The sequence below is a fragment of the Jaculus jaculus genome, chromosome 14, assembly GCF_020740685.1.
Source record: "Jaculus jaculus isolate mJacJac1 chromosome 14, mJacJac1.mat.Y.cur, whole genome shotgun sequence".
Lineage (NCBI taxonomy): Eukaryota > Metazoa > Chordata > Mammalia > Rodentia > Dipodidae > Jaculus > Jaculus jaculus.
The window spans coordinates 7,076,002-7,360,830 of record NC_059115.1 but is presented as its reverse complement, the minus strand read 5'-3'; the positions used below and the strand labels follow the sequence as shown (position 1 = coordinate 7,360,830).

Here is a 284,829-nt window from a genome sequence, read left to right as displayed (position 1 = left end):
TAGGTTTTGTAGGCAGGCACCTTAACTGCAAGCCATCTCTCCAGCCCATCAATGCCTTTTAAAAAAATATTTTATTCTTATTTATTTATTTGACAGAGAAAGAGGGAGAGAGAGAGACAGAGAGAATGGGCATGACATGGCCTTCAGCCACTGCAAATGAACTCCAGATGCATGCTCCCCCTCGTACATCTGGCTAACAAGGGTCCTGGGGAATCAAACCTAGGTTGGCTTTGCAGGCAAATGCCTTAATTGCTAAGCAATCTCTCCAGGCCTGAATGCCTTTTTTTAATTTTAAGAAATTACTTATTTGAGAGCCAGGGTTGGTGGCACACGCCTTTAATCCCACACTCAGGAGGCAGAGGTACAAGGATCGCCATGAGTTCAAGGCCACCCTGAGACTGCATAATGAATTCCAGGTCAGCCTAAGCTAGAGTGAGACCCTACCTCGAAAAACAAAAGAAAGCAAACAACCCCCCCCCCACAAAAAACCATAAAAAATATTAATTTGAGAGGGGGAGGGACAATGGGCACTCCAAGGCCTCCTGCCACTGCAAACAAACTACAGACAAATGAGTTAGTTTGTGCATCTGGCTTTACATGGGTACTGGGGAATTGAACCTGAGCAAGTGTTGTAAATGCTGATCCATCCCTCCAGCCCCACCTTTTAATTAATTAATTAATTTATTTATTTATTTATTTTTGAAGCAAGGTTTCACTGTAACTCAGGCTGACCTGGAAGTCACTCTGTAGCCCAGGCTGAGCTCAAATTCCTGGTGAATCTCTTACTTCTATCACTGCATTTTATTTTTTATTTTATTAAAAAATATTTTATTACTTGTTTATTTGAGAGATGGACAAAGAAGAAGAAAGACTGGCAGATAGAGAATGGGCATGCCAGGGCCTCCAGCTGCGGCAAACAATCTCCAGACTCATGGGCCACTACGTATCTGGCTTACCTGGGTCCTGGGGAACTGAACCTAGGTCCTTTCGGCTTTGCAGAAGAGTACATTAACTGTGAAGCCATCTCTCCAGCCATTATATTTTATTTATTTAAGAAAGATGCAGATAAGGCGGGTGTAGTGACATTAGAGCTGGGTATGGTGGTGCAGGCCTTTAATCCCAGCACTAGGGAGGCAGAGGTAAGATGATCGCTGTGAGTTCAAGGCTAGCATGAATTCCAGGTCAGCCTAGGCTAGAGTGAAAAACAGAAGATAACTACAGAAATAAGTAAGATTAAACAAATCGACTAGGTAGATATCTCCCTGGGGTCAAAAACCTCGCCAGTTCTTTTTTTTAAAGGTACTTATTTATTTGAGACAGAGGAAGACAGGGAGAATGCAAGGCCCAGGGCCATGAGCTCCACATGCATGCGCCACCTTGAGCTTGGGCTTCTGTAGGTCCTGGGGAATTGAACCTCGGTCTTCTAGCTTTGCGGGTAAGCGTCTTAACCTCTAAGCTATCCCTTTTTTTTCTTTTATTGCAAGGACGGATTGCAACGCCCCTACCGGGATGGGAGGCCCGCTTGCACCCTCCCCTAAGCGCGCCATCGGCTGGCGTCCAGGCTGCGCGCGCCAGCGTCCCTGCGCAGGCACCGCCCTCCCGCGCGTGCGCAGACACCGCCCCTCCCCGCGCGTGCGCAGAGGCGGCCGGCCCGCGGCGGGGTGGACTTGGCGGTTTGCGCGGGCGCGTGGGAGCGCGTCGGAGCGGCTCTGCGGCTCGCCCGGCGCCACGGTGGAGAAGGAGGAGGCCGGCGGCGGCATCAGCGAGGAGGAGGCGGCGCAGTATGACCGGCAGATCCGCCTGTGGGGCCTGGAGGCTCAGAAGCGGTGAGCGGCGGGGGGCCCGGGGCCGCCTGGCGGGCGCGGCGCGGCTGGGGGCTGAGGGGGTCCAGGGCGGGCGGAGCGGACGGATTCGGGGGCCTGGGTCTCGTAGCGCTCGGCAGACGGCCGGGGGTGTGGGTCTTAAGGACGTCGGTGGAGCTGGGGACCTCCGGAGCTCGTGGCGCGCCGGCCTCCGAGGGGGGCGTGGGCGAGTCCCGAGCGGGCAGGTGGATTCGAACTCGCATGGCGCGCCAGGAAGGGGCGGCGGGAGGCCGTCCTGGCGAGTGACGGCTTTAGGTCATCGAGGGGGCCCGGAGATGCCCTGCGCACGGTGACCGGGCCACCTAGTTCATTCATTCCGAGGTCCCGAGCGACTTGGCTAACACTACGGGCGGGAGCGTGCAGTCGTGGGCGGCCCGAAGGGAACTGGGCCTCGGTGGGGGCGGTGAGAAGCAAAGCCCCCTCCCCACGTCAAGGGACGTCTGCCGAGGCTCGGCCGGGGGAGACAAGAGGTTCCTGGGGTCCAGGTGCGAGGGTGGCCAGAGCGGGACCGGTGGAGGAGAGATGAAGAGTCAGTCACTGAGCTCTTGCCACAGGTGATCCTTGAGCATTTATTAAGAGAATATTTTGTTGCACTCGGGAGGCAGAGGTAAGAGGATCGCCGGGAGTTCGAGGGCACCCTGAAACTACACAGTGAATTCCAGGTCAGCTTGAGGTAGAGAGAAACCCTACCTCTGGGGGTGTGGGGGGGGAGAGTATACACACACACACACACACACACACACACACACATATAATTCTTCATATATATGAGATGGCTTAGTGGTTCAGGTGCTTGCCTGCAGTCTAAGGACCCAGGTTCGATTTCCCCAGTACCGACATAAGCCAGATGCACAAGGTGGACAATGCATCTGCAGTTCATTTATAGCAGCTAGAGGCCCCGGTGTGCCTGTTTCCTCCCTCTCATCTCTGTTTCTTTCTCAAGTAGGTAAATTAAACGTAAAAATAAAGGGCTGCTGAGAGATGGTCAAGGTTAAGGTGCTTTCCTGAAAAGCCAAAGGACCCAGGTTCAATTCTCCAGGATCCATGTAAGCCAGATGCACAAGGTGGCACAGGGAGTTAGCTTCTTTCTCTCTCTCAAAAATAACTAAAGGGCTAGAGGGATGGTTTAGTGGTTAAGGCGTTTGCCTGCAAAGTCAAAGGATCCAGGTTCGATTCCCCAGGACCCATGTTAACCAGATGCACAAGGGGGCACACCCACCTGGAGTTATTTGCAGTGGTGCATCTATTCTTTCTCTTGCTTCCTTCCTCCCTCTTTCTCTGTCAAATAAAAAATATTTTAAAAAAGAAAAAAAAACAAGAAAAGGGTTAAAAAATAAATAAATAAAAATAAAAAACTAAAATAAAATAAAGCCGGTCTTGGTAGCACATGGCCTTTAGTCCTAACACTTGAGAGGCAAAGGTAGGAGGATTGCCTTGAGTTCAAGGCCACCCTGAGATTACTTAGTGAATTCCTGGGAAGAATATTTCTATTTTCTTTTCAAAAAAATTTTTTATTAAGCTCCATGACTGTAAACAATATCCCATGGTAATGCCCTCCCTATCCCCACTTTCCCCTTTTAAAATCTGTTCTCCATCATATTCCCTCCCCCTCTCAATTAGTCTCTGTTTTATCTTGATGTCATGATCTTTTCCTCCTATTATGAAGGTCTTGTGTAGGTAGTGTCGGGCATGGATATCCAGGCCATTTTATATGTGGAGGGAGTACATTGTAAGGAGTCCTACCCTTCCTTTGGCTCTTACATTCTTTCCGCCACCTCTGGAAGAATATTTCTAGCATAGAGAATGTTAAATTCCAAAACCACCTTGCCCCATTGTGCCTAGCAAGTTAAAGAAAAAAGATGGCAGCCAGGCGTGGTGGCACACGCCTTTAATCCCAGCATTCCAGAGGCAGAGGTAGGAGGATTGCTGTGAGTTAGAGGCCACCCTGAGACTACATAGTGAATTCCAGGTCAGCCTGGGCTAGAGTGAAACATTACCTCGAAAAACCAAAAGAAAAGAAAGAAGGTGGGTAGATGGGCTAGGGAGATGGCTTAACAGTTAAGGTGCTTGCCTGAAAGCCAAAGGACCCAGGTTCAATTCCCCGGTACTCACATAAGCCAGATGCACAAGGTGTCACATGCGTCTGGAGTTGGTTTGCTGTGGCTGGAGGCCCTGGCGTGTCTGTTCCTAATTTCTTTTTGTCTCAAATAAATAGAAAAAAATAAAAAAGAAAGGAGGTGGCTGGAGCCAAATGAGTTGAGAGCTATGATTGCAAGTGTGCTGAGTTTTTATTTTGTTTGTTTTTCAAGGTAGGGTCTCCCTGTAGCCCAGGCTGGCCTGGAATCCACTGTGTAGTCTCAGGGTGGCCTCGAGCTCAGTGAACTCACCTTGATCCTCCTACCTCAGCCTCCCAAGTGTTTGGATCAAAGGTGTGTGCTACCACAGCTGGCCAAAACCGTATCTTCTGAGCAACAGGGGAAATCTGAATACTCATCCCTAGCCCATTTTATTGATGGGAACAAACTCTGCCAAAGTCATGCACCAAGTAAGTTGAAGAAACCACGTGTGACACTAAGTGAACAGCTTCAGGCTCACTGCTATTTCTGTAACAGACACTTCCACAACAGGGAGAAGCAGTAAGTTGGCAGCTACGTATGCTTTTTTTTCCTTTTTCTTTTTTGATTTAGGGTCTCTCTCCAACCCAGGCTGACCTGGAATTTGTTATGTAGTCTCAGGCTGGCCTTGAACTCACGGTGGTCCTCCTACCTCTGCCTCCCGAGGCTGGGATTCAAGGCGTGCACCACCACGCCCGGCTCTTCCTCATTTTTATTCAGTCCATGACCCTACCCCATTTGTCATACTGTCCACCAAGGTGAATTTTCCCTCTTCAGTTAAATCTTTCTGTAAACATCCTCATAGAGACCCCCAGTGGTGTGGTTCCCTGGTGATTGTAAATAATCAAGTTGCAGTGAATATTACCCATCACTGACGGCTTGCAGAAAAGTATTCCGGTTGGGTTTTGGAGCCTGGTAATGCTCGACTAGGCTAGGGAGGAAGAGGAGGTGCAGGCCAGGGGCGTACTGCTGTGACTTTCACATCTGGAGGCGGGAAAGTGAAGGCAAGCTTGGCAGTGACTAGTCTTGTAACAGCAAGAAGTAAAGGTGGTAAACTGGAATAAAGGGCTGCAGAGATGGCTCAGCAGTTACAGGGCTTGCCTGCAAAGCCTATCTGCTTTTCTTTTTTAATTTTATTTTTATTATTTCAGAGAGAGAGGGTGGGAGGGAGAGAATGGGCATGCCAAGGCCTCCAGCCACTGCACATGAACTCTAGATGCATGCACCACCTTGGGCATCTGGCTTATGTGGGTCCTGGGGAATCGAGCCTCAAACCAGAGTCCTTTGTCTTCACAAGCAAGCGCTTAACCACTAAGCCATCTCTCCAGCCCCGCATCTGCTTTTTTTATCTCTCAAATAAGTAAAGTAGTATAGAATCAGTTCTGAGTGACTTTTTATTTATTTGAGAGTGAGAGAGCAGAGAACATGCTAGGGCCTCTAGGCTTACCTGGGTACTGGGGAATTGAACCTGGGTCCTTAGGCTTCACAGGCAAGAGCTTTAACCACTAAGCCCTCTTTCTAGCCCTTAAATGTCAGCTTTAGGGCTGGAGAGATGGCTTAGCGGTTAAGCGCTTGCCTGTGAAGCCTAAGGACCCCGGTTCGAGGCTCAATTCCCCAGGACCCACGTTAGCCAGATGCACAAGGGGGCACATGCGTCTGGAGTTCGTTCGCAGTGGCTGGAGGCCCTGGCGTGCCCATTCTCTCTGTCTCTCTCTGTCTCTGTCTGCCTCTTTGTCTGTCACTTTCAAATAAATAAATAAACATCAAAAAATTAAAAAAAAATGTCAGCTTTACACTTGCTGAACTGGGGCGGTCGCTCAGTTGGTAGAGCGCCTGTCTAGAATGTCCAGTGCCCTAGGTTTGAGCCCCAGCACCTCATAAACCAGGAGTGCTGGTTCACGCTTGTAATCCCAGCACTTCAGAGGTACAGGCAGGAGGATCAGAACTTCACATCATGCTCCACTACAGAGCAGCTCCAGGCCAGTCTGCGCTACGTGAAACCCTGCCTGAAAATAAGACTCTTAGTCTTAATTGCATCTAAGTGCTCATAACTATTAGAGCCATATTTGGAAGAGTTCCTTACATTCTCCCAAATACTGGTACTTAGATGGAATTGACTTGTTACATAAATCAGGAGCAAATATACTGACTAGCAGAACTTGAATTTATATGAGATTGTTTTTTATTTTTTTGGTTTTTTGAGGTAAGGTTTCACTCTAGCTCATACTGACCTGGAATTTACTATGTAATCTCAGGGTGGCCTCGAACTCATGACGATCTTCCTACCTCTGCCTCCTTAGTGCTGGATTAAAGGCATGCGCCACCACGCCCAGCTCTTATTTTATATTTATTATTAATTTTTTGTTTGTTTTTTAAGAAAAAGAAAAGAAAGGAAAGAGGGCTGGGATGATGGCTTAGCAGTTAAAGGGATTTTTTTGCAAAGCCTGCTGGCCCAGGTTCAGTTCCCCAGCATCCACATAGAGCCAGATGCAGAAAGTAATGCATGCACCTGGAGTTTGTTCACAGTGGCAGGAAGCCCTGGTGCACTCATACTTACTCTCAAATAAATGGATAAAGTATTTTTTAAGCCGGGTGTGGTGGTACACTCCTTTAATTCTGGCACTTGGGAGGCAGAGGTGGGAGGATCCCCATGAGTTTGAGGCCACCCTGAGACTACATAGTGAATTCCAGGTTAGCCTGGGCTAGTGTGAGACACTATCTCAAAAAAAAAAAAAAAAAAGCCACAACAAAACAAAACCATGCACACACACACATTTATTTTTACAGAGCTTGGTGTGGTGGTGCATCACCATGAGTTCAATGTCACCTTGAGACTACATAGTGAATTCTAGTACAGCCTGGGCTAGAGCGATACCGTACCTTGATTTAAAAAAAAAAAAAAAAAAAAAAGCTCAAAAGTGGGCTGTAGGCATGGCTCAGTGGTTAAGGTGCTTGCCTACAAAGCCTAACGACCTTGGTTTGTTAAGTTGCCTGCCTACAAACCTAATCATCTGTGTTTAATTCCCTAGTACCCATATAAAGCCAGATGCACAAAATGGCACATGCATCTGGAGTTTGTTTGCAATGGCTAGAGGCCCTGGCATATCCATTCTGTCTCTCTCTTGCTCTGTCTCCCCTTGCAAATAAGTACATTAAAAAAAAAAAAAAGCTAAAAGAGCCTGGCATGGTGGTACACTCAGGAGGTAGAGGTAGGAGGATTGCCATGAGTTCAGGGCCACTTTTAGACTATCTCCAAAGAGAAGAGAAGAGAAGAGAAGAGGAGAGGAGGGGAGGGGAGGGGAGGGAAGGGGAGGGAGAGGAGAGGAAAGAATCTAAAAATATTTTCTACTGCAATACAAAGAGAACCACAAGTTGGCAGACTTAATGTTATAGCCATCTTTTTTTTTGGTGAGGGGTTTCAAGGTAGGGTCTCCCTCTAGTTCAGGCTGACCTTGAATTCACTATGTAGTCTCAGGGTGGCCTTAAACTCATGGTGATCCTCCTACCTCTGCTTCCTAAATGTTGGGATTAAAGGCATGTGCCTGGCAACAATTTTTTATTTCTATGTGTGAGTGCACGAGAATCAAAATTTGGAGAATTAGGCATACCAGGGCCTCTTACCCCTGCCAGTGAACTCTAGACACATGTCTGGCTTAATGTGGGTACTTTGACTGTTGAGCCGTCTCTCCCCAGCCCCCACAGAAGCATTTTAAAAAGGAAAATAAAACCTAGGGGGAAAAACCCTGTATTTGCTGAGTATACTGCCCTCTAGAGGCAGGAGCAGGTCATCTGCAGGAAGGCTAGTATAAGAACACTGGTCTGGGACACTTCCTAACTTTAGTGGCCCTTGGTGTGGACAAATGAACCGCCCCTCTCCTGCCCTCCAGCCATCACCTCTGGTTCTGAGAATCCGAGAATAGGGGCCTCACACATACTGCGAGGTAGGTGATCTGATGCCGCATCAGAAGAGGGCTGAGGCCAAGTGTGATGGTACACACCTTTAATCCCAGCACCCGGGTGCTGAGCTGAGGTAGGAGGATTGCCATTCGTTTGAAGCCAGCCTGGGCTAAAGAGTGAGCTCCAGGATCCGCCTGGACTGTCTTGCTTTGCTGGGCCGGGGCCGGTGGGGGGAGTAAATAAAAAGAAGGCGGCTAGCTGGGCTTGGGTCTGGCCACCATCTCTGTTTACAGAAAAGCAATTTGAAGGAAAGAAAGTGACATCACTGGCCTTGTACTTAGTTGGGAGGATGTAGAGTCTTCAGAGCCCATGCCCTCAGCCAGCTCACTGCAGGGCTTCGCTCGGAATAAATACAGGGATGGGAAGAGCAGGTTTCTGGCTTGGCTAACTAGGTGGCTGGTGGGTGGCTTATAAACCGATGGCAAATACGGGAGCTATCCATCACAACAGGCTGATGACATATCCCAGGGGATGTGGTGAATTGAATAGATGACTAGAATAAGACCCTACCTTGTGAAAGCAAAGAAAGAAACTAGACTGACGACGAGAGCACTGGAGTCTCTAGCTGCTGCAAATGACTCCAGATGCACGCGCCACTGTGCATTTGGCTTTACGTGGGTACTGGGGAACCGAACCTGGGACTTCAGGCTTTGCAGGCAAGTGCTTTAAGTGCTGAGCCATCTGTCCAGCCCTGGACCCCCTCTACTTCCAGGCTAGCCTCGAACTTGGGAACCCTACCTCTGCCTTCCTAGTACTGGGATTAAAGGCGTGCACACCACATGCCGTTCTTTATGGCGTTTTCATGCATGTCTATAATGTATTATCGTATTCACCCCTCCCACTGTCCCTCTTCCCACTCCTTGTGTGTGGTGCTTGCACTGGATATGCCCACACAGCACCCACGTGCCCAGGCGGCAGCTGGAGCTGAGCACCAGGGGTCTCGCTCTGTTGTTGGTCTGGCCTTTTTTTTTTTTTTTGGTTTTTCCAGGAAGGGTCTCCCTCTAGCCCAGGCTGATCAGGAATTCACTATGTAGTCTCAGGGTGGCCTCGAACTCACCGCGATCTGCCTATCTCTGCCTCCAGAGTGCTGGGATTAAAAGTGTGCACCACCACCCCTGTCAGCTCAGCCCATTTTAGTTTGAGCTTGAGTGGAATTTTTTTTTTTTTTACTGACTTTAGAGCTTGCTATTGCTTTTTCATGAGCTCTGGTGCTTCTTAGATCTTTGCTCCCCTGTGGGATTGGGGTTACGGGTAAACATGGAAGACCTTACGCCTAGTAAGGCCCTTATGCTTGCACAGGAAGTGCTCTGAGCCTCTCAGCCATCTCTCCAGCCAGAACTGCATTTTTTTTTTTTTTTTTTTTGAGGTAGGGTCTCACTAGAGCGCAGGCTGACCTGAAATTCAGTATGTAGACTTAGGGTGGCCTGGAACTCATGGTGATTCTCCTACCTCTGCCTCCCAAGTGCTGGGAGTGCGTGCCGCCGCGCCCGGCTGTAGTACTGCATCTTTTAGGCTACTCCTGATTTGCCCTGAATGTTTATGGCTTGACACATTGTGTATATTTAGTCAGTTCTTTGTTTTTTAATAACTAAGCAAATTGGTCTGGAGAGATGGGTTTAGTAGTTACGGAGCTTGCTTGGGAAGATTAAGGATCCAGGTTTGATTCCCTAGTACCCACGTAAGCCAGAGGCACAAGGTGGTGCATGTGTCTGGACTTTGTCTGCAGTGGCTAGATGCCCTGTTGTGCTTCCTCAAATATTTTTTAAAAATCTAAGCAAATTAAACAGGAAAAAGAAAGCATGGACTTCTGTGTTTGGAGTAATTCCCCCTGGAAAACACAAGGGGGCGCTCCCTAACCATCAGTGGCCAGTTCAGAAGCATTAAAAATCCTGTGTTAAAGCCTCAGAATGGAGCCCTGCGTGCACGCCTTCAATCCCAGCACTGGGAAGCGGAGGATCCCAGTGAGTTCGAGGACACCTGAGACTACATAGTGAATTCCAGGTTAGCTGGGGCTAGAGTGAGACCCTACCCTGAAAAAACAAACAAACTAAAAGTGTATGTGTCTATATATATAATGTAAATTAATAGCTTCAGTGGGAATGAGGCAGGGAGTCTGCTGTAGGCCAGTTGCATGGGAACAGTAATACAATTTGATATCTGTTTTAGCATCTTTTCAAATAAGTTGTCTTTGAGATGCACTTTCTAGAAAACCTCAAAATTTATTTGAAAACTTCTTCCTAGGTATCTCCAGAAGGTGCTGGAGCTCAGTTCCTGATTCGTACTGGGTCTGTTGGCCGAAATAGAGCTGAAGCCTCCTTGGAGCGAGCGCAGAATCTCAACCCCATGGTGGATGTGAAGGTGGACACTGGGGACATAGAGAAGAAGCCCGAGTCATTCTTCACTCAGTTTGACGCAGTGAGTGTCCGCAGACTGCTGATCCTGCTGGGGTGATTCACGAAAGTCAGGCGCTGATGAAAGTCAGAATGGGAGCTGATGCCTGTAATCCCAGACCTTGGGAGGCAGAGGATTGTTGCATGTTTGAGCTAGCCTGTTCTACATAGTTGTAGCGTTCTAAAGCACTCAAATTAGAAATTCTGAGCTTTTCCCACGTGCTTTGAAAATACTTACTTGAGGGAGAAGGAGGGAGGATGGCACGCTGGGGCCTCTGGCTACTGCAGCGAGTTCCAGACACGTTTACAGCTCTGTGCATCTGACTTACGTGGTATTGGGGAACCGGACCTAGGCTGTTAGGCTTTGCAAGCAAGTGCCTTTAACCACTGAGCCATTGCTCAGCCCTCACGTGCTTTTATGAGCTGCTCTGCCCAGGTTGGTAGGTGGGTCCAGCGTGTTGGCCCCTTGTGGCTGTTGTGCTATGCTGTGTGCAAACTCCTCCTGTGAGTGGCACATGTTCCCCTGACTAGGTGTGTGCCACCTGTTGTGTTTTCTTTCCAGAATCTGCAGAGCTTGGATACATGCTCTACTGCAAGTGTTTTCCCCTGAAATCGCTATTGGCTGATTAATTTTGGTGCCAGAGGCACTTTTTGTTGTTGTTAGAAATAGCAGGCTACAGGGTTTTTTTTTTTGTTTTGTTTTGTTTTTGTTTTTTTTTGGTTTGTTTTGTTTTTTTTCGAGGTAGGGTCTCACTCTAGCTCAGACTGACCTGAAATTCACTATGCAGTCTCAGGAAGCCCTCAGACTCATGGCGATCCTCCTACCTCTGCCTTCCATGTGCTGGGATTAAGGGTGTGCACCACCATGCCTGGCCTACAGTGTGTGTTCTATCTTAAGGAAAAGCATGCCCAGAGACTAGGATAATAGCTTAGCAGTTAAAGGCACTTGCTTGCAAAGCCTGCCAGCCAGGGTCAGAGTCCCCAGTACCCGAGTAAAATCAAATGCAGTAAGTGGCCCGTGCATGTGGAGTTTGTTTGCTGCAGCAAGGTGACCTTGTGTGCCCACACACTCTCTCTTTCCTCGCAAATAAATGAATGCATAAATATTCAAGAGAGAGCACACCTATCTGGGTGTAGTGGGACACACCTGTAATCCCCATTTTGTAGGTAGAGTCAAGAGGATCAGGTGTTTAAGGTCAGTCATGTTTGCCTACATATCAAGTTCTGAGCCATCCTGGGCTACATGAGATCCTTTCTAAAGAGAAAAAACGGGCTGGAGGTATGGCTTAGTGGTTAGAGCATTTGCCTGCTGAGCCAAAGGACCTTGGTTCGATTCCCCAGGACCCATGTGAGCCAGATGCACAAGGGGGTGCATGTGTCTGGAATTCGTTTGCAGTGGCTGGAGGCCCTGGCACGCCCATTCTCTCTATCTTTGTCAAAGTAAATACAAATAAAATATTTAAAAAAATTAAAAAAGAAAAAAGAACACACCTGATTGTTTTCTGCTCCACACAGGCACATTGAAATGAATTCCAGATGCATGTGCCCCATTGTGCATCTGGCTTATGTGGGTCTTGGAGAATTGAATCGCGATCCTTTGGCTTTGAAGGCAAATGCCTTAACTGCTATCTCTCCAGCCCCACTAGACCTGAATGTATTTTATTTTATTTATTTATTGTTTGCTTGTTTCTGTTTTTGTTTTTTTGAGGTAGCCCAGGCTGATCTGGAACTCACTATGTAGTTTCACGATGGCCTTGAACTTACAGTGATCCTTCCAAGTGCTGGAATTAAAGACATCCACCACCACACCTGGCTTTTCTGAAAATTTTATTTCAGGTAGGGTGTATAGACCAGGCTGGCTATAAACTCAGGCCATATTCTTACCTCACCCTCCCAAGTGCTTGGAATAAAGGTGTGAGGCACACTCCATGTTGGATTTTAATAGATTTAATTAATTTAGGAATAATAGTCTAGCTGGGCATAGTAGTGCATCCCTTTAATCTTTGCACTGGGAAGTCTGAGGTAGGAGGAACTTCTATGAGCTTGAGGCCAGCCTGGAGCTACAGAGTGAATTCCAGGTCAGCCTAGACTAGAGTAAGACCCTACTTCAACAAACCAAACCAGAACAACCAAAATGAAAGAATTTGCTAGGTTTTTTTTTATTTTTTATTTTTTTATTTTTTATTTGTTTGAGAGAGAGAGAGAGAGAGATACAGAAATAGGCAGGTAGAGGGAGAGAGAATAGGTACGCCAGGGCCTCCAGCCACTGTGAACGAACTCCAGCTCCAGATGCGTGTGCCCCTTTGTGCATCTGGCTTATGTGGGTCCTGGGGAATTGAACCCAGAATCCTTTGGCTTTGCAGGGAAGCGCCTTAACCTCTAAGTCATTTCTCCAGCCCCAATTTGCTAGGTTATTACTTTTTCATTAAAGCACTCAAATGTGGTTTACATATATTCATAGCTTAGGGGAAGCAAATTCACTTTTTGGTTTTATTTTCTAGCTGAGCCCCTTTCTTTGGTCGTGCAAAGCGGCTACGTCATCATTTTACATTTTACACACTGAGACCTGCAGCTCTTCTTTTGTCTTCTAACCACAGCACTCAGAGAACCTGTCATACCAGTTTAAACCGGCTCCAGAGAGTCTGTTTAGATTTGTCTGACACCAGGGTTAGCAGCACTCCACACCAGTCACTCTGTCTTTCCACAGGTGTGCCTGACTTCCTGCTCCAGGGATGTTATAGTGAAAGTCGACCAGATCTGTCACAAAAACAGCATCAAGTTTTTCACCGGCGATGTCTTTGGATACCATGGGTACACCTTTGCCAATCTTGGAGAGCATGAGTTTGTAGAGTAAGTGCCGGAAGAAGAGCAAAGTGAGAAAATGCTCCTAGAATTTATTCTTATTTCCTGGTAGGCAACAAATCACCTAAGACCTGTTACTAACCATTTGCTGAGTGTGATGGATTGTGGGCTCACAGTTAGAAGAGATACGGCCCCTGACCTTGAAGGATGGTCTAATCCAATGCCTAAAGCAAGTACTTGTGCAGCCTGCACACCACACGGCTGTTGGTCTGCCTGGCCGTCTGCTTTTGAAGCCTCCTCTTTTTCCCAGGGAAGGCTTGCATGTCTTGTTGACCCTTGTTCCCTAGCTTGTGCTACGTTTCCGTGTTGAGTGGCAGCAAAGCCAGTGCCCATTCATTAAATGGGCAACGCGGGAGGCACATTGAGCCAGTCTACCAGGGAAAGGTGCCAAGGTCCCTAGCTTCCTCTGATGGAACAGACACACTTGATCCTTCACTTAGCGCGTTGAGTCTGTAGACCCGGCTGGTTCTGGCGTGACAGGACCTGCAGGGCTCCTTACTCGTAGCTCTAGATGACAGATGGCCGGGGATACAGTGTCGTTAAAGCGCACGAGCTGTTTGACTACAGGGTGCGTGTGCTCTGGTTTGCTCAGCTTCTCAATCAAGTCACTGTGCTGCTCTGGTCTGCGATTGCCTGCCGGTAAAGTCAAGAAGATAAACACGTTCGCACCATCTCCTAACTCTAGGCGTCATTTGGCTTCAGGAATGTCTAGTTGCTGAGTCCTATTACATAACTAGATAAAATCATAGTGATGAAAAGGAGCCTCAGTTATTTTAACACGAACTTCTTAAAGCAGAGGGGAGGAAGGAAGGTTGTCTTGTTCGATCATGATTCCAGGAGAATGCGTGCAGGTCAGCCTGGGCTAGAGCAAAACGCTACATTGAGAAAACAAAAGGCCATTGCCATACCCACATGTTGCTATTCGCTGTTCTGGATTTGTGTGTTTGTTTTTTAATATTTATTTATTTATTTGACAGAGAAAGAGGGAGGGAGGGAGGGAGAGAGAGAATGGGCGCAACAGGGCCTCTAGCTACTGCAAATGAACTCTGGATGTGTGCACCCCCTTGTGCAGCTGGCTAATATGGGTCCTGGGGGATTGAACTGGGTCCTTTGGATTTGCAGGCAAACGCCTTAACTGCGAAGCCATCCCTCCAGCCCAGTTATGTTTTTTTGTTTGTTTGTTTTTTGTTTTGAGGTAGGGTCTCACTGTAGCCCAGGCTGAAGTGGGTTTCACTCTGTTGTGCCCAAGCTGGTCTTGAACAAGCATAGGTCCTCCTACTCCTCCTCCTGGCCTGGCCTCCCTCCCCCCACACCAGATAGGATTTCTCTCTAGTCCAGGCTGATCTTGAATTCACTGTGTAGTGTCCAGGCTGTTCTCGAACTCATGCTGATCCTCCTACCTCTGCCTCCGAAGTGCTGGGATTAAAGGTATGCGCCTCACCTGGCTTTTTTTTTAATTGACAACTTCCATAATTGTAAACAATATCCTATGGTAATTCCCTCCCTCCACCCACTGTCGCCTTGGAAACTCCACTCTCCATCATATCCCCTCCCCTTCTCAATCAGTCTCTTTCATTTTGATGTCATGATCTTTTCCTCCTCTTACGATGGTCTTGTGTAGGTAATGTCAGACACTGTGAGGTCGTGGAGATCCAGGCCATTTTCTGTCTGGAGGAGCACGTTGTAAGGAGCCCTACCCTTCCTTTGGCTCTTACATTCTTTCCACTACCTCTTCCACATTAGACCCTGAGCCTTGGAAGGTGCAATAGAGGTGTTTCCGTGCTGAGCACTCCTCTGTCACTTCTTAGCACTGTGGTGTCTTCTTAGTCATCCCAAGGTCACAGCCCTCTGAAAAGAGAAGCTTCTCTAACAAAAAGTGAGAATAGCATTAATACATGAGTGTGAACTTTAAGAGAAGTGCTTACTGGGCAGTTTAATGAGCATGGTATATACATTTAGCCAGACAGCAGCAGACATTACAGCCCTAGGGCTCATGACTACCCCTGTTGTATGTTTTCGGTATCAGGGATGTATTCCTTCCCATGGAGCGGGCCTCCAGTCCAATTAGAGGGCAGTTGGTTTCCCCCGTAACACGCATGTCACTATTGCACCTGTTAGCTCATTTGACCTGGCTGGCAAAATATAAGGCTTGTAGTGTCCACTGTTGAGTGTCTTCACTGGTGATTTCTCTCTCTCCTATTGAACTGTATACAGAATGGCTTCTTCCAGCTTTCTGTCAGCTGGTCTACATGGAGGAGGTTTTCAGCTCAGTTCCAGCAGGATTTCTCAGTGGCCTTGCAGCCCAAGTATGTGAAGTCTTCAGCGATACCAGCCTTGTTTCTTATTTGTACAACTCAGTGGCATTTGTACCTATATTTTTTCTTTTTTTTTTCCTTCGAGGTAGGATCTCCCTTTAGCCCAGCCTGATGTAGAATTTACTATATCTCAGACTGTTCTTGGACTCAAGAGCTGTCCTCCTACCTCTCCCTCCCAAGTGCTGGAATTAAAGGCATGCACCACCATGCTATGTTCAGGGTTTTTTTAATTTTTTTATTTTTTTCAAGGTAGGGTCTCACTCTAGCTGAGGCTTAGCTGGAATTAACCATGTAGTCTCAGGATGACTCGAACTCATGGCGCTCCTCCTACCTCTGTCCACCAGGTGCTAGGGTTAAAGGCATGCACCACAATGACCGGCCCCAGCTTTTTTTTTTTTTTTTTTTAATTTCTAATTTATTTGCAGTAGGAGAAGAGAATGAACTGGTGCACCAGAGCCACTGCAAACCAATTCCAGATGTATGTACCCCTTTGTGCCTCTGGCTTTATATGGGTACTTGGTAATCACCTGTGCCATCCTAGGCCAGCAGGCTCTGTGAGCAAGCACCTTTAACTGCTCAGGCATCTGCCTAGACCCAAGGAAGGTTTTGTTCACTGATTTATTAGTAGTCCAATGCTTAGCACACTCAGACTTGGAATATTTACTTTTTTCTTTTTTTAGTTTTTTGAGGTAGGGTCTCACTCTGGTCCAGGCGGACCTGGAATTCACTGTGTAGTCTCAGGGTGGCCTTGAACTCACAGCGATCCTTCTGCCTCCCGAGTGCTGGGATTAAAGTTGTGTGCTACCACGCCCCCAGCTAGGGTATATTTAAATATACATATTTATGTTTTTTTGTTTTGTTGGTATTTTTTGTTTTGTTTTTTGAGGTAGGGTCTCGTTTTGGTCCAGGCTGACCTGGAATTCACTCTGTCATCTCAGGGTGGCCTTGAACTCATGGCAATCCTCCTACCTCTGCCTCCCGAGTATATTTATGTAATTTTTTATGGTCTGGGTGTCATTTTATTGACAGCAGTTTTCACGTTTTCTTCCCACGAATGCTTCCTTGGAGCACCGGCACACAGGCCCGAGGAAGGGCAGTCTCTGGAGAGGGAGCGAGAAAGGCAGAATGCACACGTCTTTGGCAGGTGTTTGGCCCCAGCAGGATACAATCCTTCAAGTTGGAGTCCCATTGGGTATTTGAGAGGACCAAGGGCGGGTAGACAGGAAGTCTTCTGTAGGACTCACATCTCATTCCAGGCCCCCTATACTGTCCAAGTCCATAATTAATTTCAAGGTAGGTTCTCTAACCCAGGCATTGACCTGAAGTTCATGTCATCGAGTCGTCAGAACTGCAAGCTCCAGACCGTGAGGTTCATGGCTGTAACTGCCTGTCAGCCCTGGTGGAGGGGAGGGCGTGTGCAGATGCCCGTGCAGAGCGTGGGGATTGCTCCTAGCAGGTCTTTAGGTAGGATGGTTAGCCAGGTGGAGAATGCTGTCCTGTCTCCTGAGGATGTTTCTGAGCTCCAATAAAGGGAGGGCGGAGAGGCTGTCTCTGTGTCTGTCTCTTCCCTTGTCGTTTCCCTCCCTCCTCCTCTTTGCTTTTTTCCAGGGTTGGGAAAGTATCAGCCTGCCTGGGCCACAGTGAGACCCTGCCAGTCCTCTGCGATTATTAGCATGTGTCAGTGATCTTTGTGTGAGTGTGGTGGCAGGTCTCACTGTAGCCCAGACTGGCCTTGAACTCAGGCGATCTTCCTCCCTCAGCCTCCCAAGTCTTGGAATTACAGGTGGATACCACTATGCGCAGCTAATTGTGATGGTTGACATGCAAAAGACACATCCATACAGCTGTGGTTCATACCAAACAAACTGCCCATCTTAGAAACTAAAATATTCTCAGTATTGTCATGATAATCTTATCATCTGTGTTCTTTCTGTCCCCCCCCCCCCAGTAGATAACCACAAAGCTACTAGTATGTCCGTAAGGATTAAAAAGCCCCCAAGTGGGCATAGAGGTGCACGCCTTCAATCCCAGCGCTCTGGAGGCCAAGGTAGAAGGATCACGATGAGTTTGAGTCTCCTAGGACTGCAGAGCGAGTTCTGTGTGAGCCTGGGCTGGAGTGAGACCCGACCTTACAGTGAACAAACAGAACCCAGTGTAGTTCTGGGTTAGCCGCCAGTCTGTGAGCAGTTGTCAGACTCAGCTGCCTGTTACGATAGCTTGGAGCCACATACGCCTATTCAAATGAGTTAACGTTAAATAGTTTTACTATTACTATTATTATTATAAACCTGATTTCCTCTTCCCCACTCGCCACAGTTTGGGTGCTTGGTAAGCACATGTGGCTCTCGGCATAAGATGCACACACGGTTTGTACCGTTGCCGCAAGTCCTGGGCTTCACCCTGGGCCTTTCTGTGGCTCTGAAGTATGAGCGTGTGCTACATTTCTGTTCATGTAGCTTTGTGGAGGTGGGCATTCAGGTATTTAAGTTTTTCCTGTTAGCAATTGTGCTTCCATGAACGATTTATTTGTGAGTGTAATCTCCTTGGGCAGTTGTGTTGATGCCTCTGTTTTGTTGGGATAAAATTAGGGTAAGGGCATCTGCAACTTCCCAAAACTTGATGAATGACTCCCCAATAGTTTTACCAGTTTACACTCATCAGCAGTATGTAACAGTAACATTTGATAACTTGAGAGGGTTTTCTTGTTTTCTCTCCCAAGGTAGTGTCTTACTCTAGTCCAAGCTGACCTCAAACTCACAGCAATCCTCCCTCTGCCTCCTGAGTGCTGGGATTAAAGGTGTGCACAGCCACCCCTGGCAACTTTAGAGGTTCTCTTTGTACGGTTGCTGAATGCAGATTGTCTTACTATGTAGCTCTGGTTGGCTTCGAGCATGCTGCAGTCTTTCTGCCTCTGCTGGGATCATAGGCATATATCACCGTGCTCAGTGTTGGTTTTTTTATTTATTTATTTTTCCAGGTAGGGTCTCACTCTAGTCCAGGATGACCTGGAACTCATCCTTTTAGGGTGGTCTCGAACTCACTGTGATCCTCCTACCTCTGCCTCCCGAGTGCTGGGATTCCACCTCCACATACTGTGAATTCTTCCTTTTCTTTTTCCTTTTTGGTTTTGTGAGGTATGGTCTTAATCTTGCCTATGCTGATCTGAGAATCATTCTAATCTGAGGCTGGATGTGCTCACCTCTAAATCTATTCTAGTCCATCTGGCTTACTGCAAGCATCAATACAGAAGTGTGGCTGTGGCCAAGATGGCGACCGCCTAGCTGCGCTGCAAATCCCGGGGAAAGAAAGAAAGATGCAGATCCTAAGGAGAGAGCCACCCCATCATACCTCAAAAGGGCCACGGCTGAAATAAGGAAAATTGGCGAAACAAGCAAGGGTGCTGTTTTCCTGATGAACCAGATACCAGCACAAGAAGGAAGGAGACCAACAACTCCTCCTAAATCAGAGACAGCCTCAGAGGTCCCCAACACCTCATCACTGAAGCAGACCAAAAATGAACCCAACATGGCTCAGGGAAATTTTGCGGAAGAGGGGGCGGAAAGAATGTCAGAGCCACATGTTGGGTCATGATATGCAGAGACATTTATTGCACCAATAACTGTGGGCGAACTCCACAATGCACGACCCATATACTTCAACAAGGAGGGGACAATGGGGAGGAGGTAAGTTACGGATGAGCCTAATAATGCTACCAAATTGCCTATATTTGCTGAATACAAAACTAATAACGAAGAAGAAGAAGTGTGGCTGCTCCGAGGTGGTGGTGACCTCCAGTGCCCAGGAGAGCACGGCTCCACCCTGCCCTGGCTGCCTTCCTGGCACCCAGAACCATGACTCAGTGGGTGGACCATAGTTCATGGACATAAGGCTCCCCTGATGTCTTGCAGCCCAGAACCAGAAAGGAGGGATACTTGACCCGCAGCCTGAGAGTCCTGGTCCCCCCCCCCCTTTTTTTTTCTGTTTTTGTTTTTTTTCGAGGTAGGTCTTGCTCTAGCTCAGAATGCCCTTTGTAGTCTCAGGGTGGCCTTGAACTCATGTCTCAATTCCTACCTGCTCAGCCTCCCGAGTATTGGGATTAAATATATGTGCCACCACACCTGGCAATCCACCTAGCTTTTTTATTTTTATTTTTTTAATTATTTGGGGGAGAGAGGAAGAGGCACATAGAAAGAATGGGCGCTCCAGGGCTTTTACCCATTGCAAACAAACTCCAGATGTATGCGCCACCTTGTACTGGGGAATCAAACCTGGGTCCTTTGGCTTTGCAGGCAAGTGCCTTAACCACTAAGCTATCTTTCCAGCCCCATCTAGGTTTTTAATTTTTTTTTTTTTTTTTTGGTCTCTTTTAAAATTGTTTACTCACAAAGAAAGAGAAAGAATGGGCAAAGCAGGGCCCTCTTGCCACTGCAGACAACCTTTAGATGCATGCACCGACCACTCTGTGCATCTGGCTTTATGTGAAAATTGGGAAATTGAACTGGGGCCATGGCTGTGCAGGCAAGTGTCCTTAACCTCTGAGCCACCTCTTCCGATCCCCCTTTTAAATTTTGTATTACTTTGCAAAGCCTGTGGGGTTTGTCTTATTGTTACGAGCAGCAGTAATCGGCTGTGGGGAGTTCAGTGCAAAGTGGCATTTATCAGAGGCAGGGAGAACGAAGCATCAGTGCCAGAGGTGTGAGATAAGTGCAGGGAACCCAAAGACCAGCTCACGACCAGCGCACAGAGAGCTCAGCTGCCTGGGAGCGCTGGCGGCCGCGGAAGCTGCGGCCGTCTCTGCCCTGCCCTGGACCGGGATGAGCCTGTGCGGTCACATGGCAGTTTCCAACACAGAGCCTCACTGGCCTCATAGGGACCTCCTCTCCAGGTAGCAGGGAACATCCTGCAAAGTGGCCTGCCACAGACAGGCCCAAGAGAAGTCCGTTCATTTGCCTAAGGTTGCAAGTGAGAGGGAGAGCTTGGGTCCGAGCCGGAAGGAGTGTATCCTCCTTTCTTCCCTGATCTTCCTCCTGCTGGTACCTTCTGCAAAGGCAAGGAAATGTGCCTGCCAGAGCTCATCCCTTCCTCTCCAGTTCTACACCACACAGGATGCCTGGAACCCCTGACTGCACTTCCCGCACGGCTCTGAACTTTCCCATGTTTCGTTGAGGGTTTCTTCCCTGAGCTGCGTCCAGAGGGGCAACTCAGCTCTGCACCGGCAGCCCAGTGCCTGGGTCTGAGGAGCTGCGGCTGTACTTACGTGCAGAGCCTTTCCCACCACGGGAGCCCGGGGGAGCGGTGTGCGGGTTTCCAGTTTGATCGTAGCCTCTTATCTTAGCAAGATATTTTTGTTAGGGCAGGAGGATTTAATACACTTCCTTTTTAATAGAACAATTGCTCTATTCTGGAGCAGGAAGAAGTAGTGGGAATTGAACTAAAGCTTGCAGCATGCTAGGTAAGAACTCCACCAGAGAATGACACCTGTGACACATATCTATCTCTCTCTCTCTCCCTCTCTCTCCCCCCCTCCCTCCCTCCCTCCCCCCCCTCTCTTTTTAACTTAGCCCCAGCTGACATTGAAATAAAAATTAGCCAAGGATGACCTTGAATTCCAGATGCCCTTGCCTCTGAGTACTGGAATTGAAGGCGTGTCTCCATATTTGGTTTTATGAAGTAATGAGGATCACGCTAGGGCTTCACGCATGGTAAACTAGTACTCTTCCCACTGTGCTGTATCCCCAGTGCCCTGTTTTTGTTTTTGGAGAAAGGTCTAATGTAGCCCGGATTGGCATTGAACTGTGTGTATTGAGGCTGACCTTGAACGCCAGTGACTCCACTTTGGAGTGCTAGGATTGTCTGTCTGTGCCCCTGTGAGAGGGAAGGAATGGGCATGCCAGGACCTCCAGCCACTGCACGTGAATTCCAGACGTGTGCACCACCTTGTGTATCTGGCTTATGTTGGTCCTGGGGAATCACACCTGTCTTTGGCTTTGCAGGTAAGCGCCTTATCTACTAAGCCATTTCTCCAGCCCAAATTTTTGCATTCTTTTTTTATTTTATGTATTTAACCGCTAAGCCATCTTTGTAGCCCCCACTTTTTTTCATTCTTAAATATGAGTTCATGACATGAAGCTACACACATTTATTTTAGCTTAGTATGTTTTTGTGCTTAAAAAATAATAAAAGTGCCGGGTGTGGGGGTGCACGCCTTTAATCCCAGCACTTGTGAGGCAGAGGTAGGAGGATCACTGAGTTCAAGGTCACCTTGAGACTACATAGTGTATTTCAGGTCAGTCTGGGCTAGAGTGAGACCCTTCCTCAAAAAACCAAAGTGGGGGGAAGCAACAGTAAAAAGCTTGTGCAGGGCTGGAGAGAGGGCTTAGCAGTTAAGGCACTTGCCTTCAAAGCCAAAGGACCCAGGTTTGATTCTCCAGGACTCACATAAGCCAGATGCACAAGGTGGTGCATGTGACTGGAGTTCATTTGCAGTGGCTTTAGGCCCTGACACACTCATTCTCTCTGTCTGACACCCCTCAAATAAGTAAGTTTAAAAAATAAATAATAAAAAAAGCTCATAGGATGGGGAGGTAATATGATGGAGAATGGAAGTTCAAAGGGGAAAGCGGGGGGAGGGAGGGAATTACCATGGGATATTTTTTTATAATCATGGAAAAATGCTAGTAAAAATTTAAAAATATAAAAAAAACAGCTCATAGGTTGGGCGGGATGGCACACGCCTTTAATCCCAACACTGTGGAGGCGGAGGTTAGAGGATTACTATGAGTTGATTCCACTCTGACATGACATAGTGAAATTCTGGGTCACCCTGGACTGGAGTAAAACCCTAACTCATACATCTATCTCATATATCTACATGGTTTTTAGGAACTTCTCTTTGTTTTGTCTTGTTTTTTGAGGTTAGGCCTTACTATAGTCCAGCCAAACCTGGAATTTTCTGTGTAACCTCAGGCAGGCTTCTAAATACTGTGATCCTCCTTGGCCTCCTAAGTGCTAGGATTAAAGGTATGTGCCACCACACCCTGCTCTAACAGTTTCATGGTGTGCCCCCCCTCTTTTAAATCTTTTATTTTTATTTATTTACAAGACAGAGAATAGGTGCGCCAGGGCCTCTAGCAAATACTCCAGACACAAGCTCCATCTTGTGCAACTGACCTACGTGGATCCTTGGGAATTGAGCCAGGGTCCTTTGGCTTTGCAGGCAGGTACCTTCATTGTGAAGCCATCCCTCCAGCCCTCACGGTGTGCTTTTATAACTGCATGTGTAGGCATGAGGTGTGTGTCTTCATCTACCTCCTTGCCCCCGGTCTGGAGTGTGGGCTCAAGGCTGTAAGCGCACTCCCCTTTTCCCACCCACTCCCCTTTTCCCACCGCTCACAGCCGACTGACATCAGAATGCGCTTAGCGTTGCCATTGCCAGGCATACAAGGAAGGTTTGAGGTTTTTGTGCTTTTTTCCATTTATTTATTTGAGAGAGAGAATGGGCACAGCCACTGCAAATGAACTCCAGACATGTGCACCCCCTTGGGCATCTGGCTTACTTGGGTCCTGGGGAATTGAATCCTTTGGCTCTGCAGGCAACTGCCTTAACCACTAAGCCATCTCTCCAGCCCTCTTAGTAGTTTTTGAACCTGGCATAACTTAGTTTCCTCCTTCTGATAGCATTCCCAAATGGTACTGCTGATGGCTGGATCTGTTTTAAGATTTGTAAGAAGGGTCTGGAATTTTGTAATAGGCATTAAATGTCACTAGGCTGAGTATATGACTTGCTGTTTTGTTAGTTTTTGTTTTTCTAGGTAGGGTCTCACTCTAGCACTGGCTGACTTAGAATTTGCTATGTAGTCTCAGGTTTGCCTCAAACTCATGGCAATCCTCCTACCTCAGCCTCCTGAGTGCTGGGATTAAAAGTGTGCGCCACCATGCCCAGCTCAGGTGGGCCTGTGGCTCGCTTCTGCATGCCAGGTTAGCTGGCTTGTGAGCGTCCATGCAATTATGTCTCTGCCTCCCTTTTTGCTACAAATGCCATGGGATTGCAGGCATTTACATTCACATAATAGGGCCTCTCACTGAACCTGAAACTCACAAGAAGCCCCGGGTATTCTCCTGTCCCTGCCTCCCCCTGCCCACACCAGGGTTGCTCATGATTACAGATGCTTGCTGCTGTGCCCAGTGTTTACCTACATGCTTGCCTGGCAAACACTTTACCACTGAGCTGTTGCCCCAGCCTCTGATTCTACTTAGAATGTGTCATATCTATTACTGCTATTTGTTCTTGTCCTCAGGTTGTCCCATGTTTGGCCTGTGGTGGCCCCTTTAAGCTAGGCTTGAAGAGGACTTTTTCTTGACTTGTCCCCTTCCTCCTTCAAGCCCCTCTTTCTGGTACACTGAGGTGTTCAGGCTTCTCTTGCCCGCGCTTTGTGGCGTGCGTGTGCGTGTGCGTGTGCGGGGAGGCCGGAGCAGAGCGGCGGGTTTTCGAGTTCTTCCACGTGTATTGAGTGTGTGGCTGTTGCCAGCCTCTGCGGTGCCGGAGGTCTTACTCGGGCTCCTATGCCCACACCCTGAGCCCTCTCCCCAGGCTTTTGGGCTGTTCTCATACTCGACCTGCCCCGCTTTGAAATAAGCCATGGCAAAGGAGAACTGTTGTCCTGATTAGAAACCAGATCCTGACTTTCATGTACCTACTGCTACCAACGGTCATCTCCTTGACACTGTTCTTTAAAGTGTTTAGTTTATTTTCAAGCAGAGAGAAGGGTGGAAAGAGGAGAGAATGAGAATTTGAGGAGATAGGTATGCTAGGACATCGTGTCACTGCAAAAGAACTCCAGAAGCGTGTGCCACTTTGTGCCTCTGGCTTCTTATGGATTATTGGGGAATTGAACTTTATAAGCAAGTACCTTTAAGTACCAAGCCATCTCTCCAGCCCTTCTTTGAGACTTTTTTTCCCTCAATTTTTATTAACTTTTTTTTTTTTTTTTTTTTTTTTGAGGTAGGGTCTTACTTTAGTCCAGGCTGACCTGGAATTCACTATGTATTCTCAGGGTGGCCTTGAACTCATGGCGATCCACCTACCTCTGCCTCCCAAGTGCTGGGATTAAAGGCGTGCGCCACCACGCCTGGCTTTTTATTAACATTTTCCATGATTATAAAAAATATCCCATGGTAATACCCTTCCTTCCCCCCTCCCCCACTTTTCCCTATGAAACTCCATTCTCCATCAGATCCCCTCCCCATCTCAATCAGTCTTTTATTTTGATGTCATGATCTTTTCCTCTTATGATGGTCTTGTGTAGGTAGTGTCAGGCACTGTGAGGTCTTGGATATCCAGGCCATTTTGTGTGTGGAGGAGCATGTTGTAAGGAGTCCTACCCTTCCTTTGGCTCTTACATTCTTTCCACACCTCTTCTACATTAGACCTTGAGCCATGGAAGGTGTGATCGAGATGTTACTCAGTACTCCAGTCACTTTCCAGCACTATGATACCTTCTGAGTCATCCCAAGGTCACTGCCATCTGAAAAGAGAAGATTCTTTACCCAAAGTGAGAGTAGCGTTAATATAAGGGTATGAATATTAAGAGAAGTGCTTACTAGGCAGTTTGATAAGCATAGTATATACATTTTTCCAGACATCAGCAGATGTTACACCCCTAGGGCTTATGACTACCCCTGTTTTAAGTTTTCAGTATCAGGGATGTATTCCTCCCCCTCCCCCAATGGAGTGGGCCTCCAGTCCAATTGGTGGGCAGTTGGTTTCCACCATGACAGATATGCCACCATTGCATTCATTGGCTCATTTGGCCTGACTGGCCAAATACAAGGCTTGCAGTGTCCACTGTTGAGTATCTTCACTGGTGTTATCTCTTTCTCCCATTGAGCTACATGTAGAATGGCTTCTTCCAGCTTTATGTCAGCTGTTTTTGTTTTTCAAGGTAGGGTCTCACTCTAGCCCAGGCTGACCTGCAGTTTACTCTGTAGTCTCAGGGTGGTCTCGAACTCATGGTGATCTGCGTACCTCTGCCTCCCAAGTGCTGGGATTAAAGGCGTGTGCTGCCACGCCTGGCTTGTAGTGTGTCTTTTGATATGCCATTAGATTGGCAAGCAGTCCCAGAGCTGTGCCAAGCCAGGGTACTGAAGGTGTAAGAAGGACAATGAGACAGGAGTTCAGTTCTGTTTATTTACAGTGTTGGGGATTGACCCTGGGCCTTGTGCATGCTGGATAAGTACTCTACCTCTAGCCACGCGCCCAGCCCCTCACTGTGGGTTCCAGACAAGTGCTCTACCTCTGAGCCACGCGCCCAGCCCCTCACTGTGGACTCTAGACAAGTGCTCTACCTCTGAGCCACGCGCCCAGCCCCTCACTGTGGACCCTAGACAAGTGCTCTACCTCTGAGCCACGCCCCCAGCCCCTCATTCTAGACAAGCTCTATGTCTGAGCCACATTCCTATCCCCTCACTGGTGGGTTTTAGGCAAGGCTAGACCACAGAACTCCTTCCCCAGCCCTCTTTATTTTGAGTCAGGATCCCAAGCTGGTCTTGAACTTGCGTCTTCCTGCTTCAGCCGCCTCAGGGCTGGGATTATAGGCCTTCCCCACCAGGCCCTGCTTTTGCTGTTCTTTCCTAATAGGAAAAGGCTCAGAGAAGACAAGCTCCTCACCCAGTCATACTGGGGTGAGAGGGGGGACCTGTGATCTGAATCCAGCATCCCCAGCCTGTTCCACAGGCCACGCTTAGGGCGTGAGCCTCATTAGTGCCTAGAGGGAGGGAGCGGGGAGCTGTGGGAGGATGGTCAGGGAAAGCAGGTGGGTGGTGAGTAGGGGATGACCAGTGTTCCTAGCAGGGGGCGCTCAGTTTCATCTGTAAAATGGGGAGGAGATGGTTTTATTACCACTAGGCAGAGCTGTTGAGTAGGTAAGTGTGCTTGTCCTTGTCCCAAGCAAAGAATTTGAGGGACATGATGGGCCTGGAGATGCTGAGGAGTGTTGGGGCACTTTGGGGTGTCCTATACTTGATCGTAGCCAGAAGCCGAGAAGCCTGGTGGGCTGTCTTAAAGGGCTTCTGTTTCTGTGTATTCCAGGGGACTATGGACTATGGCATGTCCTGGGAGAGTGCAGGCGGAGGGAGGTGCAAGCTCACATTCACCCAGGGCTGGGGAGGCCAGCTCAGTGGGGCTGCAGCCCCGGCTGCGGGTGTCGCTGTGTGGGGTGGAGGCTTAGTGTGCTGGGCTAGGTCACGGCTAGCTGGCGATGTGATACGTGGGTGCTGCCTGCCAAGCCTGGGTGGGCAAACAAACCTCGGTGGGTGTGGGTGTGGGTGTGGGTGGGCGGTCTGCCCACGAGGCTGATGAGAGATGGTGGTGTGCATGAAGCAGGGGAAGTCGGTGTGTAGATTTCTTTCTGCTGAGGGGTGTGAAATCGGGGAGCTCAGTTTGGGAGGAGGAGCCAGGGGTAGTGATATAATTCCAGAAAGGAGAAGGGGATCCTTAGTGGAAGATGTCAGGGGGAGAGCTAGATTCTGAGTGCGAGCGGAGCCTTGATGTCTTGAAGCCGGACACTGGGTCACAGTGGGTCACTGGGATGCCCCCACTCCGGCTGGGCTGGTGGGGGCGGAGCCTCGACCCCTCGCCCTCCCCCTCCTCCGGGGCACTGTGTGGAAGAGGAGCCCGGAGGGGCTTGGCTTGGCAATGGAATCGGTGACAGGAGGGCCGCGGGTCCCAGGACAGACACACAGCATGCAGGTAGAGGAACGGGGCGGGGTCGGGGGATGCAGAGCCCAGGGCTCCCCAGAAATGGGCGTGGTGATGTTTTGTGAGGCTCTCCTTGGGAAGGAGGGGTTTACATACAATTTGGGCAGTTGCAGGTGAAATGTGCGGTAGATGGAATGCTGGCTGAAGGAGGATGCATGTCTGTTAGACCCTCGAAGAAATACGTGGGCAGAGTAAAGGGGCGTGATAGAGTTCAGGCAGGAAACGTGGGGAGCCCTAGGAGAGCATGGGGGCTGGCGTAGGGAGAAGCAGTGGGTGGCCCCCCATTACTCAGTGGAGAGCAGGATGGAGGCAGGAGACTGTGGGGAGATGGTGTGGCTTCTGGGGAACACAGCACTAGGGGCAGGGACGTGGAGGGGGTCCTGAGAGGGAGGGAGGGAGGAGGTACCCCAAAGGAGAGGGAGCTGGAGTCCCGTGGCCGTGTGGGGCGTGTGGTGGCAGCCGGGTCAGGGAGGGACTGCAGTGTGCGTTGGTTGTGTGGGAAGTTGGGGCGCAGGAGCGTGCTGTCCAGCTGATGCGTGGGCCCCCGTGGCGGGTGCAGTGAGGAGTGCTGGGAAGCGCGGCAGGGCCCCTGGCGGGAGAGAGCGGCTCTGCTGCGGGGAGCGGGGTGCGCAGGACCGGCCCGGAGGTGGGGCAGAGGGAGGCGGGCTCCTGTCCTGGGTCCTAGGACCCCTTCTCCAGCCCTAGTCACCCCCAGTGCCTTGGTAACGGGGACGGCACGGCTTCTGATTGGTGCTTGGAGAGTGAGGGTAGGTCTGTGGGCAAGGCCCAGAACCCCCAGCGGGGCAGGGCGGGCATTGCCAGGCTCTGCACTTGGTGCCAATGAAGGAAGCTTAGGTTCTGAGCTCTCAGAAAGTGAAAGCACAACTGTTAGGGTACCCCAGATTTAGTAAAGCCCTCCAAAATGCACCAGACACCCCTCTCCCGGATAAGAGGTCGGTTCTAAGGCTGCAGAGTGAGTCTAAGGTCAGCCTGGGTTAGAATGAGAACCTACCTTGAAAAAACAAAACAAAAATATGAAAAAGGGAGCCGAGCATGGAGGCACACGCCTTTAATCCTAGCACTCGGGAGGCAGAGGTAGGAGGATCGCCTTGATTCCGAAACCACCCTGAGACTACAGAGTGAATTTCAGGTAAGTGTGAGCTAGAGTGAGACCCTAGTTTGAAAAGCCATAAAAAAGAGGGGAGGGGGGCTGGAGAGATGGCTTAGTGATATAAGGCGCTTGCCTGGGAAACCTAAGAACCGAGGTTCAATTCCCCAGTACCTAGGAAGCTAGATACACATGGTGGCACATGTGTCTGGAGTTTGTTTGCAGTGGCTGGAGACCCTGGTGTGCTCACTCTCTCTTTCAAATAAAAAAGAAAAATTAAAAGTAATGAAAAAAACAACAAAACCTGTACTACTGAGGCAAACCCCTAGCCCTTTCTGTTGGATTTTAGGCAAGTGAACCACACCCCCAGCCTCTCACTGGTGGATTCTAGACAAGTATTCTATTGCTGAGCCACTCCCCAGCCCCTCACTCATGGATTCTAGGTGTATAGTCTATTGCTGAGCTACATCCCAGCCCGTTTTTTTTAAAAAAAATTATTTATTAGAAAAAGATAGAGAAAGAGGCAGATAAAGAATGGGCACACCAGGGCCTCCAGTCACTGCAAATGAATTCCAGACACATCACCTTGTGCACCTGTCTTATGTGGGACCTGGGGAATTGAAACTGGGTCATTAGGCTTCGCAGGCAAGAGCCTTAACCCCTAAGCCATCTCTCCAGCCTTTTTTTTTATATTTTATTTTTTGGTTTCTCGAGGTAAGGTCTCACTCTAGCCCAGGCTGACCTGGGAATTCACTATGGAGTCTCAGGGTGGCCTTGAACTTATGGCGATCCTCCTACCTCTGCCTCCTGAGTGCTGGGATTAAAGGCGTGCGCCACCACGCCTGGTTTCCAGCCTCACTTTTTTTTTTTTTAAATCCAAACATATATTTATTTATTTGCTAGCAGAGAGATAGAGACGGAGAGGAACTATAGAGGCTCCAGGACCGCTTGTCACTATGGAGAACTCCAGACGTATGCATTGCGTCATTGTGTGCATCTGGCTTTATGTGGGTCCTGGGGAATTAAACTGGGCCTGCAGGCTTTGTAAGCAAGGGCCTTTAACTAGTGAGCCATATCCCCAGTCCCTATAATAACTTTAAATTCACACCAAAACCCACACTATAATCACATTGTGTACATGTATCAAATTATCAAGCAAATATGTGTAATTGTTACATGCCAATAAGAAAAAAGTACCTAATATCAATTAAATTGAAATGGAAAGCACATTTATAGGCCATTAGTAAAAGCCTCGCTGTAATAGAAACTCCACTGGGCGGAGTCTTATTGAGCGTTAAATATGCAAAGCACTTTGTACACACTCTTACAAGGGAGTGACTCTTGGCTCCACTTTTAAAATAAAGACATAGAGACACTGAGTGCTTAAGAAGTAACATATGGGGCTGGAGAGATGGCTTAGCGGTTAAGCACTTGCCTGTGAAGCCTAAGGACCCCGGTTTGAGGCTCAGTTCCCCAGGTCCCACGTTAGCCAGATGCACAAGGGGGCGCACGCGTCTGGAGTTCGTTTGCAGAGGCTGGAAGCCCTGGCGCGCCCATTCTCTCTCTCTCTCTCCCTCTGTCTTTCTCTCTATGTCTGTCGCTTTCTAATAAATAAATAAATAATTTTAAAAAATTAATAAAAAAAAGTAACATGTAGGCTGGAGAGATGGCTTAGCTGTTAAGGCACTTCTTGCCTGCCAAGCCAAAGGATGCAGGTTCAATTCCCCAAGTCCCACATAAAGCCAAATGCACAAGGTCAGTCTCACTTTTAAAAGTATGTTTTATCTACCTGAGAGAGAGAGAGAGTATGGGCGCACCAGGGCCTCCAGCCACTGCAAATAAACTCCAGGTGCATGCGCCCCCTTGTGCATCTGGCTTATGTGGGTCCTGAAGAGTCGAACCTGGATCCTTCCAAGGCAAGAGGACTTCTGCAAGTTTGAGGACAGCCTGGGGTTCATAATCAGACCCTGTCTGAGGGTTGGCTTACTGGTTAAGGTGCTTGCTTGAAAAGCCTGAGAGCCCAGGTTCAATTCCTCAGTACTGAAATAAGCCAGATGCACAACGTAGCACATGCATCTGGAGTTTGACTGCAGTGGCTGGAGGCCCTGGTGCGCCCATTCTCTCTCTCAAATAAATAAATAAATATTTTAAAAAAACCCACAAACTCTGTCTCAGGCAGGCATGGTGGCGCATGCCTTTAATCCCAACACTCAGGAGGCAGAAGTAGGAGGATCACTGTGAGTTCGAGGCCACCCTGAGACTACACAGTGAATTCCAGGTCAGCCTGGGCCAGAGAGTGAGACTCTACCTGGAAAAAAACAAAACAAAACAAAAAGCCATATCTCACACAAAACCAAACTCATCTGTCTGTTTTGTCCCTTTCTTTAGGGTCCCTGGCCATGGACAGCCCACTGGCTTGCAGGTGGACTACGTCTTCCGGGGTGTGGAGCACGTGGTGCGGGTGGTGGTTTCCGGGCAGGCCCTGGAGTTGGAAGTGGAGGACCGGATGACGGCCGACCAGTGGCGGGGTGAATTCGATGCCAGCTGTGAGTGTTCCTACTGGAGTGGGCTCACCTGCCCTCCCTGGGTTCAGCTTCCCTCAGCAACCAAGGCCAACCTTGATCATGGATCCCCTGCCTCTTCTGTCTGACCACAAGCTCTCCAGGGAGAAGGGGTGTGGGGCACCGCTGCTCATGCCAGAGGCACCGGGAGGAGGCAGAACTGGAGAGCTTGAGTGCCTTGCTTTGGGGTTGGACGAGTGGTCAGACCTCAGGAGGAACTTTTCTTCCCACCAGTCATCGAAGACCTGACTCACAAGACGGGGAACTTCAAGCAGTTCAACATCTTCTGTAACATGTTGGAGTCAGCCCTCACCCAGGTAGGGCCCAGGCTGTAGGGTCGGGTGAGGTGTGGAAACCCCCTGATGGATGCAGGACCCCGGGCTTTCTCTTGCTTTTGTCTTTTCTTCCCTCCCCTCTCCCCCAGTAGTGTGACACTCTAGCCCAGGCTGACCTTGAGCTCGCAGGGAGCCTCCTGATGCTGGGATTAAAGGTGTGCGCCTCCATGTCCAGTTGGGCTTTCGTTCACTGACGGGACAGGGCTTCCTCGTTCTCAACTGTCAGTGGAAAATTCAGATCACAGAGAAATGTAGAGAAGAAAGTAGAACTCCACTGCTCATGTTCTTGTTAAGATGTTCCTCTCTGTCTGCAGATCTATAATTACACATATAGTCGATATATTTTCCAAGGTGTTCTGCAATCTGCTTTTTAAAAATATTTATTTATTTGAGAGAAAGGGGGGAGAGAGAGAGGAAGAGAGAGAATGGGCATGCCAGGGTGTATAGCCGGTGCAAATGAACTCCAGATGCATGTGATACCTTGTGCTTATGTGGGTACTGGGGAATCGAACCTGGGGCTTCAGGCTTTGCAGGCAAGCACCTTAATCGCTAAGCCATGTCTCCAGCCCTTGCAATCTGCTTTTTTACAACTGAGAACTTTGGGGTTTTTTTGTTTTTGTTTTTATTTTATTTTTATTAACATTTTCCGTGATTATAAAATATATCCCATGGTAATTCCCTCCCTCCCCACCCCCATACTTTCCCATTTGAAATTCCATTCTCTGTCATATTACCTCCCCATTACAATCATTGTAATTACATATATACAATATCAACCTATTAAGTATCCTCCTCCCTTCCTTTCTCTACCGTTTATGTCTCCTTTTTAACTTACTGGCCTCTGCTAGCACGTATTTTCCTTCTCACGCAGAAGCCCAATCATCTGTAGCTAGGATCCACATATGAGAGAGAACATGTGGTGTTTGGCTTTCTGGGCCTGGGTTACCTCACTTAGTATAATTCTTTCCAGGTCCATCCATTTTTCTGCAAATTTCATAACTTCATTTTTCTTTACCGCTGAGTAGAACTCCATTGTATAAATATGCTACATCTTCATTATCCACTCAACAGTTGAGGGGCATCTAGGCTGGTTCCATTTCCCAGCTATTATAAATTGAGCAGCAATAAACATGGTTGAGCATGTACTTCTAAGGAAATGAGATGAGTCCTTTGGATATATGCCTAGGAGTGCTATAGCTGGGGCATATGGTAGATCAATCTTTACCTGTTTTAGGAACCTCCACACTGTTTTCCACAATGGCTGGACCAGATTGCATTCCCACCAGCAGTGTAGAAGGGTTCCTCTTTTTCCACATCCCCGCCAACATTTATGATCATTTGTTTTCATGATGGTAGCCAATCTGACAGGAGTAAGATGGAATCTCAATGTAGTTTTAATCTGCATTTCTCTGATGACTAGTGACATAGAACATTTTTTAGATGCTTATATGCCATTCGTATTTCTTCCTTTGAGAATGCTCTATTAGCTCCATAGCCCATTTTTTGATTGGCTCGTTTGATTCCTTATCACTTAACTTTTTGAGTTCTTTGTATATCCTAGATATTAATCCTCTATGTTTTTTCAAAGTAGGGTCTTGCTGTAGCGCAGGCTGACCTGCAGTTCATTCTGTAGTCTCAGGGTGGCCTCGAACTCACGGCAATCCTCCTACCTCTGCCTCCCGAGTGCTGGGATTAAAGGCATGCACCACCACGCCCGGCAGGTTATATATACTGTTATGTTTCCTCTCCCCTGTTCCCATTCCCCTGAGGGTTCCTCAGTGGGGTTATGGGTAATCTCTGGAGGGGGGAGCATGAATGTGCCACTTAGTCTCTGTGAGGGGGCAATGCCTCATAGTGCACCTTCCCACCCTACAGCTTTCACAGTCTGCACACGCTTCCGCCACGTTCCCTGAGCCTCAGAGGACGTGTTAGAAGTCTCCCTCAATGTAAAAGAGGTAGCCATGTGCTGCAGTCAGGTTCTCATTGCTGGCAGAAATCACCCAAGAGCAGCTTTTGGGAAAAAAGGGTTTATTTTGGTTTACGTACTCGAGGGGAAGCTCCATGATGGCAGGGGAAAACAGTGGCATCACCCCCTGACCAACATAAGGTGGACAATAACAACAGGAGAGTGCGCCAAACACTGGTGAAGGGAAACTCTTTATAACACCCATAAGCCTTCCCCCAATAATACACTGCCTCCAGGAGACTTTAATTTCCAACTGCCATCAGTTGGGGAGACTGGCATTCAGAATACCTAGATTGAGCCAGGCGTGGTAGTGCATGCCTTTAATCCCAGCACTGGGAGTCAGAGGTAGGAGGATTGCATGAGTTCAAGGCCACCCTGACACTACACAGTGAATTCCAGGTCAGTCTGGCCTAGAGTGAGACCCTGCCTCGACGAACAACAACAAAAAGAATACCTAAGTCATGGGGGACACCTGAATGAAACTACCACATTCGGCCCCGGGCCCATGAACTGATATCCATCCACACATGTTATGAAAAACACTGCATTCAGTACAACTTTGAGTCCCTATCGTTTTTAGTAATCCTAACGATGTTCAAACATAGCCATAATCCAAAGTCTTAACTGAGCCATAATACCAAAAAACCTCCAAAACCCCATAATGGCACAGAAAAAACATTCACACTACAAAAGATGGCATTGGGCATAGAAAAGATGTATTCAACCAATACAAGATTTAAAATAACCAGGGTAAACACCAAACTCTGTAGCTTCAAGTCCAACAACTCTAGGCAGTGACAAATTTCCAAGTCTGGTAATTCTAACCAGCAACAAGTCTCTGGAGTTCCAATTCCGCTCCTCCAGCTAGGCTACTCACAGTCCTGGAAAACTTCATCCAAGGCCGGCAGCTTTCTTAGGCAGCTATCTCATGGTCCCGGCATCTCTCCTGCAAGCCACGGCTCACCCTCATGGCTCCATTGGGTCTCCATGCAGGCATCCAGCAAACCTTCTTCACACTGCCCATTGCCATTTCCAAAACACAAGCCTGTTGCAAATGCAATGACCCTCTCTTTCCTCTTTCCTGCATTTCTTATACTCCACAATACCAGGTAGGGTGCCAGTTTCTTAATCCATGGGGGAATAAAGCAGACTTTGAAGAACAGGACACTCCTTCAGCGTTCAGGCTCTTTCAAAAGACTGCATTTTTTTCTGTTGTCCCGATGCATGTCAGCTGGCCCAAGTCAATGGTTGTAACCTTTCATACAACTGAAGATGAACAGGCAGAAAGTTTGGCCCAGAGATTTCATTTGTGCCATGTCCCTCTGCTCACATGAGTCCATTTCTGTGCATCCGTGCACAAGTTCTCAGGACAGGGCCATAGCAGCAAGCTTGTCCCACAAACTGCTTCTAGCCCAGTCCAAGCAAAGCTCTTTCTCACCCTCCTGAACCAAACCTCGTAGTTCATAGTTCTTTCTGCATTCAGGTCTTTCAACTCTGACCAGAATAGTCCATCAAGCTGTACTTACAGCACTGCAAGAGTCTCTTAGGCCAAGGTTTCGACTTCTTCCACATTCCTTTTGAAAATCAGTTCCAAAAGACCAGAATCACACGATCAGGTGTCTAGCAGCAGCCCCACTCCTCAGTACCACTTTACTGTTGCAGTCAGATTCTCATTGCTGGCAGAAATCACCCGACCAAGAGCAGATTTGGGGGAAAAAGGGGGTTGGTTTGGCTTACAGACTTGAGGGGAAGCTCCATGAGCAGAAGGTGGACCTCACTCCCTGGCCAATGTCAGGTGGACCATAGCAACAGGAGAGTGTGCCAAACACTGGCAAGGGGAAACTGGCTATCATAAGCCCACCCCCAACAATACACTGCTTCCAGGAGAGGTGGTTTTTTGTTTTTTTGTTTTTTTTTTTTTTTTGGCTTTTTCAAGGTAGGTCTCACTCTACCTCAGGCTGACCTGGAATTCACTATGTAGTCTCAGGATGGCCTCAAACCCATGACAATCCTCCTACTTCTGCCTCCCGAGTGCTGGGATTAAAGGTGGTATGTGCCATCACGCCTGGCTCTGCTTCCAGGAGGCTTTAATTTCCAAATCTCCATCAGCTGGGGTGACTAGCATTCAGAACACGTAAGTTTACGGGGAAACCTGAGTCAACCCCCCACACGTGTGAGGGTAGCCATCCTTCCTTCCGTTTGCTGAGCATCTGCCTTATGCAGGCCCTGGCCCAGGCGCTCGAGGTACAGCAGTGACCAGAGGCCAGAGGCCCTGGGGCACCTATCTCCCTTTTTCTCTCTAATAAGTAGATAAATAAAAATAAAGTATGGAAAATTAAAGAGGAAAAGCCGGTTAGCGCTTAGAGGGACAGAGCACTGTGTGCAGAGTAGGCCGTGTTCTGGCGCTGCGCTGCGCTGCGTCTCTGAAGGTCGATCTGACCTCATGTCTCTGACAGTGCCGGTGTGTGACTTGAAGCACCAGAGCACCTCGTGATCCCCCTTAAACATGTGTTTGCTTATTTACCAGCAGAGGGACAGAGAGAACGGAGACAGAGAGAATGGCCATGCCAGGGCCTCTAGTCACGAAAAATGAACTCCAGACGCATGTGCCACTTTGTGCATCTGGCTTATGGGGGTACTGGAGAATAAATCCCAGGCCATTAGTCTTTGCAGGCAAGTGCCTTAACTGTGGGTCATCTCTCCAGCCCTTTTAAAATAATTATTTATTTACTAAGACACAGAGAGAGAGAGGGAGAGAGAGAGAGGGAGAGCAAGCACAGGTTCTCCAGCCACTGCCAACAAACTCCAGACGCATGCGCCCCCTTGTTCATCTGGCTTACGTGGGTCCTGGGGAATCAAACCTGGGTCCTTTGGCTTTGCAGAAAGTGTTTTAACTGTTAAGCCATGTCTTTAGCCCTCATAATCCTCCTCTTAGTCTTTATCAAGGTTGTAACATTTTCATACTTGTAGGCATGGTAGCCAAGAACTCAAACTCCAAATTCGAACATACTCCTGCTACTTTTACTTATTTGTTTTTCCTTTTAAAAATATTACTTACTGGGGCTGGAGAGATGGCTTAGCGATTAAGGCACTTGCCTGCAGTGCCAAAGGACCCAGATTCTACTCCCCAGAACCCTCGTAAGCCAGATGCACAAGGGGTGCATGCATGTGGAGTTCGTTGGCAGTGGCTGGAGGCCCTGACATGCCCATTCTCTTACTCTCTCTCTATCTGCCTATTTCTGTATTTCTCTCTCTCTCTCCCAAATAAATAAATAAAAATAAAATATTTAAAAAATATTATTTATCTATTTGCAAGCAGTGTGAGAGAGAGAGAGAGAATGGGCATGCCAGGGCCACTGGTTCCTGCAAACAAACTCCAGATGCATGTGCCACTTTTGTGCATCTGGCCTTATGTGGGTACTGGGGAATTGAACCTGAGTCATTAGGCTTTATAGGCAAGTGCCTTAACCACTGGGCCATCTCTCTAGGCCTTCTTTTTTTGAGGTAGGGTCTCACTGTAGCCCAGGCTGACCTGGAACTCACTCTGAAGCCCCAGGCTGTCCTTGAACTGACAGTAATCTTCCTACCTCTGCCTCACAAGTGCTGGGATTAAAGGTGTGAGCTATCATGGCCAGCCTCCCCCCACCCTTTTTTGAGGTAGGTTTTTGCTCTAGCGTAGGCTGACCTGGAATTCACTATGTAATCAGGGTGACCTCGAACTCAAAGCGACCCTCCTACCTCTGTCTCCTGAGTGCTGGGACTAAAGGTGTGTGCCACCATGCTTGGCTTCCTGCCACTTTTTCACGAGGACTCCTAAGCTAGTTACTTACCCTCACTGCCTTAGTTTCTCTAGCTACGTAGAGCCAGCAATAGTTGATCCTCTGTCATTGTATTGTGGAGAGTAAATGTTGGTCTTCTGTAAAAGCTTGGCATCAGTGCTGGCTAACATAATTGCTGTGTAGATAACATGTTTTTTGTTTGTAGATGTTTTTATTGCCAGCTTTTGTATTAATGATTCTTTTCCTAAAATTGTTTTTGTTTTTGTTTTTGTTTTTGTTTTTGTTTTTCGAGGTAGGGTCTCACTTTAGCTCAGGCTGACCTGGTATTCTCTATGTAGTCTCAGGATGGCCTCGAACTCACGGCGATCCTCCTACCTCTGCCTCCCGAGTGCTGGGATTAAAGGCGTGTGCCACCACGCCCGGCTTTTTCTAAAATATTTTATTTGTTGTTTATTTGATTGAGAGAGGGTGAAAGAAGGAGAGAGAATGGGCGCGCCAGGGCCTCCAGCCGCTGCAAACCAGCCCCAGACACATGTGTCACCTTGTGCATCTGGCTTATGTGGGTCCTGGGGAATTGAACCTGAGTCTTTGGACTTTGCAGGCAAACACCTTAACTGCTAACCTGTATCTCCAGCCCTATATTTATGATTATTTTATTTATTTGCAAACAGAGGGAAACAGAGAGGAGAGAGAAAGAACAAGAGAGAGAGAGAGAGAGAGAGAATGGTCATATCAGGGCCTCTAGCCAGTGCAAGCAGACTCCAGATACATGGGCTACTTTTATCCAACTTTAGGTGGATCCTGGGAAATTGAATCCCGGTCATTAGGCTTTGCAGGCAAGCATCTCAACTGCTAAGCCATCTCTCCAGCCTGTATTTATGATTCTTGTTAGTTGTTGCTTAGTATTTCACTGTATTGGCACCTGACTAGTGGTTCCCAAGCTGTTCGGTCTCTTGACCCCTTTAGGCTCTAAAGTTTACTGAGGAAACTGAAGAGCTTTTGTTGATGCAGATTCTTTTTTTTTTTTCTTCCTTCAACACTGGGATTGAACCCAGGACTTTGCATATGCTAGGTAAGTGCCTTATCACTAAACTATCAGACTTATTATTTTTAAGTGGAGATGGAGTTCTGCTAAGTTTCCCAGGCTGGCCTTGAACTTTGCCATTCTCCTGCCTCAGCCTGCCAAGTAGTAACCCCAGAACTCTGGAGACAGGGACAGAAGAATCCCTGGGGATCACTGGGTTGACAGCCTGGCTTAATTGGTGAGCTCTAGTTCAGCCAGAGACCCTGTTTCAAAGAATAAGGCCGAGGGCTGGAGAGATGGCTTAGTGGTTAAGGTGCTTGCCTGTGAAGCCTAAGTGCCCATGGTCAACTCTCCAGATCCCATGTAAGCCAGATGCACAAGGTGACGCAAGCGCGCAAAGTTGCACATGCGCACAAGGTGGTGCAGGCGTCTAGAGTTCGAATACAGTGGCTGGAGGCCCTGGCACACCAGTTCTCCCTCAGTCTCTTGCTCTCGTTCTTTCTCATAAAAAGAAATACAAAGAACAGAATAAGGATGACCCTGATGTCAACCTCTGGTCTCCACATCCAGGTGCAGTCTCACACACATGCATATGCATGTGCATACATGCATACACACACAAAAATAAAATGATGTAGCTGGGCATGGTGGTGCGCACCTTTAATCCCTACACTTGGGGGAGAGAGGTAGGAGGATCGCCGTGAGTTCAAGGCCACCCAGAGACTACAGAGTGAATTCCAGGCCAGCCTGAGCTAGAGGGAGACCCTATCTCATAAAGAAAAAAACAAACAAAAAAAAGGTGTAGAGAACCCCTGCCTCACACAGGTGAGCAGTGGGAAGAGGAGGGCCGTATACTGCTTTCGCATCACTGAGGCTCCTTTGCTAACACTGTCCCGTGGTGGACAAACGTAGCCCTGGAAGCTGGTTGTCACCTGGAATCTGCAGTGAACTGTTGCTGCTGCATTAGAAGCCATTGAGGTAGCCAGCTGTGGTGGGGGCGGCAGGCCCATCAGAGGTTGACAGCCATCCTCAGCTGCGCAGGGAGTGCCGGGCCAGTCTGGGCCACATGAGACCTTGTCTCAAAAAAAAGCCAAACCAAGGCTGGGCGTGGTGGCGCACACCTTTAATCCCAGCACTCAGGAGGCAGAGGTAGGAGTATTGCTGAGTTCAAGGCCACCCAGGACTACAGAGTGAATTCCAGGTCAGTCTGGGTTAGAGTGAGATCCTACCTCAGAAAACAAAACAACGTGCACACGTGTGCGCACACACACATACACACACCCCAACATCAACCACACAAACCAGAACAAACTCTGCATGGATCTGTTACTTTGCAATTTTAAAAAATATTTATTTATTTTATTTATTTGACAGAAAGTGGCGGGGGGGGTGGGGAGAGAGACAGAGAGAGAATGGGTGCACCAGGGCCTCCAGCTGCTGCAAACAAACTCCAGATGCATGTGCCTCCTTGTGCATCTGGCTTATGTGGGTCCTGGAGACTGGAACCTGGGTCCTTTGTCTTTACAGGCAAATGCCTTAATGGCTAAGCCATCCCTCTAGCCCTACTTTTTTTTTTTATTTTTTATTTTTTTTATTTTTTAACTTATTTGAGAGCGACAGACACAGAGAGACAGATAGAGGGAGAGAGAGAGAATGGGCGCGCCAGGGCTTCCAGCCTCTGCAAACGAGCTCCAGACGCGTGCGCCCCCTTGTGCATCTGGCTTACGTGGGACCTGGGGAACCGAGCCTCGAACCGGGGTCCTTAGGCTTCACAGGCAAGCGCTTAACCGCTAAGCCATCTCTCCAGCCCTAGCCCTACTTTTTGATTTTTGAGTATGTTTTGAAAAATACTGGCTTACTGAGTTTTTTTTATTTATTTATTTATTTGAGAGTGACAGACACAGAGAGAAAGACAGATAGAGGGAGAGAGAGAGAATGGGCGCGCAGGGCTTCCAGCCTCTGCAAATGAACTCCAGACGCGTGCGCCCCCTTGTGCATCTGGCTAACATGGGACCTGGGGAACCGAGCCTCGAACCGGGGTCCTTAGGCTTCACAGGCGAGCGCTTAACCGCTAAGCCATCTCTCCAGCCCTTATTGAGTTTTTTTAAAAATTTTTTTGAGGTGAGGTCTTACTCTAGTCCACGCTAACCTGTATAACCTATGTTATACATATGTATGTGTGTGTATATATATGCATGTATGTATGACCTATGTAGCCTCAGGTTGGCCTCGAACTCACAGTGATCCTCCTACCTCTGCCTTCCCAGAGCTGGGATTAAACACCTGCACCACCATGCTGGCCTGGTAAATTCTTCAGTTGCTGCTGTTGTCTTGGTTTTGTCATCTTTTCTCTTTTTCTCTTTTTTTTTGGGGGGGGGCGGAGTCTCATGAAGCCCACAGGAGAATAACCTTGACCTCCCGCTCCTCCTGCCTCCACACTGCTGGGCGTGCTGGGGTGACTGTGTGCGCCACTGGCCAGATCCCTGCGGGGGCGGGGCGGTCGCTTCACCCACCAGTACTTGGGCCTCCCAGTGGGAAGGGCGCATGTGTTGTTAACGAAGGTCGTCTTGACTGCATGGCTGCTGCCTGACGCGCTCCTAGGCTTTTAGGGGTCTGTGGCCAGTACTAGGCGAGCTCTGGGGGTGTAAGGCATCTCCCATGGCGACCACTTAGCTTCTCTCCAGTGTATTCTTCCAATCTCACTGGGTCCTGATCCCGGACAGGGTCTCTGTGACTGCAGCCTCCCGGGAGGGAAGCCCAGGGGTCCACTGACCCTGCAGAGTGGGGCCAGGAGGGGGGTACTGTGGGTGAGGCTGGCTGTGTCCTCCAGAGCGCCTGCCTTTCCCTCCAACAGAGCAGCGAGTCCGTCACCCTCGACCTGTTGACCTACACAGACCTGGAGTCCCTGCGGAGCCGCAAGTTGGGGGGCCGTCCGGGTGCCTTGGCCCCCAGGTCCGCCCAGCTCAACTCCAAGCGCTACCTGATCCTCATCTACTCAGTGGAGTTTGACAGGTGTGCTCCCGCCCAGGGGTGGGAGGAGCCGTGGTCTCTGGTGGGGGGGGGGGTTGTGCTAACTGTGAAGTCCTTGGGGTCTATATCATTTCCTATCGTGATTGGCTGCACAGAGCAGAGCAGCCGTGATCTGTACTAGTCTGTTTATATATTTATTTAATTTTGGGGTTTTTGAGGTAGGGTCTCATTGTATCCCAGGCTGACCTGCAATTCACTGGGTAACATTCTCAGGCTGGTCTCAAACTCTGCCTCTCAAGTGCTGAGCTTAAAGGCATGTATCGCCATGCCCAGCTGGGTTTATTTATTTATTTATTAAATATTTTTATTTTATTTATCTTTTTATTTTTATTTTGCTTTTTGAGGTAGGGTCTCACTGAAGCTCAGGCTAACCTGGAATTCACTGTTTGGTCTCAGGGTGGCCTCGAACTCATGGCGATCCTCCTACCTCTGCCTCCCGAGTGCTGGCTCTTGAATGATCTCGTTAGTTTTTAGTTTTGTTTTTTTTTTTTCAAGGTTGGGTCTCACTCTAGCGCAAGCTGATCTGGAATTCGCTATGTTGTCTCAGGCTGGCCTTGAACCCACGTTGATCTTCCTACATCTGCCTCCTGAGTGCTAGGATTAAAGGCGTAAGCCACCACACTCGGCCTATTTTTTAATTTAAATTTTTCTTTTATTTATTAGAGAGAGAAAGAAAGAGGGAAAGAAGCAGATAGAGAATGGGTGGGCCAGGACCTCCAGCTGCTGCAAATGAACTCCCAATGCCTGTGCCACCGTGTGCATCTGGCTTATGTGGGTCTTGGGGAACCAAACCTGGGTCCTTTGGCTTCTCAGACAATTGCCCTAACCACTAACCCATCCCTCCAGCCGTAAATGTTTATATTAACTAATTAATTTATTCACAAGCAGGGGGGAGGGAGGGAAAATGGACACACCAGGGCCTCCAGCTGTTGCAAACAAACTCCAGATGCATGCACCACTGTGCATCTGGCTTGACGTGGGTCCTGGGAATCAAACCTGGGTCATTTGGTTTTGTAGACAAGTGCCTTAAGTGCTGACCCATCTCTCCAGCCCCTTATTTATTTATCTGTTTGCGGTAGTGAACATTGAACTCCGGGCCTCTTGCGTGCTAGACAAGTCCTCTGTCACTGAGCTCCATCCCAGCCCCAGGAGTGGCTCTTGGGTAGCTGGATGACAGTGTCTGCCCTGCCTCCTGGATCCTGCAGTGGGAAGTTATCACACCTGGGGTGGGGTGGGGTGGGGTGGGGGCCAGTTCACAAAGCTTCCCTCAGCCCAGGTGTCACTCAGGCCCAGCCAACCAGAATCAACTGGTGTGGAGTCAGGGTTCGCATGAGCAGCGTGTGACAAGACACTTAGCCGAGATTGCCCCAGGACAGTCGGTCCCTGTGACCTCATAATCCCAGAACCAGAGGCTCCTGGACCTGAATGACTGGCACAGCGGGCGTGTGGAGCTCGCGTGGCCTGCAGTCGCGGGTAGAATGTGAGCTTTGCGTGGAGTAGTGACGCGCGCCTGTAGTCCCAGCTCTCAGGAGGCCGAGGCAGGATGATGGGGAGCTCAGAGTCACCTGTGCTATGGAGTGAGTTGTTTGCTCAAAACACACTGGGGCTGGAGAGATAGCTTGGTGGTTAAGGCACTTGCCTGCAGAGCCTAAGGATCCAGGTTCAAATCTCCAGAACCCACGTAAGCCAGATGTACATGGTGGCACATGCATGTAGAGTTGGTTTGCTGTGGCATGCACATTCTCCCTCTCTTTCTAATACATAAATCAAGATAAAATATTAAGTCAGGTGTGGTGGTGCACCATTCACCCCAGCACTTGGGAGGTAGAGGTAGGAGGATCGTTGTGAGTTCAAGGCCAGCCTGAGACTACATAGTGAATTCCGGGTCTGCGTAGTAGTTAAGGCACTTGCCTAAAAAGCCAAATACCCAGGTTTGATTCCCCAGTACCCACATAAAGCCAGATGCACAAGGTGGAGCATGTGTCTGGAGTTCATTTGCAATGGATGGAGGCCCTCATGCACCCATTCTCTCTCTTCCTCTCTCTTTCTCCCTCTTTCTCTAATAAATTAAAAAAGAAAGAAAGCATGCCTTTAGTTCCAGCATTTGGGAGGTGCAGGTAGGAGGATCGACATGAGTTCAGGGCCACCCTGGGACTGCATGCTGAATCCCAAGTCAGACTGGGCTACAGTGAAACCCTACCTCGAAAACCAAAACTAAAGAAGGAAGGAAGGAAGGAGGGAGGGAGGGAGGGAGGGAGGAAGGAAGGAAGGAAGGGGGGAAGGAGGGAAGGAAGGAGGGAAGGAAGGAGAGACTTGTAAAACAAGAACATGTGCATTGGGGAATATGTTTTTTGGTTGTCTTTTGGCTCTGAGAGCCGGTTCTGCTCCCCCTCCTCAGGATTCACTACCCGCTGCCCCTCCCGTACCAGGGCAAACCAGACCCCGTGGTCCTGCAGGGCATCATCCGCACACTGAAGGAGGAGCTGGGCCGCCTGCGGGGGCTGGACCGTGGCCAGAACCCCCGAGACACGAGGGAGACAGAGATTTGGCACCTGCGGGAGCAGTGAGTCTGGGTGGGGAGGTGGGTGTGCTCCCACTACCCTGGGTCTGTGTCCTGGTCTTGGGGATGCCGCCCTCCCTCACTGGCCCTCTTCCTTCTGAGCCCCCCCCCCCCTTTTGTCAGCAGTGCTGGCCGCACCTGCTCTGGCATAGCAGTGAGTGACAGTCTGGCTGTGCCCTCTGGGACTCCCAGGCCAGCGCAGGCGACGGACTGCCTGCGTGCTTGCATGCTGGGACAGTGAGGGCCCAGAGTGGGTGGGGCTGGGGGTCCCAGCAGGGTTACCAGCTCAGCCTGGTAGGCAGGGGTGCTGCCTCCAGAGATCACCGTGTTACCTGGAAAGACGGGCTGTACTGCTTTTTGCCAACACCGCTTTGCACTGACCCGTCCCCTGCCCCGTGTGTGCCCAGCCCAGCGTGGGTGGACGCTAGTCAGTAACCATGTGGGGGTATCAGCAGAAAGAGCTGGGGTGAGGGCGAGGCAGGAAGGAGAGCTGTAGCCGGGACCTGATAGGTCTTGAGAGGTGGTCAGGTGAAGAACTTGGGGATCAGTGTTCTAGGCAGAGGGAACAGCATGTGGGAAGACCTGGAGAGAGTGTGTGGTCAGAACAAGGGGACTGGGCCTGGGAGAACGTGAGGGCTTCTTACGTGTGTATGGACACCTCTGTGCTCAGCAAGCTGTGAGCAAGATGAATCCGCACCTGACTGCACTTGGAGGGGCCAGGTCTTTGGGGAGGACTAGTTTGAAATATATATAGGTTTTTTTAGGGTAGTGTCTCACTCTAGCCCAGGCTGACCTGGAATTCACTAAGTAGTCTCAGGGTGGCTTCAAACTCACAGCGATCCTCCTACCTCTGCCTCCCGAGTGCTGGGATTAAAGGTGCGTGCTACCACACCCAGCTATTACTTTTCTCTGTTTTTGAGCTAAGGTCTTGCTGTAGCCCAGGCTGACCTGGAATTCAGTATGTAGTCTCAGAGTCTCAGGGTGGCCTTGAACTTATGGCAGTCCTCCTAACCGTGCCTCTGAGTGCTGGGATTAAAGGTGTGCACAACTATTCCAGACTATTATATATTTTATTGTTTTTATTTATTTATTTATTTTTGTAGCAAGATGAATGGACTGGCTTTTTTTGTAGAGAGAGAGAGAGTAGGGGAGGAGGGGGAGAGGGAGAGACGCCAGGCCTCCAGCCACCGTAATCAGACTCCAGATGCGTGTGCGCACGTGCCGCCTGTCACACTCGTGTGACCTTGTGTGTGTGGCTTACGTGGGACCTGGAGCATGGCATGAGTGCTTAGGCGTGGCAGGCAGGTGCCTAACAGCTGAGCCACCTCTCCAGCCCTGCTGTGAATTTAATCATTAAGATCTTATGTACTCTAGGATGGGCCTTAAACTGGCTATGTAGCTGAGGCTGACCTTGAACTTACGTCCTGCAGCCCACACCTCGTGCAGGAGTACCGGTGTGTAGCCTCGTGAGTGGTCTACGTGGCACTGAGGGCCAAGTGCGGGGCTTTGTGCGTGCACTCTGCCAAGTTACATCCCAGTCTCAGCAGTTAACAAAAAACAATTTTGCCAATAATTGATGTTTATTGAGCAGTTAACTGCATGACCGGGACCTTGCTGAATATTCCATAGGTGACTTCATTTTATCCCCCTCACAGCTGTCCCAAGGGGCAAACTGCTGTCATTCCCATGTTCCAGAAGCCTAGAGAAGCTCAGGGCCTTTCCCCAGGGCACACCTGGAATCGGGCCAGTCTAGACTTTGGATCAGGGAGCGCTTCTGCTCTGTTGGCTAAGGCAGACTGAGTGCCAGGTACAGTCGGGGAGGACTGCGCCCCCCCCCCAGGGAGGGGCGCTTACCGATGCGGGACCCATGGCCATGCTCTGCCGGGCCCAGGTGGAGGATGGCCAGGGCCGGAGCACGAAAAGCTTAATTTGCTGTGAGGTCTCCAGGATCTACCCTGAGGCAGGCTGGTAGGAGGTGTGTGCACTTCCCTGATGGGCCACAAGGTGGCACCTTCTACCTTTAGGACGGGACCACGGACTACAGAGCTGGCTTGAGCTCCCTCAGTGACGAGATCCTACAGCTCAGCTCAGCTGGCCTTGAGCTATTAGACTTCCGGCCTCTGGGTGTAAGCACCACCATGACCACCTCCAGCCGGCCTCCATACAGAGAGCCCACAGGAGAAAAACTGTCCCCGAGGTGGCAATCCAGTCAGCCCCTCGCCCTGGAGCGGGTCCAGCCCGGTGAGTGTCTCCCACGCCTGGAGGAGCCACGGCCAGCTGGGCGGCGATTCTGTCCGGGGGGCAGGTTCGAGTCTGCAGTGACTCCGGGAGGGAGGCGGGCGTCCCAGGCCACAGGTCTGTGCCCAGGCAGGAACGCGGGCGGGGGGGGGGGGGGGGCAGTTTGCGGTTGAAGGCTGACCCCTCGAATTACCAGCTCTTCAGAACCGGCCCCCGCCCCGCCCGTCCTACCGCAGGGGCGAGCAGCCCATTCACTCTGACCTGCCAGGACTCTTCACTCCAGCACCCCTCTTTTAACCCCCCAGAAATCCACTCCCCAGGAACGCCCCAGTCATCAGAGGCGCCTGGCCAGTTCTGGAGGCTGGGTCCCTATGAAAGGTGAGTTTGGGGTCCTCCCCGGTTGATAGCGAATTGGCTGGGGGCTCCTCCTGCTTCTGCCTCCTCACCGCCCCCCCTCGCCTCCCCCTGGCTCCCAGAGTGCAGCTCCGACTACCGGGGCGCCGACATGGCCGACATAGACGCCCGCCTGAAGGCCTTGCAGGAGTACATGAACCGGCTGGACACGCAGTCGTGACCTCGGAGAGGTGGCACCTCCACTTGTGGGTGTGGTGGGGGCAGGTCCCCACCCATGCCCAGCTCCTCGGGCTCCTGAGGTCCCTCAGGTGTATGCATTTTGTAAATAAACATGTTTATTCTTGGGACCCTCAGCTTATGACTGAAGAGTGGGGGTGAAGGGGAGAAACGAGATGGGACATAATTAGGACCGGTGGCATTTCTGGCTGAGGTGGTCCTGGGAAAACTCCCACATGCCAGTGGAAGGGGGAGGGGCACTGAGGGAGCTGTGGGGTAGGAATGCATGTCTCGCAGCATGGCCCATTGCCCGGGAGGACCCCTGAGCTACTGTGGGTGACATCCGGCCAGCGTGGTGCTGATTCCCGGGCTCTGACCTGAGACCTCTGGGTTCTGAGCTGTGATGTTGCCCCTGAGCTGGGACCTCTGGGGTCTTGGTTCAGGGTCAGGGCCTCTGGGTTATTCCCAGCAGCAAGGATGGAGGCCAGGAGGAGTGGGCGCTGGGGTCCTGTGGGGGAGGGGAGCTAAGGGTGGGCAGTAGTTAGGGCTGCACCTTTATTGGAGGACCGGGTAGCAGGAGGGAGGACGGTTGGGGCGGAGGCGGAGGCGGGAACCATTTCTGGAGCCATATCGCGGCGTTGCCGAGCCTCACTCGCGGTAGTGCGGCCAACTCTGAATGGCTTCGTAGAGCTGGTCTCCTGGGGAGAGCGTCTGCTGCACGTCGCGGTGTCCCTTCACCTCATACTTGGGTCTCAGGAACCCCCGAGCCACGCCACAGTCCAGCAGGTTCAAGGCAGCCTGGAGGGCGCGTTTCGGAGGCACCCTCTCTGTGGGAGGGGGCACACGCAGAAGTTAGACTGGGGCCTCCCCAGAGGGCACAGCTAGTGAGGTAGGGTGGCGGGTAAACAGCTTCTAGCAGGTCTTAACCATCCTGTGTCCCAGTTCCCTGGACATTTGTGGTGAGAAAGTCAGGGTTCCTGATTCCGTAGGCCGTGTGGGAGGTGAAGCTAGAGGGGCGCCCGGCACGGGGAAGCCTTCAGCCAGAGCTGGTTGTCTGAATTGCCTGGCCCTGGCCCTGGCCCTCCTACCTCCATTAATGAGGTGACATCTAGATGGCGCCTCCTGTGTGTCAAAGAGCACTTTTTGAGACAGGTGCTCACTATGGAGCTGAAGTTGGCCTTGAACTCACTATGTGGTCCAGCCTGGGTTTGAACTCAGGGTTCTCTTGCCTCCACCTGGTGAGTGCTGAGATTACAGCTGGCACCAGGCACCATCCTGCCTTTCTTTTGTTTGTTATTTTGGTTTTCTTTTTTCAAGGTAGAGTTTCAATCTAGCCCAGGCTGATGTGCAATTCACTATGTAGTTCAGGCCAGCCTCAAATTCACAGCAATCCTCCAACCTCTGCCTCCAAAGTGCAGGAATTAAAGGTGTGTGTCACCATGCTGGGCTTTTTTTTTTTTTTTTTTTTTTTTTTGTGGTAGGGTCTCACTCCAGCGTAGGCTGACCTGGAATTCACTATGTAGTCTCATGGTGGTCTCAAACTCACGGCAATCCACCTACCTTTGCCTCTGGAGTGCTGGAATTACACCATACCTGACTTTTAAAACAGATTTTTTGTTATTTTAGAGTGCGTGAGAGATGGGGGGGGGGAGTGGCCTGCCAGGGCCTCAGCCACTACAGTTGAACTCCAGATGCTCCTAGTGGGCATGTGGGCATGTAAGACCATGCGTTTGGCTTATGTGGGGTCAAACATGGGTCCTTAGGCTTCTCAGGCAAGTGCCTTAAACACAAAGACCCTGGCTTGCTTTTTTTTTTTTTTTTTTTTTCTATTTTGAGGTGGGGTCTTGCTCTAGCTGACCTGGAATTCACTATGTAATCTCAGGGTGGCCTTGAACTCATGGTGATCCTCCTACCTCTGCCTCCCCAGTGCTGGGATTAAAGGCGTGTGTCACCGTGCCCGGGTTTTTTGTTTGTTTTGTTTTCGAGTTGGGCTCTTACTCTAGCACAGGCTGCTGTGGGATTTACTCTGTAGTTCCAAGCTGGCCTTGAACTCAGGACGATCCTCCTGCCTGTGCCTCCCACGTCTTTTTTTTATTTTTTTTTTCCTTTTAAGCAGGGTCTCAACTCTAGCTCAGGCCGTCCTCACTTTGTAGCCCAACCTGGCCTCGAACTCTTGGTGATCGTCCTGTTTTAGCCTTCCAAGAGTACTGGGATTAAAGGCATGCGCCACCACACCCAGCAGATATACTATAGATCAACTGGAGATCGAACACTGCTTCCCTCCCATCAGCTCCTGGACATTCAGCACTCACCCATGTAGTTGCCCATGAAGGTGATGCCAATAGATATGGGGTTCCAGGTGGGACCTGTGTGGGCACCCTTGATGTTCCAGCCACGACCTTCATACACATTCCCATCCTCTCCAATCAGGAAGCTGTTTGGAGAGGGCAGGGTTTGATGAGAACAGGTGGTCTTCCCAGTGAGGACCCCTTCCCCCAAAACTCACCAGTGCTCCTTTCCTGCCATTGCAGGTGGAGTTTCCCCCACATCTCTTCTTCCTTCATTCCCCACAATTCATAACTTGATGGTGGCCATTTACTGTCCCTGGCATGTTCCTAGCACACCTCTGTGCCTACCTTTTTCTCCTTTTTCTGGCAGCAGGAGAGCCACTGCCACCCCTGTCTTACACAAAATCAGAGGGGGTGGAGTCAGTCCCCAAGGTTGCACAGCAGTCCCACCCCTGGTTCCCTTCTGTCTCCCTCCCTCCCTTCCTCTCTCCCTCTCTCTCATGTGCTCCCACAAACAGTCGTCCTCCCCAGTGCTGAGATGCAGACAGTCCAGTCCCCAGAGCCCCCTCCCTGGCCCTCAGAAGTCCACCCTTGCTCCTCTGCCTCTGGCCCATGGAGGCCTCTCAGGATCCAGGACTCGAGGATGTGAGTGAGTTCCTTCCATCCACTTCACTCCAACACGTTTTTGACTGAATGCATCTCCCTGGGCACCTTGGAGTTACACTGGGGTTGGGTGGGGTGGGGTGGGGATCTCACCCCCTGCCCCCCCCCATGACACACAGAATCCTGGAACTTCTTTTTTTGTTGTTGTTGTTGTTCATTATTTATTTATTTATTTGAGAGCGACAGACATAGAAAGACAGAGGGAGAGGGAGAGAGAATGGGCGCGCCAGGGCTTCCAGCCACTGCAAACGAACTCCAGACGCGTGCGCCCCCTTGTGCATCTGGCTAACGTGGGACCTGGGGAACTGAGCCTCGAACCGGGGTCCTTAGGCTTCACAGGCAAGCACTTAACTGCTAAGCCATCTCTCCAGCCCAAGAATTCTGGAACTTCTTAAGCCAGCTCACTGGCCGCCTTGAGGCCTGGCAGTTGTTTGGGGAAGAAGCATCAAGCAGGTGATTTTCCTGCCACATTCCTGGCAGCTGGCCCAGGGCAGGGGGGGAGGGGCTTCCTGTGTTTTTCACCTTGCAGGCATCTAAACCTTGGCCACCCTGGGCAGGTGGGGACAGTCAACAGCTCAAAGGACAGGCAAGGAAACTGAGGCTTGGAGCAAAAATAAGAAGGGCACACCCAGAATATTTGACCTTGAACCCCACAGTATGAGAGCAAACAGGTCTGCTACTTCCTAAGGCCATTTAGAGCAGACGCTGTGGGCCTGGGCTCTGGTAGTACTGCTTAGGACTGGAGCTCCTGACCCCTTGCATCTGACCTTGAAGTTGGAGCCTTTGAGTAATAAGATCTTGAGCAGGAAGGGCCAGGGACATCCTTGAGGTTTCTGTCAGTGGGGATTGACAGTACAGACTGGCGAGGCCTAGGGCCTCCATTTCCAGTAAATTGTGCAGGTTGCTTACCTTGGCCCGGAGAACACACAGAGCTCCTATGTCCCCACTGTCTTTGAACAGAGGCCCGTGTGAGGGACTCTGTGACTCTGAACGAGGGACCTGTCCTGCCCTCATTCCCTGTGGTTAGTTCACTGCAGCCAGAGGGTGAGTCTCCAAGAACCCGAGCCAGCCTGTGCCCTCACAGCCTAGAACCTTCTGTGGGTCCCATCTTACCACGAGGTACTTCCGGCTGGCCCTGCGGTCATTCACACTGCTGCCCCAGTTCTGTCCAGCGGCCTCCACCTGTCAGACTTGCTCCTAGATTCGTCCTGTGGGGTCTCCTACTGCAGTTCCCCCCCCCCCAGAGTCACCTCAAAGTCACAGCCTCTGGGAGGCCTTCCCTCACCTTAAGGGCCTGACTTCTGAGGGTTACCCTCAATCACCTGCAACCCCACCCCCAACCCCGCTCCTGTTAAGACAGGTTTTTTTTGGTTTTGGTTTTTTTGGTTTTGGGGTTTTTTGTTGTTGTTGTTGTTGTTGTTGTTTTTGTTTTTGTTTTTCCAGGTAGGGTCTTACTCCAGCCCAGGCTGACCTGGAATTCACTATGGAGTCTCAGGGTGGCCTCGAACTCACGGCAATCCTCCTACCTCTGCTTCCCAAGTGCTGGAATTAAAGGCGTGCACCACAACGCCTGGCAAGACGTTTTTTGTTTTGTTTTGTTTTTTAAAGATTTTGATTTTTAAAGATTTACTTACTAGGAAGAGGAGGGGGGAAAGGAGAGGATGGGTATGCCAGGGTCTCCAGCCACTGCAAGCGAACTCCAGACGCATGTGCCACTATGTGCATCTGGTTTATGTGGGACATGGAGAATTGAACCTGGCTCCTTAGGCTTTGCAGGCCTTAACCACTAAGCCATCTCTCCAGCCATTTAAGACAGGGTTTTGCTCTAAGCTCAGCCTGGCCTCAGCCTGTAACCTCTGTTGGGGTTACACAGGTGAGCCAGTATGCATGACTCCATCCTGCCTCCGTCATCCATCTAAACTCCCCTCCAAATCTGCCTCTGCCGCTGCTTGCTGCTGGTCTTTGAGCACATAGGGCTGGAGTGGCAGTTTCCAGCAGTGTCCCCAGTCCTGGCACCTAGTAGGTGCCTGGTGGCAATGGCAATGACCCATGCATTTTTTGGGGGGGGGGCTCCTATGCCATGCTAGGCAGTATCATAGATCTGAACGGTGTGGGGGGGGGGGGTTATAATCCCATCGCCCTGTGCCGAGGAGGGGTGGACAGGACCCGTCCATGCTGTCTCGGGCAGCAGTGCACCCGTTGCTCAAGATGGTGACATGGGGACCTGGAGGTGGGCTCAGTCAAGTCTGGCTCCATCCTCCTGACAAGGCAACCCCCTAAAGCCTGTTACCCTAAGAAAAGACCCAATCTAAGGAGGTGGAGGATGTTCCCCACCCCACCAGGAGAGTTAGGACGAGCCGCAGGGGACTGGAGGGATGGCTTAGCAGTTAAGGCGTTTGTCTGCAAGGGCAAAGGACCTAGGTTCGATTCCCACGTAAGCCAGATGCACAAGGGGGCGCATGCATTCGTTTGCAGTGGCTGGAGCCCTGGCACGCCCATTCTCTTTTTCCCTCTTTCTCTCTGTCAAATAAATAATAATAAAAGAATACCTTCATTCTCCCCCCCCAAGAAAACGAGCCGCCCCCCGCCCTCCCCCACTCACTTGTAGCCCACGTCGCACCAGCCCAGCGTCTGCTGGTGGTAGTGCTGCACGATGCGGGCCTGCTGCTGGCAGGAGGCCGGGCTGTGGCAGGGGCTGCCCGCCGTGTGCGAGACCACCACGTAGCGGAGCGGGTGCTGGAGGCGCTGCGAGCACCCGGGCGCCCGCGCCTGCCACGCGCTGCGGGCCACGACGGGGCTGCAGCACGCGCCCAGCCCGAGCAGGGCCAGAAGCGCGCCGGCCGCCACGGCCAAGGAGGTGGACATGCCGGGTGGGGGTGCGCCGCGCCCCACCCCGGGCCTGCGGACTTTTCTCTGCGGGGACCGGAGGGACGGAGGGGCCCTCGGGTTTGCTTCAGCCCCGGGCCCGGCTTCCTGCTGCCTCCTCTGCAGGGCAAAGGCGGGAACAGGGCGTGGTGCGGGTTGTGGTTGGAGCTTGGGTTAGGCGGGGAGCCGAGGTCAGGAAAGAGGCACGCCCGATTCTTGCCAACCTTTCTCTCCTCTCAGTGGGACACGGTGTCATCTTCCAGGAAGTTGCACAGGAGGGAGAGGCCCCGGTCTTAGCACATATCCTCCTTCCCTTAGTCTCAGGAAGAGTCCTTTATGGGGGAATATATGTACATACACACACACACACACGCGCGCGCACGCACGTGTAAGTTTTGAAGCAGAGAGAGAATGGGCGTGCCAAGACCTCCAGCCACAGCAAACGAACTCCAGATGCATGCGCCCCCTTGTACATCTGGCTAACGTGGGTCCTGGAACATCGAACCTTGATCCCTTGGTTTTGCAGGCAAACATCTTAACTTCTAAGCCATCTCTCCAGCCCGTGTTTACAAACCTTTTTTTTTTTTTTTTTTTTTTTTTTTTGAGGTAGGGTCTTACTTTAGCCCGGGTTCACCTGGAATTCACTCTGTAATCTCAGGCTGGCCTCAAACTCACAGCGATCCTCCTAGCTCTGCCTCCCAAGCCCTGAGATTAAAGGCGTGTGCCACCACGCCCACCTACAAAACTTTTAACAGGACAGTCTTGATAGTTTTTTTGTACCTGCAAATGAACATTTGTGAGTTCAACAACCGTTTCATTGTATGTTTACCCATTAATCTTACGGGCAGATTTAACTAATTTACTGATAGCTAAGGATGTCTCTTACCATTTCAAAACACCAGTATTTCAGCTTGCTTGTGGAAGCACGGTTACCTCCATGTTCACTTTCTTGAATGCTAGTGATGATGCGTGTCTAGGTGACTGCAGCTGACACACTCGGGAAGGAAGTCTTGGCATTGCTGTAGCATTTAATTCAGATGTAAAATTGTAATGTATCCCCTCAGAACATACTGCGGACTTATTTGGTACTAATTCACTGTAGGTAGGCACCTCATATAAGATAAATAAAAACAGACAAAGTCACTGCCTTTGAAAAAGAAAAAGACACTGGGCATGGTGGCACACATCTGTAATCCCAGCACTTGAGAGACAGAGGTAGGAGAATTGCTGTGAGTTCAAGGCCACCCTGAGAATACATAGTGAATTCCAGGTCAGCCTGGTCTAGAGTGAGACCCTACCTTGAAAAGGAAAAAAAAAAAAAAAAAAGACAGGAAAGGGCACTTTGTCAGCAAGGAAGGCAGAATATATTGCACAGCTGCAAAGATGTCGCAGCCTAATTCTTAAAACGCAGCCAGACAGCGTGATGTAGGCCTGTAAACCTGCCACTTAGGAGGTGGAGGCGGGAGAAGCAAGGAGCTCAAGGGCCATCCTGGGATACATAATGAGTTCTAGGAAGGTGGAGGAGGGTTTGGGGGTGTAGCTTACACTTTGATTAATTACTCCTTCAAAACTGAGTCAGGTTCTGGGTGTGGTGGCTCAGCCGGGCACCCTGGGGGACAGCCTGAGGCTGGAGGTCTGTCTGTGCTGGGCTGGAGTGAGGGCTGAGCGCTGCGCACACAGGCTCCTGCGCTGCCTGGGACTCCTGAGTGGGCCACTGACCTGCCCAGTGGTTGCCGCAGCTGTCACCACAGCGTGCAAGAGAGCTGGGCTTCCGCTCCTCCCTCCGTGGGACCGTTTGGTGCCCACTGACCGTATACACCAGAGGCGCCGTTGCTGGGGGTACCACCCTCGTGTCCTTGCCTCTGGCTGTGGGAATTGTCTCAACCTGGATGTTCAACCACTTGAATGAGGAAAAGTTCTGACACTTTAGCAGGTTTATTATTATTAATTTTTATTTATTATGTATATTTATTATTTTATATGTTATATATTATTTATATATAAATAATAATGTTTATTATTATTACTTGCAAAGAAAGAATGACTGAAGATGGATGGGCATGCCAGGGCCTCCACCTGCTACAAAGGAACTCCAGATATTTGTGCCACCCTGTGCATCTGGCTTTATGCTGGTACTGGAATCGAACCTGAGTTGTTAGGCTCTGCAGGCAAGCACCTTACTTTGAGCCATCTCTCCAGCCCAGGTATTGACATAATTGTTATTCTTTCTCTCTCAGCTGCAAGTCCCTGCCACTGGCTGTCGGGTTCTCAGGGCCACCAGAAGCCAGAACTCCACGGGTGTCCTCTGCTTGCTGAGACCAGGGCCACCCCACCGCCCAGTGTGTGTCCTCTGGAAACCTGATGTCACATGACCTGTGCACAGGAGAGCGTGGCAAGCTCAGAGCTCTGAAGACCCAGGGCAGCGGGGACAGGAGGAAGGGGGTCACTGCTGAGGCCTGCGCACCCCTGAGAGCGGATCAAGTTTGAACTCCTCCCCTCATGTCAGACTCCTGGCGGCCCTCAGCCCGGAGGTGCAGCGAGCTGAGCCCCTCGGCATCGGGACCACTGACCAGCCAGAGCAGCTGGTCTCGGGCAGCAGCAGGCAGCGGCCCAGGAGCTGGGGCCACTGGGCAGGTCAATGGCCACTCAGGAGGCCTGGGCAGTCCGGGAGTCAAGGAGCCAGCCGGGCCCATGTTCAGTGCCTTGCTCAGCCCACACCGGCTGGGTTGCGCCTGGAGCCCTAAGTCCACCAGGCTCCCTGGAGTCACAGTGGGGATAAAGGGACTCCCCAAGAGAGCTTTCCCCTCCCAAGAATGTGCTTAGAAGAGAACATTGTTTTCTTACTCTTCCTTAGTAAATAGTCTGTCACTTAAATGCTCAGTGAACAGGGCCATTCTTCAGTGTAGTCAAGCATTTAGAGACAAATAGCTTCTAAAACTTTAAACGTGAGAAAAATACATACTTTGACAATTATATTCTTAGGGAAAGAGTATACTGTACACACATTCATAATCTATTAAGTGTAATCATGAGCTGATTTAAAGTAAGCACACTTGTGGGAGCTGTAGAGAAGGCTTAGTGGTTAAGGCACTTGCTGGCAGAGCCAGAGGACCGAGGTTCGATCCCCCAGTACCTGGGTAAGCCAGCTACACTAGCCGTCCATTGGCTAGAGGCCCTGGCATGCCCGTTTTCTCTCTGTCTACCTGCCTGTTTCTCTAATAAATAAACCAGACAATAAGCACACTAGTCTAGTAGCAGCTGGCCGATGTCACAATGTGCATTGTGAGGTCCCTGAAAGCTCTATGACATATCTGAGATATCTGCTCCCCTCAGTGCTGTTTGGGCCAGTGGGAGACTTGGTGATTCACCAGACGCTCACACGTAGCAGTCAGTGCTAGTTTTCGCGAATACTTGACTATGGGAAATTTTTTCAGTTTTGGAGGTGAGTTCACACTGTCTTTGGGTGCTTTCCCTTTAAGTAGACTGGACTGTGTCTTTCAAATACTTTGTTTAAACATTTCTTCTGGCTCACATGGTGATAGTTCCATTTTATACTGTGATTTATTCCTTTATCGTTGTACTTTTATTCACTAAATTACGTGTACATTATTTCTAATACTGTGAAAGGGCTTAAGTGTGTGTATTTTGTGTTAATGAACTAAAAACACTCAGTTGATGAACAAGAATGTAAAGATTCGCTCTTGATTTATACTGATGTGTGATACGTACATAGTTTCAATGACCAATGAGATTGGTTTTCAGATAATTGTGAATATCTGCATGTCTGTACTTGAAGCTTTAATAAAAGAGTTGTTAGTGTTAATCCTGTTGTCACAGGCTCTGTGGCTTGGTTCTCCTGACCAGTCTGAGCTGTCAGAAACTTGAACCCTGCCTGGCCTTTCCTGTCGTTTGACAATGAGCTAAATGTAGAGGCCCTTATATTTGTGAGTAATTAATACACGGAATATAGTGGGTCGTCACAGGTACCAGAACTTTTCTTTTCTTTTTTTTCTTTTTTTTTTTGGTTTTCTGAGGTAGGGTCTCACTGTATCTGCTTCACGTCGAAGGGGAACGGTGCCCAGAGGAGCAGTTTCAGCGTCCTGGCTGACCGCGCCCCAGGAGGCCGTTCGCCTCTGCTGCCAGTTTAGGCGGCGTGTGCGGCGTGCTGGGGGAACCGCTGGGCCTCCGCGCAGACCTGCGTGAGACTGCAGTTTATACCATGCGGGAAAATAAGACAGGACTTACTACTAGGAACTACAGAAACCAGTCATTGATGCTTTAAAATATATTCTATTCATTTATTTGTAAGGGGGAGAGAGAGAGAGAATGAATGAGCAAACCAGGACCTCTTGACACTGCAAATTCTAGATACATGCGCACTACGGGTACTGGGTATTGAACCCAGGCCATCAGGCTTTGCAAGCAAGAGCCTTTAATCCCTGAGCCATCCCTTCAGCCCCCAATCTTTTTTTTTTTTTTTGGTTTTTCGAGTGGACTTGTAGAAAACTGCAGTGATGCTGGTGGACACAGACTCAGGAGCTTTGATGGCCTTTTTATAACTTAAAAATATGTGTTCTCTGCTATCAGAAGCTGGAGCAGATTTGCATTTGGTGTTTCTGAGCCGAGCAGACCTGAGAATTTCTTGCTTACTCTGCTTGCGGGGGGGGGGGGGGGGGGGGGGGGGGGGGGGGGAACACTGCCGAAGTGCTGGCGAAGGTGGCCGGGCCCAGGTCGCCCAGTCCCGCGGCCCAGGCAGCCCCCTGCGGCCCTTCTTCCCCGTGGAGGGCGACGTGGTCCCGCACACGCAGGTGGGCTTCAGGCCCGGGCGCAGTGGCGCGGGAAGGGCGGGGCCACGGGTCCCAGCGGGGCGGGAAGGGCGGGGCCGCGGGTCCCAGCGGGGCGGGAAGGGCGGGGCCACGGGTCCCAGCGGGTGGGAAGGGCGGGGCCGCGGGTCCCAGCGGGGCGGGAAGGGCGGGGCCGCGGGTCCCAGCGGGGCGGGAAGGGCGGGGCCGCGGGTCCCAGCGGGGCGGGAAGGGCGGGGCCGAGCCGCCTGCAGCGCCCCCCGCCAGGAGCGGCCCTGTGCTCGGACTGGGGGCGGGGCGGAGCTGCAATTAGTTCTACTTTTACTTTTTAAATTGATTTTATATAAATTCCAATTCTTTGTCGCTACATGGGTTTTGAGAGGTTACCTACAATGTTTTAGAATTGTTTACAGTATGCTGATGTATATTAAGTTCTGACACATTAAATCACCACCTCCTCTAATGGTCTCTCTTGTCTCTTCCTCACTCTCTCCCTCTCTCAAATAAATAAACTAAAATAAAATAAAAGATTAAAATTAATTAACACGGGATTTTTTTTTTTTTTTTTTTTTTTTTTTTTGGTTTTCCGAGGTAGGGTCTCATTGTATCCCAGGCTGACTTGGAATTCACTCTGTAGTCTCAGGGTGGCCTCGAACTCACAGCAATCCTGCAATCCTCCTACCTCTGCCTCCCGAGTGCTGGGATTAAAGGCGTGCGCCACCACGCCCGGCCTTGGGATTTTTTTTATAATCATGGAAAATGCTAATAAAAATTTTAAAAAGTTTTAAAAAAAAACAAAAAAGATTAAAATAGTTACAAATAAAGGGGGACTGGGGAAATGGCTTAGCATTTAAGGTGTTTGCCTGAGAAGCCTAAGGATCCAGGTTAGATTCCTCACTACCCAAGTAAGCCAGATGTACAAGGGGCACATGCATCTATGCATCTGGAATTTGTTTGCAGTGGTTTGTAGGCCCTGGCATGCTCATTCTCTCTTTCTCTGTCTCTTTCTCTTTTTGAAAAAAATTTTATTTATTTATTTATTTGACACAGAGAGAAAGATGCAGATAGAGGGAGAGAGAATGGGCACATCACGGCCTCCAGCCACTGCAAACAAACTCCAGATGTATGTGCCCCCTTGTGCCCCTGGCTTACGTGGGTCCTGGGGAATGGAGCCTCAAACCAAGGTCCTTAGGCTTCACAGGCAAGCGCTTAACCGCTAAGCCATCTCTCTAGCCCCTCTTCCTCTTTCTCAAATAAATAAATTAAATTAAATTAAAAAGATTAAAATAGTTTGAAATTCCAGCAAACTGCATGTTTTTTGTTGTTGTTGTTGTTTTTTGTTTTTCGAGGTAGGATCTCACTCTGGTCCAGGCTGACCTGGAATTCACTCACAGAGATCCTCCTACCTCTGTCTCCCGAGTGCTGAGATTATAGGCGTGTGCTACCATGCCCGGCTTATTTTTTCTTTTGTATCTAATACCACTTGTAGTGTCAGTGAAAACACTTTGCAAATGCTTTAACAGCTGGATTGTACCTGCCTTGACCATGATTGGGGTTTAATGCCACTGTTGGTTCATCCATCCTCTTTATTTTATTTATTGATTTATTTGTTGGTTGGTTTGTTTTTCAAGGTAGGGTCTCACTCTAGGGTCTCATTCTAGGCTGACCTGGAATTCACTATGTAGTCTCAGGGTGGCCTCAAACTCTCAGCGATCCTCCTACCTCTGCCTCCTGAGTGCTGGGATTAAAGGCGTGCTCCCCCATTCCTGGCCTATCCTCTTTGAACAATCTTGTTGGACATCTGAGCAGAGATAATCAAATAACTTTTCATACCACAGCAACCATGAACATTTACCTAGTTGGTGACTACTGAGGAAATCAGCAGCTTTCCCTTTTAAACCATGGTAAAATGTTTACAATGTTGCCCTTCACTGAGCTCTAGTTCTGTAGAGCTGTGCACTCCTCATGGTGAACACCATTGTTGTAACTGGTTATAAATCTTTTGAATAGCCGGGCGTGGTGGCGCACGCCTTTAATCTCAGCACTTGGGAGGCAGAGATAGGAGGATTGCAGTGAGTTCGAGGCCACCCAGAGACTACACAGTGAATTCCAGGTCAGCCTGGGCTAGAGTGAGACCCTACCTCGAAAAACCAAAAAATTAAAATTAAAATTAAAAAATCTGTAGAATAATTCCAGATCGCTACACTTTTGTGATTTGAGAAGTGAATTCTTTAGGAAGTCACCAGGGGGCTGGAGGGATGCCTTAGCAGTTAAGGCATTTGCCTGCAAGCCCAAACCACCCAGGTTGAATTCCCCAGGACCCATGTTAGCCAGATGCACAAGGTGGCACATTCATGTGGAGTTTGTTTGCAGTGGCTGAAGGCCCTGACATACCCATTCTCTCTCTTTCTCTCTTTCTTTCTGTCAAATAAATATTTTTTTTAAAAAAAAAAAGGATCTTAAAAACTAAAAAAAAAAAAAAACTCCACACTTCTGTGAGAACTAAAGACCTGGGTAGATAGGGCTGAAAAGATGGCTTATCAGTTAAAGTGTTTGCCTGAAAAAAAAAAAAAAAAAAAAGGGCTGAAGAGATGGCTTAGTGGTGAAGTGCTTGCCTAAGGACCTCAATTTAAGGCTTGGTTCCCCAAGACCCATGTTAGCCAGATGCACAAGGGGGCGCACAAGTCTGGAGTTTGTTTGCAGTGGCTGGAGGCCCTGGGGCCCCCATTCTCTCTATATATGCCTTTTTCTCTCTCTGTCTCTCTCAAACAAATAAATTAATTAATTAAAAAAAATCATCAGGATGTGATGATTTGAATTCTAAACTTGTGACATATCTGTGAAACCTTTAGGTAATAAAATACAACCGTTTTATCTTCCTTTAAAAAAAAAAAAAAACAGCACTGTTCTGCCTTTCCCCTGGTAGTGGACACTGGATGTTCATGTGCCAACACTAATGCCATCTCTGAGGTGTTCATCTGATCCTGACCACGTGGAGTCTGGTACAACTTAAGTTGCTCCTTTCAGCTCAAGCAGGCCCATGCCATAAAAGAAAAATGGCTCAGCAATTTCAAACCTAGGCCTTTAAGGATTTCACTGAGTCATGCTAAGCTGTGGGGAATATAGTGGGAAATTTTGCCAATAACTAACTTGCCTAGCCCTTTATGCCACCTACCTTACCCTCATTAAGTCACTTCAGAGCACCTCAGACGTAGGATGTGCTTTAGCATGGCTTTAATCCCAGCACTGTGGAGGCAGACGTAGGAAGGAGTTCAAGGCCACCCTGAGCGAGTACATAGTGACTTCCAGGTCAGCCTGGGCTACAGTGAGACTCTACCTCAAGAAACCAGAAAAACCACCACCCCAGAAAGCACCACAGACCCGAGCTCTTCCTTACTGACTACACATTGCCCAGTTGGAATGAAAGAGACTTGGAGAGGGATTGCCAAGGCTTCATATAGTCCCCAATGTAGAGTAAAATTGGAACCCAGGCATGTGGGCCCTTTGACCTGCGCTCTGACTCAGCTATGGGATCATCAGAAGTTCCAATCTCTGTGTCAATGTCTCGAGTTCTGGAAGCTCACACACAGCCTACACGTTGTCCACTTTACAAGGCAGAGGCCGTGGTCTCAGGCCAGGGCCGGGATTGCTGGACGCTCTATAGTCTTCGTGGGGAAAGCGCAGAGAACGCCCCGGCGATTTCACGTAGTTCATAGATGCCGAGGTTTGAGGCGCACCCGCTCTTTGAGTGCTCAGTCACCCTCCCACCTTCCTAAGGCCTGCGAACAATGCAGAGACCATATGGCCGTATTTGATGGCAGTGCTGACAGTGGAGAAAGTGACATATAGGGACTCAAAGTGGCCTTCCTTTGTTAGCACAGTGTACGATGGTTGTGACAACTCTCATGTACAGTTAGTTGGGTTAAGCCTCAGTGGTCAACACCCGTATGAGCGTGGAGGGCGGGTCCCAACTGAGATAGCCACTTCCCAATGATGGTTTCTTGTGCTCTTCTAGGAGGCGGTAAGGAGGTAGAGGACACCAGCTCCTCAGAAATTGTGGAGGAAAATATAGCAGTAAAGAAGGTAATGTAGCCTCTACTTTTTCTTTCTTTTTAAAAAAAAATATTTTATTTTATTTATTTGACAGAGAAAGAGGGAGAGAAAAAGAGAGAATGGGTGTGCTAGGGCCTCCAGCCACTGCAAATGAATTCTAGATGCATGCAACCCCTTGTGCATTTGGCTAACGTGGGTCCTGGGGAATCAAACCTGGATCCTTTGCCTTTGCAAGGAAATGCCTTAACCGCTAAGCCATCCCTCCAGCCCAGCCTTTACTTTTTCTAAGATAGGAAGATAGTGTTTGTGACTCCTTCAATTTTTTGTGGAGGTCACATATGAACAATAAATTGATTATGTAAGGCCAGGCATGGTGGCACATGCCTTTAATCCCAGCGCTGCAGAGGCAGTGGTAGTAGAACGACTGTGAGTTCAAGACCAACCTGAACTAAAGAGTGACGCCATCCTGAGAGTATATAGTGAACTCCAGATCAGCCTGGGCTAGAGTGAAACCCAGCCTGGAAAAATAAACAAAAAAGTGGACAATTCTATCATCTCTTAATTTTTATGTATTTTATATTTATTTATTTATTTATTGGACAGAGAAAGAGGGAGAGGGAGAGAAAATGGGAGTGCCATGGCCTCCAGCCACTGCAAACGAACTCCAGACACATGTGTCCCCTTGTGCATCTGGCTAACATGGGTCTTTTGGCTTTGCAGATAAATGCCCTAATGGCTAAGCCATCTCCCCAGCCCTCTACCATCTTTTTAAAGGATGTTTGTTATCTCTAAGTGACCTTTCCCACTTCTTCTAGGGGATGCCATGGTTTGGATAGAATTTAAGGGTGTCACCCCAAGGCTCTTGGAGTGGATGCTTCATATGTCCAGTATTGTGGCATTGAGGTGGTGACACATTAAGTCACAGGCACAGTGTATTTAATTGGGACAACCTAAGCACTTTAGAGTGGAGTAATGAGCTCTCACAAGAGCAGGTTGTTACCAAGTTTCTCTGCCATGTTGCTATGTATCTTTGGAACTCTAATGCAACCCCAGGAAACAGAGATGTGATCTGGGCTTTGAATCAGCAAATGTCCAATAAATACTGCTGAAAGTGCCCAGCTTCACATGACTGCCACCTATGACAGACTGACTTGTGACTTGACCACTCACTCCCATTACTCCACACTTCTGCGAGAACTAAAGACCTGGGTAGATAGGGCTGAAAAGATGGCTTCTCAGTTAAAGTGTTTGCCTGCAAAGCCACAGGATCCTGGTTCGATTCCCCAGGACCCACATCAGCCAGATGCACAAGATGGTGCATGTGTCTGGAGTTTGTTTTCAGTGGCTGGAGGCTGTGGCTAGCCCATTCTCTCTCTCTCTCTCTCTCTCAAATAAATAAATAAAAATAAAAAAATATATATTTTTACAAGACCTGGGTGAAGAGAAGAACTCAGCATGATGTGGCCTCAAAATGTTTCTTCTCCTTTACATTACAGGTGGCATTTCCGAAAAGGAACTTAGGTATGTGTTCTGGAATCACTCAATGAAGACACATTTTAGATAAGCTTTGTAGAAAAACTGGCTTTTTGATGTGGTACTGTGATCTGAGTCAAGTGCTGGGAATTGGGAGTCCAGTCTGTAAATTCAGCTCTGTTTTTTTTTTTTTTTTTAACTTAGTTTGGAAGTTTGGACATCACTGTCTATCTACATGTGTGTGTTTATCTTAGAAAGATATTCCCCTATATACAATCCAATTTTCTCAACTGAAAAAAAAATCACAGTGTATCCTGTACCTGCATTAACTAGTTCGACCCCACTATTGACACGTTTGGTGGATTTATTTCACTGGACACCACCCCACTGATGAACTCAGCAATGGCACAGAGGAAAGTAACCAAGCTCTCTAGCCAGGGGCTGCAACAACCACAGTGTGTACCCACGCGTGTGCTGGGCTAAACGCAATGCTCCTGTGTTACAAACACTGCTTGTCACCCGGGATGGGATGACAGTCCCTGTGTGAGAGCTCCAGCCCCACAGAGCTGGGGAAACATTTACGTTGGTAGAGTGCCAGCCTTGTGTGCGGGAGGCTCTTAGTTCAATCCCCAGGTCTGGAAAATAAGGTCTAGCTCTCCCCCTGCATACCTGCAACCCTCCAGCTCACAGAGGCGCTAAACACTATCAAGATTGTCTCAGTGATCCAGACACTGCGATAGCATCTGCGCATAGGGCCACGTACATTCACTTGTTCGGATGGTAGAAAAAGCCTGTCCGGTCCCGCTCAGTTCACGGGTTCTGAACATCGGAGCCACTCCACAGGAAAACGTGTGTTTGCATGTCACAGTCAGGTTCCTGCCAAGCAGGCCCATTCCTGCAGGAAGCGGTGACGCGCTTTAGCGCATTAGAGAGTCTATTATCACGACTGCGAAGAGCAGCACGATTTAGGGATGGCTCCACCAAGGTCTGCAATCCCCACGCGCCCCTTACCCAGCTCGGCCATCCTTTTGCGAGGACGTTGTGAAGTGGAGGTGGGCAGACTGCTCATTGTCTCTCATTGATAGACAGACAGGGTCTATGTGCACTGAGAAGGGCAAGCCCAGGAGGTGATCTGCCCTGTGAATGGACATCATGATTTATAAACACGTGTGCATGAGGATGCGCCTGATGCAGCCCTTGGCTATGAGGGCCTTTGTTAAGAGGAGCTGGGCTAGGCTATGGATGGAGCTTGCCAGTATGCACAATTCAGTGTGTTCAATCCCTGGTACTTCATGAAATCAGGTATGGTGGGGCACGGCAGTAATCCCCACCCTTTGGGAGGAAGAAGCAATAGGATCAGAAATTCAAGGTCATCATCAGCTACATTAGTTTAAGCCCAGCTAGTCCGCTGGACAACATTCAAAAGAATGGATTGTAGCCGGGTGTGGTGATGCACACCTTTAATCCCAGCACTCGGGAGGCAGAGGTAGGGGGATCACTGTGAGTTCAAGGCCAGCCTGAGACTGCATAGTGAATTCCAGGTCAGCCTGGGCTAGAGTGAGACCCTGCCTCAAAAAAAAAAAAACAAAAAAAAAACCAAAACCATCGGGTGATGCCCTTTTATTGCCAATGCTTGGGCCGTAGATAGGAGGCTGTAGACGCGGAAGCCAACTTTGCCGGGAGGGGAGCAGGGAGGGTCCCCTGGGTGCTAGTGCGGCCACAGCCCTTCTCGGCCAGACCTAGCCCAGGCTGCACACAGTTGTGAGAACAAATGGCCGCCGAGAAAGTGGTGGTCACGGACACAGTTCATTCAGTCTCCTCCGTACTTCCCCTTTCGTTCACCTCGAAGCCCTTACCCAGTGCTGGACATTGGAGGGGAAATGTCTTTGTTGAACAACCATCATGTTACAGTCCGTTTCCAGCTGTTAATTCTGAGTCCCGGGAGGAGGCCCCAGCTCTGTTCTCACGTCTGCGTGGTTAGCTGGTCGTCAGAAGCCCTCGCTGAGAGGCAGATGACAGTGGGAAGGTAGTGGAGAGGGATGGCCACGCAGCAATGCCAACCAAGTTCCTCTGATGACTTCTGTTGAAGGAAATCTGTCCTGTTTGGATCAGGATTGCAGATGTTTTGTTTCTGTCAGGTAGTCTGGTCACAGTGACATGATGGTACTTAATCCAGTATCCTCGGGTGAAAAGTAGGAGCGACAGGATGGCCCCTTACCTGACTCCTTCCCAGAAGTGGGCGCAGCGTGCCGCCCTGAGCTGTTAACCATCCTGGTGAGATAAGGCACGGAAGTAAACATCTGCTCTCCATCGAGACACCAACGCGTGCCCTGTGGACACAATCCTTCCTGTGTCATGCCTCAGTATCTCCAATAGCCAATTATTTGTTGTTCTACAATTAAGGAAGAATAGACAAATACTAAGATTTGTGCCTGGTATTAAACCTGTTTTCCTAATACAAAGTCATGTTACCAAGGAGAAAAAGCAACTACATACTGATGGGTGAAGGCACAATTTCCATGTTTGGACATGTGGAGGTTGACTTACGATTGGCAGATGTAAAACAACCTGTTTCTGTCTTCTCTTTGGCTGTCTCGTGGACTTTATTTTCCTGTCAATGAGCCAAGCTCGGTTGTTCAACTTCTGCCCTCATGTCTTTGAGCCCTAGGGAACTAATAATCATGCTATTAGTGGACAGTTTCTTGTGTCCTTCTAGGACATCGGGAGGAGGAAGATTTATCCACATCCTCTGAGGATGACGTGGAGCCAACTCCCATGAAGGTAAGGTAGCATCTCCTTTTCCTAAGACTTAACGGCTGCTTTCAAGCCAGGCGCGGGGGTGCATGTCTTTATTCTCAGCACTTGGGATGCAGCAGTAAGAGGATCGCTGTGAGTCTGAGGCCACCCTGAGATGACACAGTGAATTCCAGATCGTCCTGGGCTTGAGCAAGGTCCTACTTCGAAAAACAAACAAACCAAGTTGATTTCATGATTTCTTGAGATTTTGTAGACATAACATACAATAAAATTGATTATGTACACTAGGTTTTAGAGTGTCTGCCAAGGAAGAGGAGGAAATGGAATTTAACCAAACCATCCCTGATTTCAAATGGGTATAAAAAAAAAAATGCCAGTGTAGGTTGCAAACTGCATGCTTTGGTATCTGTTGGTTGAAGCAAGTGGTTCTGTTTAGATTCAGAGTGTTTGCCAGACGTGGTGGCGCACGCCTTTAATCCCAGCACTTGCGAGGCAGAGGTAGGAGGGTCGCCATGAGTTGGAGGCCACCCTGAGACTACACAGTGAATTCCCAGTCAGCCTGAGCTACAGTGAGACTCTACCTCAGGGTGGAGGGGGGAGAAGATTAAGATTGTTTGATATTTCAACCAAAAGTGGACAATTAATTTTTTGAGGTAGGGTCTCACTCTGGTCCAGGCTGACTTGGAAATAACTATGTAGCCTCAGGGTGGACTCGAATTCATGGCGATCCTCCTACCTCTGCCTCCTGAGTGCTGGGATTAAAGGTATGTGTCACCACGCCTGGCTCAAAGGTGGACAATTTTTATCATCTATGAAAAGGATGTGTTTTCTCTAAGTGACCTCTCCCATTTCTTCTGGGGGATGTTTGGCTTGGATAGAATTTAAGGGTGTCACCCAAAGGATCTTGTGGTGATGCTTTATGTGTCCAGTGTTGTGGCACTGAGGTGGTGGTGGCGCATTTCAGTTACAAGGCACAGTGTGGATAATGAGGACATCGTAACCATTAGAACAGAGTAATGAGCTCTCATGAGAGCAGGTGGTTACCAAGTTTCCCTGCCATGTTGCTATGTGCCTTATGAATTCTAAACGCAGCCCCCCGAAGGCTGAGAAGCATGATCTGGGCTTTGAATCCGCAAACGAACAATAAACACTGCTTAAAGCGCCCAGCCTCGTGTGACAGCCACACATAATAGACCAACACAGCCTTTGACTTGACCACTCACTCCCGTTACTCCAAACCTCTGGGAGAACTAAAGACCTGAGTAAAGAGAACTCAGGATGATGTGGCCTCAAAATGTTTCTCCTCTTTACATTACAGGTGAAGCGTAAGAAGAGAAGATTTTGTATGTATCTGGAATCACTTACTAAAGACCCACTTTAGATAAGCATTGTAGAAATTCTGGCTTTTCTGCTGTAGTGCTGTGATCTGATTCCTGTGCTGGGAATTAGGAGTCCAGGCCCTAAATTCTGCTCTGTTTCTTATTTAGTTCAGCGTTTGGGGCATCAGCATGTATCTATATGTGTGTATTTATCTGAGGGAGGTATTTCCTGGTGTACAATCCAATTTTCTCAATTGAGAAACATCACAGTATATCCTGTATCTGGATTAATTAGTTCCAATCCCAAGACAGACACACTGGGTAGATGTAATTTCTTGGACACCACCTCACAGATGAACTCAGCAATGGCACAGAGGAAAGTAACCAAGCTCTCTAGCCATGGGCTGCAACAACCACAGTGTGTACCCATGCGTATGCAGGCTAAACGCAACACTCCTGTGTTACAAGTGCTGCTTGTCACCCAGGATGGGATGACAGTCCCTGTGTGAGAGCTCCAGCCCCACAGAGTTGGGGAAACATTTACATTGCTAGAGTGCCAGCCTTGTGTGCGGGAGGCTCTTAGTTCAATCCCCAGGACTGGAAAATAAGGTCTAGCTCTCCCCCTGCATACCTGCAACCCTCCAGCTCACAGAGGCGCTAAACACTATCAAGATTGTCTCAGTGATCCAGACACTGCGATAGCATCTGCGCATCTGTCTGCAGACTTTCACATGCTGTATGATGCAAAGAGCCTGGCTGTGTGAGATGACTATGTTGAAAGTTTGTAATGAGATCACATGCTTAAGCTCAGAATAATTACTCACTTCCCTCTGTTTTCTTGCCGTTAAGCTAACCTGTATTATTGATGCATTTCCAGTGTCTTCTCATGACAAAACATTCCAGGATCAACAAATCAAACTTTTTTTTGAAAATACAAAAGTTCAACCAAAAACGTGCTGTGTAGAACCTGTAACAGGTAACGTCATAGGCTGACTGTGCAGTTTTAATAATTTGGTTAAGTTGTGGACAGTGACTGTATGTATAGCATATCCCATAGGTAAAATGATGAAGAGGTGTAGTCATACTTTTTGGGGGATGGGGGCTCATGTTATGGTAGCACTCTAGTCCAGGGTGACCTGAAATTCATTCTGTAATCTCACGGTGGCCTCAAAATCATGGTGATCCTCTACCTCTGCTTCTCAAGTATTGGGATTAGAGGCATGCGCCACCACGCCTGCCTTTAGTCATACTTTTTAAGATGTGAAATGTTAATTTGTTACGTCAGAAAGTGCCAACGACAAAATTGAAAAATGCACTTAAACTCAGATTTTCTTTAGCCCCATCACTTTGGAAGCTGGGGTCAGAGCACGCCTGTGACTTCAAGGCAAGGCTGGGCTACAGACACAATTCCAGGCCATCCCTAGTCAGAGTGAGACTGCTCAAGAAAAATAGTAATCTTGGGATTTCGTTCAATGTGAGGCTAATAATTTTCTACAATATAGACCCATCTAATATCTATTCAACATATTTCTACATATTTCCACAATTGTTGAACATATCAGACCACCCTATAGAAGGTCTTCTTGTAGCTCAATCTGACGTGGAACTCACTGTATTCTGAGGTTGGCCTTGAACTTTTGGAGATCTCTTCAGCTTTCCTAGTGCTGGTATTTAAAGGTCTGCACCACAATATGTGGCATGAATATGTTTTTTAAATATTATTATTTATTTTCAAGCAGGGAGAGACAGAGATGAGAGAGAGAGAGCATTCCAGGGCTACAAGCTATTGAAAAATATCCCCACTCCAGAAGCATGTGCCAATTCATCTTACTTTTTGTAGGAACAAGGGAATTGAAAAAGTGTGCTGGCTTTGGAGCCAAGTGCCTTAACCACTAACCCATCTCTGAAGCCGACATATTTTTATTTTATTTTATTTTATATTTTATTGTATTTTATTTTATTTTTTATTTTATTTTATTTTATTATTGGTTTTTTGGTTTTTCATGGTAGGGTCTTACTCTAGCCCAGGCTGACCTGGAATTCACTATGGAATTTCAGGGTGGCCTTGACCTCATGGCAATCCTCCTACCTCTACCTCCTGAGTGCTGGGATTAAAGACGTGCACCACCACGCCCGGCTGGTATATATTTTTAATTTGTGATAATGGAAATCCTGAAACATTATTAACAGAGAACTTTAAATTTTTAAAAATCAAATTTATGTATCTTATGGATGCAAGGGAATGAGAAATGAAAAATCATGCATTTCCTGCAATCTACTACACTATAACATCAGAAACGGCTCTGCACCAATTACATTTCCTGCAAAATGACTTCATGTACTAAAAGCAGGATATTCAAATGATCTTGAAAAAGTAAAAAAGGTCATTAGCCATATTGATGACTTACTTAGCATGAAGGTAGAATAGGAAAAAGCCTCCATTAAAAAACTGTGCATTCTATGCCATTTCACATCCCTTTGTGTGTGTTAAGGACAGGGCCTCCTGTAGCTCAGGCAGGCCTTAAATCCAGTGTGCCTAAAAATGGTTTTAAACCCTATTCACCCTTCCTCATGAGGTGACATGACAGGTAGGGACTGCCACATTCAGCTCAGTAGGACTGATTTGTACCATTCACAGTGCCCAGAGCTTTACGGCCCGGGCTTCAATGTGTCAGTCATTCCGGCTTCTTCCTCTCCTTCCCCCGGTAGAAGGGATCATTAGCATCTCAGTACCATGTGCTCACCATGCACCTCAATGACTGTTTAGGTCCACATAGAGAAAATTCCACCGGCCAGATGAAGTCACAAGTTGCCAATATAATAACATTGCTTCTGCTTCCTTCTAGATCTCGAGGACGAGGAAGACTGGGCCACTCCTAATACTCTTGTAAGACTACAGTTCTGTGTCTTTATAGAAATGTAGTTCTTTGTTCAGTGCATGTGCACTGTGTTTGGACAGATTAAGGTAATGAGCTGGTAAGAATTCAGTGGGAACCTCTGAGCTGCCTAATGCGGGTTCCCCATGATGACTAATGTTGCCAAATTCAATATCATTGATACATGGAAGGTTTTTCCTCTTCATTGAATTTCCATCTCATAATACCAGTGGGATACATGAAAGTCCAAGTGGATTTGATAACTGTAGTCTGCCTTAAAGACTATTCCTTGTCGTCTGAGGTCCATTGTGATATCATTGTTGATCTATGCAAAGTGTGCCACTGCATGATTTCTTTTTTTTTTTAATTAATTAATTTATTTATTTGAGAGCGACAGACACAGAGAAAAAGACAGATAGAGGGAGAGAGAGAGAATGGGCGCACCAGGGCTTCCAGCCTCTGCAAATGAACTCCAGACGCGTGCGCCCCCTTGTGCATCTGGCTAACGTGGGACCTGGGGAACCGAGCCTCGAACCTGGGTCCTTAGGCTTCACAGGCAAGGGCTTAACTGCTAAGCCATCTCTCCAGCCCGACTGCGTGATTTCTTAATGCATCCCAGGGAAGCCAAAAACGATGTGGAGTGTACTGAGGGATGACCATTCACGGTGTTGCTTTTTCTCTAGGTGCGGAGGCTTGAGGTGGAGGAGTATCCTGGTACGTACTGGGAAATCCCACATGTACTGAGGAAGCCTGCTCCTCTTTCAGTGCAGTGATCTCTGAGTTGGGAGTTCCTGGCAGGAAAGAGGAGGGGGAAGGTGGTCATGACATGACCTGATTCTGCTGTGTGGACTCATGTGGAGTGCTGAAGTTCTGTGCACCGATTATCTTTCCTCTTCCAAGGGGACAGATGAAATGACAAGGCTCTGTCAGTTACTGGCATCAATCAGCTAGCTCCTGTACACATTGTGACATTAGAAGAAGGACTCTGGGTGGGAATAGAGGGACTGAGTTTCTCCTTTACGGCTTCATGCTGTACCTGTCATTCCACCTACAAGATGGTAGGGAGAGTATCCAAGTAGACAACTATCATGATATTCATGTGGCCAAAAGTCAGTGTGGGTTTGGTACCATGGAGATAATTGTGAATCAGGAGAAAGGCAAGGCTGGCGTGAGTGGGTGTTTTTCGTGTGTGGTGCAGAATGGACTGGGTGACCCACTCTCTCTATTGGCTTTATTCCAGAGACCCCTCCTTCCTCGTGCATCCCTGTGGGTGGCACAAATAACAGCATTGATCTGCACTCCGGTAATCCCTCCTATTTACCTGACCCATCATCTGCCCTATCTTGGTTATCTGCTCTGTGTGTCTTTTGCAAAAACCATGCATGTGCTCTGTACGGTCATACTCTGATAGCTGAGGAGTCAGGGAGCATTAACACACCCAGACAGAGAGAACCTGTGAAAGCAGCAATTGTTTCCTGTCACTGCCTGACACTAAGTGAGACACCTCCATTGATGTGATGTACATTGGTGTCATATTTTCATGACAATCATTCCTCTTCCTGTGTCCTCTTTGAAAGGTTCTTCCTGTCTGAGACCATGTGAATACACACTGCAGTTTTTATTGCCTAGTGTGACAGTGGTGAATTTGATCTCTTAACCTCATGTAGCTTGATTTTGGTCACACTGTAGTGTAAACGTGATTTCAATGATTCTTGGCATGCCACAAGGATGCCCCCTTCACTGAGAGTGACACAAACCCCCCCCCTGACTGTCCTGATGACAGGGAATCACAAGCGTGTCTCCATTAGTATGCAGGAATGACAAAAGTGACATTAGAGCTGGGTGTGGTGCTGCAGGCCAATAATTCAAACACTTGGGGTGCAGAGGTAGGAGGATCTGCACGAGTTCCAGGCCACCCTGAGACAACATAGTGAAATCCAGGTCAGCCTGGCCTAAAGTGACACAATACCTATTAAAAAAAAAAAAAAAGAAGAAGAAGAAGAAAAAAAGATATATTTGAAATCTGAACTAGTATTAAATTATTGTACTTTAATCTTTACAAATCCTGTTTGTGTACACTATGGGTTTGAACCTGTGGTGAGTACACAAAGCTGCATTTCCTAGCTTATGGTCTTTCACCCTCAGGATGGATTTCTATCCAATTTCACATCCTGTTCAAGGGACTTCTTGTTGCAGCAGTATGAAATATTCAAATAGGCTTGAAAATGTTAAGAATGTCAATGGCCATTTTGATAACTTTCCCAAGCTCTGCAAAGAGTGGGAAAAGGCTTCCATTAGAAAACAGTTTCATTCTATACCATTTCACTTTGCTCCTTTGCATGTTTGTGGGACAGGGCCTTAAATCCAGTGTGCCTAAAAGTGGTCTCAAACCCTCTTCACCCTTCCTTCCTAGAGCTGACATGACAGGTAGGGGCTGCCACATTCAGCTCAGTAGGACTGTTTTGTACCATTCACAGTGCCCAGAGCTTTACGGCCCGGGCTTCGATGTGTCGTCTGTCTTCTTTCTCTCCTTGCCCCGGTAGAAGGGATCATGAGCAGCTGAGTACCACGTGCTCACCATGCACCTCAATGACTGTTTAGGACCCCACAGAGAAATTTCCACCAGTGAAACATAATAAAAAGTTGCCAACATAGTGACATTGCTTCTGCTTCCTTCTAGATCTCGAGCACGAGGAAGTCCAGGACAGTCCATTAATTCCTGTAAGACCACAATTCTGTGTCTGTATAGAATACAATTCTATGTCCAGTACATGTGCATGTCTTTGGACAGATTAAGATCATGGAGCTGGTTAGAAATCAGTGGGAACCTTGACCAGCCTGTTGCAGATTCCCCAAGAAAATTCATGTGGCCAAATTCAATATCATTCATATGTGCAACATTTTTCTTGTCAATGAATGTCCATCTCATATTAACAGCAGGATACTTGAAAGTGCAAGTGGATTTTGTAACTGTGGTCTGCCTTAAAGACTATACTTTGTCACTTGTGGTCAATTGTAACATCATTGTTGACCTATGCAAAGTGTGCCACTCTGTGATTTCCTAATGCATCTGAGTTAAGCCAAAAATGATGTGGAATGTACTGAGGGATGACCTTCCACAATGTTTCTCTTTATCTAGGAGCAGAAGCTCAAGGAGGAGGAGGAATCTGGTACGTACTGGGAAATCCCACATGGACTGAGGAAGTACATTCCTCTTTCAGTGCTGAGATCTCTGAGTTGGGAGATCCTGGTAGAAAAGAGGAGGGTGAAGGTGGTAATGAGATGACCTGATTGTGTCATGAAGGCTGTGTGGAATCATATCGAATGCTGAAGTTTTCGTATGCACCGATTATCTTTCCTCTTCCAAGTGGACAGAGGAAATGACAAGGCTCTGTCAGTTACTGCATATTTAGTTAGCTCCCTGTACACATCGACCATCGTGATGTCAAAGAAGGACTCTGGGTGGGAATAGAGGGACTGAGTTTCTCCTTTATGACTTCCTGCTGTACCTGTCATTCCACCTATAAGATGATAGGGAGAGTATCCAAGTGGAAAGCTGTCATGATATTCATGTGGCCAAAAGTCAGTGTCAGTTTGATACCATGGAGGTGTTTGTGAAACAGAGGAAGTCAAGGCTGGTGTGGTGTGAAGGGTGTGTTTTTGTGCTGCACATTGGATTGGGTGAGCCACTCTCTCCATTGGCTTTATTCCAGAGTCCCCTCCTTCCGGGTACGTCGCGGTGCGTACTGCCCGAAACAGCATCGATCTCCACTCTGGTAAGCCCTGCTATTTACCTGATCTACCATCTGCCATACTTTTGGTTATCTGGTCTGTGCACCGTTTGGAAAAACCATGCATGTGTTCTGGAGAGTCATACTTTGATAGCTAGTAAGTGAGGGAGCATTAACCTATCCCAGACAGAGAGAAATCTGTGAAAGCAGCAAGTTTGGCCTGTCACTGCCTACATAACAAATGAGACACCTCCAATGATTTCATGTACATTGTTCTCATAGTTTCACGAGCAGTCATTCCTCTACCTCTATCCTCTTTGAAAGTTTCTGCCCTCCTGAGAACATATGAATACATAGAACAGGTTTTAAAAAAATATTTAATCAATTTATTTATTTGAGAGAGAGCAAAAGAGGGAGTGAGAGAGAAATGGAGAGAGAGAAAGAGAGGGGGGTGGTAATGGGCATGCCAAAGCCTCCAGCCACTGCAAACGAACTCCAAATGCATGTGCCCCTTGTGCATTTGGATAACATGGGTCCTTTGGTTTTGCGGCTGCTAAACCCCTTAGCGACTAAGAAACCTCTCTAGCTCCATAGAGCAGTGTTTATTGCCTATTGTTACCTTTGTGAATTGTGTCTCTAAGCTTAATGTAGCTTGCCTTTTGTCACACTTTAAACATGACTTCAATGATTCTCAGCATGCCACAAGGATACCACCTTCACTGAGAGAGACACAAACCTCCTGACTGTCCTGATGACAGGGACTCACAAATGTGTCTCCAGTAGTATACAGGAATGACAAAAGGGACATTAGAGCTGGGTGTGGTGCTGCAGGCCAATAATTCAAACATTTGGGTTACAGAGGTAGGAGGATCCCAATGTGTTCCAGGCCACCCTGAGAAAACAGTGAAATCCAGGACAGACTGGCCTAGAGGAACACCATACCTCTAAAACTAAAAAATAAAAAGAGTGAGAGAGGATGGAGAGAGAGAGAGAAAAATGAAAGAAGGATGAAGATATTTGATATCTGAAGTAGTATTAAACTATTGTACTTTCCTGTTTGCAATTCTTTTTTTTTAAAATTATTTATTTATTTTTTTATTTATTTGAGAGTGACAGAGAGAGAGAGAGAAAGAGACAGACAGAGAGAGAGAGATTGAGAACGGGTGCGCCAGGGCTTCCAGCCACTGCAAACGAACTCCAGACACGTGCGCCCCCTTGTGCATCTGGCTAAAGTGGGTCCTGGGGAACCGAGCCTCGAACCAGGGTCCTTAGGCTTCATAGGCAAGCGCCTAACCACTAAAGCCATCTCTCCAGCCCCTGTTTGCAATTCTTGTTCGCATACACTATGGGTGTGAACCTGTGCAGAGTAAACAACGTTGCATTTCCCAGCTATGGTTTCATCCTCAGATGGATTTCTACCAAATTTCAGATCCTGCAAAAGGAATTTTATCTAATAACATTATAAGTTCAAATAGGCTTGACAATATCGAGTATGGTCCTTGGCCATTGTGATAACTTTCTCAAGCTCTGCAAAGAATGGGAAAAGGCTTCTATTAGAAAACAGTGTGCCATGGGATATATTTTATAATCATGGAAAATGTTAATAAAAATTTTTAATTAAAAAAAAAGAAAACAGTGTGCATGCTGGGTCATTTCACTTCCTTATATGTGTGCGTTCAGGACAGGGCCTGCTGGAGCTCAGACACCCCTTAAATAGGCTGTGCCTGAAAATGGTCTCAAACCCTATTCACCCTTCCTCCTGAACTGGCATGACAGGTAGTGTCTGCCACACTCAGCTCAGTAGGACTGATTTGTACCATTCACAGTGCCCAGAGCTATACGGCCCAGGCTTTGATTTGTCAGTCATTCCTGCTGCTTTCTCTGTTTCCCGTGTAGAAGGGATCATTAGCAGCTCAGTACCACGTGCTCACCATACACCTCCATGACTTTTAGGTCCACATAGAGAAATTTCCACTGGTGAGACATAGTTCCAAGTTGCTAACATAATGTCATTGCTTCTTCTTCCTTCTAGAACTCGAGCATGAGGAAGACGAAGTCTGCACATTAACAGTCGTAAGACCACATTGTGTTTCTGTATAGAAATGTAGTTCTAGCTGGGTGTGGTGGCGCTCGCCTTTAATATCAGCACTTAGGAGGCAGAGGTAGTTGCATTGCCATGAGTTCGAGGCCACCCTTAGGTGACATAGTGAATTCCATGTTAGCCTGAGCTAGAATGGCATCCTGGAAAAACCGGGAAAAAATTGTAGTGTAGTTCTTTGTTCAGTACATGTGCACTGTCTTTCGGCAGATTTATAATGTGAGCTGGTGAGAATTCAGTGGGAACCTTTGACCAGCCTATCGTGTGTCCCACATGACAATTCATGATGCCAAATTCAATATCATGAATATAAGGAAGGATTTTTCTCATCAGTGAACTTCCATCTCACATTTGCAGCAGGATACCAGAAAGTCCAAGCAGATTTCATAACTGCAGTCAGCCTTATAGACTATACCTTCTCATCTGCGGTCCGTTGTGACAGCATCGTTGACCTACGCAACTGCCACCGCCTGGTGTCCTAATGTCACCTAGTTAAGCCAAACACGATGTGGAGAGTACTGAGGATGACCATCCACAATGTTTCTTTTTCTCTAGGTGCAGAAGTTCAAGGAGGAGGAGGAGGACGATGAGGAGGAGGAGGAATCTGGTACGTACTGGGAAATCCCACATGTATTCCGAAGCACGTTCCTCTTTCAGGGCAGATATTTGTTAGTTGGGAGTCCCTGGTAGGAAAGAGGAGGGTGAAGGTGGTAATGAGATGAACTGATTCTGCCATGAAGGTTGTGTGGAATCATGTGAAATGCTGATTTCTCCTATGCACCGATTATCATTCCTCTTCCAAGCAGACAGACTAAATGACAAGGCTCTGTCAGTTACTGGCAGTATTTAGTTAGCTCCATGTCCACATCGACCATAAGTGATGTCAAAGAAGTACTCTGGGTGGGAATTGAGGGACTGAATTTCTCCTTTATGACTTCCTGCTGTACCTGTCATTCCACCTACAAGATGGTAGGGAGAGTATCCAAGTGGAAAGTTGTGATGATATTCATGTGGCCAAAAAACAGTGTCAGTTTGGTATCTTGGAGGTGAATGTGAATCAGGGGAGGTCAAGGCTGGTGTGGTGTGATGAGTGTGTTTTGTGGTGCACATTGTTTTGGGTGAGCCACTCTCTCCATTGGCTTTATTGCAGCGTCCCCTCCTTCCGGGTACGTCGCAGTGCGTACTGCACGAAAAAGCATAGATCTTCATTCAGGTAATCCCTGGTACTTACCTGATCTACCATCTACCATATTTTTGGTTATCTGGTCTGTGTATGTTTTGCAAAAACCATGAATGTGTTCTGGAGAGTCATACTTTGATTGCTGATAAATCAGGGAGCATTAACATATCCCAGAGGGAGAGATCTGTGAAAACAGCAAGTTTTAGCTGTCACTGGCTAGACACCAAGTGAGACACCTCCAATGAGTTGATGTACATTGTTCCCATAGTTTCATGAGCAGTCATTCCTCTACCTCTATCCACTTTGAAAGTTTCTTCTCTCCTGAGATAATGTGAATACACATAGCAGTTTTGTAAAAAATATTTAATTAATTTATTTATTACATGAGAGAGAGAAAGAGAGTGAGAGAAAGGGAGAGAGAAAGAAAGAGAGGGGGTTTGGTAATGGGCATGCCAAAGCCTCCAGCCACTGCAAATGAACTCCGAATGCATGTGCCCCTTGTGCATTTGGGTAACTTGGGTCCTGGAGAGTCAAAACAGGATCCTTTGGCTTTGCAGGCAAACACCTTAACCACTAAGAAATCTCTCTAGCCGCATAGAGCAGTTTTTATTACCCATTGTTACCTTTGTGAATTGTGTCTCTTCTCTTAATGTAGCTTGCTTTTGGTCACACTTTAAACCTGAATTCAATGATTCTCAGCATGCCACAAGGACACCAACTTCACTGAAAGAGACACAAACCCCCTGACCATCCTGATGTCAGGGACTCACAAATGTGTCTCCAGTAGTATGCAGGAATGACAAAAGTGACATCAGAGCTGGGTGTGGTGCTGCAGGCCAATAATTCAAACACTTGGGTTACAGAGGTAGGAGGATCCCAATGAGTTCCAGAGAACCCTGAGACTACATAGTGAATTCCAGGTCAGCCTGGCATAGAGGGACAACATACTTGTAAAGGCAAAAAATAATGAAGGAGAAGAGGAGGGAGAGAGAGAGAGAGAAAATGAAAGAAGGATGAAGATATTTGATATCTGAACTAGTATTAAATAATTGTACTTTCCTGTTTTCAAACCTGTTCGCGTGCACTATGGGTGTGAACCTTTGCAGAGTAAACAACCTTGCATTTCCTAGCTTATGGTTTGACCCTCACATGGATTTCTACTAAATTTCAGAGCCTTCAAAATGAACTTCGTGTTATAACAGCATGATATGTTCAAATATGCTTGAAAATGTCGAGATGGTCCTTGGCCGTTGTGATAACTTTCTCAAGCTCTGCAAAGAATGGGAAAAGGCTTCTATTAGAAAACAGTGTGCATGCTGGGCAATTTCACTTTCTTATATGTGTGTGTACAGGACAGGGCCTCCTGTAGCTCAGACACTCCTAAAATCCAGTGTGCCTAAAAATGCTCACAAATACTATTCAACCTTCCTCCTGAGCGGGCATGACAGGTGGGCGCTGCCACACTCAGCTCAGTAGAACTGTTTTGTACCATTCGCAGTGCCCAGAGCTTTACGGCATGGGCTTTGATGTGTCAGTCACTCCGCCTTCCTTACCTCCTTCCCCCCGCCACCCCCCTCTCCCGTAGACATAGTCACAAGTTGCTAACATAATGTCATGGCTTCTTCTTCCTTCTAGAACTCGAGCACGAGGAAGATCGGGTCTGCCCATTAACAGTGGTAAGACCACATTCTGTTTCTGTCTAGAAATGTAGTTCTAGCTGGGTGTGGTGGTGCTCACCTTTAATATCAGCACTTAGGAGGCAGAGGTAGTTGGATTGCCATGAGTTCGAGGCCACACTGAGGCGACATACTGAATTCCAGGTCAGCCTGAGCTAGACTGACATCCTGAAAAAAGTGGAAAAAAGAAATGTAGTGTAGTTCTTTGTTCAGTACAGGTGCACTGTCTTTTACAGATTTATAACGTGAGCTGGTAGAATTCTGTGGGAACATCTGAACTGACTATCGTGTGTCCCACATGACAATTCATGTTGCCAAATTCAATATCATGAATATGAGGAAGGTTTTTCTCTTCAGTGTACTTCCATCTCACATTCCCAGCAGGATACCAGAAAGGCCAAGCAGATTCCATACCTGCAGTCCACCTTATAGTCTATATCTTCCCATCTGCGGTCCGTTGTGACAGCATCGTTGACCTACGCAACTGCCACCGCCTGGTTTCCTAATGTCTCCTATTTAAGCCAAACACGATGTGGAGAGTACTGAGGATGACCATCCACAATGTTTCTTTTTCTCTAGGTGCAGAAGTTCAAGGAGGAGGAGGATGACGAGGAGGAGGAGGAGGAATCTGGTACGTACTGGAATTCCCACATGTACTGAGGGAGTACGTTCCTCTTTCAGTGCAGAGATCTCTGAGCTGGTAGCTCCTGGTAGGAAAGAGAAGGGTGACGGTGGTAATGTGAAGACCTGATTCCGCTATGAAGGCTGTGCGGACTCGAGGAATGCAGGAGTTCTCTTATGCACCGATTATCTTTCCTCTTCCAAGTGGACAGAGGAAATGACAAGGCTCTGTCAGTTACTGGCAGTATTTAGTTAGCTCCATGTCCACATCAACCATTGTGATGTCAAAGAAGGACTCTGGGTGGGAATAGAGGGACTGAGTTTCTCCTTTATGTCTTCCTGCTATACCTTCATTCCACCTATATGATGGTAGGGAGAGTATCCAATTGGAAAGCTGTCATGATATTCATGTGGCCAAAAGTCAGTGTTGGTTTGGTACCATGGAGGTATTTGTGAACCAGGGGAAGTCAAGGCTGCTGTGGTGTGATGGGTGTGTTTTTGTGGTGCAGTTTGGATTGGGTGAGACACACTCTCCTTTGGCTTTATTGCAGCGTCCCCTCCTTCCGGGTACGTTGCAGTGCGTACTGCACGAAAAAGCATTGATCTTCATTCAGGTAATCCCTGGTACTTACCTGATCTACCATCTACCATCTTTTTTGTTATCTGGTCTGTGTATGTTTTGCAAAAACCATGAATGTGTTCTGGAGAGTCCTACTTTGATTGCTGATAAATAAGGGAGCATTAACATATCGCAGAGGGAGAGATCTGTGAAAACAGCAAGTTTTAGCTGTCACTGGCTAGACACCAAATGAGACACTTCCAAAGAATGGATGCACATTGTTCCCATAGTTTCATGAGCAGTCATTCCTCTACCTCTTTCCACGTTGAAATTTTCTTCTCTCCTGAGATCATGTGAATACATATAGCAGTTTTGTAAAAAATATTTAATTAATTTATTTATTACATGAGAGAGAGAAAAAGAGAGAGTGAGAGAAAGTGAGAGAGAGAGAGAAAGAGAGGGGGTTTGGTAATGGGCATGCCAAAGCCTCCAGCCACTGCAAATGAACTCCGAATGCATGTGCCCCTTGTGCATTTGGGTAACTTGGGTCGTGGAGAGTCAAAACAGCATCCTAGGGCTTTGCAGGCAAACACCTTAACCACTAAGAAATCTCTCTAGCCGCATAGAGCAGTTTTTATTACCCATTGTTACCTTTGTGAATTGTGTCTCTTCTCTTAATGTAGCTTGCTTTTGGTCACACTTTAAACCTGAATTCAATGATTCTCAGCATGCCACAAGGACACCAACTTTACTGAAAGAGACACAAACCCTCTGACCATCCTGATGTCAGGGACTCACAAATGTGTCTCCAGTAGTTTCCAGGAATGACAAAAGTGACATCAGAGCTGGGTGTGGTGCTGCAGGCCAATAATTCAAACACTTGGGTTACAGAGGTAGGAGGATCCCAATGAGTTCCAGAGAACCCTGAGACTACATAGTGAATTCCAGGTCAGCCTGGCATAGAGGGACAACATACTTGATAAACTAAAAAATAATAAAGGAGGTGAGGAGGGAGAGAGAGAGGGAGAAAATGAAAGAAGGATGAAGATATTTGATATCTGAACTAGTATTAAATAATTGTACTTTACTGTTTTCAAATCCTGTTCACGTACACTATGGGTGTGAACCTGTGCGTAGTAAACCTTGCATTTCCTAGCTTATGGTTTCACCCTCACATGGATTTCTACTAAATTTCAGAGCCTTCAAAAGGAACTTCATGTTATAACAGCATGATATGTTCAAATATGCTTGTAAATGTCGAGACGGTCCTTGGCCGTTGTGATAACTTTCTCAAGCTCTGCAAAGAATGGGAAAAGGCTTCTATTAGAAAACAGTGTGCATGCTAGGCTATTTCACTTTCTTATTTGTGTGTGTACAGGACAGGGCCTCCTGTAGCTCAGACACTCCTTAAATCCAGTGGGCCTAAAAATGCTCACAAACACTATTCACCTTCCTCCTGAGCGGGCATGACAGGTGGGGGCTGCCACACTCAGCTCAGTAGAACTGTTTTGTACCATTCGCAGTGCCCAGAGCTTTACGGCATGGGCTTTGATGTGTCAGTCATTCCGCCTTCCTTATCTCCTTCCCCCTGCCACCTCCCCTCCCGTAGACATAGTCACAAGTTGCTAACATAATGTCATGGCTTCTTCTTCCTTCTAGAACTCGAGCACGAGGAAGATCAGGTCTGCCCATTAACAGTGGTAAGACCACATTCTGTTTCTGTCTAGAAATGTAGTTCTAGCTGGGTGTGGTGGTGCTCACCCTTAATATCAGCACTTAGGAGGCAGAGGTAGTTGCATTGCCATGAGTTCGAGGCCACACTGAGGCGACATACTGAATTCCAGGTCAGCCTGAGCTAGACTGACATCCTGAAAAAAGTGGAAAAAAGAAATGTAGTGTAGTTCTTTGTTCAGTACAGGTGCACTGTCTTTTACAGATTTATAAAGTGAGCTGGTAGAATTCTGTGGGAACATCTGAACAGCCTATCGTGTGTCCCACATGACAATTCATGTTGCCAAATTCAATATCATGAATATGAGGAAGGATTTTCTCATCATTGAACTTCCATCTCACATTCCCAGCAGGATACCAGAAAGGCCAAGCAGATTCCATACCTGCAGTCCACCTTATAGTCTATATCTTCCCACCTGCGGTCCGTTGTGTCAGCATCGTTGACCTACGCAACTGCCACCGCCTGGTTTCCTAATGTCTCCTAGTTAAGCCAAACACGATGTGGAGAGTACTGAGGATGACCATCCACAATGTTTCTTTTTCTCTAGGTGCAGAAGTTCAAGGAGGAGGAGGATGACGAGGAGGAGGAGGAATCTGGTACGTACTGGAATTCCCACATGTACTGAGGGAGTACGTTCCTCTTTCAGTGCAGAGATCTCTGAGTTGGTGGCTCCTGGTAGGAAAGAGAAGGGTGACGGTGGTAATGAGATGACCTGATTCTGCCATGAAGGCTGTGCATACTCGTGGAATGCAGAAGTTCTCTTATACACGATTATCTTTCCTCTTCCAAGTGGACAGAGGAAATGACAAGGCTCTGTCAGTTACTGGCAGTATTTAGTTAGCTCCATGTACACATCGACCATCGTGATGTCAAAGAAGGACTCTGGGAGGGAATAGAGGGACGGAGTTTCTCCTTTATGATTTCATGCTGTGCCTGTCATTCCACCTACAAGATGGTAGGGAGAGCATCCAAGTGGAAAGCTGTCATGATATTTATGTGGCCAAAAGTCAGTGTTGGTTGGTACCATGGAGGTATTTGTGAACCAGGGGAAGTCAAGGCTGCTGTGGTGTGATGGGTGTGTTTTTGTGGTGCAGATTGGATTGGGTGAGACACACTCTCTTTTGGCTTTATTGCAGCGTCCCATCCTTCTGGGTACGTCGCAGTGCGTACTGCACGAAAAAGCATAGACCTTCATTCAGGTAATCCCTGGTACTTACCTGATCTACCATCTACCATGTTTTTGGTTATCTGGTCTGTGTATGTTTTGCAAAAACATGAATGTGTTCTGGAGAGTCATACTTTGATAGCTGATAAATCAGGGAGAATTAACATATCGCAGAGGCAAAGATCTGTGAAAACAGCAAGTTTTAGCTGTCACTGGCTAGACACCAAATGAGACACCTCCAAAGATTTGATATACATTGTTCCCATAGTTTCATGAGCAGTCATTCCTCTACCTCTATCCACTTTGAAAGTTTCTTCTCTCCTGAGATCATGTGAATACATATAGCAGTTTTGTAAAAAATATTTAATTAATTTATTTATTACATGAGAGAGAGAAAAAGGGAGAGTGAGAGAAAGGGAGAGAGAGAGAAAGAGAGGGGGTTTGGTAATGGGCATGCCAAAGCCTCCAGCCACTGCAAATGAACTCCGAATGCATGTGCCCCTTGTGCATTTGGGTAACTTGGGTCCTGGAGAGTCAAAACAGGATCCTTTGGCTTTGCAGGCAAACACCTTAACCACTAAGAAATCTCTCTAGCCGCATAGAGCAGTTTTTATTACCCATTGTTACCTTTGTGAATTGTGTCTCTTCTCTTAATGTAGCTTGCTTTTGGTCACACTTTAAACCTGAATTCAATGATTCTCAGCATGCCACAAGGACACCAACTTCAGTGAAAGAGACACAAAGCCCCTGACCATCCTGATGTCAGGGACTCACAAATGTGTCTCCAGTAGTATGCAGGAATGACAAAAGTGACATCAGAGCTGGGTGTGGTGCTGCAGGCCAATAATTCAAACACTTGGGTTACAGAGGTAGGAGGATCCCAATGAGTTCCAGAGAACCCTGAGACTACATAGTGAATTCCAGGTCAGCCTGGCATAGAGGGACAACATACTTGTAAAGGCAAAAAATAATAAAGGAGGAGAGGAGGGAGAGAGAGAGAGAGAAAGTGAAAGAAGGATGAAGATATTTGATATCTGAACTAGTATTAAATAATTGTACTTTCCTGTTTTCAAATCCTGTTCGCGTACACTATGGTGTGAACCTGTGCAGAGTAAACAACCTTGCATTTCCTAGCTTATGGTTTCACCCTCACATGGATTTCTACTAAATTTCAGAGCCTTCAAAAGGAACTTCATGTTATAACAGCATGATATGTTCAAATATGCTTGTAAATGTCGAGACGGTCCTTGGCCGTTGTGATAACTTTCTCAAGCTCTGCAAAGAATGGGAAAAGGCTTCTATTAGAAAACAGTGTGCATGCTAGGCTATTTCACTTTCTTATATGTGTGTGTACAGGACAGGGCCTCCTGTAGCTCAGACACTCCTTAAATCCAGTGGGCCTAAAAATGCTCACAAACACTATTCAACCTTCCTCCTGAGCGGGCATGACAGGTGGGGGCTGCCACACTCAGCTCAGTAGAAATGTTTTGTACCATTCGCAGTGCCCAGAGCTTTATGGCATGGGCTTTGATGTGTCAGTCACTCCGCCTTCCTTATCTCCTCCCTCCCCCCCCGCCATCCCCCTATCCCGTAGACATTGTCACAAGTTGCTAACATAATGTCATGGCTTCTTCTTCCTTCTAGAACTCGAGCACGAGGAAGATCGGGTCTGCCCATTAACAGTGGTAAGACCACATTCTGTTTCTGTCTAGAAATGTAGTTCTAGCTGGGTGTGGTGGTACTCACCTTTAATATCAGCACTTAGGAGGCAGAGGTAGTTGCATTGCCATGAGTTCGAGGCCACACTGAGGCGACATACTGAATTCCAGGTCAGCCTGAGCTAGACTGACATCCTGAAAAAAGTGGAAAAAAGAAATGTAGTGTAGTTCTTTGTTCAGTACAGGTGCACTGTCTTTTACAGGTTTGTAACGTGAGCTGGTAGAATTCTGTGGGAACATCTGGACAGCCTATCGTGTGTCCCACATGACAATTCATGTTGCTAAATTCAATATCATGAATATGAGGAAGGATTTTCTCTTCAGCGTACTTCCATATCACATTCCCAGCAGGATACCAGAAAGGCCAAGCAGATTCCATACCTGCAGTCCACCTTATAGTCTATATCTTCACACCTGCGGTCCGTTGTGACAGCATCGTTGACCTACGCAACTGCCACCGCCTGGTGTCCTAATGTCACCTAGTTAAGCCAAACACGATGTGGAGAGTACTGAGGATGACCATCCACAATGTTTCTTTTTCTCTAGGTGCAGAAGTTCAAGGAGGAGGAGGATGACGAGGAGGAGGAGGAGGAATCTGGTACGTACTGGAATTCCCACATGTACTGAGGGAGTACGTTCCTCTTTCAGTGCAGAGATCTCTGAGCTGGTAGCTCCTGGTAGGAAAGAGAAGGGTGACGGTGATAATGTGAAGACCTGATTCCGCTATGAAGGCTGTGCGGACTCGAGGAATGCAGGAGTTCTCTTATGCACCGATTATCTTTCCTCTTCCAAGTGGACAGAGGAAATGACAAGGCTCTGTCAGTTACTGGCAGTATTTAGTTAGCTCCATGTCCACATCAACCATTGTGATGTCAAAGAAGGACTCTGGGTGGGAATACAGGGACTGAGTTTCTCCTTTATGACTTCCTGCTATACCTGTCATTCCACCTATAAGATGGTAGGGAGAGTATCCAATTGGAAAGCTGTCATGATATTCATGTGGCCAAAAGTCAGTGTTGGTTTGGTACCATGGAGGTATTTGTGAACCAGGGGAAGTCAAGGCTGCTGTGGTGTGATGGATGTTTTTATGGTGCAGTTTGGATTGGGTGAGACACACTCTCTTTTGGCTTTATTGCAGCGTCCCCTCCTTCCGGGTACGTCGCAGTGCGTACTGCACGAAAAAGCATTGATCTTCATTCAGGTAATCCCTGGTACTTACCTGATCTACCATCTACCATATTTTTTGTTATCTGGTCTGTGTATGTTTTGCAAAAACCATGAATGTGTTCTGGAGAGTCCTACTTTGATTGCTGATAAATAAGGGAGCATTAACATATCAGAGGGAGAGATCTGTGAAAACAGCAAGTTTTAGTTGTCACTGGCTAGACACCAAATGAGACACTTCCAAAGAATGGATGCACATTGTTCCCATAGTTTCATGAGCAGTCATTCCTCTACCTCTTTCCACGTTGAAATTTTCTTCTCTCCTGAGATCATGTGAATACATATAGCAGTTTTGTAAAAAATATTTAATTAATTTATTTATTACATGAGAGAGAGAAAAAGAGAGAGTGAGAGAAAGGGAGAGAGAGAGAGAGAGAAAGAGAGGGGGTTGGTAATGGGCATGCCAAAGCCTCCAGCCACTGCAAATGAACTCCGAATGCATGTGCCCCTTGTGCATTTGGGTAACTTGGGTCGTGGAGAGTCAAAACAGGATCCTTTGGCTTTGCAGGCAAACACCTTAACCACTAAGAAATCTCTCTAGCCGTATAGAGCAGTTTTTATTACCCATTGTTACCTTTGTGAATTGTGTCTCTTCTCTTAATGTAGCTTGCTTTTCGTCACACTTTAAACCTGAATTCAATGATTCTCAGCATGCCACAAGGACACCAACTTCACTGAAAGAGACACAAATGCCCTGACCGTCCTGATGTCAGGGACTCACAAATGTGTCTCCAGTAGTATGCAGGAATGACAAAAGTGACATTAGAGCTGGGTGTGGTGCTGGAGGCCAATAATTCAAACACTTGGGTTACAGAGGTAGGAGGATCCCAATGAGTTCCAGAGAACCCTGAGACTACATAGTGAATTCCAGGTCAGCCTGGCATAGAGGGACAACATACTTGTAAAACTAAAAAATAATAAAGGAGGAGAGGAGGGAGAGAGAGAGAAAATGAAAGAAGGATGAAGATATTTGATATCTGAACTAGTATTAAATAATTGTACTTTCCTGTTTTCAAACCTGTTCGCGTACACTATGGGTGTGTACCTGTGCAGAGTAAACAACCTTGCATTTCCAAGCTTATGGTTTCACCCTCACATGGGTTTCTACTAAATTTCAGATCCTTCAAAAGGAACTTCGTGTTATAACAGCATGATATGTTCAAATAGGCTTGAAAATGTCGAGACGGTCCTTGGCCGTTGTGATAACTTTCTCAAGCTCTGCAAAGAATGGGAAACGGCTTCTATTAGAAAACAGTGTGCATGCTGGGCTATTTCACTTTCTTATTTGTGTGTGTACAGGACAGGGCCTCCTGTAGCTCAGACACTCCTTAAATCCAGTGGGCCTAAAAATGCTCACAAATACTATTCAACCTTCCTCCTGAGCGGGCATGACAGGTGGGGGCTGCCACACTCAGCTCAGTAGAACTGTTTTGTACCATTCGCAGTGCCCAGAGCTTTATGGCATGGGCTTTGATGTGTCAGTCATTCCGCCTTCCTTACCTCCTTCCCCCTGCCACCTCCCCTCCCATAGACATAGTCACAAGTTGCTAACATAATGTCATTGCTTCTTCTTCCTTCTAGAACTAGAGCACGAGGAAGATCAGGTCTGCCCATTAACAGTGGTAAGACCACATTCTGTTTCTGTATAGAAATGTAGTTCTAGCTGGGTGTGGTGGTGCTCACCTTTAATATCAGCAGTTAGGAGGCAGAGGTAGTTGGATTGCCATGAGTTCGAGGCCACACTGAGGTGACATACTGAATTCCAGGTCAGCCTGAGCTAGACTGACATCCTGAAAAAAGTGGAAAAAAGAAATGTAATGTAGTTCTTTGTTCAGTACAGGTGCACTGTCTCTTACAGATTTGTAACGTGAGCTGGTAGAATTCTGTGGGAACAGCTGAACAGCCTATCGTGTGTCCCACATGACAATTCATGTTGCCAAATTCAATATCATGAATATGAGGAAGGATTTTCTCATCAGTGAACTTCCATCTCACATTCCCAGCAGGATACCAGAAAGGCTAAGCAGATTCCATACCTGCAGTCCACCTTATAGTCTATATCTTCCCATCTGCGGTCCGTTGTGACAGCATCGTTGACCTACGCAACTGCCACCACCTGGTGTCCTAATGTCACCTAGTTAAGCCAAACACGATGTGGAGAGTACTGAGGATGACCATCCACAATGTTTCTTTTTCTCTAGGTGCAAAAGTTCAAGGAGGAGGAGGACGAGGAGGAGGAGGAATCTGGTACGTACTGGAATTCCCACATGTACTGAGGGAGTACATTCCTCTTTCAGTGCAGAGATCTCTGAGTTGGTAACTCCTGGTAGGAAAGAGAACGGTGACGGTGGTAATGAGATGACCTGATTCCGCCACGAAGGCTGTGCAGACTCGTGGAATGCAGAAGTTCTCTTATGCACTGATTATCTTTCCTCTTCCAAGTGGACAGAGGAAATGACAAGGCTCTGTCAGTTACTGGCAGTATTTAGTTAGCTCCATGTCCACATCAACCATCGTGATGTCAAAGAAGGACTCTGGGAGGGAATAGAGGGACTGAGTTTCTCCTTTATGACTTCCTGCTGTACCTGTCATTCCACCTACAAGATGGTAGGGAGAGTATCCAAGTGGAAAGCTGTCATGATATTCATGTGGCCAAAAGTCAGTGTTGGTTGGTACCATGGAGGTATTTGTGAACCAAGGGAAGTCAAGGCTGCTGTGGTGTGATGGGTGTGTTTTTGTGGTGCAGATTGGATTGGGTGAGACACACTCTCTTTTGGCTTTATTGCAGCGTCCCCTCCTTCCGGGTACGTCGCGGTGCGTAGTGCACGAAAAAGCTTTGATCTTTATTCAGGTAATCCCTGGTACTTACCTGATCTACCATCTGCCATAGTTTGGGTTATCTGGTCTGTGTACCTTTTGCAACAACCATGCATGTGTTCTGGAGAGTCATACTTTGATAGCTGATAAATCAGGGAGCATTAACATATCCCAGACAGTGAGAAATCTGTGAAAGCTGCAAGTTTTAGCTGTCACTGCCTAGACACCAAATGAGACACCTCCAATGATTTGATGTACATTGTTCCCATAGTTTCACGAGCAGTCATTCCTCTACCTCTATCCTCTTTGAAAGTTTCTTCCCGCCTGAGACCATGTGAACACATATAGCAGATTGCTCTCAGTTCTTTAAAAATAGTTTATTTACTCATTTTTTGAGAGAAAAAGAGAGAGACAAAGAGAGGGGTGGCGGGTAATGGGAATGCCAAAGCCTCCAGGCACTGCAAATGAACTTCAAATGGCTGTGCCCCTTGTGCATTTGGAAAACTTGGGTCCTGGAGAGTCAAACCAGGATCCTTTGGCTTTGCAGGTAAATGCCTTAACCACTAAGAAATCTCTCTTGCCACATAGAGCAGTGTTTATTGCCTATTGTAAAATTGTGTCTCTTAGCTTAACGTAGCTTGCCTTTGGTCACACTTTAAAACTGACTTCAATGATTCTCAGTGTGCTGCAAGGATACCACCTTCACTGAGAGAGACAAAAAAAACCCTGATTGTCATGATGACAGGGACTCACAAATGTACCTCCAGTAGTATGCAGGAATGACAAAAGTGACATTAGAACTGGGTGTGGTGCTGCAGACCAATAAATCAAACACTTGTGATACAGAGGTAGGAAGATCACCATGAGATCCAGGACACCCTGAGAAAAACATAGTTAATTCCAGGTCAGCCTGGCCCAGAGTAATTCCATACATGCAAAACTAAGCAATACAAAGAGAGAGAGAGAGAGAAAATGAAAGAAGGATGAAGGTATTTGACATCTTTACTAATATTAAATTATTGTACTTTCTGTTTGCAAATCCTGTTCGCATACATTTTGGGTATGAACCTGTGGGGAGTAAACAATGTGGCATTTCCTAGCTTATGGTCTCACCCTCAGATGGATTTCTAACCAAATTTCAGATCCTGCAAATGGGACTTCATGTTATAACAGCATGATAGGTTCAAATAGGCATGAAAATGTCGAGACGGTCCTTGGCTGATGTGATAACTTTCTCAAGCTGTGCAAAGAATGGGAAAAGGCTTCTATTAGAAAACAGTGTGCATGCTGGGCCATTTCACTCCCCTTATTTGTGTGTTAAGAACAGGGCCTCCTGTAGCTCAGACACCCCTTAAATCCAGTGTGCTTACAAATGGTCTCAAACCCTATTCACCCTTCCTCCTGAGCTGGCATGACAGGTGGGGGCTGCCACACTCAGCTTGGTGGGACTGTTTTGTACCATTCACTGTGCCCAGAGCTATACACCCAGTCTATGTTTTGTCAGTCATTCCTGCTGCTTTCTCTGTTTCCCGTGTAGAAGGGATCATTAGCAGCTCAGTACCACGTGCTCACCATACACCTCCATGACTTTTAGTTCCACATAGAGAAATTTCCACTGGTGAGACATAGTCACAAGTTGCTAACATAATGTCATGGCTTCTTCTTCCTTCTAGATCTCGAGCACGAGGAAGATCGGGTCTGCCCATTAACAGTGGTAAGACCACATTCTGTTTCTGTATAGAAATGTAGTTCTAGCTGAGTGTGGTGACGCTCGCCTTTAATATCAGCACTTAGAATGCAGAAGTAGTTGGATTGCCGTGAGTTCGAGGCCTCACTGAGATGACATAGTGAATTCCAGGTCAGCCTGAGCTAGAGTGAGATGCTCAAAAAAACGAAAAAAAAAAAAATTAGTGTAGTTCTTTGTTCCGTACATGTGCACTGTCTTGGGCAGATTGATAACGTGAGCTGGTGAGAATTCTGTGGGGACCTCTGACCAGCCTATCGTGTGTGCCACATGATAATTCATGTTGCCAACTTCAATATCATGAATATAAGGAAGGATTTTCTCATCAGTAAACTTCCATCTCACATTCCCAGCAGGATATCAGAAAGTCCAAGCAGATTCCATAACTGCAGTCAGCCTTATAGACTATACCTTCTCGTCTGTGGTCCGTTGTGACAGCATTGTTGACCTATGCAAACTGCCACCATCTAGTTTCCTCATGTATCCTAGTTAAGCCGAACACGATGAGGTGAGTACTGAGGGATGACCATTCACAATGTTTTTCTAGGTGCAGAAGTTCAAAGAGGAGGAAGAGGATGAGGAGCAGAAGGAGGAATCTGGTACGTACTGGGAAATCCCACATGTACTGAGGAAGCACATTCCTCTTTTAGGGCAGAGATCTCTGAGTTGGGAGTCCCTGGTAGGAAAGAGAAGGGTGAAGGTGGTAATGAGATGACCTGATTCTGCCATGAAGGTTGTGTGGAATCATGTGGAATGCTGAGGTTTTGGTATGCACTGATTATCTTACCACTTCTAAGTGGACAGATGAAAATACAAGGGTCTGTCAATTACTGGCAGTATTTAGTTAGCTCCATATCCACATCAACCATCATGATGTCAAAGAAGGACTCTGGGTGGGAATAGAGGGACTGAGTTTTCCCTTTATGACTTCCTGCTGTACCTGTCATTCCACCTACAAGATGGTAGGGAGAGTATCCAGGTGGAAAGCTTTCATGATATTCATGTGGCCAAAAGACAGTGTCGCTTTGGTACCATGGAGGTGATTGTAAACCAGGGGAGGTCAAGACTGCTGTGGTGTGATGGGTGTGTTTTTGTGGTGCAGATTGGATTGGGTGAGCCACTCTCTCTATTGGCTTTATTCCAGAGTCCCCTCCTTCCGGGTACGTCGCGGTGCGTACTGCACGAGAAAGCATAAATAAAAAAGCATAGATCACAGTGCCCAGAGCTTTACAGCCCAGGCTTTGATTTGTCAGTCATTCCTGTTTCTTTCTCTATTTCCCATGGACAAGGGATCATTAGAAGCTCAGTACCACGTGCTCACCATACACTTCCATGACTTTTAGGTCCACATAGAGAAATATCCTCTGGTGAGACATAGTCACAAGTTGCACATAATGTCATGGCTTCTTCTTCCTTCTAGATCTTGAGCACGAGGAAGATCGGGTCTGCCCATTAACAGTGGTAAGTCCACATTCTGTTTCTGTGTACAAATGTAGTTCTAGCTGGGTGTGGTGGCGCTCACCTTTAGTATCAGCGTTTAGGAGGCAGAGGTAGTTGGATTGCCATGAGTTTGAGGCCACCCAGAGCCGACATAGTGAATTCAGGTCAGCCTGAGCTAGAATGACATCTTGGAAAAACTGGAAAAAAAAAAAAGTAGTGTAGTTCTTTGTTCCGCACATGTGCACTGTCTTTCAGCAGATTTATAACGTGAGCTGGTGAGAATTCTGTGGAAACATCAGACCAGCCTACTGTGTGTCCCACATGACAATTCATGTTGCCAAATTCAATATCATGAATATAAGGAAGGATTTTCTCATCAGTAAACTTCCATCTCACATTCACAGCAGGATACCAGAAAGTCCAAGCAGTTTCCATAACTGCAGTCAGCCTTATAGACTATACCTCCTCGTTTGCGGTCCGTTGTGATAGCATTGTTGACCTATGCAAACTGCTACCGCCTGGTTTCCTAATGTATCCTAGTTAAGCTAAACACGATGTGGAGAGCACTGAGGGATGACCATTCACAATGTTTCGTTTTCTCTAGGTGCAGAAGTTCAAGGAGGAGGAGAAGGACAATGAGGAGAAGGAGGAATCTGGTACGTACTGGGAAATCCCACATGTACTGAGGAAGCACATTCCTCTTTTAGGGCAGAGATCTCTGAGTTGGGAGTCCCTGGTAGGAAAGAGAAGGGTGAAGGTGATAATGAGATGACCTGATTGTGCCATGAAGGTTGTGTGGAATCATGTGGAATGCTGAGGTTCTCTTATGCACCGATTATCTTACCACTTCCAAGTGGACAGAGGAAATGACAAGGGTCTGTCAATTACTGGCAGTATTTAGTTAGCTCCATATCCACATCAACCATCATGATGTCAAAGAAGGACTCTGGGTGGGAATAGAGGGACTGAGTTTCCCCTTTATGACTTCCTGCTGTACCTGTCATTCCACCTACAAGATAGTAGGGAGAGTATCCAAGTGGAAAGCTTTCATGATATTCATGTGGCCAAAAGTCAGTGTTGCTTTGGTACCATGGAGCTGATAGTGAACCAGGGGAGGTCAAGACTGCTGTGGTGTGATGGGTGTGTTTTTGTGGTGCAGATTGGATAGGGTGAGCCACTTTCTCTATTGGCTTTATTCCAGAGTCCCCTCTTTCCGGGTACGTCGCGGTGCGTACTGCACGAGAAAGCATAAATAAAAAAGCATAAAAAAGCATAGATCACAGTGCCCAGAGCTTTACAGCCCAGGCTTTGATTAGTCAGTCATTCCTGTTTCTTTCTCTGTTTCCCGTGTAGAAGGGATCATTAGCAGCTCAGTACCACGTTCTCACCATACACCTCCATGAATTTTATGTCCACATAGAGAAATTTCCACTGGTGAGACATAGTCACAAGTTGCTAACATAATGTCATGGCTTCTTCTTCCTTCTAGATCTCGAGCACGAGGAAGATCGGGTCTGCCCATTAACAGTGGTAAGACCACATTCTGTTTGTTATAGAAATGTAGTTCTAGCTGTTTGGTGGCGCTTGCCTTTAATATCAGCACTTAGGAGGCCTAGGTAGTTGGGTTGCCATGAGTTTGAGGCCACCGTGAGGCGACATAGTGAATTCCAGATCAGCCTGAGCTAGAGTGAGGTCCTCAAAAAACTGAAAAAGAAATGTAGTGCAGTTCTTTGTTCCGTACATGTGCACTGTCTTTCGACAGATTGATAACGTGAGCTGGTGAGAATTCTGTGGGGACCTCTGACCAGCCTATCGTGTGTCCCACATGACAATTCATGACGCCAAATTCAGTATCATGAATGTAAGGAAGGATTTTCTCATCAATGAACTTCCATCTCACATTCTCAGCCGAATACCAGAAAGTCTAAGCAGATTCCATAACCGCAGTCAGCCTTATAGACTATACAGTCTCATCTGCGGTCCGTTGTGACAGCATTCTTGACCTATACAAACTGCCACCGCCTGGTTTCCTAGTGTATACTAGTTTAGCCAATCACGAGGTGGTGTGTGCTGAGGGATGACCATTCACAATGTTTCTTTTTCTATAGGTGCAGAAGTTTAAGGAGGAGGAGGAGGACGATGAGGAGGAGGAGGAAACTGGTATGTACTGGGAAATCCCATATGTACTGAGGAAGCACGTTCCTCTTTCATTGCAGAGATCTCTGAGTGGGAGTCCCTGGTAGGAAAGAGGATGGTGATGGCGGGAATGAGATGACCTGATTCTGCCATGAATGCCATGTGGAGTGATGTGGAATACTGAAGTTGTCGTATGCACCAGTTATCTTTCCTCTTCCAAGTGGACAGAGGAAATGACAAGGCTCTGTCAGTTACTGGTAGTATTTAGTTAGCCCCACGTCCACATCAACCATTGTGATGTCAAACAAGGACTCTGGGTGGGAATAGAAGGACTGACTTTCTCCTTTATGACTTCCTGCTGTATCTGTGATTCCACCCACAAGATGCTAGGGAGAGTATCCAACTGGAAAGCTGTCATATTCATGTGGCCAAAAGTCAGTGTCGGTTTGGTACCATGGAGGTGATTGTGAACCAGGGGAGGTCAAGGCTGGTGTTCTGTGAAGGGTTCGTTTTTGTGGTGCAGATTGGATTGTGTGAGCCACTCTCTCTATTGGCTTTATTCCAGAGTCCCCTCCTTCCGGGTACATTGCGGTGCGTACTGCACGAAACAGCATCGATCTCTATTCAGGTAATCCCTGCTATTTACCTGATCTACCACCTGCCATAATTTTGGTTATCTGGTCTGTGTACCTTTTGCAAAAACCATGCATGTATTCTGGAGAGTCATACTTTGGTAGCTGATAATTCAGGAAGCAATAACATATTCCACAGAGAGAAATGTATGAAAGCAGCAAGTTTTAGCTGTCACTGCCTACACACCAAATGAGATACCTCCAATGATTTGATGTACTTTGTTCTCATAGTTTCACGAGCAGTCATTCCTCTACCTCTATCCTCCTTGAAAGTTTCTTCCCTCCTGAAACCATAGGAATCCACATAGCAGTTTTTTTCAGTTTTTTAAGCATATTTAATTTATTTATTTATTTGAGAGAGAGAAAAAGAGGGAGTGAGAGAGACAGGGAGAGAAATGAGGGGGGTGGTAATGGGCATGCCAAAGCCTCCAGCCACTGCAAATGAACTTCAAATGCATGTGCCCCTTGTGCATTTGGGGAACTTGGGTCCTGGAGAGTGAAACCGGGATTTTTTAGCTTTGCAGGCAAACGCCTTAACCACTAAGAAATCTCTCAAGACCCATAGAGCCGTTTTTATTGCCTATTGTTACCATTGTGAATTGTGTCTCTTAACTTAATGTAGCTTGCCTTTGGTCACACTTTAAACCTGACTTCAATGATTCTCAGTGTGCCACAAGGATACCACCTTCGCTGAGAAAGACACCATTCCCCTGACTGTCCTGATGACAGGGACTCAAATGTGTCTCCAGTAGTATGCAGGAATGACAGAAGTGACATTAGATCTGGGTGTGGTGCTGCAGGCCAATAATTCAAACATTAGGATACAGAGGTAGGAGGATCTCCATGAGTTCCAGGCCACCCTGAGACTACATAGTGAATTCCAGGTCAGCCTGGCCTAGAGTAACACCATACGTGCAAAACTAAACAATAAAAATAGAGAGGGAGAGAGAAAATGAAAGAAGGATGAAGGTATTTGATATCTGAACTAGTATTAAATTATTGTACTTCCTGTTTGCAAATCCTTTTCGCGTATACTATGGGTGTGAACCTGTGCGGAGTAAACAATGTTTCATTTTCTAGATTATGGTTTTTCCCTCAGATGGATTTCTACCAAATTTCAGATCCTGCAAAAGGGACTTCATGTTATAACAGCATGATGTGTTCAAATAGGCATGAAAATGGCAACAAGGTCCTTGGCTGATGTGATAACTTTATCAAGCTGTGCAAAGAATGGGAAAAGGTTTCTATTAGAAAACAGTGTGCATGCTGGGCAATTTCACTTCCCTTATTTGTGTGTGTTAAGCACAGGGCCTCCTGTAGCTCAGACACCCCTTAAATCCAGTGTGCCTACAAATGGTCTCAAACCCTACTCACCCTTCCTCCTGAGCTGGCATGACAGGTGGGGGCTGCCACACTCAGGTCAGTAGGACTGATTTGTACCATTCACAGTGCCCAGAGCTTTATGGCCCAGGTTTTGATTTGTCAGTCATTCCTGCTTCTTTCTCTGTTTTCCGAGTAGAAGGGATCATTATCAGCTCAGTACCACGTGCTCACCATACACCTCCATGACTTTTAGGTCCACAGAGAGAAATTTCCACTGGTGAGACATAGTCACAAGTTGCTAACATAATGTCATGGCTTCTTCTTCCTTCTAGAACTTGAGCATGAGGAAGATCGGGTCTGCCCATTAACAGTGGTAAGACCCCATTCTGTTTCTGTATAGAAATGTAGTTCTAGCTGGGTGTGGTGGCGCTCACCTTTAATATCAGCAGTTAGGAGGCAGAGGTAGTTGGATTGCCATGAGTTCAAGGCCACCCTGAGGCGACATAGTAAATGCCTGGTCAGCCTGAGCTAGAGTGACATCCTCGAAAAACTGGAAAAAAAAAATGTAGTGTAGTTCTTTGTTCAGTACATGTGCACTGTCTTGGGCAGATTGATAACGTGAGCTGGTGAACATCTGTGGGAACCTCTGACCAGCCTATCGTGTGTCCCACATGACAATTCATGTTGCCAAATTCAATATCATGAATATGAGGAAGGATTTTCTCATCAGTGAATTTCCATCTCACATTCCCAGCAGGATACCAGAAAGTCCAAGCAGATTCCATAACTGTAGTCTGCCTCATAGACTATACTTTCTTGTTAGCAGTCCATTGTGACAGCATTGTTGTTTTATGCAAACTGCCACCACCTGGTTTCCTAATGTCACCTAGTTAAGCCAAACACGATGTGGAGAGTACTGAGGGATGACCATTCACAATGTTTCTTTTTTTCTAGGTGCAGAAGTTCAAGGAGGAGGAGGAGGAGAAGGAGGAGGAGGAGGAATCTGGTATGTACTGGGAAATCACACATGTACTGAGGGAGCACGTTCTTCTTTCAGTGCAGAGATCTCTGAGTTGGGAGTCCCTGGTAGGAAAGAGGCGGGTGAAAGTAGTAATGAGATGACCTGTTTGTGCCATGAAGGCTGTGTGGACTCATGTGGAATGCTGAAATTCTCCTATGCACCGATTATCTTTCCTGTTCCAAGTGGACTTAGGAAATGACAAGACTCTGTCAGTTACTGGCAGTATTTAGTTAGCTCCATGTCCATCTCAGCCATCGTGATGTCAAACAAGGACTCTGGGTGGGAATAGAGGCTGCATGCTGTACCTGTTATTCCACCTACAAGATGGTAGGGAGCATATCCAAGTGGAAAGCTGTCATGATATTCATGTGGCCAAAAGTCAGTGTCGGTTTGGTACCATGGAGCTGATTGTGAACCATTTGAAAGACGAGGCTGGCGTGGTGTGAGTGCATATGCTTTCCTCTGTTTCAGCTTGGATTGGATGAGCCACTCTCTCTACTGCCTTTATTCCAGGCTCCCCTCCTCCCTCGTCGGTCGTTGTGTGTGGCATCTGAAACTCTACCAATTTGCACTCCAGTAATCCCTCCTATTTACCTGATCCATCATCTGCCCTATTGTTGGTTTTCTGCTCTGTGCTATCTTTGGCAAAAACCATGTGTGGGTTCTGGAGAGTCATATTTTGATAGCTTATGAGTCAGGGAGTTTTAACATATCCAGACAGGAGAAATCTGTGAAAGCAGCATTGTTAATTTTCACTGCCTAGACACCAAATGAGACACCTCCATTGACATGATGTACATATAGTCTTATAGTTTTATGACAATCATTCCTCTACCTGTATCCTCTTAGAAAGGTTCTTCCCATCAGAGACCATGTGAACACACACAGCAGTTTGATTGCCTATTTTGACGGTTGTGAATTGGGTCCCTTAGCCTAATGTAGGCTGACTTTGGTCTCTCTTTTAACCTGACTTCAATTATTGATGTCATGTTGCAAAGAAACCTCCTTTACTGTGAGTGCCACAAACCCTCCTGGCTGTCCTGATGACAGGGAACAACACACGTTTCCCCAGTAGTATGCAGGAATGACAAAAGTGACATTATAGCTGATCATGGTGGTGCAAGTCCTTAATTCAAGCATTTGATTTGCTGAGACAGGAGGATGATCATGAGTTTAAGGCTAGCCTGAGACTACACAGTGAATTCAAGGTCAGCCTTGGCTAGAGTGACACCATACCTAGATAAATCATATATATATATGAACCTGCATAAAATTATTGTACTTTAATGTTTATAAATCCTGTTTGTGTAAATTATGGATGTGAAACTCTTGTGAATGCACAACATTCCATTTCCTAGGTTCTGGTCTTTCATCCTTAGAAATGCATTTCTATCAAATTTCACATCCTTCAAAATGGACTTCTTGTTATAGCAGCATGATATATTCAAATAGGCTTGAAAATGTCAAGAAGGTCCTTGGCCATTGTGATAACTTTCCCAATCTCTGTGAAGAATAGGAAGAGGCCTCCATTTGAAAACAGTGTGTATTCCAAGCCATTTCACTTTGCTCACTTGGATGTGTTAAGGACATTGCCTCCTGTAGCCCAGACAGGCCTTAAATCCAGTGTCCCTAAAAATGGCCTCAAACCCTCTTCACCCTTCCTTCCTAGAGCTGGTATGACAGGTAGGGGCTGCCACATTCAGCTAAGTAGGACTGATTTGTACCATTCAGAGTACCCAGAGCTTTACGGCCTGGGCTTCGAGGTGTCAGTCATTCTGGCTTCTTTCTCTCCTTCCCTGGTAGAAGAGATCATTAGCAGCTCAGTACCACGTGCTCACCATACACCCGAATGAGAGTTTTAGGTCCACAGAGAGAAATTTCCACCAGTGAAATGTAATCTCAAGTTGCCAATATAATGACATTGCTTCTGCTTCCTTCTAGATTTCGAGGAAGAGGATCAGCAGGGCCGACCAGTAACTAATGTAAGACCACATTCTGTGTCTTTCTAGAAATGTAGTTCTATGTCCAGTACATGTGTACTGTGTTTGGACAGAGTAAGATCCTGAGCTGGTTAGAATTCTGTGAGAAATTCTGGCCAGACTATTATGGGTTCCACATGATGATTAATGTTGCCAAATTTAATATAATTCATTTCTGGAAGAATTTTCCTCAGCAATGAATTTCCATGTCATATTAACAGCAGGATACTGAAAGTCCAATAGGACTTGATAAAGGCAGACTGCCTTAAAGACTATATACCTTGTCCTTTGCAGTCCATTGTGACAACATTGTTGATCTATGCAAAGTGTGCCACTGCGTGATTTCCTAATGCATCCTAGTAAAGCCAAAAATGAGGGGAGTGTACTGAGGGATGAGCATTCACGGTGTTTCTTTTTCTCTAGGTGCAGAACTTCGAGGAGGAGGAGGAGGAGGAGTGTCCTGGTACGTACTGGGAAATCGCACATGTACTGAGGAAGCCCGTTCCCCTTGCAGTGCGGAGATCTCTGAGTTGGGAGTCCCTGGTAGGAAAGGGAAGGGTGACGGTGGTCATGAGAAGACCTGATTCTGCCACGAAGGCCGTGTGGACTCATGTGGAGGGCTGAAGTTCTCCTATTCCTCGATTATCTTTCCTCTGGTGTTGGCCCGAAGGGGGAACCACACTTTGGGGACTTCCTTCCAGTCATTAGCAATGTAGTGCCGGGAGATCTCTTCGGGGTCCCTAGTCTGGAGCGTGGCGATGGCTGCGGGAGGCAGGAAGCGGGCTTGGGTCCCAGGCGGCCTGAGTCCCGCGGCAGAGGAGGCTGAGGGAGGCCGATGGCGGCTGAGGACGGCGAGGACGCGCGGGTCGCCGCCCTTCGCTCGCCCGGCCGCTGGGACCCTTCGCTGGCTGTGCTGCATCGGGACCGCTGCGTTCCAGGCCGCTGGCTGGGGCGGCTCCGGTCAAGGGTCGCGCTCATCGATGCCGCCGCCCCCGCCAGTTCTCTCGCTCTCCTTGTCGTTCGTAGCTCTTCTGTGGAATATTCCCAAGAGGATGTCTTCATCTGCCAGTGTGGAGGGGGCCGCCTCTCGCAGGGCGCTGGCATGACCCTGTGGCTAACCCCATGGGGAGGGTGGCCCAAGGAGAACCACATCCTCCGCCTCTTCCTTCAGGGCCTGTTCCTTGCCCATTGAATGCACCGAAATATCTCAGATAATGTTGTTGGGGGCAGTAGTTTTGACAGGGTGCACACTCATGGTCCATCAGGTCTCTATCTCAAGAACGTCTTTTTTGGATCCTCTTGGGTCTTATTCTAGGACACTATGAGGATGTCTCCTTCGGTGTTTGCATTAGATGACCTGACCGTGCATGGCCATTCAGACCAATTCATTATTTTAGCATCACATCGATGGAGACTTGAAGCGATTCTGTGAGGGATTGGAGGCTCAAACTATTTGACGACTGTCCCCTGATGTCTTCCCTTGCCATTAATGGAGTGAAAAGGGCTCATTTTCTCATTTTCACATGCAAGCAATCATTCTCATACCTCTGAGTAACCTCCTTGAAAGTTTCTTCCTGTCTGAGACCAAGTAAATACATACTGTGATTTCTTTAAAAATATTTTATTTTAGCCAGGTGTGGTGGCGCACGCCTTTAATTCCAGAACTCAGGAGGCAGAGGTAGGAGGATCACCATGAGTTTGAGGCCACTCTGAGACTCCATAGAGAATTCCAGGTCAGCCTGGGCTAGAGTGAGACCCTACCTCGAAAAATATATATATTTTATTTTACTTTATTTGTATATCAAAGAGAGGGGGGGGAGATAAAGAGAATGTGTGCTCCAGTGCTCCAGCCCCTGCAAAGGATCTCCAGATGCACGTGTCACCTTGTGCATCTCTATGTTACTTGTGTACTGGGAAAGGACTTGTAGCTCTGCAGCCTTTCCAGTAACCACATTACCTGCTGAGCTGTCCCTCCAGACTGCTGCAACTTGATTCCATCTCCCGACTCTTGTGCAATGGGTCTTTGTCTTCATATAGATCAATTTTGATGACTGTTTGAACTTGATCTCAGTGATTCAAGAAATTTCTCAATGGGGGCTGGAGAGATGGCTTAGCGGTTAAGTTCTTGCCTGTGAAGCCTAAGGACCCCAGTTTGAGGCTCCATTCCCCAGGACCCACGTTAGCCAGATGCACAAGGGGGCGCATGCATCTGGAATTTGTCTACAGGGGCTGGAAGCCCTGGTGCACCCATTCTCTCTCTCTGTCTCTCTCTCCCTCTTTCTTGGTCGCTCTCAAATAAATAAATAAAAATAAACCAAAAAAAATTTTTTTTTAATTTCTCAGTGGTACCACCTTCACTAAGTGTGACACAAAAGCTCCTGACTGTCCTGATCACAGGGAAACAAATGCATGTATACCACATAATATGCAAGAATGACAAAAGTGACAATGGAAATCCTGAACTATTATTAACTTATTGTATTTAGCCAGATGTTGTGGCGCACATTTTTAATCCCAGCACTTGGGAGGCTGAGGTAGGAGGATCACCATGAGTTCAAGGCCTGCCTGAGACTACATAGTGAATTCCAGGTCAGCCTCGGCTAGAGTAAAACCTTACCTCAAGGGCTGGAGAGATGGTTTAGCAGTTAAGCGTTTGCCTGTGAAGCCTAAGGACCCCGGTTCGAGGCTCGGTTCCCCAGGTCCCACGTTAGCCAGATGCACAAGGGGGCGCACGCGTCTGGAGTTCGTTTGCACAGGCTGGAAGCCCTGGCGTGCCCATTCTCTCTGTCTCCCTCTATCTGTCTTTCTCTCTATGTCTGTCGCTCTCAAATAAATAAATAAAAAATGAACCAAAAAAAAATTAAAAAAAAAACTTACCTCAAAAAAAAGTTATTAATCTTTAATATTTGCAAATAATAATCACTTCTCCTATGGATGCAAACTAACTATAAGTGAATGAGAGTGCATTTCCTAGAGTCTAGTGTATTTCATCATTGGAATTTGCTTTGTATAAAAATCCATATCCTGCAAAATGACTTCATGTAGCAGCAGCATGATGTATTCCAATGGCTTTGAAACAGTCAAGATGCTCCTGAGCCAATCTGATGACTTCCCAGACATGGGGGAAGGGTGGTTAAAGACTTCTGTCCAACAGTATTGTGCATTCATGGCTTTCAGTTTTCCTTCTTTGTGTGTTTTGACACAGGGCCTCCTGTAGCCCAGGTAGGCCTTACATTCAGTGTGCCTAAGCACGTTCTCAAGCCCTCTGCACCCCACATCCCTAGTGCTGGCGCTCAGCTCAGCAGGATCGTTTTGTATGTGCCCAGTGCCCCGAGCTTCAGGGCCAGGGCTTCTCTGTGCCAGTCATTCCCGCTTCTTTCCGCCCTTCCCCCGGTAGGAGGGTCCTTATCTCAGTCCCGCTTGCTCACCATCCGCTCCACTCGCTGCGCACGCAGAGACATTTCCAGCAGCAAGAGGCAATCCCAAGTTATCAAGGCAATGATATTTGTTCTGCTTCCTTTCAGCTTGGAAGAAAGGCAGAAAAAGAAGAAATAAGAAAATTCCGGTATGTCTACAGTTCTGTATCTTTTATAGAAATGAAGTTCTATGTTAAGTCCCTGTGCTCTATGTTCAGACTGAATAAGTTCCTGAGGGTATTAGAACTCCATGGGAATCTCCTACCAACCTATTCCTGATTCCCCATGACAATTAGTGCTGCCAAATCTAGGATATTGAAGTGGTAGAGCGTTTTCCTCATAACTGAATTTCCATCTCATAATATCAGCGTCCAAGTGGATTTGATTACTTCATCCTGTATTAAAATACTGTCCCTTTTTATGTGACTTGCCCCATTTCTTTTGGGGTATGTTATGGTTTGGGTAGAATTTTAGGGTGTCATCCAAAGGCCCTTGTGCTTTGTGCTTCATATGTCCAGTACTGTGGCATTGGGATGATGACACATTTGTCATGAGACTGCTCAAGATAATTGGGACATGGAAATATCCCAACCACTTTAGAATGAAATAATGAGCTCTCACAAGAGCAGATTGTTACAAAGTTTCTCTGTCATGCTGTTTTATATCTTTGGAACTCTAAATGTAGCCTCAGCAAATAGAGTAGCATGATCAGAGCTCTGAATTAGCAAAAGCATAAAAAATACCTCTCTTCCCAAAGTGCCCAGCCTCACATGACAGCCACACATCAAAGACTAACAGCGTCTTTGACTTGAGAACGAGGAACCAGAGACCTGGGTCAAGAGTACTCAGCGTGGGGGAGGGAGGGTATTACCATGGGATATTTTTTATAATCATGGAAAATGTTTAATAAAATTGAGAAAAAAAAGTACTCAGCATGACGTGAGGCTCAAAATGTTTCTCCCTCTCTACTTTACAGACCATGACAAGGAAGGCACGAATATGTACGTATTCTGGAGTCACTGGTGAAGACACGTTTTAGATAAGAATTGTAGGGATGCTGGTTTCTCCAGTGCACTACTGTGATCTGAGCCCTTTGCTCGGGATAGGGCATACAGCCTCTGAATGCAGCTCTGCTCCTTACCTAGTGTGGGATTTGGGGCGTCAGTGTCTAACTACATGTATGTTTATCATAGAAAAAATATTCCTCTCAACCCAATCCAACCCAATTTTTTTCAATTGAAAAATATCACGGCACCTATTGTACCTTCATTGACTAGTTCCAACGTCATGGCTGACATGTATGCTAGATTTATTGCCCTACACACCAATCCACAGATGAATAAACAGAGGTACCTACTTCAGTGAGCAAGCTTTCTAGCTGTGACGTGCCAAAGCCACAATGTGTACTGACATGTGGCCCAAAGAAGTTAACAGTTACCAACTCGACTTGTCATCCCATCAGGGATTCCCAGTCACTGGGTAAGTGCTCCTGCCTCTCCACGGTGCATGTTATAAGTTAGTTGGTGGAGTGCTATGTCAGCGTGCTGGAGCCTCTTAGTTCAATCCCAGCACTGAGAGAAACAGCTCCAGCTTCCCTGTGTGTATCTGAGATGCTCACGTATACAGAGATTCCAAACACTAAAACACTATCCTGACTGCCTCAGTGGCCAATCATTAAAGATAGCATCGACACATCTTCCTAAAGACCTTCACCAGCGTAAGTGATGTAAAAACCCATATGCTCCTTCTTAAGAAATCATGGGTTCTGAAAAAGGGGCACACTCTACAGGAAGTTATGGGTGTGTATCATAATTAGGTTGTGCCTAGGCACGTCTCATTCCTGTGAGGACTGGTGAGCTGCTCCAGGATACAGGCAACACCATCTTGTTATGGTTGTTTTACCCTGACTGGGATTCTGAGTCATGGCGGGAGACACGGGCCATGTTCTCACCTATCATAATCAAGATCCCATGGGTGACTTTGGAACAAAATCTGTCCTGTTTTGCATCAGGGTTGGAAATGTAGAGAATCCCTTCCTTGTTTCTGTCAGCTAGTTTGGTCACAGACATATGCCGTTACCTAATACAGTATCCTCAGCTCAAAAGTGGAAGGTATGGGGCTGCAGAGATGGCTTAGCTGGTAAGGCACGTGTCTGCAAAGCCAAAGGGCCTCGGTTTTGTTCCCCAGGACCCACGTAAGCCAGATGCACAAGGCGGCACATGCGTCTGGAGTTCATTTGCAGTGGCTGGAGGCCCTGGCATACCCATTCTCTGCCCACCCCCACGCTCAAAAAAAAAAAAAAAAAAAAAAAAAGGAGGAGGTATGGTCAGCCCCCTACCTGCCTCCCTTACTGGAGAGGATACTGTTTGATGCTCCTGAACTGGGAAGGGTTATGATTAGGTAAAGAACATTGGTTCTTCCCTTTCCTGGAACCATCCAAACGTGTTCTCTTAACTCAACCACCCCTGTCTCAGTGCTCTGGCATTTAACGAACATCTCAGAGCAGTTCCAAAGTATCAGCCTTTTCATTAAAAGCCCTTACATTATTTAGACTCAAACATTCACAGAGGGAGCCCTTGTGATGATTATAGTGTCAGTGTGCAAAGAACGGGGAACAGAAATCACAGGAATTTCACTGTGTTCATTACATGTGAGCTTTAAAAGGAGTTTGTATGCTGACCACCAGGTCTGCATGCTGCTCTTTTCCCTACATGATCTCATGAATTTAGGTAGGCCTCACCTACACTCTGTTAAGGGTGCACTGAACATTATCATCTTCCTGCGGCCCCATTCTGTATGAGATGACTATATGGAAAGTGTGAAATGAGATAACGTGTTTAATCTCGGGATAATTACTCATTTCCCTCTGATTTGCTGCCACTAAGCTGACCTGACTGTGTTGTGAATGCATTCTCAGTGTCGTCCATCATGAACATATTTCAACGAAATAGGACAAACCGTCAGGAGAACCATCCCAGTGACGAGCGTGAGGAAGAAGGGCCGCGCCGACAGCAGCGAGCAGGTAGGGGAGAAATTCAGTAACTGGGTTGAAGTAGGAGCAGCAAATTGTACGTGACATTAGTTCCTATCCCAGAGTAGATGTATGAAGTGTTTTGACAGGGTTTTTGTTTCTTCCTGAGACACTGTGGACCAGGGAGGCAGATCAGACCCTCCCCTCTACTTTCGAAGGTTTGGGGGGAGAAAGGGGGCCTCATCCACAGGGACCGAAAGTCAACCCCAACAGTGGGAATTTGGGTGGCCCAAGGGAGATGGCAACCCTGGGAGATCTTCAGCCACTCTTCAAAGATCTCTGGGCTAAGCAGGGCATGGTGGCGCATGCCCTCAATCCCAGCACTCACAAGGCAGAGGTAGGAGGTTCGCGGAGAGTTTGAGGTCACCATGACACTACACAGTGAATTCCAGGTCAGCCTGGGCTACAGTGAGATCCTACCTCGGAAAATCAAAACCAAACAACAAAAAGATCTCTGGGCTGGGAACACTTCCTGAGGGGGCGGGGCCGAGGGAGTGGAAATGGGGCAAGGCCAGCGGGGGGTTGGGGTGCAGGGGTCAGCTCCCCCTTCTGCTCGCTGCTCCCTACCTCTCCCCATCTTCCGCCTCCTTTGCCCCAGCACCTTTTCAAGGGGAACATCAAGGGACAGGAGGGGGGAGGGAACCTCATCTCCCCCTCTTTGATCTTCAGTGCATTTCATCCCAGAGGAGGGATGAATCTCTGCCCAGAAGCGGGGAGCAAGGCCGAGTAGAACTTGTCCTTGACCTGGTCTGGGGAATGAGGGCTTTACTCCCTTAATCCAGGTGACACAGGACTTTGGCAGGGCGGGAAGCTGAATTCTGGGCTTCAGACCCCCAACCTGTGTGGATGCTGGGAGTCGCGAAGGCTGCCTGGTGGAAGATGCGCCAAAGGAGCAGAGATGGGGACCCTGTCTGGGTAGTGGAGGTCCAGGGATCTCCACCAGGGCTGTGCTACACCCTTTTCTCTATGTGTGAACTTCCCTCATAGGAATAGGTAAAGACAGAAGAAGAAGGAAAAAAAAAAAAAAAACACCTCTAAATGACACCTCCTTATTCTCATTCCTTGGAGGAGGCTGAGGTAGGAGCATCACTGTGAGTTCATGGCCACCCGCAGCCTGAGCTCCAGTCAGACTTTGCCTCAAAAAGTAGTCAACTGTGGTTTTCCTTGACGGGCAGAAACTATCCTCATCTGTGAGGTGGATCCTGCTACTGTCTGTCATTACACATGCGCACATCGTCTGTGTGAATTATGGTTGAAATGTCCATATGATCATGTTTTTGCCCTCACAGTATCAAGCAGAAACTTTCTTTTTTATTTTATTTTTATTAGTTTATTTGAGAGAGAGGGAGATACATACAGAAATAGGCAGGCAGAGAGAGATACAGAAATAGGAAGGCAGAGAGAGAGAGAATGGGCATGCCAGAACCTCCAGTCACTGTAAAGGAATTCCAGATGCATGCGCCCCCTTGTGCATCTGGCTTATGTGGATCCTGTGGAGTTAAACCTGGGTCTTTTGTCTTTGTAGGCAAGTGCCTTAACAGCTAAGCCATCCCTCCAGCCCACAACTTTCTTTTGTTTTCATTTTGTTTTTCGACATAGCGTCTCACTGTAGCCCAGGCTGACCTGGAATTCACTGTTGTCTCAGGGTGGCCTCAAACTCACAGCGATCCTCCTACCTCTGCCTCCAGAGTGCTAGGATTAAAGGCATGTGCCACTACACCCAGCTTTGGAAACTTTCTTTTTTAACACAGAAATTGTCTGTCCTTCAGTATCTAATGCTTCCCCCTTTGCTCAGAACCCTGGTGACATTTTGTATATTATGTTTACACTTTTGTGCTTTTCATAAGGTCATTGAGTGGGAATCAAAATACAGCTTGCCTATGTAATCCTGTTTTGCTAATCAACATACCCTGCATGTTCTGTGTTTTCCTCATTGAAAACATAATTTAAATACAGAACACAGTCTTCTATATGGATGAAGTTAAAACTAATCCAATTACCACTGCAAAGATATGATGTTTTATTCCAGTTTATGTGACTGTAGACACAGGCGATGTGCATGTTCCTGGGAGAGTTTGTGCGGATGCAGCTTTTCATGTCAACTGGATAAATATGGAATACCACAGAGGCTGCATTCCGTGGTGAAAAAGTTTGGATTCATAACAATTTGTTGGGTTCCTTTAAAGACATCGTCTGTGTTTGCTGCTTTCTGGCCCTCTGGTGTCATTTCTAGTAGTCAGGTTTATTTTCTAAGTAGACAGAACTCTGAAACCTTTCATCATCTGGAAGGTTTGCATTGCTCCACATTTGATCATTCCCTAGTTGAAACATTTTCATTACAATACTATATGCCTTCCATTCAGTTCTGTTTCCTTTTCATAGTTTGCTTATTTACTTGTTTATGAGAGAGACAGAGAGAGAGAAAATGAAAATGAAAATGAAAATGGGGACGCTAGGGCCTCTAGCCACTGCGAACAAACTCCAGATGCATGTGTCCCTGTGTGCATCTGACTTTCTGTGGGTACTGGGGTTTCAAACCTATGCTGGAAGGTTTGGAAGCAAGCTATCTCTGCTCCTCAATTCTAAACATTTCAGCATAAGATTGGCATTTGTCATATTGCACAGTGAATGAATTTGTTTCCTTGATTTCCAGGTCATCACACACACAGGATGAGAAGTCTGTGTTGCAATTTATTTTCCTGCTTCAAATGTAAGTGTTTTGTAGGCTTGAGAAATTCTATTGTTGATTTATAATTCAGTTGCACAGTGATTGTAAGTTGGTCCTTAAACACCATGTGGTGGAACTGTGCTTGCCTGCTTGTGAATATCGTTTTTGAAAGACTTTGCTCTGAGGTCCATTGGAAACCTTTCACATTTATGTAAGTGTGGCTGCAGGGCAGACTGTCCCAGTCACGGTCCTTCTGCTGGGAAGAGCTCGTGCCGCGCTCCTGACTTGAAGGTGTCATTTTCTCCATGATGTGACTACTGCTGTTTAGTCCAAACCCTGAAGTGGACAGTGAAGGATGGAGTCAGGACACATAAAAATGCCATCAAATGTATTGTTTGTGAATGACGCTTCCTGCTTTACTATAAGCATGGGTTCATTTCCAGTACCCTGAAGGGTCTAAGATGTTTTGTGGAAGGGACATTTTGGGACAGTCCTTATATTGCCACCCCATCTGCCATACACTCATGGATCACAGTCTATGCAAAAATATCCCCGCAGGTTTGCATTACACGTCATTAGGTGGCATTGTAACTCAGTCTGTTTCGTGGCGTTAGGAGATTATCCATGACGGCTTCAGAGTGATCCCTACGAGTTCCAGGACACGAGGACCACCTGAAGACCCTTCCCTGTTGTCCTCCATTGCCTTTATCAGGAGGACAAGGGTCGGTTCTCGTTTCCCTGCGGCTGCTCCTTTAGTCTCTGCTTCTCTGAGCTCGCTGCTCCAGCCCCCTCAAGGTTCATTGCACAGCCACACACACCCACCTGTGCGGGCATCTCTTGTCCTCTTAATTCTGACCATTGGGACCCAACCCGGGCAACTTCCCTTGGTGAGCTCTGGTGTTGATGGACTACTGTGGTCAGTGCAGCCACTGGCTCAGAAGATGTGCAAACTGGAGGGTGGGAGGATGATTATGATTTTCACTGGAAATCTTTTCAAGTGCTTAATAAATTATATTTTTGACACTAGATCGCCAAGTAACATAATAAAGGTTCTTTTTTCTAGAATCATTCCCATGGCCCCTACAAAAGTTGCTTTATACACCTTGAAAACTATGGGGAATGGCTGGAAGAAGTCAGATGGGATGGATCTGATGGTCTTGTTCCATGTTAAGACGACAGTGACACTTGTCGTTGACATCTAAATGGGCAGAAGAAATGACCAGATGCCGCCACTGAATCACATGACTTAGGGCCATGTACAGATTCACCATCACATGTCACATACTGTGGACTCTAGGCATAAATATAGGGGCTCAGTTTCTCCTTTATGGCTTGATATTGATCCTCTCTCCATCCTTCCTCCCTAGAGGAAGATAGTACATTTCATGTAGAAAGAAATGAGTGTATTTGTCTGGCAAAGACTAAAATGTAGTTTGTTACCACATAGGCAATATTTAGCTGGGCGTGATGGCACATGCCTTTAATCTTAGCACTCAAGAGGCAGAGGTAGGAGGACTGCCAGGAGTTCGATGCCACCCTGAAATGACATAGTGAATTTCAGGTCAGCTTGGACCAGTGTGAGACCCTACCTCAAAAAACAAAACAAAAAATAATAATAAAATAAGACAAAACAGACAATCTGTGAAGCATGGGAAGCCGAGGCTGGTCTGTGTGAGCATATCTTTAGCTGGTGTCGATGGGAATGGCTGAGCCACTCTATCCTCTTTCTTCCAGGCCAATCAACGGTTGAAGTGGCAGAGAGGTGCCCCTCGGCCAAACATCCTGAGGGGGAAGGTAACTGACCCTCTTTACCTGCATCCTCCTCTGCCCTGTGTCTCCATTAGTGAACATTTTGCTTCTCCGCTCCATGCTGCCTGTTGTGGGAACCCTGTACACCCAGATAAAGCCCCCTGGGTGTCTGAGCTCTTTTCCTCGGGGAACTGAGGTGAGGAGCTGCTGTCGGCCAACGGCGACAAGCAGTAGAGCTGCCCAGAGAGGGAAGAGCTTGTCTCCAGATTCCACCAGAAGCCTCATCCCTAAGATGAGCCAAGGCAGAAAAAGAACACAAATGAAGCAGAATGTTGTTCCCGACCTTGGGGACAGCAGAGGAGGAGGGGAAGGAGTCACCCACCTAGGGTGGTCAACTAAGTCCTTCCGCAGAGCTCTGCCCAAAAACTTACCCTATCTGGATAAATGTGGAATACCACAGATGCTGCATTCTGTCTTTAAAAAGTTTGGAATCATAAGAATTTGTTGGGTTCCTTTAAAGACATTGTCTGTGTTTGCTGCTTTCCAGGCCTCTGGTGTCATTTCTAGTAGTCAGGTTTATTTTCTAAGTAGACTGAACTCTGAAACGTTTCATCATCTGCAATGTTTGTATTGCTCCACATTTTATCATTCCCTGATTGAACCATTTTCATTACAATACTGTATATGCCTTCCATTCAATTCTGTGTCTTTTTCATAGTTTGAGGGAATAAAGAGAGAATATGAAAATGTGAATGCTAGGGCCTCTGGCCACTGCAAAAGCCCTGCAGATGCACGTGTCCCCGTGTGCATCTGACTTTCTGTGGGTACTGGGGTTTCGAACCTAGGCTGACACACGTTGGAAGCAAGCTATGTCTGTGCTCCTCAATTCTGTGCAGCCACTGGCTCAGAAGACGTGAAAACTGGAGGATGGGAGGAGTTATGATCGTCACTGGAAATCTTTTAAAATGCTTAAACTATTTTTTTATTTTTGACACTGATTACCAAGTAGTATAATAAGGCTTTTTCCTAGAATCATTCGCATGGCCCCTACAAAAGTTGCTTTATATGCCTTGAAAACTGTGGGGAATGGCTGAAAGAAGTCAGAACATGATGGATCTGATGGGCTTGTTCCATGTTAAGATGACAGTGACACTTGTCATTGATGTCCAAACAGGCAGAAGAAATGACCAGATGCTGTCACTGAATCACATGGTATACTTAGGGCCATATACAGATTTGCCATCACTTGTCATATAGAGTGGACTATACGCATAAGTAATGGGGCTCAGTTAATCCTTTATAACTTGATCCTCTCTGCATCCTTCCTCCCCAGAGGAAGATAGTACATTTCATGTAGAAAAAAATGAGGATATTTGTCTGACAAAGATTCAAATATAGTTTGTTACCACATAGGCAAGCTGTCGCCAGACGTGGTGGCACATGCCTTTAATCCCTGCACTCAGGAGGCACAGGTAGGAGGATTGCCAGCAGTTTGAGGCCACCCTGAGACTATATAGTGAATTCCAGGTCAGACTGGACCAGTGTGAGATCCTCCCTCAAAACACAAAACAAAAAATAATAAAATAAGATAAAACAGGTAATCTGTGAAGCAGGGGAAGCCGAGGCTGGTCTGTGTGAGCATATCTTTAGCTGGTGTCGATGGGAATGGCTGAGCCACTCTATCCTCTTTCTTCCAGGCCAGTCAACGGTTGAAGTGGCAGAGAGGCGCCCCTCGGCCAAACATCTTGAGGGGGAAGGTAACTGACCCTCTTTACCTGCATCCTCTCTGCCCTGTGTCTCCATTAGTGAACATTTTGCTTCTCCGCTCCGTGCTGCTTGTTGTGGGAACCCTGTACACCCAGATAAAGCCCCCTGGGTGACTGAGCTCTTTTCCTCGGGGAACTGAGGTGAGGAGCTGCTGTCGGCCAACGGCGACAAGCAGTAGAGCTGCCCAGAGAGGAAAGAGCTTGTCTCCAGATTCCACCAGAAGCCTCATCCCTAGGATGAGCCAAGGCAGAAAAAGAACACAAATGATGCAGAACATTGTTCCTGACCTTGGGGACACAGGAGAGGAGGGGAAGGAGTCACCCACCTAGGATGGTCAACTAAGTCCTTCCAGGGAGCTCTGCACAGAAACTCACCCTATCTGGATAAATATGGAATACCACAGATGCTGCATTCTGTGGTTAAATAGTTTGGAATGATAAGAATTTGTTGGGTTCCTTTAAAGACATTGTCTGTGTTTGCTGCTTTCCAGCCCTCTGGTGTCATTTCTAGTAGTCAGGTTTATTCTCTAAGTAGACAGAAATCTGAAAGTTTCACCATGTGCAATGTTTGCAGTGCTCCACATTTTATCATTCCCTAATGAAAACATTTTCATTACAATACTCTATATGCCTTCCATTCAGTTCTGTAACTTTCTCACAATTTGCTTATTTACTTGTTTATGTGTGTGAGAGAGAGAAGGAAAGAAAGAATATGAAAATGAAAATGGGGATGCTAGGGCCTCTAGCCACTGCGAACAAACTCCAGATGCATGTGTCCCTGTGTGCATCTGACTTTCTGTGGGTACTGGGGTTTCAAACCTATGCTGGCAGGCTTTGGAAGCAAGCTATCTCTGCTCCTCAATTCTAAACATTTCAGCATAAGATTGGCATTTGTCATATTGCACAGTGAATGAATTTGTTTCCTTGATTTCCAGGTCATCACACACACAGGATGAGAAGTCTGTGTTGCAATTTATTTTCCTGCTTCAAATGTAAGTGTTTTGTAGGCTTGAGAAATTCTATTGTTGATTTATAATTCAGTTGCACAGTGATTGTAAGTTGGTCCTTAAACACCATGTGGTGGAACTGTGCTTGCCTGCTTGTGAATATCGTTTCTGAAAGACTTTGCTCTGAGGTCCATTGGAAACCTTTCAGATTTATGTAAGTGTGGCTGCAGGGCCGACTGACCCAGTCACGGTCCTTCTGCTGGGAAGAGCTCGTGCCGCGCTCCTGACTTGAAGGTGTCATTTTCTCCATGATATGACTGCTGCTGTTTAGTCCAAACCCTGAAGTGGACAGTGAAGGATGGAGTCAGGACACATAAAAATGCCATCAAATGTATTGTTTGGGAATGACGCTTCCTGCTTTACTATAAGCATGGGTTCATTTCCAGTACCCTGAAGTGTCTAAGATGTTTTGTGGAAGGGACATTTTGGGACAGTCCTTATATTGCCACCCCATCTGCCATACACTCATGGATCACAGTCTATGCAAAAATATCCCCGCAGGTTTGCATTACACGTCATTAGGTGGCATTGTAACTCAGTCTGTTTCGTGGCGTTAGGATATCATCCATGACGGCTTCAGAGTGATCCCTACGAGTTCCAGGACACGAGGACCACTTGAAGACCCTTCCCTGTTGTCCTCCATTGCCTTTATCAGGAGGACAAGGCTCGGTTCTCATTTCCCTGCGGCTGCTCCTTTAGTCTCTGCTTCTCTGAGCTCGCTGCTCCAGCCCCCTCAAGGTTCATTGCACAGCCACACACACCCACCTGTGCGGGCATCTCTTGTCCTCATAATTCTGACCATTGGGATCCAACCCGGGCAACTTCCTGTGGTGCCCTCTGGCATTGGTGATGGGCTAGTGTGACCAGTGCAGCCACTGGCTCAGAAGATGTGCAAACTGGAGGGTGGTAGGACAGTTATGATTGTCATGGAAATCTTTTGAAATGCTTAAGAAATTATTTTTATAATTTTGACACTGGGATCACCAAGTAGCATAATAAGGCTTTTTTCCTAGTATCATTCCCCTGGCCTCTACAAAAGCTGCTTTATATGCCTTGAAAACTGTGGGGAATGGCTGAAAGAAATAAGAACAGGATGGATCTCATGGTCTTGTTCCATGTTATGATGACAGTGACATTTGTTGACGTCGAAATGGGCAGAATAAATGACCAGATGCCATCACTGGGATACTTTGTGACGCATGATGGCGAAACTGTACACGTACATCTGTACATGGCCCTTAGTGTGGTCTCTAGGCATAAATACAGGGGCTCAGTTTCTCCTTTATGGCTTGATCCTCTCTCCATCCTTCCTCCCCAGAGGAAGATAGTACACTTCATGTAGAAAGAAATGAGAGTATTTGTCTGGCAAAGACTCAAATGTAGTTTGTTACCACATAGGCAAGCTGTAGCCAGGCGTGGTGGCACATGCCTTTAATCCCTGCACTCAGGAGGCACAGGTAGGAGGACTGCCAGGAGTTTGAGGCCACCCTGAGACTGTGTAGTGAATTTCAGGTCAGCCTGTACCAGTTTGAGACCCTATCTTGAAAAACAAAAACAACAACAACAACAACAACAATAATAATAATAATAAAGAAAATAGGTAATCTGTGAAGCAGGGGAAGCCGAGGCTGGGTTGTGTGAGCATATCTTTAGCTGGTGCAGATGGGAATGGCTGAGCCACTCTATCCTCTTTCTTCCAGGCAAATCAAAGGTTGAAGCGGCAGAGAGGCACCCCTCGGCCAAACATCCTGAGGGGGAAGGTAACTGACCCTCTTTACCTGCATCCTCTCTGCCCTGTGTCTCCATTAGTGAACATTTTGCTTCTCCGCTCCATGCTGCCTGTTGTGGGAACCCTGTACACCCAGATAAAGCCCCCCGGGTGACTGAGCTCTTTTCCTCGGGGAACTGAGGTGAGGAGCTGCTGTCGGCCAACGGCGACAAGCAGTAGAGCTGCCCAGAGAGGAAAGAGCTGGTCTCCAGATTCCACCAGAAGCCTCATCCCTAGGATGAGCCAAGGCAGAAAAAGAACACAAATGAAGCAGAATGTTGTTCCTGACCTTGGGGACAGCAGAGGAGGAGGGGAAGGAGTCACCCACCTAGGATGGTCAACTAAGTCCTTCTGCAGAGCTCTGCACAGAAACTCCACCTAACCTGACCCTTTTCCCACTCTGTCCCCAGCAGAACCACCGCATGAAGATGACCCATGTACATCAAAGAAACATTAAGTTTTGTAAATTTAAATATTGTCCACAATTTTAAGGGATAACATCAAAGATATTTTTAACAAGGTTTATGACAACTGACCTGTGTAACATCATATGAAATAAAATACATCAACACCACCGAGGTATTCCGCATCATGTCTTCATAGGAATCATAGTCCATTGCCATCGAGTTCCACAATAGGCATGAGCGCGTCACGTGGGAGGAGTTTAATCAGCTTGGGTTGGACCAAAATCACTTGAGAGGCTGGAAAGATGGCTTGGCAGTTAAACCATTCGCCAGGTTCAATTAATTCCCCAGTATCCACTTAAGCCGGTGGCACATGCATCTGGAGTTTTTCTGCACTGGCTAGAGGCCCTGAAGTACCCATGCTCCCTCTCTCTCTCCCTCTTTCTCTGTCAGATAAACAAATAAATAAAGTAAAAATCACTTGATTTAATCCCAGCACTCATGGGGCAGAGGTAGGAGGATCACTATGAGTCTGAGGCCACCCTAAGACTACACAGTGAATTCCAGGTCAGCCTGAACTAAAGTGAAACCCTACCTCGAAAACCAAACAATAAAAAATGGAATAAAAGCCGGGCATGGTGGTGCATGCCTTTAATCCCAGCACTCAGGAGGCAGAGGTAGGAGGATTGCCGTGAGTTCAAGGCCACCTGAGACTACAGAGTGAATTCCAGGTCAGCCTGGGCTACAGTGAGACCCTACCTCAAAAACAAAACAAAACAAAACAAAAAAAAAATCACATGAGAATGCACTCTGGCAACTTTGGGACCATGAAGTATCTTATCCCTTGGACTCATGACAATAACTTCCTTCAGTGCAGGGAATGTCCCTATCTTAGCGAACATGCATGGGAACATCTGAGAAATGCATAAAGAGGTTCCACTTTCCAAACTGTCCCTGATGGTGTCAAACTAGATATTTCAAAGCTGGGCATGGTGGCGCACGCCTTTAAGCCCAGCACTTGGGAGGCAGAGGTAGGAGGATCTCCATGAGTTCGAGGCCACCATGAGACTACATAGTGAGTTCCAGGTCAACCTGAGCTATAGAGTAAGACTCTACCTCAGGGAGGGGGGCACTAGATATTTCACCTGGTAAGTGCTCCCCCTCGTAGGACCTCACATGGAACTGGAAACTCAGCTCTGTTCCCTCAAAGACCATGGATTTCTCTTCCTACTCCCATGTTCTGCCCCAGCATGAATCTGCACCTCAGTGACTTTCCCTTCTCTATTCTGCCACCATGGGCAATCACCAGTCCTTAATCCCCCACTGGTATTAAAAACCATGGACAGGACAGTCACAGTGGTGCATGCCTCTAATACCAGCACTTGGGAAACAGAGGTAGGAGGATGGCCATGAGTTCAAGGCCACCCTGAGAGTACAGAGTGAACTCCAGGTCAGCCTGGGCTAGAGAGAGAGAGAACCTAAAGAAAGAAAAAGAAAAGGGCCGTGTGTGGTGGCCCACGCCTTTAATCCCAGCACTCGAGCACTCGGGAGGCACAGGCAGGAGGATCACCATGAGTTTGAAGCCATCCCGAGACTACCTTGTGAATTCCAGGTCAGCCTGGCAAAGAGCAAGACCCTACCTTGAAAAATAAAGTAAATAAATAAACAGGAACCATGTGCAGGGCTGGAGAGATTGCTCAGTGGTTAAGGTACTTGCCTGCAAAGCCAAAGTACCCAGGTTCAATTCCCCAGCCCCACATAATCCAGACGCCCAGGGTGGCACATGTGTCTGGAGATCATTTACAGTGGCTGAAGGCCCTGGAGTGTCCATTTTCTCCCTCTCTCTTCCTCTTTCTCTCTCTCTCACTTAAATAAAAATAAATTTTTTAAAAAGAGAACCATAGCTGGGTGTGGTGATGCACGTCTTTAATCCCAGCACTTGGGAGGCAGAGGTAGGATCGGTATGAGTTCGAGGCCACCCTGAGACTACATAGTGAATTCCAAGTCAGCCTGGGCTAGAGTGAGGATCAGGAATGTCCAGAGGGCTTTCGAGGGACCCGCTGCCTTCTGGGATGAGAATGGAACCAGCACAGGCAGCTGTGTGGATCCAGATGTTTTACAGTGAGGCAGCCACTCAAACAGGTAAAGAACTGTCACTCTTCCCAGCAGATGTTTTGTTGTTGAACGTACAGTGGCCTTTGCTATGTAGTCAAGTATGACCTTGAACTTCTGACCCTCCCGCCACCACGTCCCAAGTGCCGGTTACAGTTGTGCATCACGCCAATGGGTAAATAATTCAAAAACATGTTGAATATTCTTTAAGATGAGAGAATCAGGTACACTGGCACGTGTCTGTCATCCCAGCACTCGGCCAATTGAGGCAGGAGGAGTGTTGAGTCTTTGAGAGCAGCTTGGGCTACATGGAAAAATCCTCACAGCAGCTAAGCCATCCTCTTTCCCCAGGGTCTGGGAAGGGTCTTCAAACTTCAGGACCAAAATGGGGGGGGGAGGGGAGAAGGTGTTCTTATGTTCTAACCAAAGAGCACAGGCGACCTGCTGTGGCCAGAAAAGGTATTGCTCCACAGCACCCAATGTCTGAGTAGATTCACAACTCACTGAAATTCTTCAATCCATGAACTTTATTGTTTTTCACTTTTTGTTTTGTATTGCTCAGTGCTGAGAACCAAACTACAGGCTTTGTGCATGCTTAGAAAATATTCAGCCACTAAGTTACATCCCTAAGCTCCTAATTTTTTTGTTGTTGTTTTTTGTTTGTGTGTTTGTGTTTTGGTTTTTCGAGGTAGGGTCTCACTGCAGCCCAGGCTGACCTGGAATTCACTGTGGAGTCTCAGGCAGGCCTTGAACTCATCGCGATCCTCCTACCTCAGCCACCTGAGTGCCAGATTAAAGGCAAGTGCCACGACGCCTGGCACATTATACTTTTTAATTTTTTTATTAACATCTTCCATGATTACAAACAATATCCCATGGTGATGCCCTTCCTCTCCCACTTTCCCTTTTGAAACTCCACTCTCCGTCATATCCCCTCCTCCTCTCAATCAGTCTCTTGTATTTTGATGTCATGATCATTTCCTCTTATGATGGTCTTGTGTAGGTAGTGTCATACACGGTGAGGTCATGGATATCCGGGCCATTTTGTGTGTGGGGGGAGCATGTTGTAAGAAGTCCTACCCTTCCTTTGGCTCTTACATTCTTTCCGCCACCTCTTCTGCAATGGACCCTGAGCCTTGGAAGATATGATAGAGATATTACAGTGCTGAGCACTCCTGTCACTTCTTTCCAGCACCATGACGCCTTCTGAGTCATCACAAGGACACTGCCAACTGAAAAGAGAAGATTCTGTACCAAAAGTGAGAGTAGTATTAACATATGGGTATGAATGTTAAGAGAAGTGCTTACTGGGCAGTTTGATAAGCATAATATACACATTTAGCCAGACAGCAGCAGACGTTACACCCTTAGCGTTCATGACTACAAATTTTAGGTTTTCAGTATCAGGGATGTATCCCCTCCATGGAGCAGGACTCCAGTCCAATTAGAGGGCAGTTGGTTTCCACCATGACAGACGTGCCACTATTGCACCCCTTGGCTCATTTGGCCTGGCTGGCCAAATATAAGGCTTGCAGTGTCCACTGTTGAGTCTCTTCACTGGTGATTTCTCTCTCCCCCATTGAACCGCATGCAGAATGGCTTCTTCCAGCTTTCTGTCAGCTGGTCTACATGGAGGAGGCTATCAACTCAGTTCCAGCAGGATTTCTTAGTGGCCTTGCAGCCCAAGTATGTGGAGTCTTCAGCAATAGGGTCTTACCATCTATTCCTGGTGGGAAACCAAGGGCCTCGGCAGTGGCCTATAATGTTTTGGGGGCATCAGTGACCTCCCTGAAAGCCCATCATATTTTTGAGACATAGCTTCATTATTTAGACCAGGCTAGCCTCCAGCTTGGGCTCCACCTGCATCAGTCCCCCTAGGGCTGGGGTCACAAGTGTGGGCCATTACTCCTGACCAGCATGTAAGATTTAAGCTCTGAACCATTTATGCTCTTACAGTTATTCATACATATGCTTACACAGACAGTCTCTCTCTCACACACACACACACACAGTCACCTGGGCACAACTAGAGTGCTTATAAACAGCAAACGAACTCCAGACATATATGCCACCTTGTGCACCTGGCTTACATGGGTCCTGGAGAATCAAATGTGGGTCTTTTGGCTTTGCAGGCAAGCACCTTAACTGCTAAGCCATCTCTCCAGCCCACAAACACACGTTCATAGACACACACTCACACATGGAAACAATACCAAACACAAATACACACTCCCATGACAGACATACCCATCAGAGACTTAAACATAGTTTACGGTTAACCAATGGAACCTAGTGAATGCCACCCGCTGTATTTTGTAAACTGTAGAGTGCCAGGAATGTACCTCAGTTGGAAGAGTGTTTGCCTAGCATGCGCCGAGCACTGAGCGTCCACCCCCAGCACTGCATAAACACAGCATGGTGGCGCAAGCCTATAATCCCAGCACTTGGGAGGCAAAAGGATCACAAATTCAAGGTCACTGTTGGCTACATAGTGAAATCAAGACCAGCCTGGGCTACATGGGACCCTGTCTCAAAAAACTTGGGCATCTGGGGAGATAGCTCAGCGGTTAAAGGTATTTGCCTGCAAAGCCTAATGACCTATGTTCTATTCCCCAGTACCCACATAAAGCCAAATGTACAAAGTGGCACATGCATTTGAAGTTCGTTTGCAGCGGCTGGAGACCCTGATGTGCCAGTTCTGTCTGTGTCCTATCTCTACTTTAAAATATCCCCTTTTATTCTTTCTCCCCAACATTTTCTTCCTGAACTGTCTTCCTGCATTCCATCAATGCACTTTCAGGATCCTTTAGAATGGCTCCCCTCTCTGAAAGTGACTCTCTTAACTGCCGTATTTCTACACCCCTGTTCAGTGAGAAGCAGTTAAAGACTGACCAGTCACCACCCTCTTTCATCTAACAGCAGTTAGTGTCTTCTTGAGAGAGAGGGAAGTCAGGTGGGCATGGTAACACACGCCTTTAATCCCAGCACTCAGGAGGCAGAGGTAGGAGGAGCGCTGAAAGTTTGAGGCCAGCGAGACTACACAGTGAATTCCAGGTCAGTCTGGGCTAGAGAGAGACCCTACCTCAAAACAAAAAAAAGGTGGGGGAGGCTAGAGGGATAGTTTGGAGGTTAAGCCAAAGGACCCAGGTTTGGTTCCCCAGTACCCATGTAAAGCCAGATGCATCTGGAGTATATGTGCAGATACCAGAGACTCTGGTGTGCCCTTTCTCCCTATTAAATTAATAAAAATATTTTTAGCTAGGCATGGTGCACACGCCTTTAATACCAGGACTCAGGAGGCAGAGATAGGAGAATTGCTATGAGTTTAAGGCCAGCCTGAGACTACATAGTGAATTTCCAAGCCTGAGCTAAAGTGAGATGGCCCTATCTCAAAAACCAAAACTACACACACACACACACACACACACACACACACACACACACATATATATATTTATTTATTTATAATTTTTTTAATTGTGATGGAGGGCAGGAGAAATGGCTCTACAGTTAAGGCACTTACCTGCAAAGCCTAACAACCTGGATTGGACTCCCCAGTACCCATGTAAAGCCAGATGCACAAAGTGGTCCATGCATCTGGAATTCCTTTGTAGTGGCCGGAGGCCCTGGCATGTCCATTCTTCTTCTCTCGCTTGCTCTCCGCTTGCAAATAAGTAATAAATTTGTTTAAATGTGATGGAAAGTTAATTTCTTCTCAAAGTCATTAAATAAGTGCTGAATCAGCAATTAGGATGAACCTAGGCTTGGTAGCACGTGTAACCAAAGGTCCACAGTCCCTTGGCTAAAGTCTTTGCCCTAGGTTTGGAGGAAGCGCTTTTTTTAACGTTTACGTATTTGCACTTGTCGGGGGTGGGGGCAAGCCAGGTCCTCTCGCCCCTGCAAACCCTAGACGTTTGTGCTGCTTTCTTGGGTGGCTTGGGAAGTGAATGCAGGCCAGCAGGTTTTATAAGGGAACACCTTTAACCACTGAGGCACCTCCCCGAGCCCTGGATGTAATTCTGACCCCAAATCGCAAACAATGCAACCCCCACTAGGGGTCTGAAGCAAGCTAACCCTCCCCAAGCCCCAGACAGACGTGTTAATAGTTTTGCAGCAAAATCTGCGAATATTCACACTAAGCGGGATAAACAAAGGATATAAATAGCTCAGTAATTCATTCATTACCATGATACTGGGACAAAATTATCCCCACCCCACCCCACCCCCACAGTCCCATGTGTTTCAGAATTCAGAACTTCAAACCAGGCGTGGTGGGGCACGCCTTTAATCCCGGCACTCCGGAGGCAGAGGCAAGAGGATCTGGAGTTCAAGTCCAGCCTAAAGTATGAGACCCTACCTCAAAAAAAGAAGAGGCAAAAGAAAGAAAAAAAGAACAATAGCCAGGTGTGGTAGCATATGCCTTTAATCCCAGCCCTTGGGAGGCAGAGGTAGAAGTACTGCTGTGAGCTCAAGGCCACCCTGAGACTACATGGTGAAATTCAGGTCGGCCTGAGCCACAGTGAGACTCTACCTCGAGATCCTCTCCTGTGAAGCCTAAGGACCCAGGTTCCACTCCCCAGTACCCAGATGCACAAAGTGGCACATGCTTCCGGAGTTTATTTGCAGTGGCTAGAGGCCTGGTATGCCCATTATCTCTGTCTATTCTCTCTGCTTGTAAATAAACATTACAAAAAACTGTTGTAAAAAGTTTTTTAAGAGGGCTGGAGAGATGGTTTAGCAGTAACTGCAAAGCCTAAGGATGCATGCTTGACTCTCCAGGTCCTTCATAAGCCAGACACACAAGAAGATGCGAGGCCGCACATGTGCACTAGGTGAGCACGTATCTACAGTGGCTGGAGGCCCTAGCATGCCAATTCTCTCTCTCCTGCGTTAAAAAAAAAAAAAAAAAAAAGGCTGGAAAGATAGTACAGCGGTTCAAGACACATACTTGCAAGATTGACAGCCTGGACTTGAATCTTCAGTACCCAGGGAAAGGCAGCTGCACAAAGTGGGGCATGTGGCTGGAGCTCAGGGGCAGTGGCAGGAGGCCTGGCAGGCCCATTCATTCTCATTCTCTCTCTGCCTGCCTCTAGAAGGCTCCCCCACCCCCAGCTATATATAGATATATATTAAGAAGGAAGAAGGGAAGGAAAGGAGGAAGACGGGGAGGGAAGGGAAGGGAAGGGAGGGAAAAGAAAAATGGGGCTAGTGAGATGGCTCAATGGGTAAAGGGCTTGCTGCACAGCAGAAAGGCTGCCAACTCAGGAGGATCACCCACCAGCATCTTCCCAGCGCTCCTCTTGTCCTCCCGGCTCTCTCCCCCAGCAAATCTCTATCTAACCCAGTGGCCCAGGCCAAGTCTGACCGCAGAACCGTATGCCCAGCCCCGCGGTTTTGCTCCCACCCCGCTTGCTGGGCGACATGGTACTCCCTGCTCCCCACTGTGGGCTTCCCTTTCCAAGGGTGGTAGATGGGAGATAGAAGAGCAGAGTATGTCAAAAGCTTGCCATGTTTGAGGCCGCATCCATCAACAGCCTATCTTCTGGTGGCTGGGGAGAGGGCTCAGCAGTTAAAAGGAGCTTGCTGACAAGGCCTGACAGTCCAGGTTCAATACCCCAGCATCCACGTGGAGATGAAAACTGGGATCTCAACACTCCTATGACAACGGGAGGCCGAGCCAGGAGAACGTGAAGTTTGGGGGCCAACTAGTCAGACACAGTGCATATTCACAGAAGTACTTGTTACATGAAAGAGTAAGGTATGGACTAAGAGCTGGGCTTCGCTTGGCAGGCAGAGGCAGGAGGATTGTTGTGAGTTCAAGGCCAACCTGAGTATCCAGGTCAGCCTGGGATAGTGTGAAACTCTACCTTGGGGGGGGGGGGACTGAAACAGGAAAGGAAGAGAAGGAAAGAAAAAGCGCTGGTGGTGCACACCTGTAATTTAGCACCTGAGGAGGCTGGAACAGGGACTGCTGAGAGTTCAGACCCAGCCTCGATACATAGCCAAATCCTGTCTCCAAGTGTGAGTGGCCTTTGAATACAAGGTGGGAACCCACCTTGGTGAAAGCCTTTGAGGAGGAAAAGGGTGGGGACAGGGGTATGCAACACTGTTCTAACTCTATCATCAACCTCATCTTAGAGAACCAGAGAGGTGAAGTAAGTTGCCCAGAGGCCCACAGGGTAATAGAGGAGGACCAAAAGGCGGTGCTCACAGCCACAGCCTGATGATGCTACTGGCTTCGGGATTCCAGGGATGGCTAGCTCACTCCGAGACACTGGAACTCACATTGCTGGAAAGGTCCCCAGGTCAAGAGGGAAGCCGCACAGGCAAACTACTTCCTGCAGGTGGGCTCCCAGGTCTGCACAGTGGCAGGCCTCAATGGTCCAGAAGGGGGAAAGGGTTCAAACACTTTGACTTCCTCGGAAGCTACCTGTTTCTCAGTCTCCCTACAAGGCAGCATAGTGCAGCAATGTGCTGCGCGCTCCCCAGAGTATCAGAGAACCTCCCCAGCATACCCTACCCCGACCCCGCTTCATCTCTGACCCCAGGAGGAAGACAAAGGCATCCTTCCCAGCAGCTGTGGGGGCTGAAGCGGTTTGCCCGACCGCCTTAACTCATCCCCAGGCCAGCTTGCCTGCAGCTATCACAGGGTTGGTTCGTGTGTGTCCTCGAACCCAGATAGACACTGTCTGACCTTCAATGGCCACAGAAACGGCAAGTCTCTTCTCACCACCCCAACCCAAAACATCCCATGACAGCAATGGGGAAGGACCAGGGCCGCCAGGGAAGGCCGAGCAGCCACGGGGACGAGGGAGAAGACGATGGACAGACCCCAGAAGGCCTTCTCTTCCCGGGGCGGGGCGCCTCTGCACACAACACGACACACACGCGCCATGGCTGAGCTGGGTTTATTGCGGGTGGGCGCGCGGTGGCAGGGTGGCTGGGACGCCGCGCTCCGGATCCTCCGGGGCGGCCCAGAGGCCGCGGTCAGGCCAGCGCGCGCCGAGGGGCGAGACCATGCGCGTCCCGCGTCTCCATCCTGCGGTGCCCGAGCTCCGGAGGGCCAAATTCCTCGTCGAGGTCGTTGGGGAGGAAGGGACGGTCACCCGGGTCCGCGCCCCGCGGCGGCCGGCGGCTGGGTTCGCTGCGGCGGCTCCGCGGCACGGAGAGCTGGGGTCGCGGCCCGCCGGGGGCTCCCGGCACGCAAGAGACGGAGGCGGGGGGTGCAGGGGCGGGCGGCGCGCCCGGGAGGGCGGCGCACGGGGCGGGCGGCACGCTGGGCTGGAGACCGGCGCTGCCCGCAGGGGGCCTCGTGGGGACCCAGATGAGACCGTAGTACACGGCGAGCAGCACGGCGGCCAGCGACACGCAGAGGAAGTAGGCGCACACCGGGGCCAAGCGCAGCCAGCGGCCCCGCGGGCCCTCGCTCAGCCCCGCACCGCCGGGGCTCTCGCCGCCACCGCCCACGCAGCTCGTGCCCCGCATCGCCTCTGCCCACTTGCCCGCACAGGCCCCGCCCCTCCCGGGAGCGCCTCGCGCAGGCCCCGCCCCAGCTGAGCCTCCCGCCCTCTCCGGCCAATCAGGACCCAGCTAGAGCCCCCGCCTCCGCTCCGCTCCGCTGCCTCCTGCGGGACCGGTGCCCTCGTGCCTGGCGGCCCTCCAATGCTGAGGCCGCGCTCGGCCCGCGCCTCGGTCCAGGAGTCCTGCCCCGCCCCAGCCAGCCTTCCCCCGCAGCCCCCTCTCCCTCACCCTGGAGCCGCGGGCGCGAGAGCGGCGCTGGGAGGCGAGGACCCGGCGGCGGGGTGGGGGGAGCCGGATGAACCAGCTCTCCTTCCTCAGGAATTCGGGGAGGCCTGCGGGGTGGGGGGAGAAGTCAGCGAGGCGCCGAGGGAGACCCCTCCTCCCGCCAAGCGCGGCCTGGGAGCGGGACTGGACTCGAAGGGCCGCTCGCGGAAGCTCTGCGTTAATAACCAAGTCCCGCCTCGGGGAGACAGGAGGCTCGGCGAGGGACCGGCTCGGAGGGGCTCGGCCGCCGGGGGTCTACCGGCCTGGCCCAGTCCTCTCCTCCCCGACGCGGAGCCCGGCTCCGCCCCTCACGTTTAACCCTCTCCTGGCCGCAGCGTGGCAGAAGCGGAAGAGCGAGGCATCGGGAGGTTAGAGCGAGGCCCGGATCCTGCGGTCAGCGGGCGGGCGCGGTCAGCGGGCAGCCCCCGGCGGCGGAGCGGCCGCCACCACCTTGCAGAAACGCACCCTCTGGAAGTCGGTGATCTCGGCGGTCTCCGGGCCCTCAGGGTCCGCCTCTGAGGAGAGAAGGAGGTCAGAAGAGCAGGCCGCCGGCCACCCGCCCACGGTCTCCCGTGGCCCTCTGCACCCACGCTGCAGCACCCCGACAAAGCGACAGTGGAGCAAACGCCGGAATAGCAACGTCACAGCCCCCCTCATAACGTGGCCACGACCCCAGACTCGCTACTCTGACCCCAGTCCTAGGGAAGCTCCATGCAGCAAGCCCTGCACACCCGCCCTCCGCTTCCACCCCAGCGACGCCCGGGATGGAAGGGGCAGTGGCAGCAGGAAACCCGGCCACGAGATCGGCCTCGAGCTCCCATTCTTCAGTGGGGGCCACAACTCCCCTAGGGTCTGCCCAACTCTAATCCCACCAATCAGCCCTGTCCCATCGCACTGTTCTCGAGGTAGGGTCTCTCTCTAAGCGGTCGGGGAAGTCACTCTAGCCCGAGCGGGAATGGAACCGGCTGTGAGCCTACCAGCCTCCCCGGGCTAGGTGCTCAACAGCACACCGAGCAGGTGGCTACCCACCCCGCCCCTAGCGTCCCACAGAGCCTCACCCCGCCTCTTATCTTCACACAATTCCTACTTGGAAGCCCCGAGGCCACTCCCTTTGCACAGCCCCACAGGCAGATCCCAGTGTTCCCACCTCACACCAGCCCCAATCCCAGGAAGACAGGCAGACCACTCCCCCCCTCCACCTGCCCCATGCACCCCACCTGGAGATGCCTCAGACCCCTCCTCTTCAGCCTTTGGGGCTCTTGGGAGGCTGGGCTCTCTCTCCAGAGAGTCGAAGGCTGGCTGGTCATCTCCTGGAGAAGGGGAGGCCCAGTCAAGCCCCCTCTCCCAATAGCTCCCTAGCTGAGAAGCCCAAGCACAGTGAGGGGCCTCAAGACACACTGAGGGGGTGTCATTTGAGATGTAATCTCTTTATTGGGAGGGAGGCCAGGTCGGGAAGTAGAGTGGCTGAAGGCATAAGGAGGCCCTGAGCCGGCACCAGCAGGGCTGTGTGGGGTGGGGGATCCCACGGTGAAGCCATACCCTGTATGCCCCCCACACACTCGCACGCACGCAGCCAGCTTCATGCATTCCCTACAGGCCAGGCCTCACCCACAGAGAGGGCTCCAGGTGAGCAGGCTGTGCCTGGGAAATTCAGCTCCATCTCCTCACCCCAGTCGGACACCGGCTGGTGGTCCTCAGCAGGCGAGAAGGGGCTGGGTGGCTCCAAAGGCTCCGCAGGGGCCTGGGACAGTGGCTCCTCCGGCCTGGAAGGCATAGGATCTACCTCCTCCAGGGTAGGCTTCACCGGGGCCTGCTGGGGTTGGTGGTCATGGGCTGGTTCTTCCTCTTGCTCACTGCCACCCTCTTCCTCCTCGACTTCATCGTTGTCGGTGACCTCCTCGCTAACATCCTCCCATTCTTCATCTTCCTCCTCCTCCTCTTCCTCCTCCCCCTCGTCCTCGGGGGGCCGGTGGACAGGGGCTAGGGTGTCAGCAGGCTGCTGGGGATAGAGGCAGTCAGTGACAGTCTGTGGCCCTGAGCCCACCACACCTTGCCATACACCCTGCCCGGCCTTGCCTTCGTGAGCAAGCTCTCCTCCTCTGGGGATGTGGGCCGAGGAACCTCAGGGACTGGGGACACAGCCTCCTCTTTTGTCTCCCAGCGGTCATCATGGTCACTGGAAAGGACAGCACAAGGGTGAGTTGTCCGAACAGGGCCTCCCACTCCTCCCCAGGGTGGAGCCCGCTTGCTGCACAGGAGGTGGGAGGGGAGAAGGGACAGGGGAGGGTGACACCGGGTGTGTGAGAGAGGACCAAACAGTGACATGGCCAAGCACTCTGAAGTCTGAGAGGAGGTCCCAGGACCCACAAACAAGCCCTGCTGGGGAAGAAGGGTGCAGAGGGAAGGGGCACCCCACCTATAGGCACGGGGAGCAGCCTTGCCCTGGGGTCTACTGCTCTTCCTCCTCCTGCGGCTGCTGACCTCTGCTTTGTGCTGGGAAAGGAACTCCCCAAAAGTGGGGGGCTTCGGGGGCCGAGCCCAGGCTTGATCATCTGTGACAGAAGGGAGGGGTTAGAGCCGGAAGACACATCACCTGCCACCTTCCTGCCCTACTCCCAGCCCATCCAAGGACATCACTTACCATAGCGGTGAGAAGGTTCAGGGGCGGGGGCGGGGCCATCCCTGAACCTGGGGAAAAACAGTGAGGTGAGCCACAGCTGGGAAATGAAGGGACGATGGAAAGACAGGAGAGAAGACATGGCTGCTAAGGTCAGCACTCAGATCCAGTACAACCAAAGGGGTCAAGGTTACAAGGGGATCACCCACCACCATGTGACAAGTGAGAAGCAACTCTGACGTCCTAGTGACAACTTCACAAAGAAAAAGATACAGAAAGCTGAACATGGTAGTACACACGCCTCTAATCCCAACACTCAGAAGGCAGAGGTAGGAAGGTTGTTGTGAGTTTGAGGCCACCCTGAGATTACACAGTGAATTCCAGGTCAACCTAGTCTAAAACGAGACCCTGTGTCAAAAACCAATAAAAAATCTGGAATATGACATCATATTTAAAAAAAAAGAGGGTTAAGGAGATGGCTCAGTCAGTAAACTGCTTGTTCCGCAAGCATAAGGACCTGACTCTGATACTCAGAATCCTCATAAGATGCTGGTGTGGTAGCACACATTGGAAAACTAACACTAGGAAGCCACAGACAGGACCACTGGCTAGCAGGTCTAGCCTAACTGGTGAGCTCCAGCCAATGAGAGCCTATCTCAAGAGAGATTATCCTCTGACTTCCACACGCACTCACACAAACATGCATACATACACACATTAAAAAGTAAGCATTGGCTGGGTGTGGTGATGCACGCCTTTAGTCCTGGCACTCGGGAGGCAGAGGTAGGAGGATCGTCGTGAGTTCAAGGCCACCCTGAGACTACATAGTGAATTCCAGGTCAGCCTCAACTAGAGTGAGACTCTACCTCGAAAAACCAAAAAAAAAAAAAAAAAAAAGTAAGAGTTGGGTGCCCACTTTGGCAGCACATATACTAAAACCGGAACGATACAGAGATTAGCACAGCCCCTGCACAAGGATGACAAGCAAATTTGTGAAGGGTCCAATATTTTTATGTCAGCACAGTCCCCAGCTGGTGGGCTCCTAATAAAAGCTTTTCCAGTAGGGGGAAAAAAAAAAGAATTGGGCCTGGGCTAGAGTAAGACCCTGCCTTGAAAAAAAAAAAAAAAAGAATTGGGGCTAGAGATATGGCTTAGTGGCTAATGCCCTTGCCTGCGAAGCCTAAGGACCCATGTTCGACTCTTCAAATCCCATGTAAGCCAGATGCACAAAGGTGAGGTAAGTGCAAGGTCACACATGCCCGCTAGGTGGCACAAATGTCTGACGTTCAGCTGCATTGGCTGAGGCCCTGGCGCACCAATTCTCCCAATTCCTCTCTCTCTCTCTCTAAAATAATTTAAAAAAAAATTTTAAACCTAAAAAAAAAGGAAGAATTGTCAGGAGTGGTGGCACATGCCTTTAATCCCAGCACTTGGGAGACAGAGGTAAGATTGCTGTGAGTTCAAGTCCAGCCTGGAGTTACAGAGTGAGTTTCAGGTCAGCCTGGACTAGAGTAAGACCCTATCTTGAAAAAAAAAAAAAAAATAGTAAGAATTAGTAGCACTAGGAAAGCCGAGGTACAAGAATCTTTGTGAGGAAGCCAGGCATGGTAGGGCACACCTTTAATTCCAGCACTTAGGAGGCAGAGATAGGAGGATCACCATAAGTTCAAGGCTACCTTGAGACTACATAGTGAATTCCAGGTCAGCCTGAGCTACCTAGAGTGAGGTGAGACCCTACCTTGGGGGGCGAGGGGAGAATCTTTGTTGTGAGGGCTGGAGAGATGGCTTAGCAATTAAGGTGCTTGTCTGCAAAGTCATAGGACTCAGGTTCAATTCCCCAGTACCCATGTAAAGCCAGATGCACAAGATGGCACATGTATCTGGAGTTCATATGCAAGGGCTAGAAGCCCCACAGCACCCATTCTCTCCTACCTCCCCGCCTCATCTCTCTCAAATAAATAAAAATATATTTTTTAAAAGAATAAACAGGGCTGGAGAGATGGCTTAGCGGTTAAGCACTTGCCTGTGAAGCCTAAGGACCCCAGTTCGAGGCTCAATTTCCCAGGACCCACGTTAGCCAGATGCACAAGGGGTTGCAAGCATCTGGATTTCATTTGCAATGGCTGGAAACCCTGGCGCACCCATTCTCTCTCTCTTTCTCCTTGCCTCTTTCTCTCTCAAATAAATAAATAAGAATAAACAAAAAAGAATAAACAGCTGGGTGTGGTGGCACATGCCTTTAATCCCAGCACATGGGAGGCAGAAGTAGAATCACCATGAGTTCAAGGCCACCCTGACAGGACATAGTGAATTCCAGGTCAACCTGAGCTAGAGTGAATGAGACCCTCAATAAATAAATAAATAAATAAATAAATAAAAAAGAATAAACAAAACCAGGTTTGGTGGTACATGTCTTTAATCCCAGCACTCAGGAGGCAGAGGTAGGAGGATCTCTGAGAGCTCAAGGCAACCCTGAGACTACATAGTAAATTTCAGGCCAGCCTGGGCTAGAAAGCAAGACCTTACCTCGAAAAACCAAAAATAATAAACATTATTAAAAAAAAACTGCAGAGCTGTGTGTGGTGGCACACATCTCTAATCCCAGTGTTTGGGAGGCTGATGTAGGAGGATCAAGAGGCAACAGGGAGACCTTGTCTCAAAAAACATGTCAGGACCCAGAGAACAAACTAAGAACAAGAGTGTCCACTGGACCTCTTTGTTTTTCTTCCTCATGTGGTCACACTGAATAAAGCTTTTTCTATTTTTTCACTATTAAAAAAACGGGGGGGGGGGCAGGAGAGATGGTTTAGCAGTTAAACGCTTGCCTGTGAAGCCTAAGGACCCTGGTTCAAGGCTCAATTCCCCAGGACTCATGTTAGCCAGATGCACAAGGGGTCACATGTGTCTGGAGTTCGTTTGCAGTGGCTGGAGGCCCTGATGAGCCCATTCTCTCTCCCTCTCTCTCTTTTTCTCCCTCTGTCACTCTCAAATAAATAACTAAATAAACACATTAAAAAAAAAAAAAGCCAGACGTGGTGGCACACGCCTTTACTCGCAGCACTCAGAATGCAGAGGTAGGAGGATCACCATGAGTTCTAGGCCACCCTGAGACTACACAGTGAATTCCAGGTCAGCCTGAACTACAGTGAAACCCTACTAGGGAAAAAAAAAAAAAAAAAGACTGGGGCTGGGGAGATGGCTTAGCAGTTAAGATGCTTGTCTGCAAAGCCAAAGGATGAAGGTTTGACTCCCCAGGACCCATGTAAGCCAGATGCACAAGGGGGCACACACACCTGGAGTTCATTTGCAGTGGCTGGAGGCCCTGGTGCACCCATTCTCCCTCTCCCTCTCCCTCTCTCTCTGTTTCTCTACCTGCCTATTTCTGTATCTCTCTCTCATAAATAAACAAACAAATGACTGGAGTGATGGTTTAGTGGTTAAGGCACTTGACTGCAAAGCCTAAGGACCCAGGTTTGATTCCCCAAAATCCACATAATCCAAAAGCACATGGTTGTGCATGTGTCTGTTCGTTTGCAGTGGCTGGAGGCCTGGTATGCCCACTCTCATTTTTTATTTTTTGTTTTGATTTTTCAAGGTAGAGTCTCACTCTGGAATTCACTATGTAGTCTCAGGGTGGCCTTGAACTCATATCAATCTTCCTACCTCTCTAGTCTCTTTTTGTCTCTCTTCTATCTCTGCTTGCAAATAATTTTAGCGATTTTTGGTTCAAATTTCTTATTTATTTATTTAAGAGAGAGAGAGAGAGAAAAGCAGATAGGGAATAGACACACCAGGGCCACTGCAAACAAACTCCAGACACATGTGCCACCTTGTGCAACTGGCTTACATGGGTCCTGGGGAATCTAACCTGGGTCCTTAGGCTTCACAGGCAAATGCCTTAACCACTAAGCCATCTCTCCAGCCCAGAAATTTTTTAAAATAGTTTTAATTATTTATTTTAGATAGAGAGAGAAAATGGGTGCACCAGGGCCTCCAGCTACTGCAAATGAACTCCAGACACATGCGCCACTTTGTGTATCTGGTTTACGTGGTTCCTGGGGAATTGAACCTGGGTCCTTTGGCTTTGCAGGCAAGCGCCTTAACTGCTAAGCCATCTCTCCAGCCCCAGTAATTAAAAAAAAAAAAAAAAAATCAGCCTGGGATAGAGGGAGACCCTACCTCAAAAAAACAAAAAATAGGGCTGGAGAGATGGCTTAGTGGTTAAATGCTTGCCCATGAAGCCTAAGGACCCCGGTTCGAGGCTCGGTTCCCCAGGTCCCACATTAGCCAGATGCACAAGGGGGCGCATGCGTCTGGAGTTCGTTTGCAGAGGCTGGAAGCCCTGGCGCGCCCATTCTCTCTCTCTCTCTCTCTCCCTCTACCTGTCTTTCTCTCTGTGTCTGTCACTCTCAAATAAATAAATAATTTAAAAATAAATAAATAAAAATAAAAATAGAAAAAAATTTTAAAACAAGGCCAGGTTTGGTGGTGGTACACCTATAATCCCAGCATCAGGAATGATGTGAGTTCAAGACCACCCTGGGCTACAAATGAGTTCCAGGTCAGCCTGTGCTGAGTGAGACCGTACCTCAGGAAAAAATAAATAAATAAATAAGAAGAAGAAGAGAAAACAACCAAAGTTTTTACCCCAGAACTCATGTGAAACCAGACAGTAATCCATTGTCTATAATCCCTGAACACCTGAGGGCAAGATAGAGGCAAAGCCAGGACAGTCCTCGAAGTTTATAGGCCAGACAGCCTGGCATACACAGTGACAAGATCCTGTCTCAAACAAGACAAAGGCGAGGATAGGCACCCCAAGGTGTCCTCTGACCTCCATATGCTCACTGACTCTCTCTCTCTCACACACACACACACACACACACTCTCTCTCTCTCTCTCTCTCTCTCTCTCTCTCTCTCTCTCTCTCTCTCTCAGCAAAGGACAAGGAATGGAATGAAACACGGAGTTGACAATCCTTAACAACTGTTCTTCCAGAAACTTCTGCCTGGCTATGGAAGGAGGCTCTCACAATGACACAGTAATCCCCTTGCTTTAAGTCTGGGTGTTTCCTAGAACCCAAAGAGGACAGACTCAGGCTAGAGGCCACAAAGGCAGGAGCTTGGGTGGGAGGGTCACACGTGACGGCCAGAGGCGCAAGTCTCACAATGTTGGTGGTTCTTCACAACCTCTTGCCTGGGATTCACACCACACAACCACTGTGCAGCATCCACACAGCCCCAAGACCATAGGCCGCTGGTGCACGGACTGGAGAGTGTCTGAGTCTGCCCAGGACAGGACAGGCAGGCACGTGCCTGGCCCGCTGCCCTCAACCTGCACCTTCTGAACAAGCACACACGGCGCACACTGATACTCATAAAGAAGTTCCAGCCAGCCTTGTACAACGTAAGATCCTGTCTCAAAAAAAAAAAAAAAAAAGCCCGGGCGTGGTGGCGCACGCCTTTAATCCCAGCACTCAGGAGGCAGAGGTAGAAGGATCACCATGAGTTCCAGGCCACCCTGAGAATACATAGTGGATTCCAGGCCAGCCTGAGCTAGAATGAGACCCTGCCTTGGAAAAAAAGAGAGAGAGAGAGGAGAAGGAAAAGCATCAGTGTGCACTGTGAACAGCTTCTGTACTTGAGCCAGTGCTGCACAGACAAGGAAGAGAGCCCACTAGGTCTGCCTCCTCCCCTGCCCTCTGCAAGGCTGCAAGCGCTCAATCCCCTGTGACCTTTAAGCCTGGCTCTGGCTAACATAAGAGGATTTGGTTTCAGCACCGAGAAGCTCCACCTGCAAGGAGATGATGGGTCGGGAACCTGGAGCTTGGTGGCCAGCCTGACCAAGCAGGCCTGGGGGGCGCAGGACCAAGAGCAGCTCCACCCACGAGAGAGCATGGGGCGCCTGTGGCCCTGGCGCTCCGGGAAGCTCAGGCAGGAGGATTTTAAGGTCCAAGACTATTAAGACAAATAATGCTTTAAAAGAATAAAAACAAGCCAAGTGAGGGCTGGAGAGATGGCTCAGCCATTAAAGGTACTTGTTTGCAAAGCTCAGGTTAAATTCCCCAGGACCCGCATAAAGTCAGGTATACACAAAGGGGCACATGTACCTGCAGTTTGTTTGCAGTAGCAGGAGGCACTGGTGCACCCATACTCTCTCTCTCTCACACACACACACTCCCTCTCTCTCTCTCTCTCTCCCTCCCTCTGTCTCTAATAAATAAAATTGTACATATAATATGGCCAGGTAAGGTGGCTCACACCTTTAATCACATTATGCACTCAAGACCAGCCTAGGCTACAGTGAGATTCTACCTCCAAAACAACAAATGGGCTGGAGAGATGGCTTAGCAGTGAAGGTGCTTCCCTGCAACGCCTAACATGAATTTGATTCCCCAGTACCCATGTAAAGCCAGACTGCACAAAGTGTAATGGCTGGAGACCCTGGAATACCCACTCTCTCTCTTGTATCTATCTCTGCTTGTAAATAAATAAATAAATATATTTTTTTAAAAAAGGGGGAAACTGGAAAGATGGTTTAGTGGTTAAGTGCTCACCTATAAAGTCTAAGGATTCAGGTTCAATTCCCTAGTACCCACATAAAGCCAGATACACAAGGTGGCACATGAGTCTGGAATTCATTTGCAATGGCTGGAGGCCCTGGCACACCCATTTTCTTTCCCCCCACCCCCTCCTTCTTCTTCTCTCTCTTCTTCTTCTCCCTCTCAAATAAATAAAAAATTTTAAAACAAATAGAGCTGGAGAGATTGCTTAGCCATTAAGATACTTCCCTGCAAAGTCTAAAGACCCAGGTTCAATTCCCCAGTACTCACATAAATCAAATGCACAAGGTGGCCCATACATCTGGAGTTTGCAGTGGCTGGAGGTTCTGGGACACTCTTCTATCTGCCGCCCCCCATAAAATCTTTTTTTTAACTATACAGATATCAAAAGAAAAAAAAGCCAGGAATGGTGGTGCATGACTTTAATCCCAGCACTCAGAAGGCCAAGGTAGGAAGGTTGTGGTGAGTCTGAGGCCACCCTGAGACTAGCCTGAACTAGAGCAAGACCCTACCTCAAAAAATCAACAACAACAAAAAAAAAGACAACACTCCCTACTCAAGCTGGAGTACCCAGGTTCAATTCCCAGATCCCACATAAAAAGTCAGAAGCTGACCAGGCATGGTGGTGCATGCCTTTAATCCCAACACTAAGCCGGCAAAGGTAAAAGAACTGCTGAGTCAGTTTGAGGCCACCCTGAGACTACATAGTGAATTCCAGATCAGCCTGGGCTAGAGTGAGACCCTGCCTCAAAAAAAGTGGGGGAGGGTGCTAGAGAGATGGCTGAGCAGTTAAGGCACTTGCCTGAGAAGCCTAAAGACCCATGTTCAACTCCCCTGGTCCCACATAAGCCAGACTCACAAGGTGATGCAAGCACAAGGTTGCACAAGTGCACAAGGTGGCGCAAGTGTCTGGAGCTTCACTGCTGCAGTGGCTGGGGGCCCCAGCACGCCAATTCTCTCTCCCCCACCCCATCCAATAAAAAAAAAAGGGGGATTGGAGAGATGGCTTGGCAGTTAAGCCAAACAACCCAGGTGCAGTTCCCCTGTAGCCACGTAAAGTCAGATGCACAAGGTGGTGCACGCATCTGGAGTTCTTCTGTAGTGTCTAGAGGCCCTGGTGCTTCTATTCTCCCTCCCCCTCTGTGTCTGCCTCTTTCTCTCTCTCTCTCTCTCAAATAAACAAAAAATTTTTTAAGTCAGAACCTGGCAGAAGATAGTGGCACACACCTGCCTTTAATCCCAGCATGAAAGAGGCTAGGGTAGGAGGATAGCCAAGAATTTGAGGCCAGTCTGGGCTACAGAGTGAGTTCCAGGTCATCCTGGGCTGAAGTGAGATCCTGCTTCAAAGTAAAACAAAACACGGCTGGAGAGATGGCTTGCTGATTAAGGCACTTGCATGTAAAGCCAAAAGACATGAGTTCAATTCCCCAGGACCTACATAAGCCAGATGCAGAGGGTGACACATGCATCTGAAGTTCATTTGCAATGGCTGGAAGCCTTGGAGTGCCCATTCTCTACCTCTCTCTTTATGTCTCAGATAGCTTAAAAAAAATTTTTTTTAAACATAAAAAAATAATAATAAAAGCTTGCTTGAAAATCCTGACAACCCAGGCTAAATTCCCCAGTACCAGGCTGGAAAGATGGATTATACTAAGTGAGGTAACCCAGGCCCAGAAAGCCAAGCACCACATGTTCTCCCTCATATGTGGATCCTAGCTACAGATGACTGGGTTTCTGCGTGAGAAGGAAAAACCTCAGTAGCAGAGGCCAGCAAGTTAAAAAGGAGATATAAAGGGAAGAGAAAGGAAGGGAGGAGGGTACTTAATAGGTTGGTATTGTATATATGTAAGTAGAATGATTGAGATGGGGAGGGGATATGATGGAGAAGGAATTTCAAAGGGGAAAGCGGGGGTGGGAGGGTATTGCCATGGGATTTCTTTTTTTAATTTTTCTTTTATTTACTTATTTGAGAGCGACAGACACAGAGAGAAAGACAGATAGAGGGAGAGAGAGAGAGAATGGGCGCGCCAGGGCTTCCAGCCTCTGCAAACGAACTCCAGACGCGTGTGCCCCCTTGTGCATCTGGCTAACGTGGGACCTGGGGAACCGAGCCTCGAACTGGGGTCCTTAGGCTTCACAGGCAAGCGCTTAACCGCTAAGCCATCTCTCCAGCCCTTTTTTTTTTTTAAGGATATTTTTTATAATCATGGAAATTGTTAATAAAAATTGAGAAAAAAAATTTTTAAATTTTGAATTCAGAAGCTGGGGCTGGAGAGATGGCTCAACAGTTAAGGTGCTTGCCTGCAAAGCCTAACAGCCCAGGTTCAATTCCTCAGTACCCACATAAAGCCAGATGCACAAAGTGGAGCACACATCTAGAGTTCAACTGTAGTAGCTAGCCTCAAACTCCTGATCCTCCTGCCAAAGCCTCTTTAGCAATTTCCTACTGGCATGCACCACCACAACCAGCCCAACTGCAGTAGCTGAAGGCCCTGGAGTGCCCATACTCTCTCTCTCCTCTTTCTCTCTCTCTGCTTGCAAATATTAATAATAATAAAACTATTTAAACAAACAAAAAAAAAAGCCTTCCATTTAAAAACAACACATATCAGAAACCATGGAGGGGTCAGTAATCCCAACATTCTAACAGTGAGATGAGGGGTAGAAATGAGAATCCCAGGAAGCTCATGGGGAACATAGCAAAGAATAGAGCTCAGCCAGAAGCCACATCCAGAGATCCCGCCCCAAATAAGAGGACAGAATTAAAAGCTGTCCTCTGACTTCAACAAGCATGCTGTGACACACGCACACTCACCAATATGCACACATATCAACACACACAATACACAGTGAATTCCAGGTCAGCATGAGATAGAGTAAGACTCTACCTCAAAAAAAAAAAAAAATGTGTCTATATATAATTTTAAAAAAGAATAGCCAGATGTAGTGGCACACACCTTTAATTCTAGCACTTGGGAAGGAGTCAGAGGTAGGAGGATCACTGTGAGTTCTAGGCCAGCCTGGGAATACAGAGTAAAATCCAGGTCAGCCTACAGTGAGACCCTACCTTCAAATAAACAAACAAGAATAAAAACAAGTCAGGCATGGTAGTGCACACCTGTAATCCCAGCACTTTGGGAAGTTAAGGCAAAATGATCACTGTGAGTTTGAAGCCAGCCTGGATTATACAGTCAGAGCCAGGCCTCACTGAACTACACAGTGATCCCAAAACAACCAACCAACCAACCAACCAAGAATGCAGGGCCTGATGGCACAAACCTGAAACCCCAGCACATACATCTGGAGCTCATCCGCAGTAGATAGAAGTCCTGGCACATCCATTCTCGCACCCCCCACACACACACACACACACTCACACTCAAATAAACAATATAAAAAATAAAAAGGTAAAAAATAACAAGCTGGGCATGGTGGTGCACACCTTTAATCCCAGCACTCAGGAGGCAAAGCAAAGAGGATCACTGTATTTCAAGGCCAGCATGAGACTACATAGTGAATTCCAGATCAGCCTGGGCTAGACTCTACCTTGAAAATAAATAAATAAATAAATAAATATTAAAAAAACAACTCAGTAGCAGAGGCCAGTAAGAAAGAAGATATAAAGGGAACAGAAATAGAGGGAGGAGGGCACTTAATAGGATGGTATTGGGCTGGAGAGATGGCTTAGCGGTTAAGTGCTTGCCTGTGAAGCCTAAGGACCCTGGTTCAAGGCTCGACTCCCCAGGACCCACGTTAGCCAGAAGCACAAGGGGGTGCACGCATCTGGAGTTCGTTTGCAGTGGCTGGAGGCCCTGGCATGCCCATTTTCTCTCTTCTCTGCCTCTTTCTCTGTCTGTTGCTCTCAAATAGATAAATAGATCTCTGTGAGTTCAAGGCCACCCTGAGACTCCATAGTGAATTCCAGGTCAGGCTAGGCTAAAGTGAGACCCTATCTCAAAAAAACAAAAAAATAAAATAAAAATAAAAATAAATAAAATAAAATAAATATTTAAAAAATTTAAAAAAAACATCATTTCTTCAAAAAAAATAGGATGGTATTATTTATATGTAAGAAGTAGAACAGATTAATGGGGGTGAAAAGGCCTAAGTGAGGTCAGGGAAAGAGACTGAGTAAAGGAAAGGTAGAGAGAGGGCTAATCAAAATTTGAGAGGATATAAATAAGTCACATGGAAACCTACTTTTTTGGATAATAGAACATTCAGAAGCCACAGATTGTTACTAGAAATTTTTCAATGCCAGGGATGGAATGCTTTCCAGTGAGTTGCTGGCCAGAGAAGTCCCTGACACCCCCAAAATATTACAAGTCCATTGCCAAGGCTCTTGGTTTCCCACTAGAAATAGACGGTAAGACCCTATTGCTGAAGACTCCACATACTTGGGCTGCAAGGTCACTGAGAAATCCTGCTGGAGCTGCATTGAAAACCTCCTCCATGTAGACTAGCTGACAGTAAGCTGGAAAAAGCTATGGTGCACGCAGTTCAATGGCAGAGACAGAAATCAGCAGTGGAGATACTCAACAGTGGATATGCAAGCCTTAAATTTGGCCAACCAGACCAAATGAGCCAATGGGTGCAATAGTGACATGTCTGTTATGGGGGAAACCAATTGCTCTCCAGTTGGACTGGAGGCCCACTCCATGGGAAGGAATACATCCCTGATACTGAAAACCTGCAACAGGGGTAGTCATGAGCCATAGGGGGTGTAACATCTGCTGGTGTTGAGCTGAATGTATAAACTATGCTCACCAAACTGCCCAGTAAGCACTTCTCTTAATGCTCATACCCTTATATAAATGCTACTCTCACTTTTGGTTAGAGAATCTTCTCTTTTCAGATGGTGCTGACCATGGGATGACTCAGAAGTCACCATGATGCTGAGAAGAAGTGACAGAGGAGTGCTCAGTACTGCAATATCTCAATCACACCTCCCAAGGCTCTGGGTCCATTGCAGAAGAGGTGGCAGAAAGAATGTAAGAGCCAAAGGAAGGGTAGGACTCCTTATAACATGCTCCCTCCAGACACAAAATGGCCTGGATATCCATGACCTCACAGTGACTGACACTAACTACACAAGACCATCATAATAGGCGGAAAAGATCAGGACACCAAAATAAAAGAAAGAAGCTGGGTGTGGTGGCTCACGCCTTTCATCCCAGCACTTGGGAGGCAGAGGTAGAACAATTGTCATGAGTTCAAGGACACCCTGAGATTACATAGTGAATTCTAGGTCAGCCTGGGTGAGAGTGAAACCCTACCTCGAAAAACAAAAAGAAAAAAGCCAGGTGGTGGCATACCTTTAATCCCAGCACTCAGGAGGCAGAGGTAGGAGGATCACTGTGAGTTCAAGGCCACTCTGAGACTACATAGTGAATTCCAGGTCAGCCTGGGTAAGAGCAACCCTCCCACCAAGAAATAAATAAATAAAAAGGTTAAAGAGGGGCTGCAGAGATGGCTTAATGGTGAGGCACTTGCCTGCAAAGCCTAAGGACAAAGGTTCGATTCCTCAGGACCCATGTAAGCCAATATACAAGGTGACCTGTGTCTGTGTTCATGTGCAGTGGCTAGAGGCCCTGGTATGCCCATTCATATATTCTCTCTCTCTCTCCATATACATATACTTGTATGTATACAGATAGATAGATATCTGTATCTTTCTCACTCTCTTTCTCGAATAAATGAAATTAAAAAAGAAGGGAAAAGATGTCTAGTTATGTGGTCCACTGACAGAGATTGCCTAGCACACAAGAGGTCCTCAGTTCAATCCCCAGTTCCTAGTAAAGGGTGCGTGTCCCGGTATGTCACTAGGACTTGGCATGCTGTAGAGACCAGGAAGCAACACAGAAGGCAGAGGCCAGGGCCGAGGTCCCAGCACCCAAAACACCCAGCACGGGGACTCACATGCCATCAGACTTCTCGGCATCCCACTCTCGCCGCCACTGGCCAGTGGGCTTGCGGTGTCGCTGCAGCCGTTCCTGGTCAATCTTCTCTCTCTCTTGCTTCCAACGGAGGTATTCCGACCGCTCTCGGCCCGTCATAGATATTGTCATGTCGCCCGCACTGCCAAGGCCTGTCCTGCGACCCTGCCCCAGCCACAGGCAATCAGTGCCAGGTCCGCTTCCCTGCTTCCTCCCCAACAGGCACAGACTTAGGGACACTGGTTTGAGAACACTCAGGGAAAAGATAAGGCAGCAGCTGGGGACTGCAACAAAAGTCTCAGGAAGGCTCTCCTGGCTTTGTTTTTTGTTTGTTTTGTTTTGTTTTGAGACAGGGTCTCATCTAACCCAGGTTGGCCCCCAAGCTCATTATGGAACTGAGAAAGACCATGAACTTCTGATCCTGCTGCCTCCAACTCCCAAGAACTGGAGCTCCCCATCTTTCTTTCTTTTTGTTTTGTTTTCTATTTCTTTTTCAAGGTAGGGTCTTGCTCTAGCCCGAGCTGACCTAAAATTCACTATGTAGTCTCAGGGTGGCCTCAAACTCATGACAATCCTCCTACCTCACCATCACCAACTCCATTCTCTCTATCTGCCCCTCTCTCAAATAAGTAAGTAAATAAAATAAAATAAAATAAAATAAAATAAAATAAAATAAAATAAAATAAAGCATTCCAGGTAAAGCCAGGTGTGGTGGTACATGCCTTTAATACCAGCACTTGCACCCAGGAGATAAAAGTAGGAGGATTGGTGTGAGTTCAAGGCCAGCTCATGCCTACAGAATGAGTTCCAATCCAGCCTGTGACTTGGAGCAAGACCTTACCTCAAAAAAGAATACTAATAATAAAATGAAATAAATAGAGAGTTGGGCATAGTGGCACATGCCTTTAATGCCAGCACTGGGGAGACAGGTAGGAGAATCACAGTGAGTTGGAGGCCACCCTGAGACCAGGTCAGTCTGTACTAGTGAAACCCTACCTCAAAAAAATAAATAAATAAAAAATAAAGAGGGGCGAGCCGGGTGTGGTGGTGCACACCTTTAATCCCAGCACTCGGGAGGCAGAAATAGGAGGACCGCTGTGAGTTCGAGGCTACCCTGAGACTCCACACTGAATTACAGGTCAGCCTGAGCTAGAGCGAGACCCTACCTCGAAAAACCAAAAATAAATAAATAAAGAGGGACTAGAGAGAAGACTTAGTGGTTAATGAGCTTGCCTGCGAAGCTTAAGCCCCAGATTCTATTCCTCAGAACCCACGTAAACCAGATGCAGTTAAAAGCAAAGCCTGCCAGCCCAGGTTCAATTCTCTAGTAACCAGGTAAAGCCAGATGTCCAAAGTGGTATATGCACCTGGAGTTCATCTGCAGTGGCAAGAGGCCTGGTGGGCCTATTCTTTTGCTCTTTCATTGCAAACAAATATATAAATAATTTAAAATAAAATTTAATTTAAGACAAGTTTAGCCGGGCATGGTGGCACACGCCTTTAATCCCAGCAGTCAGAAGGCAGAGGTAGGATGATTTCCATGAGTTCAAGGCCACCCTGAGACTACACAGTGAATTCCAGGTCAGTCTGGGCCAGAGTGAGACCCTACTTTGATAAACAAAAACAAAAACAAAAGAAGTTTAAAAGTCTGGGCATGGTGGTATATGTTTTTAATCCCAGCACTAAAGAGGCAGAGGTAGGAGGATTACTGTGAGCCTAAGGCCAACCTGAGACTACACAGTGAATTCCAGGTCATCAGCTTGGGCTAGAGCAAGAAGCTACCTCGAGGAAAAAAAAAAAGGGCTGGTTAAGTGCTTGCCTGTGAAGCCTAAGAACCCTAGTTGAAGGCTCGATTCCCCAGGACCCACATTAGCCAGATGCACAAGGGGGTGGCGCATGCATCTGGAGTTAGTTTGCAGTGGCTGGAGGCCCTGGTGTACCCATTCTCTCTATTTGCCTCTTTTTCTCTCTGTCTGTCACTCTCAACTAAATAAAAATGAACAAAAAAATAATTTTTTTAAAGGGAGCTGGGACACATCTGTCATGGTAAAAGCCAACTGCCCTCCAATTGGACTGGAGGCATACTCCATGAGGGAGAACACATCCCTGATATTGAAAACTTAAAACAGGGGTAGTCATGAGCCCTAGGGGTGTAACATCTGCTGATGTCTAAAAAAATGTATATACTATGCTTATTGAACTGCCCAGTAAGCACTTCTCTTAATATGTATACCCTTATATTAATGCTACTCTCACTTTTGGTAGAGAATCTTCTCTTTTCAGATGGTAGTGACATTGGGATAATTCAGAAGGTATCATAGTGCTGGAAAGAAGTGACTGGAGGAGCCAGGCGTGGTGGCAAACGCCTTTAATCCCAGCATTCGGGAGGCAGAGGTAGGAGGATCACCGTGAGTTCGAGGCCACCTGGAGACTCCATAGTGAATTCCAGGTCAGCCTGGGCTAGCGTGAGACCCTACCTCAAAAAAAAAAAAAAAAAAAAAGTGACTGGAGTACTGAGTAACATCTTGATCACACCTTCCAAGGCTCAGGGTCTAATGTGGAAGAGGTGGCGGAAAGAATGTAAGAGCCAAAGGAAGGGTAGGACTCCTTACAACGTGCTCCCTCCAGACATAAAATGGCCTTGATATCCATGACCTCATAGTGCCTGACACTACCTACACAAGACCATCATAAGAGGAGGAAAGGATCATAACATCAAAATAAATAAGAGGGGCTGGAGAGATGGCTTAGCGGTTAAGCACGTGCCTGTGAAGCCTAAGGACCCCGGTTCGAGGCTCGGTTCCCCAGGTCCCACGTTAGCCAGATGCACAAGGGGGCGCATGCGTCTGGAGTTCGTTTGCAGAGGCTGGAAGCCCTGGCGCGCCCATTCTCTCTCTCTCCCTCTATCTGTCTCTCTGTGTCTGTCACTCTCAAATAAATAAACAAATAATTTTAAAAAAAAAAGTAAAAAAAAAAAAATAAGAGACTGATTGAGATGGGGAGGGGATATGGTGGAGAATTGAATTTCAAAGGGGAAAGTTGGGGGAGAGGGAGGGTATTACCGTGGGATACTTTTTGTTTTGTTTTTTCGAGGTAGGGTTTCACTCTAGCCCAGGCTGACCTGGAATTCACTCTGTATTCTCAAGGTGGCCTCGAACTCACAGTGATCCTCCTACCTCTGCCTCCCAAGTGCTGGGATTAAAGGCATGCGCCACCATGCCCGGCAAGGGATACTTTTTATAATCATGGAAAATGTTAATAAAAGTTGAGAAAAAAATATAAATAAATAAAAAGGGAGCTGGGGAAATGGCTTAGTGGTTAAGGCATGGCGCTTGCCTGCAAAGCCAAAGGACCTAGGTTCGATACTGTAGGATCCACGTAAGCAAAATGCACAAGGCAACACATGCATCTGGAGTTCGTATGCAGTGGCTAGAGGTCCTGGTGTGCTCATTCTCTCTATATATCTCTGCTTTTCTCTCTCAAATAAATAAAAATAAAATTTTTTTAGGTTAAAAAGGGGCCGGGCGTGGTGGGACATGCCTTTAATCCCAGCACTCCTGAGGCAGAGGTAGGAGGATCACCGTGAGTTCAAGGCCACCCTGAGGCTACATAGTGAATTCCAGGTCAGCCTGAGCTAGAATGAAACTCTACCTCGGAAAACCAAAAATAAAATTAAAAAATGTAAGCTGGGTGTGGTGGAGCACGCCTTTAATCCCATCACTGGGGAACTGGAGAGGCAGAGGCAGGAGGATCACTGTGAGTTTGAGGCCACCTTGAAACTACATAGTTAGTTCCACAGTGAGACCCTACCTCGAAAAAACAAAAAACAAGAAAAAACAAACAAAAAAAGGTTTGTACAAAAGACCATCATAAGAGGTGGAAAACATCAAGACATCAAAATAAAAGAGAGAATGATTGAGGAGAGGGGATATGATGGAGAAAGGAATTTCAAAGGGGAAAGTGGGGGGGAGGGAGGGTATTACCATGGGATATTTTTTATAATTATGGAAGATGTTAATAAAAATTTGAAAAAAAAAAAAAAAGGTTTGGAGATAGCATAGCATTTAAGAAGCTTGCCTACAAAGCCAAAGGACCCAGGTTTGATTACTCAGGACCCACATGAGGTAGATGAATAAGGAGGTGGTATATGCACCTGGAGTTTGTTTGCATTGCCTAGAGGCCCTGGCATGTCCATTCTATCTGCCTCTCTCTCAAATAGATTAATTAATTAATTTAATTAAAATAAATAAACAAAATGTTTAAAGGGTTGGAGTTGTGGCTCAGGTGCAGAGCACTTGTCTAGAACCCACCAGTGCAATGCCCTCGGTTCCATACTGGACACCAGGAAACAACAAAAACCAGCATAACTCCTTAACAAACGCTGGTCTGCTGTGTGGCCAGTGCCTGTAAAGCTGTAATCAGGTAGTGAGTCCAGGCTAGCCCTTCAGACCCTTTCTCAAGAAAAAAAATAAATTACAACATCACAGACTCCAGCACAGAAGCGAGGCCGGGCCTCTGGGCTCTCCACTGCAGAGTCCGAGGTGGGCACTGAGTGCCGCAGCCCCCGCGGCCAGTACCCACCTGCCGCTCCTGCTCGAGGCCGCAGCGCACCCGCTCGAAGTCAGAGCCGCCCCAGTTGCGCCCATGTCGCCGGCTGCCCTCCCGGCGGTCCCGCTCAGGCTCCTCCAGGGGTCCACCCCGGCGCCGGGGATCGTCCAGGAAGTTGCGTACTGGGTTGGGCTCAAGCACCCCTTCCTGTAGGGCAAACGGGCAGGTGGGTAGGGGCAAGCAGTGGAGACTGGGCACCCGCCACCCCGTGAGTGCCTACCGCGTGGCCCACACCACTGACCCGCTGGTTGCGCTCATACTCCGCGATCTTCTCCATCTCCTCGTTCATCTTCTCGATGTTCTGCCGGCGCCGTTCCTCCCACTCCTGAGGAGACAAGGCGGGCCGGCTGAATCCGAGAAAAACACACCAGCGGTGTAGAAGCCGAGGAGGCGCCTGGCCTTGGGGTCAGACAAACCAAGGACGCTGGAAGCCGAGTTGAGGCCTTGGGAAACCCAACCTTCCCTGGCTGGCATAGGCGATGGTGGTGGCAGGAACTTGGAAGGGAGCCAGTGAACCCCACAATGTACCCTCCCCATCCCTCAACACTTATTTTCTTAGTGATTTTTGCTTGCTTGAAGCAGGGTCTCACTCTAGCCCAGGCTGACATGGAACTTACTCTGTAGTCCAGACTAGCTTCAAACTCGGTAATCCTCCTACCCCACCCTCCCGAAGGCTGAATTAAAGATGTGCACTACCATGGCCAGCCATCCAAATTTTATTTACGTATTTGAATTTATTTGAGAGGGAGACTATGAACACACCAGGGCCTCTTGCTGCTTTGACAAACCCCAGGCGCATGTGCCACAGTCTGGCATTTGGCTTTGCATGGGTACTGGGGAATCCAACCCCACCAGCTGCTTTACAAAAAAGTGCCTTTGATTGCTGAGCCATCTCCTCAGCCTATACACTAACAAAGTTTAGATCAACACAGTCACGCAGCTAGAGGTGATTACTCTCTGGTCAGGTGTGGCCAGGTGCCTAAATCCTCACCAACAGAATAAGAAAAGAGTCTGGCCCTCAACCATAGAAGGGGCCCAGCTTCCACCATGGGCTCCCTACTAGACTGCAGGTGCCAATCTAACCCGACAGACAGGAACCAGGCCCAGAGTGACATAATGGACTATAGGCGGGGCTTCCCCACCTACTCACCTCACCTTGGGAACAGCATGCAAGCAAGAAACACCCCCCAGCCCCAACTCCCCACCTCCCACCCCCACTTTCCTGAGGCCATGAATCTTGTTTTATTTTTGTTTGTTTTTTTATTTGAGAGAGAGGCAGATATAGAAAATGGGCGTACCAGGGCCTCTAGCCACTACAAAAGAACTCCAGATGCATGCACCACCTTGGCATCTGGCTTACATGGGTCCTGGGGAATCAAACCTGTGTCCTTAGGCCTCACAAATGCCTTAACCTCTGAGCCAAGTCTCCAGCCCCACCTTAGGATTCTTCTGTTATGGCAGTTTAGTGACCCAAACAGTAAACGTCCACAAGTACTGAATGCACTGAGCCTGAGATGTGGGACATCGCAGGATGCTTATAATGCCACCATTCCCAGGCCAGAGTCAGGGGCTATGGCACCAGTGAAAGACCTTAGATGGGAGTCTTGCAGGCAGAACCGAAGTTCTCCAAGGGGGACCAACACTATGAAAGGCCAGGTGACTAATAGGACCAGCTTGGACCCTATCCTACTGTGGGCCAATAAGCCAGACAGTCTCCAGTCTCCGTGAGACCACTGGTCCCCATACACGGACTCTGCACAGACAGACATGGACCACAATGGAGAGACAAGGACACAGAGGACACAAGTGGGGAGACAGGAGCAGCCACAAGCTCACACCAGAGGCTGAGAGGCAGGAAACATGGGCACTGATGAGGAGAGGAAGGAAGAAGTGGGGAGACAGGAGAGGAACAGATGGAAAACTAGGAAAGAGACCATGTGAGTAAGAATGGAAAAAGAAAAAAAGAAGCAGAGCGCGGTATCACACGCCTTTAATCCCAGCACTCGGGAGGCAGAGGTAGGAGGATCTCCAAGAGTTTGAGGCCACTCTTAGACTACATAGTGAATTCCAAATCAGCCTAAACTATATACAGTGAGACCCTACCTAAAAAAAAAAAAGAGAGAAAGAAAAAGAAAGAAAGAAAGGAAGGAAGGAAGGAAAATAAGCTGGGCATGGTGGCACACGCCTTTAATCCCAGCACTCGGGGGGCAGAGGTAGTGTAAAACCCATGAAAAATACCAGGAGCCCAAAACAGCCCCCCAGATGCAGACAGGCAGACAACCTTGTGACCATAGCATGACCATTGACCCCGCCTAATGTACTATAGATAACCCTGTCAGGATGTTTCCGAGAAGAAAACAAAAAAAGGATCCCCACCGACCCCAAGTCTATTAATAAGTAACCAGTGCTGGGACTGAAATCATGCTTCTGCTTCTGTAAACCTGCTTCTGCTCTCCCTAACCCTATAAAAAGAGACCCTTCCCCTTGCCTGGCGCGCTCAACCTCTCGAAGGACTGGAGTGCCCGCAGGCGCCTGTGTGAACAATAAAGCTGCCTCTTGCCTTTGCATCCAGTGGCTCGGTCTTGGTTCTTGGGCGCGGGTCTCCCACCACGGAAGATTCCCCCTCCCCCGGGAATCTTACAGTAGGAAGATTGCTGTGAGTTTGAGGCCACCCTGAGACTCCATAGTGAATTCTAGGTCAACCTGGGCTAGAGTGAGACCCTACCTCGAAAAGCCAAACAAACAAACAAACAAACAAAAAACCCATAACAATAAAGTAAAATAAATTAGCTGGATGCAGTGATGCAGGCCTGTCATCCCAGCTACTCAGGAAGCTGAAGCCAGACTGGAAGTTCAAGGCCTGCCTGGCCTGGGACACAGAATGAGTCCAAAGTGAACCTGAGCAACACCCTGTGGTGGTTTAAATCATAAATTTATGTGTTCTGAATGCATGCCTGGTCTCCAGATGGTGGTAATTTGGCTAGAGGCCCTGGCATGCAGGAAAGAAAAACAAAAGGGGGGGGATTAAAAAGAATAGCTGGGCATGGTGGCGCACACCTTTAATCTCAGCACTCAGGAGGCAGAGGTAATGAGTTTGAGGCCAGTGTGAGACTACAAAGTGAATTTCAGGTCAGCCTGGGCTAGAGTGAGATGCTACCTCAAAAAAAGAAAGAATAAGGAGTGGGGTTGTAGCTCAGTGGTAAGGCCTAGCATATAAGAAGCCCTAGATTCAATCCCCAATGCAAAAATGAATGGATGAGTGAATGACTATCAGACGATAGAGGGCCTCAGCCCAAGCTGCAAGCCTGCCTGACACCTACCTTGGACTTGCGATCAGAGGCTGAGCTGTCACCTGCCCCTGAAAGACGAGGGGACCCCCGGCCCCGGCCCCTCCGGCCCCGGCCCCCAGCTCCCCGGGGGTGCTCCCCAGCACCGTCCTCCCAGCCGCGGGATGCTCGGCCCGAGCCTGACTGGGCTCCCTGCTGGGGATGAGCCCGACGGCCTCTACTGGCCCCGGGAGGCCGAGGGGCCCCAGGAGACCTCCGAGAGGGACCCAGGCTCTTCTCCTGGAAAAGGAGAAGGAGAAGTTAGTCACAGGGTAGGGAGGCTGGGGGACCTTAGGTCAGAACAGACAGCGGACAGAACTGAGGCCACCCACAGGTCCTGGGCAGCCGCCTGGATCCCAGGCCATACCCCTGCCCGTGGTCCCCACCCTCAGGACTGCAGGTAACAACTCACCACATCCACTGCCACATTCTCCTTCTCTCCAGAACGGCTTTTGCGGGGCGCAGTCACAGCCACACCCTCCAGTTCGGCCTTTTTCCGGTCCTCCTCGATCTCCTGCGAGCCAGGTGGACAGGAGGCTGTCAGGGTTCCTCTCCGCCAACCAGCCGCCCACAGTCCCCTGCTAAGCCTGGCCCTGCCCGGGCCTCTCTCAAAGCTCTCACAAGCTGGTCACGGCACCTTGCCTCAAATCCTGTCACAGTGCTCGGCTGCCCAGAAGACTCTCGGTGCCCACCTGAGAGGAGACGATTCTTCCCCACCACCTAGGGGCCTGCGGCAGGTGATCCCCCCCCCACTCTCACTCTGGCTCTCGCGATGTTGCTCAGACGTGCCTCGAGCCTTTGCAGCAGCTATAGAGATCTCCCCCCACCCCCGTAATTCCTCAGGTCTCTGCTCAAAGGTCTCCTCAGGAAAGGCCTCCAGAACCCCTAGCAACCAGCCTCTCCCACTCTCCCTGCCCTCATGCCTGGCTCTGCAGAGCAAGCGGTACCTGCTGGTCGTGTTCACTGATGCACTCCCCCAGCCTACACTGCCTAGCCCACGAACTCAAGTTTTGTTTTTCAATGAATGTGCATGGAGAATGAATCAATGACGCCCCACCTCCTCCCAGGTCCCATCAGAGAAGACCCCTCACCTACTCTTGGGCCCTGTTCTGGACTTTCCCTGTCCTCCCACCCCCACTGCCTTGTCTTCCTCCTTCCACCCACAGCCAAATGGGTCTCCTTATGAAAAGCTATTCTGACCTGGCCCAACACACACACACTACAGCTCAAAAGCCTCATGACTCCTAGAGCCCTTAGGCGTCCCTGTGTGGCCTGGACTCTCCTGACCTCTCTATGTTAACATTCCATCTGATCCACGTTAACCTTCAAACCCTCACATGCACCCAAATATTTGTCTAATCAGTTCCTTTTGTGTAAATACTGGCCAGTCTCCATTTCAACTGGCTAATACCTGGGCATCCTTCTCAGAGTTCCCTCTGCCAGGAAGCCTTCCCTAATGTCCCCATGGGGGGGGGGGGGGAAACGCAGTGGCTATGGACTCCCACCATCCCAGCCTTGCTCAGTCTGAGTCATCAACTGAGGGCTGTTTCTGCACTGTGAACCTTTGGGGACAGGACTGGGGCAGGTTCCCCGCACCACTCAATATGGGCTGACAGCAAGCACCCCGGTGAGCAGAGTGATAAATCTGTAAGTGAATGAATGAATGATGGGATGGAGGAAAGGACAGGCTAAGGTCTTTTGTCCTGACAGTGATGGGGAGCCATGAGAAGGTGTGAAGGGAGAGGTGAGAAAAACTCACTGCGGGGAGGAGAGGGGATGGGGTCTCCCAGGGCGGGGCTAGGGCACCTGGTAGCGCCGGATGAGGGCCTCGTTCTTCCGCCTAAGCGCCTCGATCCTCTTGTCCAACTCGGCATCCTTCTCCTCCTTTGATTTCAAATCCAGAGTGGCTGCCTGCAACGCGCAGGCAGTTAAGGGCGTAAAAACACCCTGTGCATATGAGAGGGTCCCTCCACCCCCTGGATCCCACCCTCCCAAACCTCCTTCCGTCAAAGTAGAGGTTTTGGGACGCCCACTCACCATTTTGCTGGCTGGGGCCAGAGTTGCCGCAACTTCCTTCACAGAATCTCAAGACAGCACCTGGGGATCCTAAGGGAAGAGGGAACAGCACAGGAAGGCCATTGGCATCCCGGATGTGTGGCATCTTGGCCCTGATTAGAGGTCCAAACATGAAACAGACATGAGAAAGGACCAGTATGCTGAGCGAATCCTGGCCCTCCAGTTGGCTAAGCACTAGCCTCACCTCTTTCCGAAAATGCAGGCTCCGCCTCTTCGATTTTGTTACACCCATTTCTGCGCAATTAACCCCACCTTAGGAATTTCTGTCCCCGCCCCACGACTTAAGGGGCTCTCCCCCCACAAGGAAGATTCTAGCCCAAACTCCATGTGATGAGAAGTTTTGCATGCACTGCTATCTCAGGAGCGCCTCAGATACACCCTTCACTCCCATTCAGGACAAGAATGTTCTGGAAGCATTCCCAGTAACCATTCTAGTGAAGCTCTCATTTTACAGCTCTGCCAGGTAAACTTCAGAAATGTCCCCTAATCCCCCCCCCACACACACACACACAAAAAGTTCCAGCTCTCAAAAAAGTTATATCCACAGATGCCCAGAGACTAAGAAAGCCCCCACCCCAAACAGACTGGGGTCAACCATCTCCCACTCGGCACGAAACTATAACCAAAACAGCCGGGCGTGGTAGCGCACACCTTTAATCCCAGCACTTGGGAGGCAGAGGTAGGAGAGTCGCAGTGAGTTGGAGGCCAACCTGAGACTGCATATTGAATTCCAGGTCAGCCTAGGCTACAGTAGGACCCTACCTCGAAAAAACAATATATAGATAGATACACAGAAAGAGATATAGATGGAAACAGACCCAGCATCCACAGGGGGAGGGGTTCCTGGACAGGATTTGACCTTCCACAACAACTACCCTGCCTCCCTCCCTGCCGTAGACTTTCCTGCCACCGCCCCAGCTTTACACAGAAAACAGTCAGGCTGGGCAGGCCCCGCCCCGCCCATGGCCTCCGCAAACACCGCCCTGGCCCTGCCCTCCTGGAGTAAGGCAAAACTTCGCCCGCCTTTCCCGCCAGCGCGGTGGCCACGCCCACCCGCGCGGGACGAATCAGCCTCCGCTTCGCGACCCTCCTCCTGACACCGCCCCTTCGACTCCGAGACTCGCGGGAACCGCCCCCGACCTGGATCTTCCGGCCCCGCCCCCGGACATCCGCCGGCTCCGCCCCCTCGCCTCAGGTTCGGCTCCCGGCGCTCCGCCAACGCGCGCGGAGATCTTCCTAGCCCCACCCCCGGGAGCGCCCACGACGTGCCGGCCCCGCCCCGGCCGACCGCCGCATCACCGGCGGGGTGCGCCCCCGACTTCCGGGCGACCCACCCGGACACCCGCCAGAGGTCTGGGGAAACCGTGGAGCCCCGCCCCAGGCCCCGCCCCCAGGCCGGACGCACCCGAGGGCCCCGCCCCCAGCTGTCACTCTCGCCCCGGCCACGCCCACACGCGCACGCCCCACCCCGCCAGCGCCCCACGTGGGCGTCGGGGGCCCGCCCCCCGCCGCGCGCTCGGACCCCGCCGCCGCGCCCGCGCCCGCCTCACGTGGGACGCCAGGCCACGCCCTCGCCGGGCGCGCTCTCGGCCGCCTCCCCCCGTCACCTGTCCCGGAGACCCCGCGGCGCCCGCCGACTCCCGCTCCGTCGGCCTCCGAGTCCGCAGCTCCGGGGTCGCGCGCGTCACTTCCCGCCCGCACCACGTGAGGAGGGGAAAATAAGACGGTCACTTCCGGTTCTACCGGCCAGTTTCCGGGCGTCTTAAAGGAGCCGGCACCGTGGACTGTTTCTAAGGTTTTTATGGCTCATCTTGCCTGTCGGATTGCATCCGTCCAGGAAAAGAGTTGCTGGACTCCCTGGCCACTCCTTTTCCATCTGCTGCCACTGGTTCCTGATTCCAGACACCGGGCTCTGACTTCTGCACGCCTTACTTTGATAACTCCCTTCCTATCTTGGAAAGCCAGAGTGCCCTGGTTCCATTCCCCAGTCCCCACATAATGCCAGTTGTACAAAGTGGTGCATACTCCTGCCGTTCATTTGCAGTGACTGTAGGCTCTGGTGCACCCATTCTCTCTCCTTGCAAATATAAATGAATAAATAAAGAGCTGAGATGGCTTAGCAGTTAAGCCGTTTGCCTGCAAAACCAAAGGATTCCGTTTAGATTTTCCAGGAGCCACGTAAGCCAGATGCACAAAGGGGCGCGTGCATCTGCAGTTCGTTTTCAGTGGGTGGAGGCCCTGGCACGCCCATTCTCTCTCTCTGCCTCTTTCTCGCTCTCAAATAAATAAAATATACTTAAAAATAATAATTTTTAAAACTGGGTGTGGTGGTGCACACCTGTGCTACAGTGAGATGCTCTCTCTCAGACTGCTTATGCAAAGGCCCTGTGGTAAAAAAAAAAAAAATCTTGCTTTCTAGAAACTGGATATGAACAAGGCAAAGTCTGGGGGTTTCAGTTCCAAGTACCCACCAGGATTTAGACATGATAAAGCAAAAGAACTGGGAGATACACAACAGCAGGTGGTAGAAAACCAGATCCCCTGAGAGACTGGATTTTTTTTTCCCCCAGAAGATCTCGTGTCTCCCAGGCTGATTTTGAACTCCTGATTCTCCCAGCCTCAGCCTCCTGAATGTTGGGATTAAAGGACTCAACCCAGCCAGGCGTGGTGGTGACAGAATGGGCATACTAGGGCCTGTTGCCACTGCAAACGAACTCCAGATGCATGTGCCACCTTGTGCCTCTGGCTTTATGTGGATAATGGGGAGTGGGACTGGGGTATTTAGGCTTTGTAGGGGAGAACCTTAACCACTGTGCCATCTCTCCAGCATTTTTTTTTCTTTCTAGGTAGGGTCTTGCATTAGTCCAGGCTAACCTGGATTTCATTATGTAGTCTCTGGCTGGCCTCAAACTCACAGCGATCCTGCTACCTCTGCCTCCCGAGTGCTGGGATTAAAGGTGTGCGCAACCACATCCAGCTTTTTTTTTATTATTAATATCATTTATTTTTGAGAGAGAGGCAGAGAGAGAGTGGGCTACCAGGGCCTTCAGCCACTGCAAATGATGAACTGCAGATGCGTGCGCCCTTTTGTGCGCGTGTGCCATGCCGTGCGCTCCTGTCACTGTGTATCTGGCCACCTGGGACCTGGAGATTTGGGTGTGAGTGCTTAGCCTTTGAAGGCAAGTGCCTTAGTCGCTAAGCCATCTCTCCAGCCCACAACTTTTTCCATGAGCCCTAGGGGTGTAACATCTGCTGTTGTCTGGCTAAATGTATATACTATGCTTATCAAACTGCCCAGTAAGCACTTCTCTTAATGTTCACATTACATTAATGCTGCCGTCACTTTTGGCAGAGAATCTCTTTTCAGATGGCAGTAACCTTGGGACAACTCAGAAGGTATCATGGTGATGGAAAGAAATGACTGCAGTGCTCAGTACTGCAATATCTCTATCACACCTTCCAAGGCTCAGGGTCTAATGCAGAACAGGTGGCGAAAAGACTGTAAGAGCCAAAGGAAGAGGAAGACTCCATACAATATGCTCCCCCCAGACACAAATTGGCCTGGATATCCATGACCTCACAGTGACTGACACTACCTGCATAAGACCATAAGAGGAGGAAAAGATCATGACATCAAAAGTAAAAGAGACTGGGCTGGAGAGATGGCATAGCGGTTAAGCGCTTGCCTGTGAAGCCTAAGGACCCCGGTTCGAGGCTCGGTTTCCCAGGTCCCACGTTAGCCAGATGCACAAGGGGGCGCAAGCGTCTGGAGTTCATTTGCAGAGGCTGGAAGCCCTGGTGCGCCCATTCTCTCTCTCTGCCTCTATCTGTCTTTCTCTCTGTGTCTGTCGCTCTCAAATAAATAAATAAAAAACAAAATAAAATAAAATAAAAAGTAAAAGAGACTGATTGAGATGGGAAGGGGGTATGATGGAGAGTGGAATTTCAAAGTAAGTGGGGGGAGGAAGGGTATTACCATGGGGTATTTTTTATAATCATGGAAGTTGTTAGTAAAAAATTAAATTTTTTTTAATTACTTATTGATTACGGCATGGTGGCACACACCTTTAATCCCAGCACTCGGGAGGCAGAGGTAGGAGGATCACTGTGAGTTCGAGGCCACCCTGAGACTCCTAAGTGAATTCCAGGTCAGCCTGAGCTAGAGTGAGGCCCTACCTTGAAAAAAAAATTATTTGTTGTAGAGAAATGAGAGAGCATAGGTGCGCTAGGGTTTCCTGCCACTGCAAACGAACTCGTGATGCATGTGCTACTTTATACATCTGACTTTACATAGGTATTGGGTAATTGAAGCCAAGCCAGCAGGCTTTACAAGCAAGTGCCTTTAACCACTGAACCATCCCTCCAGTACTGCAACCAGCTTTCTATATGGTTGCTGGAGATCAAACTCACATCTTATTGCTGGTGCAGCAAACTTACTCACCCACTGAGCCACTTCCTCAACCTCAGGTTTTGTTTGTTGTTTGGTTTTTCAAGGAAGGGTCTCACTCAGGCCCAGGCTGACCTGGAATTAACTATGTAGTCTCAGGGTGGCCAAAAACTCAAACTCACGGCAATCCTCCTACCTCTGCCTCCCTCCCGTGTGCTGGGATTAAAAGTGTGTGCCACCATGCCTGGCTATATATTTTTTATTATTTATTTATTTATGAGAGAGAATGGACATGCCAGCGTATCTAGCCACTGCAAAGGAACTCTGGACACATGCACTACCATATACATCTGGCTTACGTGGGTTCTGGGGAATCAAACCTAGGTCCTCAGCTTTTGCAGGCAAGCACCTTAATTACTAAGCCATCTCTCCAGCCATTATTTAATATTTTTATTTATTTACAAGCAGAGAGATAGAAGAGAGACAGACAGAATGGGTGTACAAGGGCCTTCAGCCACTGGAAATGAACTCCAGATGCATGTGCTACTGTGTGCATCTGGCTTTACATGGGTACTGGGGAATTAAACTCCGGTTATTAGAGACTTTTTTTTTTAATTTTATTTATTTATTTATTTATTTATTTATTTGAGAGCGACAGACACAGAGAGAAAGACAGGTAGAGGGAGAGAGAGAGAATGGGCGCACCAGGGCTTCCAGCCTCTGCAAACGAACTCCAGACGCATGCGCCCCCTTGTGCATCTGGCTAATGTGGGACCTGGGGAACTGAGCCTCGAACCGGGGTCCTTAGGCTTCACAGGCAAGCGCTTAACCGCTACGCCATCTCTCCAGCCCGAGACTTTTTTTTTTTTAATGGCGGAGCCTTTCCCCCCCTCCTTCAAGGTAGGGTTTCATGCAAGTCCAGGCTGACCTGGAATTCACTATGTAGTGGCAGGGAGGCCTTGAATTCACAGCGATCCTCCTACCTCTGCCTCCCGAATGCTGGGATTAAAGGTGTGTGCCACCATGCCCAGCTGACAGATCCTTTTTAATTTCATTTTATTTTATTTATTTATATTTTTCCAAGGTAGGGTTTCACTCTAACTCGGGCTGACCTGGAATTCACTATGTAGTCTCAGGGTGGCCTCGAACTCATGGCAATCCTCCTACTTCTACCTCCCGAGTGCTGGGATTAAAGGCAAGCACAACCACGCCTGGCTATTTTATTTTTTTACTTTATTTTATTTTTAGTGGTGGTGCTGTTTTTTTGAGGTAGGATCTCAGTCTAGCCCAGGCTGACCTGGAACTCACTCTGTCTCAAGCTGGCCTCAAACTCCCAGTGATTATTTTACCTATGCCTCCCAAGTGCTGGGATTAAAGGAATATGCCACCACACCCGGCTTGTTTTCTATTTATTTATTTTATTTTTGGTTTTTCAAAGCAAGGTCTTGCTCTGTAGCCCAGATTGACCTGGAATTCACTATGTAGTCTCAGGGTGGCCTCGAACTCACAGTGATCCTCCTACCACTGCTTTCCAAGTGCTGAGACTAAATGCATATACCACCACTGCTGACTTATTTTTTAAAATATTTTACTTATTTATTTGCAAGCAGAGAGAGTATGGCATGCTAGGGCCTCTGGTCACCGCACACCAACTCCAGATGCATGTGCACTTTGTGCATCTGGCTTATGTGGGGAATCAAACCCTGGGTGGTTAGGTTTGCAGGCAAGCGCCTTAACCACTGAGCCATCTCTCCAGGCCTTGTTGTTTTAATTTTTTGTTTTGTTGTTTTGGGTTTTCTTTTTTTCGAGGTAGGGTCTCACTGTAGCTCAGGCTGACCTGGAAGTCACTATGTAGTGTCAGGGTGGGCTGGAACACACAGCAATCCTCCTACCTCTACCTTCCAAGTACTGGGATTAAAGGCATGTGCCAACACGCCTGGCCCCCTTTTTAATTTTTTGTATTTTATTTATTTATTTGAGAAACAGACAGAGAGAGAGAGAGAATGGGCATACCAGGGCCTCTAGGTGCTACAAAGGAACTCCAGACACACATGTCATCTTGTGCATCTGTTTTACATGCATCCTGGGGAATCGAACCTGAGTTCTTCAGCTTTTCAGGCAAGTGTCCTAACCTCTCAGCCATCTCTCCAACCTCCCCTTTTTTAATAGTTTATTTTGGGAGCCAGGTATGGTGGCACACACCTTTAGTCCCACACTTGGAGGCAGAGGTAGGAGGATCATTGTGAGTTCAAGGCCAGTCTGGGGCTGCAGATTGAATTCCAAGTCAGTCTGGGCTAGAGTGAGACCCTACCTGAAAAACAACAGCAACATATAATAATACATGTAGCAAGGCACACTGCAAATTTTATTTGTTTGGTTGATTTTATTTGTTTGATTGGTTGGTTTTTCAAGGTAGAAAAACTTTTAGTCTAGGCCGATCTGGAATTCACTACTTTTTTTTTGTTTGTTTGTTTTACAAGGTAGGGTCTGACTTTAGCTCAGGCTGACCTGGAATTCTCTATGCAGTCTCAGGGTGGCCTCAAACTCACAGTGATCCTCCTACCTCTGCCTCCCGAGTGCTGGGATTAAAGGTGTGCGCCACCACGCCCAGCTTGGAATTCACTATGTAGTCTCAGGGTAGCCTCAATCTCACATCGATCCTCCTACATCTGCCTCCCGAGTGCTGGGATTAAAGGTGTGTGCCACCACGCCCAGACACACTGCAAATTCTGAATAAAAGGAGACCATTATTTTTGCTTTTAAGTAGACAAACTCCTGGATCAAAGGTATTTACATTGATTTGGCTTTGGCAGGAAGATGAACAGGAGCAGACCCAGGTTGCCTGGAAGTTTGAATTTGTACATAGTTAGAAGTTATATTGTGGCCAGCCAGGCCAAATGAACCAACTGGTGCAATAGTGGCACATCTATCATGGTAGAAACCAACTGTCCTCCAATTGGACTGGAGGGGCACTCCATGGGAGGGAATACATCCCTGATACTGAGAACTTAAAAGGGGTAGTCATGAGCCCCAAGGGTAGAACATCTGCTGATGTCTGGATAAATGTACATACTATGCTTATCAAACTGCCCAGTAAGCACTTTTCTTTTTCTTTTTTTTTTTTTTTTATTAGTTTTCTATTCTGCAAATACAGGCAGTTTGGTGCTATTATTAGGCTCATCCAGGACCTACCCCTTCCCCATTGGCCACGCCTTGTTGAGGTATATGGGTCGTGCATTGTAGGGTTAGCCCACAGTTATTCGTATGATAAATGTCTCTGTATATCATGACCCAACATGTGGCTCTCACTTTTCTTAACATCCATACCCTTATATTAATGCTACTCTCACTTTGGGTAGAGAATCATCTCTTTTCAGATGGCAGTGACCTTGGAACGACTCAGAAGGTATCATAGTGATGGAAAGAAGTGACTGGAGCACTGAGTAACATCTCGACCACACCTTCCAAGTCTCAGGGTCTAATGCGGAAGAGGTGGCAGAAAGAACGTAAGAGCCAAAGGAAGGGTAGGACTCCTTACAACGTGCTCCTCCAGACACAAAATGGCCTGGATATCCATGACCTCATAGTGCCTGACACTACCTACACAAGACCCTCATAACAGGAGGAAAAGATCATGGCATCAAAATAAGTGAGAGACTGATTGAGATGGAGAGGGGATATGATGGAGAATGGAATTTTAAAGGGGAAAGAGGGGGAAGGGAGGATATTGCCATGGGATATTTTTTATAATCATGGAAAATGCTAATAAAAATTGAGAAAAAAATTCAGGTTGTCAGTGTTTTCAGGGAAAACATGAGAAAAATTTCAAAGTATGGATGTCTAGAGGTTTACAATAAAAACAGTTTAATAGTTAAAAAAAAAAAAAAGAAGTTATATTGAGGTGGGGGAAGCAAAGCCAGGTGTGGTGGCACATACTTTTAATTACAGCACTTGGGAGACTGAAGTAGGATTGCTGTGAGTTTGAGGCCAGCCTGAGACTGCACAGTGTGAATTCCAGGTCGGCCTGGGCTAGAGTGAGCCTTGGGTCCTAAGGTTCTGAAGGCTTATTTACTTATTTATTCATTTGCAAGCAGAGAGAGAAGAGAGACTGAGAGAATAGGTGTGCCAGGGCCTCCAGCGACTACAAACAGATTCCTGATGCATGGGCCACTTTCTGCATCTGGCTTTATGTGAACTCTACTATAACAATAACAAAACTGAGCAGGGGACAGGAGAGGTGGCTCAGTGGTTAAAGGCACTTGCTTGCAAAGCCTAATGGCCTGGGTTCAATTCCCCCCAGTAACCACATAAAGCCAGATCCACAAAATGTCACATGCATCTGTACTTTATTTGCAGTGGCTAGAGGCCCTGGACTGCTCATTCCCCTTCCCCTCACTCCAATCTTGCAAAAAAAAAAAAAAAACTATTAATAATAATAATAAACTGGGCTTGCATGCCTTTAATCCCTAAATTTAGAAGGCAGACATTGGATCGCCAAGAGTTCAAGGCCACACTGATACTACATAATGAATTCCAGGTCAGGCTGGGCTAGAAAGAGAGAGTCCCTACCTCAAAAAATAATAATAATAATAATGGGCCTGGAGAGACAGCTTAGTGATTAAGGTACTTGCCTTTGAAGCTCAAGGACTCAGGTTCAATTCCCCAGTACCCACATAAGCCAGATGTGCATGGTGTCACCTGCATCAGGAGTTTTTTTGCTGTAGCTGGAGGCTCTGGTGAGCCCACTCTCTTTCTCTATCAACCTGCCTCTCTCTCAAAAAAAAAAAAGTTTAATAATATGATATGGCAACTAGGCACATTGTAAATTCTCAATAAAGGGAGGCCAATATTTTTTAATTATTTTTCATTTTGTTTTAAGTTTATTTATTTATTTTTGATTTTTCAAAGTAGGGTCTTACTCTAGCCCAGGCTAACCTGATATTTGCTATGTAGTCTCAGGGTGGCCTCAAACTTACCGCGATTCTCCTACTTCTGCCTCCCAAATGCTGGGATTAAAGGTGTGTGCCACCATGCCCAGCTTACTTTACTTATTTTTATTTGAGACAGAGAAAGGGAGAGAGAGAGAGAATGGTGCTTTTCAGGCAGTTTCCTGGAAAGCCAAAGGACCCAACTTTGATTCCCCAGTGCCCACATAGAGCCAGATGCACAAGGTGGCTCATGTGCCTGGAGTTGGTTTGCAGAGGCTAGAGGCCGTGGTGCACCCATTCTCTATCTGCTTCTTTCTCTCTCTCTCTCAAATAAATAAATTTTTTTTAAATATTTTTTGTTCAATTTTTATTTATTTATTTGAGAGTGACAGACAGAGAGAAAGACAGATAGAGGGAGAGAGAGAGAATGGGCGCGCCAGGGCTTCCAGCCACTGCAAACGAACTCCAGACGCGTGTGCCCCCTTGTGCATCTGGCTAACGTGGGACCTGGGGAACCAAGCCTCGAACCGGGGTCCTTAGGCTTCACAGGCAAGCGCTTAACCGCTAAGCCATCTCTCCAGCCCAAATTTTTTAACATATTAAAAAAAGAAAGAGAAAGCCAGGCGTGGTGGCGCACGCCTTTAATCCCAGCACTCGGGAGGCAAAGGTAGAAGGATCGCCATGAGTTTGAGGCCAACCTGAGACTCCATAGTGAATTCCAGGTCAGCCTGGGGTGGAGTGAGACCCTACCTCGAAAAACCAAAAAAAAAAAAAAAAGAAGAAGAAGAAGAAGAAGAAAGAAAGAAAGAGAATGGTTGTGCCAGGGCCTCTAGCCACTGCAAACCAACTCCATATGCATGCAGTGCCTCGTGCATCTAGTTTACCTGGGGCCTGGAGAATTGAATGTGAGTCCTTAGGCTTCTCAGGCAAGTGTCTTAATTGCGAAGCCATGTCTCCAGCCTACCGCTATTTTGTTGCTTTTGGTTTTTGAAGTAGGGTCTCACTCTAGCCCAGGCTGACCTGGAATTCACTGTGTAATCTCAGGGTGGCCTCAGACTCACAGTGATCCTCCAACTTCTGTCTCCCAAGTCCTGGGGTTAAAGGCATGCACCACCATGCCTAGACTTGAGACCATTGTTTTTGCTTCTAGTAAACAAATTTGTGAATCAAAGGTTATATATAAACCGGGCCTGGTGGCACACGCCTTTAATCCCAGCATTTGGGAGGCAGAGGTAGGAGGATCGCCATGGGTTCGAGGCCACCCTGAGACTACAGAGCTAATTCCAGGTCAGCCTGGACCAGAGTGAGACCCTACCTCGAAAAACAAAACAAACAAAAAAAGGTTATATATAGCCTGGCATGGTGGTGCACACCTTCGATCCCTGCACTCAAGAGACAGAAGTAAGAGGATCAGTGTGAGCTTTAGGCCAGCCTGTGACTGGAGTGAGACCCTACCTCGAGAAAACAAGTAACAAAAAAAAAAAAAAAAATCGGTCATGTCCAGGCGTGGTGGCACATGGGTTTAATCCTAGAATTTAGGAGGCAGTAGGAGGATCGCTGAGTTTAGAGATAGAAGAGAGACAGAGATAATGGGTGCGCAAGGGCCTCCAGCCGCTTCAAAAGGACTCCAGATGCATGCACCACCTTCTGCCTTTAAGAGGGTACTGGGAATCAACCCCCGAGGTTTGAGGTAGGATCTCACTCTAGCCCAGGCTGATCTGGAATTCACTATGTAGTCTCAGGCTGGCCTCAAACTCACAATAATCCTCCTTCACAACCTCCCAAGTGCTGGGACTAAAGGCGTGGGCAACCATGTCCAATTTAATGTTTAAGATTAATTGAGCCCGGCGTGGTGGCGCACGCCTTTAATCCCAGCACTCGGGAGGCAGAGTAAGATGATCACCACGAGTGCGAGGCCACCCTGAGAACACATAGTGAATTCCAGGTCAGCCTAGGCTACAGTGAAAACCTCGAAAAACAAACAAATAAACAAACATGAAATGCTTTGCGTCTCTACCTGGAATTGAGTAGTAAGTTCTCTTATTGCTCAGAATGACGGCAGTGGGGACAGGGATGCTCACTAGTTGCCACCAGAGGGCGGTGTGCCATTTACTACCGCAGGAGACGCTAGCAGCGCGCATTCATTCCATCCAGCAGCTCTGGCAGCCCAGCGAGAAGGTGCATCAGTATTCCTTCTTTTTTTTTTTTTTCCTCATTCTAGCCCAGGCTGTCCTGGGATTCACTATGGAGTCTCAGGGTGGCCTCGAACTCACGGAGATCCTCCTACCTCTGCCCGAGTGCTGGGATCAAAGGCGTGCGCCACCACACTCGAAGTGCATCAGTATTCGTAACGCCCGCTCAGAAGGGGGCGTCAGGAGATTCCGAAGTTTATGGTCAGCCTGGACTTCATGAAACCCTGTTTCAAAAAATAAAAATAATGCCGGGCGCCGGGCGTGGTGGCGCACGCCTTTAATCCCAGCACTCGGGAGGCAGAGGTAGGAGGATCGCCGTAAGTTCGAGGCCACCCTAAGACTCCACAATGAACTGCAGGTCAGCCTGGGCTAGAGTGAGACCCTACCTCGAAAAATCAAAGTAAAATAAATAAATAATAAAAATAAGAGGGATGGAGGGATGGCTTAGCGGCTAGGCATTCGCCTGCAAAGCCAGAAGACCCAGGTTTGATTCCTCAGGACCCACGTGAGCCTGATGCACAAGCAGGTGCATGCTCTGGAGTTCCTCTGCAGTGCCTGGAGGCCCTGGCGTGCCCATTCCCACTTTCTCTCTGTCTCTCTTCCCCTTTTTCTCTGTCAAATAAATAAAATGTAAACTATATACTTATAAAATATAATATTACATATAATATTTTAATATATATATATAATACAAAATTCACTATGTAGTCTCAGGGTGGTCTTGAACTCACAGTGATCCTCCTGCCTTTGCCTCCCTAGTGCTGGGATTAAAGGCATGGGCCACCATGCCCAGCTGTTTTTTAAATATTTATTTGAAACAGAAAGAGGCAGAGAGAGAGAGAGAAAGAGGGAAGGAGAGAATGGGTGCTCCAGAGCCTCTAGTCATTGCAAACGAACTCCAGACACTTATACCACCATGTGCTGTGTCTTATGTGGGCTCTGGAGAGCCAAACTTGAATCCTTAGGCTTCTCAGGCAAGTGCCTTAACCACTTATCCATCTCTCCAGCCCTAAGTATTTTTTTTTCAATATATATACTGGAGAATGAAGGAGGCAGAGAAAGAGATAGAGAATGAACTTCAGACTCATGCACCACCTTGTGAATCTGGCTTTTCATGTGGGTACTAGATATCTGGGCCATCAGGGTTTGCAAGCAGGTGCCTTTAACTGCTGAGCCACCTCTCTACATGTAAATATTAAAAAATAAAAGCCAGATCAGGCGTGGTGGCACACGTCTTTAATCCCAGCATTTGGGAGGCAGAGGTAGGAAGATCCCTGTGCGTTCAAGGCCAGCGTGGGCTAGAGTGAGATCCTACCTCAAAAAATAAAAACAAAAAACTGGTCTGGAGGACTGTGTGGTGGCACACATCTTTAATCCCAGCACTTGGGAGGCAAAGGTTGGAGGATTGCCATGAGTTCGAGGCCACCCTGAGACTACATAGTGAATTCCAGGTCAGCCTGGGTTAGAGCAAGACCCTACCTCAAAAAAAAAAAAAAAAAGAAAAGAAAAGAAAAGAAAAGAAAAAGAAAAGAAAAGAAAAAAGAAGCCAAGCTGGAGAGATGGCTAAGCCTAAGGACCAGGTTCAATTCCCCAGTACCCACAGAAGCCAGATATACAAGGTGGGGCATGTGTCTAGAGTTCCTTTGCAGCAGGTGGAGTCCCTGACCCACCCATTCCCTCTGTCTCCCTCTCTGCCTCTTTCTCATAAATAAATTAAAATAAATAAAACCTGTCACCAAGGTGGCCCACACCTTAAATCCCAGTACTTGGGAGACAGAAGTAGGAGGGTCACTGTGAGTTCAAAACCAGCCTGGGACTATGGAGTGAGTGCCAGGTTCACCTGGGCTAGAGTGAAACCTTACCTTGAAAAGGCAAATAAATAAAAAGAGAAAACTAAAACAAAATAAATAAGTAAATAAATAAACAAAAGCTAAGCATGGTGGCACACGTCTTTAATCCCAGCACTCAGGAGGAAGAGGTAGGAGGATCACCTATGAATTCAAGGCCACCCTGAGACTACATAGTGAATTCCAGATCAGCCTGGCCTAGAGTGAGACCCTACCTCTACAAACAAATATATTCATATATATTAAATCAGGGCATGGTGGGGCCTGGCTTTAATCCCAGCACTCGGTAGGCAGAGACGGTAGGATCACTGTGAGTTCCAGGCCATCCTGGAACTACAGAGTAGGTGCCAAGTGCCAAGCCACCCTGGGCTAGAGTGCGACACTACTTTGAAAAACTGCACGCACAGAGAGAGAGAATGGGGGCTTAGCAGTTAAGGCACTTGCCTGGAAAGCCTAGGGACCCAGGTTTGACTCCCCAGAACCCATGTAGGCCAGATGTACATAGTGGCGCATGCATCTGGAGTTTGTTTACAGTGGGATATTCCCTGGTGCGTTATTCTTCCTCTCTTTATAAAAATCTCTCTCTCTCTCTCTCTCTCATTTTTTTTCCCCACGTGCTGGGATTAAAGGCGTGCACCACTACGTCCAGCTTTAAATCTCTATAATATATATTATTTTAATTAAGCTGGGCCTGTTGGTGCACGCTTTTAATCCCAGCACTTGTGAGGCAGAGGTAAGAGTATCACCATGAGTTAGAGGCCACCTGGAGACTACATAGTGAATTCCAGGTCAGCCTGAGCTAGAGTATGACTCTACCTTGAAAAACAAAACAAAATTATTTAAAAAAAAAAAACAAAAACAAAAACAGTCGGGCTGGATAAATGGATGGCACTTGCTTGCAAAGCCAAAGGACCAAGATTTGACTCCCCAGAAGCAGGTAAAGCCAGATGTTCAAGATGACGCATGAGTGTGGAGTTCATTTGCAGTGGCTGGAGGCCCTGGTGCACCCATTCTTTTTTTCTATCTGGCCCCCCTGTCAAATAAATAAAATATATTTTAAAACTTAAAAACTACTCCATAGTCCATTTCTGTGTTGTGGCTACATGTCAATGGTAGAGTGCGAGTTCAGCATTCTCCGGGCCCTGGGTTCGATTCCCCAGCTCCCAAACTAATCCCCTGGAGCTGCTGTGGGAACTGTTTCCCTTTGCAGCCACGCTGCGCTGACGGTTGGCGCCGGGAGGAGGTTGCGAGGCCCCTGCGCTTCCAGCCGCGGCCGCTGGGCGGCAGCAGACGCCCGGAGGACCGGCCTGCGCGGCGGGCGCGGGGAGCCGAGCGGGGGCTCGGATGGCAGAGGAAGCTGATGAAATCCTAGCCAACTTGCAGTGAGCTCATCCCGCCCGGCCGCCTCCGGAAGCCAGGGGCCGCCGGGCCTCCGCCTGGCCTGAGCGATAAAGCTTTCTGGTGTTGGACCCGGGCGGGAAGTCCTTCCTGAAGTCTGCCTTGAACGGAGGCAGAACCGAGGGGCGGGGGTGTCTGCTGCCAGAAGCCTGGGTCTGCGGGGAGGGATGAGGATGGAGTAGCCGAATAAAAAAGGAAGGAAAAAGTGCATTTTAGCCGGGCGTGGCGGCGCACGCCTTTAGTCCCAGCACTCGGGAGGCAGAGGTAGGAGGATCGCCGTGAGTTCGAGGCCACCCTGAGAATACAGAGTGAATTCCAGGTCGGCCTGGGCTGGAGCGAGATCCTACCTCGAGAAACAACAGCGAAAAGTGAATTCTGAGCCTGGCTCTGGGGTGGAGAGAGAGAGAGAGAGAGAGAGAATGAGAAAAGGGAGGGAAAAGAGAGACATGGACGTCGATGAGAGAGACAGCGCGAAGGGGAGAGAAAAGAGGGAAACTGAGGCACAAGCGAGGGAAACAGTTGGACTGCAGGAGAGAGACGGTCCTGTCTAGACAGGAAGGACAGACAGACACGAGCAGAGCGAAGGGGAGACGGTGGAAAGGAAGACCCGAGTGAGCGGCAGGGACGCGGGGTTCAGGGCAGGGCCTCTGGTGACGGTGATGGGGTCAAAGCAGGGGTGTCCTCCCTCCCTCACTCCCCGACACGCAAGGGGTGCGGGCGGGGAGTGTGGGGTCGCGGGCCCTGGGGGTGGGGCGGGTCACGGCCCCGCCCGCGCCCCCCCATCCCCGCGGCGGCGGCGGGAGGCGCGGGCCAGTTACCAAGTTACCAAATTACCGCAGGATTCGGGAGCTTCTCACTGGCGAGGCGGCAGCCAATCAGCGCGCGGCGCCGCTGTTCTCGGGCAGGAGGCCTGGAGACACGCGCACCTTCCCCGCGCCTCCCGCGCCTCCGCCGTCCCGCGGACACGCAGCGTCGCCCCGGCGCGCGCGCACGGCCCCGGGACGCCGCGCCGCCCCGAGCCGCTCGCGGTGACCCTGTGCACGCGCCGCCCCGCGATGTCGGAGACGTGCCGCATCGTGCCACACGCAGCATCCAATCCAAGGGACAACCCCCCCCCCGCCCCCGAGTAAACCCCCTCCAAGGGTTGGCATGGCCGTGACACACAATCGCGAGGATGCAACGACAGTGAGACACAACATTGCACACCTGGTTCCTGTGTGCGCAGCCCCAGGGACACACACTTCCTGTAGTCACAACCTCAGTGGCACACAATCCCATGGACGCATGGCATTGCACAGGTGTGCGTACACTTGGTGACACACACTTCGGGTGCAGTTATAATGCCTCACACACACACACAGTCCCAGCTCATTCAACATGACACATTCCACATACACAGTCGCGTGTAAGCACAGTATTGTAGATGTGCACGCTGTCACTGTAACACACACATTGTGGGGACACAACACATGCACAAACCTAGACACACATGGCTGTGACACAATTTCAGCGCCACACCTAAGCAATCACAAACCCACCGTCTCCTTGGCACACATCAGCGCAATGCACAGATCTGCACACTTGTCACTCCAAAGTGTCACACACCAGCACGCTGACCACAGACTCATGCCCATAGGCACCCGGACAAAAGTAGCTGATAGTCAAGTGACATGCCAGCACCCTGACAAACACCACTTTCATAGGCCAACTCCCTTCCACACGGGCCACACACTTCAGAGAAACTCCATCACACACACTCACAGCACAGCCACCCCCATCCCATCCCTGGGGAAGCTGGGCGCACGTGGGATGCTGGGGGAGGGATGTGGGGAGGACTTGAGTTTGTGTATGTTTGTGTAGAGTGTGTGTGTGTGTGTGTGTGTGTGTGTGTGCGTGCGCGCGCGATACCTCCTCCTACCAGCACTTCCTGGGGGCGTGGCCAGAGCGGCAGCCGCTGTTACCGGGTAAACTTCCCCGCCCCCCCTAGCGCGGCCATTAGTCAACCCCCCCCAGGATGATGTCATCGCCTCATTCGGGAGGCTGAGTAATCCGCGACTCCGCCCCCACCCCCCACCAGGTAGCAGGGCCGGGGCGGGCCGCACCTGGGCTCCAGCGCGGGCTGGGGCTGGGGGGCTGGCGCTGAGGAATCTGGACCTCTCTGGAGGCCTAAGGATGGATTCGCATCCCAGTCCTGGCTCCATGGTGGGGACTTAGGGTGCTTGCAGCCTGTCTTTTCAAACCTGGAGTCCTTTCTCTTTCTTTTCTTTTTTTTTTTTTTTTCTTTCTTTCTTTGCTTTGCTGTTTTGTTTATGCTTTGCTTCTTTCTTTCTTTCCTTCCTTCTACTTTTTTATTTTTTTTTTGGTTCCAGGTATTGATCCCAGAGTCTCCCGCAGCTAACCTGAGAACATCCCCAACCCTTTCTATATAGTTTTTATTCATTTTATATTTTTATTGACAACGTACATAATTATAGACAATAAACCATGATAATTCCCTCCCCCCACTTTCCTCTTCACAACTCCACTCTCCATAATCTCCCATCCCCCTCTCCTTTCTTTCTTTCTTTTTTTTTCAAGGTAGGGTCTCACTCTAACTCAGGCTGACCTGGAATTCACTGTGTAGTCTCAGGGTGGCCTCGAACTCATAGTATTCCTCGTGCCTCTGCCTCCAGAGTGCTGGGATTAAAGGTGTGTGCCACCACACCCAATTCCCCCTCTCCTTTTAATATATTTTAAAAACATTTTATTTGTTATTTGAGAGAGAAAGGAAGAGGCAGAGAGATAAAGAGAATGGGCCTGCCAGGGCCTCTAGCTACTGCAAACAAACTCCAGGTACATGCACCACCTTGTGCATCTGGCCAACATGGGTCCTGGGGAACTGAACCTGGTCCTTTGGCTTTGCAGGCAAGCGCCTTAACTGCTAAATCATCTCTCCAGCCCAGACTTTTACTCTCTTCTCCTGTCTCAGCCTCCCGAGTAGCTGGGATTGCATGTCACCACCACCAGGTCTGGCTTGTTTATTTGATTGTTTGCTTGTAAATAGGGTTTCCTCTATAGCCCAGGCTGGCCTTGAACTCTTGGCAATCCTCCTGTGTCACCCTCCTAAGTGCTGGGATAATAAGCGGGAGCCTCCACATCCACTCAGACCTGGGGTCTTGAGCATTCCAAGGGGCTTCACACCACCATATTAAAGGACTGGTTAGCCTTGGCAGATGTCCAAGGAAAGGAGTCTAGCACTCCAGGGTCAATGACACTGTGAGGTCTGGGACTCCACCAAAGGTTGGAAGGTCAGGCTCTGTGGAACAGCCAGTGGATCTAAGGTCACATGTCCCAGCCTTGGGAGATCAACAGCATGGGCCCTGGGGACAAGGACTCTGACTCGAGGGTACAGGATGAGTCTGCATCTTGGGGCTTGGGCAGGAGCTCAAAAGGATGAACTGGGGCTGGAGAGATGGTTGAGCGTTTAAAGTGCTTGCCTGTGAAGCCTAAGGACCCTGGTTCGAGGCTCGATTCCCCAGGACCCACGTTAGCCAGATGCACAAGTGGGTGCACGCATCTGGAGTTCATTGCAGTGGCTGCAGGCCCTGGCGCACCCATTCTCTTTCTCTTTCTCTCTATCTGTCGCTCTCAAATAAATAAAAACTAAATAAACAAAAATTAAAAAAAGAAGGATGAACTGAGCTGGGCATGGTGGCGCACGCTTTTAATCCCAGCACTAGGGAGGCAGAGGTAGGAGGATCACCAGTTCGAGGCCACCCTGAGATTACATAGTTAATTCCAGGTCAGCCTGGACTAGAGCGAGACCCTACCTTGAAAAAGAAAAGAAAAGAAAAAAAAAAGAAAACCAAGAGAGAGAGCTAGAGAGATGGCTTAGTAGTTAGGCATTTGCCTGCGAGGCATATGGACCCAAGTTCAATTCCCCAATACCCACAAGGGGTTGCATGCATCTGGAGTTAATTTACAGTGAATGAAGGCCTTGGTAACCCATTCTCTCTCTCCCTTTCTCTCTCTCTCTCTCTCTCAAATAAATAATATATATATATATAGTACATATATATAATACATATATATGTATATATATATTACATATATATAATATATATGTATATATATGTAATTTTAATGATGAGGGCCAGACGCTAGCTGAGGCATGTTAGGGTTTGATCACCCAAAAGGCCTGAGTCCCTCTTTCCAGTGGGGGTGGGACATGGTGTCCTCATTCTCACAGAATCAGACATGCATTGTCCCTTATGGGAGGGGACAGTCAGACATTGTTTCCTGGGGCTGGTGTCCTTTGGGAATAGGGGACTCATGCACCTGTTTTGTGACTGTTGCTTGAGACAGGATCTCATGCATCCCAGGCTGGCCGTGAACTCCTTCTATAGTGGAGGCTGGCCTTGCACTCCTGAGCCTCCTGCCTTAACCTCCCAAATGTGGGATTACAGGTGAACGCCACCACACCCAGCGCATACCCTTGTTTTTAGGACTTCAGACATAGTTGAGACATTTGTTTTGTTTTGTTTTTCTGAGACAGGGTCTTGCTGTGTAGCCCAGGCTGACCTCAAACTCATGACAATCTTTTTTTTTTTTTGGTTTTTCGAGGTAGGGTCTCACTCTAACCCAGGCTGACCTGGAATTCACTATGGAGTCTCAGGGTGGCCTCGAATTCACATCAATCCTCCTACCTCTGCCTCCCAAGTGCTGGGATTAAAGGCGTGCGCCACCATGCCCGGCTGTTTTTGTTTTCTTTCTTTCTTTTTTTTTTTTTTTTTGTCATGACAATCTTGATTCAGCTTCTCAAGTGCTGGATTGACAAATTGGCACCGTCATACCCTGATGCACCCCTAGTTTTGTGGGGACGGGGTACATGTGTCTCTATTTATTTATTTATTTATTTATTGTTTTTCGAGGTAGGGTCTCACTCTAGCCCAGGCTGACCCGGAATTCACGATGTAGTCTCAAGGTGGCCTCGAACTCTCGGCCATCCTCCTACCTCTGCCTCCCAAGTGCTGTGACTCAAGGCGTGTGCCACCACGCCCGGCTAACATGTGTCTCTTTGGGTAAGGCTCCTTGGCTTCTGTTTTTGAACGCCTGAATTCTTTGGGGTGAGGGGTGTGAGAATATATCCAGTCTCTTGCCTACATGGGGGTCACTGGACAAATGCCTCTTCCTGGGAAGTGGACACTTTGGTGGCTCTTTTCACAAGTCCACCTCCATAGGACCTTCGGGGACGTGGAAATGGGGGTGGGGAGACAGAGAGATAGACAGGATGCTGAAATCCTGTCCCCAATCCATCCCAAGTGCCCATCTCCGCCCTTCCCCGAAGATGCTGCGGGCCCAGCCGAGGTCTCTCACCCGAGCCGACCATCAGGCTTGCGGGGCCGCACAGCCCGCAGCTCCCGGAGGGGCCCCCAGCTCCGAGCATCCTCCCCCGCCCAGCACCGAGGGCTCCCCCAGATCCGGGGAGGACGCGGCGGCGGCGACCAATGAGCGAGCTCGCCGTCTCCGGGAGCCGGGCCGGCTCTGCCCGCCTGGCATTGGGCACGCGATTGGGCAGCGGCAGGCGGAGCCTGGAGGAGTCCTCGCGCCTGGTTGGGCCAGGCTTGTTGCTGGGTAACGGGGCGGCGAGTTTCCCCTGGCAACGGCGGCGGGTACCGCTCACTGGCTGGCCCGGGAGGAGGAGGGAGGGCGCGGGCGCGGGCGCAGGCAGGCCCCGCAGACCCCAGCAACAGCGCGCGCCCCCCGCCCCGCCGGGAAGCCGTAACCTTCACATCACGCGCTCGGACCCTGCGGAGGCTGCCGTCCCCCGCCCGCCCAGCCCCTCATCGGCTCGGGGGGCCGCCCTCCAGGCCCCGCATCCACGAGAGGACCCAGGCGGTCCCCTTCCCCATCACTGACAGCCAGCATAGGGCCCTGCGGTGAAAAGTTAAGTCCTTCCAACTCCTGAGCTGCAACATCTCTCTCTGCACCCCCGCCCCGCGTCCAAGCTGAAACCCAAAAGTCATTATGAAGCCCACACTAGCAATCCTCCTGCCTCAGCATGCCAAGCACTAGGATGACAGAAGTGAGCTACCACTGACGTCCCCCACCCCCCTCTCGGCTGACAGATGCTTTTTAAAATTATTTTATTTTTATTTATTGAAGAGAGAGGGGCTGGAGAGATGGCTTAGCGGTTACGGCGCATGCCTGTGAAGCCTAAGGACCCCTGTTCGATTTCTCCAGGTCCCACGTAGGCCAGGCGCACATGGTGGCGCATGCGTCTGGAGTTTTTTTCAGTGGGTAGAGGCCTATTCTCCCACACACACTCTCTCTCTCCTCCTCCTCTCTGTCTCTAATAAATAAACAAAGTAAAATCTTTAAAAGAGAGAGAGATTGAATAGGCACGTCAGGGCCTCCAGCTGCTGCAAATAAACTCCAGAAACACGTGCCACCTCGTGCATCTGGCTACCATAAGTCCTGGGAATCTAGCCTGGGTCCTTTGACTATGCAAGCAAGTGTTTTAACTGTTAAACTATCCCTCCAGCCCATGACATTTGCTTTTTGTGGTCCTCTAGGGCTAGACCGTGACTTCAGTGTGGTATGAACACAATATCAGTTCGTGTTGGTGCTATCTGATGCCTTTTGTGTGGATGAAGAAACTGAGGCACAGAGCGGCAAAGTTGCTTGCTAATAGTTTTCTTTTCCTCCCTTCCTTCCTTCCTTCCTTCCTTCCTTCCTTCCTTCCTTCCTTCCTTCCTTCCTTCCTTCCTTCCTTCCTCCCTCCCTCCCTCTCTCTCTCTCTCACTCACTCTCTTTCTTTGTTTTGTTTTTGTTTTGGGGGTAGGGTCTCACTCTGGTCCAGGCTGACCTGGAATTCACTATGTAGTCTCAAGGTGGCTTTGAATTTAGGGCGATCCTCCTACCTTGCCTCCCCAGTACTGGGATTAAAGGCGTGTGCCACCACGCCAGGCTCTAGTTTTCGTTGTTACTGATGAGTTTGGATTCAGATTCTGGGGCAAAGGGCTGTATCATTTGTACCTTGAGACAACCCTTGGAAGAAGCATGAACATTCAAAATGAGAAATCGAGGCCCGCGGTGGTCGTATCTGTGATCCCAGACACACTTGTAATCCCAGTCTTCGTGAGGCTAAGAGAGGAGGATTGGGGCGAGTTCAAGACCAGCCTGGGTTACAGAGTGAAACACTCAGAAAACAAATTAAACAGCTTAAAAGAGACTACGGATGTAGCCTAGTGGTGGCATGCTTACCTAACAAGAACAGAGGCCCTAGGTTCAATCCCAGTATAATAAATAAATAACATGACATAAAATTAAGTTTAGTGTGAGGATGTAGCTCAGTTGGTAAAATGCTTGGCTAGCATGCATCCTCGCTTCCTTTCCCAGCACAGCAGAAACCAGATGTGGTGGGCCAAGCCAGTAATCCCAGAATTTGGGAGGATGGAGTCAGGAGGGTTAGAAGTTCAAGGTCATCCTTGGCTATGTAGTAAGTTGAAGAGTTTTCAGTTACACTGGGCTACACGAGAACATATCTCTAAAAAATAAAGATAAAGCAGACATGGTATAGAACACCTGTATTCTCAGCACTCTGGAGGCTGGGGCAAGGGGGTTGCTGGGAGTTGGGGACAGGCTGGGACATAGGGAGCCCTACTCAACCATCGAAGCTATGTAGCAAGGCCTGGTGCAAAAATCCACAAATGAGCTGGGCATGGTGGCGCACACCTTTAATCCCAACACTCAGGAGGCAGAGGTAAGAGGGTCGTCATGAGTTCGACGACCAGCCTGAAAGTACATAGTGAATTCCAGGTCAGCCTGGGATAGAGCAAAACACTACCCCCCCCCCAAAAGAAAAGGATGGTTTAGCAGTTAAGGCATTTGCCTGCAAAGTCCAAGGACCCAGGTTCAATTCCCCAGGACCCATGTTAGCCAGATGCCCAAAGTGGTGTATGAGTCTGAAGTTCATTTACAGTGGCTAGAAGCCCCGAGTGCCCATTCTCTCTCTCTCTTTCTCTCTCTCTCTGTCAAATAAATTAAAATAAAAAAAGGCTAGGCATAGTGGCTCATGCCTTTAATCCCAGCAGTTGGGAGGCAGAGGTAGGAGGATCACTGTGAGTTCAAGGCCACCTTGAGAATATATAGTGAATTCCAGGTCAGCCTGGGCTAGAGTGAGACCCTATCTCAAATAAAACAAGCAAAAAAAAAAAAAAAAAAGTCACAAATAATGTAATGGGCTCAGGAGATGGCTTAGTGGTTAAAGGCACTTGCTTACAAAACTTGCCAGGCCAGGTTCAGTTCCCCAGCACTCACGTAGAAACACTCTTAGAGCAGACTCCTCTGCAGCATCCATCTACTGACACATCCACATAAATTTTTAGGCATTTCGCAGTAGGGTCTCACTCTAGTTCAGGCTGACCTGGAATTCACAATGTAGTCTCAGGGTGACCTCGAACACACAGCGATCCTCCTACCTCAGCCACCTGAGTACTGACAGGAATTAAAGGTGAGTGCCACCACACCCAGCTTATTATTACTACTTTTTTGTTTTTTTTTCTTAAAATATATTTTATTTATTGATTTATTTTAGAAAGAGATTGAGGGAGAGAATGGGCATGCCGGGGCCTCCAGCTGCTGCAGGGAACTCCAGATGCATGTGGCCCCCTTGTGCATCTGGCTTACACGGGTCCTGGAGAGTCAAACCGGGATCCTTTAGCTTTGCAGGCAAACACCTTAGCCACTAAGGCATCCCTCCAGCCCTTTTTGGGTTATTTTCTAAGTACAGTCTCACTCTAGCCCAAGCTGACCTGGAACTCACTCTGTAGTTCCAGGCTGGCCTCAAACTCACAGTGATCCACCTACCTCTGCCTCCCAACTGTTGGGATTAAAGCTCTGGGCAACCATGCCCAGTTTCAATATATATATATTTAAATTATTATTATTATTATTTTATTCATTATTATTATTTTTTAGGTTTTTTGAAGTAGGGTCTCACTCTAGCTCAGGCTGACCTGGAATTCATGATGTAGTCTCAGAGTGGCCTTAACTCACTGCAATCCTCCTACCTCTGCCTCCCAAGTGCTGGGATTAAAAGCGTGTGCCAACACACTTTTTTTTTTTTTTTTTTTTTTTATGTGGTAGGGTCTCACTCTGGTCCAGGCTGACCTGGAATTGACTATGTAGTCCCAGGGTGGCCTCAAACTCTCAGCGATCCTCCTACCTCTACCTCCCCAGTACTAGGATTAAAGGCGTGCTCCACCATGCCCAGTCTAACCACCACACTATTTTTATATTTTTATTTATTTATTTGCAAGAGAGAAGGGACAGAGAGAGAATGGGGTCACCAGCGAACTCCAAATACATGCTCCACTTTGTGCATCTGGGTTTATGTGGGTACTGGGGAATCAAACTCAGATGGTTAGGCTTTGCAGGAAAGCATCTTAGCTGCTGAGCCATTGCTCCAGCCATATATATATATAATATTATTTTTTTGAGGTAGTGTCTCCCTCTAGCCCAGGGTGTCCTATAATTCACTATGTACTATGTAGTCTCAGGGCAGCCTTGAACTCACAGTGATACACTTATCTCTGCTTTCTGAGTGCTGGGATTAAAGGCATATGCCAACATACCTGCTAATATTTTTATTTATTTATTTGAGAGAGAGCAAGAGAATGAGAGAGAGAAAGAAAGATTGAGTGTTTGGGTCTGGAGAGATGGCTTAGTGGTTAAGGCGCTTGCCTGCAAAGCCAAAGGACCTTAGGTTCGATTCCCCAGGACCCATGTAAACCAGATGTACAAGGTGGGGCATGCGTTTACAGTTCATTTGCAGTGGGTGTATGCCCTGGCGTCCCCATTCTCTCTCTCTCCCCCCGCCCCTGCTTCTTTCTGTCTCTCAAGTAAATAAATCCTTAAAAAAAAAAAAAAAAAGATTGCGTATTTGCATGCCAAAGCCTCTTGTTACAAACAAGCTTCAGATACATTAAAAAAAAGGGGGGGATGGGCTGGAGAGATGGTTTAGCGGTTAAGCGCTTGCCTGTGAAGCCTAAGGACCCCGGTTCGAGGCTCGGTTCCCCAGGTCCCACGTTAGCCAGATGCACAAGGGGGCGCACGCGTCTGGAGTTCGTTTGCAGAGGCTGGAAGCCCTGGCGCGCCCATTCTCTCTCTCTCCCTCTATCTGTCTTTCTCTCTGTGTCTGTCACTCTCAAATAAATAAATTTTAAAAAAAATTTAAAAAAAAATTTAAGAAAAGGGGGGTTGAATTATGAAAGGAGAAAGAAAAAGGGGGGAGGAGAGATGGAGAAATGGCTTAGCAGTTAAGGTGTTTGCCCGCGAAGCCAAAGGACCCAGGTTCAATTCCCCAGGACCCACGTAAGCCAAATGCACAAGCATGCATCTGGAGTTTGTTTGCAGTGGCTGAAGGCCCTGGTGAGCACCCATTCTTTGTCTGTCTCTCTTTTATCTCTCTCTCTCTGCTTGCAAATAAATAAATATATATTTTTAAAAAGACCTTAAAAAAAAAAAAAAAAGCCAGGCATGGTGGCACACATCTTCAATCCCAGCACTGGCAGAGATAGAGGATCACCATGAGTTCAAGGCCTGAGACTAATAGTGAATTCCAGGGCACCCTGAGCTACAGTGAGACCCTAACTCAAAACAAACAAACAAACAAACAAACACTTTAGACACACGTACCACTTTATGTAGCTGGTTTTGATGGGAACTAGGGAACTGAATCCCAGCCAGCAGCTTTACAAGCAAGCACCTTTAACCACTGAATCAGTAGTGCAGCCCATGCTTTGTTGTTTGCAATGGTGTATTATGTATCCCAGACTGGCCTCAGGTTGGTTGTATAGCCAAGGATGATTTTGAACTCCTTATCTTCCTGCTTTGACCTACCAAGGGCTAAGATTAGAGGAGTGAGCCACCAGGCCTGGCGTGCATGTGTGTGTGTGTAGATCAGAGGACAACTTTTAGGTTAGTCTTCCTCTGTCTACATTTTTGTTGTTGTTGGAGGGGGTTTAGAGGTAGGGTCTCACTCTGTTCCAGGCTGGCCTGGAATTCACTATGTAGTCTCAGGGTGGCTTTAAGCTCACAGTGATCCTCCTACCTCTGCCTCTGAATGCTGTGATTCAAGTTCATTTGCCACCAGAACCAGCCTTTTCTTTCCTTTTCATGTATATGTATATATACATATATACACAGACACACACACATATATATACATATACATATACATATACATATACATATACATATACATATATAAATTTGAGAGAGAGAAAGAGGCAGTTAGAGAGAGAGAGAGAATGGGCACAAGGGCTCCAGTCACTGCAAATAAACTACAGACCTATGTGCCACTTTATGCATCCGGCTTTACATGGGTACTGGGGAATCAAACCTTGATTCTTGGGCTTTGCAGGCAAAGGCCTTAACTGATGTGTCATCTTTCCAGCCCCAACTTTTTTTTATTTAGGATTATTTTTATTAACAAGTTCCATGATTGTAAACAATATGCCATGATAATGCCCTCCCTTCCCCCACTTTCCACTTTGAAACTCCATTCTCCATCATATTCCCTCCCCATCTCAGTCAGTCTCTCTTTTATTTTTATTTATTTTATTATTTTTTTTTTTTTTTTGGGTTTTCGAGGTAGGGTCTCACTCTAGCCCAGGCTGACCTGGAATTCACTATGGAGTCTCAGGGTGGCCTTGAACTCATGGCAATCCTCCTACCTCTGCCTCCCGAGTGCTGGGATTAAAGGCATGCGCCACCACTCCCCGCTTCTCTTTTATTTTGATGTCATGATCTTTTCCTCCTATTATAATGGTCTTGGGTAGGTAGTGTCAGGCACTGAGGTCATGGATATCCAGTCCATTTTGTGTCTGGAGGAGCACATTGTAAGGAATCCTGCCCTTCCTTTAACTCTTACATTCTTTCCACCACCTCTTCCGCAATAGACCCTGAGCCTTGGAAGGTGTGATAGAGATATTGCAGTGCTAAGCACTCCTTCACTTCTTCCCCAGCACCATGATGCCTTTTGAGTCGTCCCAAGGTCACTGCCATCTGAAAAGAGAAGCTTCTCTAACCAAAAGTGAGAGTAGCATTAATATATGGTATGAACATTAAGAGAAGTGCTCACTGGGCAGTTTGATGAGCATAGTATATATATTTAGCCAGACAGCAGCAGACATTACACCCCTAGGGCTCATGACTACCCCTGTTGTAGGTTTTCAATATCAGGGATGTATTTCCTCCCATGGAGCAGGCCTCCAGTCCAATTAGAGAGCAGCTGGTTTCCACTATGACAGATATGCCACTATTGCACCCCTTGGCTCATTTGGCCTGTCCAGCCCCAACTTTTTTGTTGTTGTTGCTGAGGAATAGTGTCTTAAATGCACAGGACAATCCCACAATGAAGATTCCTTCAGGCCCAATTGCTGAGGTGCACAAACCACCATATTATGTGACCCTCCTCCCAGCCCCCCCCATCCTCACCCCTCATCCCTTACCCCATTCTCATTCATTCTTTTTTTTTTTTTTCAAGGTAGGGTTTCACTGTAGCTCAGGCTGACCTGGAATTCACTATGTAGTCGCAGGGTGGCCTCAAACTCATGGCAGTCCTCCTACCTCTGCCTCCTGAGTGCTGGGACTAAAGGTGTGTGCCACCACACCCGGCTCCAGATCCATTTTTTTAAAAAATATTTTATTTTGAGCTGGAAGAATGGCTCGGTGGTTAAAGTGCTTACCTGCAAAACATGACAAACTGAGTTTGATTCCTTAGTGCCTTAATAAAGCCAAATGCATAGTGGCACATGCATTGAGTTCATTTGCAGTGGCTGGAGGCCCTGGCGCGCCCATTCTCTCTTTCTTCTCTTTCTCTGCTTGCAAATAAATAAATAAAAACACTTTAAAATATTTTATTTTCATTTATTTAATATGATAGAGAAAGAGAGAGAGAAGATGGGCATGCCAAGGCCTCTAGCTACTGCAAATGAACTTCAGACACATGCACCACCTGCCTTCTTGTGTGTCTGGCTTAAGTGGGATCTGGAGAGTTGAACATGGGTCCTTAGGCTTCACAGGCAAGCACCTTAAATGCTAAGCCATCTCTCCAGCCCCTCACCTTACTCTTTTTTCCCCCCCTCACCTTTTGGTCTGTCTTGGGTTTTGGATTTGTAGTGATTTTATTTCATTTATTATTATTATGTTTGTTTGTTTTGATATAGGATCTTGCTCTGGCCCAGGCTAACCTATAAGTCACTATGTACTCTCAGGCTGGCCTTAAATTCATGGTGATCCTTCTACCTGTGCCTCCTGAGTGCTGGGATTAAAGGTGTGTGCCGCCACACAAAGGTGTAACTGGCTTTATGTGGGTACTGGGAATTGAACCTGGGTCCTTTGACTTCGCAGGCAAATGCCTTAGCCATTAAGCCGTCACTCCAGCCCCCTGGTTTTTTTGTTTGTTTGTTTGTTTGTTTTGTTTTTTGAAGTAGGGTCTCACTGTAGCCGGGGCTGACCTGAAACTCTCTATGTAGTCTGAGGGTGGCATGAACTCACAGCGATCCACCTACCTCTGCCTCCTGAGTGCTGGGATTAAAGGCATGTGTCACCATGCCTGGCAATATGTTTTATTTATTAGAGAGAGAGAGAGAGAATGACAGACAGGGAGTAAGTGCCAGGGCCTCTAGCCACCACAAATGAACTCCAGATGCATGTGCCACTTTGTATATCTGGCTTTTCTCAGGTCCTGGGAAATTGAACCCTGGGACAGCAGGCTTTGCAAGCAAGCACTTTAACCATTGAGCCCTATCCACAGTCCTCCTCTGTTTATTTAACCTTGAGGCCCCTGGCCTGGGGTAATAGGGTGCTAGATTTGGGCATAGGTAGGAAGGACGCTGAGGACTTGGTACTATTGACCCTCTTCCCCTGACTTCCACCTTCCATTATGTCTCCAAGTCAGATTCCCACCAACTTAATTTTCTTTCTTTCTTTTTAAAAAAATTCTATTTATTTATTAGAGAAAGAGAGAGAGAGAATACGCATGCCAGGGCCGCTACCTGCTGTAAACAGACTCCAGATGCATGTGCCACCTTTTGCATCTGGATTATGTGGGTCCTAGAGAGTTGAACCTGGGTTCTGTGGCTTTACAGCCCCACATTTTCTTCTTGGAAGACCATCCTAGCACATCTGGCCTGATGCCTGGTCTGGTATTGACAGCCTGAGGTCCCTGGCTGGTGATGAGAGTGACACAGGCTGGATCCAAGATCTGACAGAGGACAAAGACCTGTCCCACTCCCAGACACATGGCTGTCAGACACAGAGCAAACACTGACTGTAATTAGTTATACTAATGATAACAGCAAACATTTATTAGGCCCTGTGTGTCAGACACCGAACTTAATGACTTCCACGCATGATCTCATTTAATATGTCTAAACCACTGTTGCTCAGGTGTCTCTCACCAGACCTACACTCTGAAATATACTTTCTTTGCGCCTACCGTGAACTCACTACTTATTTTTTATTTACTTAAATATTTTATTTCTTTATTGCAGAGAGAGAAAGAGGTGTGTGGGGGAGAGAGAGAGAAAATGAGTGAGTCAGGGACTCTAGCTAAGGCAAAGGAACTCCAAAGATATGTGCCACCTTGTACCTCTGGCTTTTTGTGAGTGCTGGGGAATTGAACCCAGGACCTCAGGCTTTGTGGACAAGTTTCTTAACTGCTGACCCACCTCTCTGGACCTCATTTTATTAATAAGGCTTTTATTATATATTAACTATTTTTTTATTAAGTAGAAACTACTTTGTATAGACACATCATATGTTGGCTTTTTTTTTTTTGTTTTTTGTTTTTGGCTTTTCAAGGTAGAGTCTCACTCTAGTCCACGCTGACCTGGAATTCACTATGTTGCCTCAGGGTGGCCTCAAATTCATGATGATCCTCCTACCCCTGCCTCCTGAGTGCTGGGATTAAAAGTGCGTGCCACCACTCCTGACTTTTTTTTTTTTTTTGCTTTTTTAAGGTAGGGTCTCACTCTTGCTCAGGCTGACCTGGAATTTATTACATAATATCAGGGTGGCCTCAAACTCATGGCAATTTTCCTATCTCTGCCTCCTGAGTGCTAGGATTAAGGCCTGTGCCACCACCGCCTGGCCCTGTTTATTAGTTTTGTGGTACTGGGGATGAAAGTTAAGGCCTCATGTGTACTAGGTAGGCAAACACCCACTAAAGCTATAAAAAAAAAAAAAAGAAAATATATAAAATAATATAGAAAATAAGTATTCTATACTGTTTTGTATCTCTCTCCTGTGAAACAGGGTCTCATGCAGCCTAGGCTGATCTGGAATTTATGACCAAGGACAGCTGTTAACTCCTATCCTCCTGCCTCCCCCTTTTGGGCGCTGGGGCTGGGATACAGGCTCGGGGACCACCATGTCTGCCCCTTGTTTATTCTGAGACAGGGTCTCCTGACGTAGCCTAGCCAGACCTTGGACACTCCATTTTCCTGCCTCTGGGATTACAGGCGAACACCACCAATCCGGTACTACTGTGTGCTTTTCCCAAAACTCATGGAGCTGTATTGAAAAAGAGCGCATTGGGTTGTGGGTACATAGAGCCGAAAGAACTTGAATAAAAGCAGGTGAAATCTGCCAAGGGGTGGCCTTGATGAAGTTCTGGAGTCCAAGGCATCCCACAGACAGGGCCATGGGGTGAGCTGGAGACCAGCACCAAAACAAAACACAGGAAAAAGCCAAGGGACAAATGAAGGGGTGGGGGAGGGGAACATGCGTCGAGGGATGAATCCATTCCAGATTTTTGTTTTGTTTTGTTTTTCGAGGTAGGGTTTCATTCTGGCCCAGGCTGACTTGGAATTCACTATGTAGTCTCAGGGTGGCCTCGAACTCTCACAGGGATCCTTCTACCTCTGCCTCCTGAGTGCTGGGATTAAAGGTGTGCACCACCACGCCCGGTCCATGATATATATTTTTTTCAAGATAGGGTCTCACTCTAGCCCAGGCTGACCTGGAATTCACTATATAGTCTCAGACTGGCCCAAACCTACAGCGATCCTCCTACCTCTGCCTCCCAAATGCTGGAATTAAAGTCATGCGCCACCACACCTGGCACTTTTTTTTTTTTTTTTTGGTTCTGAGGTAGTGTCTCATTCTAGCCCAGGGTAACCTGGAATTCACTATGTAGTCTCAGGCTGGCCTTGAACTCACAGTGATCCTCCTACTTTAGCCTCCTGTGTGCTGGGATAAAGACATGTGCCACCACACTGGGCTTTCTCTCCCTCCTCTCTCTTTCATCCATACACTTATTCCTGAGAGATACATTTATTGAGAGAGGCAGATAGAATGGACGCACCAGGGCCTCTAGCGACTGCAAGTGAACTGAACTCCAGATGCATGCAGTACCTTGTGTACTTGGGAATTGAATTGAATCTGGGTCCCTAGGTCCTTAGCTAAGCACCTTAACCACTGACCCATCTCTCTCCTTCCCTCCCTTCCTTACTTCCTTCCTTCTTGTTATTGTTTTGTTCTGTTTATATGTATGTGGCCCAGGGCTGGTCTCTAACTCGCAGCCAATCCTCCTGCCTCAGCCACTCAAGAGCTGGGATGACAGGAATGAGCCATCATACCTGGTTCACAAGCATCCTTCCTCTGCCAGCCCAGTGCTGGGCACCCCAGGTGATTCACCTATTAGTGAGGTGATGCCCAGAGGAAATGGAAAGTTAAGTGCAGGACAGAAAAGTCCAAGGGTGGGGGAGGGATGGTCACCCTGACAGGGCAGGAGGGGAAGTGACAAAAGGAAAGGGAACAGAAAGCAAGCCCGCAAGATCAACTCGGGTGCGGGGGGCTGCCCGGGCATGTCAGTGCCAGGCACCCAGGGCTGCCTCCTCACCAAGGGTCCTGTAGCAGATCTGCAAGGAACAGGGCCAGGTGCGCACGCGCTCGCCCGCCAGCCGGTCCCACCACTTGGGTTAGTTATCAGGAACCGGTCACAGGAGTGACTTTGTGACTTCGTGTCCAGGGGGTCAGTTTCTTCCGCGTCCTCTGATTCCATCTACGTCTTGCAAGGTCTCTTCAGGGTGGCTTCAGTGTCTTGGCGGAGTGATCGTGTGGCTGTCTGCGTGGGTCCCCGTGGGAGTGTCGTTTGGATCAGGCTGTGTGTGTGTCCAGGTGTCACTGTGACAGGTGTCTTGAGGGGACTGTTGGGGTGTGTGTCCCCACTTGTACCTGTCAGGAGGCTTTGCTTCCAGAGAAGGGCTCAGCCGGTGTCTGTTAGGTGTGCTGTGGGGTCTGGGCGTGCTCAGCCCCGCGGGGGTGCGCGTGAGTATGGATGTCACCGTGTCAGAGTGTGTCTGGGTGAGTCCGTCAGTAGATCAGTCATCAGTCTGGGTGCTTTGGGGGTGTGCCCGATGTCACTGTCAAGTGTCCAGCAAGCCATGTCCCCAGCCCAGCGTGGGTTATTTACCGTCTCTGTGCCAGTGACCCGGCCAGGAGGTGACTTTTTGTGTACCCAGGAGCTCCAGTAGAGTCAGTGTTGGTATGTGTGTGCAGCGGGGGGGGGGAGGGGGAGGTGTCACCGTCAGTGTGTCAGTGTGTCAGCGCGTGGGTGTCTGGCCACCCCTAGGAGGTCTGGCGGCTGTCCCCACGGTGCTCCTCCTGCCCGCGCGCCCCGGGGAGGGAGAGGGGGGAGCGGAGGTCAGAGCGCGCCCCGCCCCCCACCCACACCCCAGGCGGCGGCGGCGGCGGCAGCAGGGAAACCCCCCGCGCCGAGGTAGGGGGCGCGGCTGGGCTTGCAAGCCCCGACTTGTCCTGGGCGGGCGGGCGGGGCGGTGTCGTCACGCGGGGGCGGGGCGTGGGAGCCGCGGGGCGGGGGGCGGGGCGGGGCGGGGCGGGCTCCGGAGCTGGGGGCCCCGGGATCCGTCGGGCTGGGCGGCCTGAGAGGCAGAGCGCGAGCCACATGCGAGCTGGGCGCCTGGAGAGAGAGAGGGAGGAGAGAGGCCAGGGGGAGCTCGGCGGCGGGGAGCACGACACGGACGCGCCCGAGGCCCGAGCATCCTCCTCACCATCACCACCATCACCGTCTTCAGCAGCAGCAGCAACAGCAGCAACAGCCGTCACTGCAAGTTAGAGCCGCAGCAGCCGCAGCCGCAGCGAGCGGCGCTCGGCGGGCCCGTCCTCCGCCGGGAAGCCGCCCGCTCCCGGGCCATCACCGCCCTTCTCCGGCTTGTTCATGCCCCCGGGGTGAGTGTGTGCGTGCGCGCATCCCGCCAGATTCTGCCCCACAGCCCCTCTCCGGCGACGATCGGCTAGACCGGGTGGGCTCCCTGGAGGAGGTGACGGGAAGCGTGCCCTTGGGGGAGAGCGCGAGCAAGCATTCCCATACATGCCTGTTCCCCCCTCACACACCCCATGGCCCTCAGCAGGGGGAGGGGACTTTGTGCGCTGGGCGGGAAGGACTAGCGGGTGGCAGTGCGCGTCGGGGCGCACAGGTGCCCCGGCGGTCCGGCGGGTTTGTTTACAAACAATGGGGTACGAGCTGGCCAGCGCCCCCTGGCGGTCAGTGAGACCGGGGACGAGCTTGGATTCCCGGGCTCGCTTACCAAAGTCTCCTCCCTACCCGCCCCCCGCTCCGCTCCCATCCACGCACACACGCTGCGAGGGGGTCCCCACCCCCCGGAGGGGGCGTCTCCGAGGGCCGGCCACACCCAGGGCGCGCGCCCTTCCCGCCCGGGGAGGGAGGGGGTGGGGTGCTGGCGGAGGCTGCGGCTCCTGCGGGCGGGGGGCTGCGCCCCAGCAACAGCCCGTTATTGGCCCCGCGCAGGCGGCGGCGGCGGCGGCGGCGGGCGGGGCGGCGCACGTGGCGGCGGAGAGGGCGGGCGGGCGGGGGAGGGGCGGGTGACAGCGGAGGGGCTGCCGTGGATCTGCAGGTGTCTCGCCTGGGCGTGTGTGTATGTGTGCGCGCGCGCGCTCGCGCGTGTCTGCCTCGAGTTTGTGTCCCTCCATCCGCGATGTTGGCATATGTCACCCGCAGGGGTGTCTGCGTGAGTCCCCCCTCGGCCTGTTGGCGTGGGGTGTGGGTGGGATGCACCTGCGTGCGGGCGTGTGTGTGCGTGTGTGTTTGTGTCCCAAACCTTATCCCCCCAGCCAGAGTTGTGGACTGTGTGCTCTTTATGGGTGACGGGGTGGTGGAGTCGGTTCTGTCGCCTGACTGGGTGCTGGGGGGGGGGGAGTTCTGATATGTTTGTGTGTCGCTTGAGTGAGCTGTGTGCGTGTGCACGCGTGTGTGTATGTGTGTGTGCGCGCGCCTTCTCCAAGGTGGTTGTCTCCAAGGCACGCGTTTGCACCCAGCGTTTGTGATGGGGTGCCTCCCAATGCCCCATGGGTGTCTGGGTGACTTCTGATTGGCGTGGGGCACGAGGCTGTCTCATCCCTGGTTGGTGTGCCTGACATGGGTAGCTGAAATCTGAGGGTCTTGTGTGCTGTATGTGTGGGGAGGGAGTGTCTATGCAGTGCAATAGTGGGTATTGCTGCTGGCACCCTGAGTGTGTGTGTGTGTGTGTTGGGTCTGAGGGGCTTGTCACTGTGCTTGGAGGCTCATATGTCATGTGGCTGTGTGTGTGTGTGTGTGTGTGTGTGTGTGTGTGTGTAGTGTTTATGTCAATCACGTGAGACCAGTGTTTTCTGTCGCTGCTGTAGGTGTGTTGTGTTGGGCTGTGCGGGATTAGTTGGCAGTGGTGTGTGTGTGCGCGTGTGTGTGTGTGTGTGTCTGTGTGTCTTCTGGGGCTGACAGTTGGCAGCAATGTTTTGGGTCCTGGGAGGAGACAGGACCTGCGCATGCTGGTCCAGAGACGCTGGCGTGGGTTGCTGGGAGGCACCTGGCTCCGAGAATGACATGTGCCTCTGTGTGCCTAATGGTCGGGCATGTGTCCAGAGGGCTGAGAGTTGGGGACGTTCAGATGTGTTTTGGGGGCGTGGGAGCTGGGTGCATGTGTTTGAGGCTGGTGGGTACGTGTCCTGGGGTGGAAGGGAGTCTTCTGTCTTGGTCTGGTCTGTGTATGCAGAGGGGAACATACTGGGAGACTTGTGCCTTTGCCATGCGTGTGTTCGTATTTGTGACAGCTGCATTGTGGGTTGGTGTGTGGCCCCAGGCACGTCAACAGTGGGTCAGTGTGTCTGTCCATGTGTGTCTGTGGGGCAGAAAGGACTGTCTTGTGATAGTTGGGTGTACTTGTCCCTGGGTCCCGAGTAACTAGATCCCTAGGGGACCATCTCAGTGTCTGTGTGCCGGAGGTGGAGGTAGAGTTGCCACTTCAGGGAGTCGTGTGACACACACACACACACACACACACACACACACACACATAGAGCAGCCTTCTTCACGTGGGTTCTGTGTGCACCCGTGTGTCCTGGGAGCCCCTAGGCACCCTCCTCCGCCTCCGCGTTGGCAAAGTTTTCCTCACCGTCCCATGTCCGCTGCGAAGCCCAGGCACAGAGAGCTTGCGTGTTGGGCCAGTTACACACCCTCTCTCCACCTGGGTCCTGGCCCCCCCCCTGCCCCCTGGGGTCATCTCCTTAGTGGAGTGTGTCCCGTGGCTTAGAGTGGATGGTGTGACCTCCGGGACGGGGGTGTCTTCGGGATTGGGGGGGCCTGGTACCCCCACCCCCTCGCACTCCCTGCGCTGACCTCCCCCCCCCTCGTGTCCCGCAGGCCCCAGGGAGCGCCATGGCCCGCGCACGACAGGAGGGCAGTTCTCCGGAGCCCGTAGAGGGCTTGGCCCGCGACGGCCCGCGCCCCTTCCCACTCGGCCGCCTGGTCCCCTCGGCTGTGTCCTGCGGCCTCTGCGAGCCCGGCCTGCCCGCCGCCCCCGCCGTCCCCGCCTTGCTGCCCGCAGCCTACCTCTGCGCCCCGACCGCCCCGACCGCCGTCACCGCCACCCTGGGGGGCTCCCGCTGGCCTGGGGGTCCCCGCAGCCGGCCCCGAGGCCCGCGCCCTGACGGTGAGTTCCCGCCCCACTCCGGGAGGAGAAGCTCGAGTGGAAGCCCAGTGTATTGCGGGGGGGGGAGGGGGAGGCGGCGAGCCGAGCCGAGCCGAGCCGGGGCCACTGGGAGGGTGTGGCCAGCGTGGTCTTTGTGTGGAAGAAGCCGGAAGACCGAGGATGGAGGGGGGGAGATCGAGTGGGAAGTCCCTCTTGGAATCTGACTGCAGTTCCCCCGAGTTGCAGCCCACGATCCTTTCTGGGCCTCGGGCTACAGCTGTTTTTCTTAGCTCCCCTTCCCCCCAGCCTGGGGTCCCAACTGGACCCCCCCCCCACGTTGAGGATGGCGTGGGAAGGACGGAGCGTGGACAGAGTGGGAGAGGACTGTCACCTCAAGACTTTGGAGAAAGGAGTCGAAGGACCTTTTAACTTTTTATTTGCCTCTCTCTGGCCTGAGCTCGGCCCAGTCCGCAGTCGTCGCCCCCCCTCCCCGCCCCAGGGAGGAAGGAGAGGGGGGAGGGGCCATTGTGTTGGGAAAGTCCCTTTTGGGAGAGGGGGAGGATCGGGGAGGGAAGGGTTAAAGGTCCCTTGCCTGATGGGCTGTTAACCCTGTGGTGCCCGGCCAGGGAGAAGGAAGGTCTTGGTAGCCTTCCCATCCCCGTCCTCCCACCGCATACGGTCCCCAAAGCCCAGGGGGTCCAGGAGAGACAAACTTCTTCCCAAGCTCAGTGTGTGACCGCAGTGGGGACTCCCCAGATTATCAGAACTAGAACCACAGATGCAAAAACTGAAGCTCGGGTTTGGTTTAGGGAATCCTCATGCCCAGGACCTCCGAAAGGGGTGGGGCAGGAGGGCATCTCCTCCATCCCAGCCTCCACCCCCTACCATACCTCACCAGCAGCCCCAGTCTGGCCTTCTAGTCTCCAGGCCAAGGCCACATCCGGGGGTGTGGCCTCACTGTGGTTGGACCGGAGCAGGCTGGAGACCTGAGGCTTGTGACTCTGGGTGGGGTCAGTCGCTGTATCCCTGGGTGACCTTGGGCCACTTCTTGGGGTGGGGCCTCAGTTTCACTGTCTTGTCCAATAGAACAGGCAAGATTAGGCCTCACTTAGGGATGGGGTATTTGGGTCGGATTAGACGAGGGACTTCCACACTGACATGAGCACGGGGAGGGGCTAGCTGACCAGACAGGTGTCCACAGAGTCACCTCCTCTGTCCTTCTGGCTCTCTAGTGCCTGCTTTATCAGAGTAGGGAAAAACAAAAATAAAAGGATTGCTAGAAATGAGGCGGGGAGAGAGGAGAAAGCAGGTGGCTGCGTTAGGAGAGAAGCAGGCCTTGGCCACTAGGAGAAGGGTGGCCTCCCAGACACCTGCGGGGGCCACAGGGTGGTAGGTGGTGACCACGCCCCGCCCCCTGCCTCTCCCAGGTCCCGATCTCTCGCTGTCCCCGGCCGAGCAGCACCTCGAGTCGCCCGTGCCCAGCGCCCCGGAGGCCCTGGAGGGCGGTCCCACCCAGGCGGCCCCGGGAGTGCGCGGGGAGGAGGAGCAGTGGGCCCGGGAGATCGGGGCCCAGCTGCGGCGGATGGCGGACGACCTGAACGCGCAGTACGAGCGGCGGGTGAGTGCGGGGGGCGGAGGCAGGTGGGCCCGGGCGCCCCGCCAGATGTGCGGCAGCTGCGGATGCCGGGGGGTGGGGTGGGGGGGGGAAGGGTCGCGCCGGGGACAGGTTGGGGTGGGAGGGGAGAGAGGAGGAGGCGGGGCGATCTCGGGATCGGAGAGCTGGTCTAGGCCCAGGGCGGGGACCAGGACCGGGACCCGGGCACCGAGGCTCTGGCGGCGCTCGGCGGCGGCGGCGGCGATGTCTATATCCCAGGCTATTTATAGCCGGTGAGTCAGCAGCGCGCCGCCGCCGCCCCGCCCTCCCCGCCGCCGCCGATCGTGCCCCGCAGCGCCCCCCGCTGGCTGCCCGCAGCACCGCCGCGCCTCGCGCCCCCCCAACCCAAGGCCTGCCTGCGCCTGGCCTCCCACCCCAGTGAGGGGGACGGGCACGTGCCGGGGAGTCAGTCTGTAACCCCGGAAACGAACTACCCCTCTATACACTCCCAGAGCTGTTCACCTTGTACGTTTCACCAACGTTGCTTGCTTATTTCCAAAACCAAAAGCTAAAGATGTTCCCCGGCCGGAAGCAAAGGCTTAGGGATAACCGAGCGTTTGTAAGCTGGCCTCATCCTGCATCTACCCACACTGCCGCTGTCCCCTTTCAGAGTGTACTGTGAAAGACATTTTCTTCATACAGTCTCACTGCTACAGGGTATCCCATGGCTGCAACAAAGTTGCAGGGCCCGGGGCCTCCAGCCTCTGATCCTAGTCACTGAAGAAGCTGAGACCGGCCCGGAGAGAGAGAGATAGCTCAGTGGTTAAGTCACTTGCTGGCGAAGCCCAAGTACCCAGGTTTGATTCCCTAGGACCCACATAAAACAGATGCACAAGGAGGTGTATGACTCTGGAGGTTTTTGTTTTGTTTTGTTTTTCTTAGTGGCTGGAGGCTCTGGTGCACTCTCTCTCTCTCAAATAAGTAAATAATTTTTTTGATTTTGTTTTTCGAGGTAGGGTCTCACTGTAGCTCAGGCTGACCTGGAATTCACTCTCGGCGATCCTCCTACCTCTGCCTTCCAAGTGCTGGGATTAAAGGCATGCGTCACCACACCAGGCTAATAATTTTTTTTTTTTTTTTTTAGAAATTGAGACAGAGGGTTCAAAGCCAGGGCTGGAGATGAAGCTCAATCGATAAAATACTTGCTTAGAATTCACGAAGCATTCTAGGTTCAACTCGACCCCCTAGCATGTTATTAAGCCTCGACCTGTAATCCTTAGCACCCAGGAAGTTGAGGCAGAAGGTTCAAAGTCACCCTCTTCATCCTCAGCTACGAATCGAGTTGGATGCCAGCCTAGGATACATACATGGCATCTTGTCTTAAACAAAATGCAAATAAATAAAAGTTCAAGACCAGCTTGGTCACTTTAGTGAGAACCTGTCTCAAGATGAGGAGGCTGAGATGGGGGGTGACATAAAACCGAGACAAGCCTGGGCTTCAGAGTGAGGTCCAAGCTGGAGGGGAGACCCGGCTCAGTCAAAACCACCTGCCTAGAATCTGCCAATCCACCAGTGAGCGGCTGGAGGTGTGGATCAGTACTAGAGCCTGATAGCATGCAAAAGTCCTAGATTCAGTCCCCAGTACAGAGCAAAAGGAAAAATAAAGTATCCGGATTCAATTTTTTTGTTTTGTTTTGTTTTCTGAGGTAGGGTCTCACTGTAGCTCAGGCTGACCTGGAATTCACTATGTAGTCTCAGAGTGGTCTTGAACTCTCAGGGATCCTCCTACTTCTGCCTTCTGAGTGCTGGGATTAAAGGTGTGTGCCACCATGCCAGCTCCTGGTTCAAATTCTAATTGATACATATTTTAGGATAAACTATTCATTGATATCTATTTAGGATTTACATGTGTTTCCATTTATTTATTTATTATTTTGATTGAGGCAGGGTCTGGCTTTAGCTCAGACTGACCTGGAATTTACTATGTAGTCTCAGGCTGGCCTCAAACTCATGGCGATCCTCCTACCTCTGCCTTCCAAGTGCTGGGACTAAAAGCGTGTGCCACCATACCCACCATTTATTTATTTTTATTACTTACTGATATATATTTAGGATTAATTCTTTTTTTTTTTTTTTCAAGGTAAGGTCTCACTGTAGCCCAGGCTAACCTAGGACTCAATCTGTAGTCTCAGGCTGGCCTCGAACTCTCGTTCAGTCCTCTTATTTCTGCCTCTTGAATTCTGGGATTAAAGGGATGCACCATCACACCTGTCTTATTTATCTTTAATTAATGTATTTATTTGAGAGAGACGGAGAAAGAGGTAGACAGAGTGAGTATGAGTGCAACAGCGCTTCCTGCTACTGCAAATGAACCCCAAACTCATGTGCCATTTTGTGCATCTAGCTTTACTTGGGAGCTGGGGACTCCAACAGGGGCTATCAGACTTTGCAAACAAGTGTCTTTTAAGTGCTGAGCCATCTCTCCAGCCTTATTTATTTTAGATATTTTTATTTTTTATTTATTTATTTGAGGCGGGGGGGAGAAAGAAAGAGGCAGAGAGAAGGAGAGAGGAAGAGAGAGAATGGGCGCACCAGGATATCCAGCCGCTGCAAATGAACTCCAGATGCATGTACCACCTTGTGCATCTGGCTTACATGAGTCTCGGGGAAATGAACCTGGGTCCTTTGGCTTTGTAGGCAAGCGTCTTAACTGCTAGGCCATCTCTCCAACCCCAGCCTTATTTATTTATTTATTTATTTATTTATTTATTTATTTATTTTTTGTTGTTGTTTGTTTTTCGAGGTAAGGTCTCACTCTAGTCCAGGCTGACCTGGAATTAACTCTGTCATCTCAGGGTAGCCTCGAACTCATGGCGATCCTCCTACCTCTGCCTCCCGAGTGCTGGGATTAAAGGCGTGCGCCACCACGCCCAGCTTATTCATTTATTTTTGATTTTTCAAGGTAGGGTCTCACCCTATCTCAGAGCTGACCTGAAATTCACTAAGTACTCTCTGGGTGGCCTCAAACTCACAGCGATCCTCCTACCTGTGCCTCCCCAGTCCTGGGATTAAAAGCTTGCGCCACCACGCCCAGCTTCTGCTTCTTACTTTTTGAGACAAGGTCTCACTAAATTGCCTGGGCTAGCCTTGAACTCACTCTATCTAGTCAGGGCCTGTGTTCCTGCCTCAGCCTCCTGAGTAACTGGGATTACAGGCTTTCTTTCCCACTGGGCCCTGCCAGGTGTAACATTTTGGAACACGAGGTTCTAGATGACACCTTACATCTTCATTCTGATGCCAGGGAGAGGACAAGGGTTTTCCCCGCAAGGTCACACTAATGCAGCTCTGCCCAAAAGCACTTCTGCAGTCTTGGCACTGATAGTTCACCTGCACGTGGTTTTAGAATGGCTGAGACTGTGAGCTCATTTTCTTTTTTTCTTTTTTTTTGTGGGGGGCGGTTTGAGGTGGGGTCTTGCTGTAGCTCAGGCTGATCTAGAATTCATTCTGTAGTCTCAAGGTGGCCTCGAACTCACAGCGATCCTCCCACCTCTGCCTCCTGAGTGCTGCACCACCATGCCCAGCTTGTCATTGTTTTTTTTTTTTTTTAAACATATTTTGTTTATTTATTTGAGAAAGAGGCAGAGAGAGAGAGAGAGAGAGAGAGAGAGAAAATGGGCATGCTAGGGCCTCCAGCCACTGCAAACAAACTCCAGATGCATATGCCACCTTGTGCAACTGGCTTACTTGGGTCCTGGAGAGTCAAACTCCCGTGGGATCCTTTGGCTTTGCAGGCAAATGCCTTAATCACTAGGCCATCTCTCAGTCCTTGTCATTGTTTTTGAGACAGTTTTTCTAGCCTAGGCTAGCCTCAAACTCTTGGTCATCTCATGCTTCAGCCCCCCCCCCCCCAGTGCATGGTCATCATCCTTTGCTTCCCTCCCCTTAGGAGGATGAGTCACAGCTCAGCTCAGCCTGTGCTTTGTCCTTCGGAAAGGCTACTTCCACCTCCATCTGGAAAACACAAGGCAGGAGCTCACAATGAACCAGAGCAGCTGACCCATGGCAGGCTTTGGGGACTCTGCCTGTCCTCTTCAGTCTGGTCTCCTGCCTTAGATAGGGATGTGACATATTGCCTTGGGAGAGGAGGACTGCCTTGGGTGGGTGAGGGGGTGATGTTCAGTCAGTCTTGGGGTGGAGCCTGCATCCTTGCTGCCCTGTGTTCACTCAGCCACTGTTAATCCCCCTCTCGGAACAGGCCCAGGCTTACTTCCCTCTTCTCTCTCTCTCTTTTTTTTCTTTAGAGGCAAGAAGAGCAGCAGCGACATCGCCCCTCGCCCTGGAGGGTCGTGTACAATCTCTTCATGGGGCTCCTCCCCTTACCCAGGGGCCCTGGAGCCCCAGAGATGGAGCCCAATTAAGGTGCCTGCACCCGCCCGGTGGACGTCGGGGACTTGGGGGGCAGGACCCCCTCACTTTCTGATGCCCTGGCCAGCGCGGGGGGACGTTTTCTGCACCATGTAGCATACTGGACTGTGAACCCTGCTTGTCCCAGGGGCAAGGCCAGGGGAGCTACTCCAGCCCCAGGAAGCCTGGGTGCATTAATGGAGATACGGACTTGGGGGACCCTGGCCCCCCGGAAGCCAGGGGAGGGAGGGCTGATGAACTCAAAGGTGACCGAGGGGGTGGGAACCGAGCCGCCCGCCTCTGCTGCCCACCACCATCTCAGGAAAGGCTGCTGATGCTGGCTGCCTATTCCAGCTGCAGGTGGGACGCTGGGGGTGTCCCCAGCGCACCTTGACTTTGGGTCTGGCCTCAGGCCCCTGGTGCTTCCCCCCCTCCTCCTGGGGAGGGGGACCCCCGTGAAGAGCATATGAGCCAAACCTGACCACTAGCCTCCTGGAGCCAGAGAATGGGGGGGTGGGGGCATGTGACAGCCTCCCCAACCCAGAGCCCAGCCATCTTCCCTGAGCCGCCGGTGGGCGGTTGGACATGCCTGCCTCACCTTCATTGGGGGGGTGGCCAGGAGGGGCCCAGACTGTGAATCCTGCGCTCTCCCCAGGACCACCCCCCAGTCGTCCCCATCCATCCCATTGCATAGGTTTAGAGAGCACGTGTGACCACTGGCGTTCATTTGGGGGGTGGGAGGCTTGGCAAAAGCATCCCCAGCCTTAGTCCCCGGGCGAAGCGCTGGGGGGAAGACGGGAGTCAGGGAGGGGGGGAGTCTCAAGAGGGAGGAGTCTGGGAGCGGGGAGGGACGGCCCAGCCTGTAAAATACTGTACATGCGCTGCTGTAGATACCGGAATGAATTTTCTGTACATGTTTGGTTAATTTCTTTTGTACATGATTTTTGTATGTTTCCTTTTCAATAAAATCAGATTGGAACAGTGGATACTCTCTCTGCTCGCCTTCCCCACAACCTGGCCTCTGTCAGGAGCTCAGCCTTCACCTGTGAGGGTGGGGAAAGAGGCTGTGATCCTAGGTTCACCTATATCAAAAAACAAGCTGAGGGCTGGGGAATGGCTTAGCCTGAGAACCCTAAGGACCTGGGTTCGATTCCTCGGGACCTACGTCAGCCAGATGCACAAGGGGAAACATACATCTGGAGTTCGTTTGCAGTAGCTAGAGGCCCTGGTGTGCCCATTCTCTTTTTTTCTCAAATACATAAATAATTTTTTTTTTTTTTTTAAAGCAAGCTGAGGGCTGGAGAGGTTGCTTAGAGGATTAGGTTCAAGGGCTGGAGAGATGGCTTAGCAGTTAAGTGCTTGCCTGTGAAGCCTAAGGACCCTGGTTCGAGGCTCAATTCCCCAGGACCCGTGTTAGCCAGATGCACAAGGGGGTGGACCAGTCTGGCGTGCGTTTGCAGTGGCTGGAGGCCCTGGCGCGCCCATTCTCTCTCTCTCCCTCTATGCCTCTTCTCTCTCTATTACTCTCAAATAAATAAAAATTTTAAAAAAAATGAAATTAGGTTCAATTATCCAGGTCCCAGGAAAGCCAGATGCACAAGGGGGCGCATGGGTCTGGAGTTCATTTGCAGTGGCTGGAGGCTCTGGTGCGTTTACTCTTTTTCTCTCCCTTTCTAATAAGTAATAATAAATAATTTTTTTCTTAAATTTTTCGAGGTAGGGTCTCACTGTAGCTCAGGCTGACCTGGAACTCACTATGTAGTCTCAGGGTGGCCTCGGACTCATGGTGATCCTCCTACCTCTGCCTCCTGAGTGCTGGGATTAATGGTGTGCACCACCACGCCAGGCTTAAATAAAATAATTTTATTTATTTATTTGAGAGCGACAGACAGAAAGAGGCAGATAGAGAGACTGGGCGTGCCAGGGCCTCCAGCCACTGCAGACGAACTCCAGACGCATGCGCCCCCTTGTGCACCTGGCAAATGTGGGTCCTGGGGAATTGAGCCTTGAACTGGGGTCCTTAGGCTTCACAGGCAAGCGCTTAACCGCTAAGCCCTCTCTCCAGCCCCAAATAAAATAATTTTATAAAGCTGAACCAGACGTGGTTTAATCCCAGCACTCCTGGGTTTGAGACCAGCCTGACACTACTGAGTGAAAAAATTGAAGCCTGACCAGGTGCATCCTAGGTCTTGGATTACAAGTTTGTTTATTTAGTTTTTCTTTTTTGGTTTTTCGAGGTAGGGTTTTGCTCCAGTCCAGGCTGACCTGGAACTCACTATGTCTTAGGGTGGCCTTAAACTTACTGTGATCCTCTTACCTCTGCCTCTCCAGTATTAGGATTAAAGGAGTGCACCACCAAGCCTGACCTTGGATTATGAGTCTAAAGACTGCCTGAGCAATTTAGTGAGACCCTGTCCCAAGTGCCAAAAGAAAGAGGGCTGGGGGCATGGCTTAGCTTGACAGCACTTGTCTAGAATGCAGAGTGAGGGGCTGGGGGCGGCTCAGCAGTAGAGTGATTGCTTAGCATACGTAGGCCCTGGGTTCAAGCCCAGTAGCAAAAGAGGGCTAAAGTGAGACCCCACCTGGGCGGGAGGGGGGGGCAGGTCAGGACCCAGCCACACAGAGCATGGCAATACATGTATCCAGTGGCTGAGAGAAGACAAGGCTGGATGTCCTCCGCACACATGTGCATGGAGCAGAGCGCATGTAAGTACACAGTCACTCTGTCAACAGACTAATTAGAGTGCGATTCAATTTTTTTTTTTTTTCAAGGTAATGTCTACACTATCTCAGGCTGGCCTAGAACTCACAGCTATCTTCCTACCTCGGCCTTCCCAGTGCTGGCATTAAAGGCGTGTGCAACCAGCTCTAGTGTATGGGTCACATGTGTAGTGAGGTCTTCTGCTTGTGTCCCAGCCCTCAGGAGGTTGATATCGGAGGACTGCTGCACGTTTGAGGAGAGCCTGGGCCACAGCAAGGGACATCGTGTGATTAAACACAGTAATACCCAAAGAGAACCATGGTGGTTGAACGTGGTGCTGGGAGCATTGACAAGGGTCTCTAAGCCACGAGACACAAAAAGTTGTAGAAAAATAGTTCTGGGCTGGAGAGATGGCTTAGTGGTTAAACGCTCAATGCCCCAGGACCCATGTAAGCCAACCAGATGCACAAGGTGACACATGCATCTGGAGTTTGTCTGCAGTGGCTGGAGGCCCTGATGTGCCTATTCTCTCTCTCTGCCTCTTTATCTGTCGCTCTCAAATAAATAAAAATAAACAAAAACAATTTAAAAAAAGAAAAATAGTTCTGTTGCCTTCCCACTGAGCCACACCCTAGAAACTACACATTGTCAGCATCGCACTCAGTGGGCACCTGAGGTGCAAAATTCACTTGTCCAAGGTCAAGAAGCAAAATGGTTGGGTCTGGACGAAACATGACCATCTGGAAGGATTCCCCTCTCAACGGTTAGAAGGGTTGTGACCCCCAGGGAGGAAAGTGGATACAGCCAACACATCCAAAACCCATCTCAGGTTTCTTTCCCAAATCCTGCGTTTAGCTATGAGAGCAGCTGCTTGGATTATGAGGCCAACAGGCTGACAGAGAGGGATGTTTCTAAAAAAACTAGGCCTCCTCCCTATGAAGCTCACTCAGGCTGACTTTGAACTCATGATCTTCCCATCTCAGCCACAGTAGCTGGGATCACAGGTATGCACCCTCACCACACCCAGCTTACAATGCAAGGAACTTAGAAGTGGGCACAAGGACCTATCACTCATTTAACTTGCCAACTGCAATTTAAGCTTCTTGTGTGTATAAAGGGGGCTGAGTACACACGTTTGCATTTACAAAAACAATGCAAGAAGCTGGCAAAAGGGGGTAGGAGGACTAGGTTTTCCCTAGACTTGTATAAAAAAAATATATTTTTAATTACTGGGTCTGGAGGGATGGCTTAGCAGCTAAGGAGTTTGCCTGTGAAGCCAGAACCCATGTAAACCAGATGCACAAGGTGGCACATGTGTCTGGAGTTCCGTTTGCAGCAGCTGAAGGCCCTAGTGCACTCATTCTAAGTCTCTCTCTCAAAAAATAAATAAAATACTTAAAAAATCCATTTTAAATTATTTTTGTTCTTTTGAGTTAGGGTTTCTCTGTAGCCCAGGCTGACTGCTGGGATTAAAGGCAGCATGCACCACCAAGCCAGGCTAATTACTTTTTTTTTTTTTTTGAGGTAGGATCTCAGCAGGTTGACATGGAACTTACTCTGTACCCCAAGGCTGGCCTCAAATTCAGTGATCCTCCTACCTCTGCCTCACGAGTGCTCTGATGTGCCACCACACAGGACTTAATCCCCCTCCAACGTAGGATCAGTCTAGCCCACTCACTCTGTAGTCCTAGGCTGGTCTGGAACTCAGCTATCCTACCTGTGCCAAGAGATCAAAGGCATGGGCCACCACACCAGGCTAAAAAAGTTTTGAAAAGGAAAAAAAAAATGTTTTTAGAATGTTTTTTTAAAAATTATTTTTATTTACTTATTTGAAAGTGACAGAGAGATAAAGAGGCAGATAGAAACAGAGAGAATGGGCACGCCAGGGCTTCCAGCCTCTGCAAACGAACTCCAGACGCGTGTGCCCCCTTGTGCATCTGGCTAACGTGGGACCTGGGGAAGCGAGCCTCAAACCAGGGTCCTTAGGCTTCACAGGCATGTGCTTAACTGCTAAGCCATCTCTCCAGCCCGAAAAAAAATTTTTTTTGATAGACAATAAGTGAGTCAAGGTCTCTTGCCACTGCAAACCAATTCCAGATGCATGTACCACTTTGGGCACCTGGTTTTATAACCATCTTTTACTACCGTACCACCTCCCCAGCCCTATTTGTTCTTAGCCTGCCCCTCTGCACGGAGGCCTCAATTACACTTCGCGAACAACAGAAATACAGGCTGGGGAGCCAGGTGTAGTGGCACACGTTTTTAATCCAGGCACTTGGGAGGCAGAGTCTGAGGATCACTGTGAGTTCAAGGCTAGCCTGAGACTACATATTGAATTCCAGGTTAGTCTGGGCTAGAGCTAGACTCTACTTTCAAAACAAAACGAAACAAAACGTGGGCTGGGGGAGAAACCTGGAAGCCACAGTGAAAACTCAGGCTACTTGCCACTGATGACTCTTGACCTCTGTGGACAGGGCTCACGAGGGCCACCTACATCCTAGAGCTTATAGAAATCTATTCATTAAGCACCTTTCTGTAAATGTGGGCAAGACTATTTTCTATTTGTTTCTATTTTTCTATTTTATCGACGTAGAGTCTCACTGCAGCCCAGGAATTCACTATGTAGTTCCAGGCTGGCCTTGAACTCATAGTGATCCTTGTACCTCTGCCTCCCAAATGCTGGGACTATTTGTACCACCATGCCCGGCAGGAGACGCTTTTCTATAATAGACTTGTAAAATGGGTGTGAGATTTGAATGAAATATCTTGCCCAGGGCTAGCAACCGCCAGATCGTGAGGGGTCCTCTCGGAATGACCTGCCATCAGCCCGGTGGTGAAGTTTGTAAGGCTGGATGGAGGGCTTTTCAACTCTCACTGCTCAGGTGTGTCTGCTCCCCCTGGTGACCAACGCCACACACTGCAACGGCCAGGATGTGAAGAGCCCAGTATTTCTACAGTGCTGAGACAGAGCCATGTGACCGTGGGAATGTCACAGGCTGGGCATCGTGTGCCACCTCCTAGTGACAAGCAAGGGGCCACACACTATTCTGAATCAAGCTGAGGAGGGAGAGGGTGATGATGGGATTCATGCCTGTCACTGGATGAACTCCCTATGGAGGCTGCTTCAAGCATGTCTTCTGCCTCAGCCTCACATGCTGGGATAAACCGGAGGCAACACTCCACCAGCGAGTGCCACTTTTCTTGTATTGAAGCAGTGCTGGGCTCAAGACACTGGGCAGTCACGCCACAACATCCGTTGACTTCACCGAGCATCCAGGCGCCAGGGCTCGGCTGCACAGGAGGAGGGGACCTCTGCGGTGGCAAGTATCTTCCCAGCTCAGAGCAGCCAATCAAGTCTCTGGGGTGGGGGCAGGAAGCAACCAGGCAAATCTTTAAGCAAATAACTTTATTGTCAGTCCTTAATAAAGGACCACGGAAAATTGAGAAAATATGTAAAACACAACAGTGGCAACTTGGAGTAACTGAAGGTTGAACCAGGCCTTAAACTCCTATGTCCAGTGATGGCAATCTGTGAGGAGCAGCTGGTCTCCTCCCCCTGGCTAGAAATTGGCCTTTTGAGTTTTTAAATTTTCTTTCAGATGGGGTATCACTACGTTGCCCTGGCTGGCCTCAAACTTGCAATGACCCTCCTGCCTCACTCCCCAGTAATGGGATTATAATAGACAGGCATGTGCCACCATGCCTGGCTCTCAACAGGCCTTTTCAAAACAAGTAATCCCACTAACATTTAACATGCAAGACGACTTGGTGTGTTCTCTCTTTCAGCACCCAAACCTGCAGAAGAGGCAACAAAACCAGAAGTGCACAGCAGGTAGCCCTTGCTGCTCTCCTGCTCTGGAGGAGGGACACCCTGCCCTCACCAAACTACCTCTAAGGGTTCCTGTGGGAACGCTAAAGTGGCTTCCACTGTGGTTTCGTTTCTTTTCTATTTCTTTCTTTTTTTGAGGTAGGGTCTCCCTGAAGCCCAGGCTGATCTTGAATTCCCCAGCATGGGGTTAAAGGCGTGTGCCACCACGCCCAGCCTCCACTGCAGTTTCAATGGGGGTTGAGCTTCACCGTCCCTGAGGATGACCTCAGGTGGGGAAGGAGTGCAAGAAGGCAGCAAGAAGCCCCCAAGCCCCAAGCATGGAGCCTGCCCGAAGGTGAGGGGCCATGTGGTGGCACAGGGGAGCAAAGCCAGGGGGCCACTTTGAGGCGATCACACCGGGGAGCTGACTGGCCTGCGTGGCTGGGTCCTGGACAGCACCTATGCGACACAAGACACCTGCAGGGCCTCCTTGTTTGTGGGGGCTCTGGAGATGTCATCATGCAGGGAGGGGACAGGGAGGCATGGGTGGGCTGCACACAGCAGCATCTCCCTGGGGCCCTGTCTTGGCCTCACTTGGGGCCCAGGCACTCCACGATCCCACTGCCCTTCATGCCATCGAAGAAGAAGAAGTTGTTGTGAGGAGGGTCCCGCTGAGACAGGGCCTGGGGAGAAAACAGAATAGGGCTCAGCTCAAGTGCAAAAATGGGGCATATATGTAGAATCAACAAACAAAGGGGGATACATATGTTTTTAGTGGGCTGGGAAAAAAAAATCACATACAAATTAAAGTCAAGGCCACTGTGGTAGTTTGAATAGATGGCCCCCAATATATGACTGTTTTATTAGTTTGTAGTTTGCATCGGCACCCACCTGGCTAGATGAGTGTCACTGGGCTCAATCTTAAAGTGTGGTGGTGGGTTTGAGATTTCAATCTAATGATACACAAAGTGTATAGCTGGAGTCCCTGAGTGTGCTGTGTGGCTTTTCGCTTTTTCACTTGTGCTTCTCTCTCTCTGCTTCGATCTGTGAAGGCAGGCCAGCTTCTTCTGCCATTATGGAACTTCTCCTGGATCTGTAAGCTTCAATAAATCAATCCCTTTTTCCATAACCAGGCCTGGTCTGTTACAGCCACCATCTCTCTCTCTGCCACTCTCAAATGAATAAATAAATATTAAAAAAAAGTTTATTTAAAAGCAATTTAAGGCAGTGGTTCCAGGGGACTGATCTTGCTCCCCAGGGACAATGTGGCAGTGTCAGGAGGCCATTCTGACTTAGGTCTGTTTGCTCTGGCCCGTCCCTACCATGTGTCTCCTGCAGCTCACGTCCTGCCTCTGAATCGCCATTTCTGCGTGTACTATGTTGTACAATGAGAGCAAGAGTCATGCTGGAGACTAGGACAGATGATGATGATGGACCTCACGTAACTCTGACACTGGCCGGAAGCCCGGGCGGCCAGGCAGGCAGCAGGCAGCGGGCAGAGGGTCATGGCGGCTCAGTTACAATCCCTTCAACGTGGCGCAGTCTGCAGCCTTGCACACCTGAGCACAGACCTGCCCCTTCATGAGGACACAATTTAAAAATATTCTCATTTGTTTATTTACATATTTGCGACATTGAGAGAGACAGGAAGAAGCAGATAAGAGTGAGTGAGCATGAGCGAGCAGGGGAGCACCAAGGCTTCTAGTCACTGCAAACGAACTCCAGATGAATACACCACCTTGTACATCTGGCTTATGTGGGTTCTGGGGAATCAAACATGGGCCCTACTAGGGCATGTGGTGCAAGCCTTGAATCCCAGCACTCAGGAGGCAGAGGCAAAAGGATTGATGTAAGTTCGAGGCCATCCTGAGACTACAGTGAATTCCTGGTCAACCTGGGCTAGAGTGAGACACTACCTTGAAAAACAAAACGAGAGAGAGGGGGTGGAGGGGGAAAGATATGAACGGGTACACCAGGGCTGCTGCAAATGAACTCCAGACAGATACATGTGCTACCTTATGGCTTATTCTGGGGAATAGAACTTAGGTCCTTAAGTTTTGCAGGCAACAACCTTAACCACTGTGCATTTCTCCAGCCCCTCTGTGATGAAGGTTTTATTTTCCACCGGAGGTAGTGTCTCACTCCAGACCAGGCTGAACTGGAATTCACTCTGTATTCTCAGGGTGGCCCCAAACTCCTACCTCTGCCTCCTGAGTGTTGGGATTAAAGGCGTGTGCCACCATGCCTGGCCTTTCATTTCTTTCTTTTTTTTGGGGGGGGGTTTCAAGGTAGGGTTTCACTCTAGCTCAGGCTGACCTAGAATTCACTATGTAGTCTCAGGGTGGTCTTGAACTTATGACGATCCTCCTACCTCTGCCCCCTGAATACTAGTGCTGAGATTAAAGGTATGTGTCACCATGGCTGGCCATGACTAAACTTTTAAAGAGGCCCTGAAGCCAAACGTGTTAACCATTCTCTGTGAGCTAGTATTTACAGAGGCCTTTACCTAAGCAAGCTGCCAGTTCAGAGTTTGGTGGTTCCCATAACAAGGACAGTAACCACAGAGAAGTTAGGAGCAAGCCATGAGCATCCTGAAACCCTGTTTTCTGAGCATCATTCCTGTTCCATTCCCCTGCTACACTATGGGGATAATCGTTTACCTCCAGCAGCTGGTAACTGCAGCAGCACCAATGTCACTAGGCTGAGCCTCCTCTCTGTAAGTGGTGTGCAGGACAGGGTGATGCTGAGCGGGACCTGCCCACAGGAGCTGGCTTCTCTGAGTGTACAAATAAAATATACAAAGCAGAGCCTGTCTGCTCAAGTTTTTGGTGGAGGAAATCAGGTTTGTGATGTGCCTGGCACACAGTCAGTTTTCGGTAACTGGTGCTGTCATTATGAATGGGGGCCCAGACGGAGAGGAACCAATTATCTGAGGATCCCACACTCACCAGTCAGAACTTCCAGGCCACTGAACCCAAGTGAGGGGTGTCTCATGTACTTTTTTACTCTTGTTTTCGAGGTAGGATCTCACTCTTGCACAGGCTGACCTGAAATTCACTATGTAGTCCCAGGCTGGCCTCCTTTATCTTAGGGATGGAGTGTCACCACGCTGGCCAGGCTGGCCTGGAATTCCTGACCCCATTCCATCCTCCCCAGTGGCTTGGCCCATGCTTGGGTATGCTGCCTAATGTGGCTGCTGCTTCCATTACTGCCTCGAACACCGCAGGCAGAAAGGCAAGGAGCAAAATCAAGAATGGGATATGTATATGTAAGTAGAAGAACAGATTACAAGGAGTGGAAGGGCCTAAGTAGGCCAGAGAAGAGACTGAATAAGAGAAGGGTAGGGGGAGGGCCAATCAAAATTCAAGATATTCTGAGTAAGAAATATGAAAGCCTGCTTTTTGGGATAATGGCACATCCAGAAGCCATAGATTGCTAGTAGAAAATTTTCAGTGCCAGGGGTGGGATACCTTCCAGTGAGTTGTTGGCCAGGGAGGTCTCTGTTGCTTCTAAAATATTACATGCTACTGCCAAGGCACTTGGTTTCCCATGAGAAAGAGATGGTAAGACCCTATTGCTGAAGTCTTCACATGCCTGAGCAGCAGAGTCATTGAGAAATCAAGCTGGGGCTGAGCAGAAAACCTTCTCCCCTGCAGCCCAGCCAACTGAAAGCTGGAAAAAGCTGTACTGCATGCAGCCCTATGGGAGACTGAAATCATCAGCAGTGAAAACAGTGGACACTGGAAGCCTCAAGTTTGGCCAGACAGGCCAAATGACTGAACGAGTGCAATAGTGGCATGTCTGCTCTGGAGGAAACGAAACGCTCTTTAATTGGACTGAAGGCCTGTTCTATGGGAGGGAATACATGCATGGTACTGAAAATGTAATCAAAAGCCTACAGCAGGGGAGATGATGAGCCTTAGGCATATAAAGCTTGCTCTTATCTGGCTAAATGCATGTATTATTTTCACCAAACTGCCCTGAAAGCACTACACTTAATGTGCATATTCATATATTAACGTTACTCTCACTTTTGGTTAGAAAAGCTTTTATTTTCAGATGGCAGCGACCACTGGGATGACCCAAAAGGTAACACAGTGCTGAGAAGGGATGGAGGAGTGTCCAGCACTGAAACATCTCTATCACACACTCCAAGGCTCAGGGTCCATTGTGGAAGAAAGAATGTAAGAGGTAAAGGAAGGGTACCACTCCTTACATACAACTGTCCAGACAGAAACTGACCTTAATATCCATGACCTCATAGTACCTAGCAATACCTTCACAAGACCCTCAGTAGGAGAAAAAGGATGATGACATCAAAATAAATTGAGAGACTAACTGAGAGAGGGAGGGGATATGATGGAGAGTGAAGTTGTGAAGGGGAAAGTGGGGAGGGGAAGGAATTATCATGGTTTATTATAAGTATAGAAGTTGTCAATAAAAAAAGTTAAAAAAAAAAAAAAAGAGTAGGTCTGGCCTAAAGAAGCACGACAGCGGGGTCGGGAAGGACGCGGAAGTGAAGAGAAAGGCAGCGCCGGAGACGCCCCCACCCTCGGCAGCTCTCGCGCAGACTTTCGTGAGTGCTCCGACGCGGCCTCGTGCAGCCCCCTCCGGCAGCTGGGAGCAGGGTGACAAGCAGAGGAGCAGGGGTGAGGACGGCGGCCGCGGGGCAAAAGGGAAAGTGCTTTAGCAAAGAGCCGGGGTCGGAGATTCCAAACACACCCAGCAACCAAGAATGCAGAGTGCCCTGGCCATCCGGGGTAAACAGAAACAAGATGCTGAGCAACAGCTGTCCCCCAGCACGCAGGAAGGAGGGGCAGGAAAGAACAGGGGTGCGAACCAGGCACCACAAACAATGGGTCAAAGCCACCTGCCCCAACCTCCACTCTGCGTCCCCCATGAGAAACTCAGGGTATGGCTTCTCCACGGGCTGAGGTGTGAGGACAGTGGTTCTAGGTACCATGCCAGGTCTCTGGATGGGGTGTTGCTAGAGCAAGCCCTGAAGCCTAACACCAAATGGTGAACACTTCCTGGGGGCAACTCCTGACTCTCCGTCCTACTGGAGGTAAGAACCCCACGCTCTGAAGTCAGGAGTGGTGGTGCACTCCAATGGCAGCGCTTGGAGCGCTCAGGCAAGAGGGCCATGAGCCCAGCCTGGGCTAGTGATCGGGACCCTGTTGAAACGAGCAGGCAGGCAGGCCAACAAAAGAAAGCCAAGAACTTCACCAGAAATCAGGGATCAAGAGCTCTGGCCTCACAGACTTGGTGTGGGGGGGACACTGGCTGAGATGACACCACCACAGAAATAAGTGGGGCGGTGTGAGATGCATGGACACTGTGCTTCCTGATGGGACGGGACTCAGTGCTCGGCTCACAGGAGTGGCTTAGATTTGGGGAGGAGCTTGGTGCAGCTGGCACATCAGGAAACGGGGATGGAGGGGGGAGAGCCTTAGGCATATGGCGAGGCAGTGTCTCCACCGAGCTGGTGCAGACCCAAGGAAGAGCCAGGGCCTTGACATTGTCCTAAGCTGGAACCTGACATGCAGAGGCATGGGACACAAGGTACGGCCAGGCACACCTGTGCCATGCTGTAAACAAGTCACTACTGTGGCCAAGAATCTGAAAAAGAAACACGCCCTTCACCTAGCACTGTGGAGGCAGAGGTAGGAGGATCACTGTGAGTTCAAGGCCAGCCAGGGCTAGAGAAAGACCATTACCTCAAAAAACAGGTCTGGGACTACCATAATCATCTAATTGCACATGTGGTTCTGGCCAAGAGGTTTCATCCTTTCAGATAGAATGATACAGAAAAGAACATGGGCTTCCTTTGAAAATAGTTTTGTAGACCTAAGAAGGGTCTTTAACCTATGTAAGACTCAATGTGAGTAATAGTTGCCTTGGATCCTATAATGTATTGATAGAATTACACAAAGCATCCAATCTTGAATGGAGCCTTGCATAAAACCCAATGCTTTATTGTTTTACTTATAAAAATGAGCAATATGCTTCTCATTATTCTGAAGACTAAATGACATAAGAAGTAACACGGCAAGCTCATTTACTGTTTCTTTTCCTTTCATTAATTCCTCATCCCCAAAATAAGTTGTGGCCACTACCCTTTCCCAATTTCATCTCTTGCACTTGATTCCACATACCCTCTCCTTTAATATAATAAACTATTTAATACTTAAAAAGATAAAAATAAAACAGGGCTGGAGAGACAGCTTAGTGGTTAAGGCGCTTGCCAGCAAACCCAAAAGACCCAGGTTTGATTCCCCAGGACCCAAGTCAGTCAGATACACAAGGTGGCGCATGTGTTTGGAGTTCATTTAGAGTGGCTAGAGGAGCACCCATTCTCTCTATCTGCCTTTCCCCCTTTCTCTCTCTCTCAAATAAATAAATAAAAATAAATAAATAAAAAATATATTTTTAAATGTAAGAAACAGGGCTGGAGAAAGAGCCCTGTGGTTAAAGGTCTTCACTGGCAAAGCCTGAGGGCCTGGGTTTGATTCCTCAGTACCCATGGAAGTCCAGATGCACTGGGCATGGTAGCACACACCTTTAGTGCCAGCACTTGGGAGGCTGAGGTAGGAGGATCAAATCACTGAGTTCAATGCCAGCTTGGGCTAGAGAGAGACCATGTTTCAAAAAAGAAAACAAGGGCTGGAGCCTAGGTGGCTCAGTGGTTAAGGCGCTGGCTGGCAAAGCCAAAGGGCAGGTTCTATTTCCTAGTCCCCAGGTAAAGCCAGATGCACAAGGGGGTGCATGTGTCTGGAGTTCATTGCAGCAGCTAGGGGCCCTGGCACGCCCAGTCTCACCCTGTGTGTCTTTCTTTTTTGTGTGTGTGTGTCTCTTTCTTTTTCAAATAAAATAAGTAAATAAATAACTGCTTCAACTTCAAGGCCTGCCTGGGCTACAGAGTGAGAAATTGTCTCAAAAAAGCAAACCTACACCACAGTGGTGGCGGCGGCGGCAGCGGCAGCACATTCTCTACACCAGAGCCCGGCGCGAGCACACCTAACAAGGCCACAACGTATCAAGCTCCCAAAAGAGGAAAGAATTTTGTAGTATGCTAATTTTAGTGACCCAAACACTCAAGAAGAGACTCAAAGGGCTATGCTCTAGATACACGGCTCCTGCAAAGGATAGTCCCTTTCAGAGAGACACTCGAGTGTCTATTGAATGAGGCAGTGGGCCACCCTGAGACGAGCTTCACTGGGCTCCTGGCAGAGTGCACGTGCCCCACAAACACCGACTCGACTGTCTTCTGGAGTCCCTTTTCTGGTCCTCTGTCTTCCTCGTACAAGGGCACGTGGGGGTGGGGGAGCGCCTCGACAGTACCGTTTACACAGCTGAGAGCAGAGAAACCGGCAGCTGCACGAAGCCCTGGAGAGCAGGCACTGCGGTTGCTGCGGCTGGCTCCGCACACGTGATGGGTGGAACGGGCAGTGCGGATGAAGGGTGAGGCAGACAGCGTTGAGACAGGTCTTGGCTTTTTCTTTGTTTTTTATTCATTCGAGGTAGAGTCTCACTCTAACTCAGGCTGACCTGGAATTCACTGTGTAGTCTCAGGGTGGCCTCGAACTCATAGTGCTCCTCCTACCTCTGCCTCCTGAGTGCTGGGATGAAAGGCGTGCCCACCACGCCCGGGTAGGCCTTGGCTTTCTCTCTCATGGGTACACAAGTCAAGGCACCGGGATCAACAATATGCATAATGGGACGTTTTACCTTCACAATCTCCTGCGCCAAGATTCCTCCAACAACAGCACACACCGGGGCCATCTCAGAGAAGCAGTACCTGGAAGACAGGATGAGTGAATGTACAGAGTAGGGGCTATGTGGGGTAGTGGGCCAGGGCTCGCCTAGGTCCTTCCCACCACGCTAGTGTTGGCATTTGGGCATGGAAATTTAATCTGACCCCAGGGCCTCCTAAATGGTTGGGAGAGACCTTTCAACTTGGCAAGTAAGAATTCCTTCACACACTTTTTTCTTTTCTTTTCTTTTCTTTTCTTTTTTTTTTTTTTTTTTAAGTTAAACACTGTATCAGCGCTTCCTAAAAATAAGGCCCTACAACTATCAGATGTTTCAGTGCCCTGGGCACATTCTCGCAATTCTCTCCCCGCGATGGGCGGTGGGTTCTGTATGCTATTCCCAGACACACGGCAGGGAGCAGGCCTGTGCTAACATGCAGGAGGCACAGGAAAGCTGGGGTGCAAAACAAAGCCCACAACCCACACAGAAACCAGCCCCTGGGGGTCTAGATGGGGCATCCAAAGGACAGGTCCCAGGGGTACTGATACCTGACCCCCAACACACCCATCTTGGAGACAAAACACTCCCTCCACAACCGCCTCCCCAGTGGAAGCTGTCAGTCTAGTTCTCATCCCTCAAAGGAGGGTCTGTTAACTGAGGAAACTGGTACAGGGTTCTGGGAGACAACCATGCCAGTGCATATTCCTTCCAGAATGTTTTCTTTCCTTTTTATTTTACTTATTTATTTATTAAATATATTTTTTATTTTTATTTATTTGTTTGAGAGAGAGAGAAAGACACAGAAATAGTCAGTTAGATAGAGAGGGAGAATGGGCACACCAGAACCTCCAGCCACTGCAAACGAACTCCAGACGCGTGCACCCCCTTGTGCATCTGGCTAACGTGGGTCCTGGGGAACCAAACTGGGTCCTTTGGCTTTGCAGGCAAGTGCCTTAACCGCTAAGGCGCCGCTCCAGCCCTATTTATTTATTTATTTTGGTTTTTCGAGGTAGGATCTAACTCTGGTGCAGGCTGACCTGGAATTAACTCTGTAGTCTCAGGGTGGCCTTGAACGCATGGTGATCCTCCTACCTCTGCCTCCCGAATGCTGGGATTAAAGGCGTGCACCACCACGCCCGGCTTCTTTCTTTTTTAAAAAAGTATATGTGTAAGGGGGGGGGGGGAGAATGGGCACGCCAAGGCTTCCAGGCACTGCAAACAAACTCCAGCTGCGTGTGCCCCCTTGTGCATCTGGCTTACGTGGGTCCTGGGGAATCAAACCATGATCCTTTGGCTTTGGGGGCAAATGCCTTAACCACTAAACCATCTCTCCAGCCTTATTTTATTTATTTATTTTTTGAGGTAGAGTCTCACTCTAGCCCAGGCTGACCTGGAATTTACTATATAGTCTCAGGGTGGCCTCAAACTTACCTCTGCCTCCCAAGTGCTGGGATCAAAGGCATGTGCCACCATGCCCAACCAGCTTTCCTTTTTATTTTATTTTATCTTATTATTTATTTATTTATTGGTTTTTCGAGGTAGGGTCTCACTCTGGTCCAGGCTGACCTGGAATTAACTCTGTAGTCTCAGGGTGGCCTCGAACTCATGGCGATCCTCCTACCTCTGCCTCCCGAGTGCTGGGATTAAAGGCGTGCGCCACCACGCCCGGCTTATTTTATTTTTTAAAATACATTTTATTTATTTATTTTAGAGAGAGAATGGGAACACCAGGGCCTCCGGCCACTGTAAACAAACATTAGATGCATGCGCTCCTTGTGCATCTAGCTTACATGGGTCCTGGAGAGTTGAACTGCGATCCTTTGGCTTTGCAGGCAAATGCCTTAATCGCTAAGCCATCTCTCCAGCTTCTTTCTTTTAAATATTTTTTTGTTTTGCTCCTTTTTTTTTTTTAAATTTCATTTATTTATTTATTTATTTGGAGCGACAGACACAGAGAGAAAGACAGTTAGAGGGAGAGAGAGAGAATGGGTGCGCCAGGGCTTCCAGCCTCTGCAAACGAACTCGAGATGCGTGCACCCCCTTGTGCATCTGGCTAACGTGGGACCTGGGGAACCGAGCCTCGAACCGGGGTCCTTAGGCTTCACAGGCAAGCACTTAACTGCTAAGCCATCTCTCCAGCCCCTCCTTTTTTTTTTTTTTAGAGAATTGACACACCAGGGTCTCAGCCACTGCACTAGAACTTCCAGATGCTTGCACCACCTAGTGGGCATCTGTGACACTGCGCTTGCCTCACTTTGTCTGGCTAATGTGGGATCTGGAGAGAGATTGAACATGGGTCCTCAGGCTTCCTAGGGAAGCACCTTAACTGCTAAGTCATCTCTCCAGCCCATGTTCCCCCCTCCCCCCCAGGTAGGGTCTCAATCTATCCCAGGCTGACCTGTAACCCATGGCAATACAACTACCTCTGCCTCCCACATGCAAGGATTAAAGGCATGTGCTACCACACCCAGCTGACCTGGAACTCAAGGTGATTCTCCTCTCAGTCTGGGACTAAAGGCATGCACCATCATACTTGGCTCTTAGAAAATTTCAGACAGTCAAAAAGAATTTCTTTAGACACTCACCATCTAAACATAAATAATGTTAAATCCAATCATATCAACTACTACTCATCTTGTCTGTGTGTTTTATTATTTTATTTTTGTTTATTTATTGGAGACAGAATGGGTGTGCCAGGGTCCCCAGCCACTGCAAATGAACTCTAGACACATGCGCTACCTTGTGTATATGGACTTATGTGGGTCCTGGGGAATCAAACCTGGGTCCTTTGGCTTTGCAGCCATGTGCCTTAACTGCTCAGCCATCTCTCCGGCCCCATCTTGTCTGTGAATGCTGGTGGGTACTTAAGTTGTTTGGCACGGTGGCCATATAGCAGAACACTCTTCCTATAGCTTATGGTCAACATAAGTCCTGAAGGGAGGAGACACGCTTTCAGCAGAGCCTGAGGGAAATCTCCCATTCAGACACTGACTGAAACTAACACTCCACACCTGACTCTGTCCAGTTACAGACAACTCCCTCCCTGTTTGTTATAGAGAGCTCTTCCACAAATGACACACAGGGAACCAAAGCAGACAAAATACGAGCTAGGGCTGGAGAGAGGGCTTAGAGGATGAGGCGTTTTCCTGTAAAGGCAAAGGACCCAGGCAAGCCAGATTTACAAGGTGGTGCATGTGCCGAAGGTTCATTTGAAGCAGCTGGAGGCCTTGGTGTGCCCATTCTTTTTCAAGCAAATAAATAAATTAATTAACAAAGTAATTTTTTTAAAAGTCAGTTTTGCATATGCCATCAATCCCAGTATTTGGGAGGCCTCAGGTAGGAGGACTGCTGTGAGTTCCAGGCAGCTTGGGCTCAAGTGAGACCCTACTTTTTTTTGGGGGGGATGGGAGAGCTAATTAAAGGCTGGGAAGATGGCTCAGTTTTAAACTGTTTGCTGCTCAAGCTGGGGTACCTGATCTCAATCCCTAGATACCACACGAGAAGCCTAGAAGTGGGGTAGGGAGATGTCTCAGCAGTTAAAGATACTTGCTTTCCTGCCTGCCCAGGTTTATTCCTTGGTAACCACATGCAGACACTGCACAAAGTAGCCCATGCATCTGAAGTGAGCTGGGCTCAGAGTTTGCCAAAAAGTCATTAGTAGCACAGGTTGACCTTGCATTTGTGACCCTTCCTCTCTGCCTCCGAAGCATTGGGATTATAAGTGTGAGCCACCATGCTCAGCATAATTTACAATTCTTTTTTTTTTTCCTTTTTCTTTTTTTGAGGTAGGGTCTCACTTTAGCCCAGGTTGGCCTAGAACTAACTATGTAGTCTCAGGGTGGCCCTGAACTCATGGCAATCCTACCTCTGCCTCCCAAGTGCTGATTAAAGGCGTGTGCCACCACACCCGGCAGACAATTATTTTATGATTCTACTCATTTTATGTATTTCCCCCTCAATACACAGGTAGGTTCTCACTCTAACTCAGGCTGACCTGGAATTCACTATTAGTCTCAGGGTGGGCCCGAACGAATCCTGGTGATGGGATTACTGGCATTTCTCTATTGTTTTACTGTAAAGCAGGTGGGCTATCTTCCTTAAGATTGCTAATGTGTCGACAATAGCAGCTTCAATAACCTAACACCAGTCTCAGTGCTGGTAATTTTAACTTGCCTGAGGTTCTTTAACTTAAAATCTTAAAGCTCTCAGTCCAGAATCTTTAACCAAGCACATCAGTACGTTACAAGTTTAACCTTGATCAAACTCTCTAGGCCTGGGTAACAAATGGCAGCCAACCTTATGCCAGTAGCCCAGTTCCAAAGTCCTCTGTAGTCTTTCCTTCCCCTTAGAAACCTCATAACCTCCAAGTCCAATCCTCTTTGCACTTAGCATTCTCAAATATTCATGAGAATAGTCCAGAAAACAAAAGGTCCGAAAGACCAAACTCCACATGGTCAGACTCACCCCACTCCTGGTACCAATTTCTGTAGCAGATAGCTTCAGATTTGCAGAGATGAACTTCCATTCCAGACCAGGCACAGTCATGCAGGAAGGGACATTTATTGAAACTTACAGATCTAGGAGAAGTTCCATACTGGCAGAAGAAGCTGGTCATGCTTTCACAGGTCCAAGCACAGAAAGAGAAGCCACAACCCACAAGCCCAAAAGTCAAAAGCCATAACCACACAACACACTTCAGGGACTCCAGCTAGGCACACTTTGTATATTTTTTGAATGGATGCTACCCGCCAAGATAGGTCTACCCTAGGCTGACCTGCAATTCACTATGTAGTCTCAAGGCAGCCTTGAACTCTCGGTGATCCTCCAACCTCTGCCTACTGAGTGCTGGGATTAAAGGCATGCACCGCCATGCCCTACATTGGAATTTTTAACCCACCACCACGCCTTAAGATCTGCCCAGTGACACCTTCTCCAGCCAGGTGGCTACAGATCCAAACTACGAACTAATAAAACTCTGAATATTGGGGGCCATTTCTTCAAACTATCAATCATAACCATGCAAGCATGAGAACCTGAGTTCAGATCCCCAGCACCCATGTCAATACCAGGTAGGCATGGTGACCTGCCTGTATACCAGTACTCAACAGGAAGAGACAAGATCCCTAAGCCTAGCTGGCTAGTTACATTAGCTGAACATGTAAGCTCTGGGTTCAAATGAGAGGCCTGTGTCATAAAGTGGAGAGTAATTAAAGAAGATTCTCAAGGGCTGCAGAGATGGCTCAGCAGTGAAGGTGCTGCAAAACCTAAGGTCTTGGGTTCAATTCCCCAGGACCCACATAAAGCCAAGATGTACAAAATGGCAAATGCATCTAGAGTTCATTTATAGGGGATGAAGGCCCTGGCATGCCCTTTCTGTGTCTGTCTCTCTGCTTGCAAATAAACAAATAATATATGTATGTATGTATACACACATACAATTAAAATCAATCTGACCTCCATGTGCACATACACGTGAACCAGCACACACATATGCACCCACACATGCAAAAAAAGGTTACATTAAAAAAAAATTAGCAGGTCAGCCTGGGCTAGAGAGAGACACTACCTTGAAAAACAAAACAAAACAAAACAAAAATTAGTAACTTGGGCATAGTGGTGCACACCTTTAATCCTAGCCTGCGCGGTTGAAATGAGGTGGGCTTCTTCCTCTCATAATCAGCAAAGCAACATGACTGTGAGCAGAGCGACGGCCGTGCGGAGGAGAGCGCCGCAAGAGCCCTTCAGATGGAGCCGAGGGAGACGTGTGCACAGCTCTCCCTGCTCAGCAGCGGCGCCAGGCAATTTGTGAGAGCAGCTCAGCTGCAAGACAGGGGCTCATCTCGTCAACGGCGCTCTGTCCCATCTCAGGGCCCGTGTGCAGACAGGCCTCAAGAGGCTGCAGAGCACCTCTTACTTACAAGAAGGCAATGCTGAGAGCACAGAGCACATGAGACCTAGTCGCTGACCCAGTTTCCACTGGGGTCTTGAGAAGGGACGAGCTGGGAGGTTGTGGCCTGCCCCTCCTGGGAAGCAGACAGAGTGCCTGATGGCTGGCAAGAGAGAGCCACCCAGTTCACCACGGCACATGTCCAAACTAGTCACTCAGCTGCATGCACATGACCCACAGAAGAATGCAGGTACACTGGGACCCTGGGGGCGGGGGGGGTGCTTTTTCAGGCTGGGAAGCAGAGACAAGGCCATATGCTCATGTTCTGGTCCTTCTTCCACCAAGACATGGAGCCTGCATGAGTTCACCCTGGCCTGCTGTGCTGCCTTCCCTGACCCACACCGTCACAGTCACCAAAGCACCTTGCAGACGGCTGCTTCGTGCACGTAAGTCCTGGGGAACTGAACCTGGGTCATCTGGCTTTGCAGGCAAGTGCTTAACCACTAAGCTATCTCCCCAGCCCTAGATGACTTTTTTTTAAAATATTTTTTGTTCATTTTTTATTTATTTATTTGAGAGCGACAGACATAGGGAGAGAGACAGATAGAGGGAGAGAGAGAGAATGGGCACGCCAGGGCTTCCAGCCACTGCAAACGAACTCCAGACGCGCGCGCCCCCTTGTGCATCTGGCCAACGTGGGACCTGGGGAACCGAGCCTCGAACCGGGATTCTTAGGCTTCACAGGCAAGCACTTAACCGCTAAGCCATCTCTCCAGCCCTACATGACTTTTTGATTCAGAGCTCCACAGGGGATCAAAGAGTCAGCTGAACCTGGGTGGTGCTGGTGTACTGGGTCCCAGCCAGAGGGGAGAAGAGGCACCAGGATTAAAGGGACTCTCTGGCTGACCACTGATTGCTCAGAGGACACCTGAAAAAACTGCTCAGTTGGCCACTTACAAAAACCCTGGGCAGAGCTGGTCGTGATGGCACATGCTTATGAAGGTAGCACTTGCAAAACTGTTACTTAGAACCCAGCACCGACAGAACAAAGAGCAAAGTAACGCTGGCAGAGGGCCACCGCTTCCTGAGCCTGTTGCTAACTTCAATAATGGGGGCTAATGCTGCACCGTCAGACGGTCATCCACTTCTCTGTGCGTCAGTTTCCTCACCCACAAAACTGCCATGAGGATGAAGACTGAGCTGTGAGAGCTACAGAGAATGGCTGTCACTACCACGGTTAGTGCCACACCTGGGGCACAGGGCCGCGGACTAGGCCCAGAGCGAGCACGTGGCACCACAGCTGCCCGGGTGACATTCATTCACAGCCCTCTGGTCTTCTACACACGAAGTTTCAACTCAACCTGTATGAAAACAAGACTGGACCCCAACGTGAAAGCTCCCCAATGCCCAAGGACCAGAACGCAAAATCTCTGTTGATGGAGGTGTAAATTAATAGGCTCCAAAGGGACAACGAAGTGGCAATAACTACCAAGTGACCAATCACCACTTTTTTTCTAAAGTGAGGTAGGGGCTCACTCTAGCGAGGCTGACCTGGCACTCACTCTGTAGTTCCAGGCTGGCCTCCAGCTCACAGTGATGCCCCTACCTGTCTCGCCAGCGCTGGGATCAGAGGCGTGCACCACTCTGGGGCACAGCAAGCCCCCTTCCACTAAATGAACCTGCAGCTGCACGTGAACACACGTGCTGGGTCACAGTGTACGAGACAAGGTGACATCCTTCAGCACACCCCGCACAACCAAAGCCCAACACAGCAAGCCGCCGTCTGCTTTGACAGGCTGTGCCACTGCACCACAGTGGACAGGTGTGAAGAAATCACGGGGTGACGCAGAGGCAGGCCCACACAGGACCACGTGCAGACAGGGGAAACAAAAGGTACAGGACGGGTTAGCAGAGCTCACGCAGCCGTGAGGCTGACGCCTGTGAGGATGAACACCCTTACGTGCTGCCCAAACCAAACCCTGCACCTCACCAGCTTTCAGGAACTGTCACACCGGACGAGGGGCGGTGGTCCACATAGCCGGCAGAATGCGGCAGGTGGGGAGGGGGTCCTCCTTAGATCCCCGTGTCTCCATAAAGGCGAACACTCAGAGCACACGTTCACATGCTGGGCTCGTGGGCTGGGGCAAGCAACGACACCAACCTGACAAAGTTGTCAGGAAGCAGGTCAGGACTGACGCCCAGCGAGTCAAGCACATCGTTCCGATTCTGCAGCAGCAACTCGGCATCCTCGCTTTGGGTGTCAGAACCAGGATCGCGCCCTTTATCCGTGCGGAACTTCAGGAGCACTAGGAAAGGTGAAAAGAAAGAAGGTTACAAAAGAGTTCATAGAGCTGGGTGTGGTGGCGTACTCCTTTAATCCCAGCAGTTGGGAGGCAGAGGTAGGAGTACCTCTATGAGTTTGAGGCCAGTCTCAGACTACAGATTGAATTCCAGATCAGCCTGGGCTAGAACAAGACCCTACCTCAAAAAACCAAAACCAAACTCAAACAAAAAACAGTCCTTAGACTGGAGAGATGGTTTGCCAGTTAAGGCACTTGCCTGCAAAGCTAAAGGACCCAAGTATGATTCCCAAGGACCCACATAAGCCAGATCCACAAGGTGGCACATGTGTCTGGAGTTTGTTTGCAGCAGCTGGAGGCCCTGGTGTAGGTAGAATAGATTAATGGGGGTGAAAAGACCCAACGTGAGGTCAGGGGAAGAGACTGAGTAAAGGAAAGGTAGAGGGAGGGCTAATCAAAATCTAAGAAGATATAAATAAGTCTCATGGAAACCTACTTTTTTGGACAATGGAACACTCAGGAGCCATAGATTGTTACTAGAAAATTTTCAGTGCCAGGGATGGGATACCTACCAGTGAGTTGTTGGCTAAGGAAGTCCCTGATGCCCCCCCCCCCCAATATTATAGGCCATTGCTGGGGCCCACCAGGAATAGCTGGTAAGACCCTACTGCTGAAGACTCCACATACTTGGGCTGCAAGGTCACTGAGAAACCCTGCTGGGGCTGAGGTGTAAACTTCTTCCATGTAGACCAGATGACAGAAAGATGAAAGAAGACATTCTGCATGTAGTTCAATGGGAGAAAGAGAAATCACCAGTGAAGATACTAAACAGTGGACACTGCAAGCCTTATACATTGGCCAGACAGGCCAAATGAGCCAATGGGTGCAATAGTGTCGTATTTGTCATGGTAGAAACCAACTGCCCTCTAATTGGCCTGGAGGCCTGCTCCATGGGAGGGAATACATCCCTGATACTGAAAATCTACAACAGATGTAGTCATGAGAGCTAAGGGTGTAATGTCTGCTGCTGTCTGACTAAATGTATATACTATGCTCATCAAACTGTGCCCAGTAAGCACTTCTCTTAATGTTCATACCATATATTAATGCTACTCTCACTTTTGGCTAGAGAACCTTCTCTTTTCAGATGGCAGTGACCTTGGGATGATTCAGAAGGCACCATGGTGCTGGAAAGAAGTCACAGAGGAGTGCTTAGTACTGTGATATCTCTATCACACCTTCCAAGGTTCAGGGTCCATTGTGAAAGAGGTGGCGGAAAGAATGTAAGAGCCAAAGGAAGGGTAGGACTCCTTACAACGTGCTCCTCCAGACACAAAATGGCCTGGATATCCATGACCTCACTGTGCCTGACACTACCTACACAAGACCATCATAATAGGAGGAAAAGATCATGACATCAAAATAAAAGAGACACTGATTGAGATGGGTAGGGGATATGATGGAGAATGGAATTTCAAAGGGGAAAGTGAGGGGGGGGTATTACCATGGGATATTGTTTACAATTATGGAAGTTGTCAAAAAGAAAAAGAAAAAGAAAAAAAAACTCTGAACTGGGCTGTTTCACACCTGTAATCACAGTCACTATTTAAAGGCATAGCAGGCAGACTGCCATGAGTTCAGGAGAGCCTGGGCTACAGCATGAGACCCCGTGTCAAACAAAAACTCTGGAACTGGACTACCTAGTTCAAAACTTGACTCTTTTTTTCTTTTCAAAATTTTTTTAATTAACAACTTCCATGATTATAAACAATATCCCATGGTAATACCCTCCTTCCCCAAAACTTGATTCTTGCCACCTACAAGTTGTGTAACCTTGGACAAATTGTTTAAACTCTCTGACTCAGTCCTCTTATCAGCAAAATGGAATAAATAAGAACCTGCCTCAAAAAATAAGAATTTTAAGTATTTATTTGCAAGGAGAGAGAAAGAGAGACTATGGGCATGCCAGGGCCACCTGCCATTGCATACAAATTACAAACGTACGTGCCATTTGTGCGTCTGGCTTTACAAGGGTACTGGGGAATCAAACCCAGACTGTCAGCCTTGTCAGCAGGCACGTTAAGCACTGAGACTGCCCATGCTTCTCATTTATCCGACAAGCAGTCAGACCACTGATAACTACAAGCGCAAATGAACTTACGAGAGCATGCCAGGCGCCTGCCTCAGCTGCAGGGCGCTGTCAGTATCGGTAAGGCTTCCCACAGGAGGCACATGTGAGCCAAGTGTGTGCATGAGGAAGCCACTGAGGAAGGGAAGGTCGGATTATGACCAGGAGGAGAGGTGGGGGGGGGGGGAGGAGGCCTGCATGTCAGGCATCTGTTCAAAGGGCTGCTTTGGCCGGACAGACCAGCCAAACAGACTCATCTGAGGGGCAAGCCATTACAAACAAAACCTCCTTCATTAATGCAGACCACAGCACCCCTTTAGTCCCAGCATTCGGGAGGCAGAAGTAGAAGGATCACCTTGAGTTCAAGACCACCCTGAGACTACATAGTGAGTTCCAGGTCAGCCTGGGCTAGAGAGAGACCCCACCTCGAAAAACCACACAAGCAACCAACCAACAAAATAAGACCATGCCAACCTCCAGGAACGCATGTGTAATTTCGGCTGTTACCCAAGGGAAAGAATCTCACGATGGCCTAGAGCCACGGCTACTGTGTAAGGAGAGCCCAACCAACACGGCTCGACATTTCAGCGTGCACACTGACGGGGCGTAACGTGAGCCTAACACAAGCACCTTCTGCTGCCACTAAACTTGTCTCTCACATCGCCTGTGCTGAGTGTGCTCCTGAAGGCCGAGTGACTGACTGACCACTGGCCTCGGTCTCCTCCCTACAGGTGATGCCTGTTTCCACATATTACACAGGATAATTCAGAGAGGACAGAGAGACGTGGATTGGCTTCTAGACCCAAGCCTGGGTGGTCTAGACACTACTTTACATAAGGACATGAGGCTTTAAGTTTGTTAATACGTATGTTCAGTTAAGCCATAGTATCTGCAGACTAAAAGTTCATTTACTTGGTGAATCACATTATTGGACAAGGAGCTCATCCCTAAAAATTAGGGTAGTCTGAAAAGTCAAGCAGTTTGAAGTTGCTGAGGCTCTTCTGACAGTTGAGTATTTGGAACATGCACCACACTAAGCCAGCAAGCGAGACCAGGCTCAACAGAGTCGCTGGCCACTGCAAGAGAACTTCGGATGTATGCGCCACCTTGTGCATCTGGCTTATGTGTGTACAGAGGAATCAAACCCAGGTCCTTGGGCTTCACAGGCAAGTGCCTTAACCACTAAACCACCTCTCCACCCTCCGCTTCTATTTTTTAATAGATATACTGAGAAGGAAAGACACCCTGGCTGCAAATGAACTCAGGATGCATGCATCACTTTGTGTATCTGGCTTTATGTAGGTACCGGGGAACTGAACCTGGGCAGGTAGGTTACACAAGTGTCTTTAACTGCTGAGGCATATTTCCTTAACCCTGTTCTTCGATTCTTTTTTATTAAAGGTAGGGTCTCACTCTATCTATGTACTATGTAGTCTCAGGGTGGCCTCAAACTAACGACAATCCTCCTACCTCTGCCTCCCGAGTGCTGGGATACAGGTGTGTGTGCGCCACCACGCCCAGCCACAAAGAGAATGGGCACAGCCAGGCCTTCAGTCACTGTAAATAAATACATAAGAGCCACTTTGTACATCTTGCTTTACATGGGAACTGAACTCAGGTGCTGAGCCACCTCTCCAACGCCTGTTCTTTGTTTTAAAGACTGACAAACAGGCTTACAAAGTCTGCTGACCTGGGTTCAAGTCATCACCCAGCCACCTAAGTCAGATGGGCATTTGTTTTAGATGGCCAGAGACTCTGGCATGTACATGTACACACACAGATGTACAAAAATAAGTGAAATTTAATTTAAAATAAAGACTGGGCTGGAGAGATGGCTTAGTGGTTAAGGCACTTGCCTGTGAAACCTAAGGACCCAGATTCAATTCTGCAGTACCCACATAAGCCAGGTGGTACATGCACATGGAGTTCATTTGCAGTGGCTGGAGGCCACTTCCTCTCTCTTCCCTTCCCTTCCCTCAACAACAACAAAAAAACAAAAAGGCACCTGGTGTGGTGGTGCACGCCTTTAATCCCAGCACAGGCAGAGGGCGGAGGACTGCTGTGCGTTTGTGGTCACACTGATACTACCTAGTGAATTCCAGGCCACTCTGAGCTACAGTGAGACCCTACCTCACAAAACCAAACCAAACCAAACCAAAACGGTCCTTCCACCCTCCCCCCACCCCCAGGGAGGGTCTCACTCTCTGAGTTCGAGGCCAGCCTCAGACTACACAGTGAATTAATTCCAGGTCAGCCTGGGCTAGAATGAGAGCCTACCTCGAAAAACTGAGGGGGAAAAAAGCAGCTGAGAGCTACTGGTCACAGTACTGGCTCTGTCAGGTACCATGCTGAGCACCCAGGAGGTGGCACTTTGCAGGAGGAAACTCTAGGTGAGGGATGCGAAGGGACTGTGCGCTGCAGTCACTGACAGTGCTGGAGCAGGACTGTGGAGGAATCTGCATCAAGGATGCCAAGTGGTCTGGCTCTGCTCAACCCTGAGGTAGGGGTGGGGCTGGGGTACTGGAGTTGGATCACATTTTGTAGATGCATTTTCCAGATGGGTCCTGGAAGCTCACAAAGGGGCCATTCAGTGCAAGCTAGGCGACCAGAGGGCAGGCAGTGAAAGCAGGGGTCATGCAGAACCTTGCCCATCAGTCTTCTGAGAATAAAACCAGCTTTATCCAGAGAGAAGTAAGATGGCACTCAGAGTGAAGGCAGCTGGGAGTGGGACCCGGGCCTGCTGCTGATGCGGTCTGCCCGGACGAGGGGCGGCAGGCAGGCACCGAGCACATACCTCACCGACCACATCTAAAGTGCTCTCAGGGCCACTGGGAAGGGGGCCAGCAGCTAGGCCACTTATTTGCAGTAGAGCAAACAGAAGCTGTCTTTCTCACTCTTTCTCGAATGTCAGTACTCCGGTTAGCAGGGGTGGAGGGACGGGAAGAGTCCCATGTTCTAGAAAGGCAGCAGCCTTAGGAGTGACCCCGGCCCCTGACAAGTCCTTGCTTATTAAATTCTCTCTTTGTTCTGCTTTCTGCTGCTCCTAAACATCCAGCCACACACACAAATGGCTGTTGACTCTGCGTTTCTGAGGAGCAACTCCCCACCAGTTTGCAGATTATAAACCCATTCTGTTCAGATCAAACACTGTCAGGGACAGAGGCCACTCTGCCAAAAGATGACTCACTGGATCCTATCAAAACAGTGCATGTAAAATTAGAGCTCCAAACTCGATTAACTTCATCTGAACCTTTTCATTAAGTCAGGCTGCTCAAGTCCAAAGGGCTGACATCCATCGCTGGAGACGATGGGGCAGTGTCTCTCTGAAGCTCAGGACTGGCTAGTAGAATGGAAAAGGCAAACATGGGAAGAGAAAACAAGCCCCTTTTCCTGTATTTCAAAAGAAAGCTGTGTATGTGAACCATGACACCCCCAACAGAGTATCAGACTAATGGGTGGTAATGGGGGACAAACAGGACAACTGTCACCAGTCCAAGGCCAGCCTGGGCTACCAAGCCACACCTTGACTAAAAAACAAAAATAAACCAGGTGTGGTGGAGCAAGCCTTTAATCACAGCACTTGGGAGGCAGAGGTAGGAGGATCGCCATGAGTTCAAGGCCATCCTGAGACTACACAGTGGACTTCAGGTCACTGTGGGCTACAGCAAGGACCTACCTTGAAAAACCACAAAAAAGGACTAAAAATAAATTAAAAAATAAAATATTGTTATTACAGGGGCTAGGGATGTAACTCAAAGAGAGAATTTATCTAGCATGTGCAGGCCTTGGGTTCCATACCCAGTGGCAAAAAACAAAACCAATCTACCAAAACTGTGGTTATATTCAATGCCATCACAAAGGCCACTAAAATCAGAACGTGTGCACACACACACACGTATTCTGACAAGAAGAAAATGAAGCTCACATTGAGGAGCGGAGGAGCTGAACTTATATCAAAACCTCATTTGTCTGACTGATGTTTGAGGTTTTTCTGGCCAGACAGTGTGGCCCCGTCTTCCCAGCTCTCCCTCTAATGTAGACTCCTCTACCCCAAGCTGGCTCACTTAGGACTCATTGCCTCTGGGGACAATCTGGAAATGTGCCCTATTATGGTTACACACACTACTTTTTAAAAAGAACTTTTAAGTTAAAAAATATATATTATTTGCAAACAGAGTGTGTGTGAGAGAGAGAGAGAATGGGCATATCAGGGTCTGTAGCCACTGCAAATGAACTCCAGACATATGTGCCTCTTGTGCATCTGGTTTACGTGGGTCCTGGGGAACTGAACCTGGGTCCTTTGGCTTCGCAGACAAACATCTTAACCACTAAGCCATCTCTCCAGCCCTAGTTACAGACACTTTTTAGGAAAACGCCAGGTTTAGTAATACTCAGATATTAGGTTTTCTTCATTTTGGGGTGTTTCCCCTCCCCCTTCCTCCACTTACGCTGACCTAACTAGTCTCAAACTCTGAATCAACGGTGACCTTCCTACCTAAGCCACCTAAGTGTTGGGTCAACCAGGGTGCATCACCGTGTCATTCATTCATAATTCCTGCCCCTTAGCAGTTTTCAGATAGCACCCCACATGGAGACCAGGGTGGGCTGGAATTCCTGAGGCTAACAAACTGGGATTACAAAACTATGCTGTCACCAAACCTACCCACAGATAAGCAAAATTCTAGGCGTGACACTGAGTGGGTTCAGTTACCACATACTCAGTGCTAACAGTGCTGAGGTTAATGCTGGGGAGCCAAAGGGCCACTGACTCTCCAAGTATCCACGAGGGCAATCACTGAAAACCTGCAGTAAGTCTGACCCAGCCATGGGGAGAGCCAGGGGTGTTCTCCTTGGCAGCCACTCTCCTCCTGCTGGCAGAAGCACATTGGTCCTGTTTCTAAATCTAGGCTAATTCACACCTCCTCGGTGCCAACAGTGACCCAGGGAAGAGCTACAGAGCTGGAGTCCCTATTTCCCACTAACAGTGATGTTAGAGAAGTAACAAGAAACCTGAGCACTTTCTGGAAAAATAGGAACCCTGGGCTGAAGAGATGGACCAGCAGCTAAACAAAGGCTCTTAAAAAAAAGCCTGCCCACCCTGGTTCAATTCCCCAGTACCCACATAAAGCCAGACGTGTCTGGAGTTCATCTGCAGTGACAAGAGGCCCGGGTATGCTCTGCTACTCTCTGTCTCCTGTCACGCCAGGGCCTCCAGCCACCGCAAACAAACTCCAGACACATGCATGCTCTTGTGCATCGGGCTTATGTGGGTCCTGGGGAGTGGAACCTGGGTCCTTTGACTTTGCAGGCAAGCAAATTAACTGCTAAGCCATCTCTCCAGCCCAAAAATGTTTTCAAAAGTGGGAATCCTAAGAACACTTAGTTGAGAGGTTTAAGGATTGAAGGAACAAATATGTGCAAAGTACGTAGGACAGTGCCCAGTGCAGCGGTCCTCAGTCACTACTGCCTGTCACTCCTCTCACACGCACGGCGCACCAGCCCAGCCCCCACACCCCCACGAGCAGTCAGCATGTGTCACCGAGCAAGCAGCCCACGCTGGAAGCACTCATTTCCCGGTACCCGCAGGCTCAATGCTTTACGCTTTCCTCTTCCTTGCCAATCCTCCTCTTCTCTTCCTTCTTTGGGTTGTTGCATTGTTCTGTTTTAAGGCAGGTTTTCCTTCTAGTCCAGGCTGACCTAAACTCATTCTGTAGCCCCAGGCTGGCCTTGAACTCAAAGTGACCTCTGACCTCAGCCTCCCGACTGGCATCCACCACCACACCTAGCTTGAATATTTTTATTTTTCAAGGTAGGGTCTCACTCTAGCTCAAGCTGACCTGGAATTCACTATGTAGTCTCAGTGTGGCCTCAAACTCATGGTGATCCTCCTACCTCTGCCCCCCAAGTGCTGGGACTAAAGATGTGTGAAACACTTTTGTTTTTTTCTTTTTTGTTCTTTTAAGTTTTCAAAATATTTATTTACAAGAGGAAGAAGGAAGGGAGGGAGGGAGAGAAAGGGAGGAAAGGAAAACAGGTGCACCAAGTCCTCTTGTGCTGCAAATGAATCCCAGATGCATGCACAACTTTATGCATTTGGCTTTATGTGGGCACTGGAGAACTGAACCCAGACCATCAAGCTTTGTAAGCAAGCACTTTAACCACTGAGCCATCATTTCCTCCAGCCCGAAGACCTACTTTTGCCCTTGAGTAAACCAAGAGCCCATGGTTCTTTTTGAGCTCCAATTCCTCCCTCCACCCCAAAGTAGGATCTCAATCTAGTCCAAGATGAAATGGAACTCACTATATAATCTCAGGCTGGCCTCACTTGGAACTCCAGACATTCGCACCACTGAGTAAGCATGTGTGGCATTGCGTACTTGTGTTGCATTGTGTGTCTGGCTTATGTGGGCCCTGCAGAGTCGAAGGTGAGTCCCTAGGCTTCTCAAGCAAGTGCCTTAACTGCTAAGCTGTCTCTCTAGTCCCTGAGCTCCGATTCTTGCCCATTTGCTATGGCTTAGATAAGTGTTCCCCAAATGCTCAGCCTGTACTCCAAGAGGTCTTTAGGTTACTGAAGGGGCACTGTGGTAGTCTGCATGTCTGCCCCAAATACTGAGGTGTTTCATTAAAAATGAGCTTGTGAGCCGGATGTGGTGGCACATGCCTTTAATCACACACTCAGGAGGCAGAGGTAAGATTGCCGTGAGTTTGAGGACCCCCTCAGACTATATAGTGAATTACAAGTCAGGCTGAGCTAGAGTGAAACCTACCTTGAAAAACCAAACTAAAACTAAAACTAAAAAAAAAGAAAGGCTCCTACATTGAGTTTGTTTGCAGTGGCTAAAGATCCTTGCGTGCCCATCCCCACCCCCCAATGAATAAAAAAAGTGCAGCCAACTAAAGGTATGGGAACAACAGTTGGAGCTCCGTGGTTCTTGCTTGCTGGCTGTTGGTGGTGTCTCCCTGCCTGGGTTCATGAAAGGGAGCCAGCTTCTTTCGCCACTGGGACTTCATAAGCCTGAAATAAACCCCTTCGACCCATAAGCTGTGTGTACTAGGATGTCTGTCCCAGCACCGAGTTGCTGACTGCAGTACGTACCATGAAGTGATTATGGGGTTCCAGTCTCTTCCTCTTGCTTCCTTTTGATTCACTATGGGGGAAAAGCTTTCCTCTGCTACCTACTTCTATCATAAGGTCTTGAGGCTGGCCTGAAATCAAGAGCAGCAACCAATCACAACTGGAAACACCCACAACTGTGAGCCAAAATGAACCTGCCCCTTTTTTTTGTTCATTCAAGGCAGGGTCTCACTCTGGCCCAGGCTGACCTGGAATTCACTATGGAGTCTCAGGCTGGCTTCAAACTCACAGCAATCTTCCTACCTCTGCCTCCCAAGTGCTGGGTTTAAAGATGTGCGCCATCATGCCCAGCTCTTTTCTTTCCTCTCCTTCTTTCCTTACAGACAAGGTCTTGCTACATATGTAGCCCTTGCTGGCGAGGAACTTATGTCGATCCCACATTAACAATGATCCTCCTGCCTCAATCTCCCAAATGCCGAGTGACAGACGTGCAGTGTGCCACCACACAGGTAGTGCTCACGCTGGTGGGAGCTAGCACAGCCCCCTGCATCCTGTCAGTCACTTGGGCAGGGGCCTCATGACCAACCTGCTCCAAACAGACAAAGACACCATCTCTCGTTTGTTTGAATCTGCCTCTTCTGAGCAATTCTGAGACAGCCACAAGAACGTTGTTGATGGAGCAAGAAGGGTACCAATTCTCAGAAATGGCCTCAAAACAAGATGCCATTTTTTGCCTATCAAATTAGGCGGTGATTACTCAAGCAAAGGCAGATGGACTTGCACCGTCCCCCAGTGCTGGCAGAGCAGGATTACTTGGTGAACTACATGAAAATGTGGTATTAAAGAACAATTTTTTTTAAAAGAAAAATAGCAAGATTGACTCCAAATACAAATTTTTTTTTTTTAACAAAAGGTCATGGCCTTTAGCCAGTGAATGAAGTACGTACAAATGTTTACTATATTACAGAAAATCTGAAAATAATGTAACTTAGCAAAAGAATGGCTAACTGTAACATACCAACAGAGGCAGCATCTAAAATGTTTAAGCAGAATTTTTAGTCACATCAATTTCACCACCTGGGTTAAACAAAACACATGTCTAACATCCTATAAAGAGAATAACCTCCCCCATGTTGTGGTGGTGTGATTCAGATGTTCCCCCATAAATTTAGGTGTTCTGAATTCTAGGTCCTCAGCTGGTGGCCATTTGGGAACTGAAACCTCCTGGAGGCGGTGCATTGTTGGGGTGGGCTTTTGGGTGTTAGAGCCAGCTTCCCCTTGCCAGTGCTTGACACATTTGCTACTGTTGTACATCTGCTGCTGGGCAGGAGGTGATGTCCACCCTTTGCTCATGCCATCATGGAGCTTCCCCTCAAGTCTGTAAGCAAAATAAACCCCCTTTCCCACAAGTTGCTCTTGGTCTGTGTTTTCTGCCAGCAATGTGAACCTGACTGCAACACACATGAAAAAGTCAATAGGATGTCATGAGCTGGGCGCAACTGCTATCACCCTCACTTTCCTGAGGGTTAGGAGAGGCTCATACATAGCACGGTGAACTCTGAATTAACTATTCCTAAACTGTACACTCTACTATCACCTTGGGAAGAGACAAAACAGAAAAATACTAGTTAAAAATAGCCTAAAAGAGCCTAGCGTGGTGGCGCATACCTTTAATTCCAGCACTCAAAAGGCAGAGTAAAAGGACTGCTATGAGTTCCTGGTTAGCCTGAACTAGAGTGAGACTCTGCCTTGAAAATACAAAACAAACAAAAAACAACTGGGGCTGGAGAGATGGCTTAGTGGTTAAGGTGCTTGCCTATGAAGCCCAAGGACCCAGATTTGATTCCCCAATAACCATGTAAAAACAGATGCACAAGGTGGCTCGTGTCTGGAGTTCATTTGCAGTGGTTCAAGGCCCTAGCATGCACATTCTTTCACCTCTCTTTCTCAAATAAATAAATGAATTTTATTTTTTTAAAGATATATTTTGGGCTGGAGAAACGGCTTAGCGGCTAAGCGCTTGCCTGTGAAGCCTAAGGACCCCGGTTCAAGGCTTGATTCCCCAGGACCCACGTTAGCCAGATGCACAAGGGAGCGCAAGTATCTGGAATTCGTCTGCAGTGGCTGGAGGCCCTGGCTCGCTCGCTCTCTCTCTCTCTCTCTCTCTCTCTCTCTCTCTCTCTCTCTGCCTCTTTGTCTGTCGCTCTCAAATAAGTAAATAAAAATAAACCAAAAAAAATTTAAAATAAAAAAATAAAGATATATTTTGTTTTTAGCTGGGCGTGGTGGCACACCTCTTTTAATTCCAGCACTCATGAGGCAGAAGTAGGATTGCTGTTAGTCTGAGGCCACCCTGAGGCTACATAGTGAATTCCAGGTCAGTTTGAACTACAGTGAGACCTTACTTGGAAACCTCCCCGACCCCAGAAAATTTTTTTTTTTTTTTAGCCAGGCATGGTGGCACAAATCCCAGCACTCAGGAGGCAGAGGTAGGAGGATCGCCATGAGTTCGAGGCCACCCTGAGACTACATAGTGAATTCCAGGTCAGCCTTGACTAGAGTGAAACCCTACCTTGAAAAACAAAACAAAAAAAAAAAAAAAAACAAACACAAAAAACAACCAACAACAAACAAACAAAAATCCCATCAAGCCAGTTGTGGTGGTACCTCACTCAATAAAAGAATAAAAGTAGAGGCCAGCCTGGGATACAAAGTGAATTCTAGATCAACCTAAGCTAGAGTGAGACCCTGAGAACAGTTCCAAAAAAAAAATTACTTCAAGTGATTTGGTACCCCCACTTCGGATCCTATGAATTTAAAACAATGCAAGCCTCCCACTGACACTATAATCCTAGCAAAATACTCAATTCTTTACATAAAAAATGTCAAATGATCCCTGAGTTTGAACCTTACCTTTAATAGGGACACTTTCTATGGTATAAAAGACCACAATTTATGGGAAAAAGAAAACAAAACAAATCACAAAGCCTCTCCACTGCAGAGGCTAACTATGAAGAGGGCAGTGTGCGTCCCATGGGCCCTGTCTGCCATGGCCTTTCATCTCCAGCTTTGCTGGCCGCACCCTCGAGTCACACAGCTCTCCTGACAGCCCTCTACATTCACACCCACCCTGCCGGTCACAAGCAACAGGGAAAGAGGGTCTTTTCTCCAGCCCAGCACTTGAGCAGCACATGACCTTGACTCTGGGCATCTGCTGCTCTCTGCCAACCACCCTTGAGAGAGAAGATGGCACAGGACATTCCCGTGACTGTTGTCTGACAGAGAAAAGATGTGAGGCTCTAACAAGATTTGCAGCTGGGCCTTTGGGCCCATGAACAGCTCAAACACAGACAGATGCCAAGAGTAGGGGTGGGAGACATGGGCCTGCAAAGGGGGGAAAAAAGGCAGGTTGATGACAGTGTGGCTCATTATTGTAATTTGATCTTCATGGGTCTCAGTTTCCCACCTGCAAAAGCGTAAAAACTACAAGACTTCAGGGACCATATCAAGTTCACATAAAGTAGTAATCGTAACTAACAGTAGGTGGTTTACTTTTCTTTCCTTTCCTTTCCTTCTCCCCCATCCGCGGAGGTAGGCTCCCATTTTAGCCAAAGCTAACGTGGCACTCACTTGGTAGTCCCAGGCTGACCCTGAACGATGAAAGGCGATGAAAGGCGAGCGCCACTATGCGCAGCGCGTCCAGCACTAGTACTGCCACCAACCAAAGTCTGGCTGCACTTCAGAGGTGACACTGGGGGACGCAAGCTTGGGTGAGTTTTTACTCTAACACCTCTTGAGTTTGGGGACCCTGGACAAATGACTTAGTCTCCCAACACTCAATTTCTTTGCCTAAAAATGGAGTAAGACTTGATCTTACGTTAGTGTTGTAAAGGTTGAACGGGGTCACAATGCTTACGCAGCGTGTAAGCAGTAAGCACTGGCATGTAGAGCGCTGGCCTGGCCGCATGAAGCAGGGAGCTGACGACAAAGTGCCCTCTCACCAGGTGGCAGCTGCTGACGGCTGGGCAGCAGTACCCGACGCTCCCGGTGACCTCTGCCTTCCCTTCCTTCTCCTGCCCGCACGTGGGCCTTCTTCTGCATAGCTGCAGTCGCTCGTCCACTGACACACAGACACAGGCAGGCACAAACATCCACCACAGCTTAGCATTTCTAAACACCTGTGGTCATGACAGCAGCCGATCACCAAGTGTCAGCAGCCACCCCACTACCAGAAACCATCTCCCTGTGGCTGTGTGCTCCTCAGCAGCTCTTGTCATTGTTGGACAACTGCTGACCCCCACTGGGGAGCACCACAGTCAAACTGGCATGGCTGCCTGCTGGCGGCCTGGTTGGCAAAGGTTACCAATTCTGACATATGTTTCCTCTAAAGAGGACCAGACACTAAAGCAAGGATGTAGAAATATCATTGAAAAAAATCATAAAAAGCCAGGTGGAGTGGCATACACCTTTAATCCCACCACTCGGGAGGCAAAGGTAGGAGGATCACTTTGAGTTCAAGACCACCCTGAGACTACATAGTGAATTCCAGGTCAGCCTGGGCTAGAGTGAAACCCTACCTTGAAAAAACAAAACAGGGCTGGAGAGATGGCTTAGCGGTTAAGCGCTTGCCTGAGAAGCCTAAGGACCCTGGTTCGAGGCTCGATTCCCTAGGACCCACGTTAGCCAGATGCACAAGGGGACGCATGCGTTTGGAGTTCGTTTACAGTGGCTGGAGGTGCTGGTGTGCCCATTCTCTGTCTCTCTATCTGCATCTTTCTCTCTGTGTCTGTTGCTCTCAAATAAATAAAAATAAACAAAAAAATTAAAAAGAAAAAACAAAACAAAAAAAAGGGCTGGAAAGATGGCTTAGTATTTAAGGCACTTGCCTACGGACACTAAAGACCCAGGTTCAATTCCCCAGTAACCATTAAAGCCAGATGCACAAGGTGGAACATACATCTGGAGTTATTTTTCAGTGGCTAGAGACTGTGGTGTGCCCATTTTCTCCCCCCCCCCAACTCTCTCTCACTGTCTCTTTCTCTTGAAAGAAAGAGTTAAAAAAAAAATTTAAAGTTGGGCATGGCGGCACACACCTTTAAGCCCAGCACACCGGGAGGCAGAGGCAAGAGGATGACTGTGAGTTCGAGAGCACCCTGAGACGACAGAGGAAATTGCAGGTCGGCCTGGGCTAGAGCGATACCCTATTTTGGAAAACAAAAACAAACAAACAAAAATTAAAATAAAACAATTTTATGACACTTTCTCATTGCCATTGTGACAGGAGAAAAAGAGGCCATGAAATGTGACAGGACATGCTCATAAGCAGAGTTTATAGCAGAACTTGGATCTGAACTTCTTTTTCTTTTTAGTATTTTTATTCTTATTTATCTGACAGAGAAAGAGGGAGAGAGAATGAGAGCACCAGGGCTTCCAGCCATTACAAATGAACTCCAGATGCATGCATCTGACTAACATGGGTCCTGGGGAATCAAACCTGGGTCCTTTGGCTTTGCAGGCAAACACCTTAAGCAGCAAGGCAACCTCCAGCCCAGAACTACTATTTTTTTTTTAATTTTTTTATTTATTTATTTGAGAGCGACAGACACAGATAGAAAGACAGATAGAGGGAGAGAGAGAATGGGCGTGCCAGGGCTTCTAGCCTCTGCAAACGAACTCCAGACGTGTGCGCCCCCTTGTGCATCTGGCTAACGTGGGACCTGGGGAACCGAGCCTCGAACCGGGGTCCTTAGGCTTCACAGGCAAGCGCTTAACCGCTAAGCCATCTCTCCAGCCCTATTTTTTTTTTTTTTTTAACTCAAATGACCTCAAAGATTCTATGGTAAGGAGACTGAAAAGGTTTTATGGGGAGAACATATTTGTGAACTCCAAGCTTAATTGACTACATATAGGAACTAAGCACAATTAACTGCCGTAGAAAAGATACTAATCTCAGGCCAGGCACAATGGCGCACACCTTAATTCCACCCAGCACTCGGAAGGACGAGGCAGGAGGATCGCCGTGAGTTCGTTTGAGGCCACTCTGAGACTACTTAGTGAATTCAAGGTCGGCCTAAGATAGTGAGACCCTACCTTAAAAAACCAAAAAGCAAGATACTAATTTTGTAATTTCAGGGATGGATAGATAGATGATTTAGGGGTTAAGGTGCTTGCTTACCTCCAAAGCCAAAGGACCCAGGTTCGCTTCCCCACACCCACGTAAAGTAAAGCCAGATGCTCAAGGGTTGTCTGGAGTTCATCTGCAGTGGCTAGAAGCCCTGGCTCACCCATTCTCTATCTGGCTCTTTCTCTCAAAAAAATAAATACCCAGGCATGGTGGCGCATGTCTTTAATCCCAGTACTTGGGAGGCAGAGGTAGGAGGATCACTGTGAGTTTGAGGGCACTCTGAGACTACATACTGAGTTCCAGGTCAGCCTGGGCTAGAGTGAGACCCTACCTTGAAAAACCAAAAATAAATGCACATGCCTGCAAAGCCTAAGTACCCATGTTTAACTCTCCAGATCCCACATAAACCAGACATACAAAGGTGAGGCAAGTGCAAAGTTGCACATGCCCACAAGGTGGCATAAGCTCTGGAGTTCGAATACAGTAGCTGAGGCCCTGGCACTCCAATTCTCTGTCACTCTCTAATAGCGGTACCCAGCCTGGCAGGCCTTGCCATCTTCCAACCAAGCTACAAGCTCTCAGTCATCCACAAATGTCTGCGTGTGGGCAGCCTTAGGAGATTAGTAGTCCTTTACATGGGCTAAGCACAGTCCTGAACTTAGACATGGATGCATTTCTTGGCTTGTGGGAAAGGCCAAGAGCCAATGACACAAATTAGCCTTTCTACACAGCTTCATAAGGGCCAGAAATAAACAAATGTAGCCACAGCCTTCAGTTAACTACCACTTACCAAGCCTCACTGTATAGGGCTGTGAAGGACAGTCCAGAAGAGAGCTATGCAACACTGAGACATCTCTATCACTCCTTCTAAGGCTCAGGGTCCATTGCGGAAGAGGTAGTGGGAAGAGTGTAAGAGACAAAGGAACGGTAGGACTGCTTACAATGCACTCTTCCAGACACAGAATGGCCTGGATATCCATGACCTTGCAGTGCCTGACACTTGTAATAGGAAGAAAAAACGGTAACATCAAAATAAAAGACAGACTTAAGACGGGCATGGTAATGCATGCCTTTAATCCCAGCACTCGGGAGGCAGAGGTTGGAGGAACGCTGTGAGACGCTGGAGTTTGCTATGAGACTGCACAGTGAATTCCAAGTCCGCCTAAGCTAGAGTGAGACCCACCTTGAAAAACAAAACAAAAATGACTGGTTGAGAGTGGGAGAGATATTCCAGGCCAGCCTGGGCTACAGCCAAGACTCAACCTCAAAAAACTAATAATAATAATAATTTTTTAAAAAGAGAGGTGTGGGGCTAGAGGGTTGGTTTAGTGGTCAAGGCATTTGCCTAGAAAGCCGTAGGATACCAGTTCAACTCTCCAGGACCCATGTAAACCAGATGCACAAGGCACATGCACCTGGAGTTTGTTTGCGGTGGCAACAGGCCCTGGTCCACCCATTCTTTCTCTCTCTCAAATAAATAAGTAAAATATGTAATTTTTTAAGAAGGTGCTATACATGGTCACATGCACACACACACATATATGTGATACGTGTGTGGATGTTTGCATTGGAAGCCAAAGCCTCACATTAGGTGCCTTCCTAAAATCATTCTCCAACATAAGCTTTCAAGACAGTGTCTCTCTGAGATTACAGGTATGAAGATGTCGCACCGAGCACTTTACATGGGCACTGCTGGGGACCAGAACTCAGGTCCACATCCTTGTGCTTGGGTTTGAGGAGCCCTCACTCACCACTGAGCAGCCTGTCCCTATATCCTGGTTAGCTCCGGAACACAGGGTGCTGTGGCATGGGAGGAAGGAACCCTAACCCAGATGCCAGGAGCTGAGGACACAGGCCAAGAAATAGAAATGCGTGGCGAATGGGTTACAGGTGTCTGGTGGAGAGAGTTCAATTGTGGTGCTGGTCGAGGGCTCCAGGAGAGCAGGAGGAAGGAAGGAAGACAAGGCCAGCAGGCCCCAGAAGGAGGCCAGGGCAGCCCTCAAGTTGACCTACATTCTGAATCAAAGGGAATTATGGGGTAGGAGGCACGGCCCAGGCAGAGGGCTTGCCTGGAATCCAAAGGGCTACAGTTGTGGCAAAACAAAAGGCTTCGAACAGGTTGGGTTTCAAGGTGGGTCAGAGGCGATCTGACTGCACAGCCCAGCCAGGAGGCTGGCATGGTGACCTTCTAATGAGGGGCCTGAGTGGGAGGGAGGGGCTCATACATGACCAACTCCAGCTTTATTCACATAAAACTAATACTGGACGCCAGGCGTGGTGGCGCACGCCTTTAATCCCAGCACTCAGGAGGCAGAGGTAGGAGAATCACCATGAGTTCAATGCCACCCTGAGACCAGATAGTGAATTCCAGGTCAGCCTGAGCTAGAGACCCTACTTCGAAAAATCAAACCACCTTATACTGGGGCTGGAGAAATGTCTTAGTGGTTAATGTGCTTGCCTGAAAAATCGAAGGACTTAAGTTTGATTCCCATGCACCCAAGAAAAGACAGATGCACAAAGTAGTACATGTGAATAGACTTCCTTTGCAGAGCCAGAGGCCCTAGCATGCCCATTCTCTCTGCCCATCTCTCTCTTCTCTATCTCTCAGCTTGCAAATAAATGAAATACTAAAAAAACACAAAAAACAAACAAACAAAAAAAACCCTCACAGTGCCTATCCCTGATTAAGGGAGGTAGTACCAACCATAATTATTTAAACTTTTAAACTGGGCTGGAAAGATAGCTTAGAGGTTAAGGCACTTGCCTGTGAAACCTTAGGATCCAGGTTCGATTCTCCAGGTCCCACATAAGCCAAATACACAAGGCGGCACATGTATCTAGAGTTCATTTGCAGTAGCTAGAGGTCCTGGTGTGCCCATTCTCTCCCGCTCTCTAATAGATAAATAAAAATGAATTTTAATTTAAAAAGAGAAAAAAGAATGTCTTAATTTTTTTTTTCAACTTATTTATGAGAGAGGGAGGAAAAAAATGGGTGCAAAGGGGTCTCTAGCCATTGTAAACAAACTGCAGACACATGTGTCACCATTTGCATCTGGCTTACATGGGTACTGGGGGAATTGAACCTGGGTCCTTAGTCTTCACAGACAAGCATCTGAACCACTAAGCCACCTTTCCATCCCCAATCATAATCTTAAACTCACCACTGTCAAGAAGAAAACGGGCAATGGGTCACACTACGTTTAGGCTCTCCTGAGTGTGCACGTAGCTTTAACCCAGCCACACTTGGGAACTAACTTCCCAGCTGCCCGTGGTATTCCAGGAAGTCCTACCCAGCTCTCAACAACACCTGAAGGTCTGTTTGGAATCAGCACCACTCACTGATTACAGGCATACCCAGCTCAGCATAATGTCTACCACCAATGCTTGGAAGAAACATCTTCTTTACAAAGCAAGTGCCCAACTGGATAGCACGCAGCCTCATCCTTCGTCACCTGTGGGGTGGTGCACACCTGACCCATTCACTGGACCTTGGTTTGGGGCTTCTGTCACAGCAGGGGTCATGGGCTCTTTTCACAAGCTGGGAACATATGACTCCTGTCCAGACCCTACCTCCAAAAACCAAAAAAAGCAAAACAAGTGCTGAAGAGATGACTTAGGGATGAAGGCTCTTGCCCGTCAAGCCTAAGAACCCACCTTTGATTGCCCAGAATCCATGTAACCCAGATGTACATGGTGGCTCATGTGTCTGGAGATTGTTTGCAGTGGCTAGAGGCCTTGGTGTGCCCATTCTCTCTCTTTCTTATAATAACTAAAAATATAATACTAATAAAAGAAACAAAAAAAAAAAGGGGACTGGAGCGATGTCTTAATGGGTAAGGTGACTGACTACAAATTTTCTCCCTTTGTCTCTTGCTCTCTCTCAAAAATAAATAAGTAAATATGTTAAGCCGGGCGTGGCAGCGCAGCCTTTAATCCCAGCACTTGGGAGGCAGAGGCAGGAGGATTGCTAGGAGCTCAAGGCAACCTTGCAACTACACAGCAAATCCAGGTCAGCCTGGGCTAGAGACCCTGCCTTGAAAATCAAAATAAACTTAATAAAAAAAAAATCTTTTTGATTCCCCAGGACCCATGTTAGCCAGATGCACATGGAGGCGCACGTGTCTGGAGTTCGTTTGCAGTGGCTGGAGGCCCTGGCACACCCATTCTCTCTTTATCCCTCTTTCTCTGTCAAATGAATAAATACAAATAAATTTTAAAAAACCTTGGGCTGAAGAGATGGCTTAGCGGTTAAGCGCTTGCCTAAGTACCCCGGTTCGAGGCTCAGTTCCCCAGGACCCAGGTTAGCCAGATGCACAAGGGGGCACACGCGTCTGGAGTTAGTTTGCAGTGGCTGGAAGCCCCGGTGCACCCATTCTCTCTCACTCTCTCTCCCTGCCTCTTTCTCTCTTTGTCACTCTCAAATAAATAAATAAAAATGAACAAAAAAAATTTTTTTTTAAATCTTGCCCTACTCCTGAATCCAACCCAAAGTAACAACGTCCATTTGATTATCCCTCTTTTCCTTAACCTGGCACAGTGCCTCAGACTTCATAGCATTTCAGAATACAGGCCTTGGTACGCCACCACGCCCAGCCTTTTTTCCTATTTTATAAGGTAAATAGACCAAATTTGGAGACAATAAACAGTATTATATGTCACACACTTTAAAACTATTTACTTTAAACTGGGCATGGTGGCGTACACCTTTAATCCCAGCCCTCGGGAGGCCGAAGTAGGAGGATCATCATGAGTTTGAGGCCACCTTGAGACTACATAGTTAATTCCAAGTCAGCCTGGACCAGAGTGAGACCTTACCTCAAAAAAACAAAAAACAAACAAACAACAAAAAAAACCAAACTATTTACCTCATGGTGAGCAGTAAAAAAAAAAAAAATTCTCGGGCTGCAGAGATGGCTTAGCGGTTAAGCGCTTGCCTGTGAATCCTAAGGACCCCGGTTTGAGGCTCGGTTCCCCAGGTCCCACGTTAGCCAGATACACAAGGGGGTGCACGTGTCTGGAGTTCGTTTGCAGTGGCTGGAAGCCCTGGCGCGCCCATTCTCTCTCTCTCTCTCCCTCTATCTGTCTTTCTCTCTGTGTCTGTCGCTCTCAAATAAATATTTAAAAAAAAAAAATTCTCAACAAAGTTATGTTGTGATTTAAGCTGAAGTTCCTGATTTCCTCCAACAAGGAATCTTAATACTTTAAATTTCACTTACATCATTACTGAACAAGTTTATGAAAGTGCCACAGGCAGAATTTCAGAGTTGGTTAAGGTTCAAATAGTTAGACTGTGTCATGAAATTTTGTGTGTGTTTAGAATTCAGTATAGTTCTATAACATTGATTTGGAGGACATTAAAAATATTTCTTTTTGGCTCAGTAGTTAAAGGTGCTCATTTGCACAGCCAGATGCACATAGTAGAGTATACCTTTGAAAACTGTTTGCAGTGGCAAGTGGCCTGGCATGCCCATGCCCTCTCTTTTCCATGAGACTTGTCTCCTTTTTTTCATTAGATCATGACAATTTACTCCAGTTCTTTTATTCTTTGGGTCTGTTAAACATAGCTGAATTAATTTCAGAAACTGACTTATAAACTGGATGGACATCTTATTTAGCTTTTAAAAATGCTAAATCTCATTATATATCTATATCTAATCATCTATATCTATAGCTACCTATATATCCCAATTCTGATAAGCTTTAAAATTGTAAAATTGTTCATGTATTTAAGCCAAAAACTGTTACTACACAATATAGATTTCTTATTTATTTTGAACTCTGTGAGAAGATGCTTTTTTGTTTTGTTTTTAAATATTTATTTATTTAATTTATTTTATTAGAGACAGAGAGAAAGAGAAAGAATGGGTGTGCCAGGGCCTCTAGCCACTGCAAATGAACTCCAGATGCATGTGCCACCTTGTGCATCTGGCTTATGTGGGATCTGGAGAATCAAACTGGGATTCTTAGGCTTCACAGGCAAGCACCTTAACTGCTTAGCCATCTCTCCAGCCCAGATCTTTTGTTCATAGTTTACTCTCTGTAGTCTCATATGCCTTAAATATGTAAACTCTACTTTCTGTTAATATCAGACTTTTCCAGATATCAGAATATTATAATTTGATGTACACGAAGTCCATGATGTTTGGCTATCAATAAACATACATCACCATGCCTGGCTAAAAAAAAAAAAAAAAAACAACACAGGCCTTGACCCGGGCATGGTGGCGCACACCTTTGGAGGTAAGAAGATCGCCATGAGTCCAAGGCCACCCTGAGACTACAGAGTAAATTCCAGGTCAGGCCTTTTCTAAAATGATCATCAATTTGAGTTTGGTATTTCCTCATCTTTTTTTTTTTGTTTGTTTGTTTTTGTTTTTCGAGATAGGGTCTCATTCTAGCCCAGGCTGACTTGGTACTCATTATGGTGTCTCATGGTGGCCTTGAACTCATGGCAATCTTCCTACCTCTGCCTCCTGAGTGCTGGGATTAAAGGCGTGTGCCACCAGGCCCAGCTTTCCTCATCACTTTAATTATTTTTTGTTCATGTATTTGCAAGGAGAGGAAGAACAAGGATTCACGAATGGTGAATGGGCATGCCAGGGCCTCTAGCCCCTTGCAAACCAGCTGCAGATGCGTGCAGCACTTTGTACACCTGGCTTGTAAAGGTACCAGGGATCTGAACGCAGGCCAAGTTTTAAGAAAACATCTTTAACCACAGAGCTGTCTCCGGAGACCCTGACAATTTCTTCATTAGTATGTGCACATCACACACTCGGACCAAGATTCAAGTAAACGGTGCACTGTCACTTCATCCTGCCAGGCGACCTGAGACCTCCCTCCTCCTGGAGTGGGAGCCCTGGTCGTTTTGTTGAGGTACAATCTGTCAGGAATCCCCAGGTCTGCCCACATTAAATTTTTGTTTCTCCTGTGGTGTTTGAGATGCAATCCAAGGCTTTGTGCAAGCATGCCAAAAGCCACATCCCCGTCTTATCTCCCTGCGCACCTCACACCTAACCTACCTGCCTGCCTACCTGAGACAGGATCTCATACTGTGCTCCAGACTGGCCTTAAACTCGTGGCAATCCTCCTGCTTCACCCTGCGAACTAGGAGTACAGGCATGAGACACCCTATCTGGCTCTCGTTTTGAGAAAAAGGGCTCAAGTAAACTTTAAAAAAAATTGTTTGTTTATTTAATTGAGAGAGATCAAGAGTGAGAGAGACGGGGGGGGGGGGGGGGGGGGGGGGGGAGAATGGGCACACCAGGGCCTCCAGCCACTGCAAACGAACTCCAGACACGTGCGCCCCCTTGTGCATCTCGCTAATGTAGGTCCTGGGGAATGAACCTTGAACCAGGGTCCTTAGGCTTCGCAGGCAAGCGTTTAACTGCTAAGCCATCTCTCCAGTCCTCAAGTAAACTTCTTGGCCCTACCTCCCAAGTACTGGGATCACAAAGGCACACACCACCATCCCTAGATCAAGGCCTTCCTTTCTTTAATCTTTCCTTTTCTTTTTTTAAGTTTTTTTGAGGCACCATCTCACCCTAGCTCAGGTAAACCAGGAGCTCACTCTGCTGTAGCCCCCTCTCCCAGGCAGGTCTTGAACTCACAGCAATCCTCCTATCTCAACCTCCCCGAGAGCTATGATTAAAGGTGTGGGCCACCACGCACTGGTTTCTTTTTGTTTGTATTTTAAAAATATTATTTATTTGACAGAGAGAAAGAGAGAGAGACAGAGACAGAATATGAATGGACCAGGGCCTCCAGCCACTGCAAACAAAACCAAATGCATGTCATACCTTGTGCATCTGGCTTATGTGGGTACTGGGGAGTCAAACTTGGGTCCTTTGGCTTTGTGGGCAAGCACCTTAATGGTTATCTTTCAACCCCCCCCCTTTTTTCCGAGGTAGGGTCTCATTCTAGCCCACATCTTTTTGATTTTTGATTAGGTAGGTGGGGGTGGAGGGTCTCATCAATTTGCCCTGACTGGCTTCAAACTCCAGGTTTCAACTTCATTGACTTTTCCTCTAAGTTTTATTCATTAATTTTTTAAATTATTAGAGACAGAGAGAGGCAGTGAGAATGGGCATGCCAGGACCTCCAGCCACTGCAAACAAACTCCAGACGCATGTGACACCATGTGCATCTGGCTTACATGGGACCTGGAGAATCGAACCAGGGTCCTTAGGCTTCGCAGGCATGCACCTTACCACTGAGCCATCCCTCCAGCCCTTTTATCCTAAGTTTTATTTTTGGCATGTGTGTGTGTCCATGGTGTGAGTACAGGTGTATGAGCGTGGCAGTCAGAGGACACAGACAGACTCCATGACAGGCCCGCACTGTCTTCCTCATTAATGCAGGGTCTTTCATTCTCTTTTTTCACTACTGGCTGCTTGAAGCTTCCTGGAAATTCTGTCTCCACCTCCCATCTTGCCATCGGCATGCTGGTATCACAGAAACACACCATGGCTTCTGTTTTTTTCACAGATAGAGTCAAGGGATATGAACTCAGATATTTAAGCTTGCATAGCAAGTGCTTTGTTCACCGAGCCATCTCGCCAGGCAGATTCTGGTCTCATGTAGCACACCCAGGCCTCTAACATATTATGTAGCTGAGGCTGGCCTCGAATTTCAATCCTCTTGCCTCATCTCCCCAGTGCTGGCATTACAGGTGGGTCCTACCATCCTTGGTCTTATGTGATGCTGGGGAGTGAACCCAGGGCTCCATGCATGCTAGGTAAGCACCCTTAACAACTGGGCTACACACCCAGGTCTGCAGCCATTATTTTAAAGTACTTCTGTATTCTTGGGCATAGAAGAAATCCCGAGCTCACCTGTAATTTTCCTCCCCCAGCTCTGGAATCAGCCATTTCTCTGAGAAGTCTTGGCTCCATTTAGTGGAAAAGATACTAACAATCATGACCCATATGAAGGTGTGCACTGCCTCCAGGAGGCATCTGAGTCCTCACCAGACTCACTGAGTGCACACATGCATATATGCAAAGCTAATCCCTTGTCTACACATAAAAAGCTTTTTACAAGAGGTCACCAGGTTTCTCTCATTCCATCCACTCTCACAAGGTTCTATATGGCCTGTCAAACCTGCCACATGCAAAGAACACTATGCTGCTAATAAAGCTACTAGGTTGTCAACAACAGTTTACCTATTATTGTTTTTCATTTTTCAAGGTAGGGTCTTGCTCTAGCCCAGGCTAACTTGGAAATCACTCTGTACTACCAGGCTAGCCTCGAACTAATGGTGATCTTCCTACCTGTGACTCACCAGTGCTGGGATTAAAGGCATGTGCCACCATGCCCGGCCTGGTTCCAACTTCTGATTTACCAGAGTTGGAAGGAACCAAGCAGTCCACACTTTCAAACAAAGGTTCTCTAGGGAACCGTAACTCCTTATCTGATGGGAAGCCACTGGTCAGAGTCGTGTGCTGCTGCTCCCTTACCTGAATGTTCTCACCTGTCTTGACCACGTAGCAAATACCTGGTTAAGACCTTATGAAAACCCAGAGATGCCTTTTTTTTCCCCAGAGTAATGTTTCACTCTAATCCAGGTTGACCTATGTATTCTCAGGGTGGCCTTGAACTCATGGTGATCCTCCTACCTCTGCCTCCCAACCACTGGGATTAAAGGTGTGCACTGCCATGGCCAGCTCACAGGGAGTTTTCTATGGCCCTCTGCTAAGGCTTTCCTCACAAAGGCTGATACTATCAGTGTTTTCTCTTTTTACTGGCAAGGGTCAAATTCCTCCTCTGATGATTCCCAGCTAGGAGATGTAGCAAATTGCAGGTGCTCCAAAATGTTTGGTCTCTCTCTCTCTCTCTCTCTTTTAACTTCATCTCTGAGTTTCAAATGTGACCAATGTACTTTTCCACAGCTTAACTGGAACAGACTGAGCAAGTCAAGATCAACAAGGGTCCTCAGATCAGTACACTCATCTTGAGGTGACGTCCATGTTTTCCTGCTCCCGGCTAAGACTGCGCATTCTTGTTCATGCTGCTAAGTAAATGCTGTTTCCATGCTAGACTCAGTATTTTTAGCACGCCTGTTATGATAAACTCACAGTAACCTCAAAAAGAACAAATCAAAGTCAACTTTCTGCCACAGGAAACCAGCTCATGCTTAATGTTTTGCAACATTCCACGGGATAATAATAAAGAGATGAGACCTTTCTGCTCACAGATGGCAAGGCTAATGCTCAAGATAGTGGAAAAATGCAGCAGGAAGCCTTCAGTCTGGCCACAATACTACTAAGTAAACTGGAAAAAAACCCAACACCAAAACATGGCAGAGACACACATACACACACACAGCAGAAGCTGCAAGACTGTGGGTACAGTAACACTTGACTCAAAGACTGGGGTGTGCTAGGCTTGAAGTTACATGTAAGCCGGTACTCCAGGGTACTTGAGAGACTGAGGCAGAAGGTCCACAACTTCAAAAACAGTCCAGACCCTGTCTCAACATGAACATTTTTTCAAAGATTTATTTATTAGTGATGGGGGCAGTGAGAGAGAAAGAGAGAGAGGGAGGGAGGGGGAGGGAGAGAATGGGCACGTCAGGACCTCCAGCTACTGCAAACAAACTAGAGATATGTGTGCCACCATGTGCATCTGGCTTACATGGGACCTGGAGAATTGAACCTGGGTCCTTAGGCTTAGCAGGCATGCACCTTAACTGCTAAGTCATCTCTCCAGGCCCTCAACATAAATTTTGGTTTGTTCTTTTAAGATATGGTCTCACTCTAGCCCAAGCTGAACTAGAATTCATTTTGTAGCCCAGACTGGCTTTGAACTCATGGAGATCCTCCTTCTCAACCTCCCAAGTGCTGAGATTAAAGGTATGTGCCACCATGTCTGGCTAAGAAGCATTTTCTTTTTCAAGGTAGGGTCTCACTCTAGCTCAGGCTAGTCTCAAACTCACAGCAAACCTCCTATCTTTACCTCCTAGGTGCTGGAATTAAAGGCATATGTCACCAAATCAAGCTCTAAGACATGCATATATAGCTCTGACCACCCGGGAACTTCCAGCTGTGGGCGAGTTCTTCCCTAAGCTGGGCCCTGGCTGGCTTGGACCAGGAGCAGCCAGACTGAGCCAAGGGGAGGGCCCCAGCCCTAACTCTCCATATAGGTTCTTTTATTTATTTTTATTTATTTATTTATGTTTTTTGAGGTAGAGTCTCAGTCTAGCTCAGGCTGACCTGGAATTCACTCTGTATTCATAGGGTGGCCTTGAACTCACGGCGATCCTCCTACCTCTGCCTCCCCAGTGCTGGGATTAAAGGTGTGCGCCACTACGCCCGGCCTAAGAAATATTTTTAAAAGGGCTGCCAGTGCAGCACAGTGGCAGAGCACACGCCTTGTCTGCACGAGGCTAGCCCCCAGCAGTGCAGAACAGGCCTAGTGGCTTCCCATGGAGCTGGCAGCATGAGTAAACTATGCAGACACCAGTGTGCAGCAGCTCTGCCCTGACCTGAGGCAAATGGACACAGAAACAAGAGCTAGACAAGAACAGTCATTCGTCAGGCACCTAGCATGTACTCCACTAGGCAAAGGAGAAAAAATGTCAGGTTCCCTGTTCTCAATGCGCAGCCCAGGCAAGCACCAACCCCGTGGGAATCGGCAGGTTAAATGAGGTCAACACTTCAAAATCAACATCTCACATCACTCACATTCCCAGAAAAGATCTTGGGAATAAATTTCAAGAACTAGAAAAAATTAAAAACAACTTACATGTTTTCAAGATGAGCTGGCCATAGATGGATCGCATATCAAAAGACACACTACAAGCCAGGCGTGGCAGCACACGCCTTTAATCCCAGCACTTGGGAGGCAGAGGTACGCAGATCACCATGAGTTCGAGACCACCCTGAGACTACAGAGTAAACTGCAGGTCAGCCTGGGCTACAGTGAGACTCTACCTTGAAAAACAAAACAGACACACTACATTACCTAGCCACAAGTTTACTCATGTAGGCTCAAACACCTTTCCATATCATTTAGGCCAACAAATAAAAAAAATTGCAAATCTGGCCGGGCATGGTGCCACACGTCTTTAATCCCAGCACTCGGGAGGAAGAGGCAGGGGGATCGCTGTGAGTTTAAGGTCACCCTAAGACTACACAGTGAATTCCAGGTCAGCCTGGACCAGAGTGAAAAAAAAAAAAAGCAAATCAGTATTACAGTGTTAGGAAGCAGGCTGCCAGACAAGAAAGGTGGGCTTGGGATGGTCTAGAATTCATGGCACTTCCTCCCTCAACCTTCAGTGCTAAGTTTACAAGCATGTGAACTGTCCAGCTCAACACTCTGTGACACGTGAGCCGTCGCTCTTCTTGTGGTGGGGCTGCCTGGTGCATCATCTCTTGCTTTTACCACTAAATACAGGAATACCTCCCTACCTGGTCTAACCACCAGACCTGTGTGTAGACAGTCAGAGGGTCCCAAGTGACATACACTCCTTCCATGAGCAGTCAAGCTTCTTGAGAGCTTGGGCTAGAGAGATGGCTTAGCAGTTAAAGTGCTTGCCTGCAAACCCAAAGGACCCAGGCTTGATTCCCCAGGACCACGTAAAACCGAATGCATGAGGTGGCACATGTGTCTGAAGTTCATTTGCAGTGGCTGCATACCCTGGTATGACCATTCTCTCTCAAATAAATAAATGAAAAAATTTTAAAATAGCCAACCCAAAGTTTCCCTCAATCTCCCCTGCCCCCCACCAAGACAGTGTCACATGTATTTCCGTGAAGAATGCCACTGGATGGGCTGGAGAGATGGCTTAGCGGTTAGGTGCTTGCCTGTGAAGCCTAAGGACCCCGGTTTGAGACTTGATTCCCCAGGACCCACATTAGCCATATGCACAAGGGGGCGCACGGGTCTGGAGTTCTTTTGCAGTGGCTGGAGGCCCTGGTGTACCCATTCTCTCTCTCTCTCTCTCTGCCTCTTTCTCTCTGTCACTCTAAAATAAATAAAATCACAACAAAAAAATTTTTTAAAAAGAATGCCATTGGAATTTTTTTCATCTCTCTAGTATTTTTTTTTAATTTTGTTTCTCAATTTTTATTAACATTTTCCATGAGGAATTTTGATGGGGATTGCATTAAATGTGTAGACTGTTTTCAGTAAGACGTCATTTTCACAATACTGATTCTTCCGATCCAGGAACAAGGGATGTCTTTCCATTCCCTAGTGTCTTCTGCAATTTCTCGCTTGAAAGTTTTAAAAAGTTTTCATTGTAGAGATCCTTCACTTCCTTGGTTAGGTTTATTCTAAGGTACTTAATTTTTTGTATGCAATTGTGAATTGGAGTGATTCTCTGATTTCATCCTCTGTGTTTGTTGTTAGTGTATGGGAAGGCTACTGATTTCTGTGTGTTTATTTTGTATCCTGCTACATGGCTATAGATGTTTATCAGCTCTAACGGTTTGTTGGTAGAGTCGTTAGAGTTAAAGCCAGCATCACCCTGATACCAAAAAGAACCCAAGAAAAGTGACAGACACAGGAAGAACATAAAGCAGCCACCAATTGTTGGCTAGCACATTCTTGAGCGTCAACAGGACAGACTGAAAAACGGTTCATTCACAGTGAAGGGGGAAGCTGGGAATAAACTGTGCATAATGCCAGCTCTCAGGACACTGAGCCAGGAGGATTGCTGTGAGTTAAAGCAAACCTGAGCTACATGGTGACTTCCAGGCCAGCCTACAATGTGATGCCCTACTGCAACAAATAAAAAAAAAAAAAAATGGATGAAATAAAAAACTTAAAACATTTTTCATGAGAGGTGGTGTCTGAGACCAAGGAAGAGTTCATCTGAATAGGGGACTGTAGTTATAAGAAGTATATTAGAAACCTGACATGATTATCTCAGGCTAACCTGTGGAAGACAGGTCATTCTGACAGATGAAAATCCGAACAAGCACCAGAAATGCGACCTTAGCCCCAGAAGGATTTGGCCCACCTCTCACCTTGCAGGAGAAAGTAGTCCGGGGCCGTGCGCTTCAGGGCGGCCTTGGCTTTCTCACTTCTCCAGTCCACTTCCAGAGCCTCTTTGACAGGGCAGAAAACCACTTTCTGTTGAAAAAAGCCAGAAGTGCTTAGGGATGAATAGCCTGGCTTTAAATCATAAAGCAGCAAAAGTCCTATAGCAAAGTAAGTATGGATGCAACACAGGAAGCAAGGTGACATTATCTCGCGCTGCTGCTTGGTGCTGGGGCCTGAGCGCAGAGCCCTACGAGTATATGCAAACGTATGCTCTATGACGTAGCTGCAGCCCTTGTCTCAAATCAAATCATCCTCAGAAACGCAGCAGCTCACATTGTATTTTTTTTTAATATTTATTTATTTATTTGAGAGCAACAGACACAGAGAGAAAGACAGAGAGGGAGAGAGAATGGGCGTGCCAGGGCTTCCAGCCTCTGCAAACGAACTCCAGATGCGTGCGCCCCCTTGTGCATCTGGCTAACGTGGGACCTGGGGAACCGAGCCTCGAACCGGGGTCCTTAGGCGTCACAGGTGAGCGCTTAACCGCTAAGCCATCTCTCCAGCCCTCACATTGTATTTTAAAATGTAAGTTACTGAAGAAGGAGAGATGGTTTAGCAGTTAAGGTGCTTGCCCAGGTTTGATTCCCCAGTACCCAGGCACCCCACAAGGGGTACATTTGCATCTGGAGTTGCTTTACAGTGGCTGGAGACCCTACAGTGCTCAGTCTCTCTTTCTTCTTTCTCTGCTTGCAAATAAGTAAATACAATGCAAGTTACTTATATTTTGCACAAGAGGTACTATTTATCCTGCTCTAAAACTCACAAAGAACAAATACAAAGAACAGTGTCTTCTTTTTGGTTTTTCCAGGTCAGGTCTCACTCTAGCCCAGGCTGACTTGGAATCACTATGTAGTCTCAGAGTGGCCTCAAACTCACTGGCAATATACACAGGTAAATAAATGGAAGTAGGCATAGCAGGACAGGCCTATAATGCCAGCACATGGTAGGAGGATCGTAAACTCAACACTGGCCTGAGCATTTTAGTGAGCCTTTGTCTCTCAAACAAGAAAACAAACACACACAATAGTGAAGATTTTATGTACATATGCAGTGCATACACACACCTACACACACTAACTGGCTGTGTCCACTGAGATGTCAAAAAAGCTGGGCACTGTGGTGCACAGTGGTAATCAGTAATCACAGCACCTGAGAAGAGAGGCAGGAGGATGAACAACTTGAGGGCTTAGCTACAGAGCAACCAAGACCAGAGCAGCATGAGCTACAAGAGTCCCTAACTCTAAAAACAAAAACACCACCACAGGTTACAAGTCTCAAACAGGGCAGGGCGTGGTGGTGCACGCCTTTAATTCCAGCACTGGGGGAGGCTGAGGTAGGAGGATCACTGTGAGTTTGAGGCCACCCAGAGATTATATAGCGAATTCCAGGTCAGCCTGGGCTAGAGTGAAACCCTACCTTGAAAAAAAAAAAAAAGTCTCAAAGAAGGGCTAGAGAGATGGCTTAGTACTTAAAGGTACTTGCTTATAAAGTTCAATTCCCCAATAACCCATAAGAAGCCAGAGGCACAAAGTGGCACACGCTTCTGGAGTTCTTTTGCAGTGACACGATGTCCTAGCATACCCATCTCCTCAAATTCTCATTCTCTCCTCTTTCCACCCTTCTCTCTGCTTGAAAATAAACTAAACACTTTAAAGAACAGTGTCAAGGAGATGACCGTTGGTAGCAGTAGGTACATGAAAGTCAGGATCTGGTTTCTAATCAGGACAACAGTTCTCCTTTGCCATGGCTTATTTCAAAGCGGGGCAGGTCGAGTATGAGAACAGCCCAAGGGCCTGGGGAGAGGGCTCGGGGTGTGGGCATAGGAGCCCGAGTAAGACCTCCGGCACCGCAGAGGCTGGCAACAGCCACACACTCAATACACGTGGAAGAACTCGAAAACCCGCCGCTCTGCTCCGGCCTCCCCGCACACGCACACGCACGCCACAAAGTGTGGGCAAGAGAAGCCTGAACACCTCAGTGTACCAGAAAGAGGGGCTTGAAGGAGGAAGGGGACAAGTCAAGAAAAAGTCCTCTTCAAGCCTAGCTTAAAGGGGCCACCACAGGCCAAACATGGGACAACCTGAGGACAAGAACAAATAGCAGTAATAGATATGACACATTCTAAGTAGAATCAGAGGCTGGGGCAACAGCTCAGTGGTAAAGTGTTTGCCAGGCAAGCATGCAGGTAAACGCTGGGCATAGCAGCAAGCATCTGTAATCATAAGCAATCCTGGTGTGGGCAGGGGGAGGCAGGGACAGGAGAATACCCGGGGCTTCTTGTGAGTTTCAGGTTCAGTGAGAGGCCCTATCATGTAAATGCCTGCAATCCCATGGCATTTGTAGCAAAAAGGGAGGCAGAGACATAATTGCATGGACGCTCACAAGCCAGCTAACCTGGCATGCAGCAGTGAGCCACAGGCCCGCCTGAGCTGGGCATGGTGGTGCACACTTTTAATCCCAGCACTCAGAAGGCTGAGGTAGGAGGATTGCCATGAGTTTGAGGCCAACCTGAGACTACATAGCAAATTCTAAGTCAGCCAGTGCTAGAGTGAGACCCTACCTAGAAAAACAAAAACTAACAAAACAGCAAGTCATATACTCAGCCTAGTGACATTTAATGCCTATTACAAAATTCCAGACCCTTCTTACAAATCTTAAAACAGATCCAGCCATCAGCAGTACCATTTGGGAATGCTGTCAGGAGGAGGAAACTAAGTTATGCCTGGTTCAAAAACTACTAAGAGGGCTGGAGAGATGGCTTAGTGGTTAAGGCATTTGCCTGTGGAGCCAAAGGATTCAATTCCCCAAGACCCAAGTAAGCCAGATGCCCAAGGGGGTGCACATGTCTGGAGTTCATTTGCAGTGGCTGTGCCCATTCACTCTCTCAAATAAATAAATGGAAGGATCAAACTGGAAACCCACACACTGCTCCCCCGGGCTCCCGTGGTGGGAAAGGCTCTGCACGTAAGTACAGCCGCAGCTCCTCAGACCCAGGCACTGGGCTGCCGGGGCAGAGCTGAGTTGCCCCTCTGGAGGCAGCTCAGGGAAGAAACCCTCAACGAAACTTGGGACAGTTCAGAGCTGTGCGGGAAGTGCAGTCAGGGGTTCCAGACATCCTGTGTGGTGTAGAACTGGACAGGAAGGGATGAGCTCTGGCAGGCACATTTCCTTGCCTTTGCAGAAGGTACCAGCAGGAGGAATATCAGGGAAGAAAGGAGGATACACTCCTTCCGGCTTGGACCCAAGCTCTCCCTCTCACTTGCAACCTTAGGCAAATGAACGGACTTCTTTCTCTTGGGCCTGTCTGTGGCAGGCCACTTTGCAGGATGTTCCCTGCTACCTGGAGAGGAGGTCCCTATGAGGCCAGTGAGGCTCTGTGTTGGAAACTGCCATGTGACCGCACAGGCTCATCCCTGTCCAGGGCAGGGCAGAGACGGCTGCAGCTTCCGCGGCCGCCAGCGCTCCCAGGCAGCTGAGCTCTCCGTGCGCTGGTCGTGAGCTGGTCTTTGGGTTCACTGCACTTATCTCGCACCTCTGGCACTGATGCTTCGTTCTCCCTGCCTCTGATAAATGCCACTTTGCACTGAACTCCCCACAGCCGATTACCGTTGCTCGTAACAATAAGACAAACCCCACAGGCTTTGCAAAGTAATACAAAATTTAAAAGGGGGATCGGGAGAGGTGGCTCAGAGGTTAAGGACACTTGCCTGCACAGCCATGGCCCCAGTTCAATTTCCCAATTTTCACATAAAGCCAGATGCACAGAGTGGTTGGTGCAGGTATCTAGAGGTTGTCTGCAGTGGCAAGAGGGCCCTGGTTCGCCCATTCTTTCTTTGTGAGTAAACAATTTAAAAAGAGAGAAAAAAATTTAAAACCTTTTTAAAAAAGCTAGATGGGGCTGGAATAGTGGTTAAAGCACTTGCCTGCAAAGCCTAAGGACCCAGGTTTGATTCCCCAGTACAAGGTGGCGCATACATCTAGAGTTTGTTTGCAGTGGGTAAAAGCCCTGGAGCGCCCATTCTCTCTATGTGCCTCTTCCTCTCTCTCTCAAATAAGTAACTAAAAAAATAAAAATAAAAAAGCTAGGTGGATTGCCAGGTGTGGTGACAAACTGTGTGTGCATGTGTGTGTGTCTTATGCCGAGAGCCACATGTACTTACCAAGCACCAAAACTGTGGCTAGTGGGGAAGAGGAAATCAGGTTTATAATAATAATAAAACTATTTAACGTTAACTCATTTGAATAGGCGTATGTGGCTCCGAGCTATTATAACAGCTATTTGTTTGTTCATTGTAAGGTCGGGTCTCACTCCAGCCCAGGCTCACACAGAACTCGCTCTGCAGTCCTAGGAGACTCAAACTCATCGTGACCCTTCTACCTCGGCCTCCAGAGCGCTGGGATTGAAGGCGTGCACCTCTACGCCCAGCTGGGGGCTTTTTAATCCTTATGGACATACTAGTAGCTCTGTGGTTATCTACTGGGGGGGGAGGGGGACAGAAAGAACACAGATGATAAGATTATCATGACAATACTGAGAATATTTTAGTTTCTAAGATGGGCAGTTTGTTTGGTATGAACCACAGCTGTATGGATGTGTCTTTTGCATGTCAAGCATCACAATTAGCTGCGCATAGTGGTATCCACCTGTAATTCCAAGACTTGGGAGGCTGAGGGAGGAAGATCGCCTGAGTTCAAGGCCAGTCTGGGCTACAGTGAGACCTGCCACCACACTCACACAAAGATCACTGACACATGCTAATAATCACAGAGGACTGGCAGGGTCTCACTGTGGCCCAGGCAGGCTGATACTTTCCCAACCCTGGAAAAAAGCAAAGAGGAGGAGGGAGGGAAAAGACAAGGGAAGAGACAGACACAGAGACAGCCTCTCCGCCCTCCCTTTATTGGAGCTCAGAAACATCCTCAGGAGACAGGACAGCATTCTCCACCTGGCTAACCATCCTACCTAAAGACCTGCTAGGAGCAATCCCCACGCTCTGCACGGGCATCTGCACACGCCCTCCCCTCCACCAGGGCTGACAGGCAGTTACAGCCATGAACCTCACAGTCTGGAGCTTGCAGTTCTGACGACTCGATGACATGAACTTCAGGTCAATGCCTGGGTCAGAGTGAGAACCTACCTTGAAATTAATTATGGACTTGGACAGTATAGGGGGCCTGGAATGAGATGTGAGTCCTACAGAAGACTTCCTGTCTACCCTCCCTTGGTCCTCTCAAATACCCAATGGAATTCCAACTTGAAGGATTGTATCCTGCTGGGGCCAAACACCTGCCAAAGACGTGTGCATTCTGCCTTTCTCGCTCCCTCTCCAGAGACTGCCCATCCTCGGGCCTGTGTGCCGGTGCTCCAAGGAAGCACGCGGGAGGAAGAGGTAGAAGGATCGCTGTGAGTTCAAGACCACCCTAGACTATACGGTGAATTCCAGGTCAGCCTGGATCAGAGGGAGACCCTACCTCAAAAAACTAAAAAAAAAAAAAAAGAAAAAAAAGAGGGCTGGAGAAGATGGCTTAGTGGTTAAGTGCTTGCCTGTGAAGTCTAAGGACCCTGGTTTGAGGCTCAATTCCCCAGGACCCATGTTAGTCAAACGCACAAGGGGGCCCACACATTTGGAGTTCACTTGCAGTGGCTGGAAGCCCTGGCGCGCCCATTCTCTCTCTCTCTCTCTCTCTGTCACACTCAAGTAAAGAAAGAAAGAAAAATGAAAAAAAAGCAAATATTTCCTGAAACTGAGTGTGCTAAGCATTGGACTAGTAATACATCAGTGAACAAAACCTTCCTTGGATCTAGGGAGATGCCTGAGCAGTTAAAGGTGCTTGCTCACAGAGCCTGCTGGCCTGGGATGGCACAGGCTTGATTACCCAGTACCCACATAAACCCAGATGCACAAAGGGGTACATACATCTGGAATTGGTTTACAGTGGCTCTGATGCACCTGTTCATTCTCTCTCCCACTGCAAATAAATTAGAAATTAAAAAAAAAAAAAATAGCTGGGGCCAGGCATGGTGATGCACGCCATTAATTCAAGCACGTGGGGGGCAGAGATAGGAGGAGCGGCGTGAGTTCGAGGCCACCCTGAGACTACATAGTTAATTCCAGGTCAGCCTCAGCTAGAGTGAGACCCTACCTCAAAAAACAAAAAAAAAAAAAAAGAGAGAGAGAGAGAAAAGAAAAAAGCTCAGCATGGCATGCTAATGCATGCCTTTAATTCCAGCACTTGGGAGGTAGAGGTTGGAGGACAGCTCTTGAGTCCAAGAACAGTACAAGCTATTGTAAATTCTATGTCAGGCTGGGCTAAAATCCTGCCTCAAAGAAAAAAATATATGTGCAAATGGCACTGAGAAATCCTGCTGGAACTGAGCTGAAAACCTCCTCCATGTAGACCAGCTGACAGAAAGCTGGAAGAAGCCATTCTGCATGCAGTTCAATGGGGGAGAGAGAGAGAAGTGAAGATGCTCAACAGTGGACACTGCAAGCCTTGTATTTGGCCAGCCAGGCCAGATGAGCCAACAGGTGCAACAGTGACACGCCTGTTACGGGGGAAACCAACTAACTGCCCTCTAATTGGACTGGAGGCCCGCTCCATGGGAGGGAATACATTCCTGATACTGAAAACATACAACAGGGGTAGTCATGAGCCCTGGGGTGTAACGTCTGCTGCTGTCTGGCTAAATGTATATACCATGCTCATTAAACTGCCCATTAAGCACTTCTCTTAAGTTCACACTCATGTATTAATGCTATTCTCACTTTTTGTTAGAGAAGCTTCTCTTTTCAGATGGCAGTGACCTTGGGATGCTCAGAAGACACCATGGTGCTGCAAAGTGCTCAGCACTAAGACACCTCTATCATACCTTCCAAGGCTCAAGGTCCACTGTGGAAGAGGTGGTGGAAAGAATATAAGAGCCAAAGGAAGGGTAGGACTCCTTACAATGTGCTCCTCCAGATAGAAAATGGCCTGGATATCCATGACCTCACAATACCTACACAACACCATCATAATAGGAAGAAAAGATCACCACATCAACATAAGAGAGTGATTGAGAAGGGGAGGAGATATGATGGAGAGTGGAGTTTCAAAGGCAAAAGGGGGGGGGAATTACCATGGGATATTGTTTACAATTATGGAAGTTATCAATTAAAAAACAAGCCAGGAGAAGCATACACCTTTAATCCCAGCACTTGGAAGGCAGAGATAGGAGGATCATGTGAATTTGAGGCCATCCTGAGACTACATTGTGGAATCCAGGTCAGCCTGAGGTAGAGAGAGACCTGACCTGGGGGTGGGAGAGGCCGTAGCTGGGTATGCTGGTACACGCCTTTAATCCTAACACTTGGGAAGCAGAGATAGGAGGATCGCCATGAGTTCGAGACCAGCCTAGGCACTACATAGTGAATTCAAGGTCAGCCTGGACTAGAGTGAAATCCTACCTGGTGTGATGGGGGGGAGACCAGGCCAGGCCTGGTGGTGGTGCTTTAATCCTGGAGGAGGAGTAGGAGGATCTATATTAGTTCAAGACCAGCCTGGGCACTACACAGTGAAACACAGGTCAGCCTGGGCTACAGTGAGACCCCACCTCAAAAAAACCAAACCTGGGCTGGAGGGATGGCTTCGCAGTTAAGGAATTTGCCTGCAAAACCAAAGGACCTAGTTAAATTCCCAAGACCCGTATTAGCCAGATGCACAAGGGAGCGCACACATCCAGAGTTCATTTGCAGTAGCTAAGGCCCTGGTGCGCCCATTCTCTCTCTTCCTCCCTCCCTCTTTCTCTGTCAAATAAATAAATAAAAACAAACACACACACAAATCCAGAACAGTGAGTAGCAACATGTGAGTATGGCAATGGCCTTTTTTTTTTTTTTTTCCCCCAACGTAGCATTTTGCTTTAGCCCAGGCTGACCTGCCTGGAATTCACTATGTAGTCTTTGGCTGGCCTTGAGCTCATGGCAAGCCTCCTACATCTGTCTCCCAAGAACTGGAATAAGAGATGTGCCACCACACCCAGTTGGGCAATGGCCTTTTATGCTACGGTTTTCCAGCAGGACCCAAACTAACATGTTTTTATCTCATCCTCCTTAAAAAAAAAAAAAAAAAAAAAAACTTGTAATTATCCTAGAAACTCCCATTACTTTTGATTTGTAAGTGGTTCGGCAATCTATGACCTCAGCCACACCTGTCCTGGCCACTGACTTTCTCCTGACTTCTCCACCAGCTGCAGACTGAGGTGCCAGGTCTAGTGCCAGGCACATAGGAGGTACTCTACGGAGGGCACTCGGGGCAGCCTTGGAGTGAGGAGAGCCAGCGTGGCCCTGCCCCTCGCTCTGTCCCATGGGTTTCATCTCAGTGAGCCCAGATTCAACTCACACACTTCCCTGGGCCCCGCTTTTGGCTGCTTCCTCACCACCTCATCTCTCTCCCTCCTTCATTGCTGTGCGTCAGTGTGGGCACCGATGGTGCCAAGAACCTGGCTGCTGAGCTGTCTCGTAACTGCTCCTGGGCACGGGAAGCAAACAAGCTCCTGAGCACTCACTGCCGGGCCAGCCCTTTCCTACCGTCTTTGCCTGCTAGATGCCTAGATGGTGTGACAGCCACAAGCTGGTTTTCCTCTTGCTTTCTGAAGTTTCTAATTTAAGAGCACAAAGTGCGCCCTGAAGCCGAGGTGCCTGTAACATCTGCCTGAGGCTGGGAAAGCAGGAGGTGAAGGGACTCTAACCCAAAACTGCACAGGACATAGGAAGGGGCGGCTGCCCCGCCCCCAGCCTGCAAGCCCAACTGGCTATTCTACACAATTCAGTCTAAAGGGTGGAACCTAAGTCAAGAAATTTCTGGACTGGAGAGAATTTTGAAATCCCAGGGTGTTCTCTGTCCAAATGGAGGCGGCATTACTGCCAGGTGACAAAGGAACAGGACGGGCCCAGCGCAGCTGCCCTTACTCTGCTCTTGGTGAGGCACACAAAGGCAAGGTCTGGAATGCGGGTTGTGGGGAGGAATGTGCTGCATGCCGCGCACCCCCAAGGGCCCAGGCTGGAAGCCGGCTGCACTGTCCACTTGTAACAGCTGACTAACAATGCCAGCTGGAGAGTATTCTGATGCCTTCAAATCCAGCCCGGCGGGAGGAAGCTGCGCAAGAGGCCCAGTGCCACATTCCCTCATAGTGCCACATTCCCTCATAGTGCCACAGAGCCTCGGGATGAAACACCGGGGCCTGGGCTGCCCAAATTCCCTCACAGAGTCCCAGGGTAAAACACCACGGCCTGGGCTGCCCACATTCCCCTCATAGTGAGATAAAGTGGCTCCGAAAGAGGCCTCCAGATTCACCCCAAGGGGGCAAGTGATGGGGCAAGTGAAGACAGGGAGAACTCCGGCTGTGAAGGGCTCTCTATTAGAATGCCAAAGGCACGCCTCAATCAGAGAAGACCCTTGAGCCATGAAACCCTTCACAACAAAGTCAAGTGTCACACTTGTAAGAAGGCATGATTTATAAAGTGACAGGTCCCACAAAGCTCCTTTTGTACTCCTCCTCTTTGCTAACAATTTCTCTCCCCTTACTAAACTCATGGAGCTATTCAGAGAAAGCCTGACTGGGCCTCAAAAAAGAAAAAGAAGGAAAGTGCTGGAGAAATGGCCCAGCAGTTAAGCACTTGCCTGTGAAGCCTAAAAACCCCAGTTCGAGGCTTGATTCCCCTGCATTAGCCAAATGCACAAGGGGGCGCAGGTGAATTGCAGTGGCTGCAGGCCCTGGTGCACCCATTCTGTCTCTCTCTCTGCCTCTTTCTCTCTCACTCTCAAATAAAGGAAGGAAGGAAGGAAGGAAAGGAGGCAAGGTTTGACCCAAACACCCATGTTCACCATGTATTACTGTGGTCCTGTGAAGAAACACTGAAATTAGGGTGACCTTTCCTTCGCTTAGTCCAGAGGTATACTGAATTATCATTCCACGAGGCAGTCCCTACCTTCCAGGTTTAACACAGCCAGGAGAGTATGGGAGAGTGAGGGGGTGAGTAGACACAATTTAGACTAACCCACACCATGGCCCTCCCCCCAAGGTCTCCCTGTGCTTATTTCTGTCATTTCAACTGCAAGCACGCCACAGCGTTTGTGAGCTCAGCTCCTCCCACTGCACGTACCTTCTTGACCATGGTTGTTTCAGATGAATCAAGTTTTGCTCTCTTGGTATCAGGACCATCTTCTACTCCTTGGTTGACCTTGGCAACTTTGGTTTTCTCTCTACAGGGTGACAGGGGGAAGAAATCAAGCTCTGCCTGCAAAATCATGTCATCAAGTCAACTCAGAACAGGATGGTGGGTAAAAGAAAAGCTTTGGAGTCAGAAAGGCCTGGGTTCACCTCCCAGCTCTGCCACTGACGATGTGCTCAGCTATGGGAGCAGCAGACCCCAGCAAGACTCTGGTAAGAGAATAGTGCTGGCTACTGAGTACGCTGTCTAGCGTGCACACTGCCAGGAAGTGTAAAGAACTGCTTGGCATGCATTCTCCTGGAACCATGATCGAACAAGACAACCGTCCTTCCTCCCCTCTGCTTTAAGAAGTTTGCGTTAGCCGGGCGAGGTGGTGCACGCCTTTAATCCCAGCACTCGGGAGGCGGAGGTAGGAGGATCACTGTGAGTTCGAGGCTATCCTGAGACTCCATAGTGAATTCCAGGTCAGCCTGGGCTAGAGACCCTACCTCAAAAAACAAAAACAAAAACAACAAAAAAAAAAAGGTTGCGTTAAAATAACTGAGGCTCCTTTTCATCACTATGATTTTATCTAGTTATGTAATAGGACTCAGTAACTAGACATTCCTGAAGCCAAATGATGCCTAGAGTTAGGAGATGGTATAAGCGTATTTATCCTTCTTGACTTTACCGGCAGGCAATCTGCAGACCAGAGAAGCACAGTGACTTGATTGAGAAGCTGAGCAAACCAGAGCACACGCACCCTGTAGTCAAACAGCTCGTGCGCTTTAACGACACTGTATCCCCGGCCATCTGTCATCTAGAGCTACGAGTAAGGAGCCCTGCAGGTCCTGTCACGCCAGAACCAGCCGGGTCTACAGACTCAATGCGCTAAGTGAAGGATCAAGTGTGTCTGTTCCACCAGAGGAGGCTAGGGACCTTGGCACCTTTCCCTGGTAGACTGGCTCAATGTGCCTCCTGCGTTGCACATTTAATGAATGGGCACTGGCTTTGCTGCCACTCAACATGGAAATGTAGCACAAGCTAGGGAACAAGGGTTAACAAGACATGCAAGCCTTCCCTGGGCAGAAGAGGAGGCTTCAAAAGCAGAAGGCCAGGCAGACCAACGGCCGTGTGGTGTGTGGGCTGCACAAGTACTTGCTTTAGGCATTGGATTAGACCATCCTTCAAGGGCAGGGGCTGTATCTCTTCTAACTGTGAGCCCACAATCCATCACACACAGCACGTGGTTAGTAACTTGGTTCCAGAAGGTTCTAAGTATTATAATGTGTTACTTGTCTTAGGTGGTTCGTTGCCTACCAGGAAATAAGAATAAATTCTACGAGCATTTTCTCACTTTGCTCTTCTTCCAGCACTTACTCTACAAACTCATGCTCTCCAAGATTGGCAAAGGTGTACCCATGGTATCCAAAGACATCGCCGGTGAAAAACTTGATGCTGTTTTTGTGACAGATCTGGTCAACTTTCACTATAACATCCCTGGAGCAGCAAGTCAGGCACACCTGTGGAAAGACAGAAGTGACTGGTGTGGAGTGCTGCTAACCCTGGTGTCAGACAAATCTAAACAGACTCTCTGGACTCCTTTAAGCCGGTTTAAACTGGTATGACAGGTTCTCTGAGTGCTGTGGTTAGAAGACAAAAGAAGAGCTGCAGGTCTCAGTGTGTAAAATGTAAAATGATGATGTAGCCGCTTTGCATGACCAAAGAAAGGGGCTCAGCTAGAAAATAAAACCAAAAAGTGAATTTGTTTCCCCTAAGCTATGAATATATGTAAACCACATTTGAGTGTTTTAAACTACATAGTGAGTTCCAGATCAGCCTGGGCTAGAGGGAGACCCTACCTCAAAAAAACAAACAAACAATAAATAAATAAATAAAAATAAAATAAAATACATCCAGGTCTAGAGGGGCTGTAGACATAGCTTAGCGGTTAAGGCATTTGCCTTCAAAGCCAAAGGATCGTGATTCAATTCTCCAAGACCCACATAAGCCAGATGTACAAGGGGCACATGCATCTGGAATTCATTTTCAGTGGCTGGAGGCCCTGGAGTGCCCATTCTCTTCCCCTCTCTCCTTGTCTCAAATAAATATTTTTTTTTTTTTTCTTAAAGAAATAGGTCTAGAGAAATAGCTTAGCAGTTAAGGCATTTGCCTGCAAAGCCAAAGCACCCAGGTTACATTCTCCAGTACCCACATCAGCAAGATGCACAAGACACGTGTGTCTGGAGTTCATTTGCAGTGCCTGGAGGTCCTGGCACACCCATTCTCTCTCTCTCTCTCAAATAAAAATAATAATTAAATTTAAAAATGAATTAAAAAATAGAAACAAGAGGCTGCGGAGACGGCTTAGAAGTTACAGGTATTTGCTTGCAAAGTCTGCTGGCCCAGGTTCCATTTCCCAGCCACGCATGTGCAGGTGGACAGGCATTTTCTGCAACAGCAGGAGACCCTGCGACAGACAGACAGACATACACACTGCATGCAAATAAATTATGTGAAACCAAATAAGTTAGAAAAATAAATCCAGGTTTATTTATTATTGTTTTTATGGGGGGGGGTTGGCTTTTTCGGGTCTCACTCTAGCCCAGGCTGACTTGGATATCACTCTAGTTAGTTCCATAAACACATAGCAATCCTCCTTTATCTTCCTTCCAAGTGCGGGGTTAAGGGCCTGCATCACCACATCTAGCTTGTTTTATTTACTTATTTATTTTATTTACTAGAGAGAAAGGCAGAGAGTGGGCACCCCAGGCCTTCGGCCTCTGCAAAGGAACTCCAAACACATGAGGCACCTTGTGCATCTGGCTTATGTGGGTCCTGGGGAAGTGAACCTGGGTCCTTTGGTTTTGCAGGCAAGTGTCTTAACCTCTAAGCCATCTCCCCAGCCCCCCCCCCCAACTTCTTTTGATTGATGTGAGGATAAGCAAGTCCTGAGGAGATTACTTTTCCAGAGATCATGAAGTGATACCTTACCTGAAATTAAGGACAAAAGGAAAAGTTATAGAGTAAGTGACCTTCCATTCTGACTTAAGACAATGAAATGAATCACATCACACATTATCTGTCTTGTTCTGGGGCCTCTCAGCTTCTATCTCAACAGCTAAGTATTTATTGGAAATGGCTCAAAAGTTCGAGACCACAAAACACAGCTTTCAGGAAAAAGTTTTGTAACCCATGTCAAAAGGAAACTTCTGAACTGCACATGCTTGCTCCTGAACACAAGGCCACTTACACTTGATAGACCCTCTTTGTTTTGTCTAGCAACCTGGCTACTGAAATAACACTAGACAAATAGGCTCCTTTAGTGTTCCCAAGCATGAAGCCACCCAAGGGGAGAAAATATCTCCAAAAAGTAAAAGAACTGGAAATGGTGGCACACACCTATAATCCTAGTACTTGGAAGGTGGGCAGGAAGATCAGGAGTTCAAGCCAGCCTCAGTGCCATGAAACCCTGTCTCAAAACAAACAATCACAATCAAACAAAGGTAAAGAAGTCAGCCACAAGGAAAACAGGAGTGTTAGTGCCTCTAACTTAAGCAAGGTGGGACCTGGAGTAGGAGGACCAGCCTAAGCTACAAAGGAAGTCAGGTCAGCCCGAGCTTTCCAAACAACCAGTCACAGAGAACCACTGATCACTCAGAATGCTGCAGTCAAAGGTGAGTGGAACACAAATGGCCTGGAGTCACACTTGCCCAAATATATGTCTTATACTGGCTCCATGCTTCTCTAAGTCTCCACGTGTAAGCTAGATGTGACGGTTCAGCCCTGCTACACTCAGGACGCTGAGTCACCTTTAGTACAGTTAGTTCCAACTTAATAGACCCTGCATAAAAATAAGTTACAGGGCTGCAGAGATGGTTTAGAGGTTAAGATGATTGTCTGCAAAACCTAAGGACCCAGGTTCAATTCCCCAGGACCCATATAAGCCAGGCGCACAAGATGGCACATGTGTCTAGACTTTCCAGGGGCTACAGGCCCTGGCCTGCCCATTCTCTCTCTCTCTCTGCCTCCTCTTCTCTCTAATAAATAAATAATAAGTATTAACTGAAAACCCAATCAAAAGCCTATGGTGGTGGAGGTCATGAGCATTGAGAGTGTAATGCCTGCTCTTGAATGGCATGCACATATTATGCCCACCACACTGCCCTGTAAGCACTTTACACAACCTTCACACCCATATGTTAATGCTACTCTCACTTTTGGTTAGAGAAACTTTTCTGAGATGGTGTTGACCACTGGGATGACCCCAAAGACACCGCAGTGCAGAGAAGATGTGACAGAGTGCTCAGCACTGAAACATCTCTATCACACCTTCCAGGGCACAAGGTCCACTGGGGAAGTATTGACAGAATGAACATAAAAGCCAAAGGAAGGAAAGGACTGCTTACAATGCAATTGTCCAGACAGCAATTGGCCTGGGTATACATGACCTTGCAGTGCCTAGTACTACCTCCACAAGACCCTCATAATAGGAGGAAAAGATGATGATAGGAAAATAAAAAAGAGACTAATGGGGGAGGAGAGATGGCTTAGAAGTTAAGGCAGTTGCCTGCAAAGCAAAGGACCTTGGTTCGATTCCCAGGACCCATTTAAGCCAGATGCACAAGGTGGTGTATCTATCTGGAGTGCGCCCATCCTCCCTCCCTGTCTCTCTCTCTCTCTCTCTCTCTCTCTCTCTCAAACAAATAAAAATTTAAAAATAAGTATTTTTTTATTTTTCTTTGTACAGAGGTTATGTATTCTGGATGTTTTTTAGAAAAGGAAACATTTTAAGACCTACAAATTGACTTTACCAGTCACCAGTGGGCTAATTATTTTCTCCGTAATCCCTGAAATTTCTCTAAATTACATACTTAACATAGAAACTGGATTGTTTTGTATATAAGACTGCTTCCACCTTAAATGCTTTCACAAGTATGTAGTTTCTTGTACATGATATTCTTAGATATTAGTGCATGAACTCATTTTATAAACTCTCAGACTGTATTGTCATGTAAAATATGTACAGTATTAATGTCAACCATCTCTTAAAACCTGGCCTATAAATATTGTTGTATAATTTCTCTGGTCAGAAACATTTGGACTAAGTAGTGCCACTTGGGTCAGGTTTTCTTCAGTGCCATTTAGCAGACAGTCTTAGTCTATGCAACTAGCAGAATGTCACTTTCAAACATCACATCAGGGGTTCTTTACTGTTGTGGAGCCCAGCAAAATTAGTGGGACAGGGCTGGAGAGATGGCTTAGCGGTTAAGCGCTTGCCTGTGAAGCCTAAGGACCCCGGTTCAAGGCTCGGTTCCCCAGGTCCCACGTTAGCCAGATGCACAAGGGGGCGCACGCGTCTGGAGTTCGTTTGCAGAGGCTGGAAGCCCTGGCACGCCCATTCTCTCTCTCTCCCTCTATCTGTCTTTCTCTCTGTGTCTGTCACTCTCAAATAAATAAATAAATAAATAAATAATTTAAAAAAAAAATTAGTGGGACAGCCCTAAGGACAGTTATTCTTAAAGAAAGCCAACAACATTTCAGGCTAAGTAGTTGGATCTACTACATAATGTCTACTATCTCAAGCCTCCAAAGTTTGTAGTGTTGAGACTGTTGTTTGTGCTTATTTGTGAGGTAGGTGAATAAAATTGGGCAGCTAAAATTTCAAGTTCCATGTGCCTAAGAAAAAACCAGAAAACAAGTTATTGTAAATTGATCCTGTCTGTGGTTTTTGTAAAGACATTGTAAAAAAACAAGCACATGCCATCCAGTTCTTACCAAACATTGTTGTATAAATCAGAAAAGCTGAAGAGAAATGATTGTTGTACACACTGAATTGCTTTGCATGGTCTCATTTGATATGGTCTCATTCTAACTGATGTAAGAATCTTGACTTTTTTACCTTTGGAAACATCAAATAAAAATGGAAACATGAAAAAAAAAATAAGTATTTTTTTAAAAAAGGAAGGAAGGAAAGCAAAAAGAAACTAATGGAGAGAGGAAGGAAATATAATGGAGTGTGTGGATTTGTATAGGGGAAAGTGGGGGAGGAAAGAGAATTATCATGGTTTATTGTCTAAGTAGGAAACTTGTCAATAAAAAAAAAAGTTATAAACTGGGCATGGACATGCATGCCTATATTCCCAGCACTTGGGAGGCAGAGGTCGGAGGATCACTGTGAATTCGAGGCCACCCTGAGACTACATAGTGAATTCCAGGTCAGCCTGGGCTAGAGCAAAACCCTACCTCAAAAAAACAAAAAACAGGGCTGGAGAGATGGCTTAGCAGTTAAGAGAGAGAATGGGCGTGTCAGGGCCTCCAGCCACTGCAAACGAACTCCAGACGCATGCACCCCCCTGTGCATCTGGCTCACATGGGTCCTGGGGAATAGAACCAAGGTCCTTTGGCTCAGCAGGCAAATGCTCTAACCACTAAGCCATACCTCCAGCCCGTTTTTTCTCTTTAGAAAGGATCTCATGTAGCCCAGGATGGCTCAGAACTTGGTATGTAGGCAAACACGAGTGACCTTAAACACCTGATCCTCTTGATTCCACCTACAAAATGGGGATTACAGGTGTGTCCCACTACACCCAGATAGGTGTGCTCTCTCTTGAATATTTATGCATTCATTTATTTGCGAGGAAAGAGAGAGTGTGTGGGCACACAAGGTCACCTTGCTGCAGCAAACAAACTCCACATGCACGGGCCACTTACTGCATTTGATTTTACTCGGGTACTGGGGACTCTGACCCTGGCTGGCAGGCTTTGCAAGCAAGTGCCTTTAACTGCTAAGCTATTATCCTAGTCTCTGGGCATGCTTTTCCTTAAGATAGAACACACACTGTAGGCCAGGCATGGTGGTGCACACCCTTAATCCCAGCACATGGAAGGCAGAGGTAGGAGGATCGCCATGAGTCTGAGGGCTTCCTGAGACTGCATAGTGAATTCCAGGTCAGTCTGAGCTAGAGTGAGACCCTACCTTGAAAAAAAAAAGAAACAAAATAACAACAACAACAAAAACCCTGTAGCCTGCTATTTCTAACAACAACAACAACAACAAAAAGTGCCTCTGGCACCAAAATTAATCAGCCAATAGCGATTTCAGGGGAAAACACTTGCAGTAGAGCATGTATCCAAGCTCTGCAGATTCTGGAAAGAAAACACAACAGGTGGCACACACCTAGTCAGGGGAACATGTGCCACTCACAGGAGGAGTTTGCACACAGCATAGCACAACAGCCACAAGGGGCCAACACGCTGGACCCACCTACCAACCTGGGCAGAGCAGCTCATAAAAGCACGTGAGGGCTGAGCAATGGCTCAGTGGTTAAAGGCACTTGCTTGCAAAGCCTAACAGCCTAGGTCCGGTTCCCCAGTACCACGTGAGTCAGATGCACAGAGCTGTAAACGTGTCTGGAACTCGCTGCAGTAGCCAGAGGCCCCAGCGTGCCATCCTCCCTCCTTCTCCCTCAAGTAAGTATTTTCAAAGCACGTGGGAAAAGCTCAGAATTTCTAATTTGAGTGCTTTAGAACGCTACAACTATGTAGAACAGGCTAGCTCAAACATGCAACAATCCTCTGCCTCCCAAGGTCTGGGATTACAGGCATCAGCTCCCATTCTGACTTTCATCAGCGCCTGACTTTCGTGAATCACCCCAGCAGGATCAGCAGTCTGCGGACACTCACTGCGTCAAACTGAGTGAAGAATGACTCGGGCTTCTTCTCTATGTCCCCAGTGTCCACCTTCACATCCACCATGGGGTTGAGATTCTGCGCTCGCTCCAAGGAGGCTTCAGCTCTATTTCGGCCAACAGACCCAGTACGAATCAGGAACTGAGCTCCAGCACCTTCTGGAGATACCTAGGAAGAAGTTTTCAAATAAATTTTGAGGTTTTCTAGAAAGTGCATCTCAAAGACAACTTATTTGAAAAGATGCTAAAACAGATATCAAACTGTATTACTGTTCCCATGCAACTGGCCTATAGCAGACTCCCTGCCTCATTCCTTCTGAAGCTATTAATTTACATTATATACATGTATATATATATACATATATATACATATATATATGTGTCTATATATATATATATAGACACATATACTTTTAGTTTGTTTGTTTTTTCAGGGTAGGGTCTCACTCTAGCCTCGGCTAACCTGGAATTCACTATGTAGTCTCAGGTGTCCTCGAACTCACTGGGATCCTCCGCTTCCCAGTGCTGGGATTGAAGGCGTGCACGCAGGGCTCCATTCTGAGGCTTTAACACAGGACTTTTAATGCTTCTGAACTGGCCACTGATAGTTAAGGAGCGCCCCCTTATGTTTTCCAGGGGGAATTACTCCAAACACAGAAGTCCATGCCTTCTTTTTCCTGTTTAATTTGCTTAGATTTTTTAAAAATATTTGAGGAAGCGCACCAGGGCATCTAGCCACTGCAAACAAAGTCCAGACACATGTACCACCTTGTGCCTCTGGCTTACATGGGTACTAGGGAATCAAACCTGGATCCTTAATCTTCCCAAGCAAGCTCCGTAACTACTAAACCCATCTCTCCAGACCAATTTGCTTAGATTATTAACAAAACAACTATTGGTAAGAACTGACTAAATACACACAATGTGTCAAGCCATAAACATTCAGGGCAACTCAGGAGTAGCCTAAAAGATGCAGTACTAGAGCCGGGCGTGGCGGCGCGTACTCCCAGCACTTGGGACGCAGAGGTAGGAGAATCACCGTGAGTTCCAGGCCACCCTAAGTCTACATACTGAATTTCAGGTCAGCCTGCGCTTTAGTGAGACCCTACCTCAAAAACAAACAAACAAAACAAAAAAAAACCTACAGTACTGGCTGGAGAGATGGCTCAGAGCACTTCCTGTGCAAGCATGAGGGCCTCACTAGGCGTAAGATCTTCCATGTTTACCTGTAACCCCAATTCCACAGGGAGCAAAGATCTAGGAAGTACCAAAGCTCATGAAAAAGCAATAGCAGGGCTGGAGAGATGGCTTAGCAGTTAAGCGTTTGCCTGAGAAGCCTAAGGACCCCGGTTCGAGGCTCGATTCCCCATACCCATGTTAGCCAGATGCACAAGGGGGTGCATGTATCTGGAGTTCGTTTGCAGTAGCTGGAGGCCCTGGCATGCCCATTCTCTCTCTCTCTCTCTCTCTCTCTCTCTCTCTCTCTGCTTCTTTCTCTCTCTCTCTCTGTCACTCTCAAATAAATAAATAAAATAAAAATATTTTTAAAAAAAAGCAATAGCAATGGGCCGGAGAGATGGCTTAGCGGTTAAGCGCTTGCCTGTGAACCCTGAGGACCCCAGTTCGAAGCTCGATTCCCCAGGACCCACATTAGCCAGATGCACAAGGGGGCGCACACATCTGGAGTTCGTTTGCAGTGGCTAGAGGCCCTGGCGCATCCATTCCTTCTCTCTCTATCTGCCTCTTTTGCTCTGTCTGTCTGTCACTCTCAAATAAATAAATAAAAACAACAAAAAAAAATTTTAAAAAGAAAAAGAAAAAGCAATAGCAAGCTCTAAAGTCAGTAAAAAAAAATTCCACTCAAGCGCAAATTAAAATGGGCAGAGCTGACAGGTGTGGTGGTGCACACTTTTAATCCCAGTACTCTGGAGGCAGAGATAGGCAGATCGCGGTGAGTTCGAGGCCACCCTGAGACTACATAGTGAATTCCTGATCAGCCTGGGCTAGAGGGAGACCCTTCCTGGAAAAACCAAAAAAAAAAAAAAAAAAAAAAAAAAAAAGGCCAGACCAACAACAGAGCGAGACCCCTGGTGCTCAGCTCCAGCTGCCGCCTGGGCACGTGGGTGCTGTGTGGGCATATCCAGTGCAAGCACCACACACAAGGAGTGGGAAGAGGGACAGTGGGAGGGGTGAATACGATAATACATTATAGACATGCATGAAAACGCCATAAAGAACGGCATGTGGTGTGCACGCCTTTAATCCCAGTACTAGGAAGGCAGAGGTAGGGTTCCCAAGTTCGAGGCTAGCCTGGAAGTAGAGGGGGTCCAGGGCTGGACAGATGGCTCAGCACTTAAAGCACTTGCCTGCAAAGCCTGAAGACCCAGGTTCGGTTCCCCAGTACCCACGTAAAGCCAAATGCACAGTGGCGCGTGCATCTGGAGTCATTTGCAGCAGCTAGAGACTCCAGTCTCTCGTCGTCAGTCTAGTTTCTTTCTTTGGTTTCACAAGGTAGGGTCTTATTCTAGTCATCTATTCAATTCACCACATCCCCTGGGATATGTCATCAGCCTGTTGTGATTGATAGCTCCCGTATTGGTTTATAAGCCACCCACCAGCCACCTAGTTAGCCAAGCCAGAAACCTGCTCTTCCCATCCCTGTATTTATTCCGAGCGAAGCCCTGCACAGTGAGCCGGCTGAGGGCATGGGCTCTGAAGACTCTACATCCTCCCAACTAAGTACAAGGCCAGTGATGTCACGTTCTTTCCTTCAAATTGCTTTTCTGTAAAAAGAGATGGTGGCCAGACCCAAGCCCAGCTAGCCGCCTTCTTTTTATTTACTCCCCCCACTGGCCCCGGCCCAGCAAAGCAAGATAGTCCAGGCGGATCCTGGAGCTCACTCTTTAGCCCAGGCTGGCTTCAAACGAATGGCAATCCTCCTACCTCAGCTCAGCACCCGGGTGCTGGGATTAAAGGTGTGTACCATCACACTTGGCCTCAGCCCTCTTCTGATGCGGCATCAGATCACCTACCTCGCAGTATGTGTGAGGCCCCTATTCTCTGCTAAGCCATCATCCCACCCTCTTTCCTTTCCTTTCTTTTCTTTTTCTTCCTGAGACAGTGTCTCACTATATAGCCCAAGCTAGGCTTGAACCCAAGACCTGCCTCTCCAGCCACCTGAGCACTGAGACCACTGGCAGGCGCCACCACTCCAGATGAGGTGTCTTTGAAAGGCTCATTCCTGAGTCTGACCTCACACCTTCTACCTCACAATGGCAAAGCCTTCAGAAAACGGTTCCAGCACCTTCGGTCTCAAAAGCTACAGTTCCACTCAAGCTGGCTGCCTTGCCGAACACTCACACAGCCAGAGAACTCTCAGACGGGACGGCAGACATAAGAGAGCAGCAGACCTGTTCGTGATCCAGCATGGTCAGTCCTTTCACTCCCGCCAGGATGAGGTTCTTGGCAATTTCTGCCCCAAGTCCTTTCATGCCGACGAGCAGCACCCTGGAGGCTCGAAGCCTGTAAGACAGACGTTGTTAACCCGACGATACAGACTAGTGGGGCTGGCTGAATCACAGAAGAGTAAATAATGGGGAATTTTTTCATTTTCAATATATACAGACAAGTATCACTGAACCTTTAAATCTAGACAACAAATTCCAATCCATTCTACAAAGTGTTATTGAATAAATATTTACTGAACACCTACTAAGCCATATACCTCTCAATAGGTGGGCAAATATAGGAGTGAATAAGACAGTTCTTGCCCTTCTGGGGGAAGAAACTGATAAAACATATGACAAAGAACAGCCAAAATCAGGAGCTAGGGAGATGGCTCAGTTAAAAAGGGGCAAAAATCAAGTATAATAAGAACATGCCTTAATCTCAGCACTCAGAAGGCAGAGGTAGGATGATCACCGTGAGTTCCTGGCCACCCAGTAACTACATAGTGAATTTGGGGGCTGGAGAGATGGCTCAGAGGTTAAAGTGCTTGCCTATATAGTGAATTCCAGGTCAGGCTGGGCTATAGTGAGACCCTGCCTCAAAAAACAACAAACAAAAAATTAATAATAAATATAAAGTAAGAGCTGGGCGTGGTAGTGCACGCCTTTAATCCAGCACTAAGGAGGCAGAGGTAGGAAGATCGTCGTGAGTTCGAGGCCACCCTGAGATTACATAGTGAATTCCAGGTCAGCCTGAGCTAGAGTGAAAACTTACCTCAAAAAACAAAAACAAAAACAAAAACAAAAAAAAGAAAAAAAGAAAAGTAGTCTCATATAAATTCAAGTTCTGCTAGTCGGTGTATTTGCTCCTGACTTATGTAACAAGTCAATTCCATCTAAGTACCAGTATTTGGGAGAGAATGTAAGGAACTCTTCCAAAAATGGCTCTAATAATTATGAGCACTTACATGCAATTAAGACTAAGAGTCTTATTTTCAGGCAGGGTTTCACGTAGCGCAGACTGGCCTGGAGCTGCTCTGTAGCAAAGCATGACATGAAGTTCTGATCCTCCTGCCTGCACCTCTAAAGTGCTGGGATTACAAGCGTGAACCAGCACTCCTGGTTTATGAGGTGCTGGGGCTCAAACCTAGGGCACTGGACATTCTAGACAGGCGCTCTACCAACTGAGCGATGGCCCCAGTTCAGCAAGTCTAAAGCTGACATTTAAGGGCTAGAGAGATGGCTTAGTGGTTAAAGCTCTTGCCTGTGAAGCCTAAGGACCCAGGTTCAATTCCCCAGTACCCAGGTAAGCCTAGAGGCCCTAGCATGCCCTCTGCTCTCTCACTCTAAAAATAAATAGTCACTCAGAACTGATTCTATACTACTTTATTCATTTATTTATTTGAGAGATAAAAAAGCAGATACAGGGGTTGGAGAGATGGCTTAGTGGTTAGACGCTTGCCTATGAAGCCTAAGGACCTTGGTTCGAGGCTCGATTCCCCAGGACCCACATTAGCCAGATACACAAGGGGGCGCATGCGTCTGGAGTTCATGTGCAGTGGCTGGAGGCCTTGGCACGCCCATTCTCTCTCTCTCTCTCTCTCTCTCTTTCACACTCAAATAAATAAATAAAAATGAAAACAAAAGCAGATAAGGGGGTTGGAGAGATGGCTTAGTGGTTAAGCGCTTGCCTGTGAAGCCTAAGGACTCTGGTTCCAGGCTCGATTCCCCACATAAACCAGATGCACAAGGTGTTGCATGGATCTAAGAGTTCATTTGCAGTGGCTGGAGGCTTTGGCATGCCCATTCTCTCCCTCCCTCCCTCCCTGCCTCCTTCCCTCTCTCTCAAATAATAAAAATAATTTTTTTTAAAGCAGATAGGCTTTGCAGGCAAGCCCTGTAACTGCTGAGCCACCTCTGCAGCCCTTTATTCCAGTTTACCACCTTTACTTCTTGCTGTTACAAGACTAGTCACTGCCAAGCTTGCCTTCACTTTCCCGCCTCCAGATGTGAAAGTCACAGCAGTACGCCCCTGGCCTGCACCTCCTCTTCCTCCCTAGCCTAGTCGAGCATTACCAGGCTCCAAAACCCAACCGGAATACTTTTCTGCAAGCCGTCAGTGATGGGTAATATTCACTGCAACTTGATTATTTACAATCACCAGGGAACCACACCACTGGGGGTCTCTATGAGGATGTTTACAGAAAGATTTAACTGAAGAGAGAAAACTCACCCTGATGAGCAGTATCACAAATGGGGTAGGGTCATGGACTGAATAAAAATGAGGAAGAGGGCCAGAGGGATGGCTTAGTAGTTAAGGCGCTTGCCTGCCAAGCCTAGACCCAGGTTCAATTCCCTAGGACCCACTTAAACCAGATGCACAAGGGGAAACATGCATCTAGAGTTTGTTTGCTGTGGCCAGAGGCTATGGTACACCCATTCTCTCTCCCTCTTTGCTTCTCTCAATCTCAACTAAAAAAATAAAATACAGTGAAATACAAAAAGGAGAAAGAAGGCGGGCGTGGAGGCACGCCGCTGTAATCACAGCGCACACCTGTTTCAGGAGGCAGAGGTAGAGGACTGCTGCGAGCTCAATGCCACCCTGAGACCACATGGTGAATTCCAGGTCAGCTTGCGCTAGAGTAAGCCCCTACCTGGTCAGAGGCAAAAAAAAAAAAAAAAAAAAAAAAAAAGCTACTTTGGCTAGGGTGTGGTGGCACTACCCTTTTAGAAGCCAGCCTGGGACCACAGAGTGAGTTTCAGGTTACCCTGGGCTACAGTGAGACCCTACAGAAACAAAAAAAAATTAAAAAGGGGTTGGAGAGAAGGCTTAGGGTGAAGGCTCTTGTTTGCTAGGCTTAAAACCCAGGTTCAATTTCCCAGGACCCATGTAAGCCAGATGCACATGTGATGCATCTGTCTGGAGTTCATGTGCAGTGGCTAGAGACGCTGGCACACACACCCATTCTCTGTCTTCCACCCTGCTAGATAAGTAAATAAAATATATTTTTAAAATATGTTTTATTTATTTATTTGAGAGAGAGAAAGAGGGAGAGAACAGGTGCTCCAGGGCCTCCAGCCACTACACATGAATTCCAGATGCATGCAGTCCCTTGTGCATCAGGCTTACATGGGTCCTGGAAAGTCAAACCAGGATCCTTTGGCTTTGCAGGCAAATGCCTTAACCGCTAAGCCACCTCTCCAGCCCCCTCAAATATATTTTTAATTAATGTATTTGTTTAAGAGAAAGGGAGGGAAAGACAGAATGGGCATGCCAGGGCCTTCAGCCAGCACAAATGAACGCCAGATGCATGTGCAACTTTGTGCATCAGGTCTATGTGGGTCCTGGGGAATTGAACGTGTGTCCTTTGGCTTTGCAGGCAAGAAACTTAACTGCTAAGCCACCTCACCAAGCCATAAATAAAATATTTAAAAAAATAAAATAAAATAAGGTCAGGTATGGTAAACACCTTTAGTCCCAGCACTCAGGAGGCTGAGGCAAAAGGACCTTCATGAATTGAGAGGACAGCCTAGGACTATAGAGTTCCAGGTCAGCCCAAACAGAGTGAGACTCTGCCTCCAAAAAACAACAACAAAGGACTGGGGAGGTGGCTTAATGGTTAAGGCGCTTGCCTGAGAAACCTAAAAACCCAGGTTCACTTCCCCAGTATCTATGAAAGCCAGATACACAAGGTGGGGCATGCATCTGGAGTTCATTTGCAGTGGCTGGAGGCCCTGGCACGCCCATTCTCTCTTTCTACATCTACCTCTCCTCTCTCTCTCAAATAAATAAGTAAATAAAATATTTAAAACCACACACACATACACAAGCCAGGTATGGTGGTGGACACCTTCAATCCTAGCACTCAGGAAGCAGAGGTAGGAAGGTCCCTGTAAGCTAAAGGTCACCTTAAGACTCCAGAGTGAATTCAGGGTCACCTATGGCTACTGTGAGAGCTTACTGGGGGAAGGGAGAAGTACGCTCAAAATCTTATACACTTGATAGTATGATAGCCAATGAAGTTTATCCAAAGCACAATTAATAATGCTAATTGAAAACTTATAGACAGGGGAGATGGCTCAGTGGTTGAGAGCACTTGCTTGCAGGGCCTGGTGGCCTGAGTTCAATTATCCAGTATTCACACAGACCCAGACACACACCATGCCTCATGCATCTGGAGTTCATTTATAGTGGCAAAGGCCCTGGCATACCCATTCCCTCTCCTCTCTCTCTTTGCTTGTGAAGTAATATCTTTTTAGGGCTGGAGAGATGGCTTAGCCATTAAGACACTTGCCTGCAAAGCCTATCAACCCATATTCGACTCTCCAGATCCCATGTAAGCCAGACGCACGAAGGTGAAGCAAGCACAAGGTCATGCAGACCCATGGCGCAAGTGTCTGCAGATTAAAGGACGGGAGAGATGGCTCTATGATTAGGCACTTGCCTACAAAGCCTAAAGACCTGGGTTTTATTCTTCAGTACCCACACAAATCCAGATACATTAAGTGGTACATGCATCTGGAGTTCACTGGTATCAGCTCAAGGCCTGGCACACCCATCCTCTTTCTCTTTCTGCTTGTAAATAAATGAAATGAAACAATGGACCAGACATTTTAAAAGCATGTATAGCACTGGAGAGACACCTCAGCATATAAGGCACTTGCCTGCAAAGCCCAATGACCCACGTTTGATTCCCCACTACCCATGTGGAGCCAAATGCACAAGATGGCACATTCACCTGAGGCTCATCTACAGTGCCTAGAGGCCCTGGTGTGCCCATTCTCTCTGTTTGCAAATAGTAATAAATAAATAAATAAAACCAATTTAAACTTCAAAGCTAGCTTCAGTTACTTTACCAAGTCTGAGGTCTGTCTGAGCTACCTGGACTCCTCTCCAAAAAACCACAACAAAACAGCTGGGGATGGCAGCTCGCCCACTTAATCTCACCACTTGGGAGACTGAGGTAGGAGGAGTGGAAGATCTCTATGAGTTCAAGGCCATCCTGAGATACTTACTGACAGACTGCCTCAAAAGCAACAAAGTAAGCTGGGCGTGGTGGCACATGCCTTTAATCCCAGCACTCTGAAGCCAGAGGTAGGAGCACCACTGCCAAGAGCTTGAGGCCCTCCGGAGACCAATTCCAGGTCAGCCTGGACTAGAGGGAGAGCCTACCCAGAAAGAGAAAATATATATATATATATAACAAGTTAAAAAAAATCTGTTTAAAAAAAAACAAAGCAGGGGCTGGAGAGATGGCTTGGCGGTTAAGGTTCTTGCCTGTAAAGTCTAAGGACCCAGGTTCGATTCCCCAGGACCCACACAACCCAGATGCACAAGGTGGTACGTGTGTCTGGAGTTCGTTTGCAGTAGCTGGAGGCCCTGGTGTGCCAACTCTCTCTATAACTAAATAAAAATATTAAAAAAAAAAAAAAAAAAGCTGGAGCAGGGCGTGGTGGTACATCCCTTTAATCCCAGCACTTGGTAGGCAGAGGTAGGAGGATCTCCTTGAGTTCAAGGCCACCCTGACACTACAGAGTGAATTCCAGGTCAGCCTGGACTAAAGTGAGGCGCTACCTCGAAAAACAAAAAACAAACAAACAAAAAAAGCAGCCACTAATCCCAGCACTAGGGAGGCCAAGGTATAAGTACTGCCATGAGTTCAAGGCCAGCCTGAGACTACATAACAAATTCCAGGTCAGCCTGGGTTGGAGAGAGACCCTAAATCAAAAAAGAAAAAGGAAAAAAAAGCATACGTAGCTGCCAACTTACTGCTTCTCCCTGTTGTGGAAGTGTCTGTTACAGAAATAGCAGTGAGCCTGAAGCTGTTCACTTAGTGTCACACGTGGTTTCTTCAACTTACTTGGTGCATGACTTTGGCAGAGTTTGTTCCCGTCAATAAAATGGGCTAGGGATGAGTATTCAGATTTCCCCTGTTGCTCAGAAGATACGGTTTTGGCCAGCTATGGTGGCACACACCTATGATCCAAACACTTGGGAGGCTGAGGTAGGAGGATCAAGATGAGTTCACTGAGCTACACAGTGGATTCCAGGTCAGCCTGAGCTACAGGGAGACCCTACCTTGAAAAACAAACGAACAACAAAAATAAAAACTCAGCACACTTGGAATCAAAGCTCTCAACTCATTTGGCTCCAGCCACCTCCTTTCTTTATTTTTTTTTTTCTATTTATTTGAGAGACAGAGAAATTAGAACAGACACGCCAGGGACTCCAGCCACAGCAAACCAACTCCAGACACACGTGACACCTTGTGCATCTGGCTTATGTGAGTACTGGGGAATTGAACCTGGGTCCTTTGGCTTTCAGGCAAACACCTTAACTACTAAGCCATCTCCATAGCCCACCTAGCCACCTTCTTTCTTTTTTTTTTGGGGGGGGGGTTTTGAGGTAATGTTTCACACTAGCCAAGACTGACGTGGAATTCACTATGTAGTCTGAGTGGCCTCGAACTCACGGTGATCCTCCTACCTCTGCCTCTGGAGTGCTGGGATTAAAGGCATGCGCCACCACACCTGGCTGCCATCTTCTTTCTTTTACCTGCTAGGCACGATGGGCCATGGTGGTCTTGGAATTTAACATTCCCTATGCTAGAAATATGGCAGAAAGAATGTAAGAGCAAAGGAAGGGTAGGACTCCTTACAACGTGCCCCTCCAGACATAAAATGACCTGGATATTCATGAAATCACAGTGCCTGACACTACCTACCCAAGACCATAAGAGGAGGAAAAGATCATGACATCAAAATGAAAGAGAGACTGATTGAGAGCGGGAGGGAATGTGATGGAGAACGGATTTTCAAAGGGAAAGTGGGGGGAGGAAGGGCATTACCATGAAATATTGTTACAATCATGGAAGTTAATTAAAAAATTTTGAAAACAAAATAGAAATATTCTTCCCTATAGCTCCGTAGCTTTTTTTTTTTTAACTTGGATTTTCGAGGTAGGGTCTCACTCTAGCCCAGATTGACTTGGAATTCACTAAGTAATCTCAGGGTGGCCTTGAACTCAAGGCAATCCTCCTACCTCTGTCTGTCAAGTGTTGGGACTAAAGGCATGCGCTACCAAGACTGGCTTTATTTTATTTTAGTATTTTTTATTTTTATTTATTTATTTTAGCCCTTTTTAAAAATATTTATTATTTATTTATTTGACAGAGAAAGAGGGAGGGAGAAAGAGAGAGAATAGATGTGCCACTGCAAATGAACTCCAGATGCGTGTGCCCTTGTGCACCTGGCTAACGTGGGTCCTGGGGAATCGAACCTGGATCCTTTGATTTTGCAGGCAAACGCCTTAACCCCTAAACCATCCCTCCAGCCCTTTATTTATTTTTGACAGAGAGAAAGAAGCGAACTCCGTGTGCCACCTTGTGCATCTGGCTTACATGGATCCTGGAGAACTGAACCTGGGTCCTTTGGCTTTGCAGGAAAGCACCTTAACCTTGACCATCTCCTCAGCAGCCCTTCATTTATAATTTTAATTTACTTATTTGAGAAAGAAACGGGAAGGAGAGAGGGAGGAAATCGGCACACCAGGGCCTCTAGCTGCTGCAAATGTACTGCAGATGCAGATTGCATCTGGCTTATGTCGGTACTGGGGAAATCAAACCTGGGTCCTTAGACTGCAGGCAAGCACCTGAACCACTAAGCCATCTCATATATATGAAGAATTTTATATATATATATATAGAGAGAGAGAGAGGGAGGGAGTGAGGGGAGAAAAAAATATATATATATACTCTCCCCCCCCACACTCCCAGAGGTAGGGTCTCTCTCTACCTCAGGCTGACCTGGAATTCACTCTGTAGTTTCAGGGTGCCCTCGAACTCCTGGCGATCCTCTTACCTCTGCCTCCCGAGTGCAACAAAATATTCTCTTAATAAATAACATAAAATAAATGCTCAAGGATCACCTGTGGCAAGAGCTCAGTAAATATGTGACTGACTCTTCATCTCTCCTCCACCGGTCCCGCTCTGGCCACCCTCGCACCTGGACACCAGGAACCTCTTGTCTCCCCCGGCCGAGCCTCGGCAGACGTCCCTTGACGTGGGGAGGGGGCTTTGCTTCTCACCGCCCCCCACCGAGGCCCAGTTCCCTTCGGGCCGCCCACGACTGCACGCTCCCGCCCGTAGTGTTAGCCAAGTCGCTCGGGACCTCGGAATGAATGAACTAGGTGGCCCGGTCACCGTGCGCAGGGCATCTCCGGGCCCCCTCGATGACCTAAAGGCGTCACTCGCCAGGACGGCCTCCCGCCGCCCCTTCCTGGCGCGCCATGCGAGTTCGAATCCACCTGCCCGCTCGGGACTCGCCCACGCCCCCCTCGGAGGCCGGCGCGCCACGAGCTCCGGAGGTCCCCAGCTCCACCCACGTCCGTAAGACCCACACCCCCGGCCGTCTGCCGAGCGCTACGAGACCCAGGCCCCCGAATCCGTCCGCTCCGCCCGCCCTGGACCCCCTCAGCCCCCAGCCGCGCCGCGCCCGCCTGGCGGCCCCGGGCCCCGCGCCGCTCACCGCTTCTGAGCCTCCAGGCCCCACAGGCGGATCTGCCGGTCATACTGCGCCGCCTCCTCCTCGCTGATGCCGCCGCCGGCCTCCTCCTTCTCCACCATGGCGCCGGGCGAGCCGCAGAGCCGCTCCGACGCGCTCCCACGCGCCCGCGCAAACCGCCAAGTCCACCCCGCCGCGGGCCGGCCGCCTCTGCGCACGCGCGGGGAGGGGCGGTGTCTGCGCACGCGCGGGAGGGCGGTGCCTGCGCAGGGACGCTGGCGCGCGCAGCCTGGACGCCAGCCGATGGCGCGCTTTGGGGAGGGTGCAAGCGGGCCTCCCATCCCGGTAGGGGCGTTGCAATCCGTCCTTGCAATAAAAGAAAAAAAAAAAAGGGATGGCTTACCCGCAAAGCTAGAAGACCGAGGTTCAACTCCCCAGGACCTACAGAACCAAGCTCAAGGTGGCGCTTGCAGTTGGAGCTCATTTGCAGTGGTTAGAGGCCCTGGTACTTTCATTCTCCCTGTCTTCCTCTGTCTCAAATAAATAAGCCTTTAAAAAAAAAAACTGGCGAGGTTTTTGACCCCAGGGAGATATCTACCTAGTCGATTTGTTTAATCTTACTTATTTCTGTAGTTATCTTCTGTTTTTCACTCTAGCCTAGGCTGACCTGGAATTCATGCTAGCCTTGAACTCACAGCGATCATCTTACCTCTGCCTCCCTAGTGCTGGGATTAAAGGCCTGCACCACCATAACCAGCTCTAATGTCACTACACCCGGCTTATCTGCATCTTTCTTAAACAAATATAAGGGCTGGAGAGATGGCTTCACAGTTAATGTACTCTTCTGCAAAGCCGAAAGGACCTAGGTTCAGTTCCCCAGGACCCAGGTAAGCCAGATACGTAGTGGCCCATGAGTCTGGAGATTGTTTGCAGCAGCTAGAGGCCCTGGCATGCCCATTCTCTATCTGCCAGTCTTTCTTCTTCTTTGTCTATCTCTCAAATAAACAAGTAATAAAATATTTTTTAATAAAATAAAAAAAAATAAAATGCCGTGATAGAAGTAAGAGATTCACCAGGAATATGAGCTCAGCCTGGGCTACAGAGTGACTTCCAGGTCACCCTGAGTTACAGTGAAACCTTGCCTCAAAAATAAATAAATAAATAAATAATGGGGCTGGAGAGATGGCTCAGCATTTACAAGGCTCTTGCTCAAGTTCAGTTCCCCAGTACACATGTAAAGCCAGATGCACAAACTAGCTCATCTGTCTGTAGTTTGTTTGCAGTGGCAGGAGGCCTTGGAGTGCCCATTGTCCCTCCCCCTCTCGAATTAATATCTTTATGGGGTTTTTTTTGTTTGTTTGTTTGTTTGCTTTCTTTTGTTTTTCGAGGTAGGGTCTCACTCTAGTTTAGGCTGACCTGGAATTCATTATGCAGTCTCAGGGTGGCCTTGAACTCATGGCGATCCTCATACCTCTGCCTCCTGACTGTGGGATTAAAGGTGTGTGCCACCAAGCCCGGCTCTTAAATAAATAATTATTTTAAGTTTTAAAAAGGCATTTTGGGGCTGGAGAGATTGCTTAGCAATTAAGGCATTTGCCTGCAAAGCCAACTTAGGTTCAATTCCCCAAGACCCTCGTTAGCCAGATGCACAAGGGGGAGCATGCATCTGGAGTTCATTTGCAGTGGCTGAAGGCCATGGCATGCCCATTCTGTCTGTCTCTGTCTTTCTCTGTCTCTCATTCTCCCTCTTTCTCTGTCAAATAAATAAATAAATAAGAATAAAATATTTTTTTTAAGGCATTGATGGGCTGGAGAGGTGGCTTGCAGTTAAGGTGCCTGCCTACAAAACCTAAGGGCCCAGGTTCAATTCCCCAGGACCGCCTCTTTCTCAAGTAAATAAATAAAAATTAGACTTGCATATATAGAGCATTGAGGCCAGGGGTGTTGGCACATGCCTCTAATCCTGTCACTCTGAAGGCAGTCATAGGAGATCACTGTTGTAAGGAAAATGTAAGAGAAAAGCAAAAGAGAGCACTGGACTTGATCTCTACAGACAGACTGTTAACTGAGAGAAACAGCGAGGGGCAGCAGCCTTCCTGCAGGATGAGGACTGAAGCCCTGAGCCAGGCTGGGGTTCAAACCTATATGGAAGATCCTAAGAAACAGACTCTACCAGGGGCAGTTGATAAGGAAATTGTAGCTGTTTGTGTCCTTGTTCCAAATAGGCTTCTTCAGCCAGGAATGTCTAAGGGAGAAAACTCACATGGTCTCTGGTCCTTCAAGGCCATCTAGGCTAAGGGGAGTACATCAATCAGGAAATGGGTCAAACTTAATGAGGGCGAATTCCACTGGGCCTTTTTTTTTTTCTCTCAATTTTTTTTTTTTAAAAACTTTTTTTTTTGTTGTTGTTCATTTTTTATTTATTTATTTGAGAGCGACAGACACAGAGAGAAAGACAGATAGAGGGAGAGAGAGAGAATGGGCGCACCAGGGCTTCCAGCCTCTGCAAACGAACTCCAGACGTGTGCGCCCCCTTGTGCATCTGGCTAACGTGGGACCTGGGGAACCGAGCCTCGAACCGGGGTCCTTAGGCTTCACAGGCAAGCGCTTAACCGCTAAGCCATCTCTCCAGCCCTTTTCTCTCAATTTTTATTAACATTTTCCATGATTATAAAAAATATCCCATGGTAGTACCCTCCCTCCCCCCCCCATTTCCCCTTTGAAATTCCATTCTCCATTATATCCCCTCCCCATTTCAATCATTCTTACATATATACAATACCAACCTATTAAGTACCCTCCTCCCTTCCTTTCTCTTCCTTTTATATCTCCTCTGGGCCTTCTTTATTGCCCACAAGTTTTAGGTATAGCTATTAACTCTTTAGTTCCCTTTGGTTTTCAGGAAAGGCTATTAATACTTCAAATGTGAGTTCAAGGCCACCCTGAGATTACATAGTGAATTCCAGGTCTGCCTGGGCTAAAGAGAGGAAGATCCTACCTTGAAAACAAACAAACAAACAAAACAGCACTGGGGGCATGGTGGCACACACTTTAATTCCAGCACTCAGGAGTAGAGGTAGGAGGATCACCTTGAGTTCAAGGCCAGCCTAGGACCAGAGAGTGAGTTCCAGGTCAGCCTGGACTACAGTGAGACCCTACCTCGAGACCTGCTCCCCCTCCCAAAAAAATAAAAGAGTATAGGAATAAAGGGGAACTAGGAAGATGGCTCAGTGGGTAAATAGTTAAGGGTACTTACTTGGAGAAGTCTGTCTGCCTAGGTTCAGTTCCCCAGCAATTGACCCATGTAAAGCCAGATGCACCACATAGCACATGCATCACACATATGCAAATAAATTAAAACAAAAAGATTTTTTCCTAGAACATGGGAGACTGAGGTACAAGGATCCCTGTGAGTTCAAGATGAGCCTGTAGCTACAGAGTAAGTCTCAGGTCAGCCTGGGCTAGAGTGAGACCCTACCTTGAAAAACCAAGAAAACAAAAACAAAGACAGGTGGTCAAAGCCGGGCCTGGTGGTGCATGCCTTTAATGTCAGGAGACAGAGGTAGGAGGATCACTGTGAGTTCGAGGCCACCCTGAGAATACATAGTGAATTCCAGGTCAGCCCAGGCTAGAGGGAGACCTACCTCAAAAAGCACACTCATACTCTCTGTCTGCTTGCAAGTAAATAAAATATTTTCTTGAAAAAAATGATGCATTGATAGAAGATTGTAGTGTGGGGGGGAGGGAGGGAATTACTATGGGATTTTTTTTATAATCATGGAAAATGCTAATAAAAATTAAAAAAAATAAACAAACAAACAAAAAAAGAATATTGTACAGAAGAGTCTCCTTCCTAGAGCCAAGTTCAGTCAACAGGCAGAGTTTGCCATATCTGTTCATCTAGAGCAGAGCAGTAGGAAAGATATAACATGAAAGCTTTACTTGTAATTTTATTCTTTTAATTTTTTTTATTGACAACTTCCATGATTATAAAAAATATCCCATGGATATGGACATGAGAGGCATGGAGAGATTAATTTTGTGCAAGAATAAAAATATATATATATTCCATGGTAGCCAAGCATGGTGCTACGCGGGGAGCGAGAAGCGGTGGAAAGCCCGCCTGGGATTCATCCCGCGCCACCTTCCCGACCACGGCGACCCGCCTGGACCAGCTGCTGTCCCTCTCCACGGTGCGGGCCAACCACCTCTTCCTGGGCTGCAGCTACAATAAAGATCTTCTAGACAAGGTGATGCAAATGGCGGACGGAATTGAAGGGGAAGGCCTGCCACACTTTACTACCAGAAGTGAACTAATGAAAAAGCATCAAAGCTAAGGCAGAAGATTCAGCGCATCTCCATCACTGCCAGCAGGCTTAGACTGGAGGCTGGGGTGAGTGAGGCTGCCCGCAGCAGCTCTTCAGACTGGGCCTGGGCAGCAGAGTGGCTGCCGTGGACAGAGACCCATCTAAAGGACTTCTCAGGAGGTGTCCGTCCCCCGGCAGCCGTCACTGCACAGTGTGCATGGATATGCATGTGCTTATGAACCCTGGGCTCTCAGATCGCTTCATCAGCACTGCACAAGCCACACCTACTTTGAAATGCCTTTTATGTTGATGTGGTAATGACAGATAATAAATTTTATAGTTTGGATTTTTCAACAAAGTACTTCTAAGTGTGATTCTGGTTTTTGCCCTCTCCCCTTCTCCGTTTTCCTGCTGAGGCAAGCCAGTTTCTCTGTTTCCTTGTTTCTACCTGGAGTTTCTGTCAGACCTGCTGCCACCCATGCTTGCTATAGGAAGACAGAATCGCTTCATAGGCTTGAGGTACTCAGGAGCTAGCTCACGGGAAGAGGCAGTCTTATTTTAAAATTCACTGAGGCCTGGCGATGCCGGTGAATGGTAGAGCACTTGCCTGGCATGCTTGGGGCCTCGGGTTTGAGCCTCAGTGCTTCAGGAAAGCAGTCAGACAAGTAGCTAGCTCGGTGACATTCGTCCATTCACTCACTGATGAGCACGTTTGTCACGCCAGCCAGCTGGCCTTTGGGTTCTGCAGGTCTCCCCCGCTGCTGAGGAACACCCACACTCTCTGTATCTGGAGCGCATCCACACTAGGATCTTGTGGATTTGAACTGCCTTCCACATCGCCTCTGCAGGTGTGCTTGAACCGCAGTCCTGCTTTGTCCTGAGATGTTGGTGTTCATGATGTGCTCTGAACCCTCTTCCTTTTGATCTTTTCACTCTCACCACTAGGTAAACACCTCCAGGTGTAAATAACGGAGGGCTTCAGCGTGGGATGAAGGATTTGGCAGTGGCAGGCTCTGAGGTTGGTGCTGGCCGCTATGGCCGGTAGACCCTGCCTTAGCTTTATCTGCTGAATGCACAGAACTGAGTTACCAAAAGTAGACGTGACTGGGGAACATGGTGTCTGGGAACAGAGCTGTGGGAAGGTACTCTGGCTTGGGGATTGAGGTGAAGGCGGCATCTTTGTGCAGTGTCTAGTTCCAGTCCTCAGTGACTGGGAGGACAGACCATAACCATAGACAAGCCTAACCTTGAAAATGTTGACAGAAATGCAGACCTCAGAGCTATAGCAAGGACCAAGGTCATGAAGGCAGAGGACAAGTGAGATATGCACCAAGCCTTAGCTGAACTTTCTTCCATCCTGATCATTTGTGTAAATTTCGAAGACTTTTAAAAACTGAAGTTAAAGACTGTGATTATCCACTTTAAGATGCACTTTCCATTTCTCACGGGTCTTATTTTATGTATATAGTCCCCAATAAAATGGCCTTTCCAGTGTAAAAAAAAAAAAAAAACAAACAACAACCTAGGAATGCAGAAGAAGTGGCGGAAAGAATGTAAGAGCCAAAGGAAGGGTAGGACTCCTTACAACGTGCTCCCCGCCAGACACAAAGTGGCCTGGATATCCATGACCTCATAGTGCCTGATACTACCTACACAAGACCATCATAAGAGGAGGAAAAGATCATGACATCAAAATAAAAGAAAGGCTGATTGAGATGTGAGAAGGGATATGATGGAGAATGGAGTTTCAAACGGGAAAGTGGTGGGAGGGAGGGTATGACCATGTTTTTTGTTTTTTTTTTAATATAATCATGAAAGTTGTTAATAAAAATTTGAAAAAAAATTAAAGGAATAAAAAAGAATAGGAGAGCCGGGCGTGGTGGCGCACGCCTTTAATCCCAGCACTCGGGAGGCAGAGGTAGGAGGATTGCCATGAGTTCAAGGCCACCCTGAGATGACAGAGTTAATTCCAGGTCAGCCTGGACCGGAGTGAGACCCTACCTCGAAAAAAAAACCAAAAAAAAAAAAAAAGAATAGGAGAGGGCTGGAGAGATGGCTTAGTGGTTAAGCGCTCGCCTGTGAAGCCTAAGGACCCCGGTTCGAGGCTCGCTTCCCCAGGTCCCACGTTAGCCAGATGCACAAGGGGGCGCACGCGTCTGGAGTTCGTTTGCAGTGGCTGGAGGTCCTGACACGCCCATTCTCTCTCTCCCTCTACCTCTTTCTGTCTGTCGCTCTCAAATAAATAAATAAAAATAAACAAAAATAACTAAAAAAAAAACCCTGAAAGCTAGATGTTGGTGGCACATGCCTTTAATCCCAGCACTCAGGTAACCCTGAGTTCGAGGCCACCCTGAGAATACAGAGTGAATTCCAGGTCAGCCTGGGTTAGAGTGAGACCCTACCTCAAAAAAAAAAAAAAAAAAAAAAAGTGCCAGGCGTGGTGGCACATGCCTTTAATCGCAACACTTTGCGCTTTCCTGCAAAGCCCAACAACCTGAGTTCCAGTACCCATGAAAGCCAGATGCACAAAGTGGTGCTGCGTCTGGAGTCCAGCATCTAGAGTCCTTGGTGTGCCCATCCTATCGGAAGCCAAGCATGCTGGCACACACCTTTAATCCCAGCACTCATGAGGCAGAAGTAGGAGCATCTCAGTGAGTTCATGACCAGCCTGCGACTACAGTGAATTCCAGGTAAGCCTGGGCTAGAGAGACCCCACTTCAGGAGAAAAAAAGGGGGGCTGTAGAAATGGCTTAACAGTTAAGGTGCTTGCCTGAAAAGCCTAAGGACTTAGGTTTGATTCCCCATTACCCATGTAAACCAGATGCACAAGGTGGCACATACTTCTGAAGTTTGTTCACACTTGCTAGAGGCTCTGGTGTGCCCACTCTCTCTCTCTCTCTATCTGCCTCTCTCTCTCAAAAGAAGCAAATAAATAAAAGAAAAAAAAAATCCAGGCATGGTGGCACACGCCTATAACCCCTACACTTGAGAGGCAGAGGTAGGAGGATCACCATGAGTTTTGAGGCCAGCCTGAGACTACAGAATGAAGTACAGATCAGCCTGGACTACATCAAAACCTTACTTTGAAAAACCAAAAAAGCCGGACCTGATGACACACACCTTTAATCCCAGCACTCAGGAGCCAGAGGTAAGAGGATCCTGTGAGGAGGCCACCCTGAGGCTACGTAGTGAATTCCAGGTCAGCCTGGACTAGAGTGAGTCCCTACCTCGAAAAAAACAAAGAAAAAGAGGAGTAGAGAGATAGCTTAACAGTGAAGGCACTTGCCTGTGAAGCCTAAGAACCCAGGTGCAATTCTTCAGGTCCCATATGAGCCAGATGCACAAAGTGCATGTGTTTGGAGTTCATTTGCAGTGGGCATGCCCATTCTCTCTCTCTCTCCCATTTTGTCTCAAATTTTAAGTTTAATTAATTAATTAATTAATTTAAAAAGGAGAAAGAAAGCCAGGCATGGTGGCTCACACCTTTAATCCCAGCACTTGGGAGGCAGAGGTAAGTGGATCAGCATGAGTTCAAGGCCACCCTGAGACTACAGAGTGAATTCCAGAACAGCCTGGACTAGAGTGAGACCCTACCTTGATACACCAAAAACAAAGAAAAAGAAAAGAAAGAAAACCAGGTGTAGTGGCACACACCTGTAATCCCAGCTGGTGGGGTGCTAAGACAGAAGAATCACTACTCATGGCCACACGTGTCTGTGTGGTTCTGGTATCTCCATTGGGTCTCCACTGCAACCCACAGGTAATCCTCATGGCTCCATCCGCTCTCCATGCAGGTAATCCAGCAAGCCTGCTTTACACTGCCCATGGCTGTTTCCAAAACAAGACTATGGTGCAAATTCAATGGCCCTCTCCTGCATTTCATTCATGTGTGTATATATATAGATATAGATATATAAAATTTAATTTAATTTTTAAAAATTTATTTGAGAGAGAGAAAGAAAGAATGGGGATGCCAGAGCCTCCAGCCACTGCAAACGAACTCCAGACACATGTGCAACCTTGCGCATCTGGCTTATGTGGGTCCTGGGGAATCAAACCAAGGTCCTTTGGTTTTGCAGGCAAATGCCTTAACTGCTAAGCCATCTCTCCAGCCCATTTTTTTTTTGTTTGTTTGTTTGTTTTGTTTTGTTTTTTGAGTTAGGGTGTAGCTCTAGCTCAGGCTGATCTGGAATTCACCATGTAGTTTCAGGGTGTTCTCAAACTCAGTGATTCTCCTACCTCTGCCTCCTGAATGCTGGGATTAAAGTTGTGCACCACCACGCCTGGCTGTCTTTTTTTATTATTTTATTTTATTTCTTATTTTATTTTATTATTCGGTTGTTTCAAGGTAGGGTTTCACTCTAGCCCAGACTGACCTGGAATTCATTATGGAGTCTCATGGTCGCCTGGAACTCATAATGATCCTCCTACCTGTGCCTCTTGAGTGCTGGAATTAAAAGCATGCACCATCACGCCTGACTCTTTCTCCTTTATTTTGATGTCATGATCTTTTCCTCCTATTAGGATTGTCTTATGTAGGTAGTGTCAGACACTGTGAGATCATGGATATCCAGGACATTTTGTGTCTGCAGGAGCACATTGTAAGGAGTCCTACCCTTCCCTAAGCCTTGGAAGATGTAACAGATATTTCAGTGCTGAACAGTCTTGTCACTTGTTCTCAGCACCATGGTCCCTTCTGAGTCATCTCAAGGCCACTACCATCTGAAAAGAGAAGCTTCTCTAACCAAAAGTGAGAGTAGCATTAATATATGGTTATGAACATTCAGAGAAGTGCTTACTGGGCAGTTTGGTGAGCATAGTATATACATTTAGCCAGACAGCAGCAGACATTACACCCCTAGGGCTCCGGACTATCCCTGTTGTATGTTTTCAGTATCAGGGATGTATTCCCTCCCATGGAGCGGGCCTCCAGTCCAATTAGAGGGCAGTTGATTTTCCCCATTACAGATGTGCCACTATTGCACCTGTTGGCTCATTTGGCCTGGCTGGCCAAATTTAAGGCTTACATATCCACTGTTGAGTATCTCCACTGGTAATTTCTCTCTCTCCCATTGATCTGCATGCAGCATGGCTTTTTCCAGCCTTCTGCCAGCTGGTCTACATGGAGGAGGTTTTCAGCCTAACACTAGCAGGGTTTCTCATTGAATTTACAGCCCAAGTATGTGGAGTCTTCAGCAATAGGGTTCTTACCATCTATTACTGGTGGGAAACCAAGACTGGCTCATTCTATTTTTTTAAAAATTTTATTTATTTTCAAGGAGAGAGAGAGAGAGAGAGAGAGGGAGGGAGGGAGGATGGGGGAGAGAGAGATCCAAATGCATGCACCACTGTGCGTCTGGCTTTAGCTGAGTGCTGGGGAAAGAAACCTGAGTTCTTAGGCTTGGCAGGCAAACAACATAACTGCTGAGCCATTTCTCTGGCCTCTATTTTGACTTTTTGTTTTTGTGTTTCTAGGAAGGGTCTTCTGTAGCCCAGTATGACCTGAAACTGACCTCAAACTCACAGGGATCCTCCTCCCTCTGCCTCCCAAATTCTGGGAATAAAGGTGTGCGCCATCATGCCCTTCCCTCTTTTGACTTTTTTGAGACAGGCTCTTCTGTAGACCAGTCTGTCCTTCAAATAGCTAAGTAACCAAAGATGACCTTGAACTCCTGATCCTCCAGCCTCTACCTCCCAAGTGCTAGGATTATGTGAGCCCCTAGGGCTGGCTATCATTAGCTCTGTTAATGAGGTAAACAGCTTCTATTAAGGTTAATATTCCTGGAAATAAATCTCTCATCATCGTGACTTAAAAACAAAAGTGAATTTCAAAAAATGATCCTAAGGGAGAAAATAATGTTCCCCTGAGGGACAGTCTATGGCCCAAAACCACAAATTAACTTCCCTCGGTAATTTGTAAAATATCCCCTAGGGGGCGACATAATCCTCTTGAGAAGCAGTTCCATCTCAACTCGGATTTCATTAATGGCACCTTGTTCATAAACCCTGGGATGGATTAGCAAGGAACAAAGGGGAAAGAGTGATTGGATTGTGTTCAGCAAAGACTAACACAATATAATACCTGTCTTTTACCAGCAGGCCAACAGGTTTCCTTTCATTTTTTTCCTTCTTTTTCACCTAGGGTAGGGTGTCATTCTAGCCCAGGCTGACCTGGAATTCCCTCTGTAGTACCAGGCTGGCCTCAGACTCAGTGATCTTCCTACCTCTGACTTCTTAGCATTAAAGGACTGCACCACTATGCTGGGTGATGAGCCACTGTGCATTTAGTTATACCTGGGAAATTGAACCCAGGACTTCAGGTTTTGCAAGCAAGTACCTTTAACTAGCTGAAACATCTCTCCAATCTCCTCCTTTCTTAAAGATTTCATATTTATTTATTTGCTTATTTATTAGAGACAGAGAGAGTGAGAACGGGCACACCAGGGACTCTAGCTACTGCAAACAAACTCCAGATGCATGTGCCACCATGTGCATCTGGCTTACATCGGACCTGGAGAATTGAACCCCGTTCCCTAGGCTTTACAGGCATGCACCTTAACCGCTAAGCCATCTCTCCAGCCCCCCCTTTTTTTAATGAGAGAGAGCAGGTCTCAAGCTACTGCAATTGAACTCCAGACACATGTGCCACACGTGTGACCTTGCATGCTTGTGTCACCTCGTGCAGCTGGCTTACATGGGATCTGAAGAGTTGAACATGGGTCCTTAGGCTTCACAGACAAGCACCTTAACCACTAAGCCATCTTGCCAGCCTCCCTTTCTTTCTTCCTTTCTAATTTTCTTTGGGGTGGAGGTGGTTTTCAAAGTAGGATCTCTCCCAAACACAGGATGACCTGGAATTCACTATATAGTTTCAAGCTGACCTTGAACTCATGGCGATCCTGATCCTACTACCTCTACCTCCCAAGTGCTGGCATTAAATGGGTGCACTACCATGCCCTGCCCAGATCCTTTCTTTTTTGAGACATCTGGGATTACAGACCTGTGCCACCATACCACCCTAGCAAAGTTCTTACCAGAACAATTATGTACTGACACCAGGTAGACATATGCCATGGAAGCATGAGATTTATGGACATTTGAGGAAGTTCAATCCCAAAAACAATTACTAAGGCTGGAGAGATGGCTCAATGTTGAAGGCACTTGCCTACAAAGACCAAAGACCCAGGTTTCATTCTTCAGTACCCATCTAAAGCCAGATGTACAAGGTGGCGCATGCATCTGGAGCTTGTTTGCAGTGGCTAGAGGCCCTGGTGCATCCATTTTCTCTCTATATATATCTGCCTCTTTCTTTCTCTCTCTCAAAAAAAAAAAAAAAAATATATATATATATATATATATATACACACGCTGGGTGTGGTGGCACATGTCTTTAATCCCAGCACATGGGAGGCAGAGATAATATCACTGTGCGTTTGAATCCAGATTGAGAATACCTAGTGAATTCCAGGCCATCTTGAGCTAAAGTGAGAACCTAACTAAAAAAAAAAAAAAAAAAGCTGGGCATGGTGGCACACACCTTTAATTCCAGTACTAGGGAGGCAGAGATAGGAGGATCGCCATGAGTTCGAGGCCACCTGAGACTACATAGTGAATTCCAGGTCAACCTGGGCTAGAGTGAAACTCTACCTTGAAAAAAAAACCCCAAAATCATCATCATCATAACAAAAAGAAAACAGCATAATAAATTCATGTCTGTCTATTGCTACAGGTAACCTGCAGCCTGAAGTTGGAAAATCACTTGAGCCCAGGAGCTCCTGACCAGCCCAGTAATAGCAAAATACTGTTTGGGAAGGGAGGGAGGAAGTAAGGAAGAAAGGGAAGAAATATGAGTTGGAGATCCAGCAGGGGGAAAAAGCATGTTATCATTACTATTATTATTTTGGCTTTTTCTTTTTTTAAGATTTTTTAAAGATTTATTTTACTTATTTACTAGAGGGAGAGGGAGAGAGAGAGGGAGAGAGAGAGAGAACT

The 284,829-nt window shown here is 48.3% G+C and overlaps 6 protein-coding genes, 2 long non-coding RNA genes and 1 other non-coding gene across 25 annotated transcripts; 5 read left to right on the top strand and 4 right to left on the bottom strand.

Moving 5' to 3' along the window:
* Positions 1–1,710: 1,710 nt before the first annotated feature.
* Positions 1,711–56,061, top strand: LOC123454730 (centrosomal protein CCDC61-like). 6 transcript variants are annotated; one of them, XM_045133740.1, is made up of 11 exons: positions 1,711–1,826; positions 10,175–10,348; positions 13,031–13,173; positions 30,752–30,909; positions 31,159–31,241; positions 40,883–41,040; positions 43,457–43,621; positions 45,643–45,859; positions 46,162–46,234; positions 46,333–46,518; positions 54,480–56,061. In XM_045133740.1, exons 2-8 carry the CDS (start codon positions 10,277–10,279, stop codon positions 45,671–45,673), a joined length of 810 nt encoding a protein of 269 aa, XP_044989675.1. In that variant the 5' UTR covers positions 1,711–1,826; positions 10,175–10,276; the 3' UTR covers positions 45,674–45,859; positions 46,162–46,234; positions 46,333–46,518; positions 54,480–56,061. The 6 variants fall into 6 exon arrangements, with proteins under 6 accessions (XP_044989675.1, XP_044989676.1, XP_044989674.1 ...); XM_045133741.1 differs by lacking the exon at positions 46,333–46,518; XM_045133739.1 differs by lacking the exon at positions 54,480–56,061 and having other exon boundaries at positions 46,333–46,557.
* Positions 46,526–53,181, bottom strand: LOC123454692 (peptidoglycan recognition protein 1-like). Its single transcript, XM_045133531.1, has 4 exons — positions 53,176–53,181; positions 51,980–52,362; positions 48,739–48,860; positions 46,526–47,253 (listed from the first exon to the last, which is right to left on the bottom strand). Exons 1-4 carry the CDS (start codon positions 53,179–53,181, stop codon positions 47,075–47,077), a joined length of 690 nt encoding a protein of 229 aa, XP_044989466.1. The 3' UTR covers positions 46,526–47,074.
* A 45,731-nt stretch (positions 56,062–101,792) lies between the features above and the next one.
* Positions 101,793–104,730, top strand: LOC123454677. The gene is made up of 3 exons (XR_006633436.1): positions 101,793–101,883; positions 102,711–102,735; positions 104,652–104,730. It is a non-coding gene; the product is annotated as an uncharacterized LOC123454677 (long non-coding RNA).
* An 18,398-nt stretch (positions 104,731–123,128) lies between these two features.
* On the bottom strand, positions 123,129–123,898 carry Inafm1 (InaF motif containing 1). The gene has a single exon (XM_045134364.1). The coding sequence runs from the start codon at positions 123,722–123,724 to the stop codon at positions 123,227–123,229; it is 498 nt and encodes a 165-aa protein (XP_044990299.1). The 5' UTR covers positions 123,725–123,898; the 3' UTR covers positions 123,129–123,226.
* A 68-nt stretch (positions 123,899–123,966) lies between these two features.
* Positions 123,967–150,826, bottom strand: Ccdc9 (coiled-coil domain containing 9). 8 transcript variants are annotated; one of them, XM_045134284.1, is made up of 16 exons: positions 149,801–150,156; positions 149,334–149,383; positions 149,111–149,179; positions 148,880–148,984; positions 147,486–147,587; positions 147,068–147,313; positions 143,989–144,072; positions 143,721–143,894; positions 139,123–139,304; positions 126,666–126,712; positions 126,441–126,576; positions 126,101–126,200; positions 125,633–126,023; positions 125,242–125,334; positions 124,490–124,539; positions 123,967–124,092 (listed from the first exon to the last, which is right to left on the bottom strand). In XM_045134284.1, exons 3-16 carry the CDS (start codon positions 149,111–149,113, stop codon positions 124,075–124,077), a joined length of 1,731 nt encoding a protein of 576 aa, XP_044990219.1. In that variant the 5' UTR covers positions 149,114–149,179; positions 149,334–149,383; positions 149,801–150,156; the 3' UTR covers positions 123,967–124,074. The 8 variants fall into 8 exon arrangements, with proteins under 8 accessions (XP_044990219.1, XP_044990213.1, XP_044990218.1 ...); XM_045134278.1 differs by lacking the exon at positions 123,967–124,092 and having other exon boundaries at positions 124,421–124,539; positions 149,801–150,158; XM_045134283.1 differs by lacking the exon at positions 123,967–124,092 and having other exon boundaries at positions 124,421–124,539; positions 125,633–126,020; positions 149,801–150,155.
* Positions 127,550–127,653, top strand: LOC123454898. The gene has a single exon (XR_006633553.1). It is a non-coding gene; the product is annotated as a U6 spliceosomal RNA (small nuclear RNA).
* A 30,993-nt stretch (positions 150,827–181,819) lies between the features above and the next one.
* Bbc3 (BCL2 binding component 3) lies at positions 181,820–191,861 on the top strand. Of its 3 annotated transcripts, none has more exons than XM_004672627.2 (4): positions 181,820–182,144; positions 184,612–184,900; positions 186,307–186,497; positions 190,775–191,861. In XM_004672627.2, the coding sequence occupies exons 2-4, from the start codon at positions 184,627–184,629 to the stop codon at positions 190,889–190,891; spliced, it is 582 nt and encodes a 193-aa protein (XP_004672684.1). In that variant the 5' UTR covers positions 181,820–182,144; positions 184,612–184,626; the 3' UTR covers positions 190,892–191,861. The 3 variants fall into 3 exon arrangements, with proteins under 3 accessions (XP_004672684.1, XP_044989160.1, XP_044989161.1); XM_045133225.1 differs by lacking the exon at positions 181,820–182,144 and adding an exon at positions 182,813–182,944; XM_045133226.1 differs by lacking the exon at positions 181,820–182,144 and adding an exon at positions 183,220–183,336.
* Positions 191,862–196,969: 5,108 nt separating this feature from the next.
* Positions 196,970–272,711, bottom strand: Sae1 (SUMO1 activating enzyme subunit 1). The gene is made up of 9 exons (XM_045134295.1): positions 272,555–272,711; positions 263,993–264,104; positions 260,578–260,751; positions 254,272–254,414; positions 252,844–252,943; positions 242,623–242,728; positions 213,187–213,331; positions 205,115–205,184; positions 196,970–198,069 (listed from the first exon to the last, which is right to left on the bottom strand). The coding sequence occupies exons 1-9, from the start codon at positions 272,650–272,652 to the stop codon at positions 197,977–197,979; spliced, it is 1,041 nt and encodes a 346-aa protein (XP_044990230.1). The 5' UTR covers positions 272,653–272,711; the 3' UTR covers positions 196,970–197,976.
* Positions 272,712–272,910: 199 nt separating this feature from the next.
* Positions 272,911–277,195, top strand: LOC123454837. 3 transcript variants are annotated; one of them, XR_006633505.1, is made up of 2 exons: positions 272,911–273,022; positions 276,608–277,195. It is a non-coding gene; the product is annotated as an uncharacterized LOC123454837 (long non-coding RNA). The 3 variants fall into 3 exon arrangements; XR_006633504.1 differs by having other exon boundaries at positions 272,911–273,035; XR_006633506.1 differs by lacking the exon at positions 272,911–273,022 and adding an exon at positions 273,145–273,417.
* The last annotated feature ends 7,634 nt before the right edge of the window (positions 277,196–284,829 follow it).

Excerpts from the sequence above, each read along its gene's own strand:
- Bbc3 (XM_045133225.1), top strand. The coding sequence starts at position 182,912 with ATGTTGGCATATGTCACCCGCAGGGGTGTCTGC. Across the intron at positions 182,945-184,611 it reads TCACCCGCAGGGGTGTCTGC|GCCCCAGGGAGCGCCATGGC; the intron begins GTGAGTCCCCCC and ends CGTGTCCCGCAG. Across the intron at positions 184,901-186,306 it reads CCGAGGCCCGCGCCCTGACG|GTCCCGATCTCTCGCTGTCC; the intron begins GTGAGTTCCCGC and ends TGCCTCTCCCAG.
- LOC123454730 (XM_045133737.1), top strand. The coding sequence starts at position 10,277 with ATGGTGGATGTGAAGGTGGACACTGGGGACATAGAGAAGAAGCCCGAG. Across the intron at positions 41,041-43,456 it reads TACTCAGTGGAGTTTGACAG|GATTCACTACCCGCTGCCCC; the intron begins GTGTGCTCCCGC and ends CCCCCTCCTCAG. Across the intron at positions 43,622-45,273 it reads ATTTGGCACCTGCGGGAGCA|CTGTCCCAAGGGGCAAACTG; the intron begins GTGAGTCTGGGT and ends TCCCCCTCACAG.
- Ccdc9 (XM_045134279.1), bottom strand. Across the intron at positions 147,314-147,485 it reads AGAATGTGGCAGTGGATGTG|GAGAAGAGCCTGGGTCCCTC; the intron begins GTGAGTTGTTAC and ends CTCCTTTTCCAG. Across the intron at positions 126,024-126,100 it reads AGGAGAGCTTGCTCACGAAG|CAGCCTGCTGACACCCTAGC; the intron begins GCAAGGCCGGGC and ends CTCTATCCCCAG.
- Inafm1 (XM_045134364.1), bottom strand. The coding sequence starts at position 123,724 with ATGCGGGGCACGAGCTGCGTGGGCGGTGGCGGCGAGAGCCCCGGCGGT.
- Sae1 (XM_045134295.1), bottom strand. The coding sequence starts at position 272,652 with ATGGTGGAGAAGGAGGAGGCCGGCGGCGGCATCAGCGAGGAGGAGGCG. Across the intron at positions 260,752-263,992 it reads CCATGCTGGATCACGAACAG|GTATCTCCAGAAGGTGCTGG; the intron begins GTCTGCTGCTCT and ends ACTTCTTCCTAG. Across the intron at positions 254,415-260,577 it reads TCTTCACTCAGTTTGACGCA|GTGTGCCTGACTTGCTGCTC; the intron begins GTGAGTGTCCGC and ends GTCTTTCCACAG.
- LOC123454692 (XM_045133531.1), bottom strand. Across the intron at positions 48,861-51,979 it reads TGGTGCGACGTGGGCTACAA|CTTCCTGATTGGAGAGGATG; the intron begins GTGAGTGGGGGA and ends CTCTCCAAACAG. Across the intron at positions 47,254-48,738 it reads CTTCATGGGCAACTACATGG|AGAGGGTGCCTCCGAAACGC; the intron begins GTGAGTGCTGAA and ends CCCCTCCCACAG.